The 283,777-nt window shown below is 39.0% G+C and overlaps 1 protein-coding gene across 8 annotated transcripts; it reads right to left on the minus strand.

The window, feature by feature from the left end:
• Positions 1-14,254: 14,254 nt before the first annotated feature.
• On the minus strand, positions 14,255-241,135 carry Larp4B (La-related protein 4B). Of its 8 annotated transcripts, none has more exons than XM_083121997.1 (16): positions 240,643-241,135; positions 164,421-164,565; positions 110,236-110,341; positions 96,496-96,669; positions 89,226-89,362; positions 86,557-86,669; positions 75,516-75,656; positions 74,331-74,537; positions 68,660-68,740; positions 68,167-68,330; positions 67,304-67,660; positions 51,003-51,260; positions 32,049-32,423; positions 28,016-28,304; positions 18,669-18,825; positions 14,255-16,332 (listed from the first exon to the last, which is right to left on the minus strand). In XM_083121997.1, the coding sequence occupies exons 1-16, from the start codon at positions 240,763-240,765 to the stop codon at positions 16,130-16,132; spliced, it is 3,030 nt and encodes a 1,009-aa protein (XP_082978123.1). In that variant the 5' UTR covers positions 240,766-241,135; the 3' UTR covers positions 14,255-16,129. The 8 variants fall into 8 exon arrangements, with proteins under 8 accessions (XP_082978123.1, XP_082978124.1, XP_082978125.1 ...); XM_083121998.1 differs by lacking the exon at positions 240,643-241,135 and adding an exon at positions 174,742-174,875; XM_083121999.1 differs by lacking the exon at positions 68,660-68,740.
• Between the last annotated feature and the right edge of the window lie 42,642 nt (positions 241,136-283,777).

Genomic DNA, 283,777 nt, shown 5'->3' on the forward strand with positions numbered 1-283,777 from the left:
TCTGACTGCCACGCGGGAAACCAGGGGTGGGTCATCTAAGGTCGGAATTTTTCTGACCCCACATAAAGTGGCTCTAGGGCACACCCAGCCCCAAATCAAATGGTACCGGGGGGGTGTAAGGGCGGTCGCAGCGTAGTGCTGATCACATCACCTCCAAGATGGTCGACATCGAAAAAATGAATGGCCCACATACCCTAAGTGTGCCTTTTGGCACGGTGCTATTTATGCACAGGGAACTTTAACTTCACATTTACCTGTATATATTGTATTCGTTTCTGTACCCCTTAGTAACTACGTTTATTTTTGACATACGAACGCTCTGCTATGCCAATGGCTGAGGGGCCCCTAAAGGCTTACTTGTCTCAGGGCACCCCCGTACTGCGGGGTCTTGCGGCTTGTACAGGTAGGTTATTTCAGTCATTTACCGCCAGATTGTCGGCCGGTCGGCGGCCCCTTTATGCAACAGGTCCCGGCAAATTGTGTTACAGGAAGTCCGTAACAGAAACCGCTTGTTTTGTAATGTTTCCACTCTTTACAATTACAGTTACAATTACAATTACAATTGAAATAAGCACGTACCTTGTCGCAAGAATGCTGGAAACGGTGTCCTCCAAAATACAAACATTTCTGGCTCTGCAGACCATCCCCCGCTACTTGACAAAATTTATGTCACATCATCGCTAACAAATCATACATAACTCTTTCTGAAGTGATAAGAAACGATAGCATGGCGAGCGAAAATTTGTACAAAATGACATTAGTAATTTTCTCCTTTTACTTATAGTTTGGTGGCCCCTTTGCCTCAGCGTCTAGGACCACGTCTCCACATAGTCCACACCTAATAGCCGCGATATCTGTGACCCAGCCTGAGCCCGTATCCATGGTACCGGTTGAAGTTTTTGCGTGCGATGACGTGTAACAGGTCAAATGAATGTATCACTTCAATGTGAAGTCACGTGTTGCAAAATGCAGATATTAAACACCAGAACAAGAACAATGTCTTTATTAGGATGCGTATTGTAGGCTGTGGAAAAGCTAATGTGTAAGTCACTATGTCATCAAACAGTTGGACTGCAACTGTAAGTTACAAGACTATGGACAAGTAACAGGTGGTTAGTCCGCGACAAACATGAAACTTATAAAGTGATTTACTAAACTTCACAAAATTAAATGTAGAATATTACATTTTGTGTTTATATTATAAAATATTGAAACAAAAAAAAAATATTGTTCGTTTTTAACATCGTTTCAAGGGTTTCTCAGTATGCTTTGATGAGCAAGGACTTTGAGAACAAATGGGAGGATGAAGCATCTGCTTCTAGTCTTCTTAAGGACTTGTTATTAGTAAAATTGGCTCGACACATGCGATGAAATTTTTCAGCCGATAATCATGCATCTTTATTCTCAATCAATATTTCTGCTCACGGCAGCACTGTACAAAACTGTCTGTCTTTTGGTGAATGCATTTCCCGCACATATAATATAACTTCTCTGGTCCGTCTTTTGTTTTTACAGATTTTTACTTTCTTGAAAGCAGACATTTCGGCTGTAATAACTAATAACGAGTATCCCCGTATGTTACGATGTTCTTCTGAACACTCCCAAATGTTAACCTCATTTCCACGTACTTCACCTCAGCAACTGCAGTCTTGGAGACCAACGAGGCTCTGGCATCTGAACCTACGGCCAGCACAATCCTTTGTAGTGTTGTTTGATTTGAATTTTCTTTTTAAGTACACTTTATGTACAGATAGGAAAATCCGGAGTGGACCTACAGTTCAAAGTGGGATCCGAACCACTTTGTGCCTCCACAGGGCATCGAACCCGGGTCCCCTTGATCACAAGGCGACGACGTTACACTAAGCCATCGGGGAGGCTACCTTTTTATGGTTGTATGTATGGTCTCCTGTGTATTGCTCATAGGAATACGAGATGTGCCGAGTGCTCCAGTACCGATTCGGTTTTTACCCTGGGTAAGGAGATTTTAGACACACGCATGGTGATTTTTTATACATTGTAAGGGGCTTGGCCTCCTATAATATGACGGGTGAAAATAGCCTAAGTGCTGAAGCATACAAAATTTTAATTTCAATCAATCAATAACATTCTTCCATGAACATCGGTAACAATTAAACAAAATTAATGGCTAGTTAATACAACAAAAACAACTATTATTAATAATAATAATAATAAAAAGGTAAAGTGCTCCCCTGTGCTTAGCACCATGCCATGAAGACGTATAGGGGGTGTGGGTGTAACGCCCCACACTTTCTTCATCCAGTCGTGAGTAGGGGTGATGTGATCATCATCACGCCTCTGACCGCCTTTACCCCCCAGGTACCCATGTCATTCGACGCTGGGTGGGCGCCGGGGTCGCTTCCAACGTTAGAAAAGTACAACCGGCCGGGGATCGAACCCGGGACCTTAGCATGGTAGTCAGACGCGTTACCGACTGAGCCACCGCGGCCACTAATATCAATTATTATGATGATTATTAAATGTTATTGCATGTATATAACAAAAAATAAACTGTTCTATAGTCAATACCAGTTACAATACGTGTAATTAAATAGGACTAACGACACATGATGCTAGAATAATTCGATGCGCACACTATACCGCGTTTGGTAGAACCTGTCCCGCTTCCCGCGCTAGGGAGCGCTCAACAGTTTCCGTGCTGGGGAAAGTCAAAGCCAGGCAGCCAATTAAAATACGCAACGTCGCAACAGCGTCTACGTAAACGCCTCTCTTCTGGCTTTCATTCGCTCCTCGCTGCCCAGCAGACGATTTTTTCCTCGTTTGTCATTGACACCGAAACTGTTGAGCGCTCCCTAGCGCGGGAAGCGGGACAGGTTCTACCAAACGCGGTATACATAATTCATTTGTTTTATATGAATTCTAAGATGAAAACCAACAAGTGTAATATGTCAAATTAAAGATAATCGTCTACGCTACAATGTTTGTTTGGAATATTTTCTTCTCACATGCCTCACAAATATTAACAAATTAATAATAAATATAAAATTAATAGTAAAAATATGACTTTTTTTTTACTAATCCGTGATTAACTACTTAACGGTTGGTCCTATCGAAAAACTAAAGATAACATTAAATATAGAACGTTAAGCTTTTTTTAAAAAAAAGTTAGTTGAGATCGGCCCGTTGGTTTCAGAGATCTAGGCCGCGTCCGAATCGGCTGCAGATGTCACCTAGAGCACCGTTCCATCCGGGGACTCAGCCAACCTCCGTTGTCCGAATTCGCAGCAGACGTGGAGTCGGAGGGGAGAGCAGAGAGGAGCGACAGATGCACGCTTGAACTCGCTGTGACGCTGCGCTTGGCAGCCATATTCTAACTTTCACTTTGTACAGACAACATCTACTGATTAGAGGATGTAAAACTCAGTTATACTTTAACATTTTTTCGATAATACTGAATGCAGAAAAATTGTAAATGATGAAATAGCGTGTTACATTTTTAATATGAGTAGTAAATAGGTGGAAATCATTGTCATGTTTGTTTGGCGTCTGCCTTCTGCTTCCGTGCGATGCGCCTGCGCCCCAGAGCGCAGTGGGTGAAGTTCGAGTTGACACCTGGCGGGAAAAGTGACAACCGTACTAAAAAAAGTACGCGAGAGCAACGGGAGAGAACTGGACGGAGCGCTTGCCAATCCGGACACGGCCCTAGTCATTTTTTCAAATGTCAACATTCGCCATCTTGGATTGGCCGCCATTACTAATAGCTACCACTTTGAGATGGCAAGCATGGTTTTTTGGTATCCTTAGACACCCATATAACTCTGGCATAAAAGAAAATGTCCACTGTAGGATCAGAAGAGCTAATTGGGACTTGGCCTAGTTTTTTAAATAAGATTTTGACACCCACACCATAAATTGAAATTTAAGCAATATTTTTTTAGGGAAGAACACTATTTTTGGGGAAAATTTGTCTTCGTTGCCCCCCCGGGAAAAAAATACCTTCCTTGCCCCTCCCTGGAAAAAATCCTGCGGACGTCCATGACACCACTGTAACTTTAATACGTCCAAATAATGATAGCTTGCATTGTTGTACTTACCGATTTTAGACACACACTTACACATTTAAACAGTGTCCAAAAACTATAACTGTACGTTTTATACGACAAATGAAAAACAAATTCAGTGTGCCAACACATTGTGCACGCTGAACCAGATTAAACACGAAAAATTACAGAATAGTGTCAGCTACCCATCCGATCAGGCCCGTAGCTAGAGGGGGCAACTGCACCCCCTGAGAGCCTGCTTTGCCCGCCCCTGTGAAAAATACAGAACACATTCCTACCTGAAATTCTCTCAATGATCTTTACAATTATATAATGTGTTACTCTAGCATAATAACAAACACACTTATTGATTTTGTGATTTATTAGGGTGTACGAGATTCCGTATGTCGTATCATGATTGGGGGAGGGGGAATTCCCTTCCAGATTCAGACTTCGGAAAATGATTTCGCAATTTCCAGTATTTACAACAGTTGTGCCATTTTGAGTAGTCTTGTATTAAAGGTGTCGGATGTTTTTCTTGGTTGTGTTGCTATGAACTTGGAACTGCGTAAATTTTTGTTTCCCAAGTCTATCTTTTGGTAATAGTGATTCATGTGGTAGAGAGAGGGAGTGGATATTCGATTCTTGTTACATATTGTTGCTTTTTTTCTGCCACTTCTAGCTAATCGCAACAGTGAGTGATGACGTAAAATTGATGAAGAGACACTCATAAACAGTGCCGCAACCACATAGGGGCAGGGGGCATTGTTCCCCCCTAACCTTGGACGGAAGTCCATTCTAGGGGAAGCAAACATTGAAGTAAAAAAAACAAGACTAGGAGAATCTAAGAATAGCAGGACAATTGGATACTCATGATGGAATTAGTTTTTACGTGTTCCTTGCATTTTTCTTCCAGACGGCCAAGGACACTTGCAAGGGGCACAGAGGGGCAATTGCCCCCTTCATTTCAAATTTTATACAAATACAATTATATTTCGTAACATTTTCTTGCCCGCTTCGCTCGCAACGTCTGCTATTCTTATAGTCCAACTTCAGAGCCATAGCTATGGGGTGGCGGAAGTCGGCCCTGGGAGCCAAACGATCTATAGTAAAAAAAAATGTTAAAGAGAATGCCATGGCGCTCCGTCAAGTTATTTGCGCCCTATTAAAACAATTTCTTTCTATGAAACTTAATATGAAATATTAATGACGACATTGTAATCCAAGAAGTCATTGATCAATCAAGGGATTCCTATTTGTTTCTCAGGTGTCACATGTATTTCAACTATAATATAATACAATTCACACATCATTTTGCAAAATGGATAACATAACCAGTAGGCAAACATTGTCTGTAGTGATGCAAGAGTCTCCCCCTTCAAGGAAACAGAGTCCGTGGTGGACTAAGGGACCCATGTTTTAATGTTTTAGCAAGTACAAGAAAATGTATTACAAATTTTTACACAATTCATTAAAGTGTAGATAATATGTGACTATTATTATTTAATTAATTCGATTTTTCTTGCATAACACAACAGAATGGTGTTGTTGGTTTCACGTTAAATTCCTTTGAGAGTAAAAATCTTTCATACTGGAAACTAGAGGGAATCATTATGAAGCATGAATTATAAAGGGATCCCTTAATCAGTTTTACATATTAATCATCTATTAACATTATAGACCTGTAAATATCAAGTAGATACAGTCCCTATTAGCTGATTTATGTTAAACTTTATATTCTTTGCAGTGGCGTGCCCAGGATTTTTGAAAGGGAGGGGTTATGTCTACATTTAAAGTAGTCAGTCCTCATTTTACCATATTTTCCTGCCTTTGACGTTCTTGGTTTTAAAATATTGGACCAAAAAAGAGGGGGGGCATAACCCGCCACTGATTCTTTGGCAATCTGGAAATATTGCTATTTGATGTTGCTCAAAGTTTTATTGTTCGTTGCAGTTTCAAGATATCATCCCTTTTCTGTTACTTCTCTCTTTTGGAGGAGGGGGCAAGTGCCTCTGTGTACCCTGCTATATCTGCCAATGCGATACAATATATTAAGAAATTGCCCCTCTAGGATTGACTTCGCCCCCTACAAAGAATTCCTGGCTACGGGCCTACATCCGATAGATATCATCACTAGTTTACATAGAATGTGTAACCTCCCAGTTTTATCAAGATTTCTCCTATAAATTAATTTATTGACTCCGACCTCCGTGGTGTAGTAATAACAGCGTGCTGCAAAAGAAAGGATCCCGGCTCCGAACCCCCGATATGGGTGTTCTTTGATAGACCCCTTCATATTTCATCTCTCCTCATAGTCGCGATTAGCGAAAAGTGGAATATTTCATCTCTCCTAATCATCGGTCGCGATTAGACAAAAGTAGAACAAAAGTGATGCAATCAATCAAACCCTCCAACCACAACCAGACTAAGTTTTGGCACATTTTCAGTGATTTGCAATAGGATAAACAGAATAGGTGGAATACATGTTCCTATGGGTGGGCTTGGAGACGTATAATTTGGCACCACTGTTTTCCTGCCTGATACCTCCAAGTCACACGCTCCGAAATAAAACAAAAACTAGCGTACTTAGTTGGTCCAACTTGGGGGGGAAAAAAATGCCCCCTTTTTTCTTCTTGACAAGAGTTGGTTGCAAGAATGATCCAATACACACAAAAAAAAACCGCTAATTCCATTTAAAGCATTCCTGCAGTTCGTTTTCGCTGTTGTCTGGATATTTTCGACATGTAGCACCATAAACATATTTTCTATAGCACATCTAGCCAAACAGGAAAAACAAACCACAAAGAGATTCAGTGGAATAGTCTAAACAAATTCCACACTATTTTTCAGAATTCTGAATATCATAGTATTATTTAAAAATAATGTTGCTGCCACAGGCTAGTGTGTCCAGTGTGGCTTTAGAATTACTGATCTCAGTTAAGTACCTTCTGGATTTTGTGTTGATACTAGAGCCATTCTACATCCAATCAATAGAACATATTAAATTATTACACAAAAGATATACTTTAATGGATTCTGTATGACAATGTTATACAGTTATTCTCAGTGTGGTATTTAAGAAATTTCCAATGGGGGGGGGGGATTCTACTGACTGCCTAATGACACCATGAGATAATGCTATACATATATTTTGTAGCTGCCAGAGGATAGGGGTTGCTGAGGGTCTCATCAATTTTAAATGGTGAACTGGGTCATTCACCTAACTAAAAAAAAAAAAATTATTGCTCAAAATTTTCAGATTTAAATTTGTCTTGACAAAGAAAATGTCCACTGTAGGATCAGAAGAGCTAATTGGGACTGGGCCTACAGTTTCTTAAAGAAAAGATTTTGACACCCACACAAGAATTCTAGTCTGGGACCTAACTTTTGGGGATCTGAATCAAACTCTGGCATAATTTTTTGGGGTGGGGTTGAATCCAAAAGTATTCTACCCCATAAAAAGAGCGCCCAATACTAATGATCAATTACTGTACATTTGCAAAATAAAAAAAAAATACTAACTTGCTTCTCAGGCTGTTAACTAAAGTTCCATTAACTTGTTAATTCTGAAAATTGTTAGGCCAGCAAGTGGCCCCTCCCACCAAGTTATGCCTAATTAATCTGGAACTCCTTAAATACAAGATAATAGCGATTACCACTAATAGTATAAATCTAACGCCCATTATTGTGTTCATAATTTCATGATCAGTTGTTACAGAAGTGATCAAGGGAATGAAATCAAGATTCTTCTGTATTTTTAGTAGTGATATTTTATAAATGTTTCAACTTGCTACCAACTTGACGACACACGCTGAAACAAAAAAATATTTCCACCTTCCAACTCGCCCATGTGTTTTAACTCTTGTGATGCTGAAAGATTATGTGTGTGTGACGTCATTACCAGATACGTCAAGTCATGGCCATGTAATTTTCCATTTGTTAAATTGTTCATAGGCAACCAAGGATGAAAATAGTTCAATTAATTGCTTCTTTAAGTCCACTTTATGCACAGAAAATCTAATCAGGTCTAGACTTACAGTTTAAAGTGGAATTTGAACCACTATGTGCCTCCACCCCTTGATTACAGGGTAAGAGCGCTACCACTGCACTATCAAAAGGAACTCGCCCCATTACTACTACTGCCTTCTTGTGTAGATAAACTTGCAAATTTTCTTTGATCAAAGCGCACTATACCACATCAGTTCCAGGAATATAGCAGCACTCGAGGCCACATCTGCATCCTCCAAATTGAGCTTCCAGTGTCTCGTCAGAAAAATGTTGCTATTGAATTGTGGAGAAAGTAACTGAATTGCAAACTATTTGTTGTTCCCCCACCCCAGGGACAAAATTTATCAAGCAGGGGTGGGGACAAGTATCCAGATGAGGGAATTCCTCTCATACCCCTACAAATAGCATCCTGGTTATTCTACTCACCACACACTATGTGAAACCTCAATTTTGAATTTTCAGTGTGGTGTTTAGAAATTTCCAAAGGGTGTGAAGGGCATTTTAATTTAACATCCAGCCCTATATTTTGATGCATCTGATTTTTTTTTTTTTTCTGGACAAGTTTCAAGGGGCTACATTCATGTTCAAAAATTAGGGGTAACTCATGATAAAAATGTCAAACAGTACAAAATAAATTTGTAAAACTGCAAAAGACATCAGTCAAGGACAAGTCAGGAGTTTCTCAATGTCAGTATTCTTTTCTGAAAATTGTGCACAAAAGTCATGTGAAGGTTAGGAGGTACACCCAATGCAAAATAAATAGTAGATGAATTGTCCATCACCATTTTCAGTCAGCCCTCCACAATGTGATAATTGAAATAAAAACATCAATAAGCAGAGGTTAATATCTGCTTCACTATAACAGAATTCCATAATTTAAAACAGCACAGGAAGTAGAATAAAAAAAAACTACAATGAAAATACTGACTGACAATTTGCCCACTATTATCTTTGGAGTTGGCTGTACAATCATAATCTCCTGAGCTCAGACTCTCATTCGAAAACAGAAACCTAGTGAATGCCAAGTTTACTTCCTCAAGACTAGCAACTTTATGTAATGATTGTTAATTATGTTATTTGCTACATTATTGAATAAAGAATGTTAATGTAACTGGTTTAGACCTGAATAAAGGCTTTTTATCAACCTTTCCAGACCATGTTTTTGCACCTTAAAATCCTCTCCCTACTTATGAGGTTTGAAGACCCTGATGGTCGTGTCCCAGTAGCATACCCCACAATGTGAACTGCTGGATGGAAGTGCAAGTACGCTTGAGCACAAATCTCCCAAGGGTTACAGAGGAATGACGACTTATTAGTCATGCACTGCGAGACACATGAGAGGAGAAGTGACCACTTTCAGGAATACTGTGTATGTACTGACGATGCCTCCAAGATGCAGCCCACAGAAGAGAATATGCTTGGGCACCCAAAACAACAGGGGAGTCAGTCTCAAAAGTGATTCAAACCTTGTCTTCACCTGGAGATCATTTACAACACCCTTGAACATCATGGTATTTTGGACTGAAGTGACAAATCGCAAGTCTCACTTGCCATTATGAAATGGACCTTGAAAAATAAACTACATTTTGTACCAGGGTTGACAAAAATAGATGGCCATATCACTCGGGATTGTGCTGTTTTTCTCAAAACAAGTTGCCTGATTATAGGTTGTGAAGGTTAATTTTTTAATTACATTCTGGTGTGGCCAGTTCCAGATATGCTTCTTCAGGGACAGGAACTGGACAATGGCTTCTAGTCGTAAGTGTGACCTGGTGCAGATCGCAGAATGTTGTGCCAAGAAAGTGTCTGCATTTACAGATGCTTGTATGATTCAACATCGAGACAACGAAACAAGTGGGGGAGGGGAGGGAGAGAAGATGCTTTAAACCATGGATGATTATCACATTATAGTGTATATGCACTGCCTAAAAAGCTTTAAAATATGGAATGTTACTGCAGTAGATGTACCAGAAATCTACAATGCAGAACTTGCAGATAAGCAATAGGTGGTTTAGCTTCCAATGAAATTTTGCAAACATTGAAAGGCATGCTCTACTAATTACTTTGGATTCCACAGATGGTGCTGAATCGATTGTATTAGCAGCTATGGCTGCATGCACTTTCTTCTTGAATTTATACGAGACTTTATTGTCAGCCATGATAACGAACAGGTTTGCTGCAGCAAACATATTTTGCATATGCTGAGCCTTCAGTACCAACTGTGCCATTCAAAGCAGCAACATTACTCAGCATGCCAAACGCACTTATTGTTGCAAGAGTGAGACTCCACATTTATCAACAGCTCAATAACCTGGTATCGAATATGAATATGTAGCACTGCAAGTGTTGCTGTGGCAGGGCAGCCAGCATACATCACATTAAAACCATCCTAAAGTACATAGGGAATAGATTACTAGTACGTCCAGGGACTTTTTTTTATGAACATGGCAATGCCAAAAGAGCGATTTTTTTTTTCTTTTTTGGCCCTATATTCTCCATTTTTCAAGATCCTACTATTTGAACACTAACACGATGAAAAACAACTTTATATACACTAGGGATGGGTCAATATGAGATTTTGGCTGATACAGATAAACTAGCGATATAAAATTTACCGATACTGATCTGTTATAAAGTTCCAAATGGTCCTTAAAGAGTTTGAATAGTTTGACCTCCTTTACCAGAAGACTGCAATGCAAAAGAAGCTGCATATTTATATATTTACTTTAAAAAAAATAGGGAATAGAGATTATATGTTTATATCTACAAAATAACAAAAATATCAGAATATTTCACTAAATTATAACATGTACATATACCAGATTGGTAATTTTACCGATATGCCTATTTCGGCCGATACCGATAGAGTAACGATTAGTCTGTCTCATCCCGAACATCCTTAATATACACAAAGAAGCATCATCACATATTTCCCTTGGCAGTTAAAATGAGAAAATATAAAATCGAGGTCCCACTTATACCAAGAGTGCTATCATCTACAACATGCAATTTTACTTACAGGTAACTATCATTTTCAAATTACATAGAACATGTTTTGTGAACAGCCGGATGTATTTGTCAACAAGATTAAACAAATCAAAATGCTTTTTTTTTTTTGTCAAACTTACACAAGCATGGTATAAGTTACTGCACATATTCATTCAATACATGATTATTAAAAAAATCTGCAATTCCCAAGTTTTTCATTTTTTTTTGGCAGTTGTCCAGTTATCTGACTGAGAGTACTCTGTAGAAAACTTCAAAGCCGTTGTCTAAAAAAAAAGTTTCACACCACAATTATAAAAAATGTATCCTTTTCATGTAGATAACAATTCACCATATATGAATTTCATACAGACCTGTTGTTAACCATGAACAATGGAGTTTTTACATTTTGTACAAGAATAACAATAAAATAAATGATGCGAACGGGAAAAAAAAAAAGAACTAACATCTACCAGGTTATTTCACACAATATCCGGAACTTCCCACGGCAATTGTCAATTCACTAAACTAATTTATCACATGTGAACTGAAGGGGGAAGGAGGGGAGGGGCAGGGGGAAGCAGGAACAAACAGTGGATTAAGAAAAACTGAATAGGTATTAACGATCGAACACATTCATGCCAATTCCAATAGCCACCACGTTCTTGTTCCTTTCCTTACCTTGCGTTTCAGTCACTTTTGGACTAGGAATGTATTCCATCCTACAATGAGCTATGCTTATCTGTAAACTAAAACATTTTTCCTCCCATTTTTCTTTTAAACAACAGAACAACACAATGTTCAATAAATTAAGAACTACTGGCTACTTGGTGTGAACATTACACATCGAATCGTTCAAATGTTAATGAGCCGATTTGATCTTGCTTGAACCTTGCATGATTACCTTGTGAAAACTATTTACATAAATTTCATATCGTGTAACTATTACAATGTATGCTAGATCACTGTGCACCTACGGGGGAAATATATCATGCAAGATTCAAGGTTTGAGCCCAACAACCATTGAAAATATTCACATCCCCATACATTTAATAAAAACAATAGCACAATAGGTGAACGTTATGAAAATCACTAACCTGGTATTTTTCCCCTACAACTATATACAGGCACACACAGAAAAAAGGAGAAAAAGTAGCACACAAAACTGAAAAAAAAAATGCAGTAATCTTTATCCTACCAGGGTCAAAATTTTGCACATCTCAATAAAATAAGGTGCAGCAGAGCACTTACATTACTGTGAAGGCTGTGCAAACGAACTGAAGTCACAGGTTCCTTGACATCACACACAATAATAATAATAATAGCATATGATTGGGGGAAAATAGGGGTGAGGAACTGAACAAGGCTTAGATTGAAGCAAGTAGCTTGCTATGAAAACCACAAGTGATTTTATTTGCAATCCAAATAACAAAGGCAGCCAAACACTTGAACCTGTTTATTATATATATATATATTTTCTTGTATGAAGAGTCACTTGAGTTTTAGTAACTTTCTCCTAATATTTTTTAACAAAACAACTCTGCGTGAAAACAGGCCACGAAGATAAATACTCAACAGGAAGAAAGACGAAGAAGGAAAAAACTTACAAGATGTTATTTCTTTATAATTTGGAATACTTTACTCCTATTCAAATAAGACTTTTCTCCATGTGTGTAAAAAATAATGTTAATTATAAATAATACACTTACTAAGGCAAATACCACCACTCCAAAGCACAGATGCTGCCATCTGTGGATGGAGAATATAATGAATGATTGTGCATACGTCATCAGCAAGCAAGTGCCCCGTATAACATGGTCTGCCAGGCTTGGTTATGACACTATATTACAAAATTATAAACTTCACTATATCCAAATGAGGCATTATCAACATTACTGAGCACAGTCCAAATTCAATTGTCAACTCAGGAAAAAATAAACACAGTTACATTACAGTTCCACATCTTTTTTTAAAAGTTTTAATCAAAAACAAAAAAAAAACTGCAAAAAGAATCTAAATATAATGTAACCCTTGAAAACATTACACTAGTCCAAACACTTACTGTATTTACGTGGCTATTATATTATGCATATATATAGATTTTTCTTTTTGCGAAAAACTCAACAGAACTGCTGAAAACTTGAGTTGGCGACAAGTCCCCTAAGACCACTCAAACCTCCTATGGTAGTTTCAAAGCAGCAGTTAAGGAAAACAAAGTTACACGAGCAATCTACACTAATGGAAGCACAAGTTTTCTCTTTATATTATTACTACGAGCACACTCCCAGGTAATCTCCTGTCACAGATGTGCAAAAAAAAAAAAAAGTAAAATTTACACTGTTTTTCACAATTTTTTAAGTACCAACATTGTGTCAGAAGGCACAACCAGCGCTATTGTCACTCAACCGGCATTAAGTTCCCAGCAGTCCTGCTAGAAATTTTACAATGCCAATAACCGTCCTGAAATTTAACATGACAACTGCAAAATGTAAATCACTCATTTCTCAAATTTAAAAAAGTTTCTCAATTTGGTCGACTGCATCATACAGAAAAAGGATTTCATTTATATTCTTTTAAAGAAGGCCTCAAAGAATTTGTAACTCAGCATGGCACTGCTAAGACGGTTATTTCATCGTGAAAACATGGGCATCCCATTCTGATAAGATTCCGACGTTAGTTAACACACAAAAGTAATCTATATACTCAACCGCCATCATCAATCTGAAATCTAAATTCATGAACAAACCACATTACTCGCTTTGCACTTCATGAAGAGAACTTTGTCACTGGCAAATCATTTGCAAAGAAACCTTAGGTTATCTATTATATGTGCATCAATAATTATTCACACCTAAAAAAAAATTAACACAAACCAAAATAACTTTCTCCTGCACATATGTTAACTATATTCTTCCTTTAAGAAAAAACTGAACTAGAGTTTGCACTCCAGCAGACGATGACGATAATGATGCTTTCTGCAGAATGTACATTTCTGACAAGAGTTCATGGACAACACGCCAAAAGGAAGAAATGATGAATAATGCCAACAGTCCACTGTGCATGTTTTTAACATTGAACCTGTTAACACTGTACTGATGTGGCTTTCTACTAGCAAATACAAAGCACTGTCTGTCTCATTTTTATATTTTTTTTTGTTGTATTTTGTTTTCTTTCAGAATGTTCTGGCCCAACACCATGCCACTGTTTTGCACAAGACAGTCTTCAAGTCTTACTACAAAGTGTTCTTTTTTTTTTACTATTACCAACAATTTTTTAGGAGGGCAATACATATTGTATCTAGCCTGCACTCTATACATCTTTGTCAAAAATAAATTTGTTAGTTTAGTTTAATTCTGTACAATGAGGGGGGACCATGCACACATACACCCATACATGCAACCATGCAAAACCTTGTAATATTTAAACGTCTACCCACTGCACTGCACATATTACAAACTAAGGAATTTCTCGTCGTGTTGCTGTAGTTGGTCATATTTTTTTTTAAACGGGGAGTGATTTCCACTATCTACACAGCCTTTATGCTACACCAACTACTCGCGTGAAACTTCTCTCTTTGAGATGTTAACGAAAAAATCAATTTGAGCTAAAATGTTTAAATTGGCCACAGCCAGCTTTCGCTCCTGCAGTGGGCAGTGCGACGGGTATACCGCACCATACAATAGTAAAATCACAAGCTCACAATACCAGTATACTCTGGTTCAATACCAGAGACTTGTAGGCTTTAGGATAGGGTGCCCCTGAGGCCATACCGATGAAACCTTAAATATACATTAATGAGTCTTGAGGCAACAACACACAATTTCACGGTCCCCACGTTTCCAACAAGCCTCCTATAATTCACATATGCACACTATCCCTGATATATTACACCAATATTTATTTATTTTATGGCCTATCACAGTTTCTGCACATATTATGAAATTTTTTTCACACACCCCATTCCATCATGACATTATATACTTTTATATATATTATCACATTTTATAACATTTCAAAAAGTTCAAAATCATACTGCATACAGGCAAAAAAATGACTGTGATAGACCCCCAAAAGTTAACAATACAGAACTTCAGTAACAAATCAATTGTACACCGATGAATACTTCTATTAATAAAATTATAAATAAAGTGTCATTTGATTTTTTTTGTAAAGTTCTAACTGCTGTCGTCTGCGAATGTTCTTATTAAAGCACCCACTATATGCAGAGAGAGAGAGGAGGAGGAGGGGGTGATTTCAAACTCAAAAGAAACGACCCTTGCGGGCACTGCAGTTATATCTCATGGCGGGGAAAAGAAGGTAGAACAGCAGATATACAAAAGTTCTTCACAGGATCCTCACAGCTGCATTCTGGATCAAGGGAGAAGGGGGAAGTTCTGAGGCACTTGGTGCCAACCACGGGCATCTTGATTTGAGAGTCCTTTTTCTCACCAACTGATCTATGTCTAAAGTGCAAATCTCTCTTCTAACTACGCACTACAGCCATATTCTTTTCCCTAGTCAACTACACTCTTCCAAGTGTTGTGTAGTAACTTTTTTCTGTATGTACATGACAAAAAAAAGTTGGTCAGCTCATGATATAGATGATATATATATATATGTATATATATATTTGCATAATTGTTTCAATCTCAGCAAAAAAAAAAAAAAAAAAGAAAAAAAAAGGGCCAATCACTGTAGGAGAGGTTAGTTGCCACTATTTCATTGGAGGAATCAACCAACAGATGAAAATACATCACCACGTAAGAGCCTGGCATTTGCCATTCAACTTATTTCTAGTCTGAACGAATATTTTGTGTGATGCCCTTAACCTCTTGTTTATAACCAGCGAATATCTTCCAATCAGAAGCAACTACAACCATTAAACGTAGCCCTAGCAGCCCCTTTCAAATCAGTGTTAAGTTGCATATTTACATATACACTTAGGTATACATAGGATGAAATACATAGACACGCACATTATATGCATAACACGACCTGTTTTAAAGTCTGTTGTATGTACACAAAAATCCCGTGTACGTGTTTCACTGGTGAGTGGCAACACTGATGCAAATTAGACCCACAAGGTAGCACCTGGCAATCTTTCTTTTTCTCCTCTTTTACTTTGGCGATCTGGGCCGGGCCAAATCCCTGAATCTAGCCATTCTATCAGAAGTTCTGTCACGATCACGTTCTCTCTCTTCTCGTCGCTTATCACGTTCCCGGTCGCCTAAATTCCTATTTAGCCTATCAAAGCCTGGACGAGGGCCTCCACGACCTAGGAAACGTCCTGGACCTTCCTTGAAGTCACGTCCAACTGGTTCTGAAATATTGTATGAAAGTTATCAATATTTTTACTCAGTTATACGATAGAACAAGCAAAAAGGAACTCTTAACAAACTAGGCATATCAAATTTGCAACTTACAATCTAGTTTTGCCCTAGTGAAATGTTAGATTTATCCACTTTTTTGGTGTATATGCTCACATTAAGTTAATTGAGACTGGACCTACAGTTTTAATTGAACCACTGTGCAATGTGCCGACACCGTGGAAGTTCCTGCATTTGATATATAGGGTGTCCAAAAAATAATTTCCTGATTGTAGTCCTGCCTGCTATTGAATTTTGTGGTCCAGTGTTAACAGTTCCATATTCCAGATCTCTCAGCTGTTAATAAGCTAGAAATTGGTGTGTGTGTCTTAGATATCTAATATGTAGAGGAATGCATACATATTTAGTTTTTGCCAAAAACACGAAATGTGAAATAACACATTGTAATGTTAATTTTTCATGTTTCTGAAAGGTTTTTCCTATCCAGTCTTGTCACGAAATGATGCGAAATGAACTGCAAAATGCAAAATAGACTCAAACAAGAAATTTAGTGTTTATATACTTTGGTAACTACATAAATGTGCCATAAGAAGGGATATGTTTGTGTAATAACTGCACTTCATAAATCAAATTTAGGATTATATTCACAATTTTAAAACCAAAATGTCATTTTATATACAGTTTTTGATTGATTTTCACCGCTATAACACCAAAATTTTATTTTATTTACCACTTTTGAAACCGAAATTTACTGTTTTTGTACAGAAATTTTGCTTCTTTACTTACCAAAAATATGTGCCTCTACTAATATGCATTCAGGAATTTTTAAGTCTGGTGTATACTGAAGATTTTATTTGCTTCAGTCATATGCTTTCACCGAGAAACTAATTCAAGATGAGCAGTTTCTAAGTTAAGTTTCTAATACAATTTTAAACTTTGCACATGAATATCTTCTTGCTTAAGTGATCCAGAATTTACACTTATGGGGAATTAGTCTCGGCAATGGACTGGGGTTATATTGAAACATTAGGATTAGCCCCCCAAGAGTTGGTTTTAGAGTGACAAATGGGTAACATTGATCATTGGAACTTTATCCATGTTCTGTAAACAATATTCACTGCCTGTGTGGAATCACTTAATAACGAACACCACCACCTAATGATATTACAAAATAATATCCTGCGCACTTCACTTTTTTGTTTAAGGTAAAAATTTACAATTGAAAATTGCCGTGTGGTTTCTAACGTGCACAGCTGAAAAATGGAAAAAAGCTTTATATAAAACTTTGTGTGTTTGTAAATCAAAGTTCCACGGGAACTTGAAATGTTTTTTCCCGGAGTTTTCCAGAGTAGTCAATACACAGTGCAATTTTTTTTTTTACAATAGCCTCCATTTCCCCTCATAGCAATAAGATCACCACCTTATTATTATTATTACTGTATTATTAGAGATGAGACGGACTAGCTGCTTGATGACTGATCAATTGATTTAAAATTTTGGGGTGCTTCAGCACGTGTGACCATTTTGCCTACTTATAAGTGTATGCGGAAAATCCCCTTATCTACCCTTATCTACCCTTACCTTCAATTTAAAAAAGGGGTGTAAAGAAAGGTTAAAAATGCAAGTTGTAAAGGGACTTCCACGAGACAAACATAAAATTAGAAATGGTACGGATAGTTTAAAAAACTTGCTCAGAAACAGTGTGAAAGGCCCGCGCTTCTCAAAAAGATGAACCATTTGGATAGATCATAAATCATTAGGAAGGTTAAAACTCTGCCTAAGGAAATTAAAATCAGCACATTAGAGGGCTAGCCCTCACAGCAAATAATCTGTGAGACGGCTGTGTCCAATTCGAACCAGAGTGATGCCTGATAGCACGAAGCTTGATCCATGTTACCTCATCCCACTCTTCCTGCCACGTATCAAGAAGGGAACAATCTGCAGGTCCCTAACTTGCAGAAAGTTGACAAGAACGTAATCATGTGCATCTATGAGAATAGGAGTGTACTTATCATCATGATCAGTAAGTAATTACAAGTTAATTTTGCACATCAGAAAAAAATATGCAATAGCCAGGTTTTTCCAGGTAAGTTCAGAATATATTTCTTCACGATTCTGTGTTGATGCTAATAACCCAAGTGTTGCATGTTAAGCTGCACTTGTTATTCAATAACAAAAAGTTTATTCCACATTGTTCAAAATAAACATTTGATATAGAATATTTCCGCTAACTTACTTTTATCTCCAAATCCTGGCAGGTACAAAGAAAATAATTTTCAATGGGGATCTTGGACTACAAACAATTTTAAAAATCAGAAAAAAAACTCACTCTGCTGAGGTAAGGTCCTTGGTGCTGGTGTCTCTTTCTTCTTCTCCTTTTCCTGATCCACCTGCTTTTCCCGCTGTTCCTTTAGTAGCCTCTCCACTTTCTCCTTGTGATTCTGTGCCACTTGTGCATAACTCAGCTTCATCGCTGGAACCGATTCCTGGAAAATTACAGTTCAAACTTCAGCAAAACTAAAACAAAAATTTCTACAGCAAACTTTTTAATTCGAACGTGGATAATTGAAATTATCCGATAATTTGAACAGTAGTTTCTTCACCTTGAAATTCTTATTGAAACCAATGTTTAAAAATTGTGTGTAATTCAAATTTTCAGACACTATAATTGCTGGTACCAGCCTCTCCATTCTCTCCTCAACAACATGGGATTGCCCATGCCTTTTGTGTGCAAGTGTTCTAGCTTGAACCCCCACCCAACGGCATGTTCATTATATTTCTTTATAGCGTAGTACAGTACAATGAAACCCCGATTTTACATTTTCCCGCATTATACATTCAATGTGGATAATTCCAACATAGCAAAATGTTAAGAAATTTTCCTCAATTTTAAGTTTTTTCAGCTTAGTCCCCTGAAAAACTTAAAATCGAGGTTCCACTGTAGTTTTGTTTTATTGACTTTCTACAATAATGCATGTTTATGTTAATTTGATTTTTTTTTCCTGTTCCCTCGGAGTTCAAATTAAAAAGAGGCTGGTGTATTTTTAATTGTGTTTTCTTGTCCCACTAGTTAACTGCAATGATAGGGATGAAAAACAAGGTAAAAAAAAAAAGAGGTAAAGTTTCCTATGGACATTGTACCATGACATGAAAGCAAATCGGGGGAGATATGTTCCAGACACCGTTAGCCCCGCTTCCATTTATTTGAGGATGTGTAAACCACACACACACACACTTTATGTAGGGACAAGGCTGGAAGAATTCAGATCTGAAATTACCCACCCTGGGTCTCCCATGTTTCAGAAGGCCTACCACCTAGATCACTGCGGCTCCATGGAAAACAATCAATAGATTAAACTGACGGGATAATTCCACCTGAAGGCTTGGGCTGGGGAGAGAGTGAGCAGATATGGTTCCCGTGCATCCCGTAAAATATTGGCACATTCCATTTTTTATTAAAAGTATCTCTGTCCCAACAAAAGCCCATGGAACAGGTTTTGTGCCAGATTTCAACATTTGAAAAAGCTGATCCAACATGGACTCATTCTATAGAACTCTTCTGCATAATTTTATTTTCCATCTGTCGGTGCAGTAGGAAAGTATACTGTGGTAGAACTCTGGACACTTACAGATGTAATTACTAGGGAACGGAACTTTATGTGCTACAAAACTCAGAATTTTTTTGTGTGACATAAATGTTGAAAATGTGTGATAAAAACAGGAAAATGTGTGACAAAAAAAAAAAAAAAAACATTTGGTAACAAAAACAAAATATTACATGCATTTTAAACACCTGAAATCAGTTTCTAAATGCTTACCTCTTAGCAAACTATTTATTGGAAGAGTTGCAGTGGATCACCATAGTTTTCTCTAAATTCTCCACTGTCAATCTGTGACGATATCTCTAAAAAGCATCTTATATTGTATTCTTGCATATTTGAAGCAAGAAATGCCACTAACGCTGAAGTTTTCCAAAGCTTCCTCTTCCTCTACTTCACCTTCCAAAACACATGCAATTTGGCACAAAGTTTGAAAACCTTGGTTTTTTCCAAAAAATTCTGTACATTTAGACATTAGCACTTGAACATTAGATCCAGAGAGTTCTTTCAGTTTAGTTTCTACTATATGGACTTGGGTAGCTAACAGCAAGGCCTACTGCAGCTTTTCTCATGTAAGCTGCAGCATCTGTCACGAGGAGAAGAACATTGTCAAATTTTATGCCTTCTGGCCACAATAGCTGCATTGCTTCGCTAAAAAGCCTTGCTATCGTTACATGTGTAAAACCAACTAGCTCTCTACACACTAGTAAATAATTTTTTGTCGAGACAGTTTCATCATTATTTAGCAATCCCACAATCACATTTCCCACTTTCTACCGGCGGAGTCTGTACTTCTGTCAATACGTATCTAAATATTTTGATGCGCACATTATGAGCGAATATGTTGTAAGGTTTGGTCGTAACACCTGTGCAGATACGTTTTTCGCAATGTTGATTCGTCAGGCAGTTGAGGTTCGAAGTTCGTATATTTCGCGAGAAAGTCTCGTAAATCAGGGTTCTTTAATTTGAACAGTGGACACAAAAGCTCTACACAAGTCCATTGAAAAAGCGGACAATTTTGATGCCATAAGTAGATGGAGTTTTTTTGCACCTCAAGTGCCTGTCTGCCGCTCAAACGTGAAGAAGCAACAACATGCTTGTTGCTACCTAAATGCTGCATAATTTGCGAACATTGGTGATAAATTTACCACACGGTTGGCAAAATAACACTTTGCCATCAGTTGAAAACACATCCTTATATTCTTTACAGAACTGTTGCAAAAGAGATTTGCCTTAACTTTTGGCATATCACACGAGAAAAAACACTGCTGCACAAGCACCGAATCAGAACATGACAAAAGCAGAAACTCTCGAAGCTCTGCATTACGTTGTACGCTTGCCTCATCTGGGTAATATTTATCCCCAATAGGATCGCAGAAGTCTGCCAGCGAGCATGTTCAAAGACAAAACAAACCTAGCACTCTCGATATGGAAGAGGTGCGGATAATAAACATTTTTCCTTTAAGGATTTCGTATTTACATACGAAAAACTGGAAAATATGTTTTTATGTAAAATAAAATTTGCTGTGTAGAATTTTAGCAAAAACAAGGGTCTCTATCTTATCACAGAAAAAACATTTATTTACCTAAAGTTCCGTTTCCTAGTAATTACTATGTAATCATAACTCTTAGAAGTATTGCAGAAAATCTATAACTAAACTTCACCAACTGTGTAAAAAACAAAACAAAAAAAAACAAAAAAAAAAAAACAGGATTTTGTGATTACATAAAAATTAGTATTCTGCTGTAATTCTTGAATAGTTTCAAGCAAAAACTCTCTGCAAATTGAGTGGAATACATACACACTATATTAACCAATATTTTGAACAATTTAATTGTTATAATTTTCAAGCATCAGTAGCAGTGGCAATCTGTAAAGATTATCGAATTGTATGGGTATTGGTTCAGACCTAATAATTAGTTCATTCTTTTTAATTAGTGGCACAAAGTAATTAATAACACAGGAAAGATTAGTTCCTGTTTTGGTACAAATTTAATACTTCAACTCAAAATGTCGAAGAGAGGGGCCTTTTCTGCCCAATCCCTGATTTTGATCTTCCTTTATATGTTACTTTTTTCACCTGGGTTCCCTCAAAAATAAAAATTGGGGTTCCATTGAATTTCATGAACATTGTGACTGAAATGCCCTTTTTAGGCCTATTTCACAGTGAAGAAACAAGCAATTGAATACAGGCATGGGCATGGTTCAACCCCCTCCCCTCTCCTCTTTTGGTTCAGTAAAATTTCCAAATTACCCCTTCTGTCCGCTTGTCCATAAAAATTTCTTCACACTTAAATTACGTAATTCCACACACCTGATGGGAATGCAGACCAAATGTCTGCAATTTCCTGATAGTTTCTGAAAATTTTCCGATAAGAAACTGCATTGGGACTGTCAAATCAGTTATATTTTTTCCCCTCGAGAGTCTTTTTAAAGGAATTTGGTTTAAAAAAAAAAAAAAACAGTGCAAGACAACCAGGGAAACACCTAACATTCTCAAGTTGTTTGACCCCAGAAGGAGAGAAAAGTATCAATACTAAGTAGTATGACTTGTGGAATTGTAATCACTAATTGTAGAAACTTTACGTTTCTCTGAACATAGTCAACACACCGCTAAACTGCAACAATTTATCCCAAAAATGTGAAATGGCTATCCCTCATTCATTGGAACAGTGCATCAAAATGTTGGATGGCCTGTTTGGTTGATTGGATTTTGATATTCTGATCATACCTAGGTCTGCTATACGTCCCAGAATGATATAATTTGCCTTGGTGTCCCAAATATACTTGCATGCAAAGAAATAGACCCAAATCATAGTTTTGACAAAATGTTTTTTTTTTTTAAATAAGAAAATAAAAGAAGTATAAAGTATGTTGTTTGAAAGATCATTTAATAATGCTTAAAGTGAAAGTCGCGAAGATTGGGATGAGTGATGATATGATGAAATTGATTAATGGACACTCCCAAACATCCATGTCCAGGCCAGGATTCGAACCCGGGACCCCTGACATTGTAGTGTGGCGTGCTAACAACTCTGCCATGGGGGATGGTACAAATGTCCTGGAATCAGGTGGGAAAGAAGAAACGATTAAGATTATACTTAAAAAAAAAAAAAAAAAAAGCTCCCCTGTGCTTAGCACCATGCCATGAAGGAGTATAGAGGGTGTGGGAGTAACGCCCCGCACTCTCTTGATCCGGATGCGAGTGGGGGTGATGTGATCAGCATCACGTCCCTGACCACCTTTACCCCCCAGGGTTTCCCCCATATTATTCGACGTTGGGTGGGCACCGGAGCCACTTCCAATGTTAGAAAAGTTCCAGGATTTGAACCGGCCGGGGATCGAACCCGGGACCTTGAGCATGGTAGTCAGACACGTTACAGACTGACCCACCGCGGCCACTAAGACTATACTTTCCTCAACTTTATTTATATTTAAATGGTAATATTTAGGTTGGAATGATATGAAATTATGGCCAGTACTGATAAAAGTACAGATACAAAATTTTCTGATACCGATAAACGATCCGATATAAACTTCCAAATGTTCCTTGAAGACCTGAATGGTTCATTGGCCTCCTTAATACATGTGTGTTTCGAGGTGACTACAGTGCAAAAGAAGTTGCATATTTTGACATTTACTTTCTTAAAAAGCATGACATGGGGATTATTCATAAAAATGAAAACAAAATGGTATAATTTTACATTTACATATATATCGGATCGGTAAAATAATCGGTAATTTTACCGACAAACCGGTATGCCTATATCAGCCGATACCAATAGTGTGCTGATTAATCTGTCCCATCCCTAGAAATACAGGGTGGGCCATATTGATGGGACACATTTCAAATGCGTATGTGGAGCATGTAGGAAGCAACATTTATTACCAAATATAACAGTTGGGCTGAAAAGTTCGTAGGCTGACTCATAGATGGCGTTACTAGAATTAAATCCATGTGATTTTTACTTAGTACTAACCTTCAAAAGATACTTGTATAAATTTCACAGCTGCCGGATAATTAGTTCGTGAGATAAAGCATTGAGTGAAGCAGCTTTTGTTATTGTGAAAAAATGGATAAAAAAGAATTTTGTGTGTTAATAAAGCATTGCTTTTTGGCGAAAAAAAAATACTGTTGAAGCCAAGGCTTGGCTTGATAAACATTATTCGGACTTTGCACCAGGAAAATCAACCGTTGAGAAGTGGTTTGCTAAATTTAAACGAGGCGAAATGAGCATCGAAGACGATGCACGCAGTGGATGCCCCAAAGAGACTGTTACCGACGAAAACATCAAAAAAGTCCACAAAATAATTTTAAATGATCGTAAAGTGAAGTTGATCGAGATAGCTGAGATTATTACATAGCGTTGTTGGAGTGTTTAAAGGATGAAATCACGAAAAAACGGCTCCATTTGAAGAAGCAAAAAGTGCTGTGTCATCAAGACAATGCACCGTGTCACAAATCAATGAAAACGATGGCAAAATTATATGAATTAGACTACGAATTGCTTCCCCATCCACCATATTCTCCAGATCTGGTCCCCAGTGACTTTTTGCTGTTTGCAGACCTTAAAAGAATGCTCGCTGGAAAGAAATTTAGCACTGATGAAGAGGTAATCGCCGAAACTGAGGCCTATTTTGAGGCTAAAGAGAAATCGTACTATAAAAATGGCATCGAAAAATTGTATGACCGCTATAATCGTTGTATCGCCCTCAAAGGCAACTATATTGAATAATAAACTCGAATTTTGTCAAAAAAATAATTTTTACTATGTTAGCCTACGAACTTTTCAGCCCAACTGTTATGGAGAACACTGCCAAAGGACAGGAGTTTTGCACTGTGTTCAGTGTTTGAAGATTACATCCCTGAGATGGACACCACCTTTACGAGAACATTCTTTGGCTCTAACAGTCATGTTCAGCATAGTTTTACGCAGGGTTTTGGCTGAGATGGTCGCTATCTCCCTTCAGATGTTGTCCTTCAGTTCATTGATGGTAGTAGGCCTTGTGGTGTACACCTTGTCCTTTAGGTAACCCCACATGAAGTAGTCTGGTGGAGTTAGATCCGGGGATCGGGATGACCAATGGACATCACCGAATCTCGAGATGAGCCGTCCCGGGAAGTGTCGTCGAAGGGTTGTCATTGACACTACTGCTGTATGACTAGTGGCACCATCCTGCTGCAACCACATGTCCCTTAGGCCAAACCGTCTCATTTCGGGTATGAAGAATGTTTTCTTAAGCACTTAATCTGATGTCTTTCACGGCACTTCACATCCATGTTTTCACGCTACAATTTCAAAATTTGAATTATGCGATGACTTTGCAGAAATCACAGGGAGGGCAAGTGACCCCCCCCCCCAAAGGACAAGGTGTACACCACAAGGCCTACTACCATCAATGAACTAAAGAAAGGACAACATCCGAAGGGAGATAGCAGCCATCCCAACCGAAACCCTGCGTAAAACTATGCTGAACATGACTGTTAGAGCCAAAGAATGTTCTCGTAAAGGTGGTGTCCATCTCAGGGATGTAATCTTCGAACACTGAACACAGTGCAAAACTCCCGTCCTTTGGCAATGTTTTCCATATATTTGGTAATAAATGTTGCTTCCTACATGCTCCACATATGCATTTGAAATGTGTCCCATCAATATGGCCCACCCTATATTAAAATGCTCATTTTACTAAACAATCTAACTACAATGAAGCACTCCCTCTCGATAATACAAGAGTTATCGAGTTACAAGAAGATGTGGCAAAGAAATTGTTGACTTCACGATAGCGCTGCCGTCTGCTAGCAGCACTGAATTTCAGATGCAAATCTGTTCCCTTGCATAGTAAGCTGTTTACTGTAAACAGTCAGTGATTGGGTGCCCACACTGCTCAGTCCGCAGTTCTCAAATAAAGTTTTGACATTGTGAGATAGCAGCTTAGTTCATTATGACACCAAAAAGGAATTGCCTTTAGTGTAAAGAATATGATAATGAATATGTACATACACACAACTTTGTTGGGTCCAGCACACCCCCTCCCCCACCATCTCCCGAACAAGCTTCCGGTCAGCAGTATCCAGGATTTTCACTTATGAAATAATGGCAAACCTCATCATACTAAATGTTGAACCCTTGTCCCCTTACGTTAACTATATATACGTCCATGAATACAGGACTATGTACATTATGTTTCTCAGCTGCATTTTTGCTCTGCAACTATTGACTGCTTCATTCTCAAGTGAAACCTGTCTAGTGTTACCTGTTACTGTGGTCCCAGAACTACATGACTATAGTATTCAAGTCATTTCCTCAAAACTACTATAAATATTTTATTCCTGTGTCATTTATGTACGTACAAAGGGATGGTGGCATACTTTAATTACAATACAAAGTATGTTTGTCAAAAAACTTCCTTAAAACAATGTCAATTTAAATTTTAAAGTGCAGGCTTTATAAGTGCCGGATAACAACCGTATTTACGCGTGTATAATGCACACCCTGGTTTTTGATGGGTAAGTGACAAAAAATCATATCTCATATATAATGCACAGAACAATCCAGTTTCAAGAAATGGCTTTCTTAGTTGTAGGTTGTAAATTTGTTGCTATGCTGATCAAGAGTTAGAAGTCATACCTATTCGATTGCTCATTCCTTCTTTTCAAAAATATATACTTTTTCTTTCCGTGACTAATGTAACATTTATACGAGGTACATTCACGACCTTCTGAATAGCAGTTAGCACCACAAGATTTCTTCCATTAAGGAATTGACACACTCCATGTATGTCATATTATTTGGCCAGTAATACATTTGAATTTTTATTATATTTTTCCTTATGTTTTCTTTCATCCAAAGTACCATAAAAATCAGAATGTTTCTTCAGGTTTTGATGAACTTATTTCAAGCACATTTCACGTTAGTGTTGGTATCTCGTATGGAATACTGTTTCCATATTCAGAAACTGCAGGATTCAAGCTTTAGAACGATATATAACATGATAGGGTTCCGTAACCTGGACAAAACCAACAAACTCAAAAGTCATGAGCATTAAATGGTTCACAGGAACCCCCTGCAGGGTGCACCATTTTCCAGATAAAAAAGTGTTTCTCCATGATTTACAAAACTAATTACTCTCTACAGATTCTTGAAAGGAGGGTTGGGTTCTACGCAGAGGGACAAATGTGTTGTAATGTTGTCTCAAGATATTACCCAACTCCCACCCCAAATCACCATCTTGGAACATGCTTAGAAGGAGTAGCTTGAGGATTTGTGGTCTTTTTCAGTGGAAACATTTTTCAATGCCCACAACAGTAGAAACTTATATTCTAGAAACTACTATATACGTAATAATTACTTTAAAATTACACAGTGTGTATAATTAGACTGAACTGTGGACAGGATGTGTTCAATTTCATAAAAACAAAATTACCTGAATTTTCTGGGTTTTCCAGATCAGGAACAAAAATTTTCCATACTGAAGCCATTAGGGCAATTCATGTTTTTAAACACGTGTACAAGGAGATCACTATTTATTTTGCTAACACCACAATTAGAATCCAATTTAACAAAGTTTTTAGAACATTCACTTGCCAAGTAGAAGTGATAAGGGAAACTGAATAGAAATTGACTGTTGGAAAGGGGTATCGGGGGTGAGCTTTTAAGTAATACTCGACACGTGTTGACTTATGGTCAACAAATAATTCTTTATAAAATATTCTAACAGTTGTAGCATAATTACAGTAAAAATATCTGTAATAAACCTAATATCTATGAAATGTAACCCACAAATCGCAAAAGAAATTGGAAAATTTCAATAGCCACTCATGGTAGTAATTTCTACATTAGTTCCTAGAGCATTTCATATTTAAATTTTGAATTTTTTGCTTATGCTATTTTTCTTTGTTCAAAAACCTATTCTTAGTGTACTACTACAAAAAGCTAGGTTTTTCCATAAACAGTAAATTTCCCTGGACATTTCAAGAGAAAAAAAATTCCCTGACATTTTGAGGATTTCCAGACTGGTACGCACTCAAACTTTTGTTACACAGTTACAACATATCAATTAAAAGACGTTACTTACTGTTGCGACAGAGGTGGTTGCTGTAGTTGTAGGCGTACTCGTCGTCGTAGTGCTGGTTGTAGATGTGGAGCAAGCTGTGGTCGCATTCCCAGCTTTCACTGGGGTCGTATCTGTAACAACAGCACTGGTCATGGTCGCAGCGTTGGTTGTGGTAGGAAGGGGCTTACTCGTAGGGGCTTGCTTGGTACAATCTGCAGTTTTTGACGCACTACTGACAGCAATATCTCCATTAATGAGTGTGTCATCAGTCTTTGTGGATTTATCAGCCATGCATTTAACAGGAACTGTCCTATAAAGACATTTAACGGGAGTGTTAAACCTGACGTGGAAACTTCCTTATCTTACAAGTACAGACTGTGATACAGGATGCTGGTCGGATATGAAAATTCAGGGTCTGATTTAGCCCTCAAAAAAAAAAAGATGAAGCTACAAAAAACTTGGAACCACAAACCGGGTACAGTTGAGAATGAAACTGGAATCACATTCGTGCAAAGACAGAAATCCAAATGAAAGAAATCAGAAAGAGGCATTTATTTCCAAAACAGGCACAAACCGTTGAAATAAATATTCATAAATCAGGTCTCACAACAAAACAAGCCAACATAAATGTATTACATCAAAGCCTTTATCCTTTTAACACAGAAAAAATACGTGGCCAGAACCAGTAACCCTATCGTTTATTAACAAAGCTTCTCTCCATAAACACACATGCAAACACAAAAGAGTGTGCAATTCTGAATTTCTAACTGAGAAATAATTTATTTTAAGTTAATAAAGTACTTTATTTCAAAATAGTTTGACACTTGTGTTTTTCATAACACACTGAGCACTTTTCTTACTCAAGGAAAGCTTTAACATTATGCACAACGTTTACACACATTTCTGTTGTTTTTTTTAATCAAATAGTACATATAAAAGTTTTAAACTAATTTAGCTTTCAGCAAATATTTTTCCATTTTAACTGGTTTATTTCAAACTGAGAACTCATGCTGTATTCAACTTGAATAGAGCTTTGCTTCAAGTTTTTAGCAAACTAAAAGAAAAAAAAAAAGAATACCATGTGAGGTACTATTTTGTTTCATCTCAACCAAAATATAAGAAAATACAAAATCATGTAGGGTAGAAAAGCCACATTGGACACTGAATAGGCTTGAAGTAGAATCCTGTGTATTATTTTGTTCTTTTTCTTTAAAATATTTGAATCGCATTAGGGAACATTATCAGGGGTCAGCATTTGGGCATGCAAATGCCATTTTGAATAAAGCAATCTATATGTTATGCACGTTGACAGTGTAATGATAAAAATAAGGAATTATTAACCGACATAGTAGGTAAAGGACAATTGTAAAGTCTGGAAAAACAATAGCAAAATAAATTTAGATGTGTAAAACTCAAGAGTAAAAAAAATAAAAAAATAAAAAAAAATTAAAAAAATGTAAAAACAAATATGCCCCTCTGTTTGAAGTGGTTTTATTTTAATTTTAATATTTCTGACGTGCAAAAAATTTACACTTCCTGCCAAAGTTCCAAAATGAAAAATTTTGCCGTAGAAGATTCATATTTTCCTTTAATGAATGGAATTTTCAAATAAGTCTTTCCATGCTCCTCATTAACATTCAATCCAAGTTCTTATTTCACCCTGCCAGAAAAAACCACCAAATGTACTCTTATCTATTACTTTCTTCATGCTTTTTCTACCACAAAATACATATTTGGCACTTGCAAAACTAATACCTTACATGGTATCCATTGTAGCAGATGACATTTGCAACTTTTGTGCTTAACATCAGAACTACATTTTCATCCCTACATAAAAAGCTTATTAATTTTGATACACTGTACTGAGCATGAAACTAACACTCATCACATGGCATATGAAAACCTGAACATCAACAAATAGTTGCAAAGTGAAAGTTGGTCAGATCACCAGAAAAATGAACGTGACTAATCAACTAGTCTTACAACCAAGCTTTCTCATGGAATCTAAAGCATCTCTATTGTAAAATATTAATTTCTTACTAGCTGACTTATAACTGGACATCAAATATTAAGTAGAATACAAAGTGATCTAGTCTCATATACCAGTATGTGATCAATAAATATTTGTCAAGAAGCATATGAAATCTGCTGAAACAATTAGAATGTATACATTTAAAAATACAAACTGTGGCAACAAAAAAAAATCATAACAATAAAACAATTTTTTTCTTCGATTTCTTAATTTTACTATTCATATTTTTGTTTACTATTCTCTAACACAAACAAAACCATATTGAATTGGGGCTCATTTGATGGAATAATCTTCGATTAAAGTTCACTTGCATCGTAATTGTATGCGACAATACAATCTCCTACAGGTACATATATATAAAGGTTCTTTTAACAATCAATAAAAAAAACTTTCTTTTAACAATCAATAAAAAAACTAATCATTGTGAACAACCTTCAAAATTACATATCCATCCCTATCAATTTGCTTTTTAAGCTGACATAGGCAAACAGTATATACTTGCAGGCAGCTAACCCTGTCTCATCAATTTGTGTTGAGGAGGTTATCCTAGGGGTTAAAGGCAGGTGGGACGTGGTGCTCATCACACCACTTCCACTATAGCATAGATGAAGAATATGTATGATCGCAGAAAATTACAAAGCTTATACAGGCATGAATCTATGGGAAGGACTATGGCCTCTCCCAATCAACCGGATCAGGTTTTTGCACACATGATGGTCAAGGTTATTGGTGACTACTGAATTTTGTCTGTTTGTTCCTTATTTATAGCATTCGGTTTGTCAAAAACATGACAAAGGGTCTAAAGATACCAGTTTGGAGGTTATGCAAAGATAAGTAATTTACTCTTAAAAAGGTTAAGTTTCATTTTTCCACATAGTTTATTTTGTTCGTGATCAGTACATGCCTTAAGATTGTTTCGAAAACAGAAAGGATAATCAGGACTGGACCTACAATTTAAAGTGGGATCTGAATCACTGTGTATTGAACCTGGGACCCCTGATTACAAGGCAACAAACAGTGTTACCACTACATCATCGAAGAAGCCTGCAACACTGCATGCAAAGCTCTAGATCATAGCATCTGCATACAGAAGTGTAACGTAAACCAAATGTCAGCTAGGTTTGTTTGTTCCTTCCGACAAGACCCATTCAGTTCAACCATAGCATCAATGAGCCCCAATTTGCAAGGCAAAACCTATAAATTTACAATAAATACAAAACCAAAACTAATAACTAGTTACATACAATGTGTCATATGGACCAATGCTTATTAGAGCAGAGCAGATCTACAATACCAAGCAATAGTTTTTAATAAAACAAAATTACAAAGCTACATGCTACTGATGATAAATTCTAACTAAAAATGTATAAACATGCAACGAAGCTATATCTACTCTACAATTTCCCAACAAATCTCCTTGCCAGTACAGTAGCTATGAAACTGGTTATGATACACAGTAGCTATGAAACTGGTTATGATACAAAGATCTGACAGGTTTATATGCAAATATACAGTGTAATATGAACTTAACTGTGTATTCAGACTAAATAAGGCATATATACACTATATATGGTTCACAAACTTTAAACTAAGAGGTGAGGCTACATTTATTCACTATTTAAATAGAAAAAGGGCAAATAATGTGCTCCACTTATACTAGTGCAAATAATATGATGCTTAAATGGTTGAAAAAATTTGCTGATACAAGTTAATGTTAATGAATTGACTTACAAATTGGTGAGCAAATACTCATATCTGTGAAAATTGGGGAATTTGGTTTCATTACATTTGCCCTTTTTCTGAAATACCCAGTAAGAAAATAATAAAAGCTACAGTTAACCATATTACAGTTGAACTTTACAATTATTGTCAACAAAAGTTTGTCCCAGTTTCTATTGTTATAATCCCCCCAAAAAAGTTTAACAAAAAAAAATCTACTTTCCAACTGTTAAGATAAAAAGGACAAACAACGAAAGATTCTGAAATAAAAAAAAAAACAGCCTCGCACAACAGCAAACTTACTTGTCAGGGGAGGACGGGGGGGTAAGAGTCACCGTGCTAAGGGAAATGTCACTCCCAACCCCGGCATCCTTCACTTCTTTCACTTGGGGCTGGGATTGACTAGTTTGTGTCTTAGCCTCGGACACCTTTGGGGAGGGTGGGGGCGAAGCTGCCCTACAGTGTGACGGTGAACCATTCACGGTTGTCACGCTGGGACTTGTCGAACAACAAGTTGTGGTGGTTGTAGTTGTGGCGGTATTTGTAGAAGTGGTTGTAGTTGTAGTGGTAGTAGTTGCGGTAGCAGAAGTAGTCGACGATGTCACGCTTGCTTCCTTTTCCTTTGCGGGCGTGCTTTGGCATTTCGGCTTTGCGGTTCCTTTTACGACATCCGCCAACCTGGACAAAACCAACAAACTCAAAGTCATGAGCATTAAATGGTTCACAGGAACCCCCTGCAGGGTGCACCAATTTACAGATAAAAAAAGTGTTTCTCCACGATTTACAAAACTAATTACTCTCTACAGTTATATCTAGACAAAATATCATTCGCACTCATATATTATTTCTACAACTTAATATCGGGGAAGGAAACACTAGAATCAGGTAAGAAAGAAATTCAGTGCTATTGCAGGATATCTCTGAAGTGTAGGCTTTGCACAACATCATTATGTTGTTTTCTTTCAAAATACTTCCTGTCTTTCTGCTCTACTAGCACTGGAATAATATTCAAACCTACAATAAATTCCACAAAATACAGAAGGCTTGCACTAAAATACACATACATTAAAAAATTTAAGACTTGACGAATCGATGGACGTTTCTTAAAATGAATACACTTGTCTTTCCTTACATAATTTTTTCCCCACTCGTAGCTAATCACAAGAGTGAATGATGATTTAATGAAATTTCTGAAGACATGAAGAAACACCAAATATGAGAACCAGAATCAAACCTGACAACTTCAGTGGCAAGTTTGTGAGCAGGTCGCTCATACGTGCCTGCCTGGCTGCCAGAGTGATTATACAGGGTGTTATGCTCTATTTCTCTTCTAAGGAGAGCAACCTGCCTTGGTTCAACCTGTTACTTGTTTCGTTACTTCCTCTGGCAAAATAATTAGCATAACACTAAAAAAAACTAACAAAAACGGTTCAATCGATTTCAAGACATAAAATAACTACCATATTCTTTACCATGGATATTAGGGAAAACCGTTCTTTTTCCTTGAATGATAACCTGACGTTTAGTTTAAAATGTATAAAAATACTATTTATTTCGTTGAATAAATATGTACAAAGAATTACATATGAAATAACCCGCACATAAGAAATGACGTGATCCTCTTTAATTGAAACACTGTAATCATAATATATATATATATATATATATATATATATATATATATATATATATATATATATATATATATATATATATATATATATATGAGAGGTTCGTACACTGGCCTAGACCAGCAGTACTAGTTCAAAAATGTATCTAGCTTGTCACTAGCATACATGACATATTTCTCTTAATCCCCCCCCCCCCCCTTTTTGCCTCGCAAAAATAAACTACTTGGTTGAAATTACAACTAATTTATGCGCTGTTCTTGAAATTATATAAAAACCGGACATCTTGACAAAATTAAACTAATATTTTTGCGCAACAAAGTACTTTGCTTGTCACCAACAGATAGACATATTCTTGTAAATAAACGCGTTCCTTAATTCCTCTGATACGACGTTTCTCTAAGAATAATGCGTGGACTTATCTATGCATTTCAATGAAAGTAAATGGTTGATCCGTGACTGCTAGCCATTTGACTAGCCCCGCCACTCTCCCGGCACCGAAGAACCTTCCAAAGGTATCCTCCTCCTGCCCAAAAAAAAACGTAAGAATGCCAACCTCCTTTACTCAATTTATTCTCTTATATAGGCGATTCGAAAAAAACAAAAACAGTGAACGGAACTTTTTTTCAAGCCCCCTCAGGTTGAAAGGACAAGATTTTAAAACTAACAGCCTTCTGCAAGCTGGCTTTCACCGTCACGTAGGCCATCCCTACAGCAAGTTATATTGGAAACTGCATAAAAAAGAAGTATAGCTGTCACTAAAAAAAATAACATTGAACATACATAAAAACTAATAATAAAAAGGATCTTGTAGTGATTCTATCATTACAAGGGTGTCACCATACATCAGCTAACTTTCAAGACAAACTTTTCTCAACATAATTTGCTGCCGAGGCATTGCTTTGATGCTACAACCCAACACTTTGTATCCTGTATGCATGCAGCACCAATTCATGGTTCCCATTGCCATTCGTGTTTCCAACAGATAAACTTGAAATGTTAATGCGCCATGTAAATAGTGTCATGCCAGTAGATACACCAGCAGGGTAACATCATGGATTTTATGGTTGTACATTAAAGAATGGTTTCATTTTATCTCGTCTAAAAGATTTTACATTCCAGAAGTTGAGTTGCCTTCATTGGTCCATAGCATACTACAAGTTTTGTTGCTTCCCCACAGAAAGTATAACTGCAGTGGCAACAGTGTAGCTATGTTGAATAGAAACGTGAGAACTGTTCAATACTAAATGGTCTATGCTTACAATAATTAACAATTAAATTTTTCAACATTCAAGATGCACCACCAAATAAAAATTTTCAAAACTGATAGCACTTGGGCCATAATTGCTTCCTGTTAGAATTTTCTATCTGATTTAGTCCACCATGGAGGTAATAGTGACTCATTAACCTTTAATGTAAAAGTCTGAATATATTTGGGTTTTTAATTTTGACAAAATAGAATAGAATCCTTGAGTATACTCATTTCTTGTTTTTCTTTTGCGATTCTCACTAGATATTGCCATAAACACTTTCATTTTTCATTTAGTTCTTGTTCTTCATGCTAGGTATCACTAATTGATTTTTGACAGGCGCGGATCTACGGGAGGGCAATAGGGGTGATTGCCCCTCCCAACTGCCAGGTTATTGTATATATTTTTTTATGCCTAATGTTTCTGAAGACTCAATTATTCTGTATTTTGTTTAAGAGGCTTGTGAATATTTTTTTAAGTTCAGTTGATGCTGAGGATAGGCTAATCGGAACTGAACCCATAGGTTAAATTTGGATCCGAACCACTGCGCAATGTGGCTCCAAACATCAAAGCAGAGACCCCCTTGATGATAGTTTCTCTCTTCCAAAATATGGAAGTCAACTCGATTCTTGTTCACAGTATCATATATTGTTTATAAGAAAACAGGTAAGGGTAGGTTGGAACAGATTTTTCGGTGAGGTGAGGCACCCGACTGAAATTCAACCCTTCCAACTGCAACTTCTGGATCTGTCACTGTTTCTTACTGTTGAGTGCAGAATCAATATACAGAAAGGCCTTACTTTACTTTCCCTCATTACAAAAAATTATTTAAAAACTATTACAGCTGTACATAATTACTGTCATTTTAAGTTAATGTACTCATTATTTTTTTCTTTTGTTTTACGTACAAGTTGAGTAAATACAGGAGGCGTAGCAATAGCTGAAACTGAAAATTGTGATTTCAGTGCAAGAAAAGGCACAGTGTCTCTTATGGTATCGCGAGACCAAATCGCTGATTAGTGTGCAGTGAAATTTTACAAGGGAATATGAACGACCATCACCTGATCACAAAAGCATCATTGAAAGGTGTGCCAAATTTAAGAAAACCGGAAGTGTGAAATCCTGTCCGTGAATCAAGAGTGTGTTCAACAAGCATATTAACGAAGCCACTGGATTTTTTTTCCTGTTGGGTTATGTGAAGGAAAGAGTGTGGGTTATGTGAAGGAAAGAGTGTATGTACCTGATCTGAACACACCCAGAAGGATAACTGAATCTGTTTCTGCGGTCACCCAAGAAATGTTGGCGAGAAATAGAATATCGATTAGATGTTCTGCGGAAACGTTTTGACATTGTCAAAAAAAATTAATGAGTTTATTGTTTGCAGCAAACCATAGGACTGTCTGTACCTGTAATAGTTTTTATAAATATTTTTTTAATGAGGGAAAGACTTTATGGCCATCCTGTATGATTTAGATTTTTTTTACAAAAATTGTAATTATCACTTATTTCAATACACACTTGGGACTACAATAATACTAACCAATGCACTTGCAAGACTGAAATACATCACCAGAAATAGATTAAGTAATAATAAAAAATGATAACGATAATAATACTAATAATCATAATGAAAAATTGTGAAAAGTATCATTAAAATGAATTTATGCACAATAAATTTCTAACAAAAAAAAATACCCAAGCAATTTTGAAATATATTTTTTCATCTTTTCCAATGAGTGTCTGATGTGACACTTCTCAGTAAACCCTTCTGAATGTCATGACCTTGAATCAGCTATGGGGCTTCCTTAGTTCTCCATCACAGGGCCTTAGAAATTTCACCACATGTACGCTCCTGTGTTTCAGCTTGGTATTTAAACGTTCTTCCTTTTATCTCATTTTTATCAATTGTCAAATACAATACAGATGTTTAAAATTAATAGAATTAGTTTAACCAATCCCAGGGCGAGCCTCAGCTACTGGGCGGGTCGCAGGTGGCGGATAGCGAACGGCCATCAGATATGGTGGTTAGCTGCGAATAAGGAAATACCAAATAAGCAGTCCCGGACCGAGGCGGTAGTGCTGTTGAGGTCTGGGGAGGAAGGTTTATGGCAAGATCATCCTCATAAAATCCCAGAAAAGCCCTATAACAGCACTACGACATGGCGAGAAAGTGCCGCCAGTAAATAAGCACTGCCCCTGCTGCCTTGCAGGGAGGAGAGGGATCTCCAAAGGCTAGGGGAAGGTCACCCCAACAGAAAACCAAAGGGTGGAAGGAACTCTAGGCATAGAGAAGCCGATCCTTCTAAGGGGAGTAAACCCCTATCAGAAAATCCCAGGTCCTCCAAGGAAGTGGAGGTTGGAGCATAGAGCCCACAAAAGAAAGGGGAGAAACCACCAAACCCCATTGCTGGCATAGCAGCAATAAGAAGGCAGCCCCTTCACTATGCTAGGAAGCTGCAGGCCAATCACCTACACTTCTTAAATAAAGATGATTAAAAGAAAAGACAGAGAGTTGGCTGGACGGATCTACAGGAAAGATAATTGGCGAGGACTAAGGTATACGACTTTTGGAACTTGGAACATCAGAGGCCTTAACGGAAAAGAAGTTGAAATAGTAAAAGAAATGAAGAACACCGAAGTAAAATATTTAGCCCTAACTGAAACCAAGAAAAAAGGAAATGGAGAAATTGAGTTAGATGACGGATATGTACTGATATATAGTGGAGTACCGAGAATGGAAAGAGCTAGAGGAGGGGTTGCACTTCTGATCCACGAAGAAAAGAAAAACAATATAATAGACTGGGAATTCATAATTGAGAGAATAATGATTGTTAACATTAAAGAAGAAGAAGAAAATATAGTAATGATAATAGTTTATGGTCCAAATGAAGATGATACAGTAGAGAATAAAAACATGTTCTATGATTCACTACAGAAAATCATAGATGAAAGAAAGGAAGAAGTATTGATAGTAGGAGATCTAAATGGAAGGGTAGGAAACAATACGGAAGAATGGAGACAGGTAATAGGACAACATGGAGAAGAGACATTAAATGATAATGGTACACGAATCTTAGAATTATGTGTAACAAACGACATGGTAGTGGTAAATACTAAATTCCCACATAAAGAAATCCATAAATACACCAGGGAAGAACCAACAAGAAGGGAAAAATCTATAATTGACTATTTCATAGTAGAGAGAAATACAATGAGAAAGATAAGAGATGCCAGAGTCAAAAGAGGGGCGGAAATTGGGAGCGACCATAAACTATTAATAATGGAAAGAGTAGTACAAAGAAGTAGAGTGCTAAAAACTAATGGAAAAAGAAGACAGGAAAAGCAAAATAAAATAAGAATAAAGGCATACAAATTAAAAGATACAAAAGTTAAAGAAAAATATCAGCAACTAATAGAAGCAAAGATACAAGACAAACATGAAAAGGAAGAAAGAGACGTAGATAAATTGTGGGATGAATTTAAGAAGATTTTGCTACAGTCTGCAGAGGAAAGCTGCGGGACAACATACATTGGAAACAAAATGAAAAGAACGGCATGGTGGACAGATGAGCTGAAAGAAGAAGTCACGCATAAGAAAATACTGTGGAAAAAGTACCTATCAATTAATGATTTAGAAAGCTTCGAAGAGTATAGGAGGCAAAGGGATATAGTTAAAAAGAAAGTGTTAGAGGCTAAAAAGAACTCGTGGAGAAAATTTGGGGAAAGTATGGAAGAGAACAGCCGAGAAAATCAAAAACTATTCTACAAAGTTTTAAAGACCTTGAGAAAAGATAAAGAAAGCCCATTAAAATACATAAAAGGAAAAGATGGTAAACTAAGAACAAAACCAGAAGAAATCATGCAAAGATGGAAGGAATACTTCGAAGAATTGCTGAAGGATGAAACACAAACTAACAGGACGGAGGTTCAAACAGGAAACGAAAGAACAGAAGATATAGAAATGGAGGATGAAGAAGAGGAAATAAATGATATCAAAGTAGAAGAATTAAAAGCAGCATTAAAGAAAATGAAGTTAGGTAAGGCTAGTGGACATGATGGTTTAACACCAGAAATGCTTAAATACATGGGAAATGCTGGAGAGCAACTGTTTTTGAACCTACTGAATGTTATATAGGAAAAGAAAACTGTACCGAAGGAATGGGAGATATCAGTAATAATCCCAATCTTCAAGAAAGGGGATAATAGAGAATGCAGAAACCATCGGGGAATCTCATTGCTCAGTGTGCCAGGGAAGATATATTCAAGAATCCTGGAGAATAGACTCAGAAAATATGTCGAAGAGCAATTGGAAGAAAGTCAAGCAGGCTTTAGACCAGCAAGAAGTGTACAAGACCATATTTTCACCCTCAAACAAATAACAGACAAGACAATAGAATACAATAAAAAGGCACATGTATGTTTTGTAGATCTACAAAAGGCTTTTGATAGAGTTCCTTGGAATGAGATATGGAAATCCTTAGAGAAGGAGTGGATAAAAACCTAATAAAAGCAATCCAAAGTTGGTACAAAGGATGCAGATGTTACGTGAGGACGAGAAACCACCAGTCAGAGGAATTTGAAATAACAACAGGAGTTAAACAGGGAGATATACTATCACCATATCTATTTATAATACTATTAGATGAAGTAATAAAGGAATGCCATATAAAAATGAAACAATTTCAGGTAGGATACTGGAATATGAAATCAATTAAACTAACAGAGCTCATATACGCTGATGATATTATACTAATAGCTAATACACAGGCTAGTTTACAATATAATCTAAATATTCTTAATGAAGAATTAAAGAAGAAGAATATGGAAATAAATACGGAGAAAACTAAAACAATGATAATCAGCAGAGAAAAGACAAACCATAAGATAAAACTGAATAACGAACCTTTAGAACAAGTGACAAATTTCAAGTATCTTGGAGTAATTATAAACAGTCAAGGAAAAGAAGAGGAAGAAATAAGAGATAGAATCATGAAGACAGGAAAGCTATATCAAATGATAAACCGAGGATTTATAGGCAAAAAAGAAATATCTACCCAAACAAAATTCACTGTATACAAAACAATTTATATACCAACACTTACATATAGCAGTGAAAATTGGACATTGACTGGAAAACACCTGCAAAGTGTACAAACAATGGAAATGAGGTACCTTCGAAGAATAAGTGGGAAAACCAGGAAAGATCGGATAAGGAATCAAACCATTCGGCAATCTTTAAATGCTCAGCCACTACAAGAAACAGTTGAACGTAATCAACTTAGATGGTTCGGCCATTTGAGCAGAATGAGTGAGACGAGACTGCCAAAGCATATATGGGAAGCACGTCCACAAGGAACAAGACCAAAAGGAAGACCAAGAAAGACATGGAATATGAGTGTCAAAGAGATTTTGGAGAAACGAAGCATAAGATGGAAAGAGGCACAGGAAAAGGCGATGGACAGAAACGTCTGGAGAACTCTCTGTAACCCCTCGACACCGGCAGGTAGAAGAGGACGCGACTAAGTAAGTAAGTAAGTTTAACCAATAAAGGTATTGTTAATCAAATACTTTAAAGTAATTATAATTCGGACTTAAGAAGTAATTTTGCTTCTGGGTATATTTACACAGTGCGTCTCTTTGGGAAAAATTTTAGAAAGGATGTTGATGAAATTTGGGTTGTGTTAGGATAAATCGCTGTTGCAGTGTACTACTGCTATATGTATTAACTATCAGCTGGTAGCGAAATCTGAGACCTCCCATTCTACAGCGTGTGCACATGTGATCACGTTTCGGTTCGCAGCAGACCCATTAACAGCAGGACACAAATAAGCTAAATTTGTCAAAAATAGCAAAAAGTAGCGAAACTTTTCTCCTGTACAGTTTTCACAATAAAAAGTATCCTTTGCTTTAGAAATCATTGCAGGAAATAGCGGAGAAAGCTATGTAGATAACTTTTGTATTTTCAATTCAAAAATGAAAATTTTATATTTTATTTCAAATGTGTGTTCCTTTTCTGTGCATTATCGAGAAGTTTTGAGTCTACCTAGCACAATCTTATTGTCTGGTGAAAAAAATATTGCTACAAGTCTTAAAAATAAGTAGAAAATATAGTCCAAAAATTCCATTTGTATTTGTGCTACTGTGCCTTTTAGTTAAATGATGAGTGATAATATCCTTTTCCTTTGTGAAATTGATACTTCTGGACAGTTCCCACCTGTAGCTTCGCATGAGAGATCAGGAAAAATAGTGTTCATTTTCATCACGGATTTTAAAATCTGTACTTTTGTGAGGTCAGTATTTCATTGTCGAGTTCCTAAAAATTAATATAAGAGGTGCCATGATTATTGTACCTAAATGCTTATTACATTTCTGCAACAAAAAAAATTAGACTAAAATTGAAACATATTTTTTGTAATAATCTGTTATGTTAAGAGGTTAAAGGAGAAATTTTGCTTCAAATTTCAATTTTTACCTACTCAAGGGATTGTTAGGGTGGATGACAAAATTTCAATATTTTTCTAAGGTGATAGTACTTTACGGTATGCAGTTGTAATACGAAACAAGAAGGGGTTCATATGTAGACACAGAGTTACCGATGAATCACAAAATAATGTTTCCGCTCTACGTAACCCCAAAACACAGCTATGTAGCAGGGAGTAACAACTGGAATTTCCTATTGGTCTCTCTTTGACACTATGCACCCAATCAGTTGTGCGCAAGCAACACAGGAGACCCAAAGCAGCAAAGGAACACACAACTTTTGCGAGCATGAAAATAAGGGATCCATGTTGCCTATTCTCAGTGTGGAGTAGCGAGCTACCAAAGCAAAATCTATTGCAACAATGCAATCTGTTAATCTGTTCCGTGAAAATATGCTACAAACACATCATTAGCTCCAACTGGTAAGGAACCTATATTCTCTTGACATTTCACCACCTTGATGAGTAAAACTTTACCCTTGGTGCATTACATACACTTTGAAAGTGTCAGTATTTACACTAACACCACATATATGCATACATGTTTCTGGACAAAGCAAATAGCATAACAGAACCAAATACACTGGGACGAAGAAAAGACTACATTAAATGCAGAAACAACAGAAATGTGGGAACATTGTCTGTGTATTGCACAAGTAAAGTTTCCAGTTTCCACATTGTGAACTGAATTTTTTTCCACAACATGGAAACAGGAAACTTTACTTGTGCAATATTAAAACTGCATTTTATTGCAACCACCATGAAATGGTCCATGTAGCTCCCCCTGAAACTGGAAGTGACAGTGGATAGTGCCAATGTTGGATGGTTTTTAGTAGGAAGAAGGTCAATAGTTCAGCAAGTGCAAGAATAACAACAGGTTAAGGCAAACTTGGATTGCTAGACGTATATGACACACAATTTTCTTCTGAAGAAGAAGTCCTTGTTTTCCTTATTTTTTACATATCCCTAAAACACATTGCTGTGTAGTAGGAAGCAATAACTGGAAATTTCTGTTGGTCTCCTTTGACACTTCTACACCAAATGCACAAGCAACAGAGATATCACAACAATGACATCTTCCGTAAGTATAAAAATAGTACATAGGCCAGCTGTTCAAAACACTTCAAAAGCTTCAATTAGAGACAATAGGCATAAGAAAGTAAAGAGTTCGTAACTGAAGAGAAATGCAGAAATTGATTCACTTCCTATTTAAACAAAAACTAACTTAATTAACTTAATCAGAAATAGACTTAACGTTTGTACTTTTAACTTTGGTGTGAGCTTGTCAGGAAAGAATTACAAAGTTTCTCTACCCTAGAGCCCCTGCTGGTCCCCCTTGCAAATTCATTTAAAAAAACATTTCTTCCTGTTTCAGGAACAAACAAAATTGATTATTAAAACATTTCAAGGTATGAATTTCACCAAAATATAGGGATGGGACTGATTAATCGGTACTCTATTGGTATTGGCCGATATAGGCATATTGGTGTATCGGTTTATCGGTAAAATTACCGATTATTTTACCGATCTGATATATCGATAAATATCTTATAATTTAGTGCAAAATTCGGCCATTTTGTTGTAATTTTTATGGACAATCTCGATGCCCTACTTTCTAAAAAAGTAATTGTCTAAATATTCAACTTCTTTTGCAATGCAGTCACCTCGAAACACACATTTGTTAAGGAGATCAAGGAACATTTCATGTTCTTCAAGTACCATATCTAATTTTATATCGGATCGGTAGAATATCGGTTATCGGTATCGGTAAATATTATATCGGTACTTTATCGGTATCGGCAAAAATTTCAAATCGGCCCATCTCTACTAAAATATAAAAATGAAAAGTGTCAAATTGATAGTACTTTACAGTATGCAGTAACACAAAACAAGATGTACATATGTACAAAGGAAGAGTTAGTGACAAATTGGAAGATATATCTCCAAAAGCAACAGCCACGTAGCAGGGGGTATCGATTGGAATTTCCTATTGGTCTCTCTTTGACACTATGCGCACCAATCAGTTCTGTGCAAGCAACACAGGAGACCATAAGCAGAAAAAAATACCTACACAGGAGACCATAAGCAGAAAAAAATACCTACAAGTTTCATAAACATTAAAATAATGGTTCGATGTTGGTAACTATTCTCAGCATGGAGTAGCAAGCTAACAAAGCAAAAGTTTATTGCAAGAGTATAATAAACGGTATTTAAGAGCACATCACATCATTATCTCACCCTCTCCCAGTACGGAATCAATATTCCTGGCATTTTTTCATCACTTTTCAATCCTTTTGGTTTAACCATAACCATGATCAAGGAACAAACACAAGGATACATCCATGCCTGATGCCAGGGCTTGAAACTGAGACCTCTGACTTCGTGGCACACTGAGGCCAGAAGGAAGGTTTCACACCAAGGTGACAAGTAACGTGTCACCTGGTATCCACAAGCTTTGTAACAAATGTGGCCTTTCACACTGGAAGTGATTCAAAATACTGCACCTGCCCTTCGTCACTTGGGTGCCACTCAAACCAAATTCTTTCTTCTATGGGCTGTCTGTATCAAAATCATTCATTAGACTCAAGAGAAAAGTGGACACCCAGGCGCAATCAGTTTGTGGTAAAGTGGCACTTGTTAAAAGATGAGTGGGGCAACAGCACATGACTATAACATCTCTCTCCAAAGCAATTGTGCTATTTGAGACAGAGAAAGAAGGGGTGGGGATATTCTCTGTTTATACACAGAGGTTGGCATCAGTCAGTTTACCACTACACCTTCACAATCCCCTTCATTCTATGATGCCCCCCCCCCCCACTAGCAACGACCTGTCTCGCCCTATTTCTTGCAGAGTTAGGTGTCGCAAGTTGTTCCTAGTAATATTGGTGGTGTGTGTGTGTGTGTGTGTGTGGTGATTGTTTGTACAGACTAGTGTGGTGATTGATTGTACAGACTAACTATTTTGAAATTTGGTCGCATCAAGATGAAAAGAAACCTTTCTACAGAAAAGAACGAATTACAGCAAGATTTGAAACACTTGAAAGAACTCATATTTCATTTTTCACAAATATTCATGCAACAATTTTGTAACAGCATCTGCAAATCGGTATCAAAAAGGTAAGAAGTGCATAACAATGGCGTTCATTTTGAGCAGTAGCTGTAACAGGTAATTTATATTTCTATCTAAATATAAACAGTAACGTAGTTTGCATTTTCGGTAAACTTACTTATGCCGATCGCTGTACATATGAAATAACATTCACAGGACAAAAACAAAATCTTTTCTGAAGAGGTTTTCTTGGGCAATCAACCACACGATTTCGGGATAGCCTTCTGAGCTAACGTCACTCATCTTCAGGGATTGAAGTGCAGAGATGTGTCAGGGTGAAGTTACTGTATCTACGCGTGTATAGTGTGCATGCGTGTATAATGCGCACCCTGGTTTTTGATGGGTAAAAGTTACAAAAAATTATATTTCGAATATAATGCGCAGTACAATACAGTTTCAAGAAATGGCTTTCTTAGTTGTAGGTCGTAAAGCTGTTGCTATGCTGATCAAGAGTCAATAACATCATACCTATTAAATGAGTCACCTCTTGCTATGTGGACCAAGAGGAGAATATGTAAACAATAAGTCTCCTCAACACATGCCACCTCCACTTCTCCCGCCACTATGTTTAGCATCCCAAAGCTTTACACTTTAACAATCTTATTTATTCTGTAATAGTAGAAAGCAAGATCAAAATTATGTTATGGATTTTCAGTGCTCAGGAAGTTATTTTCTATTACTTCTCACCCAACAAATACTGCTGATATGCATCCCATGTGACTGACCGTGCATGCTGAAATTTCGCCAGAGTGGCACTGCTTTTCTTGGTGTCACAGAACATTACAAAGTGAAAAATAGTGTGAAATGGCCTTTAACCTTTTATACATGGTTTTCTCTAATTCCTTCTTTATTTTTTCTAAAAACTTCAAAATATATCCTTCTTCCGTGACTAATGTAACATTTATACAAGGCACATTCAGAACCTTCAAACTATCAGTTAGCAGCACAAGATTTCTTCCATTAAGGAATTTACACACTCCATATATATATTATTATTTGGCCAGCAAAACATTTTAATTCTTGTTTTCTATTTCCTTGAGTTTTCTTTCATCCAAAGCACCATAGAAATCAGAACATTCCTTCATTTTGTGATGAACTTATTTCAACCGCATTTCACATTAGTGTCATTATCTTGAATGGAATACTGTTAGTCATATTCAGAAACTGCAGGATTTAAGCTTTACAACGATATATAACATGATAGGGTTGCGTAAACATGAAAAATTAATGGAAGTGTCCCAAAATCATGGAATGTCTGTTATCTGAATTATTCCGTGCATAGTACGCACCACAGTTTTTGGGAGCAAAAATTTTGGAAAAAAGTGCGCATTATACATGAGTAAATACAGTATATGTATTTGGTGTGGGAGGGGTCCAGTGTAGGTGACGTTTAGCAATAGTTGACTGGGAGTCGACGACGTCCGCACTCCCAGTCGACTATCGCTAAGCGTCACCTACACTGGACCACTTCCACACCAAATACATTTAACTTCACCCTGACATACCTCTGCACTTTAATCCCTGAAGATGAGTGATGTTAGCTCTCGAAAGCCTATCCGGAAATCACCTGGTGGTTTGCCCGAGAAAACCTTTCTAATATTCGCCGCCAGGAATGCTTAAAGAATTAAAATCTTTTGTGGTACACAACTGCTACATCTCTTAGGATTTATTTCCATCCACTTTAAAAGTAAATAAACTCAACCAGTCCTTTCTCCCCCCGCAAAACAAAACTACAACCTGCTGTCATTTGTCACGTCATGTCTGAGTCAGTACTTGGGTCTTAACACGTCAAACATTTCCATAATTAACAAGGGCAAAAAACAAATTTACCACACTAAAAACACATTCAGAATAGAACTGTGGCAGCATTACAGCTTCATCTATAATCACGGAGTTCAGAACATCGTACATTGGATAACCCTTTCAATGTGTTTCAAAGGTAGATAACATAGGCTGGCCACTGAATAAAATCAACAATCAAGGGGGAATGCTATACCACCAGATCAAAGGCAATATTCGTAACAGACCTAGATAAAAATAGAACAAAATTCACTGAACAATAGTTCAAATCGACATTTTTCATGCCACATTAATAAAATATTTTTCAGATGGATTTTCTATTTTGAGACACTTACAAAATTAGTGCTCAACAGGAATTATACAACCACAGTACACAAATAATTTCATTCTAGTGGGAGTTAAGAGGGAAGCTGGGTTGCTAGCACATGCAAGGTATGAAACCTTAATCATGCACAATATAATTATGTTAAATGAATCGGGAACAATTTACTTTCACAGAACAAGGTTACGGGTGGCTACAGTCGAGCAGATGAAACAAGACATGCAATTCGCATAGTTCAATTTGATATTGGTCTGTTGAATGAAGCTGCATGCACTATAATTGGAGTGTTGCACTTTAGGAACAGAACAAACCTCTCCACATATCAGCAACACAAATATTGTTAGCAAAGACATGCAACAATGCACAAACAAGGCAGATACCAAATCATTGTTATCAAAGTATATTTTGCTAAACTCTTTTTCCTTTTAAAGAGGCTCACTGGAAGTGCAATGTGTATGTTTTACATCCTCTGACAATCAGAAGAAAAAAATTGGAACTTCTAAAGTAAAATATTTTGATACTACCCCATTACATGTTTATAATTGTATTACAATATATTTCCCTGCTTCCTCATTGTGTGTTCAGTCCTGTACATCCGAGTTCATAATTTTTTTATCTTTACCAAATGACACTTCTCTAATGAAAAAGTTCATAAATCAGTGACCATATTATAAACTGTTGTATACAACAGACATGAGCATGCGCACGAGAGGTGCTTGGGCACTCCATAATGTGCCCACAAAAAATATAAAAACTCAGAAACTACCATTAAAATAATAGTTCATGATGGATGCAGTAAACTTAAGTTTAAAATTACTGTACTTACATCAAACTTAGGAATTTCGCACTTCCGCATTGCACAATTAAAAGTATGTACCCTTAGAAAATGAAGACGGAGGGTATTCAAAATTAATAGGATTTTACCTTTAAATTGTGCAATGCGGAAGTCCGAAATTCCTAAATTTCATGTAAGTACAGAAAATAATAGTGTTTAAAAAGTAAGCTATTTCAATTCATTTGAGATGCCCTGCTCTCCCCACCAAAAACAATATGATATGGTTTACTATATGATCAGTAGCCTTGAAGTAAAGAAAATGTTTTTCACATTATAAATTTCACTGAGTATTAACTATCAAGTGGCCAGGTACAATATTGTATTTTATAAAGTAATGCGCATTAGAAATTGTGGAAAGACCGTTATTACCTGTAGAGATATAGTCTTGTATTATAACATTTGTTACAGTTGGTTTTCAATTGTTTTTCATTATTTAAATAATATAAATATTGTCACAATGATAGGAAAATCTGTGCTTTTAGCAAATAACAAATAATCGGAGACTATACGAGGTTTGTTCAAAAAGTATCAGACCTTAATTTTTTTTTGGTGTAAACAAATGTAGTTAGGGAGGCATGATTTGATGCATGTATGTAGGTGCTCCTAAAGCCTGCAGAAGCAGTCAGTCGCCTGCAGACCGCTGATGAGTGAGGAGGTGTAAGTGTCATCGGAATATCATTCTTGAAAATATTTGTCTGAAAAACTTTAACAACGCTATTGCATTAAATTTTGTCAAGCTTGGAGAATGTCAATTCGCAAGATTCGACAGGCCTTCGGGGATGAAGCAATGAGCACGTCAGTGGAGAGTGAAGCACATTCTGGTAGGCCCTCAACATCCAGAAATGAGATCGTCATTGATCAAGTGAGGAACCTGGTGATCCAGGATCGTCGAATCACAATCAGAGAACTTTCAGACGAGGTGAGCATCAGCATTGGATCCGTTCATTCCAGTTTGACTAATGATTTGGGCCTCAGGAGAATCTCAGCGAAACTGTTAACGATTGAGTAAAAGAAACTCTGCTTGGAGATGCAGACTTTCCTGGTCAAACACAGCACCCTGTGCTTCGTCAGGCTCTCTACTCTTCCGACATTGCTCCATGTTATTTCTGGCTTTTCCCTAGCTGAAAATGCCCGTGAAAGGAAACAGATTTCAGTCCAGAAAGACATCATGCAAAATGCAACGGACCAGCTGCGCAAAATCCCAAAAGAGACGTTCCAGCGCTGCTTCCAACAGTGGGAGAAGTGTGTGGCAGCCCAAGGGGACTACTTTGAAAGATATTAATATAAGACTGTGATATCTGAATACACAATTCTTTTTTAAATAAAAGTCTGTTACTTTTTGACCAAACCTCGTAATGTAAAAATGTCATCCTCATATACCAGGCAATTGAAATTCCCCTTACGGCACACCCAAATAAAGTAGCCTGTGTATGCCTATGGCAACAGAACTGCAAATAGATAATATAAACACCTACCACTTTTAATCAATAGATTATTGGTTAATTAAAAAGCTCAGACAAGATGTTTCATGCTGTGATGTGATGGATATAGGCACTAAAACCTTTTAAAAATGTACCCGAACTTCAAGTTGTTTATTTTGCATAGTTTTTCTGTTACCGATAATTATGACTACGAGGATGAATGATGGTGATTTAGTTTGTCGCCATGCAGTTTTCTGAAGAAAAATGTTTAAAATCTATCTTCCAGTGATTTTGCTGCAAATACTGAATGCACGCAGTAACATCTTTTATATCTATCATGATTGTATTACGTTAAAGATGCAGCAAACTAAAAAGATAAACCTTTTTTTTACAACCTTCTATTCCAAGCAGGAGCTATTTATTCAGGCTTTGTACATCACTTCTTGCACCTCCATATCAGCAACATTTGCGACAAAAAAAACCACTTAAGTTGGTTTCCCTGCCCTTTTTACCTATACAAGTTAATTTTCCTGACCTTTCTTTTTCCCATATAAACTGGTTTTCCAGATTTTTTTTACACCATGTTAGTTAGTTTCCCAGACACTTTCTTGTTTTTTACCAATGTAAGTTGGTTTTCCTGACATTTTAAACTCCTGAAATTGGTTTCCCATAACTTCCTTTTTTTAAAAATGAAAGCTGATTTCTCTGAACTTTCTTATTCCAAGTTTTTCTAAACTCTTTTACTCGTATTTTCCTAATTTTTTCTTACTCATGTGTCATGATTTCCTTTACTTTTCCAGATCCCCATATCAGTCAATGCACTCTAGCTATCTATCACTGCTACTGCCTCTTCCCCCCCCCCCCCCGTGTGTGCGTGTGTGTGTGTGTCCGTGTACGTGTGTTTGCACGTGTGTGTGTGTGTGTGGGGGGGGGGGTTATGTGAAGGATTAGGTATATTGTAGTCCAAATGTAAACAAGCCTAGGAATGAAAAATGTTGCTCCTTTGGTGGCTCTGATTTTGCAGGTAGCAATAGGTTCTCATAGCAACCAGAAAGTAGGCATTTCAACAGAATGAGCAGTCTACAAAAACAAATGACAGATTTGCAGAAAACTTAATATTTATTAGATTTACATGCTTCAGGTTAGGGGGGAAAAAGTAGTTAACTGGCTAGACACTGTGAGGTTGAGCTTATCTGTTTTAACAATGGACACTAGAGGTATCCTAAGATGTGTTCAGGCAACAATGTAGTCTTAAACTAAGCACTTGTTGAATTGGCCTAATAACTCTAATCTTACTTGTTGAATTGGGAGTAATAAAACTCAACTTACTTGTTGCATGGGAGTAATAAAACTCAACTTACTTGTTGAATCGGAGTAATAAAACTCAACTTACTTGTTGAATCTGAGTAATAAAACTCAACTTAGTTGTTGAATCGGAGTAATAAAACTCAACTTAGTTGTTGAATCGGAGTAATAAAACTCAACTTACTTGTTGAATCGGAGTAATAAAACTCAACTTACTTGTTGAATCTGAGTAATAAAACTCAACTTACTTGTTGAATCGGAGTAATAAAACTCAACTTACTTGTTGAACCGGAGTAATAAAACTCAACTTACTTGTTGAATCGGAGTAATAAAACTCAACTTACTTGTTGAATCAGAGTAATAAAACTCAACTTACTTGTTGAATCAGAGTAATAAAACTCAACTTACTTGTTGAGTCAGAGTAATAAAACTCAACTTACTTGTTGCATCAGAGTAATAAAACTCAACTTACTTGTTCCATCAGAGTAATAAAACTCAACTTACTTGTTGAATCTGAGTAAAAAACTCAACTTAGTTCTTGAATTGGAGTAATAAAATTAAAAAATTTAGAAAGCATTAAATTTCTTTTCACTGACATTTCTGCACTACACTCTGTCATCATTAGAGATTTTGATAACTGGATCTACATTTTGAAGTTGGATCTGGGATACAAATGTGTCTCGACCATGATTCATACCAAAACAAAGTGATACAGAGATAATATTTATAAACGAAGAGTTGTTTAAGTAGTAGAACCTACAACCACACAAATTTTGTTGGCCAATTCTGATGCACACTAACAACAATTTTTAATGTGGTCAATAAACTGCGACCAGCATACCAGTGAACACAGCTCTATAGCATTCATAGCACAACCAAAAATAATTTCACAACACAAAATGGCTTCAGCATGTCACATTCAGCTGAATAACCACACTCAAACAGTAACAAACGAGTAATATTTCTGCAAAGAAAAAAATATGCACAGGAGTAAAACCTCTAACATGGAGCTGCACTAACACCAATGCAAAAAACAAGAAACTGAGGGGGGGAAAAGCAACCACCACACATGCTGGACCACTAACAACACACTACGTCTGCAACACACCTGTTTTCCCAGTGAGAATTGTCCGTGGACTCTTCTTGGCCATTTCTCACTTCACCACCTTCCAATCCAGGCAACGGAGGGAACGCAGTGGCCTCCAAATCAAATTGAGCCCCTGCTTTGGCAACCCCCACTCCTCCTGTGCCAGCTTCTCTATTCGCAGGCTGGGGGCTGGACGCTGGTTTCCCAGCCTGCCCCATTGCAGTCGATGGCCGACTACCGCCTATCTCCTCTTCTTTTCTTCGCCTACGGTGTCTCGTCCTGATGATCAAATTATGCCATTGTACTCAGTTGGAATGCACACAACTACAAAGTGGTTGACAACCAAACACCTAGCAACCGCTCCCATGTTTTTTAAGCAAAGTTAAACTTATAAACCACTCAGAAAAGACAACTCCACAAAATGTAAGTGGGTGGCATATCTTGCTATACATAGCTCAGAATTGTGCTACCAAAAAAACACAACATTTAATGCAGATATTTTGAATATAGCAAGATATACAAACATATTGCAGATTGTATTTACATCTGTAACTTTTCAACGAAGAATAATGGGTTTAATAACACTGAGCTGCATCAAATATGATAAGCAAAATGACTACTTCAAGAATTTAAAATATATATATGATGTTATGGCTTCCTGGATAGCAATGTAGCAATTTAAAATTGTTGAGAATAGCTATGAGTACCATATTAAAACTAAGCCATATCAATGTACCCAAATTCCTACTTTAAAATACTCAAATTCACTTTTGCCACAATGTAAATTGCACATTTTTTGCATAGTTCTCAGGATATTTTGATTCTAGGAAAAGTGATTAAATCTGAATTGATTCTTTCAGATACAATTGATGTTAGTCAGTACATTGGTATCCATTCAGCCACGAGTGAAACTTGGAACTGTTCCAACGACTATGAAAGCTCTCTGTGCAGAGTCCAGAGAAATTACGTTAAAATGGTTAAGTGCCAAAAACATTTGAAGCATGCAGGGAAAAGGACCACAATTTTACCTTACAAACAGCTAAAATCACAAACTAAAAACTTCATGTCCAATGCAGCTGACCATGCAAATGTGAGTTTGAGACTGATGATACATAGAACCCCATTTATGGTGGAAAAAATATCAAGATTTCAGTACAAATACTTGGCATATTTTGGGATCAAAAGTTGTATATAAAATGGAATTTCGGTATTAAAAAATGGCAAATAAAAACCTATATTTGATTTAAAAATTATAATTATTACATAAAATGAACAAAGCACATTTATATAGTTATCAGAGTATTAAAAGTTTATTCCTGTGTAAAGGGGTCCATTTTGATTTGATTTGCATAACTCACAGGGTAATTCTCACCTCGTCTGTAAATAAACCTTACATTTCACATCATTTTGTGACAAAAAATGGTAGCAAAATGCACCCCGCACCTTTCAAAAATATGAAAAATTAACACGTGTTATTTCAGATTACATGTTTTCATTAAAAAATAAATATGCATGCTTCTAATGATACAGTGTAATGTACAGGCAGTGAAGTGCCCAAGGGGGGTTGGTGGTCATAACCCTCATTGGGCCAAAAAAAAAAAAAAAATCAAAGGCAGGAAAAGATGGCAGACTACTAAAAAGGATATTTAACCCCCCTCCCTCTTCGAAAATCCTTAAAATGCCATTGTGTGCAAGGCTTTACCATAACTCAAGACCAATATCACCATGGAAGAAAGCATAGTGCAATTCACATCTCCCTTCTTTAAGGTACACCCACCCATCAGCATTCTACAGTGAACCAAAACTGACCAACTTTAGGATATTTATTTAGTTCTATTACTGAACTCTAGGAAATATTTAGAACTTTTTCGCCCTACTAATTAATTTAAAAGTTAGATACGAACTCCAAGTGTCATTTATTCTCCAAAATAGTGCACTGGGGAGGTATAATTAGGATTACCAGATCGCTGTAGAGGAAATGTAGGACATTCAGTCAAAATGTACGACACAAAACATTCTCAATAAATAATACATATTTCTATAGAGCACCTTAGAAAGTAGTTGAAAAGTAACACTTTTCAGTTTAAAAAAATGAATTCTTAATGTATGTTTAAATGCAAAATTTCAAAACTTGCAATCATACTAAACACCTCTTACTACATGATTTAAGTCGTACTTCTCAGAGGAGACAATTTTTATCGAAATTTCAGGTTTACTCAAACTATATTTATGTTAGAGTGGACAGTCAAACTTTTTGAAATTATAGGGACCAGTACCAAACAAAAAACAAACATTTTACAGAGTTTATTAAAAAATAATTTCTCTCGTGAGTCTGTTGTGCTGATGGTAATAAAAGTACTCTCCGAAGATTTGAATTATGACCTGTAATGGCAAACAAATATTCAGCAATTACCGTAATTTAAAACGGTTCAAGAAGTTTCATCTTGGGTAGTATTTAGTTCAATAACAGGGTGTCTACCAAAATAACACATCCAGAATTCTTGACTTTTTCTGGACTTTTCTAGACCTTTTTCAATCTTTCTTAACGTTTATTTATTCGACCCCTGCTTAGGTAAAGTTGGAGATTAGTAATTAAGAAAAATATTTATTTAATCAAAACCTCTACCAAAGGGCCAGTTAAGATGAAAACTGAAGCTGAATTTAAGAAGAGAATTAGATCTGCTATATCGTATTAATAAATCCTGAACTGTGTTTGGAAGACAAGCGAGGCTTTGGCGTCTGGACTCAAACCAGTATAATCTTACGTGGAGCTTGTGTCGGTTGTCCCTTTATGTTTGTGACTGACCCTTCATCCATCTTATCTTACCACCATTCATTCTCATCTTCGCGATTCACCAAAGGGACAGAAAAAAGTGATGTAAAATAAACTAAATCAACCAATCAGTCATTATGATAGCAAAAATTCTTGACCACAAGAATAATTTATTGCCTTTTTATTGACTTCTTCACCTATTTGTTGATTTCTTTACTTTTTCTTGACTACCATGACTTTCTTGACTGGCAGACACCCTGCATAACTTTGTTCTCTATACCCCTGCTTTACAATCAAATTATATTGAATAATAATGGCAACACCTTGTTCCATCTGTATAAACCCCTAAGGCAAGAAATTCTGCTCAGGGATTGAACTGACGTTATCATAAAGTTGTCCCAAAACTTTGTTCATTAAGTGCTTCAGTTTATCCATATGATTAATAGCAGGACGAACTTTTATCTTTTTTGGCTATGACTGAATCAAAATAAATTTCACCATTGAGTTTGGAGGCGCAGTCCATAGACTTGTAACTTGCATGATTTTCTTCTGTTACCTACTTTCCTAATTAATATTATGCGACACTCAAAATGTAGGACATGTCTGGGAAAAACTGGACGTCTGGTAACCCTTGGTATAATTAAAGTGATTGGTGCTACGTGTACGTGCAATCCGCATAGTCTGTGAGAAATGGCTGACGTGTGAGGGAATACTGATTTATACAAGCAACATGGAAGGAAAAAAAATGCTGTTTTAGGGAATTTTGGGTCATCAAGGCTGCAATAGAACTGTGACAGCAATGTCATTTTAAAAAAAATCCTCATTTCAAACACTGCTCAGGTATTTCCAATTTTGAGAAATTACATCGATTTAGAATTTTTTTGGGTGGTTTGATTTCACTGCTGTCTAGATGTCTGTGATAGTTCACTGTTACGGCTATTTTCTATCACAGATCTACACAAACCAAACCACATCAGAAATCACTCGAATGTTCAAATAGAGAGGAATTTTATAAGAACTACTTTCCTGGCAGGTGCTAACGTGACCTCAACACAACAAATCTTCAATAAAATCGAAACACACCAGAATGTTTTTCTTGCTCAGATTATTGTTATAAAAAAATTAGAATGAACAAACTAGTTAACATTTTTGGGTGTGTCTGCAGATATGTCATTTTATTAAAGATTTGTTGTTAGGTAATTATAAAAAGTTTTCTTTGAACCAGAAATCTTACTATCTAGTTTATTTAAATAAAATTCCAATGGTTTGGAGTATTTTAGATTTCTCTGTTGGCACTCCTTTACCTCATACATTCATTCCAATTTAAATTTGTTTTAAGAATTTATCTGGAAGGAACTTTAAAAATAAGCTGTAATCAGTTGGCAGTGCTGAAGTGCAAGGTGATTGGTTGTGCAGTTTTGCTTTTTGTGGGGGCTTTGGAATGGTTTGACCCTTGCAATTTCTTTGTTACGAATTTTTAAATGTACTGGGTCTCTTACAATGTCATGACTAGAGTGTGGATTTTGCATATTTGCATATTTTATTCCGGTCCTCTAATTAATATGCAACCGGGTTCTAAAGTTGTTTCAGAGGATTCCGAACCGAAGTAGGGGGGTTTTAAAGTGCATATAAATGCATATTTAAGGTGTTCGTGCATATTTACTGCGTAAGCGCATACAAATGCATATTACGTGAAAAAATCATTAAATGATAGTTTTTTTTTTAAATATATTTGTTTACTTGGTTAATGTTTCGTCTGTGGAGTGTTTCTGAGAGTAAAATTCTCAAGCACAGGTGTTCGAAAACCCTGTTTATGCGCTGCAGTCCCCCCCCCCTTCCCTCGCGCATACCTGGCAATGACACAGATAACACGTGCATCCCCTCCCCGGCCTTCGTCCTTGGGCTATATAAGGCAACGGAGATTTTTGCTCGTAAACAGTCTGTACTCCGTTGAATTAGTGTAGTTTGCATTGTGTGAAGATGCCGAAGGAAAAATCATCGAAGATTGTTTTACTGAAATAATGGATTATAGGAGAGTGAAAGCTGTGCTACAAGGTGAATTAACAGAACTATTACAAGATCTCACGCCAGAGGACATAGCTGCATTGAAATATTGTCCAGTGACAAGTTGTAGTGTGGAGCGCACCTTTTCTTCATACAAGGATATACTAGCTGATAAACGGAAAAAAATCACTATAACCAATTTAGAGAGATAATATAACGGTCAAATATTGAGTGACAAGTAATTAATCTAATTGCCCGTTAGTAGGAATTAATTGCAATTGGTAATATTAATATCCGTCGCGAATACAGGTGTCTAGCGAACTGTCTTAGCCAGCACTAGCTTGCTCAACCACCGTTTTTTGCCCGAATTCGGATTTACATGCATTCTTATGGGAATAGAAAGAAAAATGCAACTTCTAAACCAATGGACCGAATTGGATGAGATTTTAACCAGCGGAAGACCACATCTTGAAAGTACTGATTCCAAGATTTGAGCCTTATCAGAACAGAAATACGGGAGTTATGAATTATTAAAGATTCATCGCTGTATTGAATGGGAAACGGAATCCTACGGAGTTGGCCGCTCTGAACGTGTCGAATACAATAGAGGAAGTTAGCCTAATCTCTGCGCGAGGGGCTGCTACCAGAGGTTAAGGACCGGAGTGAGTATTGACCAGGATAGGAAGACAATGGTCAAAGCACCCGAAACAATAAACAAGCACCTGATCATAGAGGGTAGAGCATCACTACGTTCAAATCTGGAATAAAAGGGATGATTTGGAATAGCGAGACACAGTTTTGCCTACAATCGCCACCGGAGTGTGAGCTACGCGCGACCTGGCTGCGAGCCACAATCAGACCCGTGGTCTGGATTTGTTTTCCTCGAGTGAGTGTTTCAGAGCCATGGAGTAGAGCAGAATAGAACCAGGGGGTCGTTCTCCCCCTCGCAGTCTACGCATCCGTGCACATACGAGTGGTTATGTGAGCATAACGCCAGACACGTCCACCTGTGTCAATCGTCCGAAACAACGTCCTAAGTAGTAAAAGTTAATAACATTTGATATCCATGTCAAACCGCGAATGGCTCATCGCGTATGTTCGTCTCATCGCCCAAGCCACTTATCTGTACTTCCGAGTGACCGCGAAGAACTGACCTATTATTGCACAAGTTGTTGTATGGAGTCGACAGTGTACGTGCCCCACGCTGGACGTCCCTGCGAAGTGAACGAGTGAAGCCAGGATCCGATGATGCCAGATGGAGCTGCCGACTGATCCACTTTCGCCAACCAGAATAACCGCGAGGTGCAACAATGGAGTGTGGAGGCCTTCCAAAACTGTAGGACCACTTTCACCCAACCCAGGTCAGAGGGAATGCAGCGAAGGTAAGATCCAACCATGTGCGTGTGTGAGAGAGATGACGCCTATCTACCGCGAATCTGCGTAAATCAAATCATTGCATAACTTAAATCAGTGCTATGGCATCCCTAGACATCGGTATTCCGGCGGAAGTAATCAATGTTTTAGATCAGAGTTTATGTTAACAGCAAACAATAGCTCATTGAATTATATCTGTACATTCAGAAAAGATAGAAGGGGTTCGCACAAGGAACAATTATTCACTTTATACTTAAAATCCTAAACGATAAATTGTAATAGGCAATGTAGCCAAGACATAGCAAGAGTATGGTCAAAGTAGTAATTAATCTAACCTTTGTAATTGTCATATTGTCGCCATATGCCATGGAATGAGAGTATGAATGTGAGATCGAGTGAAAGAGGGCAAGATGTAATGTGTATTTATCTGTGCTTTAATATATGTGTATATTCAGAAACACCGTAGTATTACGTAACGTCATTTCAGGTATTTAAAATCAAATCCTCCTAGGTTTATTCTCGGTAAATCCGACTGTATTATATTTCATGTAATGTTTAATTCGCCCAGCAGGTGAGGCGAGCGATTCTTCGTTGTTGCGTTGCTAAGCTCAGCTCAGTTGAGTTAATTAGTTAATTTATTAAATTAGCAGCCCGTAACAATAAGTTGTAGTGCACTGCAATTTACATAAATTCAAAACTACTTAACGATTTTCGTTATATTGTGTTTAACAACTGGAAATAGTCAATTCAATTTAATACAAGATTTTGCAACCTTACTTGACATGGAAGCTGTTGTTACTTCGTCTTTAACTTCAATGGTCACTATGTGTGTGTAGTACTTTCAAAAATAAATGTATTTCGAGGATTTTTTTTGTGCCTATATTTTTCCTTTAGTGCATAATTTGCATATTTGAGTGCATATTTTACTTGTTTTTAGTGCATAGATGCATGCATATTTTCCACTTTTTTAGTACATATTGATCCGCACTCTAGTCATGACCCACCAGATGCTGGTAGTGGTAACCCCTTTCCTCTCACCCAAATTGCAAAGATATCAAGTCTCCTGCCTCCACGATGCCATATACCCATCACTAATGAAATGAGAATAAAGCCAGCCGAGAAACAGAAAATAAAAATTGTCCTTCACAATTGTTTAACAGCTATAGTTCTGACACTTCATGAAATTCTTGCACGCTGATGAATAAATTCCTCTGTGAGCATGCAGCTACTAAGAAAACTAAATTATTCTAAAGGAAAGCTTTTGCATTACCAGACCACACACACACCCAAGAGCTGGTATATCACAACCATTAGTTTCAAATCATTAAAATGAGGACATATTATTCAGGACATGACTTCCAATAAACTGGATTGCGTAAATTAAAAGAGATGCCAGCAGATATCACATTTCAATTAACAGCAGCTTTCTAGCAAATGCCTGCCTTGCTATCAACGTTAGTTTCATATACACATTTAGACTTTAAATTCTCTAAAAAAAATAAACAATGATAATGGTTTAATCTGTAACATTATCAACAACAACCATCTGGAGGTGGAAGACCATGCAATAAACAATCTTTTTTGTATTTCACCCACCATATCTCACTTTTAACAATATTTCTATTGTGTCTGCATTACTTAACATAAAAAGAGAAGAAATAATCCCACAAAAGGTTATGTTAATGTCCCCTCGTGCTCAAGAATTAAACAGTGTTAGAATAAGTACAGCTAAAAGCACTAGACAATGCACAATGTCAAATTAACACTGCATGCTAGTAGATTGTGCTATATCGTAAGGTTAAGATTTAGTTAGTTATACAACATAATATTCATTAATTCTATTCATTTGTTTACACAATTTGCATGCTTAATCAGTGATTTGTGACTATCTGAAGCAAAGATAACAATAGTGGTTAAATTGTGCAAGTATTGTGAGTATGCAGCATAAAGAAAAAATTCACACATTTGAGATGTGCATGGGCTGGGGTCATATTTACAATTCTGAACATTTGGATCGGTTTTGTACTTTTTATTTTGTTCTTAATCGTCTCTGGTTATTTTGAAACACACACACAAAACAGCACACAATGGAAAGTCTAAAAATACTGACGTTTCTCAGATCTTGCAAACATTAATCAAGAATAAGAAGATTAAATACAGGAGCCACAACTGAAGACAGGATCCACTAGCTTTAAATTCATAAAAATTAAACATCCATACCAAATTAATTGTTGAAAGGTGAGAAGTTTTACAATTAATCAAGGATCCACATATTTCACTCTAGGGTACTAACTGGCAAGAGAAATAAAAAATTTGGCCTAATGACAACTTCACCTGAATAGCATTGGCTGAAATTTAATCTCCCATGTGGGCAGGTAATTTGAGCCTGCAAACATGTCAACTGGCATTTTCAGTCCACTATCTTGCAAATGATGAAAAATGCAAATTTAGTTATTTGCAACAATGTGGTGAGAGATGGATTTTCTGATTGAACATTTTAAAGGAACACACTTGTATTAGGGCTGTGCGATATTTCAATATAGAGTCGATATTTTTAAAATATCGATGTTGATATTCGATATGTTGGTATCGATATTTTCGACGTATGATGGTGTTTCATTCCTTACGTACAAGTAAAGTCAAACACAAGGATGTTAAGATAGCAAGTAATGCGTTCACCACGCGGAGACAGAACTTGGGAGGTTAATGATGAGAGATTCCCTCTGATTAACATGGAAAGCAAATACATGCAACCACCAATAAAAATAACAAGGTTGCTACTTTATAGAACTTGCTGGTTACCCTTGTGTCCCCAAGTATAGGGATGATATCGATACGATTCGAGACAATACTTTACTTGGCAAAGACTCTGTCTGAAGTTGCAAATGATTGTCTCCTTTTTGGTCTCACCTTGATGTACATCATATATGGAGTGTGACAGCACAAACTATTTTGTAATAACATTTTTCTTTTTGATGCAGTTTCAACAGCTTCTGAAGAGGATAGGGACGACACTTCAAGCTGAAAGATATAGATGTGCAGGTATTGTCTGGATCGTTGATATCGGTATTTTCGATATATCGATATTCAATTGATATCAAACTTCGATATCGCACAGCCCTAACTTCATGTATTCATTTGATTGATTTGCTTTATTTTACTTTGCTTTTACGAAGATAGGAATGAGTGATGATATGATGAATTGACAGTCACAAACATCTATGTCCAGGGTGGGATTCGAACCAGGGACCCCATGGCATCGTAGCACGATGTGCTAATCACTCCATCACGGGGGCCAGCTTATGTATTCATTTATAATCACTCTGAACTTTGAATTGTTGGTATAGGTAAGAGCATCAGTCAAATTCATGACACACTTCACAATCAGTGTCTGGTACCTCTTGATTGTACATGTATTGGGTATATTAATGAGTTGCAAACAACGAACATACATACATGCAGAAGAGAGATAGTGGGGATGTTACTCTGAATCTCACGGGAGGTATGGATGCTTCACTCTCTTCTCAGAGTACAGTAGTAGATTTAATTTTTCCTTCGACTCTTTCTGCTGTGTAAGCTAATCACAATGAATGATGATTAGATTAAAAATAATTGGGGATAACTCACAATGAAACAATCATGCTCACACCAGGACTAAGTTTCAAAAACTTTGGTGAGTAGTGAGACAGGGAGTAGAAAATCAACAAAAGAACTAATATGTATATATGCAGACAAAAAAGAATAAAATAATCGTAAGTTATGTGTTTGCAATTAAATTTGATACATGCAATGATTACTTAGAATATTATTTTAAATAGAATATACAGTGGAACCCTGATTTTACATTCAATCTTTATGGATCCAATACAGCAAAATGTTATAAAATTTTCCTCGAATTTACATTCTCCCACATTTTAAGTTTTTTCAGCCTGGTCACCTCAAAAACTTAAAACTGAGGTTCTACTGTAATACACAAACTCTGCTGTCAAGCATGGTAGAGGGAAGGTGGATGCTTCACCATAATTCTTAAAGTTACTACTCACAAACTAAAATTTTTGGAATTCATTCGTTCAATCGATGCATTTTCACTAGATTTAGCTACCATAAGAAGGAAATTGAAGCAGTATATACAGATATTAGTAAATATGAATAACAGGGCTGCTGACCGGCCTATACACACAATCCACAAAACATTCACCAAAAATTGGGACAGCAACTCTTTAGGATGGCAAATCCAGCTCTGTTAGGACAACACAGTCAAGTTATGAGGTAAGTAAATATAAAAATCCAGGAAAGTACAATTGGGGGTTCAACGTTCACGATATCGATGCAGACATGCAATACCACCAGCATTCCAAATGCCACAACCTATGATAATGACGGCATTTGACCTTCTAAATTAGTTGCAACAATAAGACGAGCAACATGAAAGCACAAAAAATTTTCCACGCAATATTTATATGGTGTTTACCTCACCACACCATAAAAGAAAAAGGTATGTTCAAGACAATGGCTGTAGCCTTATGTTGCAGAAATCATGGACAGTGGAAGCCCGATTCATATTCCCTGATTTTACATTTTCCAGCGTTATATATTCAATATGTATGTTAACTAATTTTATACTTTCCCACAACTTTCTCACTGTGGTTTGAAAAATTTTAAATTGAGGCTCCAATGTACTTCATTGATATTTGTACAATTTCTATACAGTTATACATGTTGGGACTGTATTAGTAATGCAGTGGGGTTTCCACTTATATAGTAATACAGGAAATTACCAGATGGCTAAATCTGGACTCAACGTTATCTCATCTGAATATTCAGTATATTAATAGTTTAGATATCTGGAAAGCTGAAAATAATAATATTGATCCTCAGCTAACAATATTATATTCTACACATGTCTGCAACAGACTTTTGACTCACCCTGTATCTACATATAATACATAGCTTAAAACTTAATATACATATTTAATAAGATTTTTTTATGTATTTATAACAGTTTTATCTTGCAATTTCTTCATTTCCCTATTTCACATGCTTTTTTTAATTTTGTATTGTACAGGGGCTATTTTCTGGTTATATTTAATATTAAATATCTTTCTTATTCTGAAAACACTTTCACCAAATTTTATTATTATAATGTTGAGCCTTGAGACTGGTGCAAATTTCAGATTTGTTCCGTTTTCTATTTTTTTTCTCTTTATAAAGGGACACAGGCACCGGACATGTTTTACAATCTTTTGACTTACCTGACACCATACAGCAAATTAAGAAATATGGTTAAGGTGTTTGGTTTCCTTCATGGTTATTTTGTGCCCCAAAAGATGAGAAATGTCTATTAAATTCATTGAACTACATGCAAACTACTAACCTGGGAGCAAAAATGGTAATAAAATAAAATAACATTTTACTTCCGAATAAAATTGTTTTTGAATCATTACATTTAAAATTGTAGAAGAAAAGTTACAGCGATTTTCATAAAATCAGCACACGTGACTAATTGAAAATGGTTGTCAGATGTAAACGCAAGTCTCAAAAAAATATGAATGTAGATTTTGAACACTTGAAGTATGAAATAAAAAAGGTAAAGTTCTCCCCTGTGCTTAGCACCATGCCATGAAGGCGTATAGGGGGTGTGGGGGTAACGCCCCACACTTTCTTGATCCGGTCATGAGTGGGGGTGATGTGATCAGCATCACGCCCCTGACCACCTTTACCCCCCAGGTACCCATGTCATTCGGCGCTGGTTTTCAAAAAGGGAGAAGCATCAAGTTAATTATGGTATGGAATGACAATACAGTCAACTCTCGATTCTACGACCCCGGGTATAACGACCCTCTCGAAGTAACGACCCTTTTCCTGGGAACCGTGAAAAATTTAGAAAAAGATAGAAAAATTTGAAAAAAAAAGTTGAAAAATTGAAGGAAATCAGCCGAAAAATGCATTGTTTTTTCCTCCACTCATTCCCTTTTAGGATCGCTCTACCGCTCACAATTAGGTCTGAACTAAAAATAGACACCACCACACCATGCTTGAGTGATATCCAATAGCACTTGACCTCTGCCCTCCCCTCCCTCAAGTGCACCAATGTTACCCCGCACCCGACTGTCGCTACCCAACGCGCCAGGCTTGTTTTGTCACGCTTGCTCTTGGATACGCGAGAAGAGAAGATCGAATGTGCTTGGATGTTATTTTAAATCGACTTTACTTGTTTCCTTGTCCTAAGAACTGCTGAAAACTCGCGGGGAAGTGTGGGAGCAGCCCGAAATGACTGCTGGACTTGCAGTCTTTGCCAATGTGTATGGCAGGTCAAGCTCTTTCATCGATAAATACACCACCTTGAGAGATAAGATCGCAGGAATGTTCGAAAATACATATGTGTGTGCGCCTGGAAGTCTGGCCCATCTGTCCAGCTCTGACCTAGAGTTCAGCAGGTTCCCGTGAGTGAGCAACTCTCGGCCTTGTAGCCGACAACTTCCGGTAACCGCTTTCATTCAAAACGTGTTCTTTGTTCCCTGCAACACTTCATAAAAAAGCGAAACTGTTAGAGATAATCAAAACCACATAGGTGAACTAAAAATCGTCAACCCGCTTAATGCGTTGTCATCCAGGTTTCCACAAAAGTTTACTTCGCTCTTACGTGCATCATAACTCCCGTTTCCCACTTCATACGTTTTCCTAATTGTGTCGATGTCGTAATATCTGCCAAAAAAGTGTTCCGTTGGCTGACTGACTTCTCCATCTTTTTCTGTCAGCAAACGTGGGGGGGGGGGGGGGGGGCGATGCAGATTGTTTCAGCCACGATTTTCTTGCTGATGCGGGCTGATTACAGGCGAGGGTGGAAAAGGACCCACCCTCTTCCTTTCCTTTGACGTCTAAAATGGGGTAACCAGTTCTGGATATATTCTTGAAAACGAACAAGAACCATAGAACAAGTAAAAAAAAGGTGACCCTCTACCCTTTCCCCAGCTCATTCTCCGCCACTGGTGTGCACGGCAATGTTGATAATTGCAGAATCAGTTGTTTTTTAAAATTTATTTATTATATATTTTTTTTAATGCTGTTGTCTGCATAGGAAATATTGCCCGTATTATTGTCTGTTGCGTGGTAAAAACGTAAAGCAAGGGTCATTTCTTTCTTCTTTACACTGCTGTTAAAAGTTCGGTCTTCGACAGTTGCGTTATCTTTAAAATGCTGGGACTTTTCTCTTCCGCCACCTGTTGCTCGAACTTCCAGCCGGTCTCCTTGTTTTAACGATGCAGCTGGCGCCAGTGTTTTGTCTAGCGTGTGCAAAGCTCTTGCTTGCTGATAACAGCGATGAGTGCGCGCGAAGGAAAAAGTTATTGTTTTGAATCTCGCAAAGCTGTTTTGATTTGACGATAACAAAATTCGATCTCCAGAAAGCAAAACAAGAGTTAAAATAACTTCATGTCCTGCGCCTTCTGATAAGCAAAAGGTAAATTTACTTTTCTTCAGAACCATTCATGGAGGAAAAAAAAAAAAGTGTTCAATGTAGGAATGGTCGCTGAGACCGTTTGGAGGGGTGGGTGTTTGACATCGAGAATACTCCTAAATCCAACATTAAATCATCCATTAAGGTGCGAGTAAATAACATCTACCATTTTGATATGTGAAAATGCGGGCGTTTCATAAAGCTTGTTTTCAGTTCATTTTATGCTGATGGGCTAATCGGGACTAAATATAGAGTTTAAAGTGAAATTCAATTCCAAACCCGAATGATTATCAACTGGCACGTTGTTTAATGACCTGTCCTACAATACGCATTGGGTGAAAATAGATCGCAAGTTGCGCATTTCCTTTTTCACGCTGGATTACAATGCAAGTCAAGGAAGGTGTTTGGACTGCTCCCTTGAATGGGGAAGGAGGGTGAATGAAGTTGGTTGAAGCAAAGAAAAGTGACTTTTTTTTTACGATGTATTTTACACAGCCGAACCAGAACGAAAATTACAGCCCTGCCTTTATTTTTTTTGTCTGGTACCTAGAGAGGTTGTGTTGTTTCTCCCGAGAGATCTAATCTTACCAGTTAATCTTGTAACAGACAATGCTCCAGTAAACCCATATAAAATCCAACATTCATTCTGCCCGATTATCTCCCGACTTTTGCTGGCACCAGTCTGACTGGTGTCAAGATTCTTCGAGTTTCGCTTGCAATAAGCGAGAGATTGTTTTCCTTTCCATAGGTCTCAGTGGAAACTGGTTTCTCATGAACTAGAAATGTAAGAATTTCCTGGAAAAGCAACGACTGTGCACAATTGAAACAAAGTAACATTATTTTAAATTCTCTTTTGTGAAAACTTTTTCATGTTCTATTTTCCTTCTCAGAACACGCATCCTGTGCATAACAGGTTGTATAACTACCAGGATAAATGATGTTACCATCTCTTAGGCATCTTTGTGTCCGTTTGAGCTCCCTTCAAGCTGAAAATTGGTGCAAATTCAAATAACGACCCCTTCGAAATAACGACCCTTTTCCCGGGAACTGTGAAAGGTCGTTGAATCGAGAGTTGACTGTATTATGTTTTAAACATAATTCAAGTGCCCTAGTTTTGTCAATTAAATGTCTAAATATGAAGGTCTTTTTCAAAACGAAACCCATTCAATGACCTGGTTATGTACGTTGATGAAGGAAAATGAATAGTTCATTTAATGCAAGGAAAATTTTTTATATCAGTTCATCTCCTTTAATAAATCTTGCGTACAATTTTCTTCCAATTTACTGTCATTAGAAGCAAACAGAGATTGAGTACACACAAATGATAGCAAACATATCAAAACCCTATTGAAAAGACTTAATTGTTCCAGTCTATGTTTTTGATAAACTGTTCATATTGTTACATATGTAACACTGTTTAAATTACAAATAAATGCCTGACACATTGTATAAAAAACAAGTTACTTGCATGTAACAGTGAATTGAGCAATAAAAAAGCATTTTCTTTTGGTCTTTGAAAGATTCTTAATATACTGTTAATTGTTGTGGGAACAGGCATGGGCGTAACTTGGGAAACAACTTAGGGGGACAATGAAACATGGGGCTAACTTTAGAGATGAATCAAAAACTTTACATTAATTTCTAAATAATGATTAAATTTGCAAAATCACTAAAATTACATTAGTTTGCTTCTCAGGACCTAAGAAGTTAACAAAAGTACCATTAACTTGTAATTTTAATAAACCTGCATGGGGGGGGGGGGCAAGTTCCCCCCTTGCTCCTCCCAAGTTATGCGTATGGGAACAGGTACAAATAATTGTACAGCAAATTCCAGAAATTACAAGGGGCGTTCCATATTGATTTACACTTTTGAATTTCCCACTATCCACGGTCCACCCTTCGCTATCGGTACGTGCGAGGACAGCACAGACAGCGATCAGCAGGGACAGCGCTGGAAGACGTGGTTTCTGTGGAAGGAGGGTGTAACCACAGCATGCACTGTCACGAAGACTGTATGTCCAAACTTGTGACCGATGACGAAACTGGGCTCCGTTACAATGAATCTGAGACCAAAGCCTAATCCTTGCAGTGGAAGCATAAAGGAGCTCCTGCAGAAGAAGTTCCTGACAGCATCGTCCGCAGGCAAACAACTGGCTATGGGGTTTTGGGCCAAGGATGGCATTCAGATGAACTGGCTGGAATCAGAGACCACCGTGGACAGCACGGCATATATGAGAACCCTTCGGCACTTGCGCCACACAATTCAAGAAGAGGCCATGGAAATGTGCGTAATGTGTGCTCCCGCAGCATAACAATGTGCGACCTTAACCTCACTCGACTCTGGAGACAACTACCGCCATCGTTGCTATAGGGTTCCAGGTGCTAAAACACCCACACATTGTTCTCCTGACTTGGCCCCTTCTGATTACCACCTTTTCAGTTCTTTAAATAAACCTCTGCACGGACATCCTTTCGCAGACGTCAAGGACCTGCAAGCAGTTGTCCAGACGTGGGCATAGCACACTCCAACAAAGTGGTTCCAGGAGAAGTTGCCACACTGCTGGAGCAAGTATAGATGTGAAGAAAGACTATATTGAGGAGTTGGTCATATCATAACTATTCTGTCGGGGTGTAAAAAAAAAAATAAAGTGTAAATCAATATGAAGCACCCCTCGTACATTTGATAAATTTAAGAAAAAATTACACTTCACCTACCTTGGAGGCATTGGCTCTTTGCTAGATTGCGTCTGTTGTCTCGATGCAGCTGACAACGAGCTATTGGAAGTATGGGCCGTTGAAGCATCTTCGTCTGATGCCGTTGGTTGAGACCTCAACGGAAGGCCTGACGACGACTGACTAGGAACAGACTGTGCACTACTTTCTTGGTTCTTGGAATGATTGTTGACATCTGTTGTTTGAACTTTTGAGCTAGATGCTTTAGAAACACTACTAGTACTAACCGTACCACCTATAGAACTTGAAGTCAAACTTAGATGAGAGTTCGATTGCCTCACAGGAGTGGCACTTTCTGAAACACTTCCACGTTCGCTACTGGATTGATTTCGTTTATTTCTGGAAAGAATATGAAGTATGATAAAAACAGAATGCTAAGAACATGCATTATATGAGACAATCAGTAATTAGGGCCACATATTTACAGTGAAGATTTAATGTATGTGTGTAATTTGCCATCTTGAAACACCAGAAAACATAAATGAACATAGAGGACCATTACATAAAGGATGGCATTTTTTTTTTTTTTTTTAAGAAACCCCTAACAAAAAATGCAAAGTTTCAGTGTGGAGCCCAGAAAAACAAATGGCACTCATGTCTCAATAAAGAAATACCCAAACTGAAGTGCTGCCACCTATTTCGGCTATTTCGTGAAATGTAAATTAACAAAAACCTAGCTTACAATTTGACACACACAGGAGATGTACTATTAAAAAAAAATGCAGGCTTCATCAGGACTCGAACCCAGGTCTCTGGCATATGCGGAGACATGTTCAAGCCTGCATTTTATACAAATATTTCTGAAATATCAAATCTAAAGGACACTTTATAAAATAGATTCTCACCTGTTTCGAGGTATAAACCTGGAACTTGGTGGCTTTGTAAAAGAGCCCTGGGGTGACAGGCCATTTACAGAAAACACGCTACCAATATCGAAAAACGCTGCTGGACTGGCAGGTCCCCACTGGGGGAGCATACTGGGAGGGTAAAATGGCTGCTGTTGAAATGTCTGAAAAAAGAAAAGAAATACAGTACTTAACTGGAATTTATCAAAGATATGTTTGAAAATATTTAACGTTGAATTTCTTCAAGTCTACACTTTCTTAGAAACATAACAGATACTTTAAAGCATTCTGGTACACAATTTACTATTAAAATTGCTACTTAATTTGCTATTAAAAATAACTACTGCCAATTTGAAAGTATCAAACACAACTGTACAATTAACCAGACAAGACAAATACAAAATGACATTAACAACTTAAAAAAGAACTGTAATAAAATTAACTATTTGTGAACAAACACACAATAAAATACTATTATCCTACTAAAACTTACTTGGCTACCAACTTGATTTCTATTTAATGACATCATTCTTTGTAGAATCAACGTATTGTTTTCCACATTTGGGTGTTTGTCCTGCAAATAATTTTTAACTTGCTATTACCAAAACTCACCATGCTTAACATTTTGTTCCACAATTATCCTAATAGTTCAAAATACTTCACAGATTATCTCCAGTCCAGCAAACGCAACAAGGAAAACCTAGTATTTAATACTATGCTTTTAGATCTATTAATATGACAATTTTATACAATAGGGAGAGACTGATACATTCTTTTTTTTACCAATATCAATTGAGTGCTCATATAGCTGACATTGTATAACAATGGCAAGTATTTTTGTTAAGGATTGAGATTCGTTCACCTCAATGTGTGTAACCAGGTACATCAGACTGATTTTACCTTGGAAAAATAGTATTTAAAAAGATGCATTATATTGGCAATTTTACTGATACATCACTAAACGAAAACAGATCAAGTACAGTATCAGTCCCAACCATATCATATAATATTGTATCTATTTTAACATGTAATATAAGGTGCTGGCAAGCATTTGCTTCTACAATTCATTGTACAGTCACAAACACTTCTGGGTTGTAAGAGTTCCACTGCCTTGCAATGGGATTGTTACAGCCCAAAAGGGATTGTGAGTATACACTACAATATGCAAGAAAAACTAAACACTCAAAACCATACTTGAAAGGTTGATGTTATGGCAACCGAGTATTCATTTGCAGAAACTTAAGAAATACTTCAAATTAGAACAATTCACTTCAAACAGACTTACAGTTACTGTTTAGTTATTACTTTAATGCAAAAGGCACACAATGTATGCCACCGCCACTTAAATATGTGGTTAAATAGCAAAGTGTTCCTAATCATACATTATTCTTAAAGGTTCGTTTTTGTAGATGCAAAATAATCTAACAGTTATTTTTAGTGGTTTTTAGTTTATTTTATCTGCAACGTTTAGAGTGCGAAGTGTAGAGTGACCAGCCACGTGAGGTAGTGTTGTTGTTATGTATATCTTGGTGTAGCTTGAAAACGTTTTGGGAAACCAGGACGAAACATTACAGATAAAATGAAATAAAAACCACTAAAAATAACTGTTATTATTTTGTTCCTAATCATATTTCTCATTTTCACATCACAATTTACATCAATGTTCCCACCCATTTTACTCGAATAAACTTCCTGACTCTTCCATGTATTTTTACATAAATTTCCACACCAATTTTGTAATGTCTGAATTTAGCTTAGGGTGCTAGCTTACTCTAAGTCCCAAAACACATTTTTTTATAGTACAAGGGACATTCAAGCTAAACCTGGATATCTTAAGTTTTGTAGGTACAATGAGGAACGGGAAAGTGTGGTATGGTGGGAAGTTGTGTCTTCTCTTGTTGCCAGGTGGCATATGAATTATTGGGTAAATGCACAGTTGCTACAAATGGCAGGCAACGGTGTTGAACGTGATGCATGCAAATTTAGTTTTTGACGAAAACACGAAATATGAAATAACATGCTGTAATGTTCATTTTTCATGTTTCTGAAAGGTGTGAGGTGCATTTCTCTACCCTGTTTTGTCACGAAATAATGTGAAATGAACTGCAAAATGCAAAATATACTCTTGAACACGAAATTTACCGTTTATATACAGGCGCGACATTTTCTGAAGTCTGAAGTATCCTGAGAGTTATGCAATTCACGGAAAATTGGTTAATTCTGCTGCAAATATTTGAGAAGCAAAAATGGACCCCTTTACACAGGAATAAACTTAATACTCTGGTAACTACGTAAATGTGCTATTAGAAGGGAAAAGTTTATTTTGTGTAATAAGTGCAGTTTTAAATCAAATTTAGGATTATATTCACAATTTTAAAACCAAAACGTCATTTTATATAGCACTTTTGATGTGATTATTCACCGCTATAACACCGAAATTTTATTTTCTTTACCGCTTTTGAACCCGAAATACTGTTTTTGTACCGAAATTTTGCTTTTTCATTTACCAAAAATATGTGCCTCTATGTATGGGACACCACATTATCAAGAACTTTGTGAAAAAATTATATTTAGCATGCAAGTGTCTCAAATGTGTTATTCTTCTGCAGGAAAATGAATACACCTGCAGCAAGAGGAGTTCGCTCGAGCATCTAATACTTTGCACTGACGAGACTACATAGTGTATGGAATTGAGAGCTTGTCATGATGTTACGAGCAAACAACACTTTCAGCAGGCTAAACGAGTGGTATACACTGTAAGTATGATAGTACACGTATACCACCCCTGCTTCAGTAACACCCTTTGATTTCTACTTTCTTTTTTAACCCTTGAACTTCTTTGGAGACTAGATATTAGACATTTGTCACAAAGTGAAGAATTCTGTCTGATCATGGCCTTGAGTACTGACAAACCTTTTCAAGGCACTGGAGGAATGCTGGGTTAGATGCACAAATAGACAAAAACTACAATGAGAAATAAATATAGTTTCCACTTCAATAAATGCATTGTTCATTTTACAAGTACAAGTCCCAGTGTTGCACTTATGGCCCAACATATCCCTTTTAACATATGAACGTGTATTGCAGCAAAAGGGTTTCCAAATCTGACAAAAATTCACATTCAAATTCAATTGAGGCATTCCAGCATTACATGTGTGGCACTTTACTTCTAAACATGTCACTCGGATTAAAATATTCATCATCAACTTATTTCATAGACTTATGAAATACTTTGTGGTGTCTGCTAAGAAAAGAAAAATAAACTTGGGTATGACGACTAGGGTGCAGATTTATAGGCACAAGAAACCTCTCAAATAGGCAGGCAAAAAAGCACCAAATGAAAATATGCACTAAAAAGGCACTATAATATAAGAAAAGGCAGTAAAATAGGCAACACAATACAAAAAGACATTAAAATATACATTGAACATAAAGTTATTTCAATTTTGTTCTTCCAATGCTGTTCTACTCAGGGCATGCCCAAGGTAGGGTTATAACTCATAACCACCCCTTGGCCCAGTATCCCTAAAAACATATCAAAGGCACGAAAAGATGGGTGGTGACTCCTAAAAAAGTATACCGTATTTACGCATGTATAATGCACACCCTGGTTTTTGATGGGAAAAAGTTACAATCAATTATAGCTCATATACCGTGCGTCCATTTCGATCTGCAGCCGAGAGATCGGGAGAAGCGTGGCGGGCGGCGCTGACGGAGATGCCGACATTTGCGGCCTGAAATGCCCGCTTATTTTTATGGACATATGCAGACATTTATATAAATATTGCAAAACGAGCACTAACCTGTGTTATAAGAGTATGGCTTTAATTTTAGTAGCTTAGTGACTGTATGTGCCGATGATTTTGACACGCCCACCTCTTGTGAAACACGGCGTAGAGGTTTGTTTGGAGAACGTTCTAACGCTGCACCAATATCATCCGAGTTTTGCTTCGGTTAGAATCCGTCGTTTTTGCTTAGGTGTTTTAAAATTTAACGATACAGTTTCTCGTAATTTAAGGACAAGATGTCTAACCGTATCTCTGTGTGGAGTTGAAACGCATGGGAATTTCTGTACAAGTTACCTACACACGTCTCGACACGAGTTTGTTTTCACGTACGTGTCATACATAAAAAATCTTTGTTCTAACGTGAACCTTGCGGCTGGCATTCCAATCGTCTCACTGACACGTCACACATACACACTACAATAACACAAACAAGTAACTGCAAGTAACCAAGAATAACACTCTTGCGCACAGTACGAAATTAACACGCTCTTGGTTTACATTGCTCGCCACTATATTTACAACTCTGTCTTCATCTAGTCGCGAAGGAACAAAAAACTCGAGCTCTGATATTTCGGATTGCAAGGAAGCTCACGAAAACCATTCACTTTTATCGGTTTCGTCTGCAGCGTAATCCTGATACAGTGTTGCACATTCGAAACCTCCAAACGATTCCCATGGCCACAAAACTCTTTCAAGGATATAAACTTAAACAGGACGTTACTGGTCAAAACCATGATTAAAATGCTTTATTATCTGTGGCTCTTAACATCGTTTCTATAGCGTATTTATTTGTGTATATAAGAGCAGAACTTGGATGAATTACAGAAGAACTTTTGCGTGTTATAACACAGGTTAGTGCTCGTTTTGCAATATTTATATAAATGTCTGCATATGTCTATAAAAATAAGCGGGCATTACAGGCCGCAAATGTCGGCATCTCCGTCAGCGCCGCCCGCCATGCTTCTCCCGATCTCTCCGGCTGCAGATCGAAATGGACGCACGGTAGAATGCACAGTACAATCCAGTTTTAAGAAATGGCTTTCTTTTGCAATGTGGACCAAGAGGAGAATATTCTCTTGTGTAAAAAATAAGTCACCAACCCACTCCGCCTCCCCCTCCACTGTGTTTAGCATCCCAAATCTTTCACTCTTTAACCACCTTATGTATTCGGTAATAGTAGAAAGGGAGATCAAAATTAACTTATGGATTTGCAATGCTCAAGAAGTTATTTCCTATTATTTCTAGCCCAACAAATACCGCTGTTACGCATCCCATGTGAGGGAAGGTGCATTCTCGAATTCCGCCAGAACGGCACTGCTTTTCTTGGTGTTGCAGAACATGACATTACAAAGTGAAAAATTGTGGATATGGCCTTTAAACTTTTATACATTTTCAGAAACTGCAGGATTTAAGATTTACGATATATAACACGATAGGGTTTTGTAAACATGAAAAATCAATGCGTCACAAAATCATGGAATGACTATGTATGGTTTCGGTTTCATGTTGGCTATCCGAAATATTCCGTGCATAATATGCACCACAGTTTTTGGGGGCAAAAATTTTGGAAAAAGTGCACATTATACATGAGTAAATATGGTATGCAACTCTTCGAAAGTCTTGGGCACGTCACTAGTTATACTGCCCAGATTTCAGTCAGTTCAACATCAACAAAGGCTTCTTCAGTGCAGGGAAGCCAATGGCTCATAAATTAAGGTAAATTATGCAAAAATTGCAGAATAGGCATTTTAGGCACAATTAAGCAAAATAGGCACTAATCCTCAAAATAGGCATTTATAGGCACTATAAAAATGCACTTTTGGACTAGAAACACCATGAAACAAACTTACAACATTAAAACATTAAATAAAGCCTATGTTTTACTACAAAGGAATAAAAAAGGCAAATAGGCAAAAATCTGCACCCTAATGATGACACAGGCTGAATGCATGAAAAGTATTAACAAAAATGTGTTACGTGTGTGACGCTTTAGAAAAGTTTGACTTCATTTGTCTGAAGCATATAGGCTACAGAAGTTAGTAATTTTTGTTGGGGAAATATGCAAATTATATGCATTCACAAACATTTAAACTTTAGTGCAATTAAAAATAATAATTTTCTGATTGATTCATTTTGTAATTAACATGGAGTAGCACAACTTTTCGTGGAATACCCCAATGATTTTTACAATGCTAAGTGTACTTCCCACACTTCTGCAGTGTTTCCATGTTAGTAGGACCCCTGCACAACAAACCCTCCCACAACACACACACTGAAGCAGTCAACCTACATAAGTAGGAAATCAACATTAAAGAACATAACACATATTTTTTACAGGAACAGTTATAATACCAACAACCAACTTTGTATACTCACATATACATGGACCTGATTCGAGTAGTTTACACTGGGAGGTATTGAGCTACCATTAGCATACAGGAACCTTTGTTGAGTCTGGAAGGCATTGGGGTCATACCCAGAGGGGTTGCGGAAACCATTTTTCAGCATTCCCATTGAAGGAACCGGCGGCATTGGCAACCTATGCATTGGTTTGGCCTTTATTCGTGCCATAATTGGCTTACCCTGAAATCAGAACACAATATGACACATTAAAAATACTTTTGTAGTGATATACAAGTGAAGTACCATAAAATTTAGAGACAGAAAAGAACAAAGTATGGTAAAGTCCGCATTATGCTTGGATAATGTAATTGCGAATGGACCATAAGAAATGCAAGGTGTCCAAAACACATTTTTTGGTCTTAATAAACGTTAGGATATACCACTTGAAGAAATACATAATTTAAATACAAGAAACATTCTCACTTGACTTCCAAAATGTGTTCAATGCAATAAATTCGTTAGTTTCCGAGATGTTGATTTCTTTATCATTAATTCTTTTCTGGACACCTGTGTATTATGAATGCAAGCCACACGTGTCTTAGGATAGCGTAGTAAGAGAGAAATATAGCAATTTATAGCAAGTCTTCACACCTCAAGAAACTTCAGATATAGAGGGTGGGACAGAAATTTCCAGTCTTTTCACACATATTTACAAACATCAATATATTCTCTACTGTATGCTTATTTTGCCACAAGTACAAACATACACCATGCCATGGATTAAAGTCTGCAAGTGCACTGAGGTTAACAGTGCTGCACAAATTGTTCCCTTGTCACGGTTTTGCAAATTTTCAAATTCCACAACTCTACCGCTAGGCTTTCCCTTATACAGTGCTCCCTGTTCCACAGGCTGTCCCAGTTCTACAATAAACTACCTGCAAACATCAACATTTTTGCCCCTGAAAGTATTTTCAGATCTTCTCTAAGAATGAATATGTAAATCTTATGTTTGTTTCCTTGTTTATGTCTTATGTTTATATTTACCTTTTTTTGTTTTTTACCTAAAACCATCTTGATTTGTTCATGTTGATTTATTAGTTTTTTCAGTGTAAAATGGCCTTACAAGTGCTGTATCTGAAACTTGGAATAAATAAATAAATAAATTAGCTGCACTTTCTGCTCCACCCTGTATCACAGTGAAACAAAAATTATACTGACCTGGAATTCCCTGACCTCTTCGCGAAGATATCTGTATGCTCTTTGGGCATCTTCATCTGACTCAAAAGTTACATACCACGAATTATTGTGCGCAAATTCACAAGAAATACACCTAGGACAATTCTCTCCTGAAAATAATGCCTGAAAAGAAAATGAGAACTTTCTCAAAATACTGGCACAAATTGATTAAAAAAAATGAAGATAACATTTAATAAATACACGTAAACAAGTTTTTCCATAAGACTTACTTCTAAGTTTCTATTAAATCTCAGTGGCTCCTCCCACCATCTACTTGGGAACTTATACATATTGGATGGAATCAAGTGTACAAACAGTAATGCTGACAATGTTTCATAAAATTACAACCAAGAAAATATGGAATGCACAGGAGGATGCATGAATATTAAGAAAAAGCAAAGGAATGCAATTCATGTCACCCTCCTTACTTTTGACAACCTTTACTGGCCCGATGATACCATATGGTATCATCAAAAGTAACGTCGTACTGGCCCGATATGGTATCAATCATAGTGATGATTACGAAATGGATGTGCTTTTTGGACCTTCATACTCAATATGTTTGGGTGGAAACTCTGACACAGGCCTGGAGCAAGCCTGGGAAATTCACATGGATGACGACCCATCTCGCCCCCCCTCCCCATCATATCCATGCCAAATTTCTGAACAGAGTTTCACATTTGGCTCATTATTAGAGGCATGCACATTTTGTTTTTGACGAACACACGAAATATGAAGTAATATTCATTTTTCATGTTTCTGAAAAGTGAGGTGCATTTTCATACCCTGTTTTGTCATGAAATAATGCGAAATGAGAAATATACTCTTAAACACAAAATTTACCGTTTATATACCGACGCGACACTTTCTGAAGTCAGAAGTATCCTGTGAGTTATGCGATTCACGGAAAATTGATTAATTCTGGTGTAAATATTTGAGAAGCAAAAATGAATCCCTTTACGCAGGAATAAAGTTAATACTCTGGTAACTACATAAATGTGCTATTAGAAGGGATAAGTTTATTTTATGTAATAAGTGCAGTTTTTAAATCAAATTTAGGATTATATTCACAATTTTTAAACCAAAATGTAATTTTATATAGCACTTTTGATGTGATTATTCACCTCTATAACACCGAAATTTTATTTTATTTACCGCTTTTGAACCCGAAATCGATTTTGCTTTTGTACCGAAATTTTCCTTTTTTATTTACCAAAAATATGTGCCTCTACTCATTATTCAACTGGTATGGCACCCAGGAACATTAAACATGTTTCATTATATTGAGAAACTTCCATTCTTTGAAAAGAATACCAAGGTTTGCACCTTCTCTCCAAAATAGCGGGGGAGAGGGGGAAAACTCCAGATTTTTGTTTTTTCCATTGAACCCGCCATAAAAAACAAACTGGCATTTTTCTAGTAATAATATATAATATATTTTAGGGATGGGACAAATTAATCGGTACTCTATCGGTATTGGCCGATATAGGCATATCGGTAAAATTACCGATCCAATATATCGATAAATATCTGATAATTTAGTGCAATTCTGCCATTTTGTTGTAATTTTTATGGATAATCTCCATACCCTACTTTCTAAAAAAGTAAATGTCTAAATATTCAACTTCTTTTGCACTGCAGTCACCTCGAAAAACACATTTATTAAGGAGGTCAATGAACCATTCAGGTTCTTCAAGGACAATTTCTAATTTTATATCTGATCAGTAAATTCTATATCAGTACTTTATTGGTATCTGCCAAATATTTCATATCGGCACATCCCTAATATATTTTATCTTTCATACTGGAGACCAAGATATCAACAAATACTACCTTTCCATCTGGAAAAAAGTGCAAGAAACACTTGAAAATTCATGAGACTAATGTTTTTACTTTCACATTTGTAATTTACCAAAGATTACATTTTGAAAAAAATCCTACTTATAGTAGTGTGTAGAGTACTGCATCGGACCACTTTCGCTCGCTCAAACTCCTTTGAATCTCCTACGCTCGATCGTACCACACTCGTAGTGGAATGATTTGACAACATCCCGTATTTCACAGCCTAATAAGTAGGGCTCGAATAGTTATGCACTAAATAAACACAAAATATGCACTAAAAAGTGTAAAATATGCACTTTAAAAACAAATTTAATTTATAAATGCTGTATATTACAAAATATGACAGGCAATGAATGTCCATTATTCAGATTTTTTCATGCATTAAATGAAAAACAGTACATTACAGATCAAGTGCTAAACATATCGGGTTTTGCTCGCAGGAATTAACCTACAAGCGATAAGAAACTTGTAAGCGGCGTTGCCAGCTTAGTCGAATGTTGAGGTGAGAATGACGTACTTGCCACATTTCATATAATCCAGGAAAAAAAAGGAAAGAAGAAAGAGAAATGATAAAGAATAGAGAAGCGAGAAGAAAAAGAAATACAGTATATGTGCTCAGTGTTGGCTGTGGGTACAAAAATATGGACAACATAAACTTATTTTCATACAAATATGCATCTCCATATGAAATATGCACTTTTAGTGCACCGATACAGATAAGGTAATGATATAAAATTTACTGATACCAATAACCGATCAGATATAAAATTGGAAATGGTCCTTGAAGAACCTTAAAGGTTCATTGACCTCCTTAATAAATGTGTATTTTGAGGTGACTGCAGTGAAAAAGAAATTGCATATTTACTAGGGATGGGCCGATTAAAATTTTGGCTGATACTGATATAAAATTTACCGATACCGATCCGATATAAAATTAGAAATGGTCCTTGAAGACCATGAAATTTTTATTGATCTCCGTAATAAATGTGTGTTTCAAGCTGATTGCAATGCAAAAGAAGTTGAATATTTAGACATTTACTTTTTCAGAAAGTAGGGCATGGAGATTATTCATAAAATTACAACAAAATGGCAGAATTGTGCACTAAATTATCAGATATTTATCGATATATCGGATCGGTAAAATAATCGGTAATTTTACCAATAAACCGATATGCCTATATCGATAGAGTACTGATTAATCGGTCCCATCCCTAATAGTTACACATTTATATTTTTTAGAAATTAGGGCATGGAGATTATACATAAAAATTACAACAAAATGGCAGAATTTTCCACTAAATTATCAGATATTTATCGACATATCAGATCGGTAAAATAATCTGTAATTTTACCGATAAGCCTATATCGGCCGATACCGATAGAGTACCGATTAATCGGTCCCATCCGTAATTTTTAGTTAAAACTTAAATATGCATTTGCATACTTATCCGAGCCCTACTAATAAGCAACACTGTCAACCTCAAACACATACAATTACAATTTGGGTCCAGTATCCCATTCTACACCCTCTATTTCAGAGTGTATTTTTTTTTAAGAAGATTTTGTGATACTAATTATGAAGAACAAAAATTTGGAGAACGGAAACAAGTATTTACAAATGTACAGCCGTTTGAAGTTGAGATATTGTAGTTTGAAATTGTTGAGTCCAAATTTCCCACGATTCCGGGCTCTGCCCCTATCTATAGTCCCTTTTAAAGGCATGTTAGCCGGAGTCACATGCCCCCAACACTATTTCTCACTGTTTTCCGCATTGACACACCAAGATACCAAAAATTAAACCAAAGAAGGTAACTTACCTCTTTTTACCAAGGCCAGGCACTGAATTGCAGGTCAAAGTTAAATTTGTTAAGTCCAAAAATGAAGTAACTCCAACGTTGAAATTCCTTGTTGTCCTTTTCCACAGAATACAACCCTCCACTACCTTCCCATCATAAAAATAAGAAGTCTCAAATTATCCCACAATTCATTTAGAAAATACAACCCTCCCCTTTACGGCCTGCAGTTGCCAAAAAGAAATAATTAATTCCAATTTCTGAGGTCGCATAAATGAAATCCAATGTCTGAAATGTCCAGTCTGCCAATATATCACACAAATAACATATCGCAATCGCAAATGTTCCCAAGTCAATCATAGGAAGAAAAAGAAAAAAAAATCAGACGTGCGCCTGTGACATGAATCCATCATCCGCCATCATAGCTCTGAAAAACCTTTTTGACGTTACGCAAGGAATCTTAATTAAAAAAACAACAACTTAAGTTTCGTAGCACGTACATCTAAAAAAAATAACTTCTGCGCTATTTGCAAACACTGTCTGTTATAAATACGGAGAAACTAGTACTCACTTTTATCCGCGAAGCTGTTTTTTCTTCTTTTTCGATTAATTTCAGTGGTCACTGCCACCATCCTCGTTGGAACTTGCTGCGCTGTTGCTTGGCGTGCGTCTTTTGTTCGTACTTCTCTGGCTGCCGTCAGGTGCGCTGTGCATCTTGGTGCGTCGTCCTCTATTTCCGGGCGATAACTGCTGCAGTAGTGGAATCCAAGTGTTGTGCGCTTCCCCGCTATCGATGTTTAGTTCGTGCGGGAAGTGCATTATGGCGTGCGTTTCCTTGATTTTGGTGTCTATGAGCGTGTGGGCAGTGTGTTTGACTCGAACCTTTTGAATTTTATGGCTATTGTATTTGATATGTCTAGCAAGACCAGTCGTGGGTTGGGCTTTTTTCGCATCTGCTAGGTGCTGTTGGATTCTTTCATTGACAGATCTGATGGACCTACCGATGTAATGAGCCTTGCATTCACACTCTGCATCGTACACACCTGGGTTTTCAAGGGGGGAGAGGAAGTACCGTTTGTGCTTGTTCAGTTTATCAGTTATTTTGGAGTTGGGTTTGTGTGCTACTTTGATGCCAAATGGGAGAAGGGCTTTGGCTATGCAGTTGGAAGTGGTGGGATGGTAGGGGAAGGCAAACCATTTATATTGGTCGCTGGGGGGGTTGGTTGTGGCTGGGCTGCTTGTGGATGGGTTGATTGTGGTAGGTTAGGGTGTCTGACCTGTATTTCCGCCTTACTGCACCAAGTGGAAAGTTGTGATTCAGTGTAGCCATGTTTCAGGGCTATTTCTGTGATGGTGGCTATCTCCTCTCGTAGATCCTCTTCTTTGCCACAGTAGGAGAAGGCTCTTCGATAAAAGTTTAGCCACACATTGGCTTTTTGCTTAGGGGGATGGCTAGAGAGAGCATGTATGTACTGGTTGCCTGCATCCGGTTTTCTGTAGACTGTGGTGGTGAATTTGTTAAGTACACGGCTGATGGTGGTAAAATCAACTTTCTGGACATCACCATCAGCCGTGTACTTAACAAATTCACCACCACAGTCTACAGAAAACCGGATGCAGGCAACCAGTACATACATGCTCTCTCTAGCCATCCCCCTAAGCAAAAAGCCAATGTGTGGCTAAACTTTTATCGAAGAGCCTTCTCCTACTGTGGCAAAGAAGAGGATCTACGAGAGGAGATAGCCACCATCACAGAAATAGCCCTGAAACATGGCTACACTGAATCACAACTTTCCACTTGGTGCAGTAAGGCGGAAATACAGGTCAGACACCCTAACCTACCACAATCAACCCATCCACAAGCAGCCCAGCCGCAACCAACCCCCCCAGCGACCAATATAAATGGTTTGCCTTCCCCTACCATCCCACCACTTCCAACTGCATAGCCAAAGCCCTTCTCCCATTTGGCATCAAAGTAGCACACAAACCCAACTCCAAAATAACTGATAAACTGAACAAGCACGAACGGTACTTCCTCTCCCCCCTTGAAAACCCAGGTGTGTACGATGCAGAGTGTGAATGCAAGGCTCATTACATCGGTAGGTCCATCAGATCTGTCAATGAAAGAATCCAACAGCACCTAGCAGATGCGAAAAAAGCCCAACCCACGACTGGTCTTGCTAGACATATCAAATACAATAGCCATAAAATTCAAAAGGTTCGAGTCAAACACACTGCCCACACGCTCATAGACACCAAAATCAAGGAAACGCACGCCATAATGCACTTCCCGCACGAACTAAACATCGATAGCGGGGAAGCGCACAACACTTGGATTCCACTACTGCAGCAGTTATCGCCCGGAAATAGAGGACGACGCACCAAGATGCACAGCGCACCTGACGGCAGCCAGAGAAGTACGAACAAAAGACGCACGCCAAGCAACAGCGCAGCAAGTTCCAACGAGGATGGTGGCAGTGGCCACTGAAATTAATCGAAAAAGAAGAAAAAACAGCTTCGCGGATAAAAGTGAGTACTAGTTTCTCCGTATTTATATACTACCGCGTCTCTCTTTTCCCAATTATGAACTGTCTGTTATGTTTGGCAAAATGCCTCTTTTTATCTACTGCATATATTGATAATGTTTTTCCAGATAAACGTTTTTTATGTTGTTTTGAATGTTTTAGAAGCCTTTTCATTTTGCCTATTTGGGACCCCACTGTCTATTTTTAATTATAATGCCTTTTCTTGCCTTTTTCTATGAAATTTAACATTTTTTTAAAAAAATGTGTATATAAATTATTTTTCTCCCCAAAAACGTTGTTGGCATTTATTGTTCTTCCGTTTATTATGTGAATAATTTTCACCTTATTTAAGTAATATTGAACTCCTGCATGTTTCAACATTGCTGAACGAGAAAAGTGTGAGAAAAAAGTATTTCATGCTCAGTTAGGATATTGTCCTTCGGTTAAAGTTTCCTTGTGCACGATTGACTGATGAAAACCTGCATAATTAAGTCATCACATCCAGCGTCCGTGTCAGGAGGTTATTGACAAGAAACAGTACCAATGCCCAAGGGCCTTTGCATGGATTTTAAAATCAAGTTCTCTATCTTTAGTTTAGTTCTGCACTTTGGAGGGAAAGGATCTTGTAGTTGTCATCATGCCGAAATTTAGTGTGCCATTAAGTGGTAAGTTACATGGTTAAGTGCGAGAATTTGGTGAAAGCACATTTTCGACAGACTGTACTATTCTTCTCTGCAAGATATGTGAAAAAACAATCAACCATGAGAAAAAATACTTTATATCTCAGCATGTGTCAACAGCAAAACATAAATCTGCAGCTGTTAAAATGATCGAACAGAAGATATCCCTAATTTCAACAGTGTGCACTTCATCCAACAGGCAATCTCAGTTTTCTCTTGAACTGTGCAAAGCTTTCATGGAAGGAGGAATACCTTTCTGAAAAGTGGAAATTCCTGGAGAAATACAATAAATGAACGGTGCCGTTGGAATATACGCTGCGGAAAACATATTTAAGTGTCTGCTACGAAGAAGCTCTGCAAAGAATTTGTGCTGAAGTTGGGGATGCTACATAGCCAACGTCATCATAGGAACTATGGAACCAACATGTGGAGAATCCTCGTCATTTATTCTCACCTCAGAACAACTAGTGAGGGCCAATGGTTCGTCAATAGCTCAGTTATTCTCAAATTCCCTACTTCTGCTCTGGCCAGATGGTGTACATCATGATGACGCGTTACTTTTTATCAGTGATGCAGCTCCCTATATGAAGAAGGCTGCCATAGCATTGAAAATTCTCTTCCCGAACATGCTTCATATCACATGTGTAGCCCACGCAGTGCACAGAATCGCCGAAGAAATTAGTGTTGCACCCAGAAGTGGACAGGTTGATTTCAAACACAAAGAAGATATTTCTGAAATCTCCCTCTCGAACCTGAAAATTTCAGGAAGTTGTGCCTGAGCTTAGTTTACCTCCACAACTAGTCTTGACGAGATGGGGAACCTGGATAGCAGCAGCTATATATTATGCTAACAACCTTGAAAAAATGAAGTGAGGTGATAAATGCTCTTCCAGAAAATGGAGCAGCTTCAGTTCATGAAGTGAAAAAACTCCTCAGCTATTCAGAACTGAAGAATGAACTGTCGTTTATTTTTGCACATTATGGTGCATTGCCAGAGACAATTACAAAGCTAGAAAAAAGAGGCGAGAGACTTATATTATCATATATATGAAAATCTTCGAGGAATATATGCAGCAGATGATGGAAGTGCCAGGAGAAAAGGGGTCAGCTGTTGCGGAAAAGTGCAAACGGGTAGTGAGTGCAAATGAGGACTTCTGAAAACAATTTGTGATATTCTAAAAAGTGAAAATGCTGTTACCGAAATGAGTCCAGCTACATTAGCTTGTTTTATGTATGCTCCAATAACTTCTGTCAAAGTAGAAAAAATCATTTTCTATTATGAAAAACAACTCTCTCAATGAATGCTGAGAACTTTTAAAAAAAAAAACACCTTGTAGTTATGTGCAATCAAGATGGAGAAAATGGAAATGCTCTTCCCAATGTAGATTTTAACATTTTGCCAGAAATTATAGATAAAAGTAAGACTCTTCCAAATGTGCCTTTTTTTCATTTTTAGTGCCTATTTTCCACATTATAAATGCCTTTTTGCCTTCCTATTTTAACGAAAATAAATGCCTGAACTTCCGGCTCTAGTTATGAGGAACTAAATATTTTCACTGAAATCAAGGGTGTAGAAAAAGGGGTACCGGAGCCTACAATTCTAAATAATAATTCCGTATATTATGATGCAAGACTCAAATACAGCACATATGAAAGTATGCAATATCTACTGACCGAAACGTAAAATGGATACACATGCTGACACACCTACCTAAACAATTACAAATTTCGTATCATTGTTCACTTACCAAAAAGGATAATAATATTCTGCAAACTACTAAAATGCAGTTGTAACATTCAATCAAACATTTCAACGTGACTATCGTAGAAACAAATTGTAAGCCTAAGCAGTTTCAGCCCATAATCATCTATTTCATTTTCACGTATCTCGGTAACATACACAAAACTGCATATTAACATGGAGATGATTATGTTCACTTATTTTTCAATTTCACTTCGTCTTTTACTTCATGATCCATTACCATAGACAAATGGTGGAAATACGTGTACTAACATGGTTCTAGAGTTCGAGTGTATATCGCTCGCTCGAGCGAAAAACTCTTATTGCTGCACTCTAGTAGTGTGTTTGTGCCATAGCTTACTTTACTTATTCTTATGAGTAGGGCTCCGAAGTTGAAGACCTATAAATTGCAAAAAAAGAGCTAAAAATATTTAAAAAGAAGGACCTAAAAACTGAAAAAAGGACGAATAAATGTGATCCAAATTAATTAATAACTTCAGTTTTAAATACATAATTAATGAATATGCACGGGACCTCCTTATCTGACTTTAGATCTTTGCAGGCGCGTGCTGTCTGGTCGTATACACCGTGCCGAAAGCTTCAAAACAAGAAGTTGCCACTTACAGCACGACCTTCCAGACAAGTTACGGTTAAAGGACCTTGTACCGTACCTGCTTCAGTCGTCCAAAAATGATTTTCTCTCGTTTCAGAGATGGTTCAAATATATATATTTATTTCTTTAATACAGAAAGGATGTTTAAGAGGTGATGAACTGATGATTCGAATTGAGAATGGGCAGTAAAAACATAGTCAAAAGAAGGTGAAGTTGCAAAAAAAAGCTGTTAAGACCTAAAAAAAAATGCAAAAAAGGACAAATAAAACCCACCCTTTTCTAGCCTACAATCACCCAAAATAAACACATATTATGTTGGGCCTCGTCTTCGGACACTACGAAAAAAAAAAAAAAAGGATTTTTCCTCAACTTTCGAGCCCCACTTATGAGTATATCTTACGGCTCGGCTGGACCTTTGGCAGCCATTTTCAAATTGTCATCTCCTTTATAAAAACCACTACCATATTCCAAAATCTGAAAAATTACATTTGCTTAGAATTCCTTGCAGAGCATTCTTCTGAATCTTCAGTGTGGTTTGCTTTCGCTGTTCTCTAGGTATTTTCAATAGTTAATAGACTTACGTAGAAACAAAGCTATTGATAATATCCAGACAACAGTGAAAGCAAACCATACGAAGATTCACGTGAATGCTCTAAAAGGAATTCTAAGCAAATGTAATTTTTCAGATTTTGGAATATGGTAGCGGTTTTTAAAAAGGAGATGAAAATTCAGAAATAGCTGAACACCAAATTTTCATTAATATTTCCAAGAAACTATTAAATGCATGAATCCCTTAAATACATACTATTAAGGCCATGCTGAACCTTCCTTGATAATATCTAGAAACTAGGGATGTGCCAAAACCGATTACAGATGTATGAAAATCGGCAGACATTGACATATCGGTATCGGATTCGGCAAAAATCCGATATTTAAACCGGTACAGATTATACTAGAGTTTTATCTTCTAATAAGTTTCATATTCTAGTTTCTTAAGATTTATTGAAAAATTTGGATATGATTAGTCATTACAACTCTCGTTCAGAGGATAAACCTAACTATAAATCGGAAATAAAACAGTACATTGCTGAACCAGGATCTGCTGTTGTATTGCAAATTCAAAAATGAGTATTCAAACCTGAAGCAAGTGCTGAGAAAATACTTGAGCATACCTGCTGCATCAGTATTCAGTGATTGAGTGTTCGGTGTTGCTGAACAGATTTGCGGTAAGAGAAGAAGTAAGTTACTTCCTGAAGTTGAATCTGGCAGAACAGGAACTCATTTTGCATTTCAAAGAACTGCTTGTGTACTAATGTTAAATCTCTAGGTTCACATAACCTTTTGTAGATGCAAATGTACATTCCATATCTTGAGAATATATAAGTATATACATATGCAATAGAAATGTACATAACAAATTAATTTTTGTCATGCAGAAAATAACATCCCATTTCTGTTTAATAATCTTATGTATCGGAATCGGTTCCAAATATTATCGGTGAGTACATCAGCATCGGTAAATTTTCAGCTTCGTCACATCCCTACTAGAAATTATCATAGGCATCTAGACAACACACACAAAGATTCAGTGGAATGTTTTGCAAAGAATTCTAAACTAATGTAATTTTTCGGAATTTAGAATATCATAGAAGTTTTTCAAAAGAGAAAAAAAACACTTCTTCCTTTGCAAAGGCCAAACATACAGCATGCTATTAACCTGTAAAATAACTCATCCAGAAAACTAGAAATTAATGTGGGTGTTGAAGGGTCATATTAAAAAAAAGTACGTTACCTACCTATGACAAACCTGAAAATTATAAAATATTTACCTTTATTTCTTCCAAGGGCGTACTTTCCGGTATTTCACGAAGAATTACAATACAACGTTTATGGTTTGGTCTCACTTTATGGCCCTCTTCGTCAACTTGTACATTTGGCGATTCTGCAATAGAAAAGTTTGTTTATAATGCAGGTATACAATGAATGTGAAGTCAATGGATGTCACGAAACTGGACCTTTTATATAAAGATGTATACAAAAATTAAACATACATATAGTTCAAGTTCAAATCAGTTACGGTATATAAGAAGGGTATCCCCTGAACAAGTTCCTCTAGAACTTATTCATCGGATCATGCTGCTGTGATCATGACTTTTCAAAAGAATTTGACTGTGTAAAACATCATTATATTAATAGAAGAACTTAAATACTATGGAATCATAGGGTTATCAAATAAACTAACTGGAACATCCTTACTGGCCAGTGGTTCTATGTCGAGGTCACAGCTGTCACCACATGGTTTGCACTGCAGGTGGTATCAATCTTCAATGAAGGAACACAGAAAACTGATGCCACTATGCTGGTAATTATGTTGAAAAGTTGTGTATGGTATATGTACATCAAATGGTAATACAGTGTATCTCATGGTAGACTTGTCCGCAGAGCAATGGCTGGCACGCCAGGCAGCAAGAGCATGTATGCTGACAAAATTTATGCAACATCCACGTAACTGGAACGGCTAGCTATGTAATGACATTAAGCTCGTACAATTACAGTGACAATTAAATGAGCACTTACTTTGTTACAATAGGTGTTGGAAATAATTCCTCCTACTTCCACACATTTACAGCATTTTTAAAGGAAATTTTCACTACCACCAAAACATCAGTACCTCTTCTGAAATTGCTTCAATTTTTCTGCTGATGTTTTCTTTCAATTCTTCTAATGTATGGCTTCAGGTTTAAAAGCTTGGTAGCTTGCCACGCAGATGCCATGGAAATTTCTGTTTCTTGTGCAAGGCGCCGGATGGATTTGTGAGGAGCATGTTCCAATCGTGGTCCAACATAGTCTAATTTCTCCTCAGTAAGCATGTGGAGTTTTACCCTTCGCTTCTTATCAAGAACAGACCCTGATCCCCTAAATTTGTTCAAGAGTATCGAAACACACTGTGTGGAACAGGAACATCTGGGAATTCTGCTGCAAAATGCCTTCTAACTTCCCTACAAGAATTCGTAATGACTAGAGGCACATATTTTTGGTAAATAAAAAAAGCAAAATTTCGGTACAAGAACAGAGTCAATTTTGGGTTCAAAAGCGGTAAATAAAATAAAATTATGGTTTTATAGCGGTGAATGATCACATCAAAAGTGCTATATAAAATGACATTTTGGTTTTAAATTTGTGAATATAATCCTAAATTTGATATAAAAACTGAACTTACTAACACAAAATAAACTTATCCCTTCTAATAGCACATTTATGTAGTTACCAGAGTATTAAGTTTCTTCTTGTATAAAGGGGTCCATTTATGCTTCTCAAATATTTACAGCAGATTTAATCAATTTTCCGTGAATTGCATAACTCTCAGGATACTTCAGAAAGTGTTGCATCGGCATATAAACGGTAAATTTAGTGTTTAAGAGTATATTTCACATTTTGCAGTTCATTTCGCATTATTTCGTGACAAAACAGGGTAGGAAAATGCACCTCACACCTTTCAGAAACATGAAAAATGAACATTACACCATGTTATTTCATATTTCGTGTTTTCGTCACAAACAAAATTTGCATGCCTCTAGTCATGATGCAAGAGTCGTGCATAAAAATTTGCCGTATTAAATTGTACGTATAGCGTGGCATTATTAGACTGCAGAAAATCACCAGTAATATGTAAACTAAAACAAAATCTAACACACTTGCTAACACCTTACCACTTCACAAACAAGTGTAAACTGATCACCAGTTAATTGTATACTAAAGCATCTAGTGGCAAGTCAGAGAGCAGCTATGGGTCATGTGCTGGCACATGCACACTCATCGCACGGCGCACTAGCTGCTGCTCCACAGACAATTTGACCGTGAGACTCACTGTACAAATGGTTTGTAAATATATTACTTCTCTTTCGAATTTGAAATTGTTTTCAGATAACCTTGTAATACTTGTTCATCTAAAGAACCCGCAATCTTACGCTGCAAATATTCTTGTTCATCTAAAGAACCCGCAATCTTACGCTGCAAATATTTTAAGATTAACTTCTACAGGGCAAATTATGATGTGAATATTAAGTGTTGGGAGCTATTTTTCTCTTTGAATGGCAGAAACTAATTTACTAGGGCTGAGCAGATACCAGTTTTAACCAATACCGATGACAATACTCTTACAGATACTTGAAAATTGCAATAATTAAAATTTGTTCAAAATATTGATCAATATTGGTGTAAATAAACTTCTCCAATTTTATGTATCAATTTACGAAGAAATTTGCTTTAAACTTACACCAGAATATCATGTAATCACAAAATATGATATTTCATGCAAAATAGAATGAAGACTGCGAAACTGTTGCGTCGCATTCTTGCAGACCCCGTGAAATACCAATATGCCGGAAAAGTATCTGTAGATGAATTCCAACCGATACTGATACAGCGGCATCGGTATCGACTCAGCCCTGCTAATTACTATTACTGAGGAAATAGTCTTAAAAATCAATGAACTTACCCCTTAATACTTCTGTAATTAAATTGATATCTTTTGTAAGCTTCTTTACTTGGTTGAAGTTTGCAACAGTCCATATGGGTACATACTGGTCATTATCCATTTGTGAAATCAAGTATGTATCATTAGCCAGGTTCTCCCTGAAAATGAGAAGTACACATTAGAGGATGATTGCATCCACACAACCCACATATTAAACACAATTTAGTTGCAATTTGCTACACAATTCCAAAGCAATCTAATAATTACCTTGTTACTACAGAAGGTTGCCCTTGATAAAAATAGTCTACTTTGAACCTCGCAACTGGCTAGTAAATCCCCTTGCGCCACCACCGATTGTGTTCGATGCGACGGCCACGGGTCCGAATGATCGCCCGACAGCGTAGTTTCCACTGTAGCAAACTCCTGCGTAGAATGGGAAGGGGAATGTCTCGCCATACCTCTTTGGCAACTTTCCCAAGACCATGCAAAGTACGGGGACAGAGTTGAGCAAGTGCCTGTTTGAGGAGTCCAAACCCAGTAGTCCATTGACGAGGCATCCGGGGATTTCATAGGGATGGGCGAAAATGCCTTCCTTGCATAGAATGCCTGGGATGCTCGAGCGGTATGGCTGGAAGCTTTGTCCATGTGGATCCATATATGTGTGGTCTCGTCACCGTACAGGTGGGGGATGTGTGTGTCATACAGAGGGGGCATAACGTTCTCCTGGAAGTAAGCTGCGATATCCAGCCACCACCAGAAATCCCTTGGAAAACTTTTCCTTGCACTGCAGCACAAAGTGAGAACAGCTCTTCTGGTCTATTGGCCTCATCTAGGTATAGCCACCCCACATCCAGGGTACACACCCATTTCCAATTGTCCCCTGCAAGATCTGTTTCATACAGTTTTCTGGCGTTTGTGAACCTCTCCTGGATGTGGCACACTGTGAGGTGGTGTCTGTGCACTTCCAATGAGAGGTTCTTCCAGATGATGTTGAAAACTGTGCCTTTGGAGATACCGTGGTGTATAGACAAACTTATCTGTATTGGGAGATTGTCGTGTGTCACTGATGTCCTCATGGTGCACACTGTATTGGGGGGTTGAGCGGGCTGGGGCAGTGATCTCACAATTTCCAGCCGACCACGTACCACAGGGGCCTGTTGGGCGCATCGTCGGATGATGAGACCCACACCAGCTTTGCTGACGCTTAAACCCTCTTCTTTGCACAGTTTCACTATTGCTGAGTGACTATAATGAGCAGCGGAATGTCCACAAATTAACCCCTCCTAGAAAGCTGTCACTTTTACCTTCATCGTTCCACAAATCGTGCTCAACTGATACTGTTATCTAGTACAGGCCCCAGTGTAGCCCGCTCTGTATCTGGACATAACAGCAGTTCAATGCGTCATTCACAATGGCCAGTCAAAGTAGACTATTTTTATCGTGGGCAACCTTCTGTAAATGCTGCATTTACATTAAAAAAGGATGGGTTTTCATTAGGGCTGACTGTCCACTCTCTTACCAATACCAATAACTGAAAATTTTTACCATTCAAAGTAGTTCAGAACAGGGAAAGATTCAGTATAATTCAGGCCCCATCCCTTTTTCTCAGGAGCCAGCATTAAAAATATATATAAATAATCACCGTTCCTCCACCCAAAACTCCGATTTCACAGTTGCCATCCACACCAACAGCCATAACACCACCTTCAATAACTGCTTCCGTGTTGCCATCATCCACCTTTTACCCCCCCGCTCTGACACATCTTTCCGCAGGCGATGGAAAGGGCCTATATAGCAGGCATGCACGCCACTATACCCCCCGGACTCAACCTAGCCAACCAGTAACTCTTTCCTCTCCTCCCCGAAACTACCCACCCACCTTACAGTAAACACTGGCTAAAGTATTTCGTGTTTCCTTTCAACTGTTTCTGGCAACACTGACCGTAGAGACGCTACGGTCAGTATTCTGTGCCTCTACTCAAAGTGTCGTCGATCTTTTATCTACCTTCTTGAAAATGCGACTCAGATCGCGAAATATTGAATTATTTCTATTCGTATGGTAAGTGTTTACTGTCTCCTTCATTATTTGTGTGTGTATATATATATATATATATATATATATATATATATATATATATATATATATATATATATATAATGGATAAAAGCAAGGAGGGCCAAAAGGGCTAAGTAAAAATCAAATAAGGTAAAAGGAAACACTCACCGGACAGTAGGAAAATTCAAAATTTTCGCTAATTTCTCCTCACACCGATGATGCTATGAAATTAGCGAAAATTTTGAATCTTTCTACTGTCCGGTGAGTGTTTCCTTTTACCTTCTTTGATTTATTTATATATATATATATATATATATATATATATATATATATATATATTAATACTGTCCGGTGAGTGTTTCCTTTTACCTTATTTGATTTTTATATATATATATATATATATATATATATATATATATATATATATATATATATATATATATATATATATATATATATATATATATATATATATATATATGGATAAAAGCAAGGAGGGCCAAAAGGGCTAAGTAAAAATCAAAGAAGGTAAAAGGAAACACTCACCGGACAGTAGAAAAATTCAAAATTTTCGCTAATTTCTCCTCACACCGATGATGCTATGAAATTAGCGAAAATTTTGAATTTTTCTACTGTCCGGTGAGTGTTTCCTTTTACCTTCTTTGATTATATATATATATATATATATATATATATATTAATTTTTGGAATACAGTCTACGAAAGCCTTGAATCCAATACTGTCCGGTGAGTGTTTCCTTTTACCTTCTTTGATTATATATATATATATATATATATATATTAATTTTTGGAATACAGTCTACGAAAGCCTTGAATCCAACTAAGATAAAGCTACACATTTTGAAATGTTATCTAACATATCTAATATATTAATTACTAGATTGGATTAGAAGTTATTAATTGTTGCTCCGGAGTGGCCCTCCTAAAGAAGTCTCAACAGCATGCAATACATTCTAATATATGGCACTACCATAACGCTGCAATTTTAAAATTCAGCTTGCAACAGTGAAAAAATTTATAATGGCATTTTTATTATTCTGATTTAATGATTATATTGTGACTGTTCTGTATTACAGCATAAGTTCATTTTTAAATGTACAATTATAATTATGTATTTTAAAATTCAAATGTTAATGTTCAAATTGCTCTTCAATAATGTTTGTTTCCTATTTATGTTAAATTGTACAATGTTGGCAACATTGACTTTGCTATGGTAACAGAAATAACAGTTGTGGAGGTTTCTGATAAAAGTTTCCATCAAAAAGTGATTTGATAGAAGTTTCTATCAAAAAGTGATGTGCTGAGTTTTCATTCATAGAAATATTCAGGTAATTGCAAATTCAGGTATGTAATCAGCCCATAGACGTTTAGCTTCACTTTTGCAAATCCTAAAAAATATTCTTAAATTAACAGTACAAGCATAATTAATCATTGACAGCAACAGCACAATGTGATACAGGAAATGCATAGTGGTTCAGATTCCACTTTAAATTGTAGATTCAGTCCCGATTAGATGTGTGCATGAAGTAGACTTAAAACAAAGCTAAATTTCAGGGTAGCTACGATTTTTTGATTATGAAATTCCCTGACTTTTCCAGGTTTTCCAGACCAGAAATAATTTTTTCCAGACATGTTTGTTGTCATGATTTTTGCTTTTGAACCTCATGTTTTTCAATTAAATATGTAGGTACGTTAATTATTATGAATATGAATATACACAGTTATTAGCTGAAAATTTACCAAGTGATTAATTTAATGCTATTCAATGAAAAAATAAATAACTATTGTACTTCCCCATTTTCACTAAGTCATTACAATTAAGATGGTGTAAAAAAATCAATAAAAAAATGTGGCATATATATCAAAATTTACAATGTAACCTGTACACAACCTCAATTAGCCTATATCAATACAAATGAGAAACAACAGAAAATTAGGTCATGTACCTTTAAAGTAAAGGTAAAGTAAAAAAGTGCTCCCTGTGCTTAGCACCATGCCATTAAGGCATATAGGGAGAAGTGGGGGTAACGCCCCACATTTTCTTGATCTGGTCATGAGTGGGGGTGATGTGATCAGCATCATGCCCCTGACCGCCTTTACCCCCCAGGGTTTCCCCCAGGTACCCATGTTATTCGACGCTGCGTGGGCACCGGGGCCGCTTCCAAATGCAATAAGTTTAATGATTATATTTTTTAATTTATTGAAAATAGTACATATTATGGAAATTCAAAACTTGAATGGGGCCGGTGACCAACCATACACCTAAAAAAATATATATATATAGGGCCATACTTTGGAATCAAATATCTCCATTATTTGAGTTTTCCACATGCTGGAACCAATTTTATATTACGGAAAACATCGAAATCTGTCTTTTAAAAGGTAACAGTTCCGAATGTTCTATGATTTTTTTTTTCAAATTTTCCTATCAGGAAGACTATTATCATAAAATTTTGGCAATCATTGTGACACAAAATTGGAACCTTCCTTAAAAAAATGAGCACTATTTGGATTCGAAAAAAGTAATTTATGTTGAAAAAAATAATTCAAAATGACCTTACTCAATCATACACGCTTTCCACGGTATTCTCCAAGGTATTCTCAGGTTGACATCGTAAACTAGTGGGAATGAATGTAGAAATAAATCTGAACCTTAGTAGAGTGCATTCAGGGTCTTTATTTTAATTCTAAGACAACCAAACCTGACATTCCTAACCTAACCACAAAAGCAGAGGCCGTTCAGTGTATATTTGACCAAACGCGATTCCTTCCCTCTGCACTCAGAATGAACTCACCCAACCTAGGTCGGGCACGTTTGTCTAGTGAGTGAGCTGTGAAAGAGTGGTTGTGTTTTCTCGCTGGGCCAAAAATCCCGCCCAAAACTGAGCTGCTTTTGGGACGAGTGCATTGTATAACTTTCCAAGTGTTTGCGTTTTCTCGCTTGGCCGAAAATGCTGCCAAAACAGTCGCTTTTGGGAAGGTTATGTTGTAGCCCTTTATGACGCAAAGTTCAGTGTGTCAATGATCAGGAAGTAGTGTAAGAGCAAGGATTGTGATGTTAGTTTGACTTTATTCAAGAATGGGATTGGCAAGTATAAGGATTGCATGGCCCCAGCGTTCGGTTCTCCAACAAAGGGACGAGAACACGGCCATGAACACAAGCCACCACCAGTATGCAGGTGCAAGGTGAGGTTAACGGTTTCCAAAGATATATTTAGATGATTCCCCATCTGTCTTTGTGTCGGTGGATTCTCTTGCATGGCCATTCTGCGTAGTTTCGCCTACATACTGGTGGTGGCTTGTGTGCACGGCCATGTTCTCGTCCCCTTTGTTGGAGAACCGAACGCTGGGGCCATGCAATCCTTATACTTGCCAATCCCATTCTTGAATAAAGTCAAACTAACGTCCCAATTCTTGCTCTTACACTACTTCCTGATCATTGACACACTGAACTTTGCGTCATAAAGGGCTACAACATAACCTTCCCAAAAGAGACTGTTTTGGCAGCATTTTCGGCCAAGCTAGAAAACGCAAACACTTGGAAAGTTATACAACGCACTCCTCCCAAAAACAGCTCAGTTTTGGGCGGGATTTTTGGCCCAGTGAGAAAACACAACCACTCTTTCACAGCTCACACACTACACTGACAAACGTGCCCGACCAAAGTTGGGTGAGTTCATTCTGAGTGCAGAGGGAAGGAATCGCGTTTGGTCAAATATACGCTGAACAGCCTCTGTATTCACAAAATCTTAAGTAATCGCTAAAACTCTGCAGTATGTGTTAACAGACATCGAAATCGCACCATGTAAAAGTTGCACTTGTATCATAATGAAATCGTAATAAAACAAAAGGAACTTGGTCTCATTTTCACCACTTCTCAACATAATTTCATTCTACACGCAAACAATATGTAAAATTACTATCAGCATGAAACCAACATTCCTAACCTAACAACGATGTGTGACCAGCATACGTTTAATTCGCCTATTTCGCACCAGTTTTTTTAAAAAATAAATTCGTTCTACATTTACAAAACACGTGCATATTCGAATAATGACGTCACTGATACTGCATAAAATCACTAATTTGTCGGGTGTAACACATCTCTGCAATGCAAAAACTACGACAACGAGCAAATGAACTGGTTGATCAGGTTGCTTCTGAACGGGTCGCAAACGAAGGAATAAAATTCACAGAACGGGTTCTTGGGGGGAACGAAGTAGTGAGTCCCTTTGTTTTTACTCGGCGTCCGCACCCATCCAGTGTGACGTCAACCACAAGCAGTTACGTGAAATTCTGCTCTTCAAGCTTTATTGCAGATGCAAAACCAATGAACTGTCCGAACACCAACCTGCTCCGCTTTACGTATCAAAAGAGAACGGGTTCCGAACGGGTGTGTTCTTGAAGAAAGAAAATTTCCTCACCATACACAAAGCTAAAGCAACATTTTTTCCGCAAAAAAATCTGAGGATGGCTGGTGCGTAGGTTTCGTCTTGAGTAATTTGTTCTCTAAGGAAAAATCTCACGCCTCTCTAAATTCCGGTCTTGAACAGGTTCACAAGAATGAGTCGCAAAATGAACTAATACAAGAACCTAGATCCGAGAGTGAATAAATATAGAATTGAAATGCAAGGAACCATAATTTTGTACGTAATAGACTAGAAGTCATAATGACGAGTGGAACAAGTTTCTGAACTGAATCTTTCTGTGGGACTGGAATCACAAGAACCGAATTTGAAAGTGGAAATGAACTGTTCATTCATTTTATAACTGGTTCTCCTGCAGCTCCAAAATGCACGTAAATTCCAGAAAATATGCAAAATTCCCTGACTATTCTCTGACCAACCAAATTCCCTGACTTTTCCCTGTTTTCCAGGTTTTCCAGTCACGTAGCAACCCTGAATTTGTTTATAATTGAAAAATTGTCACCTAACTTGGAAGACCCAAAATGCAATAGCTACAACAGAAGAGAACATTGCATGAATGCTTGCAAATTGTTTAAACAAAGCATGTGTGCACATGCTCACACATTTAACATTGACCATAATTCACCCTTGGTAAGGGAAAAGGTGAGGATGCAAGCAATAACTTTCCCCTTCTCCTCCGTACATACACCTCTTGTTTCATGTACCTATTCTGAAGATGACTGGTGATCTTTACTTTTTTTGTTAAATGCAGATTCATCTTGTGAAATTGTTATTACTTCTTTTCCTACCTGGAAAAGTAATACTCTAGTTGTGTGGAGAGCATCTGCTTCAGCTGATCCAGTGGAATCGCACTGTCCGCCCCCGAAGCTGGATCAGCTGTCGTGCCAGGGACAGCCGGCCCTCCAGCTGGGGAACTGGACTGAGAGTAACTGCCAACAGATTCCACTACACCATTTAGCGAGCTGGAAAAAAGAGAAAGAAAAATATTAAAATCCACATGTCCATTCACGTACGGTGACAAAAGAATAGAGAGGTTACAATTATTAACAGATAAAGTGTTAGTGTTTTCACTAAAGGCTGAGTTAATACCACTTTGGACTGATAAGACTTCATCTTTAGCGATGCTTGAATTTACAATTCATACCTCAGAATAATTATGAATGTTAATATACTATAACTATACTATAGCATAAAATTTCCACACTACAAATTCACCTTCACTTAAGTACTCGTGATTTTTTTATCCAACAGTTCTGTCACAACATTGCTACTTTTTACTGTCCTTTTATATGACACTAATCATATTTTGTTGTATAGCGATTTCTTACTTCAAGTAATTTGACTCATTTTTTGTCATTTTAGTCAAGGTATCGCATTTTGTAAGTTAAGCATGTAATGCTTTCATGCACCTTAAAACAAAAATATACAATCACAAATTTCCCTACAAAAAGTAACATTAACATTCCCCTTCCATTGTTGCCATAGGAAGTTTTCAGGCCAAAAATGACAAGAGACATGACAGAATAGGCAGTTTGTACAAAAGCATTCATTGTTCATGTGTAACAAACAGACCGAGGCAACACTATGCATGGCAACCAAGCAACTAGCAACATGTGCAGCTCATTTTGTCTGGTACAAAAGTTCATTTATTTCTGAAGGTGTGTGAAATTCTTGCACTTGAGAACCAACATGTCACAACTTACTTAGTCAACAACACCTGTGTACAGGAAACAGGTCAACCTGCTTGATTTAGGATGAGTCAATGCTTGTTTAATGAGAAATAAGGAAAGCGATGTTGCCAAGGGTTAAGTGCACGAAAATTACATATGTGTATATATCAAATCACAAACCCTGACACCTTCTGTAAACAAAACCACCTGCATGCAGAAAGCATTGCAAACTCATAGAAGTAAAATAATCCACACGAAAATCCAGCGTTGTTACAGGATTCATTACGTAAGGTAAAACAATGGCAAATTTGTAGTATGGGATACGCTGCCGCAAATGACGTCCCACTTTAAACCCACTGCTCTTTCTTTTTTTACTTATTGCTTCACCTTTATGGTTAACTCTTTGCACCAGTAATCATTTCCCATAAATTTGGCTTCTTTTTTTTAATATATTTTACTTGCATTTTTTAGACAAAATGATATAACATGGTAATGTATATTTCTAAGGATGATATAGATAGGAGTCTATTTGAAATTTGTTTGTACATTTTATGTAAATTGTATCTTATGTAAATAAAATATATAATGGGCATAAACAGCCATATGCATTGCTGTAAGTCCAATAAATATATTGATGATGATGACAAAGAAAGTTCGTAAATTTATTGCGGTTGGAAACTTTGACAAGCATCCTAATAACAATTTTTGTTTTGCCAAATATAGTGCACTTCGTAAAATAACTTGGTGACATGGCAAGGCAAGATAAGTGTGAACATTTTGTACTAATATGCATTGCAACTTTCAATGAGCTTAGAGATTTGTGTACATAATGATATTTTATAACATTGGTTATTTTCTAAAAATAATCATGTGAACAGCAAGGAAGTAGTGCAACTTAATAATATTGCCTGACTTAGCCTTAGAAAAATAACATGCCGAGTTCTATGCGTGAGGGAAAGTCTCCGTGTTCTCCGAGCTTGTTTTCAAAACACCAGCAAGGACAGCCTTTGAAAAGGGGTGAGAAACAGATTCTACTCAATATTTATGCAACGTTCTGTCAGTAGTATCCTGAGAAACCAGTAAATGAAGTGGTTAAGTTGGTATCCCAGTGCAGTGGTGTGTCAGTGTCTGCAGTTTTAAGGGTTATGAAAGAGAGAATGACCGGGAAAGTAACAATGTATGCGGCTGCATATTCGTCTGATGTTTTGAGAACCGGTTCTCACATTCAGAGGCTCTTATATAAAATGAATAGGTGCGGCGAACTATGAGTGTAACAGCAGATGATTGCGGTCATGGATCAGCTGACGCGGAGTGATACATCGAATCGGTGAGACCGTTTGTTTACAGAAGGTCTCAGGGATGGTGATTTAGACCTTAGATGTGGTTGTGTGCAGGCCAATGCAGGGAATACTGCAGAATGTAGCTTGACAGGAAGTTTGACTTGACCAATGTCAACTATGTCATTCAGAAAAAAGTACGTGCCTGGCCAACATTTAAATCTTCCAGCTTCACTTATGCTTACCATCCTTAGCTTTTTTTCTGAGAAATATTGAACAAAAAGCGATATTTGACATCAACATTAAAAATATTACATAATCCAACATGAAGAAACCGAACATACAAAGGCTGTCGCAGAGAAGGATTTTTTCCTGGCTTGGCAACACTGCCCATGGTTTCGGCACTAGTCACGTCGTGTAGGATGACTCATTCTGTTTCCGTAGCAAGTTCACATGTTGCGAAACCACGTTAGTGAGCAGCTGTGTTGATTTACGTGGAACGTGTTTCGTTTAGCCTTCCAGGTTTTTGTGTATAACATTGCTTTTTGCGATGAGTATTCAAGATGAACAGCGACATGCCATAAAAGTTTGTTGGCGTTTAGGGAAAAGTGCTGCAGAAACATATGCAATGTTTCAACAGGCATATGCTGATCAAGACAGACTGACACTCTGTACCAGCACGTAGCAAAAAAGAGGCCTTGAAGAACTCCTTCATATTGCACCACGATAACGCATGCCCGCATACCGCTCGGGCTTTTCAGGATTACATGACGAAGAGAAAAATAGAAATTTTCCCGCATACAGCATACAGCCCAGACCTTGCACCCTTCGATTTTTGGCTATTTCCACTTTTAAAGGCCACTTTACGTGGTTGTCATTTCATGACGAACAAAGACGTGATCACCACAGCGCAAGTTCTCTTCAGTTCGCTACCTGACGACGAATTTTCAAAGACATCACAAAGTGGCAGGAGCGTATGGACGCTTGCTTAGCTGTCAATGGTGCCTATTTTGAAAAAGATGTACGTTTACTCGATATGGCTGATTCTGAATAAAAAAATTGTGGTTTCTAATTTTTTTTTGTTTCATTTTAATGATTCTTGGAGGGGTCCATGTACATGCTAGTCTTAACTGCTACGCAGTCACGACTTTTTGATCTATTGCGCTCATTTTGGTCTCGATTGGCAGCTAATGAACCAAATTTTCACCCTAGTACATTTGCTAGCCAATGGAGGTCGCTGTTTTCCTATACAGAATTTTGTCTTACCTTCTCTGTGACAGCCTTTGTACATGATGGATATATTGACTCAACACTGGTGCTTTCCTTTTTTGGAAAATTGACCAATTCACTACCCACATTGTACATTGGAGCAAAATTATTGTCCATGTTCAAATTAATGTTCATGTAAATAACATGGACGTCAAAAAATATGAACACAACATGATTTTGCACAATTCCGACACTCAATTAACTATGAATGTGTTAATCAAGCTTTAACTTGTGCTTTAGCAATTGTATGTTGTACCAAAGGAATTGTCCATGTTCAAATTAATGTCCAGGAAAAACTTGGAAAAATATTTAATCACGATGCTGCTTCAAATACACAGATAACCACTGAAAAGTCATTTAGAGGGTGTTTGGAACAAATTTAGAGGGAAACATCTCAAATAGGTTTATGTAAAACAATAAAAGTAGTAAATTGTGCACCACCGCAGAACAGAGACCACCACCTAAGTTGAAAGGTTTTCTTGTTCATTTTATGTTGGCTAAAATACAGTAGTTTTTGGTTAATAACTTCAGTTGAATGCACCCTACCATAAGCAAACATTAATTTATTTATAATGGCTAGCTTTTCCTCCCTAGCTTTGTTTTGTGAGACTACTAGCTGAGACCACGGACAGATTTGCCACACGGCAAGCTTATGCTCTAGCCTATGGGTCGCACAAAAATGAGAAGCTGAAACTGCAGAAGTGACAAAGATCATTCATCAACTATTAACATTCCTTATGTGGAAGTGAAGTACAGGGTGTCTACTAAATGTCCGTTTTTAAATTCCAAGTTTTTTCAAGGTTTGTCCAGGTCTATATTTTTTTTAAACAAAGAAAAGTTGTTATTGTTAATAACCCCTGCGAGAAGGCCAGTTGAGAAAAAATTGCAGTAACTAACAAAAGCAAGCTGAGTTCTCACCTTCATCTGCCGTGTAATTCATATCCCTTGGTAGTAGTATATATTTACATTTTGTTTACTACAAAAGTTTTAAAAATTATTAATTTAAATTCTAAGCAAATGTTAATTTATATAATTACATGTTACTGCATATTCTTCTTGGATGGGGAATGGCCAGTTACTTTATTTTTACAAAATTTACTCATACAAATTTATTCATAAATTATACTCATACAAAATGTACTTGCGCTTGTACAATAATTCTGTAAGTAACAAAAACAATGTGTTCTGATTCAAGTTCTTCGAGTACAACATTTTCTAGTATAACTTTCTTCCTTTTTTTGACATTTAAAAATATTACCAGCAGCTATAAATGAAAACATATGTTCTCATACATGTTCATACACTGTGTAAGGCAAATACAAATAACAAATTGCAGAACAAAACCTAATTCCTTGAGTACAACATGAAAGCATATGTTCTCAAGGGCTGTAGAGGGGCAGTTTAAGGTCATACCCAGGACCAAGCTTTCACAGACTTTCTCAAAATTAACGAAGAAATCCCTTGAATCGCAGCATCCTCCCCCCCCCCAAATGCAAGTGGAGGCCGTGACAGACTCTGCTCAGGTATCCCAGTGGTCGCCGTCCACGTACTCACAAAACATAAGCCCGTAAGTGAAGTGGACATATGTAGTGAAAATGGTAACTTTGAGAAAAATCAGGGTTTCTGGTTAAATTCCAGGCTATCCAGGTACAAAAGTAGATTCCAGGCTAATTCCAGGTTAGTAGACACCCTGAAGTACCATGATAACAAAACTGTTAATAATATGGGCCCCAATTTTAGAGCCCCCCCAACATCATGTGCATGCATGTGCGTTTCGTAACTGCTGTCACAATTATTAAAGCTACCCCATCCGATGGATAATTCAATGCTTTAGAATGGGCTAAAACCATGTGACTACTTTCATTGGACTTAATCTTGCAGGTGACGTCACATTAATATGGTCCATACCTTCAGAACACACCTTCCCGGTAAGCCATGCCATATTCCATAAAATCAATGATTGTTGCTTTACACTGCCTTATATTGGACCAAAATAAGATCTTTGGCAGAATTTTACTGTAGCCAAAATCAAATAAGAACTATTACTATTGGCAAATCAAAATTCTATTTCTTCCGAACAATTTACTCACAGTTTCATGTAGAAATTTGGAGTTAAATCTACTGTGCTCCCAACTTTTACATGGAAATACAAGTAAGTTGTTGAATATATTCTTAAAGATACCCACCACCGATATACCGCATTTCTTCAAATCTAAGGCACACCCCTTTTTTAAAGTTTTGGATGTTGAAAATTTAGGTGCATGCACCTTGGGATTCAGCAGTATCTTGAATTCGAGTATATATGCATAAAGATACCACGGCATTAGAGAACAGAATTGCGAGACAATTTCAATACAATTTTTTCTCGATGTTTAACCCTTACTTCGCCGCCGTAACACATATGTTACAAAAAAGTATGTCCCTTGTAGCCGCTGTAACACATATGTTACAAACAGCTTTAGATACAATTATCGAGGGTTTGCCACACTTATATTTGTATATTGAGGTTGAAACACTGACAGTTCGTTCGGGAACATAATTTGCAATCGTGTTTCGAAAATTCCAAATCCCCCCACCCCCTCCTTTCTCGGAATATGTCACGTGTTTGGGCTCACCCAAACACGTGTTCGCTCTTCAGTTGACAGACACAATAAATGCTTGGTATTTACGATGCTGTACTGATAAGGCACACATTCTAGACCTGGTGATCGAGCTGAAGTAGTGGTGGGGTGGGGGGTAGGGCAAGGAGAGAGGGGATTGGATGAGGTTTGGCAGTGTCAGCTTTCTGTCGCCTCTATGTTAGAAATGCAATGAAGCTTGACGATAGCCAGAGGCCAAAAGAATGAGTCTAAAGCGTGTGTCTATTCACAAGTATAGACAAAAGAAAGGATTGCAAAGGCTCCCTCCCTCCTCTGTTAGGACTAACAAAGGCCTCACCATAAACACTTCGTATCATATAACATCTCATCGATTTCCCTAACGCACAAACGTTTCCTTCCGGACATATTTCCACAAAGAGCCGTGTCAAAAGGGAGAAATAGATTCACAGTAGCTACACAAGATGCAAGTGCGAACGAAAAAAGCAAAAGTTCGGGTTTTCTCCCCAAAGTAGCTGGAGAAGAGGGGGCAAACTCCAAATTTTTATGATTTTTTCATTGAAATTCGGGGGATGCAGCCCCCGCCCGTAACCCCCCGCGTTTGGGGCATCCAAATTTTACATGGTTGCATGCACTGATGTTCTGCCTGCAAAACAAAAGTTATCCGAAGTAGATTGGTCCCATAGTGTCAGTTATAACAATTTTATGAATAATATGCAAATTGGCTAAAATTCGCTAGAGTATTACGTTTTGCCTTATTATTCAAATTGTATTGCACCCACGAACATGAATCAAGTTTCATTCTGTTGCGGAAGGTCCATTCTTTGAAAAAAAAGCAAAAGTTTCGGTTTTCTCCCCAAAATAGCTGGAGAAGAGGGGCAAACTCCATATTTTTATGATTTTTTTCATTGAAATTGGGGGGATGCAGCCCTGGCCCATAAGCCCCCGCCGGTTGGGGTATCCAAATTTTACATGGTTGCATGCACTGATGTTCTGCCTGCAAAACAAAAGTTATCCGAAGTAGATTGGTCCCATAGTGTCAGTTATAACAATTTTATGAATAATATGCAAATTGGCTAAAATTCGCTAGAGTTTTACGTTTTGCCTTATTATTCAAATTGTATTTCACCCACGAACATGAATCAAGTTTCATTCTGTTGCGGAAGGTCCATTCTTTGAAAAAAAAAAAGCAAAAGTTCCGGTTTTCTCCCCAAAGTAGCTGGAGAAGAGGGGGCAAACTCCACATTTTTATTTATTTTTTCATTGAAATTGGGGGGATGCAGCCCTTGCTCAAGTCTCCTGAGGGAAGCGTAACAACTCTAACAACTTTTCTGCTGAGATTTCAGCCTGTGTATAGAACTGGTGGCCACCCACCATCATTAGGAAAATGGGGAGCTGCAAGCGAGTAGCATAACCTGGTAATACTAGTAAACAACTAGAGGTTTGTTGTACTGACCACACGTCACCTGAAACTGGTTGGATGATCATCTCCCTCCTCAGGTGGGAGTGAGGTCGACAGTTGGTAAGTTGGTACTGGCTGTTAAACCATGGTTATTATATTATTATTGGTCTAATAAAGAACCGGTATTACTTCTATGCACCTTAAATTGGAAGTGATTTTATTTTTATCAAAAGCTGAAGCAATATTTAAGGCATGCCATACATTCAAAATATGGTATTTAGATACAACATAATTTTGTGTTTCACAAATGAAAGCAACATCTGATATTTCACGATTGTAAAATACCATTTTGTGGATGGCTTCACTGCTTTACCTTCATTAGAATGTAAGGATAATTTCAACAGCCATTATCTGTGATATGTGAATATGTATTTTAAGATGGTACAGCAATTCTACTGGAATCTAATTTTCTAATGTCAGGCAGCAGTGAAGAACGAACTACTATACACACATCCAATTCATTTACCTACTTATTACAAGTAAGAGACATCCAAACATGTACTCTCAAAAAATACATTATTCATTACTTGAAATAAATTTCTTCCCACTGACAAGAAAGGAATGTACATGTTCAGTTTTACGTGCATATATACTTAACATGCACATACAGGTTTGAACATAACTTCATTTTGCACAATTCCGACACTCGCTTAACCACAAAACAGTTCAAGAAGCTTTAATTTGTGCTCTATTTGCAAGGACAAATGATGTACAAATGTTCCATCTTGTTTGATATCACACATCAATGTCTTTCCATTTTCATGGACAGATTACATGTTTTGAACAGCTCCTGCATTCTGCAACACACAAAATTGTAATTCACTACCACCATCTTACATTTTAACAGGGTAATAAGTTTTGTACTGAACTTTTTGGTTACTTAAAGTAACTTCCAATCTACTAGGTTACTTACAACGATACACATGGATGATTGGATGAAATATCCACACTGGAAGAACAGCATGATCATGAGCTGAACAGTCGAACACACTTGGCAATTGATGTGACTGGGGCAGGCACGGTTGGCTGTATAGCGCAAATGTGCAGTGAACCCCCAGTAATATACAGATGGGGGACAAAATAATACGAACACCTGTGAAAAAGTATGCCACATATCACACTGGCAGTACAGCAGCACCACCTGGCACTGAAGTCTGCCACCTAGTGGCCGTGAAGGGGAAGGTATTAGTCTGTCAACAGCAGTCATTGGTGGTGCATTCGTCTATCGTATGCTCTCAAGAGACACTGCAATGTCAGACCTGACAAGAGTTCCAAATAGGCATGATTGTTGGAGCACGTTCAGCTAGAGCCACGGTGACGGAAACAGCAAACCGTGTAGGGTGTGCAAGGAGAACAGTATCAGCCGTTATGAGAGCGTACACAACACAAGGTAAGATGGCGTCTTCAAAGCACAACAGTGGACGAAAGACGAAGCTTGCTGCTCGGGATAGGAGGGTGTTGAAGCACATAGTGGCCCGAAAGCACAAGCAATCGTTATTCGAGATAACATCTGAAATGAACAGGCATCACCAGGACCCCATTTCAATCAAAACTGTCAAAAGGAAACTCCATGCTGCAAACATTCATGGCTGAGTGGCAATTCGTAAGCCGTTGGTGACATCACGTAATGCTGTCAAGCAGCGCCAATGGTGCAGAGCTTGTCCCCACAGCAGTGGCAAGAGTCAACTGGTCTGATGAAACAACATTCACGTTATTTCAGACCACCGGGCACGTTTATGTGTGAAGAACGCCCCGAGATGCGTTTCATCCTGACTGCCTCTTGCCAACTGTGAAGCATGGAGGTGGGTCCATTATGGTATGGGGTGCGATATCTTGGCAAGGTGTGGGACCACTTGTTTTTCTGCATGGGAAGATCAACGCCAATCGCTATCGGAGCATTCTGGGGGATCATCTCCATCCTTTTGTCCAGACTTTATTTCCTGGGGGCCGACCGCTTTTTCAAGACGACAACGCTCCTATCCACACTGCTGGGTCTGTCCAAACATGGTTCGAAGAACATGACGATGAAGTAGGACATCTTGAATGTCCCCCACAGTATTCTGACTTGAACATTATAGAACATTTATGGGAATATTTGGAGTCCAAACTGCATGCTCGAAGTCCGCCTCCAGCCACACTTTCGGAAATGGAGACTGCTCTGGAGGATGAATGGCTCCATATTCCCTTAAACATTGTGCATGACCTCTATGCGTCCATCCCATGTCGCATACAAAGTGTACTTTAGTTACGGGGTGGTCCAACCCCATATTAATAAAGATTTTATCTAATTTCACAGGTGTTCGTATTATTTTGTCCCCCATCTGTACAAAATAAACAATAACCGAGATGTTCATAAGCGTAGAGTGCCAAATTATCTTAGTGAGAAGGAGAAACCACGGGCCAGAGTCACTCAGCTCCCCTCCAGTTCAGTTTCGTGCAAAGTCTCCGCTGAACCTCCGCAAGGCAACCCCTACCATGCTAAAAGCATAGGATGGCTAGCAGAAGCTCGACGCGTACATATGGCGAAAATACATGTAGAACGATACTCTAGGAAGGTCGTCTTGTCAAAACTGACATGCGCAGTAGGTAGGATCACCAGCGAGCTGGAGTGAACCACACTCTTCTCTCTTCCAGTGTTGCACTGTGTGTTTCAATTTGAATTCATTTGGTATTCTCCTTGTATTATTTATATTTTACAAGACTTATTAGATTAATGAAGCGGGTGTAATATATATGCAGAGGTGACTCCAAACGAAAGCTGGAAGTAACGATGATGGGACAAATAAGATAAATATGATAGAAAACAACTTGCCTACACATTCGGAGATTTCTTCTTTAAGATGGAAACACTTCAGGTGGAAGGAGCCGAAAAGTCAAAAATAGGGCGAGAGGTCGCTTATCGGACAAGACTTAAACAACCTTTTGGTCTTCTTACGTCAGACAATGCTTTCGTTGACATGTTAGGCTTTTTAGGTTTAGTTGTCTTAGAATATATACACTGCACTTTTCGGGACTTTACAGTGCTTGACCAAAAATGTAGTATTTACTATTTATTCAAGCCTAACCTAACAATGACGTCATTTCGCACTGATGTCAGAAGATGACCAAAAAGTTGTTTGGGTTATATTCTAGCGTGAGAGGGTGTTTGAGGGGACGCGCGCATTTGACTTTGTTACGTGTCATTGTCTCCATACTTGTTAGTTTGTTTTGAAGTGCGTGGCTGGTGATTGAAATATATTTGCCATGGTGATACGTTGAGTGGAGGGAGGTGGATTGTGTATTGGAAGGAGTGTAGTTGTTGCTGTGTGAGAAGTTAACATATTGCATAGAATAGAATAGAATCGCTTTGATTTAGCGATATGCTTTCGAATAGTTATATAAGAATTATCTTGTAATCAAGGGGTCTTGGGTTCGATTACTGATACATACCCATTTTAGCAGGCAGAGATTCGTATTTTTAACTGAAGGTTCAGGATCCAGTTCCAATAATATAGTCTATTTGCCAGTGGTGGGACCAGAAAAGAGTTGGCAAGAGTGGAAGAGGCAAAATTGAGGCGAGAATACTTTCTGAATTCTGAGATACCTCTAAATACAATACCATACGAAAATCTTAACTTAAAATGATCACCCCCTACACACACACTCCTTGGTGCTATCACTGTTATCTGAACATAAAGCAAATTAAGTTTGTCAGTAAACTGCCCTTAATACACAAAATAAACATATACCTTCTAATAGAACATTTATGTTGTTACCAGAATATTAAGTTTATTCCTGTATAAAGGTGTCCATTTTTGCTTCTCAAATGTTTACAGTAGAATTAACCAATTTTCTGTGCATTGCATAACTCTCAGGATAATTCTGACTTCAGAAAGTGTCGCATCAGTAAATATACTAAATTTAGTGTTGAAAAGTCTATTTTGCATTATTTTGTGACAAACAGTTTGGGAAAATGCACCTCACACCTTCCAGAAACATGAAAAATTAAAATTACAATGTGTCATTTCTAGGGGCATGCATATTTAGTTTTTGACGAAAAAACGAAATTTGAAAAAACACATTGTAGTGTTAATTTTTCATGTTTTTGAAAGGTGTGAGGTGCATTTTGTGACCATATTTTGTCACGAAATAATGGAAATGAACTGCAAAAAACGAAATTAACTCTTAAACACGAAATTCAGGGTTTATTCACCGACGCGACACCTTCAGAGGTCTGAATTATCCTGAGAGTTATGCAATTCCCGGAAAATTGATTAATTCTGCTGTTAATATTGGAGAAGCAAAAATAAACTCCTTTACACAGAAATAAACTTAATACTCTGATAACTACATAAATGTGCTATTAGAAGTGAAATGTTAATTCTGTGGAATAAGTGTAGTTTTTAAATCAAATTTAGGATTATTTTCACAATTTTAAAACCAATATGTCTTTTTATATACCACTTTTTATCAATTTTTTCACCGCTATAACACCGATATTTTATTTTATTTACCGCTTTTGAACCTGAAATTAACCGAGTTTTTGTACCGAAATTTTGCCTTTTTATTTACCAAAAATATGTGCCTCTAGTCATTTCACATTTCGTGCTTTCGCCAAGAACAAAATATGCATGCCCCTACTTATTACACAAAATTAACATTTCACTTCTAATAGCACATTTATATAGTTATCAGCTTATTAAGTTTATTCCCGTGTAAAGTCATCCATTTTTTTTTGCTTCTCAAATATTTGCAGCAGAACCAATCAATTTTCCATGTATTGCACAGCTTGCAGGATAATTCAGACCTCAGAAAATGTCACATCGATAAATAAACCATAAACTTCGTATTTAGGATTTAATTTTTCATTTTGCATCATTTTGTGACAAAACAATGTACCAAAATGCATATCGTATCAATCCCTAAGATTGTATGTTTATTTTATTAAGTCTCTCTGAACGCTTCATGTTGACCAGGGCATTCACTTGTTTTTCTCAGCTGTCTCAAGCCTCTTAGGCATGTTTACAATGCATTGTGTTGTGCCATGCAAACCTCCTGAGCATTCAGGAAACAGGTAACACTTCTGGTTTTGGTGTCAGTGGTTTGCATGGTAGCAATTATGATAATCACACGATTCGGCGATTCGGCATCGAGGAAGAGCTCGATGGCCAGGGAATATAGAGGTGAGACAAGCTGGGAGGTGACTGACTTTGGAGATTGAGTGGAGAGAGTGAAGGTGGTCAGCAAGTCAGTAGGTGAGGAGTACTACAACGCTCTGGTCGACAAATAGGAGAGAAGCTTACAGAGGACTTCGCTATTTTCATTCAGCTAAAGACTTCAGTTAGACAGGTAATTATCCTACACCCAGCCATGATACAGGTTCAATGGTTCACAAAACACAACGAGTGTCCATTGTCTTTTCAGTAGTTTAATTCCTTTGTGTAATTGTACCTTTCGCATGCCAAGCAATAACTCGTCATGTCAATGACGAGTGGTCTCATCAAGAGGATGAATGATGAGTAGTTTACATCACCCCATCAATTAACTGGTTAACCTTCTAGGTGCTTTTAAGATCACACGAACTTTAAGGTTCGTTACGTGGTGGAGATTTGGGCTTCTCATCCATTTTTTCGGAAATGCGATGAGAAAAGAGTTTGTTAGTCAGTTTTAAATTCAACCCCACCCCAAATTTTGTTACTTGGTTTTAAAATTCAAACCCACCCTAAAATTTTGCTCATTTGTTTAGTTTTTTTGGTATAGCCTTGCCAAAATTAATTTTGAAAATACATAGGGCTTAAAGCTTTTTGCATTTATGGGGGGAGAAGAATTTACTTGTGCCAGAAAATGTCACATCGATAAATAAACCATAAACTTCGTATTTAGGATTTAATTTTTCATTTTGCATCATTTTGTGACAAAACAATGTACCAAAATGCATATTGCACCTTTAAAAGAACATGAAAAATTAACACCACAATGTGTTACTTCACATTTCGTGTTATCGTCAAAAACGTAATATGCATGCCTCTAGCTATTATTTTGGCCCATTTTATGTGGAATACTTGGTATCTTGTATGTACCGAAGTCAAACAAATCCCAATTCTGCAATATAATTAATAAAGTTTTCTAAAATAAGAAAAGGAAAACAGCATTCAAGTTTAGAAATAAAAGGAACTCAATCAGGAACTCTATGAAAATAAAATATGACCCTTTAAACTCAATGAACACTATCCCCTGTTAATACACTGTAAAGTATGAAGAAATTAAGGCCAACCTGTAGTCCGCACTTGTTGAAGCTGCTGTAGCAAGGGAATCAGGGGTGGAAGAGTACACCACCCCTGATGGGAGCTTCCCAATGTCCCCATTCATGTACACGTAACCTGAAAAGAAATGGAAGTAGTGTAAATAAGCAACTCAACACATGAACACCTGTAATATCAGACCTTTGTCAAATATTGGTCTGTACAAATTATAAAGCAATATTAAATTTCATTACTATCTTATTCAACAAAAAGTATGCAATTGCTGAATATATAAAATGCACTGCACTATACTGAATATCAGATGCATACCACACACTTAATTATCACATTTATCTGAAAACCTTACTCTAGAATATCCTGAATATGTGTAGTAAATTTTTCGTTTCACTTTGAGACTGTAGACAAAAAAAAATTCCCTACACCTCCCTTGGCAAGATGGCTAGCATAGCATGTTAAAATGCCAGGGAGCAATGGTTTGAACTTTGGTATGGATGGGCTGGTTTTCCTCAGTCTTTATACAAGATTACCCTTGGCGGAAGATTACCAACAAAGTAATATTTGAACTAATATGCTCAGAGGGGCAAGATATGATTTATAAGAATATAAAATCCATTAAGTTTATACCTTCAGTATACTACAACTACATGTTTACCCTTATTCTGAGGCATGACTAATGCACTTTTCACATGAAACTTAACAAATGAAGGCACATTTCAAACATTGAGAAAAATAATGTAAAAACTAGAGCTGATAATCATAAAAATAACAGTGTTCAATAAGTTGTTTGCAATATTTTGTGGCCAATTTCTTCACATGGAACTCTTGAAGAATTCCCCAGTCAACAGACATCCTATGCATCCCAATGAAAAATTTATTCAGCAGCAAAACAGTTTGAACAGGAAATTTACTCAGCTGTAACAGTGTGAGTAGAAGACTGCAACTGTTTGCACTGAAAACACTTTGAAAAGTGTATTTAGAAACTGAAGTTACAGTTAACTCATATCAGGGAATGACTTAAGATGACCAGACCCCTTTCAGATTTTCTTCATATTTGGCATACTCACTAATTGAGGCCTCCTAATCACGAATCTGAAGTTAAAAGTTATCGGAAATGTCTAGAAATTGCAAAATAAGCTAAAATAAGGAGTTAGTTTTCGGAAGGGAAACTGTCTATTTTCACAAAATGTTTTGTTTCACAAGGAAATATATATATATTCCTGATACTACTACCATGACACCAAATTTTAACTATGTTTGCCTAACCTAACCACACGTCGATGGTTCACAATTATTTTGCAATTTCTACAAGTTTCAGACAAATTTTAACTTCAGATTTGTGATTAAGAGGCCTCAATTAGTGAGTATGTCAAATATGAACAAAATCGAAGAGGGGTCCGGTCATCTTAAGTCATACCCATATCAGTAGATGTAGCAACTGTATTATGGGTGTATAATTTATCTTCTAGGAATGCTAATATACTTCAAGCATTGTCAGATTTTTCCTTATTGAAAGTAAAAATTTGTGCATGGAATGGTGTAAGCACTGACATTCAAGGTGATAATGTGCGATCAATTACAGACTATTTTTATCAGCATTGGATCATAAACCATTGCAAATTTTACACACTGGCCAATACTGCACTGTCTGCCGTCATTCGTAGACTGTGGCCTACTTCTGAATTTATTTATGTACAAAGCATACATACTTTTGAAGTAGTATTTACATTCTTGTTTTTTCATTACATTGTAACTTTCAAAAATGCTTCCTAATTACCAATGTCATAATGGAACACCCACATCCTGCCTGGTATTGTGTGTTGCCTAACTTGGTGATGAGTGAACTTCAATAGCCAAGTTCAGGATCTACATGTTCCAATTTTAATTTGGGTGACTGTACATACGCATTTCCGACTATTTACAAAGAGAAATTTGATTTTAATTCATTACAGAAATACATTTAGAAATCTTATAAGAGATCCAGTAATCATGTCACAATCCTAAAATCTGGCTAAGTTCCCTGAAAAACCAATAATCTCCCTACATGTAGAATGTCACTTCAACACAAGCACTTTTAATGCAGATATTAAATGTTGCATATACAAAGTTAGGTACATAAGAAAAATTGCACGAGGCATCCTTGGCCCAAGTTCCAATTGTATACTTTCAACATGATATACATGTACTTTTGCACACTATATACTGAACAGGTTGAATGCTTATTGCATTTCTTTTTGTGCATAACAATATTTCCCATCCCGAGTAGGTTAGGTAGATCAGGTTTCATGCTCTTAGCATTATAATTACACTCCTATGGGCTTAGTGAATTACACATTTTGTGTAAGTTAAGAATATCAGGTTTGATTTACATAGTATTTTAGCACTTTTCTTAATCTCCTGTACATATATACAAATTGCTTCCATGTGAAAAGTGTGCTTCAGACAGCAGTGACTTACGAGCAGTGCACGACCTACTTTTTACCACATAATTCCTTGTAAACTAATATTTTCTGCATTTTCAACGTGCACAACTTAGTTACTCCGAATTAAAAAAATTACTCCCACAATCACTCCCAGTATCCTACAAACACATTCATGTAAACAATCAGGTTGAATGAAGCACACCTTGTTGCAACCATCCATGTGCACAACACCAATTCTGTCCCATTTTTCAGATTGATTGCTGATATACAAATGATACATTCAGTAATAATAAAAGAAATAAATCTCTACATAGATGGAATTGCTGACCTATAGTGCTAACATTAGCATCTATACAATGGTGTAGAAGTGGATATATGGTATACCGAAACTACCCAATAAAATTTTATCATCATCCTTGCACTACTTTTCAGTGGTTGCAACATTCATATTCCGGAGTATCTTCACAAAATATATAAAACATCTTATAAAACAAATTAGGCACGGTTACTGCATTAAAAATTTAACTCCATTTAAATTGTTGACGTTCATTCATTTCAGTTTTCTGCACCTACATCACCTTCAAAAATCATGCAAATTTGTTCATTTAATACTTAAATTTCAAGACAAAACTGAAAATTTCAACATATTGCAACAAGAGTCTTATATTTTGCATAAGCTTAGAATGGTTTTGGTATAGCCAACTTCCATGTCTTTCATATTTTTCTGATGTTTAACGGCAAAAGGAGGAACACATAACATTTAAATTCTGTGCTGAATCATGGTGGAAATTCCCAGTGCATTTAGGGAGTGGAAAACAGTAGTTGCAAACGTAATTCTCTGCTGTTTGAGGCTCACTGGCTTCATTTTGACATCTTAAACAACACTGAATACATGATGGGGAAGAGTTGAAATATTAAATGCAAGTGAACCTGAACCCTTCTAAATTACTCTCAAAGCGTACAAGACCATCACCAAATGTATCACAAGGCAGCACTAGCCACAGAAAAAAGTCTGAATACCATAAAAAAAAGTAAATAAATTACCACACACTAAAGCATGTACACATCACATAGCCTATGTGCATATTAAATTCAGTGCAGGCACAGAAAACATTATTACACAGTGTTTCAGTCAAGGGAGATACTAACTAACTAACTCCCTAGCCTTCCTAGCCGAAGGTTCATGGCTGCAGCAACACAGGCCTTCCATCTGTCCCTATCTTGAGCAAGTTCTATATACTCTTTTCCATTCCTACCAATTTCCTTTAGGTCCATCTCAACGTTGTCCCTCCATCTTCGCCTTGGCCTTCCTACAGGTCTCTTACCATCAGGTTTCCCAACAAGAATCCTGTAAACTCCTCTTTCCTCTCCCATTCGTGCCACATGGCCTGCCCCCCTAAGTTTTCTTGATTTAATTATTCTAATAATATCTGGACATGAATACAAATTATGTAGTTCTAAATTATGTAACCTTCTCCACTCACCTGTCTCCTCATCCCTTTTAGGTCTTATTTTCAAATACTCTCAATTTATGTTCCTCTTTCAATGTAAGGGACCAAGTTTCACATCTATATAATACTACAGGCAAAATTACTGTCTTGTATATTTTAACTTTTAGTTTCTTAGATAAGATAAAAGTTTATGAAGGGAGAAGTAACATGCATTTCCTGAATTAAGCCTACTTTTTATTTCCTCTTTAATATAATTTTCATTTGTTAATATTACTCCTAAGTATTTGAATTTGGAAACTGGTTCAAACGAGTAGTTATCAATAATTAGATTTCTTTTAAAATAGGGATCATTGAATGGCTTAACTTATATCAATATTACATGTCGACAACAATCATCCTGCAAAATGCTGAAATACTACATGAATCCCATACAGTAGCAGCAAAAACACATTTCTACAATGAATGGACATCATAGGAGAAATATATATTTTAGCAGTTAAGTTTTGCATGTGTATTAACATGATTTTACACATACAGCAAATAATCAAAAACCTGACATGAACTTTTATAGCCTCTCAGGTAAAACAGAAAAATGAGAAAACACAATTATTATTATGGTGAAACAGTAAAATTTAAAAAATAACAGAAATATGACAGGTAAAGGTTTGGGAGATGATTGAACTCTCTAGTGAAAAATTCACTAACAATGTATCCTGGGATTGACAAGTGCAATCAATTTGCATGCTATTTATAGATGAAAATACTTTCTATGGTAAAGGGGGTTTAATTCATTAACAATTTTATGAGCTGGTACATTCATACAACTCACAAAACTAAAACATTTGACCTACATCAGATCTTCCAAAATATGCTGAGTAAGAACGTAAGCAGAAAACTCGCAACAGAAAAGTTATTTTTTTCTGATAGGCCTAATGTCTGTACCCACGAAATGCATTCCTAAAAATCTAATATCTACTGTAATTTTAATTGAACGAAATCATGCTTTTCTTACAGTAGGTCGAAGGATAAATAAAAAATGTGTTGTATAGAAAAAATAAAATGCAATACTAGTTCCCTCATTCCTCAAAGCAGAGAAAATATTCCAAGGCACACTGCTAGATGAAAACTTCATTTAATTACCCTAACATAGCTATTATTTTAAAAAAATCTAGTAAATATTTAAGTTCAATATGTACTACTGCAAGGTAATTTATTTTTCTCATACGTAAGGAGTAATCGAAAATTTTTGACTACTTGAAAATAAATATTTGGGAATACGTAAACTGGTGATGGCATGCTTCAAATTTTATGTAAATCTTGGCAGTGCTCACATAACAGAAACGAAGAATCAACATTTCACGACAATATCGATTCATTTTATTTGATAACTGGATGTTTTATCAAGTCACGGTCAAACTGTAAGTTATCTCTAAAGGAGAACACTAGATGGCAATTTTTTAAAAAAATACGACTACACAGATAATTGGTACAAAACTGTTTTTCTTCTCCATACTATGGCGTCGTGTTGAAATTGTTCGTATTTTTAGGCCAACGCACGACATCCTATTACACTATTGTAGTGTATACTTTCAAATGAACTAAATCAACTAGTAAAGGTAAAATGATTCAGTAAAATCCACTTCATGACCCAGAGGTTTGCAAATTCATCACTGGTAGTATCGACGTCGTTTACGTTTTTACATCGATTCGATTACGACAAGTTAATCCAATTCATACTAGTCGTATAATATGTACATGCACATTATGATACGGTCATATACTCAACCCACGCCTATTTTATGACATACTAAAAGATCTGGGTACCTTTATTGTTGCATTTTCCTTTCCGCAGTAACCCGGAAACCATGTGCCCTAAGCTCGCCTTTATTGAACTCTTACCTATTCACAGACGAGCCGACAGGCAGCAATGATGATTTACACTGCCCCGCCCTCTAACCTACTCAATTACGGTATTCAAACAATGCGTTTTGACATATCTATGACTTTCTCAAAACTACACATATTGTTAATCAGTGGAAAGCTCGTAAATCTTACCGATGTGAGGAGTCTCCTAACTCGACACAATTTCTCGAGGAAACCTGCAAAATGGCCGATACAGAAGGCACATGCCACAAAAGCATTGCATCATGGGATTACAGTAATGATTTTGACTGCCATCTATTGAAAGAGAGACGGAAAAATACATTCTCTTCCTGCAACAAGTTACAAAGTGGCGACATTGCGTATCCAAATAATACTACCGAAAACATGTGTTTATAACACAGAAACCACGTAACATGTAGGATGCGTCTAAAAAAAAATATTTACGTACGTGTGTACAGATATCATCTCGACAGATCCCGAAAGCAGTTCCTTTACTCATGTTAAAACTTTGTCAAATGTATTTGTCAAATGCACAGTACGAAGACTAACATCTTTCAGATTTGACTCATAATTTGAACTAGCTTTAGTGTGCGACAATATAGGGACGGAGAAGCGGCGAACACCTTGCACCAACCTGTCCGAAATACGGTCGGTAACTCACATTAAAATTCGGACACGGCATTTTTCTGCATTTTCTCACGATGTTTCGAAATTAGCAGTATGCATGTAAATGTAAAAGGTGGTAAAATGTATGTACGTATGTATATGTTCATAGTTTTAATTGTCAAATCTCAAAATTCTTTATTGGACATTTTTTGTGTTAGGATGTTTGAGCACAACGGCAAGATAGTTCAAACGGGCTAAATAAATTTACGCACAAGATCACTAAACTTCGTGTTATTAGGGTTAAACCCATGGCCCGCAGAGCCCTTTAATGTAGTCCATGCCCGTTTGAAAAATTAAGTAGCTATTCAATATAAAAACCCGATTAAGTAAGGTAGATGGCAGCATCATCTTACAGTTCTCAATACCGCAGTATAGGTAATAGGTTCGTGGCCCGCGGGCATCATTAAAATTATTAATGTGGTCCGCACTGCCTGACGAGTTGAAGACCCCTGCATTTATTTATTTATTTATCGAACTCAACAGGTACATACCTAATTACAGAGCCCATATGAAGGATACATAGTGAATACGATTACATATATTTCTGTAATATAGAGATAGACACACCCACATAAAAATACATTTAAAATTATTTCCTATATATATACCGTGCGTCCATTTCGATCTGCAGCCGAGAGATCGGGAGAAGCTTGGCGGGCGGCGCTGACGGAGAAGCCGACATTTGCGGCCTGTAATGCTCGCTTATTTTTATAGACATATGCAGACATTTATATAAATATTGCAAAACGAGCACTAACCTGTGTTATAACACGCAAAAGTTCTTCTGTAATTCATCCAAGTTCTGCTCTTATATACACAAATAAATACGCTATAGAAACGATGTTAAGAGCCACAGATAAAAAAGCATTTTAATCATGGTTTTGATCAGTAACGTCCTGCTTAAGTTTATATCCTTGAAAGAGTTTTGTGGCGATGGGAATCGTTTGGAGGTTTCGAATGTGCAACACTGTATCAGGATTACACTGCAGACGAAACCGATAAAAGTGAATGGTTTTCGTGAGCTTCCTCGCAATCCGAAATATCCGAGCTCGAGTTCTTTGTTCCTTCGCGACTAGATGAAGACAGTTGTAAATATAGTGGCGAGCAATGTAAACCAAGAGCGTGTTAATTTCGTACTGTGCGCAAGAGTGTTATTCTTGGTTACTTGCAGTTCCTTGTTTGTGTTATTGTAGTGTGTATGTGTGACGTGTCAGTGAGACGATTGGAATGCCAGCCGCAAGATTCACGTTAGAACAAAGATTTTTTATGTATGACACGTACCTACGTGAAAACAAACTCGTGTAGAGACGTGTGTAGGTAATTTGTACAGAAATTCCCATGCGTTTCAACTCCACACAGAGATACGGTTAGATATCTTGTCCTTAAATTACGAGAAACTGTATCGTTAAATTTTAAAACACCTAAGCAAAAACGACGGATTCTAACCGAAGCAAAACTCGATGATATTGGTGCAGTGTTAGAACGTTCTCCAAACAAACCTCTACGCCGTGTTTCACAAGAGGTGGGCGTGTCAAAATCATCGGCACATACAGTCACTAAGCTACTAAAATTAAAACCATACTCTTATAACACAGGTTAGTGCTCGTTTTGCAATATTTATATAAATGTCTGCATATGTACATAAAAATAAGCGGGCATTTCAGGCCGCAAATGTCTGCATCTCCGTCAGTGCCGCCCGTCACGCTTCTCCCGATCTCTCGGCTGCAGATCGAAATGGACGCACGGTATATATATATACACACACACACTTGATCACATCATTTCATTAGGAAATTATGTGTTTAATCTTAGGTCATTGTGTTAATAGTGGCTTTACTGAGGTCCCTCAGGTTCATAGAAAAGATGTCAATAGTGTTATTCTTGATTAACAATTTATTGTAACTGGTGCACATTCTCCACAGTGGAGATTTCTTTTTAATTTCCGATCTAGCCTTCTTTATAAGAATAACTTCGTTCTTGACTCTAGTTTTCGACGACGGGATTCGAAAATTAATATGGCAGAGTAGATGTTCAGCATCTACTTCGTTATTTAACAACTTCCACAAGAATACTATTTCCTGTAACGTTCTTCTATGACACAGCTTCGTAAACCGACTTTCATATATTAGGTTGTCGTAGTGTTCAAATGTGGGGTAACTTTTCTGAAATTTGTATTTTAAGAATCTAAGAAATCGTGATTGGACTCTTTCAATTGCTGCACTGTACTTTGCTGTGTCTGTATTCCATATAACAGATGCATATTCGAGTTTTGGTCTTACATACGAATAATACAAAACTTTTAGTATCTCTATACTCTTGAAATCCCTCCCGATTCTAAGAATAAACCCAAGGTTCTTGAACGCTTCACTAATTATTTGTTCTACGTGTTTATTAAAAGTAAGATTTGAATCAAAACTAACCCCTAAATCCATGACTGTAAAATTTCTTGGTAGAGTATGGTTGTATATTTGATACTGAAATTCAACTGGGTTTTTCTTTCGAGTATATGTTACAAAATGGCATTTATTGATATTTAGTGTAAATCATTGTTTATTGTCCACGTTTCTAAATTTGTAATATCATTTTGAAGTTGAACACTATCATCTTGTTTGCTTATTTTCCTGTAGAATTTCAGGTCATCTGCGAAAAGCAATTTGTGTGAATTTTCAAATGAATCAGGCAAATCGCTAATAAGTAATGTGAAGAGAAGTGGCCCAAGGTACTCCAGAGGTGACTCTTATCTCTGAAGATGTGTGGCCTTTATACGTCACGTACTGTTTACGATTCTGCAAATAGGAAGCGAACAATTGACGCAGTGATTGAGAAATATTGAAGCATGCTAATTTACTTAATAGGATATCGTGGTTAACCAAGTCGAATGCTTTGCAGAAGTCTGTATATATTGCGTCAACTTGACCGCCTTCGTCCAAGGTTGAACTTATAAAATTGGTAATATAGGAGAGATTTGTCAACACTGATCTACGTGGTACAAAGCCATGTTGAAATGAAGATATTACAGGTTTTACGTGAGTAAATATGTAACAGTGTATGATTTTTTCGAATATTTTTGCTGGGGCTGATAATATACTTATTGGCCGGTAGTCTTGTACGTCATTAGTGTTATTGGTTTTGGGAAGTGGACAAATTGCCGTGGCTTTCCATTTTTCAGGGAATTTGTGCTTTGCAAGAATTAAATTGAAAATTAGATATAATGGGTATTTCAACACATCACTGCAACCTTTAACTACATAGGGCGGTATCTTGTCCGGTCCAGCTGATTTCTTAGGTGTTAAATTTTAATTGCTTTTTCTATGTCTTCAATTCCTATCTCAGTAATATTAAGATTATCCAAAGTTTCATATTGTTTATGGGTCATTTCCAGCTGCCGTGGGTTCACAATAATAAAATTTAGGCTATACACTATGCTTTATGTTCTTTTTTTCTGGTTGCGAGTTTACGAATTCAAAGGTGAGTGTCGGAATCAGAGAAACTCCTCAAAATAATCCAGAAAAATGTATTTTGTGTTGTGTCATATGCGCACGAAAGTTATTATTATAAACTATGCTCCCTCCAATAATTTTGTTCACGTATGTTTTCTTCATATTAGGCAGACATTTTTCCCTTGTACTTTTGTCTTCTTTCTTACACTTTCGAAATTATATTTCGTGTAAATAAGAAAATCCCAGAGATTGCGAGACGTAAAACAGAAAAAAAACAGTTTCTCAAATCAATATTCTTCGGATAAATGCAGTATACATAAAACAGATGATCGTTATTACTATGTCGAAAAGTGATATATCACGTATAAAGAAACGTCAGTTATTGACAACTATGCTCATGGATTTCTTTGTGAATGTCACCTCAGGGACATTCCACGAAAAGCGGTCATACTCCATGTAAAAAACACAATGAATTAATAGGGAAATTATTATTGTTTTTAATTGCATAAGGTTTAGATGTTTGTGAATGCATATAATTTACACATTTCCCCAATAAAAATTACTATCATCTGCAGCCTACATGATTCACGGACAAATGAAATCAAAATTTGGTACATTTTTAAAGAGTCACACACGTTACGCACCTTTGTTAATACTTTTAGTGTATTCCGCATATGTCATCATATTCAAGTTATTTTTCATTTGTTAGCAGATACCATAAAGTACAGCATAATTCCTTGAAATCAGTTCATTATGGATATTTTTTTTCCAATTTCATATCTAGGACGTTAAATTTTGCTAGTAAAATGTCACACACGTAACACTGGGATGCCCCCTTCCATCAGTTTCCCATTCATCCGTTGATATACGTACCACTTTACGGACACACTAGCATAAAATGGTGCAAAATGCCTGCTTCCGATACATTTTTCAAGCAAAAAGATCCGATCATATTCTTCCATTCTTAAATAATAACCAGGTTCTTACCATGGCAAACAGAAGGAAGTTGCACTATCTCTGTTTCATACGCCGCATACTGACAGAAGGTAAACCGCAGTACCTGTTTGAGAAGATGCATTCCCGTAGGGAAATCCATCAGTATGTTACACGTAAGCGGAACAACTTCGATTTACCCCATCACTCTACCACGGCCTACAAATCCTCTTTCTCCTTTTCGGCTCCCAAAGCATGGAATGCATTGCCTGCAAATATCGCTAGTGTAAAAAACCCATTATATTTTAAAGGTAAAATAAAAGATCTGCTGTTAATGGAACAATGGCAGAGTCGGGGCACATACTGAAGGTATCAAGTCACCCACTATAAGGAATTGTATTATTGTATTATTATTACTATTGTCTTTTTTATACCTAGTTACACTTTTTTTTGCAACTAATTCCTATGTATTTTTTTTCTTTCTTCATTTTTATTTTTATTATTATTATTATTATTATTTTACGTTTATCTTACTGCTCCATAAGTTTATAATCATCTCATATGTATTCTCATATTGACAAGGGTTAGGTGGCAGAGCAGCCCTTGGCTGAACCTCGCCCGCTGAATAAAGAAAATTTATTATTATTAGTAGTGTAATTGGATTGTTTCAAAGTAGTACTTAGTAGGTATCCTCTTTTTTTACCAATTGAATATCACTTTTTGACATATTTTGACAATTTTTTGTCGATGTTTTAGCGTTTAGCAATGTTTTTAGTACAATTTTCACTATACTCATTTTTCCCCCACTCGTACTTGGTAGGTATATTATGATCTTACGTGATACAACTTAACCTATCCTTTTTTTACGATTATTTAATTTTTTTACGATCCTAAGTGATATAACTTAACCTATCATTTTTTTTATTTATGCACTGTTTGAACGTCATCATTTGAGGATCATATTTTGTAGGTATTTTTTTTATCAATCGAATATAAGTTTTTGACATATTTTGACAATTTTTTGTCGATGTTATAGCATTTAGCGATGTTTTAGTACAAATTTTCACTGCACTCATTTTTTCTATTTATACTTGGTAGGTATATCACGATCTTACGTGATACAACTTAACCTATCTTTTTTTTTTACGATTTTTTAATTTTTTTTACGATCCTAAGTGATATAACTTAACCTATTATTTTTTTTATTTACGCACCGAACTAAGCTACAAGGGACTCTGTTTGTTTTAATATTTTAGTATTATAAGGTTTTCACAAATTTTATATAACCTAAAATGTGTTGGATGTTGATTTTTAGTATGTGGCAATTTTTTATGAATTTTAAAACTGCTCTGTGACCCTCTCGTTCTTCACGTCGTAGGAGAAGGACTTCTCTGCAATTAGGATGACACTGCATAGGGTATCCTCGGGCAAGGCATCGTGGAACTCGCAAACACCCACTCTACAAAAATTCTACTATATGATCTTTCACTGGCTAAGCTAACCTACAAATAGGAATTGGCAGCACTGACTTATAAACCCACCGGGTCTTCTTGGCATGTTTTTTCATGATGTGTTGCCAGGCTATTGGGCATCTTGGCGTATACAATGTATATATTTTGAGAGGGGGGTTATAGCTTTTTATGCTGTACGAATACTAAAAACTTGACAGTGACAACCAACAGAGTAAATAAACCTACATGCAGAAACTAACAACACTAGTTTCTGACAGTGAATTTGAAATAAAATATTAAACAAAATACATGAGTAAGCACTGTGATTACAAATAATACCAGTGTTATGCCCCCCCAACTCCAACTGGACAACTGGGGAAAATAATTGTACAACAATTTGTACCTAATTGTACAATACTTGTACCTAATTGTACAACATATACACAGACATAAAAAAAGAGCCTTCCCGTAACTTACTTCATGCACAATTTATATGATTTTACAACTGTGAAAAGAAAGCATATGTGTTCTGTATGCACACATTTATTCTTATTTTTCGAAGTTGAATGGAAGCACATGTTTTTACGCTCTCGTAATACTGACCTTGCCCCAGTGATTTTAAATTGCTTCCATCCGTTTTTTTTTCTGTGTTATTTCCGCATGCACGCAACATTCGCTTTCAATAGTTTAATGAAATACAGAAGGAGTGTTAGTTTAGCAGGTTTTGAGTTTACAATTTATTAAATTAAACAATAATTTATGTAAGAATATACTTGTACTTACCGAACACAAAATAATAAAAAGCACATGTGAATCTTTGCGTGTGTTCATGTTATATGACGACTGAGTAAAAAAATAATGTTGACTCCCCGAAAGATAAAAGTTCCTGGTTCGACATCAGATGCATGCAAATTTTATGTTTTGCTCTCCAAAATCTTGATTTTTATGTTTGTGCTATTTGTCATACAGCAGAGGAGAAGAGGGGAGAGGGGAGGGGAGGGGGTACTATTAGCGCCATCTATTAGCAAACAATAGAAATAAAAAAGTAGGGTCAAACTTTTTCAACACCCAAAAATTTTAAACGTCCTCGTTTAGTAATACGATCAGCAGAAGATGTTTGAAGGAGTACTCTTAGTCGAGAAAGCTAATTGCTAGGGCCCATATATTGCTAAAATGTTCTTTAATTTACATATTTCTCATACCGCCATATGTTGTTCTAGTTGACTTCTTCCAAAAAAATGCTAATTAGCGAGAGTTAATTAAGCAAGGCAAGTAAAAGAAGCAAATAGGACAATATGTGGTGGCGTGGAAATATGTAAAAATTCGATAAAATTCGAATTAAAATTGGGGGATATTTTGCATTTTTTTCCTATAATATACAAAACATTTACCGTACATAATTTTTTCTATTTACAACAGTATAAAATAAGAGGAATGTGTGACAATATCCATATTAATTAGGAAAGTATGTTGTATGCTAGGTTAGCTAATTGCGTCTTCTACAGCTTCACTGTATAGAGGAAAGATGGAAAAAGAGAGCTCTACAAAAACTAACGCTCTTAACAATATTGTACGCCCCGTGAAAATTATATATAAATAAGGCATAAGCGTATTATCTGCTTTCATGTCAGATTTTACCGACCTGTGAGCTGTAGTGTTTAGGTGACAAACGACACGCTCAAATATAATACCGTTGACAATATTGTACGCCCCGTGAAAATTATATATAAATAAGGCATAAGTGTATTATCTGCTTTCATGTCAGATTTTACCGACTTGTGAGCTGTAGTGTTTAGGCGACAAGCGACGCGCTCAAATATAATACCGTTGACAATATTGTACGCCCCGTGAAAATTATATATAAATAAGGCATAAGCGTATTATCTGCTTTCATGTCAGATTTTCCCGACTTGTGAGCTGTAGTGTTTAGGTGACAAGCGACGCGCTCAAATATAATACCGTTGACAATATTGTACGCCCCGTGAAAATTATATATAAATAAGGCATAAGCGTATTATCTGCTTTCATGTCAGATTTTCCCGACTTGTGAGCTGTAGTGTTTAGGTGACAAACGACACGCTCAAATATAATACCGTTGACAATATTGTACGCCCCGTGAAAATTATATATAAATAAGGCATAAGCGTATTATCTGCTTTCATGTCAGATTTTCCCGACCTGTGAGCTGTAGTGTTTAGGCGACAAGCGGCTCGCTCAAATATAATACCGTTGACAATATTGTACGCCCCGTGAAAATTATATATAAATAAGGCATAAGCGTATTATCTGCTTTCATGTCAGATTTTCCCGACCTGTGAGCTGTAGTGTTTAGGCGACAAGCGGCCCGCTCAAATATAATACCGTTGACAATATATTGTACGTATATTGTATTGTATAGGAGACTAGAAGCATATAATTTGGCGAAAAAAAAAACCCAAAGTAAGGTCATAGAAAATAGTTAAAAAAAAAAGTGAGCAATTATATTTTGCATTGCACAGCATTTGGTATTAAATAACATACCCCCAAAAAATCTCTGCATTATGCGTTCTGAAAAAAATTGCCCTACGTGCCAAATTACTGTGTCAAGTAAAAATTTTCAAAAGGCACTGTCGTACTTGTGTGCCGGGAAAGCGAATATGTGCGACCAAACTGTGCTCTAAGTGTGGAAACAATTTTTCTATTGACTACTTCAAGCGACACCAGCTTACTTGCAAGAGCACTGGAACATCACTACCGCAACCTTCCAAGCGAAAGGTAGAAGTAACCTCCCTCGATGCATCGCCACCTACCAAATGCGTCAAGCTGACGAAGAAAGCAGACCGAATTGCGTTTGAGCATTTATTAGAAGACTTTAACATAACATCAGACAGCTTCTGCGATGTGCGTAGTTTTCTGGAGAGCGAGCGAGCTAAGATAATATCCATTCTCAACGATGCATTGGCTACATACTCCACTAAATTCTATGCCGTGCTATGCTGCAAGTATAAGAAACCGTCTGATGAAATACCGGTCTTTTTTCACAATGGCTCGGGATATGATTTCCATCACTTGGTTACACATCTAGGGTACGACAATGCGAGAATCAATGTCCTGGTGTAGAACGAGGAGCGTTATATTAGTATCAGCAAGTGGGTGCCGATCCCCAACTCAAGCAACAGCATCGAGCTTCGGTTCCTCGACTCTCTGAGGTTCCTCCAGGCAAGCCTCGATGCTCTTGCTGGGAAGCTCAGAGACGACCAACTAGCCATTACTACATCAAGTTTCCCAAACTTAGATGTCGCACTCATCAGACGTAAAGGGGTCTACCCCTACGAATACGTCACAGACCCTTCCAAGTTCGAAGAAGAGTTGCTGCCTCCCCAGGATAAGTTTTACAGCCAGTTGAGAGGTTCAGGTATTACCGACGAGGAGTACAAGCATGCTCAGTCTATGTGGGTCGAGTTGGGTTACCGAATTTTCGGTGATTACCACGATGCATACCTGAAGCTTGATGTGACGCTTCTAGCATGTGCGACGTTTGTTGTGGTGGGATCATTGGGGGAAATGTGATTCTCCCAATATGTCATCTGACTTACTAGCATATGCGATACGAAGAACAGGTGTGTATGTGGCTTACTAGGATTAGGCTCATGGTAATGAGGTCCTAGTAGCTGAAACGTTGTCGGGGTATTTTGCAATTTTTTTCAAATATGAACACGTTAAACTGGACTGTCTCGGATTTTGAGTTTTGTATTCGCCCCCGAGAAAATTCTATATAAAATAACATACCTGAAAATTATATTCACAGTAGATTCATTTTTTGAGTTTTGTAATTACCCCAAGAAATTCTATATAAAATAACATACCTGAAAATTGTATTTACAGTAGATTGAATTCTTGAGTTTTTGTATTCGCACACAAGAAATTCTATATAAATAACATACCTGAAATTCTATTTACAGTAGATTGAATTTTTGAGTTTTGTAATCACTCCAAGAAATTTTATATAAAATAACATACCTGAAAATTGTGTCGCTATATACTAGACTTTTTGATTTCTGTGATTTTGGAGAAAGCAATGGCATCCACCACCAGTTTCAATCGTAAAAATGATAAAACTGAATGTGTTACTTGTGGGAAGCTATTCTCAAGGAACAATTTATCGGCACACAGGGCAAGATGTAGCAAAACAGGTTCGAGAATTAATCGTTCGTTACCTTCTAAGCCCTGTGTTCGATGCGGAAAGATGTTCAGCATTACAAATTTAAGTAAACATCTCAAAATTTGCAAACCATCGACCGAACAAGGAACATCGAAAAGGAAAATCGATAATTTAGAAACGGAAGCTTCCACTTCCAAGCAAATTAAATTATCTAATAAATGCAAACCAATTAGATCTGCATTTAACGACCAACTCCAGGATTTTTCAATTAAGTCAGAACCAAGTCGTGACATCCTTAGTTTCTTGGATGAAACGAAAACATCTGTACTAAATATTTTAAAAGATAAACTTGAAAACAACTCTATAAAAGTATACGTTGTTCTGTTTTCTGAATACGAGAAAGTTGATGGCACAACGAGTATTTTTTATCATCGTACAAAAAACCAGACACTTTATTTTGCTGACGTCGAAAATTTGGACAACTTCTATTATAAAGTTACCAACGAGCTGGTTAAGAAACATGACGATTTCGAGGCTAAAGGGTCGGGATGGTCTCTGTGTGGAAGTCCTCACACGTTAACCGTTTACGTGAACCGATTCTCGCCTCTTCGCGCTTCCAGCTACGTTCCTCTTCCACCGAACATTCAACACAAGAGGGCTGTGTTAAATATACAGAACAGCGATAAAAAGTGTTTCCTCTGGTGTGTGTTGGCTGCACTGCACCCGATTCATTGGTCAAATAATCCAGAACAGGTTTCTAATTACAAGCAATATGAGACCGACTTTGAAAGTGTAATGTCTGGCATCGAATACCCGGTGACATTGTCGGATATAACAAAGTTCGAAAATCGTGCCGGAAAACGCATCGCTATTAATGTATATTCCTTCACGTCAGATAAATATCTTGTGCATCCCGTCAGGATAAGCGATATCGACGATGACGATGCTCGTGTGATTAATCTCCTTCTAATTTCCAACGAGGATGATCATCACTACACGCTAATTCGTTCTCTATCACGTTTGGTCAGAAGTCAAACTACCAAGTATGCAAACAACATCGAAGTTTGCCCGAGATGCCTAACCACGTTCGACGATCGTGACCGACGTGATCATCAAAATCTTCATAGTCGTCAAATTGCTCTGGAGAAACTTGCCAAACATAAAACTTATTGCGGCGACAACAGACCGGCTAGAATGTTGATGCCCGAAACGAACGAAGTCGAAGAATTCAAAATGCACAAGGCATTGTTGGAACATCCTGCAATCATCGTCGCAGATTTCGAGGCGTTCCTCAAACCACTCTCCTACTGCGAACCGGATCCCGAACTTTCCTCCACAACGCCGTACCAGCTTCATCAACCTAATAGTTTCGGCTATGTTGTTGTGCGACGTGATAAAATAAATGAAGCATATATATACCGCGGGCCAAATGTAATCGAACACTTCCTGGAAAAAATGGTGGAGGAGGTTGAGGTAATTGGTAGCGTACTGCTTACATCAAAACCGATGGCACCTTTAACTGAAAATGAACTTCAAAATTACAATTCCACTGAGGTGTGTCCGGTATGTGATCAAAGTTTCACTGATGAGAACAAAAAAATATTCCACCACGATCATTTCAGCGGAAACTACATAGGTGGAATTTGCAACACGTGCAATCTTAAAATTCAGAAACCTAAATTCATCCCCATATTCTTTCACAACGGAAGCGGATATGATTTTCACCACCTGGTGAGACATCTTGGCTACGATCCGAAACGTATAGGTGTCTTGGCCGAGAATGAAGAACGCTACATTAGTCTCAGCAAGCAAGTGTCGATTCCGGGAACGAAAAATACAATCGAGATGCGCTTCCTGGATTCGTATAGATTTCTCTCTGCAAGTCTGGATGCTTTAGCGAACAAACTCACCGACGATCAATTTAAAATAACTGGAGCTAGTTTTCCCAACGTAGACGTAAAACTCGTTAGACGTAAAGGGATTTATCCTTACGAATATGTCAGTGATGGTTCTAAATTTAACGACGACACTCTTCCACTTCCAAGAGAATTTTACAGCAGACTCAGAGAGAAAGGAATCACGGACGAAGAATACCAACACGCGCAACTCATGTGGGAGAAATTAGAATGTAGGACACTCGGAGACTACCACGATGCCTACTTAAAATTAGACGTGACGATACTCGCGGATGTTTTTCAAGCGTTCAGGAAAACGGCAACGAATATTTACAAATTAGATCCAGCGTATTTCTACAGTCTACCGGGATTAGCGTGGTCGGCAATGTTATTCCAGACAAAGGTCAAGCTGGAACTGATATCGGACGTTGACATGTTGCTATTCATCGAAAGAGGGATACGAGGTGGAATGGTGCAATGCGTACAGAGACATGCAAAAGCTAATAACGTACACATGAAAGAAGATTACGATTCAAATCGAGCATCGAATTACATCTTCTACGCCGACGTTAATAATCTCTACGGACATGCCATGGTTCAGAAACTTCCTTACGGGGGATTCGAATGGTTAGATCCCACTTCGATAGACATTATTCATTTCGACGATAGCGAGTGTGGTTTCTTCGCAGAGGTAGATCTCCAATTCTCCGACCACCAGCACGACACGTTTTCGGATTTGCCTCCGACTCCCGAAATCAAATGTCCACCCGACTCAGTTCAAGACAAGCTTTTGTTAACATTGGACTCTAAACAGAGATACGTCGTCCACTACAAGAATCTCCGGTTTTTGATTGGGAAGGGTGTTCAGATAGTAAATATTAGAAGAATACTAAAGTTTAAACATTCCACGTGGTTAAGACCTTACATAGAAACTAACACACAACATAGAACAGCTGCCACTTCCGATTTAGACAAGGATTTTTTTAAATTAATGAACAATGCGGTGTACGGAAAGACCATGGAGAATGTTAGAAAGCACGTAGACGTGAAATTAATTTCCGATAAGAATAAATGTCGGAAGTGGATAGCCGATCCTAGATTCAAGTCGAGAAAAATTTACAACGAGAATTTAGCACTTTTCAATCTACATATAAAATTGATGAAATTCAGAAAACCAATTTACGTTGGCGCAACGGTTCTCGACTTGTCGAAACTTTACATGTTCGAATTTCATTATGACGTGATGAAACCCTTCTACAATGATAAAATATCACTTTTGTACACGGACACCGACAGCTTCATTTACAGCATACAAACACCTAACCTATACGAAGACATAAAAAATCCTTCCATGCTTGAGTATTTCGATACTTCTGCGTACCCTCAACCCAACAGATTTGGAATTCCATCCCTCAACAAAAAAGTCCTAGGTAAACTGAAAGATGAATGTAACGGTGATATTATTGTTGAGTTCGCGGGTTTGCGTTCGAAGATGTATGCCATGAGAACAGAGAGTAGCGTCACGAAGAAAGCAAAAGGTGTGGGCAAAAATACGGTGGAGAACAAACTCACCTTCCACGATTACATCGATTGCCTTTACTCACAATCGACGATACTAAGCATAGAACAAAGAATCCAAAGTGTAGACCACGTGATTACAACAAACGAAGTTAGGAAAGTAGCATTAGATCCGCACGACGATAAAAGATGTATTTTGTCTTGTGGAATCCACACGTTGCCTTGGGGACACTATCGTTTTGAAATTAGTAAAAATTGTAGGCAATGCAAATGAAAAAAAAATGAACTTAAATAACTATAACTAAAATAAAAAAATTAACTATCTCACATACACAATAAATAACTAGCAAGGACAATGAATCACTTTGGTTTCCGAAAGCAAACAATGGAGACTGTACACCGCACGGCAGATCATGAATTTCTACCTTCCATGTTATCTAAACTCAACGGTCTGTTGATCAATCAATTTTCGGAACGCTGACGATTTCGGATTTGCGACGATCGACGTGACGAGGAAACCCAACGACGGAAAATACAGAAACAAAATCAACGACTTTCTAAACGTTGCAACGTTGTGAGAATAAATAACCAGCATGCCTATGAATTTGTTCGGTTTCAAAAAACAGATCATTATGGAAACCATACCAGATCATGAAGTCTTACCTTCCGTGTTACCTAAACTCAACGGTCTGTTGATCATTCACCTCAACAGCATTTGGACGAAACTGAATGACGATGTGGGCAAGATGTTTTATGTTTTTAATAACAATTTACATTTCTACGAAATTCCGATCGACGGGAAACTTCAAATCACCGTGAATCCGGAAAACGCAGGCGAAATCAAAATTTCTACCGGCAAGAACATTTTTCGAATCAAGCACGACAAGATGCTTTCTAACATTACGTACGATGTGTCTGCAGGAGATTATTTTTACATAGAACTCCTCGGAGATTACGACAAACTTATTCCTCTTTTTGTAGAATTACGAATCGTCTATCCTATTATAAATAACCGTTAACCAAAAATGCCTAACGACATTTTCGGCAACACCAAGCGTGTAGACCACGCAGAAGAGATTCTCATGTTGGACATTCGAGTTAAGAAGTTGAGGACCGATTTGATCGCTTTGCAGGAAACCTTAAACAAAAGTTTAGAGTCGGAAATCGCTACGCTCCAAACGCAATGTCTCGACCCCATTCTGAAAATCGATTCCGAACTGAAAACGCTCATAAAAAATTATGTCGACGTACCTTCTTACGACAGCGTTCAAAATATACAGTTGAGCGTGGATTCGCTTCAAAATGATTTGGCCAAATTACAGCAATTTCAATCGAAAAATGAAGATTTGGAAAAATTGAAACTCGAAATCGAAGAACGAACTTCCGCAATAGAAAAGAATTTCTCAGAACTTCAAACCGTCGTGAACGATATTGATGTAGAACGCTTGCATGTCGTCGTTTCCAAATTACAAGAAGAATTCACCAGCACGTTGGAAGAAATTAAATCCAAGTTGCAGACTTTGGAAGATACAATGACGAACCTACCATCGTCGGACGAACTGCAGGTCATCGGTAAAAGCGTCGCGAACATAAAAATTCAATTGGAGGCCTATCGAGATTTCGAACACATTCAAACCACCATCGCTACGCTTCAGGCGTCCTTGGAATTGATCAACGAAGAAATTAAAAATATTCACGCTGAAGCGAGAGCGTTGACGAGCATTCAAGACACGTTGAGCACGGTTCAGCAGAAGATCGAATATTTAGAAAATTTGAACGTCGAAACGAATCTCGCTCATTTTCATCACGTACTCGACAACATACAGGGTGACTTGGAATCGTTACGGACGAGCGTGCCTTCGGGCGAAGATTTGGAAAAATTGAAAACGGCGGTGACGGCACTATCCGATTCGAGCGACATCAAAAGTTCATTGAGCGATCTCGAGAGTAAAGTGGCCAATCTCCCCACCTCCAAAGAATTGCACGCTTTGAAAAGAAACATATCTCGAATGCTGAAACGACTAGAAACGGAAACGGCGAACGTGGAACAGATTCGAGACGAAATTAGTTCACTGGTGTCGACGCTGCCCACTTCGCAGAGCGTCGCCGACCTTCACACGCAGTTTACAGAGATGCGAAGCATCGTGAACGATCTTACCGAGAAGAGCTCAAAATTGAATCAAGTCGAGAACCTTCAGAACATTGTCGTCAACATCAGAGATCAAGTTGGAGTGCTGGAATCCGCGCAGGAATCGACGCTGGCCTCTTTCGGTGCCAAGTTGCAAGAACTCAACGAAAACTACAAGCAGTTGAACGTGGAAGTGAAAATCAAACCGTCATTTTCTACCGTAACGGATACCATAGTCGAACATTTGTTGCCCGTACAAAACACACTGGGTCAGCTTCACAGCAACCTCGTTAGCGTCGACACTAAATTCGCTAAACTGCATTCTCTGCAATCCATCGAAATCAACAGCGTACCCAATCAACAGAGAATCTCCACGTTCGTCGAAGGTAACAAACTGTACATGTTGCATCCTTATCATCCGTACTACAAGTTTCTCCTCGATGGCACGATTCAGATAAACGAATTTTCGTACTGGTCTCACGGTAGAAAAGCTAGCGTTCCCACCATGACTTTGATATCGAATCGTGGTGTCCAGAAAGCAGGAAACATTCCTCTGGCACGTTGGAACGAAACGCGCAACATATATGAAATACACGAAGACGAAGATCTCACCGTTTTCGACGTGAGTGCCGGCGATAAGCTGATCATTCAAAACACGAGCGAAGTGCCACCCTCTTTGAATCCCATCACGCTTGTGCTTCTCTTGAAACGTAATCTCTAAAAAAATGTCTAGGCAAGCCATCGTCGAAGAATTGCATAAACCTGCACGGCGTAACTACGAACGTTTGGCTGTGGTAACCAAGGGCATCGACGACCTCTGGCAAAGTGACCTCGTGGAGATGAGTAGCGGCAATTTGAAAAACATACATAAATTGAACAAGGGCAACAAGTACCTCCTCACCGTCATAGACACGTTTTCGAAATTCGCATGGGCTCTACCTTTGAAGGCGAAAACGGGAACATGCGTCACGGAAGCATTCAAATTAATTTTTCGCGAAAGTGGCGGGAGACAACCACGGTTTCTGCAAACGGACAACGGTAAAGAATTTTACAACGCCGTATTCCAAAAGTTTATTCAAAAACACAAGATTCGACATTATTCGAGCTTCAGTCACATCAAAGCCAGCATCGTGGAAAGATTCAATCGAACCTTGAAAACACACATGTGGAAACGATTCACGCTTCGGGGAAATTACAAATGGGTCGACATCCTGCCGGAACTCGTCGACACCTATAATGATACTGTACACAGAACGATAGGCATGAAGCCAGCCGACGTTACCAAGTCCGACGAGCAGCGTTTAATTTCTACAGTTTACTGTCCAAAGTACACACCCACGACAAAAAAAGCTAAATACAAAATTAGAGACCAGGTGAGGATCAGCAAATTCAAACGCACCTTCGAGAAGGGGTTCACAAAAAATTGGAGCACGGAACTTTTTACGGTGGTTCGAGTTTTACCTGGAAACCGACACACGTATATAATAAAAGATAGTAGCGGCGAGATTTTGAAAGGAAGATTTTACGAAGAGGAACTCTCTAAAACGAAACACCCCGACACGTACCTCATCGAGAAAGTATTGCGTAGGAAAGGTGACAAACTGTTTGTCAAATGGCTGGGACTTCCGGAAAAGAGTTGGATCGACGCGGACGAAGTGATCTTGTGAGTACGTGGAACGTGGTGAAGCGTCTACCGGATCCGGAAAGTCAAACGAAGAAAAAGAACGGCGAGTTGCTTCCCGACAGCATCCGCTGTCTGATCGTAGGTCCTTCGGGGTGTGGGAAAACGACACTGCTCGTGGACAATTTTCTCCTCGCACCGAATTGGTTAAATTGGAAGAACAGGCACCTGTACGTGTTCTCGAAAAGTTTGGAGCAATCCAAATACCAGCAACTGATGAAACTGTACGATGGTCTGGACATTGCAACGTTCGCCTCGGAAATAAAACCACTCGACGATTGTCGTGAAAATTCAGTCGTTGTGTTCGACGACGCCATCCTGGAAAATCAAAATGAAATTCGCAACTTTTTCACGCAAGGTCGTCACAAAGGAATGGATTGTTTTTACCTGGCTCAAACGTTTTCCAAAATTCCAAAACAGTTAGTGCGCGACAACGCCAATTTCATATGTTTGTTTCGTCAAGATCACACCAACCTCAAGCACGCGTACGATGACTACGTAGGCGGAGACATGAACTACAATCAATTTTCGGAAGGCTGCTCTACTTGCTGGAACGGTGACGATTTCGGATTCGCGACGATCGACATGACGAGAAAACCCAACGACGGAAAATACAGAAACAAAATCAACGATTTTCTAAACGTTGCAACGTTGTGAGAAACGACGTATATAAATAACGTCATGACGAAACGAAAAATCGAAGACGAAAATCTCAAGCTTCGCGATTACCTCGCGAAACGCTTCAAAGGTTGGAAATCCGAGAATCGCGGATTCTACGAAGAGAAGAAACGTCAGGATCAACCCGTGATCGATGCCATCAGCAGTCTAGGTAAAGAAATTAAAAGTGTCACGGAACAAAATAAAAATTTGATTAATGAACTCGTACCGCTCGCAGCTAAAAGTTACGCCGTACCCACACCCATTTCGAGCATTCCTTCGACGCCGTTCGAACTGAAGGATGCACCGGCACGACGTCGAGCCATAGGCAGCACGTCGTCGTCTTCGGATAAAATCGAGTTGGGACCTTTGGCACGAGACTACCTGAGCACGGGGAAATTCGACAAGGATGAAGTGTTCGGATTGTATCCCAGCATGGAAACCAGCGAAGGCGGCGGTGTGGTGTGGAAGATTGGGAAATCGAAGGTGACCTTCGAAGGCAACGACATTAAAGTCAATTTAGGCGACAAGGATAGTTGGAACAGGTATCCGGGTACGGTGGGACTGTGGGAACTCGTCGCCAAAAAGCAGCCGAAAGATTACACCGACGAAGATTACCAAAGTTACAAGGAAATTCTGATCATGACGGATGCCTTGTACCAGAACAACGACGCCTCGCAGAATAGGGTGAAATCGAGCAGCGGCGAGAAGTACAGGAATCTCATCAAACCGATTTGGAACCAGGTCAAAACAGGCAGCGGCGTCAAACGCTACAACACGTTACCCAAAGAATTCGTTTGGGTGGACGACGTCAGGAAACTCGTGGACCGATTGTTGGTGATAGCCGGCGAAGAGAATGCAGGCAACCGTAATTTCTACAACGAGAAGGTTGGCATCGTGGACATGATCAGCACGAAACTTTCCAACTTCATCGTGAACGACGACAAGGGCATAGGTTACCTGATCAAAATCATCAACACGCTGCCTCCGAAATTTTGGAACGTGGCCGAAGGAAAGGGACTCGTGAACGACATCATCAACAAGTTACCTTTCGAGATGCATCTACCTGGCTACCAGTACTGCGGGCCGGGTACCAAACTCGAGAAAAGATTGGAGAGAGGAGACAAGGGTGTGAATCCGTTGGACGCCGCATGCAAAGATCACGACATCGCTTACAACACTACGCAGACGGATCTGGATGCACGTCACGAAGCAGACAGAAAATTAGAGCACGCAGCTTTCGAAAGGTTCGTGAGCAGAGACGCATCGCTGGGTGAACGGCTCGCCGCACTGGGTACCACCATCGCCATGAACACGAAACAAAAATTGGGGTGGGGTATATAAATAACATACCGTAAAAAAAAAACTTGATATATAAATAACACACATCGTAAAAAAATAATCTTCGGTATATATAAATAACACACATCGTGAAAAAAAGCAATTAAATTTCTCTCTAACACTCTGACAACTGAAAAAATGAGCGATCTCCAAGCATTAAAACAAATGCTAAATTTGTCAGTCGAGTATGTAAAAATTCAGGAATTGGAAGTCGACAAACCTTACACGATAACTTCCGGTTCAATCGTTTCTACCCAGTATGGTCCCAAGGTACGCCTGTTGCTCAACGCACAATACAGTCTATTTTTACCAGATCGATACGCTAACATGTTATCCGACGAGAAGCTATCTATTTTAATCGAGAACAAAACTCGAATCGTGTACAAGGGGACAAAGGAACTTCTTGGCAAGAAAACGAAGCACGTAATAGAATTTGTGTAACGACTGCGAGGCCTTGAAAATATATAAATAACATACCGTAAAAAAACTACACAAAAAAAATCTCAGAATATATATATAAATAACATACCGTGAAAATAACACATAGAGCATCAACATGAAGCCCAAGGGTGTCGTGTACCAGATACCATACTCCAATCTTAAAAATCTAGGTGCCCTCGATGGGTTACTCACCAAGAAACAACGCGAGAAGAAACGTTCTTGCTTGTCGAAAGGACATGGAATGAAATTGCTGCTCAGCACACCTCAATTGAAAAGATTGCAGCGTTCGCGGAAACAGCAAAAAATCGGAGGTTTCATATTCAGCATCCCGGCCATCCTGGCAGCATTGGGGTCCGTTGGAAGTTTGGCCGGCGGAAGTGCCGCCATCGCGAAAACCGTCATCGACTCGAAGAAGAACAAGGCGGAATTGGAAGAACAGAAACGTCACAACCTGGCCATGGAGAAGAAAAAGGGGAAGGGCGTGATGAGAAAGTTTAAAAAAAAGAAACAGAAGCACTCACCAACCGAGACATTGAATCTCTGATCGAACCGTTACAAATCAAACACTTTAGAGGAGTTTTCATGTCCGACTCGTTACCTTCAACCGCTAAAAAAAAAGAATGCGGAGTAGTCAACTTGGACGATCAAGAAAATCCAGGCACGCATTGGATATGTTACCACAAAAATGATGATAAAGCATTCGTTTTCGATTCTTTCGGAGGTGTTCCACCTACAAATTTAATTTATTATCTGAAAACGAACAAAACCTCCATATACTACAACGACGAACGCATTCAAGATTTCGGAGACGTGAACTGCGGTCATCTCTGCCTCTCCGTGCTCGCGTTTCTCTCTAAAATAAATAACCCTACGATCGAGGATTTCCAGAAAGCATTGTGGAACCTCAAACAGCATCACTAGGATGGGCGTGTTCCATCTCACGAGCGAATCTTCAATCTTGAAACTCACGCTGCACGACGACATCGTCTATCCTAAATCCGTGGCTCTGCGTGCATTCTACAGCATGTACCTCATACCTAACGTCACCCAGCACAACAACAAAATTAGCGTCGGAAGCGAACACATCGTCGTCACGCCAGGCCAATACAATCTTTCCACTTTGCAAGCTCAATTACCCAAAGGCACATACCTTTCTCAAAATTCGGTCACGCACAGAGTGGAAATCCTATCCGCGACGGAGACCGTGGACCTGGGCACCATGGGAGAACTTTTAGGTTTCGAGAACAACACAAAACTCGAAGCTGGCATCAAGCACGTAGCAACCAACATTCCTAAATTTTTGGCCATAGAGACTCTGAACGTACACTGCAACGTGGCGGAAGGTATGATTACGAAATCCTCGGACGGATTGTTAGGAAGTCACAAGCAGACGGGAATCATAGCCACTTTCAAACCAAGTTCCGAGTTCATGGAACCGATCATCTACACGCCCTCTTCGCCGATCTATTTTCCAGTATGTCGCAACCGCATAGACGACATAGAGTTGGTGGTGACGAACGAGAAAGGAGACGTGGTGGATTTCGCAGGTGCAACAACTACTGCCATCGTGGAGATCAACGTATAATAAATAACCATACATGTAAAATGGAGCAAATCGAAAGTTACGAATTGCAATCTTTCCCTCCCAACCGTCGCACGTTCGCCAATCTCAACGAGGCGAACAGGGAGATCGAATACGACGTGGACGTAGGCGATGGGTTCGTTCATCCTCACAGAGCGGACCTCTACCTTCAATTCGACGTGGTGAAGAAGGAAAGCGGAGACGCGTTTCCCGCAGCAGCAAACTTGATACTCGTGGACAACTTCGTGCCTCACCTGTTCTCGCAGGTGGAGGTGAGGAAACACAACACCGTCATCGACAGAATAGATTATCCAGGCATCACGTCGACGGCAGTGGGAACGTTGAAATTATCCAAAACGAACGCAGCGTACTACCAGGCCGGGGGATTCGAAGCCGGGACCAAAATATCGACGAAAAGTCACACGGTGCTCTTTCCCATGCGTCTGCTGCCTGGTTTCTTCTCGGACTACAAGGAGATCATGTGGAAGGGAGGACTGAGGGTCACGTTTCGAAGAGCGGCCAACGACAACGACGCACTGATGCGATACGCTACTTTGGGTCCGGACGGCACCACGCCGATAGCCAACACTTTACCCGAAGCGGCGAAATGCGTCATCCGGAGCATGGAATTGAGAATGCCGGTGGTGGAATACGAAACGAACTACGCCCTCAAGTACAAAGTGGAGATCTTGAAAAGTCCGCAGGTGCAAATTCACTTTCACGGTTACCAGTGCGTGCAGAAGATGGCGTCGGGAAGTCACATGGAATTCGACGTGACGACGCAGTTCAACAACATACAGTTCGACATGCCAGATTTCGTCGTAGTGCTTTTTCAGACCGGGCGCGATAACAATCAGGAGAAAAATTCCAGCAAGTTCGACGACTGCAAAATCAAGAACGTTTATCTGAAGAATGGACGTAACGAAGTGTTCCCGCGCGAGAATTACAACCTCGACGTGACCAAAGACGATTACCTCAAACTTTACGAAGCGTTTTCGGCTTACAAACGCGTGACCGAGGGAAGCGTGGACATGTACTACACGCCCAGCGAATTCAAAGCCCGGAGACCCATGACCGTCATCAACACATCTAAGAGGAAGAAGGTTGTGGTCAACGATCGAACCAACATCAAGGTCGTCTGCGAGTTCCACGATGCCTTGCCCGAGGATACCCTATGCAGTGTCATCCTAATTGCAGAGAAGTCCTTCGCCTACGACGTGAAGAACGAGAGGGTCACAGAGCAGTTTTAAAATTCATAAAAAATTGCCACATACTAAAAATCAACATCCAACACATTTTAGGTTATATAAAATTTGTGAAAACCTTATAATACTAAAATATTAAAACAAACAGAGTCCCTTGTAGCTTAGTTCGGTGCGTAAATAAAAAAAATGATAGGTTAAGTTATATCACTTAGGATCGTAAAAAAAATTAAAAAATCGTAAAAAAAAAGATAGGTTAAGTTGTATCACGTAAGATCGTGATATACCTACCAAGTATAAATGGAAAAAATGAGTGCAGTGAAAATTTGTACTAAAACATCGCTAAATGCTATAACATCGACAAAAAATTGTCAAAATATGTCAAAAACTTATATTCGATTGATAAAAAAAAAAATACCTACAAAATATGATCCTCAAATGATGACGTTCAAACAGTGCATAAATAAAAAAAATGATAGGTTAAGTTATATCACTTAGGATCGTAAAAAAATTAAATAATCGTAAAAAAAGGATAGGTTAAGTTGTATCACGTAAGATCATAATATACCTACCAAGTACGAGTGGGGGAAAAATGAGTATAGTGAAAATTGTACTAAAAACATTGCTAAACGCTAAAACATCGAAAAAAATTGTCAAAATATGTCAAAAAGTGATATTCAATTGGTAAAAAAAGAGGATACCTACTAAGTACTACTTTGAAACAATCCAATTACACTACTATTATTATTATTATTATCGCAATTAGCGAAAATAAAAAAAGTACAGTCGCACGTAATTATAATGTATTATTCATTAACGGACAAATTCGAAACAATAAAGAACACATTGTGAAAATTGCAAAAGACGTAAGATTCTTTTAGTTCCAGATCTTTTCTTGCTCGACGATCATCTTTTTCAAAATTGTAGTTTTATACTTATAATTGTTTCACATTGTATTATACGTCTATAATATTTAAGAAAACTTTTAATTTATGGTTCTGTACATTTAACGTTCTGCTACATTTAACATTGTAGCAAAACGTACAATGATTATTTCATATCTGTCCGAATAGTTACGTGAGGCACTGCGTACTCATTTTATGTAACTAGCAGTGCCATAGAGAAGACATAATACTTGTGACTGACATCTTTCAAAAATCCTTAACTTACTTTCGAAGCATGTGACGAGGAGCAAATACAAAATGCATGCTTGATGAAACGCTGGTATAGGCAGAAAAATATTTTCAGCAGTTAACAATTTTTATTATTGCTGCTGACAATATATACAATCTCGACGGCTAAGGAAATAGTGCACAAATTATCCACAAGTACTTGAGTTTTGATTCTTTCTACATCCTGTGTTTTTTTAAGGAATAGAATTGGGCTGATTCTGGAGTAGGGATTGTCTCTCTGCTATTCTATTTATTGAATCTCGTATTGAAGAAAACAGAGTAAATGGACGTGCTGATAGACAATTATTTTTGTCAATTATTATCAAGGACTGAAGGAAAACAGGCACAGTTCGTTGCAATATTGGGGTGGGTGGGCTTGCTTGTTGTTTAGTCCCTATAGAAAATGAATTAAATTAAACTTTGTGGGTGCATCAGCACTTGGTCTATTTCCACTCGTGAGAGGATCAAGTCCCTTAAAATAACTAAAGACAACACGTCTTTCTGAGGACTACCATCTCTACACTCTGGTGAGAAGCTGAGGCTGTAAAGGGGCGCTCTGCACATACACGGACAACTCAAAGACCAACAAACAACCCTATTGGCTGCAGGATCAGATGCCAGAGCCTCTTTGGAATAAGACCCTGCGACAAATCATTATAATTTGAACGCAGTATTCATAGTCAGTGTGTTTATCAATGTTTTAAGTATTTAGCGTCGCTTTTCTGTCACTTTTAACTAAGCGCGACACCGGGAAACCCTGACGACGTAGCGCGCTGTGGTAATGGTAACCTAACACTCGGCCACGAAGGTCGGTCTTAAGCCAGTCTCACACGGCAGTTAGGTAGGTCCTCACTTCGCCACCCACCTCAGACTCGAAACTGCCATAAGATTTTTCACGTCTTCAGTTCGCGAAGACAGCAAAAGGGGTCTCACACGATCCTTAAAATCGCATCTTTAAAAATGGCGACTGCACAAACACGGTATACCACTTCGCAAGTTTAGATGCTAATAACTGCTGAAGATTTGGGAAAATAACGTTTTCTCTTAAAAGAATAACATTGGCACTGTTGAAAAATGTAGCACATGTAACCCGTGGCAGTGAATGTGAGTGTATAACATATGTTACTTCAAGTTGATATACGTACCACTTTACGGACACACTAGCATAAAATTGCATTACCCCTATATTACGATAGAAGTTGTATATTCTAATGAAACCTTTTTCGTACGGTTTTGAAATGTATCCTCCAATACCAACTAGTCAATTAAATTACACAAATTTCACAACATTCAAAGTTCGAAGATTGTGGTGTTTACATTAACATTAAGTTACCATATTATACTCCTAAAATACTTATTGAAATTTACTTTGAAGTCCATGAAAAACTAATTACAATTCATAACTTATATATGATTACAACACTAGCAGATTAATTTACTGCGATGCTACACACAGCACAGTCTATTTGTTACAGCCAGCCAACAAACCAGAGAGTACATATATACATATGTGACTGTTCGGTGTTTAGTTTACTTCAAAATAAGTATTCGCGTCTGTTGTGAAAGTAAAATAAAAGTATCTCAGCAGGAAATTTAGACATACGAACTATTTATTTAAAACAATAACAATTAGTAGACTCTTCAACAAATAAAATATTCACCCCCAATCATGAAGTCCGGCTTTAGACGAAAGCATTTCCTTTAGCAATTTTGCTAGCATAAATGCTATGTAAATGCTTCCAAAAATCTTAGAGCAGATTGTACTTTACACGCAAACATTTCACGTGACTTTTTGGCTAGTTTGCGATTACAATGTATACATCATGAAAGGCACGTCGAGTTACACCATCTATGTTGAGTGCACGGTGTTTACATTTGAAACAACTAAAGTTTTCTTTCATACGTGTACAGCAAACGTTGTAAAGTATGTATTTAACCTGCGCCATTGTTTTGTACCTAATAATGTTTTACACGAAACATTATTCCTCTCGGTTGAACAGTTATCGGCTTTTAAAAATGTGAAGTGAGACATTGTTTACATTACAACTGCACTCAGTCGTGACCTAGAGGTCACTTCTGATTGGTTAAGTTTCCTACTTCAGCTGCCAGTGTGCTCCTCAATTCTGATTGGCAGTTGTATGGTATTAACGATGGATTTAGAGACGGTTTCTAATTCTGTCGGGAACTGAATAAGAGAAAGCTCTCTCACGATCGTTAAGTAACGAAGCTAGAAGTCGATGGCGAAGTGAGGACGTACCTAACTGCCGTGTAAGACTGGCTTTAGTGTGCGCGTGATGCTGTGTGATGCGCGCGCTCTCTCTCTCTTTCTCTGTGTGTGTATGTAGATAAAAATGTAATAATTGAACATGGTGATATCGTGGTGCCGATATCGCATGCGATCCGTAACCAACTAATGATGACGTTGCAGTAGCATTGAAGCCAAGTGTTCATTTTCAGAGTTGAAGCATACTAAAAATATGCTAGAGCATAACCGTGTATTGACAAATGTAATAATAAAAACTACCGAGAAAAGGGCAATTGGAACGGCAATAAACGAGCCTTACGTTATTTTTGATCAGGCCCTGCGTCTAATGCTGTATTGCTTTACGAGTAAATATTTGCGAACCTTATGGTAGCACAAGAATTAATGTTCACTTTCAGAAAATAAATATTTATCCGTGAATTTACAAAAATGTATTAATAAAAAACACTCAAAATGTATAAATGTAACGTTTCCACCCTCTAACAGGGTCTTCAGACGAAAATTCACACTAAAAAGTATATTACGTTTATAGTATGTTATTCTACAATAAATTCTGCCCTAATCAGCAATTTTAGTGTTTTATTAAACATGAAAACAAGGCTAAAAATATGTATTCTATCTCTTAAAACAACAATTCAATCCAAATACCTAGCCAACAGTAGATACAATTCATACGATGATTTTGCCTAATGTTCTAAAAAAAAATTCTGAACACAATCACAATTTCAAAATTCCAATACCTGCGAGAGACATTTTTGAAAAAAAAAAGAAAAAGTTTGCCGAGACAGGCCAACGAAATCTTAAACTGAATTTCTTCATAACGGCTATAGAAACCACATGCAATGTGGAGAAAAAAACAAAAAACTACCGGATAGAGCCAGTATGACGCAAGCGGAAACCAGCTATGCCCGATATTTTATTTGTTCGCAACATCGCCAGTTGATAAGTCATTTTTAAAAGAGCAGGGGAGGAAGGGGAGTTTCCTGTTCCTCTTGCATAAGGTCTGAATTCGCCCACATGCATTGCATCCGATGTACCGTCAGTGTCATATAGCGAGTGGTTTTTGTGTTGTGGTCTTAGGTTTCTGCATGTTGCCCTTGAGCGTCCAACAAAGATGGCTGTCCCGAGTATTTCCTGGAGCGGCGTTCGAAAACACTCATGTAATTTCACAAGTGAAAGCCAGGACCGGGAAATTTGTTCCATCCTTGTAAACTCTTTAATTTTGTTTCGCAGTGGGGCCACATTTTACGGTGTGATATTCTCTCCCCCTTTTAAAGCCTTTCGACTTAATTTCGTATGGAGACCGTATTCAATCCCCTTCTAAGATCTTTCGACTTCTTTCCAAGGGGGACCATATTTTACTCCGGAAATTCGTTCCCCTCTAGTAAATGTTTAATTTTGTTTCGCAGGTAAGACCATTCTCAATTTGCAGCTTAGTGCCAATGGTTTTCTGAAAGCACCGTATTCTCTGGGGGAGGACCAAATATTCGTTCTATCTTGATGCTGTGAGATTTGGCCCAGGGGGGGGCATTTTCACCGGGTTATTTGGTCAGGCCGGACCATTTTCTTGGAGGGGGGGGACATGTAAACCGTGACACCTATGAAAGGGTTGGGCGAAAAATTGTCTAGCCATAATATCTATATAGATATGGATGTAACTTTGGGGGGCAGAATCGAACTTTGGGCTAATTTTCCTAAATAACTGCTAGAATTTGCGAAATAATAAAAGAACTTTGCTCCTCAGGAGGTAAACAAAGGTACCATTAACTTGCAAATTTTAATAAACCTGCAAATTTTGGGAGCAATAGCTCCCTTGCCCCGTCAAGCTACGCCTACTCGATGGCGTAGTGGTATCGTGTCGACTTGCAGTAAAAGGGTCCCGGGTTCTATCTACGCACGTATAGCAGTTCGGATCCCTCTGAACTGTAAGTCCGGTCCTAATTAGCCTATCCGACCTATCTTTCTCTCCCTTTTTATCTTTTCTTTTTCCTGTCTCTCGCTGTTTCTTGCTTTGTGTGTGATTCTTGTTCTCCTGAAATGATTCTGTAACTTCCTATTTGGGTGGCTAAGGATTCTTGCTTCGTGTGCCCACCATCACTGGTCGGGTGGGAAATCCCGCAAGTGGTGTTCAGTGCACGAGAAGCTGAATGGAATTCCGAAGCGCGCCGTTCTCACCCGTGTTTGTTACTCATTAGAATACCTCGTGGGAACGAAAATAGTCCCTTTAGGAAGTTCATATCTTGCTTAAAAATAGCTCAGGGACTACCCGTCGTAAACACAAGGAAACCACCTACGTCATTCCCGCTATTGAGAAGGTACATATCGGCATTTATTTCTCTACGGGAGTCCGTGGTATAAAGTAATCTTCCAAAGTCCGCATTTTAGCCTATTTGCCTTCCCTTCATAGTAAAACATGCCCGTAGCCAGAATTTTATTTCGGGGGGAGGTTACCCCCTTATCAGCAGACGACATCTAAATGCCAATTGGGGGTAGATTCCCTGAAGATGAATTTCTCAGTATATTACAGCGTATTATACAAGATGTTTAATCCTGTTAGTCGTAAAAGTAATTTCCACTATACACTATTTAAATTAGATATTTCTAGGATTTCAGAGGGGGCTTTAACCCCCCCGAGACCTCCCCTTGACTACGTGCCTGAATAGGCTTTAATGGGTACATTTGTTTCAATCCGAATACTGAGTACAAATGCATATTCTGAGGTTTATTGCATATTTTGTATAATCTTACCCAGAGGCCCCCACATGGGAGGGGGAGGGGTTGATTGGACCCATAGCACCGGGAAATGGCTATCAAGGGAACCCAAATGCAGGGTTGTGATCTCAAAAAGCACCCTGGGAACTCTGCCGATGGAAACGAATAAATTAACGAATGGTGCAGCGACCCTTCGAGGTTCAAATCAACTCATCTAGTCCCATTGCCGCTGTTTCTGGCTTTCTAGCCATGGGCCCGCTATTCTTTTCAAGTAGCTCCTCAAATGTCTCCTCGATGCATCGAATGTTTTAGGTTCCTAGCGAGGATCGAGGACAGGGCCCCTCAACGCCTGTGCCTGAGCCCGTGTTCGCAAGGGACCAAAGCTCCGAGTTAATAAGGCTGAGATGCGCTTTCAATGCGAGTGAAACTATACACGCTCAACCGACGCATTCGTCCAGGGGGAGGGAGGAAGGAAGGAGGAGAGAGAAAAGTCATGGAGAGGGGGACACACGGAGAAAAGGGATAGAGACACAGGGAGGGAGAGAGAGAGAGAGAGAGAGAGAGAGAGAGAGAGAGAGAGAGAGAGAGAGAGAGATAACATGGAGAATGGGAAAACATGGAAAAAGAGGGAGGGAAAGTAAAAAGGGAAAGAGACAGAGAGAGAAAAGAGAGAGAAAGAACAGAGTGATATACAGAGAAAGTACACAGAGAATGGGAGAGAGAGAGAGAGAGAGAGAGAGAGAGAGAGAGAGAGAGAGAGAGAGAGAGAGAGAGAGAAAGAACAGTCAGACACACAGTGATAGAGCTGCGAGACACGCATACTAAGAGAGAAGGGGAGATAGAGAGAATGGGTGAGAAAGGAGACGAAGAAAGAAGGGGAAACAGACATAAGAGTCAAGACTGGGATCGAAAATCAGAGAAAGGAAATCAAAATTTTCTTTAGGAACATATTCAAATGCGAACTTTTCAAATTGTTTCTCATGTCTATAAATGTCAATTTGTTTGCAACACTTACTTACTGCTACCAAAGTCAAAATTTGTCCCCAAAAGACGCAACAAATTACGCTACATTTAAAAATGTAATAAGTCTCAAAATTACCTACGAAGGCAATCAACCGCTTGTCTAATCAGGCCAGCCTACTTCCTGTAAAATAACGAGCGCCACCTTTACATCTCCAGTAGTGCCAGAACCTGAGGTCAATAATCCTCTCTTTTGTTCTAATTTCCCTTCATCTGAAAAAAAAGATGAAACACGCAAAGCACTGGATCATGTTTGAAGACACGGAAAACGACAATGAGACAGAAGATTGATGTATGAATTAATCATAAAGTTTTTATGTTAGGATGGTTGCTTACCCAAGCCAAACTAGTTTTACTTAGTACTAATTTATGCAACGAAGCATAAAATTCGCATATCTTTTCCAAATTTCAAAATTGTACGTGACCCTAGGATAGGGCTAATAGATATGAACGGGAGGAATTAGGGAAAAAATCGTAAATGTCCTTCATTTGAGCGTCCCATAACTTGATTTCACTTCACTCAGTGGAAGGACAATAGGCGAATAGATGACCCAGGGCGCTACAACGCCAGATGTCCTGGGTTCGAATCTCTGTCTGGATATGGGTGTTCTTTGAGAGTATCCATCATTTTCATGACTTTACTCATCTTCATCGCCGCGGTTATTCAAAAGTGGCAGAAATGCGACGCTAAATAAATCCAATCAAAGGAAAAAGTGACAGATTTTTGAGAAAAAATTCTCTCCAGAGAAGTATGTTTAAAACATTATATTGCGCGTTATAATGTTACCGATTACAAGTTTGGAGATCTTATACTAAAGAATATGTGTGTGCGCGCGCACAACACACACAGATATGAGTTTGTATCTTTTTTTCAAGCCAATTTTATGCACAGAAAGAGCAATCGGAACTGGACCTACAATTTAAAGTGGGATCCGAAACACCTTGTATCGAACCCGGGATCCCTTAGTTACAGGATGATCTCACACACACACCCAAACGACTGCCGCGCGGGAGACCCGGTTCGCTTCTCGGGGGTTGGATTTCTTCCCTGCAAGTAGCGTATCTGGGGTTCACACAGCCTCTAATAAATGGGTTACTGTCTATGTGGGGCAAGGGAGGCCGGAGCATGGTGCTCATCACATCACCTCCACAAAAACCCGCGATTGTGAATGTGAGTGGTCCTACTTCCGCATCTCCCCCTACGTCTTCACGGCATGTTGTAATATGCAGGAAGGAGCTTTCCTTTTTACACACACCGAACGTATTTGTATTTTAAAAAAATTACATCGCTTTTCTTGCACTTTAAGCGCCTTGTACAAGATCAAATTATTCATGAACAAGTGGTTGAATTGAGCGCAATTGAAAGTCGTTGAACTGCGTTCCTATTGGAAATCTTGAATGGTCTGACATTGCTCATGTACAAGATCACAGAAAAATTGGACAAGTTCGCATTTGACCAACAGGTGGCAGTGTGTACGGCATGGAAAGAAATAAACAGACTAGCGATTAGCCGTAACAGAGATAATTTTATTTTCAAAGGAAGGAGTAGGACATATTTGAAACTAGAAAGAAGTGTGACGTTGATGTATTTTCTCGAGTCCGAATAATTTCCTTTAACATAAATGCTAAGTAATTGCTTCAAAAATCTTATAGGAGAAAGTACGTACTTTACACGCAAGCATTTAATGGAACATTTCAGTTAGCTTTTGCGATTACAATGTACAATACACATCGAGTTACACCATCTATGGTGAATGCATGGTGTGTACAGTAAACGCCATAAAGTATGTATTCAATCAGCGCCATTCTTTTGTACCTAAAACAATTTAATACGAAACGTTATTCCCCTCGCTTGAATAGTTATCATCTTTTAAAAATGTGAAGTGATACATGGTTTACATCTCACGCGGCCGCCATTACATCTGCATTCATGACCTAGAGGTCGCTTTCCGAGCATGTGCTCTGATTGGTCGACAGTTAGGCTTGGATCGCTTTAATTAGAAACACTCCTAAATATAAACTATTTGACCGAACCTTGGATCCAATGAGAAAAATGGCGTTGTCTATGACGTCATTTCCTTTAAGCGTTTAGTTCAAGGACTTGTTCATGATCTATTTGAGCTTTAGGTTCATCGCGGCAACGAGGATGAATGGTAACAAATGTCTTTGCACTGAGGAAAATTCTCGCTTGTGCAGCAACTCTGCGTCTGACCAGATCGCCGAACGAATGCGAGTTTACTCACAACGACAATAGATGTCACTCGCACACAGCGCCACGCCGCCACGTGAGTGGAAAGTGAAATGGCAGCAGAGGAAGACTTGTGAATTACCTCGGCAACTAAATTTGGAAAAAGTTATTTGGAGCAAATACCATTCTCCCTTTCTTCTATAACCATATTTAGTACACACAAGACAAAACATTCTTCGAGAGCACATGTACTCGATAAATTTCATTCCATTCGATTGGTACTCGGAACCAGTATCATTGGCGCCAGTTCACTAGGGGTGCGATGTTTAAATTATTATTAAAACACGACCCATGGGCGTGGGCAGACCCACTGATTGAGGGGGTGCAAAAGCCTTCATGAAAGTTCAGTCGGAGGAAAAAACAACTCATTCCATTTCACTGTTTTATTGTATTGTTGGGAACTAAACAGGGGCGTATATAGTGTGTGTTCGGACCCACCGAAAATAACCTATTACAAGAAGAATTAGGAGGGGCAACTGCCCTCCCGTGCGCAAGCCTATGGCACGACCATTTACATATTTATTTAGGCTTATAAGGATGAAATTCCTAGTGATTGCTTTAAAATACAGGGTGGTCCATAAGAATGGGAAGGAACATCATGTGAAAACAAGCAGTAGCGACGATTGGTTGTCAAAACTGGGGGGTCAAGGAGAGTTTACTTTCTCTTGGTATATACAAGGCTCAGTTCGGGGCAAAAGTGGGGGGCAACCCCCTTAATCGCAGTCACTGCAAATATGGACGGTGAAGCAGGAATAGAACATACCGATACATGATACACGGAAGGGGGTAAACCGGACAGTGCATGTGACCAACATGACGGCCATCTTGAAGTTCGCCATCTTGGATTCAACTTTGGTTTTCAAACTGAAAAATGGGCATGTGGCATATGAAAATAGGCTAGAATTTCACGAGAAACTCATTCGGTATGCTTAATTTTCGTGTAACTTTAATTCTTAGGGTGGTGTTCTCAAAGATGAAGACTAGCACATTAATCTAACACACGTGTTCAAAGTGCTGTCCACTCACTTGCTTCCTTCAAACATTCACGTGTTGTTCAAGGTTCAAAAAGACTGGGAGCGTCACTTGGCTCTAACACTGAAGTGCCTACTGCACGGACGTTTAACTTTTAATCTGAGCGGTGTCAGCTCGTTTCTCATAAAGTTTAACTGCAAATTTAACTCGTAGATTGCCATAAATTGGGCTTTTGTGAAATGTTTGAGATGTTTCGAAACTCTTAGGAGCTTGTGGATAAATGAATAACAGGGGTTAGAGGTTGATTGAATTGGTGTTTTAAGCCCACTTTATGCACAGTAAGGCTAATCGGGACTGGACCTACAGTTTGAAGTGGGACCCGAACCACTCCGTGCCTCCACCGAGAGGTTCATTGAAGTTGACACATTTTATTATTATTATTATTAATAATAATGATAATAGAGGAACAAAAATAATAAATAGTGTTCAGCAGGGGACCCCTTAACGCAAAAACTTTTAGTGTCGCTTTTCTTCTACTTTAGGCTAATCGCAACGATGAGCCATGACATGATGAAAGAACACCAATGCTCACTCAGGGTTTAGAACCTGGGGCTTCGACGACAAGATCGAAGGTAATAAGTAAATACATAAAAACTACCCATTTTCCGAACGTTATGGACTTCCTATTGCGGATAGACGTACTGAGTTAAAACCGGGATCTGTTTTGCACATACGAATCGTCGACACGTTGCAAAAATTGGATGTTAGGATCCCTAAAGGTTGACCCCTTAATTTAAGCACGTAGGCATAATTAGAACTAAACGTAATATTTCATTACATGTAAATATAATGCAGGTTAGTTTACGATACGACGCTAGGAGTCCCGGTTCCGATTCCCGGCCCGGGCAGGGGTGTTCTTTGTTAAGCGTCTTTTCATCAATTTCATCATTCTTTCTCATTGTAGCGATTAGCCGAAAGTTGCAGAAAAACGACGCTAAATAACAGAAATCAAATCGAAATCAAAGTAGGTTAGGTTTGGTACCCTTAAAATATTTTACCGTCACGTGATGCATAAACGCTGTAATTAGAGATAAAGCCATTAGCAAGTGGGCAGTTCGGTATAATTCCTTTAGTTCATGTAGTATATATATATATACATACATACATATATATATATATATATATATATATATATATATATATATATATATATATATATATATATATATATATATATACCAAATTTCACAATCTAGCTGGGTGGGTTCGTTGACTTGGTAGTTTCCAAGTGTGAAAGTTTCAGAAAAATGTAATAATTTCGTCTGCAGATAGTTCTTTGTTCAACGTCTTCTTAATAATGCACATTACATTATCACTATTTTTATTAGTTTTGCATGATAAGGGTTGCTATACTTATCCATAGATAAAGTCGTTTTATCTGAACACTCAAGAACACAGTCCAACTGCAATCACGTCGTCGATTGAGAGAACAGATTAGATAGTAACTAGTGCAACGACGGCTTGCATCGAGAATACATTGGACCTGCAGCACGATATGCTCCATGCATTCGTGGATTTAGTGGGAGGGTGTTTTATATCATAACATGTACGAGGCGCATCCAGAAAGTAAGTTCCGATGGACTGTAAAATGAAAGACGAACATCAGAAGACAATGATTTTGTTACTGTGGAGTTAGTCATACATAACCTTCTTTTCAACATATACACCATCCTTGTTGAGGCATTTGCCGTAACGCGGCACCAGCTCTTGTATGCCTGTGTCAAAGAATTCTGCCGCCAAGGACTGGAACCATCGTGCATACAACTTGCGAAACTGCAGTCGCTGGGTGACGATCTCGTACAGCAGGGAACGGAAGATCTGCGGAAACTGACATGAGAGTTCGGACATTGTGAACTGCTGGTTCTGAAGTATTGCTTGCTGCACACTTTCCACCAATTCAGGCGTCACCATGGACGGTCGGCCACTACTGTGTTCGTCGTGCACATTGGTACGGTCTGCTGTGAATTTTCTGCACCATCTTCGGACCATTCCTGCACTCATGACTTTCTGTCCATACACTTCATACAACTGCCGGCGGATCTCTGCAGCAGACAGCTTCTTAGCGTGGAAAAACCTGATAACCGCGCGTACCTTGCACTCGGCGGGAGACTGTATGCGCGCAGCCATTTTTCCCGTACCACAGTTCTATCACCAATGACTTCACACAACTGCGCTCGCGCCAGGTTATGGCTACGTGTTTCTCCTCCACTCCTGCGCAAGCGCGTCCCGCTCTGAGCACTCGTGCCATCTTGGATCACTTTCGGAACTTACTTTCTGGATGCGCCTCGTATTATTATGCATGGTGAACTGGCAGGTATGGCCAATTGTAATAGTCTGTCCATAGCAACGGACTTTGTATTTCTTTATGTGTTAAAATGTAAATCCACTTAGGTTAGAAGTTAAAGTATATTTTTATGAAGTTCCACTCTTGCATTTCTGTTTATGTCATGAAGATTAAGACATAACAGAGGGGCACTGATGGGCATGCGCCCCTTCCGAGAAGAATGATTAAGTATTAATAATGATTAAGTCCCGCACCATGGCCGTGAGGTGTAAGGCGTCAAGCTTTGGGCTACTGGACGCGCGCAGGTTCGAATCTTCTTGGGAAAGCTAACAACTTTTCTTCTGTGTATGGGACCGGTGGCCACTCACCATAGTGAGGAAATTGGGGAGCTACGAATGGGTATCATAACACGGTCATTGAAACCTACAACGACTGGGGGTTCGCCGTGCTAACCACACGTCGCCCCGTGGCTGTGTGGATGATCTCCCATCTCAGCAGGTTGTAGTGAGGCCGGCGGTCTATAGGTAGATCCTGACCCTCACGGGCTGTTGCGCCACGGGTTATTGTTGTTATTATTATTAAGTTTTGATAACATATTACAACGGATAGTAAAATAATAAAATCAAGTTAAATAAGTCGATAACTGAAATCTAACCCGGAGCCTGTTGGTTACAAGGCAATATAGGTAACTGATTAACACAAAGCGAGAGCATTCTAGGTCAAAGATTTTCCAAGTTTGTGATAGTTTCGCCTCAGACAACGAATTTTCTAGCTTATCTCTTTCTGTAACAATTGTTAATACAAATAAAAATCTACTAATGCTATCACCTTATAATCAAAGTTCATTTATTGGCGGTGGTACATCGTACAATGTACCTGCAACGAACTTTTGTAATCGTCTTAACATGAATATTCCGCGCTCGCACACACATGACACACACACACACACACACACACACGTACGTGTATAAAAAGTAAAATTTGAAGGTTTTTTTCCGAGTGTTTTTACGTCGACTTCCTCACGCCCTCATGTCCTCACGTCCTGACATACTTCTTCACTTACGTCCTGATCCACGTCGGCATTTGCGTTCTGACATCCTCACGCCCTCGTGAGGAAATGAGAGTAGGTTGTGGCAGGTTTGGTTAAGGTAGGAGTGACAAGTCGTCCTCTTGGAATGAGTTTTATATCGTTCAGTAGATTCTAAAGAGCATCGGAAGATTCAAATGCGTCTATTTAGACTGTTGAACAGATCAGGCGCGGTTGGCTGTATAGCGCAAATGTGCAGTGAACCCCCAGTAACAGCGGCGTATACTCTGGGTCACCTAGGTAATCGGAGATGACCCGGCTATAATTTTTTAAAAAGTTGTTTTTCTATTTCTTCACAATATTCTTCCGAACCAATCTTTGTCACATATTTCTTTGCTTCCAGCGCGAAAATGTTTTCAACCGTTTGCCGCGGAATGTCCGTGAGGCTTTTTCTCCAGCTGGTGGAATTTGGTGACGTCATGGTGAGATTCCACCGGCTCCCTTTAAATCCCTTACGGGAGGGGTAGGAAACACTGCTTCTCAGGCGCGGTTATTCCGTGGCAAGGGTAAGCTCCTTCTGGAGAGAGTCCATCGGTCGCACTCTCCACCCCAGAGCCTTTGCCGTTCCCTCGGCTGGCAGTGGCGCCCTCTTCTGCCATTCTTCCCCGATGGCCTTTGTATCGCAGGAGCTGCGTTGTTTACGACAGGGAAATTTCTCGGGAAAAAAACAGAATTCTGGGTTCACAAATTGCGTACTGAAAAAGAAAGTAGAGAAAATACATCTGAAAATGCGCGAGAAACAGGGAAATCTGAACAACATTTGCGAACCAATTCTATGTTAATTCTCATTTTACATTTGCTTCTGTCTTACTGATCTCTGCTATTTCAACAGATATTGTAAAAGGAAAAAAAACTTTAATATTGAAAATGAAGGTAATTAAATAAATTAAAATTTGAACTAGAAATTCAAGAAATTACACCGACCTCCGTTGCGGAGTGTTAGCACAGCTCCCTACGACGCCAGAGCTACAGGGTTCGAATACAGGCCTGGGTGTTCTTGGTAAATGTCCCTTCATCAATGTCATATCATCACTCGTAGTGATTAACCAAAAGTGGCAGAAAAGCGACGTCAAATAACAATTTAATCAATCGATTAATGAAGTAATTAAACTATATGCTTACTTTTTTTCATTTTTGTATTTTAAGATGCGTGATTACTTTCTTTGTAGCCTTCAAAACCAGTACTTCTTTCACAGAAATGAATAATTTTTAAAAGGGAAAGCTATCAGAAATAAATTATATATATATACGTACACATAAATTAGTTAATTTAAGTTGTTTTTCCCCCGCTTTAGATTAATAATGATCATAAAGATAAAAGATGTATGAATAAAATATATAAACAAAAAAAGCAATGATTCCAACTTATAAAACCTTGCGCATCGCAGGGAATTTAAAGCTGGGAAAGGGAATTTTTCAGCATCCATAGGGAATTTAATTCTGAGTCAAGAAGTAAGGAACTACAATAGAAGATTGGCGCAGGGAATTGAATGCGTGTTGTAGGTGGCTTTGTGCTGTTGTTCCTATTAGCGATTCGAAAATGTAATATTTGTTTAGCTGTTAGTGGTTTAGTATTCGTGCTAGTGCTGTGTTTACTGAAGTTAAAGGCAATGGATATAATACAATATTTGCGTGTGAAAATATTTGGAACGGGATCTTTTCCGGAGAAATTGGAAATACTTAATGTAGGTAGGCCAGTAACATCTCTTGTACACAGGTCTTGAACTTAAACTTGAATGTATAGAAACAAAAATCGGGAATGCACGAGTAACTGGACACTGGGGTAACTTGAATTTTAGACTTCAATTAATATTGACGGTTTTTATTTCACTACCGCATTCCTTTCATATTCTTTGTTACAGGTTTTTTCTTATAGATTTATTATATTTTCTTGTTTTATTATTTGAAATTCTAAACGTAGATTAACTGCAAGTGCAATCACAACAATTATTCGACAGTGGTCGCAACAATAAGGTAACATTTTTATCACATATATTCATAAATCCTGTATGGATGTTGAGGTAAATTTGCAGGGAGACTTGAGGAGTGGGTGGATGAATCAAGTGTCGGAGATTACCCACTAGTTAAAACCAGGATACGCCACTGCCCAGTAATATACAAAATAAACAATAACTAAGAAGTTCATAAGCGTAGAGTGGCAAATTCTCTTAGTGAGAAGGAGAAACCGCGGGCCAGAGCCACTCAGCTCCCCTCTAGTTCCGTTTCGTGCAAAGCCTCCGCTGAACCTCCGCAAGCCAACCCCTACCATGCTAAAAGCTTAGGACGGCTAGCAGAAGCTCGACGCGTACATATGGCGAAAATACATGCAGTCTGATACTCCAGGAAGGTCGTCGCGTCAAAACGGACATGCGCAGTTCGTAGGATCACCAGCGAGCTGGAGTGAATCACGCTCTTCTCTCTTCCAGTGTTGCACTATGTGTTTCAATTTGAATTCATTTGGCATTCTCTTTGTATTATTTATATTTTACAATACGTGTTAGATTAATGAAGAGGGTGTTATATAAATGTAGAGGTAACACCGAACGAAAGCTAGAAGTAAAGATGATGGAACAAATAAGATAAATATGATAGAAAACAACTTGCCTACACATTCAGAATTTTCATCTTTAAGATGGAAACACTTCAGGTGGAAGGAGCCGAAAAGTAAAAAATAGCGCGAGGGCGAGGGGTTGCTTATCGGACAAGACTTGAACAACCTTTGGTCTTCTTACGTCAGACTAAATGCTTTCGTTGACATGTTAGGCTTTTTAGGTTTAGTTGTCTTAGAATATATACACTCAATTTTCGGGGCTTACCGTGCTTGACCAAAAATGTAATATTTGCTATTTATTCAAGCATAACCTAACAATGAAGGCATTTCGCATACGTCAGAAGACGACCAAAAAGTTGTTTGGGTTTCGTGCGATCAGTTATACTCTAGCGCGAGAGGGTGTTCGAAGGGACGCGCGCATTTAACTTTGTTACGTGTCATTGTCTCCATACTTGTTAGTTTGTTTTGAAGTGCATGGCTGGTGATTGAAATATATATGGCATAGTGATACGTTGAGTGAAGTGAGGTGGATTGTGTATTGGAAGGAGTGTAGTTGTTGCTGTGCGAGAAGTTAACATATTGCATAGAATAGAATCTAATCGCTTTGATTTAGCGATATACTTTCGAATAGTTATATAAGAATTATCTTGTAATCAAGGGGTCTTGGGTTCGATTACTGATACATACTCATTTTAGCAGGCAGAGATTTGTATTTTTTAACTGTAGGTTCAGGATCCAGTTTCAATAATATAGTCTATTTGCCAGTGGTGGGACCAGAAAAGAGTTGGCAAGAGTGGAAGAGGCAAAATTGAGGCGAGAATATTTTCTGAATTCTGAGATGCCCCTAAATACAATACCATACGAAAATCTTAAATTAAAATGATCGCCCCCTACACACACACTCCTTGGTGCTGTCACTGTTATCTGAACATAAAGCAAATTAACTTTGTCAGTAATCTACCAGCCAAAATTTGATAATTTTCCCAGTACTATCTCTACGAACAAAAGCGTGTAGTGTCTCAAAAGGTTTAGATAAGTCCACTTTGCATAATTTTGGTGAACCCCCAGGAAAATTATGCACGAGCCGCGCCTGGAACAGATGCTAAAGCGGTACTGAGTTACTGGGTTTAGGTCGATAATATAGATATAAAGATTTATATACGGAATTGTTGTAATTTTCCCCTGCCTTCAAAATTTCTCCACGAGGTCAGCATTTTCTTATGGCAGTCAGCAGTTCAGTATTTTTTGTACGTCCCATAGTTTTCCCATAACCTTATTTTCAATAGTTGCGTTCAAATGAGCATGCTTCACATTATGCTTGTGTTTTACACGTTCTTTTATCTCCTTTGTCTCATCTTCCAACACGCGAGCAACAATGGAAGTATCAGAAGACAGAGAAGCAATTACCACATACTGATTAAATTAAGCGTTGCAAGTGCTAGGCGTGGAACACGCAAGGGATATCTTATCGCAACCACGACGTCAGTTGCCATCTAGCGGATGAACGCTGAACTGCTTTTTAGACCAACCATGATGTCCTGAAACGAGAACGCCAACTGCCATCTAGTGGCCGCAAGTCTAACTTCTTGCAAGACGCTAGTACAGGGAGGTTATTGCAGCATGCCACCGCTTCAGCATCGGCCGCTTGCCGGCCCAGTCATGCAACAGGTGCCGGCAAATTGCGTAACAGATAGCCCGTAACAGAAACCGCTTGTTTTGTAATGTTTCCACTTTTCACAATTACAGTTACAATTACAATTGAAATAAGCACGTACCTTGTCGCACGGATGCAGGAAAAGGTGTCCTCCCAAATACAAATATTTCTGGCACCTTATTTCTGACGTCTAATCTTAGATTAGTCATCGCTACTTTATTCTCAGTTGTCGCGACAGCGCCTGCAGCTTATCGGGGGTTGGGTGAGTTGTCAGCCGCGAGATGGCGCTTCATACTGCACGTGTCGGCAGTGATGCCAACCGTAGGGACATGTCCCTACGCATAGGGACTTTTCACTAAATTTCGCCCGCGTAGGAACGTAGGGACAGATTTTGCCAAATGAGGGAAAACGTAGGTACTTTTTTCAATCTTGGTAAATTACATTTTATGAATTAGTTTATCTGGATACTTTAGCGAGGAGGAGAAAAAAGAACTAACTAACAGATCTCCATCAGAATTTTGGAACATGTTATCGGTTACCAAAAACTTTCAAGGCAAGTTCCTTTTTGAAAACATTTCCACTCTCGCGAAAATAGTGCTAACATTGCCGCATTCTAACGCGGAAACGGAAAGAATATTTTCAATGTTAAGTGATACAAAAACAAAAAAGGGAAATAAAATGGGACCAAAATTGTTAAAGAATGCAGGAAATACAGCATCACCAACCAACATCTATCTCTTCACAGCAGCAGCATGTATGACTTCAAATAACATAATCAACAGTAAACGACTCAACGTTATTCATTAGGGGTGTGCTGGATTCTTTACTTTAAAAAGTCGTTAATTCTCGACGTTTTCTGCCTTGTAAGTTTCTGGAACTTATCGAAAGTTGTAAGTTTTTATTCTAGAAATGCAAAAACAATCACTTAAAGTGAAAATGACTTGTAAAATTCGAGATTTCCAGTGCTTCGGGAAATTTCGAACATTTCCCGTCCAGAAAATTTTCCGACTTGGTCGGGAAATTGCAAATTTTTCAGTCCCGAATGTCGGGATTTAAAAAAATTACCGTCCCGATCCCGTCCCGACCCAAAAAATTCTGTCCAGCACACCCCTATTATTCATTAAGGCAAGAATTTACAATACCGGACCCTTCTGTAATTTCTATGCTACGTCTTATACTCACGAAATAATTATTCGTGATGATTTATCTCAAGTTAACATGTTGGGGTGAGGGGGAAAAAATGTTCATTAACGTGTAGAAGTTGTAAAATAAGCTTTTCAATTCTCGCAATGATTCTCCGTATACAAGTATGGTAGCCATATTTGTTGATATGAACAAATTAAAATTAGTTACGCTGTCTACAGCGTTGCCACACTGTTGATTTCATACTTGGAGAGCATGGATCGTGTAAGAATGGCGGAAGAGAACAGTAAAAAAGTTGTTAATGTTGTACAGATTGTTAGGTGGAGTGTGCAGGAGGATGGCTGTGGGCTAATTAATAAACTTATGGATTTCAGTATATTGCCCAAAGAACGTGCTTACATGTGACAGCGACAATCACGATGTAGAAGAACTGATTTGATTACAGGTAAATTTGGTAACAGTACATCAATCATAAAATTGCAGGATACGAAAATGGCCTTCGATGATGAACGTTTGCCGTTAAAGTGCTACGAAAATAATATTTTTTATCGGTTCGTAATCACAATTACCGCAAAACCATTCAGGAATAGCCCCACTGACCATTCTCGGTAAGTTTAGGTTAAGTTAGGTTAGGCAAACATAGTTAAAATTTGGGCTCGAAAAAAACATGCACGGGTAGCCCAACAAACCATTGACGGATAGCCCCACGAACCATTCAGGTACGGTTAGGTTAGGTTAGGATAGGCAAACATAGTTAAAATTTGGGGTCGTAGTAATATCAGGAATGTATATTTCGTTTTTTAAGTATTGGAAACACAAAATCTTCCGGTAAATAATAAGCAATCGTGCCGATCGCGGACCACTCAATGTCACTTATTTTGCAATTTCTACACGTGACCCCCCAAATTTTAACTTCAAATTCGTGATTAGGAGGCCTCAATTAGTGAGTATGCGAAATATTACAAAAAATCGGGGAGAGGTCCTGTATTGTAAATTCGCTCCTTCATTAATTGTGGAAGCACCGAGCAGAAAGATTTGGTAAGTAAATGTGTATATTTTATCTTCTGTTTGCATGCTCATGAGGTGTTTTTTTTTTAGTCACTTTACTTGGCGTAGGGACATTTGGTCAGTTGTAGGGACATTTTGACTACGTCTGTAGGGACATTGCCGAAAAATGGTTAGCAACACTGTCGGCTACCAGACAGTGAGTCTACGCTCATTCATGTTCACTTCTGTTCGCGTTTATCAGTACGCGTTTTGTTTATACTGTGTTATTGAGTTGGTGTGCTAGTGCTTTATTGTGTGTTAATTGTTATTCATTCATTACTTATGTCGTTAAACAAATATAGTCTTGAACATAGAGTTTTTATGTACGATAATTACGTGAAAACGAATTCTTGCAGAAAAGTGGTCAGGGATTACGATAGACAGGATCTCTTGAACCTAAGAAACGTGTTGTATTGCTGTTGAAGGAAGTCATTTTCAACATCTCTTATAACACAGGAGGTTAGTGATCATCATTATTATTACTTTTAAATATCATTTTACGCTTTCGGTTTGCTTTATGCGCCGGGATGCTGTCTTCCCTTTCTGTCAACTGAGGATAAAGTAGCGATGTCTAATCTAAGATTAGATGTCAGAAATAAGGTGCCGGAAATATTTGTATTTGGGAGGACACCTTTTCCTGCATCCGTGCGACAAGGTACGTGCTTATTTCAATTGTAATTGTAACTGTAATTGTGAAAAGTGGAAACATTACAAAACAAGCGGTTTCTGTTACGGGCTATCTGTTACGCAATTTGCCGGCACCTGTTGCATGACTGGGCCGGCAAGCGGCCGATGCTGAAGCGGTGGCATGCTGCAATAACCTCCCTGTAGTTTGCATTTCGCTGGGTAGGCATTCAAACAAAACTGGGTAAAGAATGCTTCAGGATTTTTTTTTAAAAAAATGCCACGTGTTTATTACGGGACAGTTAAAGTGTAAGAAGATTGTAGGGGGAGAAGGTGGAGGGAAAGAAAAATTAAAATGCATATGGAAATGAGCAGACGAGAGAGAAACTCAGTAAGAACGAAGTAAATTACTTCACAGTTTACCGCCAAGTAGCAGTCTGTGAAGCAAGAAAAACAAATACATTAGCCGTAACAAATATAATAATAATAATAATAATTTTCTTTATATCAAACTCGAAATAAGTGTGATGTATTTTCGCGGTTTTTATAAATTAATCTAATCGGAGACACTGGAAGAGAAACGTTGTGATCTTGGGGGAGCAAAATACTTTCACAAAACACACACTACATATCATTCCACACATGCACAAGCTCCCCCTCCCCACAAACACACACTCCGGCTCTGGGCATGTGCTCCGTGTGTGTGTCTTCATCAATTTCATCACATCACCATTCATCTTCATCTTCGCAATTAGCCAAAAGGGGCGGAAAAGCTAAGGCAAATAATTCAAATCAAACACACGCATATACAGTACCTGAGTGGAAAGTGTCAGCTGGGGGAGTTTGTTGAGCCTTGGGGTTGGCTGAGGGGATGCTCCCCATGATTGAACAAGGTGAGTTGCGAACATTTTGCTAGCCGGGGAAATACACCCCCCCCCCTTCCTCGCTTCGAGTACTGTGCACACATACACACATGCATGAATTGATCGAAAACTGCAGCTAGCTACAAAATTTGTTTCCGTCGATGTAACTCTAGTTTCACTATAAAACCCTTCTAGAGAAAATTTCGCTATGGCTACATTTCTTCTCGGCGTTTAAAGATAAATTTTGTATGCGCCAACAGTGTCGACACTGACGTTTACTTGTGCAGTTGCTTCATAAAGAGCAAGTCGATTGCAAGGTTATGGCAATCCTGATAATAATACTCTGAATTGTATGTATTACATTATGCATTGTCTAGTGCTTATAACTATACTTATTCTAACACACTGTTTCGATAGAACCCCTTCTCTCCATGGGCCCCCCCTGAGATTTCTGGAAACAGTTAATGTAATTCGAAAGGTGAAGTTGTAGAGATATTTTATAACAAAGAAGTAAGTTTATTATTATTAACTAACTAACTCTCTAGCCTTCTTAAACCCGAAGGTTTATGGCTGCAGCAACACAGGCCTTCCATCTGTCCCTATCTTGAGCAAGATCTGTATGCCTAATTTAATATCCTTATTCCTAATGTAGATCTTATCCTTAGTCCAGGGACCTCCCAAAGTAGTCCCCACCCGGAGATCCGAACGGGGGACTATTTTACCTCCGGAATATTTTACCTTGGGAACATCCATGGCCTCATATTGCTGTTTCTTGACATGTCTTTTTACAGTGCAGAGTTGTCAGCTCTACGCCTAACCCCCAATATGAATGGAGGACCGCACCTGTCGTTGGTCAGCGGATCCCTCGGATCTAGCTGGGAGGATCACATTGTAGTCTACCAACCATACCCCACTTCTGCCGATTGTGGGACGCTCATAGAGCCATGACAGAACAGCCCTGTAAATCCCAACAGAGCAAAATGTTGACCATTCCACTCTGTTGGTTGACTAACTGCAGTGAACACGTCACTGGGCGATGAGGTCTTCACATCCCTACGCCATTAGTTTATTATTATTATTTGAAATAGGGTTACATTTAAGCTTACAATCTATTTTACACTGATCATCTAACTATAAAAAACAGCTTTATGTCCTACATGAATTTATGTTAAGTAATACAGTTATGCAAACTGTATATAGATATACAGAATATGGAAATGTATGCAATATTTTTTTTAAAAAAAAACAAGAGGTAGTAGTAATAATACTGTAATAATAATAACAGCAACAAAATATAGACAATAATAATAGCAGTAATAATATTAATAATTATAAAAATAATAATAATAAAGTTTCTTTGACGATCCCTTTGAGGAAAAAATCCTGCGGGCTCCCTTGCTTCTCTCGTCTTCAGGTGAACAAATTTACTTTTGCCAGTGGTGGGACCTGTGATCTTTTACTAAAAATCCAATGCTTTAATCAACTACTCCACGGTCGCAAGAGGATCGGAATTTAAATGACTAACCACACGGAACTGGATTTCCACTTAGTTGGCGCTGAACTGGCTGCATGACTGGTTTGGAGGAATAGGACATGTTCTAATTGCTACTGGCTATCCTCGACTGGATTTTGTGGAACAGCCAATCAGAGCAAAGTTTGACCATGTGAAGATAATCTGCGTTTTCGTAAATATGATTAGCCGAAAATGAAAATCCTTGTGTATTAAATTAAATGTTTGATTTTTTTTTAAAAAAAAATTGTGAATGAATCCTGCGAATCTCATGTAAGAATAATTTGAATATGCATACCAGAGTTCATTATTGGTTGATTGAGGTTATTTTACTTAGCGTTTTGTGCCCCTTGGCTAATTTGCGAAGATGGGGATGAGTGATAAAATGATGAAATTGATGAATGGACATTCAGAAACAACCAAGCCCTAGCGGGATTCGAACCCGGGACCCTTGGCGTTGCAGCGCGATGTCAGAGTTCATTAAAGAGCTTGTTCGGTACGCATTGATTACTATATTTTTTCGAGCCATCTCTAGTCCATTCTTTTCTTTTTCAATTTTTAATAAAAGCGCAAAGCAATAATTCCCCTACAACATTCTTCAAATTGCTCGTCCATCTTTACAGATTGTCTGCTCTGCACAATGTCTTATGGGAACAAAAGTCTATCGACAAGTACGGTGACAAGTGGGAGGCAAAAACTAGCAAATGGGTAGCCAGTCCAGCGCCAACTAGTCCAAGTCCAACTGGAAAAATCAGGAGGATATGTAGCTTGATGCTCCTGCGCAGGTGCATCTTATTCTAGACTCAGTGCTTTATGAAATTTGCAAACTTAAGCCCCGCTTCTACTAAATTTTCGTCATTTTACATCGTTTTCTGTTCCTCTAGGTTAATCAATACGTCGAGGATCAATAATAAACCGATGAAATGGATTGCAGGTCAAGACAGGACCCTGGATGATTCAAACCTAGGACATCTGAATTCGTGGACAGCTACGTTGTGCACTCCGCCACAGAGGAAATCCATGTTGGCAATATTAATAATGTTATTACTAGAAGTGCCCATCCCCCCAAGGCCTATGACGCACTCCCCCCCGCAAAGGTAAAACATTAGTCCCGCCACCCCCACATCCCTCCTTTATGTCGAACTATTTACTCAAATTATTTTGGTCAGACAAAATTTGCGGAACAATATAATACAGACATATTTAAGCAATATATGTTTACTTTAGGTACAATAGCCTCAATTTCATGTTTGCTATAGCTCTTTTCAGTTCTTACGGCGGTCGCTCTAGAAGCTGGCAAGGGAAGTGGGGAGCGGGGAATTCGCTGCAGACCAACCAGACAACAGCAGTGGCGCCGAGAGATACGACGTGGCGGAAATAAGTACTACGTGAACCTCGTTCTACAGGCTGCTGCGATTCTAATCGCGCTGGATTGGTCGCTTCTACTTCCCTTGCCAGTTTCTAGAGCGCCCGCCGCAAGAACTGAAAAGAGCTATAACATAAAGCATACAAAGCTGCTCAGGTCACAGCCATTCTTAGTGTACTGAACCTTATTCTGCACAGTCTGTCTGCTCGACTAACCTTGTACTATTAATGCGAATACCACGCCCCCTCCCCCCTTTATCCAAACCGATTCTAAAGGTATAAGAGGTGGTGAATTATTACAACTCTATCGCCGCGATCACCCACAGGTAGGTAGAAAAACTAGTCAATGGAACAAAACGACCCTCCTATTTTTGTGTGAAGAATTGGTATAAATTTTTGTCCCTCCCAAAAAAAAATTCCCATGACGCAAGCGCGTCATGAAACCACCCTGTGGGCACCCCCGACTATTATTATTAACAGTTTTCTTATTAAGATATGCACGATCTCACTAATTCCATGATCTGGATTAATAACACTTGTAAACTTCAAAATATAAATGTAAGAAGATATTTAAAAGCTAGAAACTCTATCCTTTCATGAAAAGAAGCAAATAGAAGGACTTGTGATGCTCTTTTATTTTGCTTTTATCACAATACTAAAGAATTTTTAATAGTCGACGGTCTTTGCCACTTCAGTGTCATTTTGCTGCAGCCCTCCTGGACTTGCGGCTCTTACGCTACAGCCCCCTGTAAGAATGCAATAATAACAATAATAAATTCACGGTACTCACCGTCCAGCGAAGAAAAGGAAGCAGCATCTTCCGAGTCGAACACATCCCAGCCGAAGAAGTCGCTGCTCCCCGCTGACCCTGCCTCGGGCAGTTTGCTCTCGAAGACGTCGGCATTCGGGTTCAAACCCGCGCTACTAGGGGTCACCTGCAGGGCAACAAGAATTCACAATGTACTCTTGCATTTCATGGTTCACGCTTCACATGTTTGTTATTGAGAAGTGAGAAACAGAGAAAGTGAGATGAGAAACAGACATAGCAGAGATGAGAAGCATACAAACAGCGAGTGAGAAACAGAGAGAGAACGAGATTGAGAAGTAGAGATAGGGGAAGTGAGAAACACGAGAAAGGGGAAGTGAGAAACAGAGATAGGAGAAGTGAGAAACAGAGATAGGAGAAGTGAGAAACAGAGATAGGAGAAGTGAGAAACAGAGATAGGAAAAGTGGGAAACAGATATAGGAGAAGTGAGAAACAGAGATAGAAGTGAGAAACAGAGATAGGAGAAGTGAGAAACAGAGATAGGAGAAGTGAGAAACAGAGATAGGAGAAGTGAGAAACAGAGATAGGAGAAGTGAGAAACAGAGATAGGAGAAGTGAGAAACAGAGATAGGAGAAGTGAGAAACAGAGATAGGAGAAGTGAGAAACAGAGATATAGAAGACGTGAGAAACAGAGATATAGAAGACGTGAGAAACAGAGATATAGAAGACGTGAGAAACAGAGATATAGAAGACGTGAGAAACAGAGATATAGAAGACGTGAGAAACAGAGATATAGAAGACGTGAGAAACAGAGGTATAGAAGACGTGAGAAACAGAGAGATAGGAATGTGAGAAACAGAGAGATAGGAATGTGAGAAACAGAGAGATAGGAATGTGAGAAACAGAGAGATAGGAATGTGAGAAACAGAGAGATAGGAATGTGAGAAACAGAGAGATAGGAATGTGAGAAACAGAGAGATAGGAATGTGAGAAACAGAGAGATAGGAATGTGAGAAACAGAGAGATAGGAATGTGAGAAACACAGAGAGAGGAATGTGAGAAACAGATATCTGAGGGAAGTGTGAAACAGATTGTTACGGAATGCAAGTCTGAGTCATTTTTCTTTCCAAGATGGCGCCGTAACTAATGCGCTGAGGCGATACACACCTATTCACGCTACATTTGCAGACGACAAGACTGCTTCATCAAAGCAGCCATAACGAGATGTCTCATCAGGCTGGTGCAATAAGGATTGTACTAAGTTTCAAACACTATGAAAGCAGTACCAACGACATTTATGCCTCGACATAGCTGAATCACTTGCGACATTAAGTAAGAGACGTAAGACTCATTCTTATAGAGTTGTGTCGATATCAAGTATATGCTCTTAGAATGTGACAAATATGAAGAACCACGATTACGTAAACGTAAAATGACCTTAAGGGAAGTAGGAAAAGATTCGGGGAGAAAGGGGGACGATGTGACAAACTAAGAGGGGGACGATGTGACAAACTAAGAGAAATGCGAACATGTGAAACAGACATACGGATGTGAGAAACAGACATGGAGAAGTGAAAAATATCGAGTTTAAGCAATCATGATTTTAAAGCTGATGCATTTTAGTGCATATTCAGTAACTTGTGACTTTTTGCTTGAGGATAAAGCCTTCACGCACTTTTCTGTGTGTACGACTCCAAGGTCCTGGATTAAAATCGCGGGTAATATATTTCAACAGTTCATCTCCATCGTGGAGACTAGGTAGCTACAGATGCAGTAAAAAGCGACGCATAATAACAGAAACGGAAATAGAAACACGTATATTTACCCTTGTAAGTTAAAAGTGGTCGATAAAGTTCTAGTGAAGAGCTCGCACTAACAATATTGTCGAGAGACTGCTTACGATAGCACGTGGAAAGGGTTTCCATCCTTGCGAAATAGTTTCCAAAACGATAAAACTTTCGTTTAGTTCATATAATCCTGTTATCCTTCGCAAACTTGTCGGAAGAGTATCAAACTAATAACGACAAAGTTTTGATCGTATTATGAAATCTCGCCTGGTGATGGTGAGGTGGGAGGATTCATATTCATCTCGGATTCAAAGCAGGTGGTAACTAGTACAATTGCGAAAACAACTATCTTCAAAGCTGTACTTTTTCGTAAAAAAAAAACTTGCAGATCGACGAAGTGCGAGCTTCTCCGCGGTTCAAAGGGTATACTCGTCTCAAATACAGGAGTTGGTCTCTTTATGCAGCATATCTACGGGAGATGCAATTCAACTGATGCTATTCGAATTCACTTAGCAGACCTCCGTGCCGAGACAGCGCGCTACTACGGCAGGAGTTCCGTGTTCGAATCCCGGCCTCGGCATGGGTGCTTTTTGCCAACATCCCTTCATTAAATTCATACGAGGCAACTATTATTTTTTCCGCGAGATTGCTGGACTAGCACGAAAATCCAAAATATACAAATGGAAGGAGCCAGTGTATTGTAATGTGAAATGTAGCGAACACGCGGAAAACCTGGATTCGATTCCTGCGATTTCTTACGGCCTGGTACCAGCATCAACCCGCTCCGGGGTTCACCCAGTCTAGAATAAATAAGTACCTGCGGGTAAAGGCGGTCTGAGCGTGCTAATAATCACATCGCCTAAAAAGAAAAGGAGGCCGAGATCGACAATGTGTGGAGCGCTACTTCAACATTCACCGTATGTGTGCCTTCATGGCCCGGTGCAATGTTTTGATTTGATTTATTTTACTTAGCTCTTCTACCATTTACGGATGGATGAATGATGATGAAATTTATGAATGGAAACTCACAAAGAACGCCCAAGCGCAGGCAGAGATTCGAACCCGGGACCCCTGGCGTCGTAGCGCGCTGTGCTAACCACTCCGCCGCGGAGGTCGGCACTGTAGGTTTCATTTATTAGTCTTGCTCTATTTTGAAAAGAAGAAATCAAATATTTCCGTCAAGCTCTTGTTTTTGGTTTGGAAAAGAAAAGAATAGTTGTATAAAATTTCTTACCTTGAGTTGAAATTCGAAACACGAATCCTCAACTGAAAAGCACAGATTGTCAATAGCGACTGAACTTATGTTTACATTGGAATCAAAAACACTGTTCTCTCCTTACGGGAATCGCCCTGTTTCTGTCATGGGAGAGTAAGAGAGAAGGAAAAGAGGAGAGAAAGAAATAAAAAAGAAAGACAGAGAAGGAAAGAGAAGAAAAGAAAAGAGAAAGACAGAAGAAAAGAGAAGGAAAGAGAAAAAAAACAGAAGAGACGAGAAAGAAAGGAGAAAAGAGAAAGATAAGAAAATGGAAAGATAAGAGAAGAGGAAAGAATGAAACATAAGAGAAGAAAAGAAAAGAGAAAGAAAGAGAAGAAAAGAAAAGAGAAAGACAGAAGAAAAAAGAGAGACAGAATAAAAGAGAAAGAAAGAGAAGAAAAGAGAAAGACAGAGAAGAAAAGAGAAAGACAGAAGAAAAGAGAAAGACAGAAGAAAAGAGAAAGAAAGAGAAGAAAAGAAAATAGAAGAAAAGAGAAGAGAAAGAAAAGAAAAGAGAAAGAAAGAGAAGAAAAGAAAAGAGAAAGAAAGAGAAGAAAAAAAAGAAAGAGAAGAAAAGAAAAGAGAAAGAAAGAGAAGAAAAGAAAAGAGAAAGAAAGAGAAGTAAAGAGAAAGAAAGAGAAGAAAAGAAAAGAGAAAGAAAGACAAGAAAAGAAAAGAGAAAGAAAGAGAAGAAAATAAAAGAGAAAGAAAGAAGAAAAGAAAATATAAAGAAAGAGAAGAAAAGAAAAGAAAAAAAGAAAAGAGAAAGAAAGAAAAGAGAAAGACAGAAGAAAATGGAAAGAGAAGGAAAAGAAAAAGAAAGCAGAAAAGAGAAAGCTAAGAAAAGAAAAACAAAGAAGAAAGGAGAAAAGATGAAAAAGAAAGGAGAAAGCAAGAACAAATGAAAGAAGGCGAAGAAAAAGAAAGAAAAAGAAAGTGGCGAAATGAAAAAAGAAACTAAAGAAAAGAACAACAACAAAGGAGTAAAACTTTAGAGGCTAAATAAAAGAGGTGGAGAAGAACAAGAGAAAAATAAAGAAAAAAGGAGAAAAAATAATGAAAGAAAGGATAGATAACCATAACCCTACAGCTCTACAGCACCATGGCGGGCCTTGGCTTACCTACCGACTGCTGGTCTCCCTCCCACACTGTTCCGCCGTCACCTATTATGGCGTGGAGGTCTCAGACCAGTGTTGGGATGACGGGTGATCAGCCCGACGAACCCCCAGCCGTTATTGTAGGTCTTCTTGACCAGGTTACGCTCACTCACTCGGAGCTCCCCAATTTCCTCACGATGGTGGGTTGCCACCGGCCCTATACGTAGGCCGAATAAATTCCGACCAGAGCCGGATTCGAACCTACGCAGTCCCGCAGCGAACGATCTCAAGACGAGTGAACGCCTTAACCCGCTCGACTACGGAGGAGGACAGAAAGGATAGATACCTAAGAAAAATATACAAAGGATAGAGAGAGTGAGAGAGAGCGATTAGGACAGAAAAATAAATCTGAGAATGGATGAAGGGAGATGAGGAATATAAAATAAGTGAAGAAATGCAAGCACGTGCCTCAACCGGGGATCGAACCAGGAACACTTGATTACATGGCAGCAATCATTATGTCATCATGGAGCGAGTCTTCAAGGTGAAATTCCAAAAATTCAAAGGTACAAGCGGATGTTTTCTCTATCTCAACCTTATGCATTACCGCCTCTCACCATCCACACACATAAATATCTATTAACAATATGATTCCAGTTCATCCAAAAATTCTAATCAATTCAATTAAACGATATATATATATATATATATATATATATATATATATATATATTTAATTTAAAGTGTGGAGTTTACATTTGCCATTTCACATACTCAGACTCAAAATACGCCTACAAACGCAAGCCACAAATGTTACGGGATATTCTAATCTATGAAAAATTGTTAACTGTATAAGAATTCCAAACTCAAACTTTACGTAATCAGTTTCAAGATTTCTTATCCTGCAATAATTTTCAAGTCTGTCATAGATTATTCTGTTAAGGACACAAACAAAGTAAACGAATTAAAAGAATTCTGTTTTATTTTCGAAGCAGCTTCTTTTTCCTTTCTCAAGAAAAATAAATGTTAAACTGTGAATTACTTACCCTCAGGGCATTATTAGGCATGAATAAATTCAATGGGATTTGGATTAATAAAATTTGCAATTTTTCACGTCTACGGAGAAAACTTCACGCAGAATTCACGTATAATTCCCGGAGCCAATAATTCACGTATAATTCCAGGAATTCAAGGAATTCCCGGTGAGTAGACACCCTGATAAAGTTGACGAACAATAAAAATTGTGAAGCAATACGAAAGCCTCCCCTAGTCGCGTCTATGCTAGAACCCCTTTCTCCTTACATAAAGTGGAATTCAATAACAGCCGTAGCTACACTATTCGAAGTAGACCTGCTGTCAACACAAACGTTAGGAATACGGCTGCCATATCTTTCGTCGGTTTTTTTTTTTAGTAAAAACCGATTGTATGTGCACTCAAATGGCAAAAGAACACGTGCAAAAGATCACGCCATCAAACTGAGTACTCCTAACTTGACAAAAAGGTCGAAAATTGCTATCAGAATCAAACCTATAACAATCCTAACCTAGCCAGGAGAAGGGCTCAGGAGGCAAAGCCACACCGAAAATTCTACAAATATATATAGGCTAACGGCAACGGAACTTATAAAGTGAAATCCTAACCTCTCAAACTGAAACCCCTTTGATTCAAGTTCGGGATAGGAACGTTCACTTATTGCTCTTACAGTTTTACAACTGCTATCCTTGTAATCACAAGTGTTCTCTTGCAGCGGAGCAGGAACTTTTTTGATTTGGGGAGTATACAAGGTTCAACTTACACACACAACGTCAGGTAACTGTCCCGAATGTTTTTCGCAAGTTTTGCAGTAGTGGTTTGGAAATGATTGTGGGAGTAAGTGTGAACCTTGGAGAAACTAATTAGCACAGTGAAAAGCTTCGCTATGTATTAGTTACCATAGAAATTCTCATTGGAAATGTAGCTTACGTGAGCAGGCATTCTTGGTTTCTCTTCGACCGGGGCAAGAGTTCTCCTGGATTTCATGCGAGATTCGAAGTTTCGTGTTGGAGACCAGATATTACGTGATCAGTTATTGGAAGCATTTGTGTGGGGGGAGGGTTTTTTTAATGCTAAGAGCCCAAAACCTGACCCACCTAACCTATTAACAAAAGTATTTAGCGACGAAATACCCCTTCGCACCCCACGCACCTGAAGTACATGGCGGCAGCAGCAGCCCGTATACAAGACGACAGTAAAGTGACTGCTCACAAACAAAAAATCGTACACGAGTATATGGAAGGGAATAATTACTCTCCAGAAAACATGCAGTAAGTAATCACTAAGACTGAAGTATCCATGCAAAAAATGCCTTTGCACCATGATACATTCGGATATTAAACAACCGAAGCTTGGGCCAAAAGCAATATCACCAAAAATGATTGTTAAAAAAATGTAAGGCTATTTTCAAGATTATTTATACGAGGGCTGCTAGAAAAGTTTCTGCAATCAATATGAAAAAAGACATGTGAATTTCTGGGAATGGCATTATTGTTTTTCAAATTATTCGCCCTTAAGATCGATACACTTTTGCATACGCTCAAACCAATTTTGAAAGCATTTTTTCTACTCTGACTCTGATACCGCTGTCAACAGCTGCTTCAGGAGACACAAATCGCTCACCAGGCATCCTATTTTCGATGTGTCGGAACAAAAATAAATCATTAGGTGATAAATCAGGTGAGTACGGACAATGAGTCATTAATTCGACATTTTTACTGGACAAAAAATCAACAGTTTGGTGTGCTGAGTGGGAACTGGCGTTGTCAAGGTTAAGAATAATGCGACGATTTGGGTTTGTTTTACGCAATTCATTGATGACCTCTGGCAAACAAATTGTTGTATACCACTCAGCATTGACAGTCCTTTGATCTTCTAAAGCTATTGTTGCCACATGTCCGGTATAACCGAAGAAACAAGCAATCATTTGCTTGGCAGCACTCCTCGAACGAACAACTTTTGTTGACTTCGGCTCACTTTGAAACACCCAAACAGTGGATTACTGTTTAGTTTCGTGTTCGTATGAATAGATCCAAGTTTCGTCCCCTGTAACGATGTAGCACACCAAATTTGACTTGCCTCGGCTGAATTTCTTGAGCATTTCTATACACCAATTACACAAGCCTGTTTTTGAGCTTCGGTCAAGTTGTGTGGGATCCAACGGCTTGAAAACGTACGTTGATGACCATGCAAAATCGTATATTGCTTTCATGTCAATGTTCAAGGATGCCTGAATTTCACGGTATGTCACATGCCGATCTCTGTCAATCATTTCACGCACAGCATCAACATTACTGGCAACAATAGACGTGGATGGACGACCTTCACGAAATTCATCACTGAGAAATGTGCGACAACGCTGGAATTCGGAAAACCAATTGCGCACAGTCCTATTGGATGGTGCTTCATCCCCAAAAGCCAAATCAAGTCGCTCGATGCATTGTTTCGGTGTTAAACTAAATTTTAAATCATAAAAAATCATTGCCCAAAAGTGTTCACGAGAAATTTCAATTTCTCACACGAACGTACTTCAAACTGCTGTGAAAAATAAACGAATAGGCTTAAATAAACAATGAAAGATAATTTAAACATAAAAAAGGTCTATTCTTCCGATTTTTATAATAGCGGAACACTAGCGCCACTGTTTGTGGTAGTTTGCAGAAACTTTTCCAGCAACCCTCGTAACACGTTTTTTAAAGAAACTGTATAATCCCGGAAAAGATGAAGCCCTATTCGATCGTCTTGCACTTGCATACATTTTTCACCCTAAAAGTTCTGCGAAAGCACAGATCAAGTGAGGAAACTAGAGTCGCAATATAGTAATGTTATAACATGTTCAGGATAGTTAGAATTTAGATAGGGAGATAATGTTAACAAAATAAACTCTTTTTTCTTTGTATCATTTTACGTGATTCTGTGAACGGCAGCATCTTGAGTCTTATTTGAGAGGGTACAAATCGTATCAAAGAATTTAGGCGGTACTAATTCCCCTTCCAAAAATTGCATGGGTACAATGTAACCCAGTTCCTAACGTGTTGATTCAGATGTCAGTGGTCCAATTTGCTTTTGTAGTACTTTTCGCCACTTCTGGGCCAATATTGGCTAATGTGGACGACGACGTGCACGGATGACGAAATTGTTTGTTGAAGGGACACACATGAACATCCAGGTGAGATCTGGAACCTTAGGTGAGTCTGTCATTGGTTCGAATCCAACTCTACATCGTGCACCCGTCTAAACTATGCCAGATCTATGTTTACAACTTTGCGAAGGCTAGATGAAGAGTTGTCTTGTTTAGCCATACCAATACCTCTAGCTAATGTATGACTTGTAACAATCACAACCATTGGTTGATTTAGCGGGACGGACATGGGGGCACGTGCCCCTCCCAAAAGGAATGACTAAGCATTTTTTTTAAAAAAAGGTGTTGATATTATTATATTACAACGAGCAAAAATATTCGAGTAATTAATTTCCACATAGTAAAATAATTCAAAGTTTAGCACAAATACACGAGGACTAGATTTGTTAGGCATTTCAATAAGTCAACACTGGAAATCAAAGAAGGGACAAATATTTCCCATGTTTGTGACAGTTTCGCCTGAGGAAATGATTTCTCAACCTTATCCTTTTCCACAATAATTATAATTATTAACCCTAGCTTACCCGAGGATGGGGGGAGGGGCAAAAAATTGGAAATAAATTACAATTTTCCCAAACTTTGTGTATTACTTTTGTTAATAACAACATAAATGTAACGTAAATAAGAGGCAAAATACACTACGTGGACCGTTCAGGCGCCATCTTTGAATGCGTGTTATTCAAGACACTCATGCCAGTGAGAGTGTACAATTGGTTGATGATGGTAATTATTATAATTAATGAACAATTACAACTCTACAAACAAACCAGCATTAATGAAAAATTATTATGTTTTTTGTGAGTTTAAGTGGAACGACTTAAGATGACCTGACACCCTCTCCGATTTTCTTCATATGTGGTATACTCACTAATTGAGGCCTCCTAATCAAGAATCTGAAGTTAAAAGTTGTCGGAAACGTCTAGAAATGGCAAAATAAGCGAAAATAAGGCGTTAGTTTTCGAAATGGAAACCCGTCGATTTTCGCGAAATTTTTTTCCTGATACTACCACGACACCAAATTTTAACTATGTTCGCCTAACCTACCCACACGTCAATGGTTCGTGGGGCTAGCGTAAATGGTTCGCAATTATTTTGCAATTTCTAGACGTTTCCGACGAATTTTAACTTCAGATTCGTCCTTAGCAGGCCTCAATTAGTAAGTATGTCAAATATGTAGAAAATCGGAGAGGAGTCCGGTCATCTTAAGTCATACTTTTTATAATTATAATTTATAAATAACTGCACATATATATCAACAAAGGAAGCTGTGATTCAATAACAAAATTGGTTCCTTGAATTTTAATGATAAAAAAATGTGGGCCTGTGAGTCCTCCCCCGAGGTAAGTAGCTACGTTTCTCGTACGGCACGGATAAGTTAGGGTTAGTACAAATATCTTAGAACTACTGCCATTACACGAGACTCTTCTGATGATATCACTTTGTAATCAAAGGGTCCTGGGTTCGTTTCCTGCTGGAGGTACATTGAACAGTGGTTCGGATTTCACTTTCAAGGTCCATTCTCAATTAGTTTAACAGACCCCAAATTGGATCTACATCGAACCCTTGTAGCGGTCTTGATCTCAATAGATAACTTACGTGTACACAATTTTTAGGCCGTTTTTAATGTTTGTTGACAAAGCTACACATTCCACTCCCAGCTTTACATCTTATCATGCTTACAGCATGCACTGTGCCCTTCCCAGAAAATATCTAGATCTGCCTATGACCACAGCCACACTTTTCTAAATAAACCGGTTGTCGACACAAACGTTAGAATTACGTCTGCCCTGGCACCATAACGTAACACCTACGTATTGGGGCAATGCTTCTTATGAAGTAAAACTTGCCTCAATACGTAAATAATTATACGCAAATCACGCAAAGATACGAACACACGCAACAAAATAACTAAAATACTCACTCTTACAGAATTGAAGTGAAGCAAACACTTCCCATCGACTTTTCCCTGTTATACACTCGCAAGAATCGCTCACAAATTTTCAGGATTACTATGCAAAGGCACACTTACCACAGGTCGATAAAAGATATCAAACTCCGAACAATAGACAGGTCCATCGAAGCACCAGTCCAAAAACGTGTCCATATTTAACCGCCAATTTCCCCCCGCCGGCGTGATACGTCCATCACAACGTGTCCTGCAAAACAGCGCCGTGCAAAGCGCTTGCGTCGTGAGGGCGCCACGAGTCGAGCAGACAGCTGTGAATCAGTGTTGACAGCTGCTAGGTATTTATCAGCAAAGATTGTAGGAAAGAAATTTCATTTATGCATGGGTTTGTAAATCGAGGGTTGAAATGGCTGGACTCGAACGCGGGACATTCTGTGGGGAAACCAGAATTCCTTGATTATAGAGATGTACAAGAATATCCAAGAAGGAAAATAATACTCGGGTAAAGAAGAGGTCTCGGATTCGATACCCGGTGGAGGCACATTACATAGTGATTCGGATTGCACTTTTAACATGGATGTAAGGAGTGACCCTTTCTCAAGACACTCAAATGTCAACCTCACGTCCACGTACACAATGGAGAAGAAAGGAGAAGGAAAGATAAGACAAGATACATAGAGAAGAAAGAAGAAATAAAGAGAAGACAAGAGAAAAGAGAAGAAAGGAGAAACAAAGAGAAGAAAGGAGAGAAAAAGAGAAGGAGAAATAAAGGGAAGAAAGGAGACATAAAGAGAAGAAAGGAGAAATCAAGAGAAGAAAGGAGAAATCAAGAGAAGAAAGGAGAAATCAAGAGAAGAAAGGAGAAATAACGGGAAGAAAGAAAGAACGATAAGACAAGATAAAAAGAAGAAAGGAGAAATAAAGGGAAGAAAGGAGAAAGAACGATAAGACAAGTCAAACACAGATGCTCAACCCTTGCAAACTTCTCCAAACAAGAAATTCTATCCACTCTACAAATTCATGACCTTTCTCTTCGCCGTCAGATTTAACACTACTCTTCAGAATCATTAATGGACAACTTTTCACCAGCGAACTCTTGCCACTTCTTAATATCAGAATCCCACGTGCCAACAGTAAATGCAACAACTTCTTTTACATTAAATCTTCAAGGCTATCCTTAGAACAAAGATCACTTCTCTACAGGCTACAAACCATTTACAACTCATTAAGAGACGCTCCGGGCTTCCATTTATCAAAACAGACTTACAGAACTGCGTGCATAAAGCAGCTGAAGAGTAAATAATATTATTTTTTGCCCTAGTTGTTATTATTCTTGTTATATATGTATATGTGTGTGTATGTGTCCATCTTATTATTTTGTTTATTTCTTTTCCGGTTGATATCCTGATGTAAAATGGATTTTTCTGTATTCAGGACTTTTCAAATAAATAAATAAAAAGAGAAGAAAGGAGAAATGAAGAGAAGACAAGAGAAAATGAGAAATAAAGAGAAGAAAGAAACTTGGAATACGCCACAGATACGTTTACGTTCATAGAAATAGCTCATTCACGGACATGAATATCTAATAGGTGTATATTGGATAGTCTCCCCAAATACATTATTTATGAATTGCAGAGGTAGAATTTTCGTATATGCGCGCTATGGGTGCTTTTAGTCAGCTAAATTAGATCACTAAGCTACAAAGCACAGTGGATTAGGAACGAATTATGTGGCACTATTGCGTCTAGCCTGACTCGAGGCACTAAGTGGTGACCTTTGGGCTTCCACAGAAGCTCCCGGGTTCGAGTTCCGGCTAGGGCATGTGTTCTTCGCGAGGGGCCCTTCATTACTTCAATCTATCCATCACTCATCCATGTCGGGATTAGCCAAAAGCGACGCTAAATATTATTTCCGCCTGTTGCACCTTGTAGCAGTGTTCGAATTGAAGGGGTGGAAGCCATGGATTTTCCCCTCTCGACATTTTCTCTCGCAACCCCTACATCATAATTCAGTTCTCAATAAGGGAAGGAATCCTCCCCCACTTCTCTACTTCCTATCGTTTTTAAAAATATTAATAAAAGATTCGAGTATCAATTTGTCTTCATTTCGAGTTCATTTTACACCAATGAGTTAGTCTAAATAGTCGGTTCCTTATACTGAATTTCAAATTAAATCGATGGCTCCTGCGAGTTACATCAAGTTTATACTTGAACCCTACTAATTAAGTATTATTATGATTTGCACTTCTATATTTATATTGCAAAGTTTGCAATAGTGTGTAGAATTTATATTAGAAACCTCATAGGTGAAGAATGAGACTTTTTCAAGCACATAGACTCCTTCACGTACATGAATAATGTTTAAGCACAAAAACATGGAGAAATAAATGCTGGATATTGCGACGAATAACCCGAAGGAAATTATTTTATCCTGTAATACAACGGCAATGTTGTCACTCTATATAAGCAAATGAATATAGGATTTCGCCGCCCCTTCGGTTATAAAACTTCAACTTCGACTGGAGATGGTTTTACAGCAGAACGAAGTATACGTTCTGGCTATCACTAACCGTCCGGGATCGAATCCCAGCCTGGCGATCTTCAATTTCATCTGTCATCACTTATTCTCATCGTCACATTTAGCCAAATGTGGTAGAAAAGTAAGGATAAATGACAAAAATCAAATCAAACCATCAGCAAAAATGTGTGAGACCGGACTCTTTTACATCCAGCGCTACGGATGCGGAAGGCCGACAGCAGCCAAGCATTATAATGCTTTCCATCTAGTCACTACTTAAACCGAAATTCTATCATGTGATTTCTTCCATTACATTTTTTCCCCGCAGGATTTTCTTCGGGAGGGGCTGGAATTGTAAATGTGGATAATACCCAGCATACTTTCCAGGGGACGCTATACACAATAAGATATTTCGTATATCTAGAACTTTCCACTCACAAAAATGGCATTCAGGGGTCATTTTAAGTGGAGTTTACACATACCACTCTCTTTTTGGCCGAGTTCTTCACTGTTTTTATTTGCAAAAGGTGATTTTCTCAAAATTTCGGAGGGGCTGTAGCCACATCAGCCCCTGTCTGCGCACGCCAGTAGTTGTAACGTATATCGGAAGGGCGAGAAAGGTGGGCAGAGGGTAAGGTGCGTTGGGTGTCATCAATCAAAAGTTTCATGCATTCAGAATTTATGATTTACAGGAAGACATCCTATTTTTTTCTTTTCAATATTGTCGGTAATATATTTTTTTAAAAAAAAAGATTCCATAAGCTTTTCTGTTTATTGGTGTTTCTTTAATTTACCGTATTGAGTGTATTTACGAAATTAGAAGCACCTGTAAAATTATATTTTACCTTCCTTTTCGACTTCGATTTATGTGCGTCCTTAAAAGGAAAATATAGAAGCAAGAGAAATATGTAGGTTAGAACGGAGAACAAATAGATACAGAGAAAATTTGATGGTATGGGGAAAGGGAGAGAGAGAGAGAGAGAGAGAGAGAGAGAGAGAGAGAGAGAGAGAGAGAGAGGAAAGGAATCAGAGAAAGAAGTGAGAATTGCCTTCCATCTCACTTACACATCCAAATTTATCTGCCCACCCACCACCCAGATCAAAGTTTCTTGGTGGGGTCCCTGTTTCGAAGTCACCCATCGAAACAATGGCAGCGGATTTTTCTGAAAAACACTTGCTATATTGGTCTCAAAGCAGTCCTGTTACATTAATATTCTCTTCTCCTCCAGGGAGCCACACAGAAGAAAATCCAGATTCCTTAGGTTGGGAGATTTCGGTGACAACAGTTGGAAATGAAATGCTCATTGGTAAAAGTTGCTATTAATTAATATTAGGGTTTTCATAATACAAAAGTTCTTACTATAAAATATTACGACACCATTCACTGTTGATTATTATCATAAAGTTTTTCGTTACTATATAAACAAATCAGAAGCTCATTACGAGTCTGAAAGAAAATAATTTTGGATGCATATCTGGAATACAGTGCTCAAGGGTAGGGAATTACCTGCATATCCATTATTATGATCGTAAGTATTTTAGGAGACACAAAACCTATTCGTTTCTATCTCTTACGAGGCGTGGATCCACGGGGAGGCCGAAAGTTTTGATTTAAGCCCAATTTATGCTCATCATAGGCTAATCGGAACTGGACCTATACCGTTTAAATTGGGACCCGGCCACCGTGCAATATACTTCAAAAGCAGACACTTTATTTCTCATATATCATCGTTCATTTTGATGTGGCAATGAGAGGAATTATGAAATCGACAAACAATAATAACTACCCATTCCAGCCCTGGATTCCCATTTTTGCAAAACATGGAAATCCGTTTGGTTGCTGTTCACAGTAGGCACCCGACTGGAATTCGCTCCTCCCAATGTAACTTCCGGATCCGCCAGTATCTCTTACAAGTATTATCTTAAAACTAACCTACCCATTAGCTTTGGCGTGTGCAGATACAACTCAGCCGAACAAATTAGAGGCTGTACAAGAGCTATTTTTAGGATTTTTATGTAAGAAACTTGGACTAGATACTCTGAACGAAACCAATAATACTTGCTTAGAAAAGCGTCATTAGTGATAGATTGAGTTGGTGTTTTAAGTCCACTTTATGCACAGTAAGGCTAATCGGGACTTCTGTCCGTGACAACAATATTGAGCCCTCTGTTTACGTGCTTGTAGAATTGTACTTCGTGAGAGGAAAAAGTCAAATATACCTCATTGGAAAGCTCCAAGTATCTACTTTCTAATAAGCGTCATCTGAAAATTATTCTTTAAATAATTATCTTATTACGAGTATAAGGAAAAATTCACTAAAAAATGTAGTTTTTCTTCCAGTTTGCAAGAACGGGAAACTTAACATCATACACTTCATAATCCACAATTGATATAATATTGAGATTTTTGGTACTTGAAGACTGATTAGTTTTGCACCTCTGTGGAAAAAGTCAAATGAAGATCTTCACTAGATACTTCAAAAATTGAAATTTTAGGGAAACGTGTAATCTTAAAATGCATAATTCAAATTCCATGAAATTGTAAATAGCCGTTTATATGACATAGTTGATCCAAATCCAGAAGTGTAAGGAGTATATCTCAAGTATGACCACAGATATAAATCATTATTGACTACTCCTAATATGGTAAACGCGCGGATGACGTATGGGGAGATGTGGCCAATCTCAGACTCCACGGGCTTCAGGTGCCTTGCACAGTGTTGCCGCCTCGTTACACGGCCGACGGAAATATTGGAAGTGCGTTCCGTTGGTCCGATCCAATGTTGCAGTGTAATATAATAAATGAACAATTTGTTACATTATGAATGAAATACATTTTCTTTGTATACTGTACTTTTGTTACATTTTCTAGCTTTTATCCAATCTTTATACGAACGTCATTTTTTCCGTATCGGTTATGTCGCTCATTTAAACAGAATAAATGCAACGATGAACACGATTTAATGAAGTCGACGAAAGATCTTACCAAATATTCGAACCCGTGACTTCTGATTTCGCAGTCCCTTCTGTGTAAAAAGTAACGTGCCTGCGATGTACAACAACTTCATAACAAAGGAAAACGTGGAAGGAAAAGTGCACGAAAGGGTTGTGATGGATGTGTGCAAGTTCAGGCAATAATTCATGACAAGAACAGTGATAAAAGAAAATATGCATTAGTCAATTACAGCATCTCAGCAATGCTTCCCTGGGCGCAACAATTCGCTTAGCAACCAAAACTTTCGGTTCACTTTCCGTGTCCCTGTGGCAACAATGCGCACTTGCTCCTAGCAACGAGACGGAAAACGCGCGAGCCGGTTGCCAGGAAAAACAATTCTGTGTTGTTTTCAATTGGTACAATGTGAAAAGATATGTATGGAAATATGATTTTTATTTCATGCTCATTATTTGGACTGGCGTACTTTCGATTTGGACTTTGGCCACGTCTTACGCTCGCATGCGTGACTTTCGGCCACGTTGTGGACGCAATCACGTTATAGATAGGGTTCCTCAATGATCTTAATGACTTTGAAAATATCTGCATGTTGTATTGGATGAAGGGAAACAACTGTATAAGTTTGCTAATTTGAAAAGTTTAGAAAATAACTTTAAGTGTGTACTCTAATATTGTACAAATATTCAACACATTATTGTCTATTTTCATAATAATAAACTGGGTAAATATTGTCCATTTCAAAATAGTTAGATATTTCATATAAACGAATTTAATAGCGACACTATATTGGAAGAGCAGTATTTAAGTCTTTTGTCATTTTCACATTTTTAAAAGTAATTTGAAAATAATTGTTTTCCGTCATTTCGTGCGCTCGCCGACGTGGTTCACTTATTTGAAAAGTTTTGAACGTAACTTTGTGTCTGTACGGGCTCTAAGATGGTACGTACAAATATACAAAATATTCAAAATTGTCTATTTTCTTAATAATAAAGTGAGTAAGCAATAACCGTTTCAAGATAGTTAGTTAGATTTCTTGTATAAACGATATCAATAGCGACATTAAATTGAAGAAAAGCAATATTTACGTCTTTTGTCATTTTCACATTTGTAAACGCAATTGAAAAATAATTGTCTTCCGTCATTCCCATCAAATTCCTACCTCTCCTCTGTAATAAATTCTGATGCTCAGGTTTTCAAATTCGAAAAGTCTAGCATAATTCCCTTAGTTTTCGGGGTGCAAATAAACTTTCTTTGAGTTCCCTAGCAACGTCCGTTTCCATGGACAACAACGAGCACGGAAAGCTCTAAAGAATTGTTTGTTATTATACCCCTAAACAGTTAGTTAAAACAAGCACGATGTAGATATTTTCGCATTGAGTATAACAATATAGTATACGTAATTGTATATTGGACTAAATCTTCTTCTTATGTAGATGTCATCCTTGTTTGAGGCACCTTTTCAAAACCAGGAGTTCATTCATCTGTGTGTGATCTGTGAGAAATATAATGTAGATAGACAATTAAAAATTTAAGGAAACAATGTGAGCAAAAAGAAAAAAAGCTATGGAAACTGTTGCTATCGACTGAATAGAGAACAGACAGAGTTCAAATCACTTTGTCTTGCTTTTTTCTAAAAGTAGACACTTCTGACTTTCCAATGATGTATATTTGACTCCTCTCCTGGAGTACAATTTTACAAGCACGTAACCAGAGGGCTCAATATTTTTGTCACGGATAGTAGACCTACAGTTTAAAGCGGGATCCGAACCGCTATGTGCCTCCACCGGGTATCGAACCCTGGGACCCCTTGATTACAAGGCAACGACGCTACCACTCACACAGAAAACTAAAGGCAGCGATTGATGCACTAAAGTGTCTTTTATGACATCTTCAAAGAATCAGATTCACATTTGATGCATTTGGGTGCATTTTTTGTATGCCGCGAAAGAAACACCAAAGTGCATAATTTGATTCAAGTGAGGATTCCTTCCAATCGAGATGCACTTCAATGCATCAGTTGATGTTCCTTGATGCACCTTCCTGCATCTTTTTTGATGATGCACTTAAACGTTTGGTCTGAGCTACAGAGTTTATGTAGCTCAGACCAAACTTTTAAGTGCATCATCAAAAAAGATGCAGGAAGGTGCAACAAAACGCATCAATTTACATCAAAACGCATGAACTGATTCATTGAAGTGAATGTCGACTGAAAGGAATCCTCACTTGAATCAAATGATGCACTTTGGTGTTTCTTTCACGATATACAAAAATGCACCCAAATGCATGTGAATCTGATTCTTTGAAGATGTCATAAAAGACACTTTAGTGCATCGATCGATGCATTCTGGTGCATCAATCGATACGATGCATATAGTTCTCCGAGTGCTGCGCCATCGGGGAGGACCCTGGGATTAGAGATTGTATGATATTATTGAAGAAGGGACACTCACAAAGAACCCTTATGCCCAGATCGGGATTCCAACCTTGGCCTCCTGGCGCGCTGTGCTAACCACTTCTCCACAGAGGTCGGCTATTTTTTACAATTCGAAACGAGACCCCGACACAGCCAAGAATTCTCTCCTGCCGATATCGTCAACATAATTGGTCGCTCTCCCAAAAGCATAATCTGAATAGACGGACCCTTTTAAAATAGCACTGTTTCAATTAGCATTCAGCGTGAATGTGGCTCGCTTGCAGATGTACAGTGCGATAGGTCGTCGGCATTGTGCGTCTGTGACTCGGTATTAAGCAATAAAGCATGTAACGACCCATTACAGTACAGACAAAGCCACGATGTAACAAAGAGGAAATCCGAAAGCAATATACGGCTTTGCTACCATTCCTACCATAATCGTGCATGTTAGAACTTACTGTGCGCGAAAAGAAAAATAACTTCCTGCCAGGAAGTAGCCACTTTACACACATGTAGATTTACACGCAGTAAAAGTGGTATCAAGAATCCTATGCTTGGTGCATGGGCATCGCCGGAAATTTTTGTAGGGGAGTCAGGCCATTGATAAAACATAATTAGTAAAAATAATAACAATAATATTTTTATCTGTATTAGAATTGTTATAATGACTATTACAAACTAATAAAAATAAAACATTGTTTCCAAATAGTTATCATTATTATTAGTATTAGTATAATTACATAAGAGGGGGAAACGATTCTACTAGATCCAGCAGATGAGTGAACATCTGTTATTATTTTACATTCCTAGAGTTAGTGTATTGACATGAATAGTTATTCCATTTTTGTTATTTATTTTTACATCGCTAGTTCAAGAAAGGTTTATAAACGTTAAAGGAAAATTTTACTCGTAAAGTTTATGATGTAACCTATCGCGCAAAGTTATAATTTTTGGAATTTTGGAAACTGTGCAAGCTGATTTCTGTATCCTACAGTAATTTTCTTTCTATTTTCTATTTTGGGTATTCTGTTCGAATACTAATTGAATTAACTTCATTTCTGTTATTGACAATACAAGTACAAGCTTTCTGCTTTTTTTTGTAACGTGAAATGAACTATGCCAATTTCCAAGGGGAGTCGACGGCCCCGTTAGACCCCTCTCCCCATCCCGATGTCCATGGCTTGTGTGTAGGTGGACACTCGATACTCTATATCAGTGGTCTTTAATGTTTCATTTACCGCACGCCCTCTTTAAATGTTTTCCATTGTTATGGACCTCCAGTACTTTAAGTCAATATTTGAAGTTCTGTAGTGCACAAACATTTATTTGAAGGTGACCTGGAAGCGTTTTTAAAACAGTTATACAATTTGTTACAATATTTATATTATAATGTAATAACAAAAGTAAAAGTAATGTTTCTTTAAGTGCCACAAACAACGTACTTGCCATGTGGCACTCTGACAAGGCAACGGCAGCATCTAGTGCACAAGTAAGCAAATTCTGTTTTTATATGGCCATTCCGGGAATTAAATTGCCACACCTTGTATTGTCAATCATACTGACATGATAACAAGAACAGATATCATTTTGTAGTTCAGCGTATACCAAAATTATATAAAATCGCACACTTTAGTGCAGGCGATGATTAGAAACATTAAATTTCCACTCTTATGTAATCGATAAAATGAACGATCCGATATGAGATTTCTGTTTCGTTTCGGAAGCTCATGAAAAAGTTTCTCGGATGCTTAAAGACACAGGTGTTCAGCGTCTGATACTTAGTCTATGCGATCACAATCCTACGATTACAGGTTTCATTTATTTCCGACACAAGATGAGCGAGTTTTGTACAGTGACATGCATCCTATTGTTCTTCAAATTGTCCATTATTATTTTCAACAATTTTACTCTTGCATCGTACGTGTTTTTAAAGCGCCGTGTACAGTACTACACGATCAAATTATTCATTAACAAGTGGTTGAATTGAGCGCAATTGAAAGTCGTTGAACTGCGTTCCTATTGGAAATCTTGAATGGTCTGACATTGCTCATGTACACGATCACAGAAAAATTGGACAAGTTCGCATTTGACCAACAGGTGGCAGTGTGTACGGCATGGAAAGAAATAAACAGACTAGCGATTAGCCGTAACAGAGATAATTTTATTTCCAAAGGAAGGGATAGGACATATTAGAAACTCGAAAAAATATGTGACGTTGATGTATTTTCTCGAGTCTGAATCATTTCCTTTAACATAAATGCTAAGTAATTGCTTCAAAAATCTTATAGGAGATAGTACGTACTTTACACGCAAGCATTTAATGGAACATTTCGGTCAGCTTTTGCGATTACTATGTACAATACACATCGAGTTACACCATCTATGGTGAATGCATGGTGTGTACAGTAAACGATATAAAGTATGTATTTAATCAGCGCCATTCTTTTGTACCTAAAACAATTTAATACGAAACGTTATTCCCCTCGCTTGAATAGTTATCATCTTTTAAAAATGTGAAGTGATACATGGTTTACATCTCACGCGGCCGCCATTACACCTGCATTCATGACCTATAGAGGTCGCTTTCCGATAATCGATTTCAATAGCATGTGTTCTGATTGGTCGACAGTCAGGCTTGGATCGCTTTAATTAGAACCATTCCTAAATATAAATTATTTGACCGAACCTTGGATCCAATGAGAAAAATGGCATTGTCTATGACGTCATTTCCTTTTAAGCGTTCAATTCAAGTACTTGTTCGTGATTTATTTGATCATAAACCATTAAGCCTTGTTTCCATGATTATGAAAAAATAAATAGACTTTTGTACTTGATACAGAGTCTGAAGAAGACCTTGCTAGTAGAAGGTTGAAACGTTACGTTTAGTTTATGTTTTAAATAAAATAAATTACTGCCTAGGTCAGCATATTTATTTTTTCATTTATTTGATCGTGTACAAGGCGCATAAGGGATGCAGAGTTATCAATGATAACTTATCATCAGCTTGTTTGGAGTTTTGTTTCAATTCTTGAAACTCTCATTGCGCAAAACAAATAGAATAATACGGAAATGGATAATTTGCTTTGCAATACTTACGCGTATCACTCAACTAGTGTATTGATTATAAGTTCGGCAATTTTGTACTTTAATTTTAACAATCGTTATTTTTGAACTGAATATGTGCCAATTTTACATTATTTGCTAAACACATATCCTAGTAAAATATGTTATTAACTGCGAATGATCATGTCTGGGACATTGTACCTTCTTTTGGTTGTAGTGATCTGGTAACATTGTGTAAGCAGGAAAACTAGTGCCAGTCACTTTTAAGTTAGACCAAACAAAATTTAATACAGGACATGATAAAATGAAATTAGATCCTCTCGCCACGTTTAATTATTTAGTACATTAACCCATATGATTTTCATGTTTTCAAAAGTCTACATAAATCTTTAAACTATGTACCTATGTTTATGATACTATGTTATATTTGCGTTTACTCACAACTCTTAGAAGTGTTGGCGTATGGAGCAATCTGGTTGCCATTTTCTTTAATTACCATCACCATAATTATTGCAGTGTAACCATTTTTGTAGTAGTAGTATGCAGTGGCGTAGCATGGGCATTTCGGGTGGGAACGCCAAGTCCGAAGGAAAGGTCGGCCCTTTTTTGGTTAATAATTTACTTATGGAATTAGTCGCCACAGGTGTTGTTTATTTGCCTGAAGTCAGCTGGGTTTGCAATAAGCATCATCATCCATGCAGTTTTTAGCTAGAAAGTTAGATGCCTCACCATGCAACAAATGTTTTGAACTCTGGTGTTTTATACCTTTCGGCATGACACAAATCATTATAAAACCTACCTGAATCACAAGCCTCTGGACAACAGTAGACGTCATTGTTGTGAATGATCCAACTAATGATTGATTTGGTTTATTTTACTTCGCTTTTCTACCACTTTTGGTTAATCGCGAATATGAATATGAGTGATGATGATATTGATGAAGGGACACTCACAAAGAACACCCGTGCTCACCCCGGGGTTCGAATCAGGGGCCTCTGTCGTCTTGGCGCGCTGTGCAAAACACTCTGACACGGTGGTGGGCGGATGATCCAACTATCGTACACTCTACTAACGTAACAGTGCCGATTAGTAATTCAGACCACTGTTTATTACGGCTTGAGAATGTTGATAAACATTTTAAAATAATTTTGTCCAGAGACCATTCGATGTTAAGAGTTTTCAAATGAATGCTAAACATTTCCATTGACACAATATTAAGCAGTTACATAATAACGAAAAAATAATAACCCGCAAAACTATTATTTTTTTTATTAAGTGGTAGAGCAGCCACAGACTGAACTTCTACCACGAGGACTTCAGCAACTTATTTGACAAAAACTGTGTTGATCTTCTAGTTTTTAATGAACATTGCTGTTCGTGCGATATATTATACAATGCAGTGGCCATTAAGAAGTGCTATATTTCAGTTTGGTAAAGTTACGTCAGTCAATATTGCGTATTGTAGCAACACATAGCACGAGTGGCACGAGCGCGAAGAACCGGGTAGGAATTCTACCGCTGTCTTCTGCTTCAGAAGGCAGGAAGGGTCACGTGAACCAATCACGTAGCCCTCTGCTCCATACGCTGGCGTAAGAGAGAGCATTTGGGCGCGTGCTTTAGAGATCCAAGCTTTCCCTCCAGAAAGGCAGCAAGGAATATAGGGTTCTGTACGCCGAACCTGCTCGGTGTCCGGCCAGGAAAGGCATTGAAAAAAAATGCTAGAACGAGTGTTGTTAGTGGAGCGTTGCAAGCGGATCGCGAGAAATAGCTATTATAATGCCATGAAGGTCAGACATATATGAATTAGTCAAGATTTACTTTATATTTACAGCATTTACGCATTTTTGAAATTTTAAATCTGGGAACGCCGGGCGTACGGGCGTACTATAACGCTACGCCACTGGTAGTATGTAGAATTGTAGTAGTAGTAATGTGGTAGTATTACAGCCATGGGCGTCCCGAAGGGGGGAAGGGGGGACCGTGGCTCCTCCCTGGAAAATGAAAATCAACCTAAAATTATATATTTCATACATATAATTTCATTTCAGTCACGATAATATGTGTGAATTATTGCATGAATAGGCCTATGATAAATTCAAATTTAAGCAATGTTGTTTAGAGAAAACAACACTATTATTGGGGAAAATGTGCCTTGTTTGCCCCCCCCTCGGAAAAAAATACCTTCCTTGCCCCTCCCTAGAAAATATCCTGCGGACATCCATGATTACAGTTACCCAGATCCAACACATTTGTTTTCTACTTAGTAGTATTAGTAGTACTAGAACATTTTTCTTAATTTCTTTATTTTTGTTTCTTCTTTCATTCTGTCTATGTAGATTATTTTATGCCGCTTTTCTACTTCCTGGGTTAATCGCGACAATGAAGATGAATGATGAATTGGTCGATACACATTGATACATCAATGCTCTACGGTTCAAACCTAGGACCTCTGGCTGGTCACTGACATGGGTGCTTTATTTCAAGTCTATTTACGCGGAGATGGATTATACGGAACTGGAACCACAGTCTAAAGATGAGTAGTGTTTTTTTCTTTTGCTTTTATACGCCGCTTTTCTGCCACTCTTGGCTAATTGAGACGATGAGGGTGAGTGATCACTAGATGAAAATGATGAAGAGACATTCAGAAAGACCACCGGGAATCGAAGGTTGGAACTGTGTGTTTTGTTTCAGTTTAATCCCACTTTATTCACAGAAAGGCTAATCGGGACTGGACCTACAGTTTTAAGTGGGATCCGAACCACCACGATCCAACCCGGATCTCCTTGATTGCACTACGCCATCTGGGAGACCCTTGAACCATTACATGCACCCACCGGGATTCCAACCTGGGACCGTTTTGCAGCAATTACCTCAAACGGGGCCGTTTTAATTGCCCACCATCACAGGGGCTATCCGACACAACACAATGGCCAACTCTCCTATCAGGATAACAAGAGCATTGTTGCCACCTTGCATGGAAGAACTGCTGGTCCCTTTGTGCAAGAATTACCGACCGTTTCAAAGAGGAAAATGTCCGTATTGTTCGCCTGATGGAGATATCAGCGAAAAACAAAATGACAAAACACAAAATACATAAACACGCATGGCGACAGTGCAATATTCCGCAACGTGGAGGTAATTTACCTTTGTCAAGTTCATAAAATTATAACTTCCATAACTAATGACAAGTGACTAATGAACATTCCATTATTGATAGACAACGATATTGATGTCAGGAAAATTCATGTAAGTAACTTTTCAAAATTATTATTATTAACAGAGTACATTGAAGAGAGAGTTTCTATTCTATTAATACTTTCGTTATTTACGTCTCTTTTCTACGGGTTAATCACGACTGTTTTGTCCCATTGCTACAGGGTGTTTCAAAAGTCGCGTAACTCTAAGTTTCATTACTTATTGCATGAAAACTGCGTAGGTGATTGCTGGCTTACGTCAGGCGCACACCGGATCCGACACGACGAGTCTTGTGTTCTTCATGCAAGAACGACAAGGCAGTGTCCACGACTACTTAATTTTACAAACTGTTAACAAGAATGATGTGTTGGGAAGGTGTACGAGGGAACGGGGAAAGGGAGGGATCAGGGATACCCCCATACGAGCCAATTATTCTTGGCAACGAAAGTAAAATTTCATTACTACCAGGGATGTTTTTATCCCCCTACCTTTTCTGACTCTTTATATGTAATTATGATAATTTAATCTTGATATTTGATATTTTCTTTACGCAAAAAGTTTCATAACAAAAAAATCACTAAAATATACGTGAAAACATGAAACTTTACAAAATCCATTGACGCTTTGGAAACACATGTTTTGCGTGAGGAAATGAGTAATCTATTGCGTAGCTTTGTTTAATATTGCATTTCTAGTTCTTTCTCATTGTAATCTTCATTTATCTTCTCACAAAAGAGAATAGATTTCCTTACATTTCCTGTTTACATGAATCCAGCAATAGATTGGCCTCCTCCAAGAAAGGAAAAAGTTGAATTCGCGAACTGCAAACACGTAGTTATTGGAGCAATAAATATCAAACTGGTCTGAAGATTGTTTTCCTGTACAATTTGCGATACATTTTGTACCTCTGTCCAGATACAAGATAATTTCCAATAGACCTCCTTTTCTCAGGATATGTAATTTTGTTACTTCATTCCACAGCGCATCAATTCTCTCATTAAGATAACCAGTTGAGGAATAATCGTACAGTGGTATTCATGAGTATTACCGTGCAAATCGTCCATGACTATTTTCATTAATTCTTCTCTCATATCCTATGTGTTTTTAAGCAATGGGGTTTTATGTACACTGGTGCAGAAGTTGTCAACAGCTTGTTTTGAGTTTTCTTTTAATTCATGAAGCTCTTATTTTGTCAAATAAAGTGCACCAACATGGTGATGGACAATTTGCACGGTAATACTTATGGATCCCACTCATGGACGTCCGCAGGATTCTTTCCAGGGAGGGGCAAGCAAGGTAATTTTTTCCAGGGGGGCAAAGGACACATATTTTCCTCCAAAATAGTGCTGCCCCCTCAAAAAACACTGTTTCAGTCTGAAATTATCATGTTTCTTCAACGATTTTATAATAATTAACATAAATTACTTTGATTGAAATGAAATTATGTGTGAATTATATAATTTTTAATACACATTCATTTTCCAGGGGACGGTCGTGGCCCCCTCTTGCTCCCCCCCCCCCTTACGGACGCCCATGATCCATTCCACTGCACAACGGAGGCCTCGCTTGCACAAGAACAATTAGCTTCTCCATTTTTAATCTTGATCGCACCGTCAAACCTTCATATAATATGTGCTGTCAAACGATACAGTGATGAGTCACATGCAGGTGGTGGAATGAAAAGAAAGGATTCACACATGCGCAGAGCGCGACCAAATTCCCAAGATCTTCCCTTTTTTGTCGCAAACCGTCGCACCGTGACTCGAGTCAAATGTTTCGTCCGGTGTGAGGAGGCCCATAAGAGCCCCATGTTAAACGTTCCCCCAGACTCGTCGCGTAGCGTCGCGTGGGATGTGGGCGCGGCGGGCCTTATGAAGCCTCATCCATTGTCATTAAAAAATATATTTGATCGGCTGTTCATAGAGAAAATTATAGAAATTAGAAGTAAATGGCATTTTGCCAGAATGCTAGGAGATTAGAAAGTACCGTAGGGTTAAAACTCACTGTTTCCTGAGTTGCACAATTCTAACCTTTGGTTTACGCTCAATAGGGTTCATGTGCAGCATTTGATGGGTTTGGGAATGGTTATTTTCATGGAAAAGATATTTTAGTAGCTTCTAATGTTGGTTACGAACAAGCACAGAATTTTGTCAGCAGGCGCAGGAAACATATCCCCAAGTACTGGCCATATGTCCGCATCCAAAATCATAGTTTTACCCTGAAATGAATAGATTCTTGGTTGTACCTGGCTACCTACTTTAAAACATCTCCTCTATTGTAATATCTCTTTTATGACAATTATGAGTATATCATCATGAACAGTGTTCTACCACCAATGACATTTTCCTTGTAGAAGTTAAGTGCCTTCCCGATGGCGCAGTGGTAATGTCATCGCCTTGTAATCCATGGGTTCGATACCCAGTGGAGGCACATAGTGATTCGGATCCAACTTTAAACTGTAGGTCCACTACCGATTAGCCTCTCTGTGCAAATGGTCTTAAAACAAGAACTCAAGAAACTCTTATACGAGGGATAACCGGAAAAATAATACAAAGCCGGTAAATTCCAGTACGTATTTATTAGACAAATACGAACAGACTTACGTGAAAGGATACTTCACGTACTACTACTCAACATAGCCTCCTCCCCGATTGAGGCATTTATCCCAACGCTTCACGAGGTTCATGATGCCTGCCTCATTGAACTCTAGGTCCTGTTGTCGGAGCCAAGCCCTTACTTCGTGCTGCACAACATGATCCGCGTGAAACCTGAGTCCTCTGAGATGCTTCTTCAAAGGAGCAAAGAGATGTTCATAGGCACAGCAATGGCACTAGTAGTGTGTTCGTCTAATAAATACCTACTGGAATTTACCGGCTTTGTATTATCTTTCCCGATCATTCTTCGTAGAAGTTAACCAAGTTCATCCATATATTTAATGGACACAAAACTTAGCGTACCCTGTGGAAATGTTGGGGCTACAACACTGGGCGAAAGCGATATTTTCCCTCGGATACCGAGACAGACCATGGTCAGAACTCACAAAAGTCAGTACATGGAAGCGTGGGTTGTAAACTAATTAAGAATAACGACACATCAGCAGAAGAAGCCAATAACAGAGAGGGAGGGAAAGCAAACGATCGTCTCACCTCGAGTCGCGATCGTCTTTTGTTTGTTTTTACATAACAAGGACATCGGAATGCATCCTCCGAGCTGCCCCATTGTCTTTCGAACGCGATATGATAGCCGCTGCTTCGTTATTGATAAGCGATGACTCTCGCGGTTGACTTGGAACGCTGTTCCTTTAATAACGCTGGCATTCCTATTCAGGGGGTCTCCCTTGTTTCTACGAAGCACGCATTATGTTGTTTACGTCAATGAATGGAATTTGCCAGCAGGTACGACATTGGACTTAGTTAATGGAAACGTTGTATGTTTGACATACGATAGTTAAAACACGATAATCACACTATGACATACCGTATTTACTTGACTATAATATGCAATGGCGCGTGCAGAGGGAGAAAGGGGATACTTGCCCCCTTCCCTGCCTGAGATATCAGGGAAAACTTCATGTAATTCTAAAGGTGGAATAACATGAAAAAAATGAAACGACATGAAATACGGCAAATAAAGTGGTCACTGATATCTGTGCATCGTGAAAAAGTGCAAAAAGCCAAAGAACTGTTCATCAGATGTTTATGGAAAGGAAGTAAGTTAAATCCGGTTTCTATTTAAAAGGTATTTTCAATTCAATTTAAATTTTATGTATTTGTAAAATAATAATAATAAAAGGTTGTATATGAGTTTTTATAACTAAAGGGAAATATATGAAATCTCATTCTGCCCCTCCCCAGTGTTCGAAGTCGAGATGCAAGCTTGGGGAGAAGTGATGTGGCCAGTTTGGGGAAAGGTGGAGGATGCCTGTGTGGATCAACATGGAGAAAATGCAGTGGGTAGGGGATGACTATGAAAACTATTCTAGTGGGGGGTATTTTGTGACAATTTTATTAACTGGGGGATAGCACCCCGAGCTTTTCTAATGCGCACTCTTTTTGGGGCCAAATTTCGTCTCCAAAATTCCAAGGTGCCTATAGCAGCGGTTCTCAAACTTTTTAAATTGGGTGTTTTGGGGATTTTTTTTTTTTTTTTTTGCTGTCTCATTGGTGAGGAGTTTTTGATATGTTGGAGACGTTGCAATCTGCAAAAGAGCAAAATCGAATTCGGGTTGTGTGTGGAAAAATGGTAAGCAAATAAACATTAAAACCCTCGCTTATTATTTTATTAGGTGTTCCTATGTTTACAATCTTTATGCTTAGTTACAAAAATTAAAATTTGAAACATTTATGCTAAGAAACATACAAAAAAACTGTAATTTTCATATATTTTTCCCAGAGTTATTGAATAAAATGAAGAACAAAGATATGTTTGTAAACAAGCACAATTTTGGAGTTTCTATTGTAAACCCTCAGAGTTTCTAATGAGAAGGATGTTCCTGCATAGCCTGACACAGTATCTTGATGTCTGGTTGTGCACATGAAACTTTCAAGCGGAGATTAGTCTCAAAATTTAATCTATTTCGGTACTTTTTACCAGTCGTACTCGTGACGTTTTTACAGTTTAACAAATGTTTGTTGGGTTTTGAATTGAAGAATGAAATGTGTAGATATTTCGAACGAGTATTTTATTTCAAAACATGTGAAACGAAGAGTGTCACTGACAAAAAACAGCCTTATTTTCCTGTTGAGTGCCAAAGTTATGAAGTCTGAAACTATGAAGTCTGCTCTACACAGCTGCAGCAAAAGATGTTGCCGTGTGTGTATTCTCGACATTTCTCTTCCGAGCAGATCGCGTACCCCTTTCAAGTCGTTCAGTACCCCTGGGGGTACACTGGCCTATAGCATTCGAGGGCAATGAGCCTGTAAGCCTATTGGCAATGCAATTTGTTTGACAGAGAATAGCGTTACGTTGTAATAAAATTTAAAAATCGTAACATAAACACATTGTTTTATAATTAGTGTTATTTTGCAATAACAAATCGTAGCAACAGACGTGCTAACCACGGAGGTCAGCATCCCCCCTGGACAAGCTCGTCTTTAAACCCTTCCTTGTAATGCGCAGAAAAGAATTTGAAGGTGCAAGTTCACCAAATAAATTCCCAGACGAATTTACGAATACAAACACAAATTGCCAAAATGTATGCAATTTATTATAGCTTCGCATTGTGGGTGATGGCCTACTTGAGGACTCGCTGCGAGATGAAGCGAAGGACAATCTGGTAATTTGTCATTCTAAAAAAAAATCGAGCGCATGTTTTGTTGTTGGATACGGTTTAATTGTTTGGAAACGGTTGTTGTTTTTGGCAACCGTGGTGGAAAATAAATCTTAGAGCAAGGAATAAATTTAAAACGTGGTTATTGGAAGGGAAGAAATCAATTACGAGCGTGTGTGTGTGAGAGAGAGAGATAGAGAGAGAGAGAGAGAGAGGGGGGGTGGGAGGGAGAGAGGGGGGAGTCGTAGGAAGGAAAATATAAAAGGAAGGAAAGAAATATAAATAAATGAGGATAAAAAGTATAGATATGAAGAGAAGGTGAGATATGTATGGTGGAAAAGAATAAAAGATAGGAAAACAGATAGATTGTGCGAATAGAAGGAGGAGAGATGGGAATGTTTTAAAATATATTGAATTGAAGTACTCACCAAATTATTATGGTTATTGTTACTTTTAAGTGACTCTGTAAGACCTCTCTTACCTGCAAGTAAAGAAAAATAACGATTAGAATAAAGATACAGTGATGGAATATTACAATGGAAAAAATAATTCAAATTATATTTTTCTTAGATTTTGACCACCATGCATTCACAAAATTTCAAACATGATATTATTATTGTCACGCAATTTCTTCTCTGTTTCCAACATCTATCTTTGAAGACTATCTTAAGAGGTTCTTCTCAACCAACGAAACTATAACGGCTTGGGAAGCAATCTGAATATGTTACAGAGAGGTCCATATAAACTTTAATAGGCAATGGAGTATGTTACCATAATCCCTCCCCTCCTGCCCATTCCAAACTTTAAAAAGAGTGATCAGAGGGATAAAAATCATGATTTTTATTTTAAAATATATAATTTTTTATGATATTTTGTTATTTAAATCGATTTTTTTATGGTGCCGAAAACCTATATGTTTTTTTATAGGAAGGCTTTTTCTGGTAAACGGCCCTGTATTATATTTGAACAGTTTATTTAAAGCAAATAAAAAATATATGTAAATATACATTTTTCTGTTTCTGGTACTGTATATATGAACGTACTAAGGAAATGTTTGTTGAGTATGTTAATGAAACTACAATACGTAATTTCAGTAACTTTTCTTCCAGTGAAAATAAGACATTCTGCATGTACTATATAAGTTTAACTAAAATTATTTTTTAAAAGTCTTTGTAGCTGAAATTTGGCAATTCTTTTGATTATAGTTTGCAAAACATAAGCTGCTATGTTTATTTACTGTTTAATGATAATGACACTATTTACGGTTTAACATTATTAGTATTGTGTATATTATTCTACACAAAATGTTTGTTATATTGAATTTTAAATTAAGATAAATTTAAGTATGTTTACATTTTTACATTTCCTTTCGAATGAGCTTCACCCCATCAGTACATATATTTTGTTTACTTTCTTTTCCTTTCTTAGAGCCTCATGAACCCAAGATTACAAGATTAATGTACTTTCACTAAAAGTGATTCTGATATCTACAAAATCTGTATGTGCATTATCCTATAAATTATTTTTTAAAGTGATTTAAATCAGTGATTTAAGAAAAATCACCTGATTAAAAAAATTACTTGATTTAAATCAATTCACCTTGATAGTGATATAATCTTACTCGTTGGTATGCCTTCTACAACAGTGGTTTCCAACTTCAAAAGACCCGAGGGCCAAAATTATATCCAGCAGTTGATCGGCGGGCCGCATTTTTGTTTGGGGGGGGGGATTAAAAATTACAAAAACTGTAAGTACTGAACTGAAAATGTAGTACTTTCGCATGACCTAAATTTCTTAAATGAGGCAATAAAAACAATGGAATCACAAATCAAAATTGTATAATTACAATTTATTTCACAAAAACCCAATACTTATGGATGAATTGAAAGAAATGAAAAACACACCATACAAATAAGAATCCTTCATAGTAAGTGTTCAATGTGAAAATTGAGTCCGATCTGCTTCTTTTATTAAAGTTAGAATGTCCAATTCAATTTATGTATTTGAAAGTCTCAGAAGGTGAAGGAGTGAAGAATCTGCCAGTCGGCTTCTGTAGCGGTTCTTGATTAACTTCATTGAAGAAAAAACCCTTTTCACACGTGTATGTACTGCCGAACATCGATGTCATTCTCTGTCCAAAACTACGAACCTTTTGAAAGCGTTCCTTTGAAAGGTTTTTGAAAAACTCTGGCCCCTTTTCTTGAAGGAAATCACCTTGCAAATCACACAATTCAAGTTGGAGAGAAAAGCTTCTTGTTCTTCGATGTTAACGCCAAGAGTATTGCTAAATAGCTGGATGCTGCTTTTAAGTTCTTCAAAATCTTTAAATCTGGAGTCACACTCATCCATTATTTCTTTAATATTTGCACTGAATTCAGAAAAGTTCAGTGTTTCTTCATCTCCTGCTAGCCGCCGATAGCTTGGAAAATGGACCAGGTTATTCCTCTCCAAAGTAACGTTGAAAATCTTTAGTTTATTACGAAACCCATTTATCTTTCCCCTTAAATCTGACACCAGATGGTTTCTTCCCTGCAATTCCGCATAGCGAAGAGGTGGGAAGCGGGCAAGTTCATTCCGCATAGCGAAGGGGTTGGATGCATGGTGTGAAGAGATTCTTCTGATGATCATTATTGACTGTAAAATCATTTCTAGCTGTGATATTGTCTTTCTTCACAGAGTAGAAGTTCCTTCAGTAAAATAGAACATATTTTAATAAAAATACATAAAATTAATGTATTTTGCAAACTGGCTTCGCGGGCGCAAAAAAAAAGGCATCGGGGGCCGCCAGTTGGAAACCCCTGTTCTACAAGATAAAAGATGTTGACGTTAACATTCAACGTTTAAGGTGTGCTGTGTATTTATGGTCAATGTCTAAATAGACATACAAGACTAGAGGAGACTCCCCAAAGATATAATAATAATTAATTGACAATAAAATGATAGATTGTTATTCTTAGTTTATAACAATAATAATAACCCGTGGCGCAACAGCCCGTGATGGCCAGTACCTCACTGGCACCACTAGAAGAGGTAGATCATCCAACCAGTTACCGGGTGACGTGTGGTCAGCACGAGGAACCCCCAGTCGTTGTTGTAGGTTTTCATGATCGGGTTACCCTACTCATTCGTAACTCTCCAATTTCCTCACGATGGTGAATGGCCACCGGTCCCGTGCACAGGCCGAAATCTCAGGGGAAAAGTTGATACGCTTCCCTCAGGAGACTCGAACCTGCGCGCGTCCCGTAGACGGAGCCCAAAGCATGAAGCCTTAGCGACGGTGCGGGACAATTATTATTATTATTTGTACAATTGAATTTTGCGACAAGCCTGTTCCTTCGACAAGAATTTCTTTTCAAAGTCCATGTTAGCGACACGCAGCAAGGAGTTTGAACACAGAAGTGGCAAGCAACACAGATCCCTTCGGTCTATAAGCAAGCATACACGCTATTAGGAAACGGACCAGACCTCGAGAGAAACTCTAACAAGAGACACGTCTATCTTGAAAATATAATTCTGTTCAGCCAGTCTGGCTCAGTCGGTATGCGTCTCACTACCATGCTAAAGGTCCCGGGTTCGATCCCCGGCCGGTTCAAATCCGGGAACATTTCTAACGTTGGAAGCGGCCCCGGCGCCCACCCAGCGTCGAATGACATGGGTACCTGGGGGAAATCCTGGGGGGTATGATCACATCACCCCCACTCACGACCGGAACAAGAAAGTGTGGGACGTTACCCGCACACCCCTATACGCCTTCATGGCGTGGTGCTAAGCACAGGGGAGTACTTTACCTTTACATTTTTTATTATTATTATTATTACAGTTTAAATATGCGTCACATAAATTTTACTGTCTACTTGCATACATATGTCATTTTTACCCTACTTGATATATGCACACGGACCTCATACAGAAGTCGATTGGGGGCTCACTAGGTCGATTGGGCTCACACCGCTGGAACCGGTATTTGCAAATGCTCTCCCCTTTTACACAGACAACCCAATTTACTTCTATGTTGGCCGGATCCTGTGGCCGAGTAGTGTCGACCTCCGTGGCGAAGTGGTTAGCAGAGCGCGCTACAACGCCAGGGGTTCTGGGTTCGAGTCCCGGGTAAGGCATGGGTATTTGTGTTCGTCCAGTTGATAAGAAACAAAGAAAAATGTAAGAATTGAAAAGTGTAAAAGTGAGAAAAAGAGTGAATGGTGGCGGATACCTCCGTGTAGGGGGTATTTCCTTTAAAAAAAAAAAGTAGTTAGCACATCGCACTGCGACGCCAAGGGTCCCGGGTTCGAATCCCGCTCGGGCTTGGTTGTTTGTGACTGTCCATTCATCAATTTCATCACTTCATCACTCATCCCCATCTTCGCAAATTAGCCAAGAGGCACAAAATGCGAAGTAAAATAAATTAAATGAATCAATCAATCAATTACTTCTATGTTGGCAGAAAAATGTAATGTATTTATTACATATTCTCCGTTTGGTATTTTTTCCCACCAATTACAATCGTGAGAGCTCACAAAAGTATTGTAAAGCTTTCTGTTTCCAGACAATTCTCCATGGATGAAAAACCTATTAAGCGTAGGACATGCAACGTAGTATGATTACCTGAGGTCGTATCACACTTTATGCAACTCGCATGCTTTTCATTAGCCTACCATCTAGGCAACATTTCAGATATCCTAGTAAATGTAACTGATTTACAATGGTACACGTATATCTTCCTAATCATGAATTTTTATTATTTTTCTTGCCAGCGGTTGCAGGTTCGCTTGCCGGTAGACACAGCACTGTCGTTTGGATACATGTAGGACCAGTTCCTGTAGGTCCAATTGCATTAAAATAATAGGAAGTATGAAAGAATAAAAGAAGAAATGACAGTACAAGGAGATGAAAATTGTCATTAAAAGAAAATAGACACTAACAGATGGAAAAGTTTAATTAAAATAAGAAATACATCAACTATATACCTGGAAAATCGCTCTAAGATAAAGGGAGAAGTATTAAAGACAAGGATAGGTACCAAAAGAAGTACTCAAATGATGGAAATAGGCAAAAAATAAGATAAGTAGGGAAAATTGTGTGGTAAGAGGAAGAAATAGGCACTAAGTGGGGAATTATGCGGTAAGAAGAAGAAATAGGCACTGAATGGGAAATTATGTGGTAAGAAGGGGGAAATTGTGTGGAAAGAAGAAGAAATAGGCACTAAAGGGGAAATTGTGTGGTAAGAAGGAGAAATGTTCACTAAAGGGAAAATTGTGTGCTAAGAAGAAGAAATAGGCACTTAAAGAAGGAGAAGTTCCATTAAAGAGGAGGAAAGGCGTGGAATGTAAGAATTGGCAGTAAAAAGCTACATATGTACTAAATATAGGGACAGGGCAACAAATGAGGGAAATAGGTCCTAAATCAAGAACACTAAATGAGGGAAGTTGATACAATATTTAGGGCCATGGACACTAAATGAAGGAAATGCAAACTAAATCAAGTGATATGGACAGTAGATGAGATTTTATTTCATTTTTATCTAGCGTCGATGTTCTGCCACTTTGGATAGTCATGACGATGAGGATGAGGATGAGTGATGATATGATGAAATTGAATGAACACCCATGCCCAGACCGGGATTCGAACCCGGGACTCCTGGTGGCGTAGCTCAGCCACAGTGGTCGGCCATTACATGAGAGAAACAGGTACTAAATTAAGGGAAATGGATACAAAATACTTTTCAAAGTTTATTCTAAGTCCACTTTATGCCCAGATAGCCTAATCGGGACTGGACCTACAGTTTGAAGTGGGATCCGAAGCATCGTCCTATGTGCCTCCGCCGTTGGATCGATGCTGGGACCCGTTGGTTCAAAAGGCGATAGTGTTACCACTACGTCATCGGTGAGGCCCGGACACAAAGTAGTGAAATAGATAGTGATATAGAAAGGAAATAGGCAAAATCCAAAGGATGATAAATTGCACTAAAATAGAGTGCATTGTTCTCAAATGATTATAACCGCAAGAAACAAGCAAAGTAGAAAATCAAGCAACAGTAGTTGGCTTCTTTCTTACAAGCCCTTGACGAACAGCCCTTCGGTGCCCTTCAAGTGTCGTTCAGGGTGTTTTCGCTCGGAACGAGATTAGTACAATCTTTTCCCCCTGCATTTCAACTCAACTCGCCCCAACTGACCCACCTGAGGAGTGAATGAACAACTTGTTTACAAGCCCCGGCCAAACAACCCCCTCCCCTCCCCCCTTAGGAATTTAAACAGAAATGGATTCACCTGGTAAAGAAGAGACGGACCGATTACGTAACGGATATTACAACGGGAGTTGTATGTGCGAGAATATGAAAAGAGCAGATCTTCCTAAACACACTCCCGCGAGTTATTCTATTTTGGGGATAAAATATTATCGCTGTACAAAATAGCGTCCAACTAATTACGATTCCAGAAAACACATTTTCTGTAAAATGCTGGCAACGAGAACATTTCATTTCAGACATGGAAGACTTTGTAATGACCCCGAGTTGGCCATTATTATTTAACGAATATTAGTATATAATGGCTAGTATATTATTTCATGTTTATTGCAGTTTATTATATGATTGATTGATTGAATTGTTGTTTTAAGTCCACTTTATGCACAGTAAGGCTAATCGGGACTGGACCTACAGCTGAAAGTCGAATGCGAGCCATTATGTGCCTCCACCGGGTATCGAACCCGGGACTCCTTGATTACAAGGCGGGTAGTTTATTATAGTTTCACTTATTTTACAGTCAATAATTCATATATAAGTGCATGAATATTATATTAATGTCTTCCGCCAAATTTTTATATACCGATATTTCTAGAAGCATAAATCGCGGTAAGTTTATGCAATTTCTATACAACAGCAATAGTATGATTCGCCTTTGAAACGTTGTTGCAAAGATTGGCTTAAGTTTCATTTAAATCAGTTTAGTGAAGCCGAAGTTATTAATTTTTAATTTAAATTTCTTATATATTCTTAGTTTCAGGTTTTTGGCAGACGCCACTCTTTCCTCTCGTTATTTCGAAAGCCATTGTTTATTTGTTTAAATTTTTGTGGAGTGAGAAGATTACGCGTTCCCGATTGCATTGTTGCCACCACTTATCAAAATTCCCTGTGCCAGATGAATGTACTTTTCAATATGTTACTGATCAAATATATACATCATTTGTATATCAACTTTCTAGTATTTAAAAATATATACGAGTATATAGTAGCTGGTACCACTGAGTGAGTGAAGAGAAGTAGCGGCTTTCCTGACAGTCGTTCAGAGTTTTTTTCGGTAAGACGTTCGGGAGAAAGATGTGCTTCCCGTAGTAGAAAATTAGACTCAAGCATCTCTCGATGTAACCGGTGTAAACTGTGCTTTATTTTTAATTTGTCTTAAGCTAATTACGCACGTGCCATATTCTAATAAATTATAATCAGGATATATCCCGGTTTTTCATTCAAAACTTGTAATACGAGTTGGACTACTAGAGTCGCGGGTGAACAAACACGTGGACCTGAACGGATTTCACAGTTGGAGAAAATGGAACCAAGTTTCTCAACCCGAACCTTGAGATATTACCAACATGTTCTACTGAGCTACTAAAGTAAGTTGCACCAGTGTTCTCACGTCGTTGGTGACAAGTGCAGCGGTACGAGGACCGTAGCAACTTTTTGTCGAAAATCTCAGAAAATATAAATTTATGACTAAAGCATCAAAATATCGATGATTTTTAAGAACGCGCACACACACAGTGTGTTTAAAAATAATTCGTCCGTCTGAAGGAAAACTGAAGCGCTTTCTCACCGACCCACGGCAATAAAGATGAGATATCTCAGCTCATTCAACGGTAGCAGGTACACTACACGTTGACTTAGGAGGCCAACTGTAAGTGACAAAGAGCATTCAGTGGTCTAAACGTGTATCAGTCTAAGCTTTAACTCGGATGATCCTTTGAGAATGTTCCTTCAGGCGACACATTTGACTCCCCATCCGAGGCCCATAAAAGAGAGAGGAAAAAGAGCAACAGCGGGAGAAAGAAAAAGAGAAACAGAGGAAAAGAGACAAAGAGAAACAGGGGAATGAAGAAAGAGACAAAGAGGAACAGGGGAGGAAAACAGAAACAGAAACTGGTATGAAAAAGGAAGAGAGAGAAAGAGATAGAGAAACAGCGAAAGAAGAAAGAAAGAGATAGGGAAACAGAGAGAAAAAAATAAAGAGACAAAGAAATAAACAGAGGAAGACAGAGACAAGGAAATAAGCAGGAAGAAAGAAGCAGAGAGGGAGAGCGAAACAAAGGAAGAGACAAATAAATAAAAAGAGAGAGAGAAAGAAAGAGGTACGGTAACAGATGAAGAAAGAAAGGAAGAAATAGAGAAACAGGAAAAAGGAAGAAAGAGATAGGGAAACAGAAAATGAAAAAAGAGCGAGAAAATTAAACAGAGGAAGAAAGAAACAAAGAAAGAGACAGAGAGAGAGAGAGAGAGAGAGAGAGAGAGGAAGAAGCAAAAAGGAAAATAGGAAAAGATACATTCTCAACAGCCATGACCACCGAAGCAGAGGCCAACTGATAATCATCAAGAACGCAACAGAAGACATGGATTATAGACACCCTGCCACACGTACACGTGTTGTTATCTCCATCGATTTACAACGAAATCAACACAAGTGCTTTTCTCACTCCGTGTTATACATTTTCAAATAATCTACATCAAAGATTACAAGCAGCCAATCAGAGAAGACCACGGCAACGCTCCGCTATTGTGCGTGGCAGCACTCGCGAATAATTCTTATTACACAAAGATTGTTCAATGCTGCCTGTTCACACGGTAAAGGTAAAAGGTTGCACAGTATCTTCTCAGGGTTACGTTGTCTATTTTCTGTTGTGCAGAACCATAAACAAATTCCAAGTCTGGGGGGGGGGGGGCACTTGCCTTCCATGAGATATCTCGAAAAAGTTCACGTAATTCAAATGGTGACATTGTAGCGATCTATATTAATGAAAAACAATTATTATTTTTATTATTGTAAACTAGTAATGAACAAATAATATTGTTTTCTGCAATTTAGTAGTTAGAGCAATTAACTGCCATGCCCAACAAAATTAGAGATAACTTTTCACAAGCGACATTAGAATCGACTGCCGTAACTAGGGTCGTGCGGAAAGTAATTTCCCGACGCGGTGAAAATCTCGATTTGTGCACACTATTTTCCATTCAATCGAAAGTTTCTGCACTTCTGGAACAAAAACGGTTACTTTCAAGAAATTTCAGACACTCATAGTGCAGAAAATATCAAGAATTAACCCCTTTTAAATAACATCTGTAATTTCTCAGCTGTTCGGGAATACGAAAAGAGAAATCACTTCCTGAAGTCTGGATCTGACTTTGATAATTCACGCCCCGTCATTTTGAATTACTTCTCTTTCTTTTAAAGTATCCTTCGGCACGTAAAAACATGGATCAGAGATATCATGAACGGCAGTAAATAAAATGGTCTCTGATATCGTTGCACTGCGAAAAATTACAAAATGACAAAGAACTTGATTGATTGATTTAGTTTATTTTACTTCGCGTTTTGTGCCTCTTGGCTAATTTGCGAAGATGGGGATGAGTGATGAAATGATGAAATTGATGAATGGAGATTCACAAACAACCAAGCCCGACCGGGATTCGAACCCGGGACCCTTGGACAAAGAACTGTTCATCAACAAAGTCATAGGTGTTTATGAAAAGGATGCAAAGCGAATCAAGTTTCTAAGGGTTTGTTGTAAGAACGGCCCGCGAGGCCGAGACTCAACCCTCTCAATAAAGACGATATTATCATTATTATTATTATTATTATTATTTATATAGTAGACTCAATTCTGTACTTGTATACAACGCCATAGTATTCAAAGAGCAAAAAGGCCAAGAGCGTTTTACCCCTCATAAGTTTGTTTTCTCTGGAAGGGGAGAAGATTGATATATATTATAAAATACATTATTGTATGTGGTGAACTAGCAGTTATGGCCAATGTACATAGTCTGTGCATAGCAACGACTATGCATCTTGTTTATGTGTCTTATGGATGATTTAAGTTTTAATCATGTAATCCACCTTGTTACAAGTTTGAATATATTTAATTATGAAGTTCCAATCTTGAGATGTTTATTTCTGTTTATGTCATTAATATTAGGACATAACAGTATTTTAAATTGCATTTGAATGATATGATTTGTATAATGACAATAACAACAATAAATATAATAGCAATAATAATAATAATAATAATAATAATAAACGTGTCTATGGCTGAAGGGTAAGCTACTAAATCTTACTCTGCCCCCACCTTTGAGAAAAAAATCCTGCGGGCGCCCTTGGCCTGAAGAGCTATTTTTCTTATTTAGAACCATAAATATGGGCTGAAGGGCTATTTTTCTTATTTAAAACCATAAATATGGGCTGAATGGCTATTTTTCTTATTTAAAACCATAAATATGGGCTGAAGGGCAATTTTTCTTATTTAAAACCATAAATACGGGCTGAAGGACTATTTTTTCTTATTTAAAACCATAAATATGGGCTGAAGACCTATTTTTTCTTATTTAAAACCATAAATATGTGCTGAAGGGCTATTTTTCTTATTTAAAACCATAAATATGTGCTGAAGGGCTATTTTTCTTATTTAAAACCATAAATATGGGCTGAAGGGCTATTTTTTCTTATTTAAAACCATAAATATGGGCTGAAGGGCAATTTTTCTTATTTAAAACCATAAATATGTGCTGAAGGGCTATTTTTCTTATTTAAAACCATAAATATGTGACATTGTCAAGGTTTTCATTTTGTGGAGGGAAAGTTAGGGATGGCAGGGTGGAATTTAACGGTCGCGAAAAATATTTAAATTAATTTTGTCTCTAGTGTTCCTGCTCCTCTACATATTTGTTTCTTAACTGTAGAGGACCTCCCCTATCGCGTAGTCGTAACGTCGTATCCTTGTAATCAAGGGGTTCCTGGTTCAATAACCGGTGACTCATTAAGGCGAAGAGTGACAGCTTCGAAGCAGGCGCGTATTTATTTCAATATCGTCGAAATTGACAATCCTAATATTTGACTATTTCCCATTTTTAAAACGTCGCTACACATACGCGTACTTTCATTCGTCACTTTGTACCATGTCAGATCATAACAAATCCCATACAATAACTGTTTTAAGCAATGAAACGAACGTGATGTGAATATTCTGTTTTACTTTAATTTCTTTGTAAACTGACAGAAAGTATTAATTTAATGAAGACACCAACACTTTCACAGAGTGACGCATCATTATCATTAATACCTCATGCAATACCATGTATTAACTTTCGAGCTTCTGGGAATTTTCTGTTCCTCCCCGAGCCCCTTTTATAAACATTTTCTAGCATCGTCTATTTATTCTTTTGTAAACCCTTCTTGCTTTTTTCTATCCTTTCCATGTTTTCTATCCTTATATTTACATCTGTGTTGTGCAACTTCCTTGATATTTATTTCTGTAATTTCTCCCACCCTGATTTCTGTTCTCTCCTTTTCCATCTCTATATCCTTCTTCCCTTCTTGACCGGATATTTCTGCATTTCTATTTGTCTGTGCATTTTGTCACTTTCATTTTTCATTTGCCTATCTATCTGTATTTTTGTTCTCTATGATTTTCTACCTCTGTCTCCTCCATTTCTCTTTTGACTCTTTGGCTGCGTTGCTTCCTCTCATACGTTATCTTCTTTCTCTGTCTTTGTCATTACATATCAATCTTGTCACTTCTAGCTCTTTATTTCTATGTTTCAGGGTGCGAGATCATTTAAGACTGGTGGGGGAGGAACTTCTGAATGCACATACACACCCACACACACATATATTTATAATGCTATTAAATATAAAAGTAAATGACTAAATATTTAACGTACATTATTATTGAATATGAAGGAATTATTTCGTTAGTTTTATGTATATAAGATATTTATAAAGTTGCAAACTAATTCCTTTAATATCACCCAGCCTCAAATCAATGGGTACCTGGGGGCAATCCTTTGGGTAAAGGCGGCCGGAGATTGGTGCTGATCACATCCCCTCCAAAATCGCTGAGATCGAGAATGTGTGTGGGGCCTTACCCCACATCTTCTAAAATCTGCGTTCATGGCACGGTGTTATAAGCATGGGGCCCGACCCTGTGGCCGAGTGGTTAGCACATTGCGCTGCGACGCCAAGGGTCCCGGGTTCGAATCCCGGTCGGGCTTGGTTGTTTGTGAATGTCCATTCATCAATTTCATCATTTCATCACTCATCCCCATCTTCTCAAATTAGCCAAGAGGCACAAAACGCGAAGTAAAATAAACTAATTCAATCAATCAATCAATCAATGTTATAAGCATGGGGAACATTATCTTTACCTTATTGGTTACAGATGTCAATAAATTACCAAATGGTTTCATTACGTATACGTTATTGTTTAGTTTGTAGTAATAAACAAATCAATTAGATTCATACTTCTATTTGTCTTGCATTCTTGTTTTACTTTTCTTGAGCGTATGTTATTATTGGTGTTAATGAGAGCATTCGGCACTCGCAATGACACTACTTCGTGTGTGTCTTGCGATATTATCCTTCGTAAAGTACACTTGATGTCAAAACGAAATGCTTTGTTGTTGTAATAAAAATTGTACCGGTAAATTTTTAGTGGGAGGATTTTCGAGGTCAAGATTATTGGTGGGGGAAATCCCCCTCTGTCCCCCCTTCTCATGTCCCTTCTCACTATGCTCGCCTATCCCTTTATCTCTGCTGTTAGATTCTTCATTTGCATTTACCTACTCCCTATCTCTCTTCTTTTGTTCCTTCCCTATTCCATCTTACTTCCTTTCCATTTTTTTTATTTGTACCGTTTGTCACTTGTTCTCTTCAGAAGGCGACGTCCTTGATAGCAAAATAATGACCGATAGCTGGGAAACCTTTTCTGAAATATAAAAAGCCTTCTGTAAGGTGACTTTCACACCTATTGAACTCGAGGTATTACTGCACAATGCGTAAAATCCATTGTTCTCACTTATCGCCGATTGAGTGTACAACATCGAGATCGAATGTTTCCCGACGACCTTCATGGAGGGCAGAGCGCATTGTGCGTAATGCCTGGTGCTTGGTTGATGCTAGAACAAGCTCCTGAGGCGACGATGTTATGGAAATCTCTCCTTCGCTAATAAGAGAAACATGTCTTTACATTAGCTGCGCTGAAGCAACATTTATTATTTGTGTTGTAATTCTGGGATGGATTTTTTTCTCGTTCGTTGGACGTGGAGCTATTGGTGAGGCATAATCAAGGTGTCTAGGCAGACATGATTGCGTACATAGTTATCTATATGTTGTGACTATTGTTCTGAAGTTGGTGAGAGGTCAAATTTCTTGCAAATCTTCATTGATTGATGAGCCACTTTTGGCTAATCGCGAAGATGAGGATGAGTGATTAAAAACTGATGATACTGTCTGGCTGCCTTAGCCGAGACCATGGTCGGAAGTGCGCATGCGCCAACCGAACGCGTTCAGTGGCTAAATAGAGGTGACGGAGCTTTGGACAGGAAGAGGGTTTCTTGAAAATCGTCTGCTGTAGAAACAGGAATGAAGTCTCAACGTAGTAACATTGCCGCCAAAATACATACAGAGATGTTTACGAATTATGTAAGGGTTACGTAAGCCAGTCATATACTATATGAGCAAACAGAACATATCAGGAAAGTATTCATATCGTCACATTAGTAGATAAACTTGTTTGTAAACCAGTAGTTTTATTTTAGATCATTCAATTAAATTGATCTTCTTAGTAAATATTATAATTAGCACAAATGTACACAACATTAATCAGGATAGTATTCAATAATAATAATAATATTCTTGTATATAGTATTATATTTAAATATAAATGTAGTAACTGAATGGCTGGTGACATTTTCTAGCAAAACGAGGGTGTTTTGTAGAATGTGCAACAGGGGCCAAAATGTCCCAATTTTCCTCATTCCACTTCTTAACGGTTTGTTGCGAATTGTAAGAGCCATCACAAACACAACACAGGAAGCGGTAATAAACACAACAAGCGAAATACCACAGGGTAGTTTGGCGAGTGCTTCTTCCTGCTTCCCCTCTCGCGATTGGAATCGTCCTTTCCAGGTCCTTCCTCGGCCGGAGTTCCCCATGCTGTGCCATGAAGACGCATTTAGGGGATGTGGGGGGTAGGGCCGCACTACCTCGTCCACTTTGGAGGTGATGTGATCAGCACCACGCTCCGGCCGCCTTTATCCACCAGGTTCCCAATGATTATAGGATGAGTGAGCCCCAGAGCCGCTTTATGCGGGGACAAGGCCGGAAAGACCGACCTTAGATCACTCAACTTGGGAATCGAACCCGGGACTCCCGCGTGCCAGTCAGACACCCTTCCGGCTACACAACCGCGGTGATGAAATTAAGGAAGGGACACTCAAAATAACACACATTCCCAGGCCGGAATTCGAACCCGGGACCCCTGGTTTCCGAATCTTGAGGACGATGCTTAGCATGATTGCGGTCCCCTTCCGTCCGTTAGAACCAAATCTCACTGCTTTAATTTTGCAATTTTTGGCTCCTTTGGGAGTTGTTAGTTTGTTTTTTTCGGTTTTTTTGTTGCAATTTAAACATTCTGTAAGTTTCTTAATTGTATCTTGTTCTTCCACTATTATTACATTTTGGTCTTTAACTCTTAAAATTCTACGTCAGAAAATTCATTATCTACTTCGGTTCTTTCATAGCGGGGGAGGGGTTCGGTTAGAGTGAGGAAGAGGAAAAGACGGAAAGGGAGAGAGAAAGAGAAATAGAGAGAAGGGAGAAAAGATAGAGAGGTAGCAAGAAAGAGAGAAGGAAGGAGATAGGAAGAGAGCGGTAGATAGAAAGTGAGAAAGAGATGGATATATATATAAAAGAAGGAGATAAAGAGAGAGAGAGAGAGAGAGAGAGAGAAGGATAGACAGGAAGTGAATGGAGAGAGAGATATAGAGAAAGGGAGGGAGATAGAACACGACGGATATAAAAGAGAGGGAGATTGAGAAAGAGAAATAAGGAAAGATAGAGAGAGAAGGGAGAAACAGAAGAGAGTGAGAAAGAAAAAGACGGAGAAGGAAGGAGAAAGGGAGAAAGATAGTGCGAAAGGAAAAGAGAGAGAGGGAGAGAGAGAGAGAACGAGAGAAAGGACGGAGATAGAGAGTGTTGCGCCTGATCACAGATAGGAATGAATCGTGGACTTAATTTTCCAGGCAGGTCCACATTAAGAGCACAACAGAATATTGCTATTTAAGAAAGACCTAGATTTCTAATCTCTATAAAGTAACTCTACAGACCGTTTCAAAAATGTTGTCATTCTCTAAAAATTCAGAGTCATCTAATAGGTAATTTTCTAAGAATTTTTAGATCATAAAATTCGAATTCTGTAGATAATGACCACTCCTTTGATAGAAACTGAAGCTCTATAATGACACTGGGCATATAGTACAACACAGTCTCACAGAGAACTATCTTGGCGGCAGAACGTCGTTAACCGAACCACTTGTGCCTCCACCGGTATGAAACCCGGGATGTTACAAATCAACGACGTTACCATTACGCCATCGGGGAGGCCAACTTGTACGACGCATTAGAGAGGCTGACTATTTATGGCCAGGGCTTTAGTCGAGGATATATTAAAATAAAACATGAAATGTTATACATACATACATACATATATATATATATATATATATATATATATATATATATATATATATATATATATATATATATATAATATCTTGTTTTATTTTAATTCGTGGGTATTTGGAAAGGGGAGGAGGGGCTGAAACCTCCCACAACCCTCTCGACACGTTCAGTGTGGTAAGTACGTACATTCGACTCGGCTGATGTGGGAGAGAGACATTTTATGTTAATACCGTCCTTACATCCGCTGTTTGCTTATCCCAATGTTATATGCTGAAAATCTGTATAATTCCCTCTCATTTCTTGATTTTAATTATCACAGCTTTCCACGGTACAATTGACGATGTTTTGAGCTGAGGAAAAACACAAAAATACCCCTTATATATTATCACAACAAAATCAAAAGAAACGTGCTTAAACCAAGGACTTGCCGTGTAGTAGTTTCTCCTCGATGACGTCATGAGCAAATGGACGAGAAAATAACCAACTGCGCATCCTACGAATGCTACGTAATGTAATGTATTTTATAATTTATGACTGAAGGCCTCCTTTATCCGAGTAGGACGCAATGTTAACAATGAAATCGGACCCTCTTCATATAGCTTTACTATGGACATGTTGAACTCATGCTACGACAGTGCCATCTCGTAGCGAACACTTCAAACAGTTACCAAGCATACACTTTCGCGTTCGATACATTATTGTGCTCATTTTTAACTCCCAAACAGTCAGGCATAATACAAGCCTACTTCCTACCGAGCTATAAACAGCGTCCTTGTGCTTCTGTTATCCGACAGCGGATCACTGTGATGTGTGCCGGATTCTGAAAGGGATAATTTGTCTTCCACTCATAAATTGTGTTCACGTATGATCTGGCAAAAGTGCGAGCGAAAGAGTTGAACATGTAGTACACTCGCCTCAATTAATACTCCGGCAATTTGTTTCCTTATACAGCATATTTGCAGAAGATACAATTCAACATACAATTGTATTAATATACGCTGTATAAAACACAACTTATTACTAACTTTGTTGGCCCTGTATACAAGGATTTATTTCATTGGGCAACTGCCATGAAGCAAGATTTACACGAAATCCCACCATACTCATACGCAGTGGTAGCTTTGGGAACAACAATGAATTGAGTATGTTTTGAGCTTTGTTTTAAGTCCACTTTCATGCACAGATAGGCTAATTGGGACTGGATCTAGAGTTTAAAGTGGGATCTGAACCACTATGTACCTCCACCGGGTATCGAACCCTTGATTACAAACCGACGACGTTACCACTATGCCATCTGGGAGAACAATGAATTGAAAGCAACTCTTTATCTACAAGCCTTAACTGAGAGTTAAAATAGAGGTGAAAGAAACCCTTCATAAAGATTAAAAGTGCAAGGCTGCTTAGGGAAGGATACACTAATTTTTTTCTTATAGACAGTAGAAGATACCAGATTTTTTCAAAAAGCTATAGTTAAAACAATCTCGCCATCTACCGACAGGGATAATAAACAGTTGAAAAGATTAAAAGTCTCTCTGAGGAAAGTAAAATTGTAACATTCTATAACAATATGCCGAACACTTAAAATGATATTACCGACATGACACATTGGAGAGTTCAGCCCTTGCAGCATGACCATGGGTGAGACGGCTGTGTCCAATTCGCAGTCGAGTTAGAATGACTTCTTCTCGACGCGAGGGACGGAACGAAAAACACAATGCCACTTAAAATCAGTATTTACCAAATTAATTTAATGGTATTGGCCCGAGGAAACTACAAGATGTAATTAGATTCACTGGCTGACAAGTAATTTGGTTTTAAGGCCACTTTATGGACGGGAAGGCGAATCGGGACTGGACCTACAGTTTAAAGTAGGATCCGAACAACTTGTGCGTCCACCGGGGTATCGAACCCGGGACCCCTTGATTACAAAGCAATTACCAATAAACATTAGAGAGAATAGAACTATTAGGGGGCAGCGTGATCCCCCTAAGCTTTGACCCCTCCTACAGAACACTGTATGGCGACGAATACATTAAAACTTAACACAGTTCAAACCACATTTGTTTTTACATTGATATATGTTTGAAGTTATTTCATTGTGTATTTAAGAAGTAATTTGGCGAAAAGTGAGGTAATGCAAAAGAATCACTTTGCTCCGGGCTCCCTTTTCAAATTGTTATTATCAAATACGATTTTAAGTATAGAATTAATTTTATTAATAAAAAGTAAATGTATTAAAAGTAAGTAACTTACAAACACGTTGAAGAAGACAGGTCTCATTCAGAGAAGAAAATATGAAACAGGTTAGGTATACACGATATTGTAAACTGCTTACTTTAGTTCAGACGTGCCAAAAAACATTTTCTTTATCGCCACTTGTTGTTCACAACCCACGTTCCGCAACACTCATCGGCTGCAACACACTCAAGATGGCTGCTCTGCAGTTGACATGTTTCCCGCTTGGAAGCAGCACCGTAAAGTGCATTTTTTTTCGAGGGATTACTTTGCCCCAGGGGATCGCTATGATTATGTCCTAATTATTTTATTAATAATTAATTTCAAGTATACATATTAATTAATATATAGAAAGGTATTTATGAGTAAAGTTATTGGGATCGGGTCATCGACTGTTAAAAAAGAATTTACCAGGTTGCCGTCTCACGAGGTTTTAGAACTACTAATTTAGAAGATATTTGGTGGAATTTGATGTTCGCAGTTTGCAACGTTTCACTAACGCCAATCTTCTTTGCTGGAACCGTAAGCAAAGGGAACGTTCAGGTGAAGCAGAAATGAAAGGTATGAATGTAAGGATCAAACAGGATGATACATTACACCTGATGACGCACATGGTTATTAAGAGAATACAATACTGATTCCAGTCCTTGCGATTCGTTTGACTCGCTTCCGGTCGAGAAAACGCGACAATGCTTCCGGTCGCCAGCGCCACCTACAGTCCCACACTTGCCGGAAGCAATTAGGCATATCATTGGTCGGCGCCGCGTCACTACGGGACGGTTAGAGGAATTTCCTAGCAACGAGGAGATGAGCTAATAATATAAGGGCATGTTCTTGCGCTGGCAAAAATATGCACCGTGTAGCAACCTGTTGAAGGTAGAATGGGGCAATGATACCTACAAGCATTAGCATATTAACTGGGTTACAGCCGCGAGGAACTGTCGGGAGTGCATTTAATATTTGGTTAATTTTACTTCGCTTTTCTGCCACCTTTGCCTAATCGCGAAGATGAGGATTAGTGACGACGAAAGTGGTGAAGGGACACTCATGAAGAACACACTTGCCCAGACCGGGATTCGAACCCGGAACCCCTGGCGTCAGGAGTGCATTTGTTTACGTGCGGGAAGAGATAGAAAGGTACGGGAAGCAGTGACAAATAGAGATAGGCAAGGGGAGAAAGAAATATAAAAATAGAGAGAGAGAGAGAGCGAGGAATTTGAACATAGAAAAAGAGAGAGAGAGAGAGCGGATATATAAAGATAAAAAAAGAGAGCAGCGAAACAGGGTAACAGTTTCATATATCGGAGACACATTAAAATCGGATATTTTGTGTTTTGCGTGGCTCGTACTTAGCAATTTTGTATTGCGGAACATAGTTCAAGCTGTCATGCTTTTGACACGAAAAAAAATCACGTTCTAAGTCCTTTTTTCCCCTTTGTTCGCTTCTGGAACACACAATATGGCGGGCACATCTTGACTCACGTTGTGGGTATGCAGTGTTTCAACCTTCTGCACCGAAAAATACCTACTATCGTGTTCGCCACCTGTGGAAATTATACATTATGCACGGGTAGCTGACGTATAGCTCGGGTAGCTGACGGATAGCCCCACGAACCATACACGGATAGCCCACAAACCATTCACGGATAGCCCCACGAACAATTATGCACGGTAGCTGACCGATAGCCCCATGAACCATTCACGGATAGCCCCACGAACCATTCACGGATAGCCCCACGAACAATTTCGGATAAGGTTAGGTTAGGATTGGTTACGTTAGGCAAGCATAGTAAAAAAAAAGGGGTGGTTGAAACAATGACAGGGGCTTACGTCATCAAACGTACGCAGCATCCAGTTGTCGAAGGGCAAGTAAATGAAAGCAATGGGAATTTTGCGTCGGTGAGATATTTCTCTTGACAAATACATCATTTCCCGGTCAAATATATTCCACGATGAAAGAAAATACATCGAAGAACGTTGTAATCCTTGGAGGAACTCATTTCCGTAAGTAGTTTCTTGTGTAAAATTGAAGAAATGTGTCTCCGATGTATGAAACTGTTACCGCGAAACAGAAATAAGAGGGAGAGAGAAAGAGAGAGAGGCAGAGGAATGGAAGAGATGGAGGGAAGAGAGAGAGGGGAATATAAATATAGAGAGAGGGGACGAGAGAGAAAGAAAGACAGAGCAAAAACATAAGGAGAGAAAAGAGAACAGAGTGAAAAAGACAGAGATAAAGAGAGAGAGGAAAGAAAGAGAATATAAAGATGTAGAAAAGAGGAAGAGAGGGAGACAAGATTTATATAGACTGAGAAAGACAGTGAAGGAATAGAAGGAGAGGAAAAGGAGAAGAATATAGATACAGAAAGGATAAGGACGAGGTCAGTCTGTGACAGTGTGAGGGAACGAAATGCCACTTCTGCACATAATCTCACCACCGGTTGAGTGTGATTTTTTCTGCAGTTGCCTCAAACGTAATTGTATTATTCTTACTTGCTCTGTTTGGTGTATGAACTAACCACACGATTGCTTTTATTTTTTGTTAATATTTTGGAATATTTTGAACTTTTACTACTTTCCATTGCTGAAAAACTCCTTCTTTTTTTCTGATAACAGTATCTAACTGATCTCATAAAAATCAATAACATTGCTGCACACCTACGAATTTTGCCTAAATTAAACTAATCAACCTGACGTCATCTTTTATCAGTAAATACCCTGATCGCCCAACCTGTATGTACTTATCTTGATTATGCGCGTAGATCTGGCAACATGGCACTCGGTTGCCATGACAAATGGTGCTGCCATCTGTTATCGAAAAATTACCGCAAAATCACCTTTAGTACGGCCTTAAATGTCCACTTTATGCATAAATAGACTGATCGGGATTAGACATGCAGTTTAATGGGAGCACTGAATCATCATGTGCCTCCAAACATTTGCTGGATATTAATATTATTATTGAGAAGACTTTACTAGTCGAACAGGCAGGCGAGTGAATATCCAGCACAACAGTTGTCCATTATTATTCTTTTCCATTTCAGTTAGTATACGGAAATGCATAGTAATTCTCGTATCTTGGTATTAACTTTTCAATACCTCTTTGAAGAAAAAGCTTTAAAAATTAGGGGGAAATTTTTGTCATGGTGTTTATGTCTCGTGGCAACCCACATAAAATTCTAAATTTTTGGAATTTTGAAAACTGTGTAAAACGTAACCTCGTTCCTCCAATTTACATTCAATCTAACGCATTTGTTACTATAGTTCTTCTGTTTGAATACTGAACTTTATTTCTGTCATTGATAATAAAAATAGCACGTTTAGTATTTTTTTGTAACTTGAAATCAAAAGTCACCTCCGTGGCGGAGTGGTTAGCACAGCGCTACAGGTTCGAATCTCGACCTGAGCATTTGTGAGCATCCCTTCATGAATTTCATCCCATCATCACTCATCCTCCTCATCTTCGCAATTAGCCACAAGTGGCAGAAAAGCGAAGTAAAAGAAACGAAATCAATCATTTGTAGCTTGCGTTTCCCAGGGAGGTACGGCCCCCCTCCCGACGCGTATGCGATTGATTCATTGCTTTGGAAGCAGAGGAAAGGGCTGATTGAACGGCCACTCAGTCGGTGTTTAATGACCGCAGGAGGAAAATATTTACAAGCCACGGCCTGCCCGAACGCATAAAACCTTATCTTTACGACGTTTTCGAGTTCTAAGCTCAACTACCTCCGCACAATGTTTGTAACACGTTGAAGTGCAGCTTTGGTCATTTGGAGCGAGTTTTGCGTGATTGTCTCGTTGTATCGAGACCCGCGTTTCCGTCTCTAAATGAACTAAGCTGGTGGAAGTGAAGGCACGCAGGTCTCGAAATACAAATGTTATTAATATTATTATTAGGAACGCAGTCAGGTAACGCGAGATCCTGAGCGAACTTGTCAATAGGGAGGCCCTTAGGGTTGCTACTTAGTGTAATATAAAAGTATGGCCAAATTCAGTGTATTAGAACAGCGTTTCTCACCTGCCGGGCCGCGAGAGGTTCTCCTGAAATTTGCGACTTGCAGCCCGAGCTGGCAAACGCCTGAAAAGGTGGTCCTTCGTCATAGGAAATCCTTTGTGGCCAGTGCTGGTGAGGAATCAAAGCCGCAGAGAGGGAACTGTCACCCGCGCAGCCCCCAAATTTGAATGGACCCCGTTAGTATGACGTCACAGCAGACGACGAGCTGGGACTGAGTCTACGAGTAAACAAATAAAAGCGTGTTTTTTTTCCCTATTCAAATACATTGAGTTTCCCATTGCAAAGGGTAACTTTAGGAATCGTGACAGCAGTTACGAGACAAAAATGTGATGTGCATCGTACATCATATTAAAGATGAGATTTCGGAGAATACGTCTATATATAACATATACTTTACAGATGCGAGTAAAGAATAGACGGAATTGGAAAATGAGTAAAGCGAATGTTAGAAAGGAATCCGATCCGGAATCGCAGCCAATGGGCGGCTGCTGGTCTCCCGTCATCCATAGCGACAGCCTGACCGACTTGAGATCGGGTGAGCTTCGGCTGTGCTCGGAGATGGAATGTTAAGAAAATGCTTGATTTTTTTACTCCGGTTATTCTTTACCTTATTCTCTGTAAGATATGTGTGATATACAGTCGTATTCTCCGAAATCTCATCTTTACATATATGTACGACACGGATCATAATCTTGTTTCATAACTGCTGTCACAATAATTAAAACTAACTCTTCTGATGGAAAATCCCATTAACTTGAATAGAACGAAAACACGTTTGCCCGTTCTTTAGACTCAGTTCCAGCTTTTCGTCTGCTTGTGACGTCACCACTACTGGACTCCATTGCAACCTTGGAGCCATTCTCGACCTAGGGCCGGAACGGGGAAGCAACTTGCAGCCCGATCTGACAACCACTTACAAAGATGGCTTTTCGTTTGGCGTTCACCAGCGATAAGAAGGAAATTCTATCACGCCAGTGCTGGTGAGAAATCAAAATATTAGAATCGGGGGGAAAGGGGGGGGCGTTACTTCCCGCCTCTAAACGTGGTGGTTGACGGACGGGCACCACAGCCAATTTAGTTTGTGCAACAATTTTCATTGACAAATATATTAAAGTGGAAATATTCTGATTAATTTAAATTTTTCGGTGTCCGAAATGGAGCATGCCAATGAAAGTAAGCACATACCAAATTAATTTAATGATATTGGCCAGAGGAAACTGGAAGATTTCATTAGATCCAGTAGAGTTGTCAACGAATTCCAGATTTTATATTTGACAACAAACCTAGACATAATCAAATCTACTCAACTACCATCTAATCTCTACGATTATGCCATAATATATTTATTAATATTAAATCGCAAGGGTAAAAATTAATTACCGCAAAAGTTAATAAAAAACAGAAAGCTCAGGACATTGACTCTTAAAAAAAAATCCCGGGCTACGGGCTCACGAAGGTTTGGAACCAGCCTTCTTATTATTCTTCTGAAGGTACTACAACTTCATACATTGAATATTTTGGCCTTCGCAATAATCTTTCTCCATTTTGTTCCTGTCCTGGATGGTTCTCGTCCAATTTTTTTCCTTTAGTGGCTTTCTTGTTTCTTGTTTTAAGTCACTTTATGCACAGATAGGTTAATCGGGACAGTTGGATCCGAACCACTATGAGACTCCGACGGGTATCGAATCAGCCATGGCGGCTTGTTTCTAGGCGACGCTTTGTCATAGCAAAGAGTCCTGCTGGATCAACATCGAGATTTTAGAGCTTCCACCGGATATCGAACCTGGCTCTGCTCGCACCAAATGCGAGAGCGCTAGCCATATGGTTGGATTCCACGTTTCCGAAACACTGGATGATGTCTCAGAGGACCAGTTGAACGGCCCTCAAGCTCGCCGGATTTGAATCCTTTGGACTTTGCGCTCTGAGAGTCACAGAAATCCCGGATGAGCAGGCTGAACTGGTCCACCTCCATTCCAGGACGGAGGGCGAAATACTTGCCATAAACCCCAGATTATGTTTTTTACAATTCTGCCTACATAGACCCGTGTGGAACTTGACCGAAGACTTGTTGAAGAAAAAGTGATTTGGCCTGTTGTTCGGGACTTTCCGAACACCTTGCGTTTTCAAGCTTGAATTCCCCTCACCGACCTCCTCCGCGGAGTGGTTAGTACAGCGCGCTACGACGCCTGGGTCCCGGGTTCAAATCCCGACCTGGGCATGTGTGTTCTTTGTGAGTGTCCCTTCATCAATTCCATCACATCATCACTCATTCTCTTCTTCGCGATAAGTCAAAGTAGCAGAAAAGCGAGGTAAAATAAACCAAATAATAAAAATTAACTTCCTCTCTTCCCAAGTACCTGCCCCTGACAATAACTGTTTCTGAAATAAAACAATAAGTATAACCTTCAGATAAATCTGATAGTATTCGTTATATTGCACTCATTTTTTTCCTTTTCAAGCTGGCAATAATATTAGTTTAATAGGTCACCAAAGATCAACGTTATCTCATTTTCAACTATATTGCCTCTGCACCTGAGACTACCGCCTCCCAGAATCCTCGCAGCTACGGCTCTGTAAAAGCGTCATTAAGTGGAACACCCTGTATATTTCCTTACGCTGCCGCACGTTAACAGCGCAAGCACGACCTTAACTCGAGCGAAGATGTGAAGGGTCTTTACATCTTTACAGATGAATCTGCGATCTCGGGTGAGCATCCCCCAGCTTCCCCTGGCGACCTGATTGAACCACGCGGGGAGGATCGTATGACAAGAGGGTCTTGGAAACTCGACACGGAGCGAAATTCAAAGCAGACGCCGGGTAGACATCATAGCAGAGGGGAAAGCAAGAGTGAAAATTTCTCCCTTGTTACCACGTACTGATACAGGTGTGAATATTTCACTTACAACTTCTAACGGTGTGAATATCTAGAATCTACTGTAGTTCGTTTCAGGCCCGTAGCCAGGCAGGGGCCGGGGGGGCTCAGCTTCCCTGACGCTGCCGTCAGCCCCCTTGATATTAGGTAAATCTATTTTCTGTAATTTGCTTGCAGTGAAGAGTGAAAATGTAGACAGCAGATATTATTTTGCTCACAGCTTGGTGAGGGACAAATTTACAGAACATAAACAGCAGCTATTAGCTGCAAGTATTTAGAAGAATCTCTAGACTTCAGAGAGTTCTTTCACAGGGGAGCTTATTTATCTGTACCTTCGCTCAACGGCGGCTCAAGGGGGAGAGCCGCCGTGCCATGACACTACCCTCAGAAGAAATGCATACATAGCCCAAGTATTGTTAAATTAATACATTGATAGTTTACAGACAAGGAGATTCGAATCTTGCAATCGGTCAAGCTGACGTGACGACCGCCCCAACCACAGACTAGATATGAACAGCCCCAACCTCCTCACTGCATCGCCAGCTGTCCGCGCCACTCAAGAGCTGGCCTAACCAAGTTGAAACACGTGAGAAGTCTCAGCGAGTAACATTTCCACCATGAGCCGGGAAGAAGGTGGCAGGGGGTGGTGTTAGCCAATGGGGTTAGCCCATAACACACGAGCCGTGCCCGTTTTCGCTTTGGCACAGCAAGGGAACTTTCGCAGTGTTGACACAGTTGCCATCTTCAGAGATAAGTCGCTAAATACGACGGATTTTTAAGACCCGTTGGGGAAGTAATTCTTGAAAGAGGTACTATCTACTTTTCTGCCAACTTTTGGAGAAACGAACCTACTATTTTTTCCAAAGTTAAATGAACATTTTGATAATAGATAGATGCGCCTAGAGGGACATCCAGACTTTTTAAAAATATAAAAATAAAAAATCCTATGGTGATGCGAGTTTCCTTTGGCATTTCGACAATTTCTATTTACATCAAATGTCTAGAATATTTATTTTCAACATCCAGTTGGAATACGTGTGCATGGGGGAGGAGAAGGTGAGAAGATTTGTTTTCCCTTCCTCTTGTAATTGTGTTTTTAGTGAAATGTCCTGTAGTGTATAAAGATAGGTTAGTGAGTGAAGATGAATCGTATTAGTGTATTATTACTTAAACTCACACTGTTTTCCACGTTACCAAACGAGGATAAACATCTTGGCCAGTGGGGCAACCTTAAGGAGGGAGCGGGGGCATTGCGGAGGTTTTTTTTTCGATTTCTTGATCACGTTGGCACTACCCATCATACTGCCTTCGGGGTCTCTGTTGCCGCCTCCCGTTTTGACAGAAATCTGTGACCTTGACGTCATCATCCACATTTCTCCACATCTGCGTCAAAAGCCAACGGCTCCCAAGTTTTGGGAACGAAGGGGAGTTTTATTGCTTCGGCCGGGGATGGAATGTACAGTCATGGAAAAAAGTTCTTCCCCATAAGGCTTTAATAGGAGCAAGTAATGCAGGAGGGTAGGCAACACATATTGCACCCTTCGATGATCGGGTGATTTTGCCTGTCTTAACACCGAGAAATGTGTTCCACGCGAAGGTCAACATGACAGGAAAGCAAAGAGGGTCACGTGACTATTGGTTACGTGGAGTGTTGTGCTTCTCCACGTCCCCAGTTCTTGATCCACATTGCAGAAAAAGTAGAGCTGCATGCAATATATGAAAATAGGTTGTTTTCAACTACACGCTTAATTATGATTTTCCCAATTGTAAATTTATCAGACGTGTCTCCCGATTTAGTCGGGACAGTCTTTTACTTTGAATTCCTGTTTGTCATAGGCGTAACTTGACGGGAGCAGAAAGGGCATTTGTAACCCCCCCCCCAAATCAGGTTTCTTAAAGCTGCTAAAACAGGAATTAAATACTATGATTTGACGCGTCCAAGAAAAGTATTATATTGAAAGATTTTTCCCAAATACGTAGATAGCAAATTTAATACTTTGAAAGTGTCTCAGATTTGTTTATTGTCACATCTTAGTGTGGAACAGGTCTACTACAAAAGTGGAATTTCGTAACAGAAATATGAACCCACTCCTTTTATTTCGTAGCCGATTTCATCTTGAAACTGAAATTAAGAATATTAGTTAACAATGTCATTGGTAAACAATAAAAAAATGTGTTAGACCCAATTCTTTAATACCTTATCATAATCTTTATCGCAAGTTTAAATTTTGTTGTAAGTCCACTTTATGCAAAAAAAAAAAATAAAGTTCTCACCTGTGCTTGGCGCTACGCCATGAAGGCGTATAGGGGGTGTGGGTGTAACGCCCCACACTTTCTTGATTCGTTCGTGAGTGGGGGTGATGTGATCAGCATCACGCCCCTGACCGCCTTTACCCCCAGGGTTTCCCCCCGGTACCCATGTCATTCGATGCTGGGTGGGCGCTGGGGCCGCTTCCAACGTTAGAAAAGTTCCCGGGCTTGAACCGGCCGGGAATCGAACCCGGGGCCTATAGCATGGTAGTTACCGACTGAGTCACCGGCACAGATAGACTAATCTGAAGTGCATACAGTTTAAAGTGGGATCCGAACCACTATGTGCGATCACCTGGTATCGTACCCCAGACCCCTTGATTACAAGGCTTTACCACGACGCCATCAGTGAGGCGCACACAATCTTTGTATTTCGACCTTTTTAAACCTATATGTATCATATAAGAGGTTGTTTAACGTTGCTATGCCTCTATGGATTATATTTAGCCAGTATTCGAGCACATAGCGTCAGGTTTCGTAGAATATAAGCTTCTCTTCCATGTTTATGGTTTCCTGTCTGCAGTAGAAAAACTGGCAGGTTCCCATAGCTTTTCTTTCAATAGTCTTTCAATGGTTGCATATCATATCACTCAAATTTGATTCATTCGTTTCGAAAACAATCCCCGATGGCGCAGTGGGATCGTGGGCGCCTTGTAATTAAGGGATCCCGGGTTCGATACTCGGTGGGGGAACATAGTGGTCCCCCTTTAAACTGTAGGTCCATTCACGATTAGCCTAACAGGACATAAAGTGGACTTAAGACACCAAATCAAGCAACCAACACAATCCCGTTATTGTCCAGATGATCGAATCCAGAACCTTCGTCGCGAATAAGATAAGCAGGAAGACAACGTGAAATAACCGAACAGAAACAGAACCTAAAACCTACATCGGATAGATTGGATTAAGTCGACGATACAGCACGGGTTCTGAAATGAAAAAGAATACGAAAGTTGAAGGACCTCTATACGCACCCACTTTTCCTCCACTCAATGGGGAAGATATCCTTCTAGCTGAGAAGCCTTTACGTAGGAGTGCCCTGAGGGAACTTCAAGGCCACGACGATAAAGTGTTCTATGTGCAATGACGGGACCAAAACATACGTCAGGTAGCTGTGTTTCTCCTTATTTCGTACACCATTGATGACTGGAACACGTGACCTCGTCTTTGGTAGAGCAGAAGCCTGCTTTCTTGCCACCACCCTTTAGTTCGGTGACCTTCGCCCGTAGTCAGCAAGAGTGAATGACTCACCATATACTTGTTGTCTGTGAGGCTACACAAGAATATATATTTCGTTAGTGGCTGTAAGTATTGTTTCATCTGCAGTTATATCAGTTAACATTTCAATAGTTTCCTTCCTAATGGTTACGTTAGTGATAAACATGTAAATTAGTTCTCGAGAGTGAACGTTTTATCTATTTGAACGGGGGATTTTTATACAGCCTGCAAGTATTATTTTTTCCTGAAACAAGAAGAAATTCGAAGACGCAAAAAGAGTTGTATAAGAGTAGTTAACAAAATAAAAAAGAAGAAGAAAACGAAAATGTAAATGCTGAAATAAATTATGGTAGAGATCGAATGAATAACATCTTGTCATGGGGCCTCCTCGATGGCGTAGTGATAACGTCGTCGCATTGTAATCAGTGGATCCCGGGTTTGATACACGGTGGATGCACATAGTGGTTAGTATCCCACTTTAAACTGAAGGTCGAGTCCAGATTAGCATATCTGTGCACCAAACCAAAACTAAGAAAGAAATTGTCACAGTGTAAGAAAATTTCATGTTCAACCAGATACGAAACAAAAGGGAATAATATATTGCAGGTTGGAGTTCACATCTGTAGCATCTAACCAGCACAATTATGAATCGCAACATATCGTATCAGATCCATTTTTATTATACATGTATGATAATATAAGAGAAGTAGAGGAAAGAGAAAACCAAACGAAACACGGACGCCTTCTCCAGAATTTCAAATCTCGTTACATAAGGTTCTGGGTTGGAGTCCCGAACAGGCATGACTTTCTTGTTCTTGCCCTTTTATCTGCTTCATTTCATCATAATTCATCGTTATGGTTTACCTGCAGGGGAAGAATAATGACAATAATTGCCAATACAAACCGAATGACAAACAGAACAACTCGATTACGGAGGTGCCAAGTAGAAACGAGACTTTACAGTTTCTCCGTCTCTCGGTATGTCGAATTGAAAATTGCTCTCCCGTTCTCGGTCTCGATTAGTTAAATATAGAAATCGAAAATGTATGTGAATGAATATACATGTATTTTATATATTCCGGTTTTGTAGGATATTTCGTGAGATTTCGAGAGATGAAATAAGTACTCTTCCATCGTATTTATTTTTATAATTTTTATTCACTGTTCGATGATCGCGACGATAAGGACGATTGACCATTACATGAAATTGATGACGAAATAGTCAAACACTCCCGACAAGGACGGTACTCAAACCCGGGAACTTTGGCGACGATATCGAATGTCAATCACTTAATGAGCTTGACCACCGAACCTGCTTAATGTTGTTTCTGTCAGGTAATTCGTAATAATATCCCACATTCACTATCATTTGCTTCATAATTTATCTTATTGTTGTGATTATCCTGAATTCAAAGAATTAGTTGAAAGGCAAAAATGCAAGATTGAATGTCTCTGATGTTACTTCGTGCCGAATAATATGACGTGGTATTATGATATGAATTTATTAATCCTATAATATGCCTATTCATTCCATTGATTGATCCCAATTGAGCACACAAAATATGGTATAATGTCCACTCCATGGAGGAGTGGTTAGCACAGCGCCCTACGATGCCATGGGTCCCTGGTTAGAATCTCGACTTGGGCGTGGGTGTCCTTGGTAAGTGTCCCTTCATCAATTTCATCATAGCATCACTCATCTTCATCGTCGCTATTTGCCAAAAGTGAAAGAATAGCAAATCTAAATAACAAACATCCAATCAAATCGAACATCTCTACCGATTTAATTCTATACGGTACCGAATTCCCACTTTATTACTGCATCTTAAGTCATTTTACAGCATCTCAATTGTTTTCCGATTCGAAAATATTTGGAATGTTGTTTTGTGCAGTTGATTGTGCATTGATTCGTTGTTTGGATTGTTTAATTAACGTCGCATTAATTAGTTTTAGACCAATCGTGACGGGGGAAGCAAGAGCACAAAGAAAGCGAAACAAGGAAGAGACCACGGCTTTCTTTAAAGATAGCATCCCGTGAATACAACTCAAGTGACTGCAGAATATTATGAATAAAATTTATTTCGCTTTTTCCTTTCATTTCTGTTTCAGTTATTTTACTTCGCTTTTCTTCTACCACTCGCGTTACTCGTGTCGGTGAGGAAGAATTATAAACTCGTGAAATGGACGATGGTACAAAAATATATGCCTCTCCCACAGTTCGAAACTGTCAGGACAAAATATTGTCTTATTTTTAAAATTTACGGGCAAATATGGTTTGTCACGTAGCAATTTTCGCTTATCTATTTCTCAAGGGGTTCTATTGCCTCTCTGATGTCGTAGTGGTAACGTCTTCGCCATGTAATGAAATGCTTCCGAATTCAATACCAAATAGAGAGGCATTTGGTTCGGATCCCATTTTAATCTGTAGGTCCAGTGCATGAACTGGACTTAAACAATTAACGTGTGGCATGTGGTCTGTGATGAGAACCATCATTTCAGCGAACCTTCTTGACAATGACTCTAATATCACTTGAAAGAATAGTATTTCCTTACGAGTAGCTCGTCAAGAAACCAGTTCCTGAAATTTTCTTCTGGAGGCATCGTAGCACCCAGCTGTTTGTTGTGGCTGGGGCACGAGTCATGTGACTCATGCTATCAAAGCTCAATCCTTCCCGAGAACTCAGAATCACCAGGCAAACTTAAGCGAATATTTTGTTATTTGGGTTGCATAAACAACAGGCTTTAAGACGTTACGAAATTCTACGTCCCGTGGCCCAGGTATTTTTTTCTAAGACTGTACTGTAGGCACTGTGATTGAATACACACATATATACACACATACGCATATTAATCTTGATATACATATTTATTATGTTGTTACATTTAAAAATAAATTACTAAAAAAAAAGGTAAAGTGCTCCCCTGTGCTTAGCACCACGCCATGAAGGCGTATAGGGGGTGTGGGGGTAACGCCCCACACTTCCTTGATCCGGTCGTGAGTGGGTGTGATGTGACCGCCTTTACCCCCCAGGGTTTCCTCCAGGTACCTATGTCATTCGACGCTGGGTGGGCGCCGGGGCCGCTTCCAACGTTAGAAAAGTTACCGGATTTGAACCGGCCGGGGATTGAACCCGGGACCTTTAGCATGGTAGTCAGACGCGTTACTACTGAGCCACCGCGGCCATTATAATAAAAAAATAATAATAAAAAAATAAAAGAATGCTAAATATGTGAATATAAGTAACGGAAAGGTAAAGTTACCCCTGTACACGTGCACATATGCCATGAAGGCATATGGGTGAGGTGGAGATAGAGCTCCACATGTTTTTGATCTCGGCCATTGTTGGGATGATGTGATCAGCATCACGCCCGACCGCCTTTACTCCCCAGGTGCTCATTGATACGACGCTGGGTGGGTCTCAGAGCAGCGCAGAAACAGGTAAATGACTGGAAAAATTATTGGTCCAGATCACATACCCCGCAACACGAACCCAGGCCTTTCGTGTCTACTATTGTGTTATTTTAACTTTAGTTAATGTTTATCTACACACTAAAGAATGTTAACAAGGACACTATAAATACTAGAAACCTTTTGATACAGTCAAGCAGCTACAACCATACGAAATATGACAAGTTGCAATAGACTTATTAAGACAAAGGTAAAATAAATGACCTAATATACATTAAATGAGCTTGCATGTGTATAAACATTCAATTCTTCAATCTTTTAAATCTTTTTGGAACCTATTTAATCGCATTTAGGCCTAGCTTTTAACACGTACTCGTTATTCTGGAGCTTTTCATGATAATTTCAAAGGGTCTCATGAACAGGCGTATTACTTGCGACATCTAACGGGCAAACGAGTCAACTTTGGTGAAATGGTCTCCCTTATCGCACAACGCTAGGACAACCTTGCGTTCTGACGTCACACGAGGAATGCCTACGTTGTTAGGTTTGGTTCTCTTAGCATAAATACACTGCAAATGTATTATTTATGCTAAGAAAACTAAACCAAACTAGCTTAACAATTTAGGCATTTAGCATAACGATACAAACATTGACATCAGAATGCAAGGCTGTCCTAGCGTTGTGCGATAAGGTTGAGACCGTTCACGCTGGCAATATAGCCAGATCCAAAAATCTACTTCTGGCCGCAACAGAGTTTGCAGAAGTGACGTGCCTCTGCAAATTCTGTTTGCTATACCTGTGGCGATGTGCTGGCCCAGGGACAGTTGATGTAAATCTTAATATGTCTACATGCCAGGACGACAACGTGGGAGGATCAATTGACGCATTTTATCTATAAAAAAAGGGGGGGGAAAGAGAAACGTTGGCCGACAATAGCGAACTTGACATCATCACAGGGTTGCTTTTTGTTTGTTTCTGCCTCTAGATATCTGTTCTAGGACTTAATATTTGGGTATATACCTGCAAGGTTGATAGACATTTTGCTTCCGTTTCAATTGGTTCAGAAATATTTTAAGAGAATGAGAAAGGGTATAGAAGAGAATATAATAAAAATGCAATAGAGAAAGACAGTAAAAATAAATAATGAACAAAAGAGGGAAGCAAGCAAATATCTATATCTCTATCTGCACACACAGATATGTGTCGCCATTCATGAACGTCCGCAGGATTTTTCCCAGGGAGGGGCAAGGAAGGTATTTTTTTGCAGGGGGCAAACAAGGCACATTTTCTCCAAAAATAGTATTGTTTCTTAAAAAAAATCATTGCTTAAATTTGAATTTATGATGTTCATGAAATAATTAACACATATTATTGTGGCTAAAATGAAATTATATGTGTGAAATACATAATTTTTGGTTGACTTTCATTTTCCAGAGGGGGCACGGAACCCACTTGCCCTCCTTCCGGACGTCCATGTCGCCATTCAATATCAACAAACTCACACACCGTGCTAATAATATCCCAAACATTGCATTTTTCTATCCTGTATGTATACAGACAAGCACTACTCAGTCTTTGCTTTGTTCTCATGCTTTCTCTATTTCATTTTCTTCCTCTCACTCTCGGCCCTTCTCTTTCTCCCTCCAATCTCTGTTTTCTCTTTCAATCTTCTTTTTCTCGCTACCTATTTTCCGAGTTGTTATCACAACGCAACGCCGCCAGGGGCCCCGAGTTCGAATCCCGCCCTGGGCATGGTGCTCTTTGTGAATGTCCCTTCATCAATTTCATCATAATACCACTCATCCTCATCTTCGCGATTAGCCAAAAGTGGCAAAGAAAGCGAAGTTAAATAACCCAAATCAATCAATCAATCTCTATTTTATTTTTCTCTCGTCTTTCTCTTTCATATTCAGCTTTTCTCCCATTCGTTCTCACCTTCTTTTTCTTTCTCCTTTTTTGCTTTTCATCCCCTACTTTTCTCATACTTTGCTTTCATTTCATAATTCTCTGCTTTTCATTTATTCTTTCTGCTCTTACTTTTCTTTCTATCATGCTTCCTCTTTTCCATATTCTTCTCTCTCATTCTCAATTTTATTTCTTCTCATTTATCTTTCTCTTTTACAATTTCATCCTGTCATTTTCTATTTTCTCTCAGTCTCTGTCATTGTCCTTCCATCCTTTGAACTCTTCCTCTCTCACTCGGTGTGTGTGTATCTTTTTAGCTCTACCAGGGTGGTATTTGTAGAGTGGATGAAGGGGAATTCCCCCCTCTGGATACTTGTGTCCCCCTCTCTGCTTGATAATTTTATCCCTGGGGGGAATGATATTTGCGGGGACAACAAATAATTGGCAATTCAGTTACTTTCTCTCACTTCACAATTCAATAGCAACACTTTTCTGTCAGACAACTTGAAGCTCGATTTGGAGAACGCCGATGTGGCCTCAAGCGCTGCTATATTCCTGGAACTGAGCTGGTGGCGGTAGAGTGTTTTGATCAAAGGATCGGTTCTGAAAATTTGCAAGTGTATCTACACAAGAAGGCAGTAGTAGTAAAGGGGCGAGTTCCTTTTGATTGTTAGTCCCTCCCGATAGCGCAATAGTAGCGTGCTCGCCTTGTAATCAAGGAGTCCCGGGTTAGATAACCGGTGGAGGCACATAGTAGTACGAATTCCACTTTAAACCGTAAGTCAATTACCGATTAGCCTTTCTGTGCATAAAGTGGACTTAAAACAACAATTCAGTCAATCAATTCAATCCTTTTGATTCTTGGTTGCCCGTGAAAAATTAACAAATGGAAAATTACACGGCCATGGCTTGACGTATCTTGTGCTGAACTTACACATACATAATCTTTCAGCATCACTGAGTTAAAACACATGAGCGAGTTGTAAGGTGGAAATATTTGTTGGAAATATTTTTTTTGTTTCAGCATGCGTTTTCAAGTTGGTAGCAAGCTAGAACATTTATAAAATATCATGACTAAAAATACAGAAGAATCTATATTGATTTCATTCTCTTAGGCATATCTTGGCGGGGGCACTTGCCGGCCTAACAATTTTCAGAATTAACAAGTTAATGGAACTTGGTTTAGCTCCTGGGACCTGAGAGAGAGATGCAAGTTAATGAGTAATTTTTATGATTTCGCAAATGTACAGTAATTCAGCATTAATATTGGGCGCTCTTTTTATGGGGTAGAAAACTTTTGGATTCAGCTCCCCCCCCCCCAAATAAAATATTATGCCCAAGTTCTTTTCAGATCCCCAAAAGTTAGGTTCCAGACCAGAATTCTTGGGTTGGGTGTCAAAATCCTATTTTAAAAACTGTCCCTGTTAGCAGTTCTGATCGTATAGTGGAGATTATATTTCTGTCAAGACACAAATTTAAATCTGAAAATTTTCAGCTCTTATTAAAAATATGTTTTGTTCGAAGCTTTTTATTTAAAAGTTGAATGATATAAAACGAAGTGTGGAGTGTCTCCATTTACCATTTAATATTGATGAGATACCCCCTGCAACCTCTATCCTCTGGCGGCCACAAAATTATATGTATGTATGTATGTATGTATGTATGTATGTATGTATGTATGTATGTATGTATGTGTGTATATATATATGTATGTATGTATGCATGTATGTATATTATAAACATTATCTCATAGTGTCACTAGACAGTCAGTAGAATTTCCCCCCCCCCCCCACTAGAAATTTCTTAAATACCACACTGAGCTCTACCAGAACCGTTCTTGAAAATTTCTCACGTAGCCCATTTATGTAGGCAAGGGTTGGTTTATTTTTTGTCGCTCTTCTGCCATTTTTGTTTAATCGCGCGAATTGTGTCCACTAACAAACTCTGGACGTCTGCGCTAACCATTCCGCCACACATGCCGGCTGTGCATGGGTTGGACTCTTTCAGGATGGGTCACAGACCGCCCTCGCCCAACTGCCAGGCACGCCCCTGACCCTCAAAAACCATTTTAAAAAACATAAATTAATATAAGGATGCGTGTCTGCACGTGGAGTAATTGTTGCGCAATCCGGTATGAAGCATCAAAGCCAACAATGCTGAAAGGTCACTTAGCAACAGTGAGGAAGCCATCCAAGGTCGACATACTAAACATGAAAGCAAATGTATTATATCAGTCGGTGTAGATGTCACAATGTAAATCATATGGAAGTGCGGTGACCGTTTCCAGTGTTGCAAAATCAAATTAAACGGAACAAAACATATCTTTCCAGTTCCAAGAAATAACTACATTTCTCAAATGAAATGTACATATTTCTTCTTTCAACACAACTTCCCAGAAATGGCACCTGTATAAAACTCATATTGATAGACATTCTTCTCTAACTAACTAATTAACTCCTTAGCCTTCTTAAACCCGAAGGTTCATGGCTGCAGCAACACAGGCCTTCCATCTTTCCATATCTTGAGCAAGTTCTATATACAGAAGGTCGTTTCACGTCCATGGTAACAAAGTTAGAACCCACCTCACCTTTAGAAAAACCGTGACGCCACGAGCGGTGGTGCTTCACGTGATACCCCTGTCTTGCAGCAATGGCCCTGCAGCGGAGTTTCCATTGGAGGAGACTGCGTTGAAGAACACATTGGTCCAAACGATCATATTCCTCCTGACAAGCTTTCCAAAGACCCTCAATTGTGCGGGGCCGTCTGCTTCCCAAGGCTCGCTTCAACAACGGAAACCCACCAAGCTCCATGGAAGAGGCATCGGGGGATTTCACAGGGATGTCTGTAAAGGGGATTGCATGAATTCCCGTTTCACGTGCCATCCGATCCATGTATGCCTGAGTGGACTTTGCCGTATGACTGGAAGCCTTCTCCTGGTGGATGACAACACGAGATGTGTCGCTGCCAGTGGCGGCTGCTTAATACGTGCTACCGTGCTATACCACGTTGCTAAATTTGTTAAAATGAAAAGAAGAAAAAGCAAATCTCACACATGCAAGAAGTTTAATGAAGCCCCAAAGTGAAATGAAACTTCTCATGTTAAGAGCCTCAACATTTACCAGCGGCACCACGTATTTCCCTCGCGCTGTTGGGGCTATAAGGAATACCGTACCGTGCTAGAATCTCAACAGCACGTTTTCGCCCCTTTTTCATCACTCCGCGCATGAATACTGTACACCCCCACTCCTCGATTTGTACGGGGGATAGGGTCTCGGCTCGAGAAAAATCGTCTGCTAGCGTGCTACAGGAAGACTCAGCACGGTAAGTGTGCCATCTGAGGATAAGAAGAAAGGCTACAACAACCTATTGCCTCTGTCAGAACGTTTATTAATGTCATTTTCAAACGTTCTGTACGTTATCAGTGTAGACTTATGTAATGTTTGTTACATGTCGTATACATTAAAATCTCGTGGTGTGTGAAGTGGTGGTCATTGTTGTGAAGGATTAGCTTTTTGTTGTTGTTAGAAGTGAAAGTGAGTGTGTGTGTGTGTGTGTGTTAGTGTACGATGAATTCGGTGGATTCTTTGTTGCAGCGACCTTTCTCTTCAACAACACTTCAAGAAAAGTTGGAAATAAAAGTGCTAGGACGGCCGTTGCCAGATTTGGATCTATCGCAAAATGCAAAGGGAAGTAAGAACCATGGGCGTCCGGAAGGGGGGGGGGCAAGGGGGGCCGTGGCCCCCTGGAAAATGAGTCAACCAAAAATTATATATTTTTCACATATAATTTCATTACAGCCACAATAATATGTGTTAATTATTGCATGAATATGATAAAATCAAATTTAAGCATTGTTTTTTGAGGGAACAGCACTATTATTGAGGAAAATGTGACTTGTTTGCCCCCCCTGGAAAAAAACACCTTCCTTGCCCCTCCCTTTAAAAAAATCCTGCGGACGTCCATGGTAAGAACGCTACGTATAAAAGGCGATTTAATAGAAAACTGTACGATAGTGAACCATGGCTTTGTAGGTGTCAAATTCGAAATGCATTATTCTGTATTCCTTGCATAGTTTTTAATAAGGCCATGGATGTTCCCAAGGTAAAATATTCCGGAGGTAAAATAGTCCCCCGTTCGGATCTCCTGGTGGGGACTACTTTGGAAGGTCCCTGGACTAAGGATAAGATCTAAGTTAGGAATAAGGATATTAAATTAGGCACCTGGAATGTTCTGAGCCTTTACCGGCCTGGGGCATTTCAGTGTACAGTTAATGAGAGAGTTAAGTATAAATTAGATGTAGTAGCTGTCCAGGAAGTTAGGTGGCCAGAAGAAGGGAATTGCAAAACTAAAAATTATACTTTTTTCTATGGTGGTACTGAAAATCATAATTTTGGAACAGGCTTTTTCATAAATAATAGAATTATCTCAGCTCTTAAAACAGTAGAATTTATTAATGATAGGATATCATATGCAGTTTTACAGGGTAGATGGTGTAAAATTATTTTAATAAATATACATGCACCAACGGAAGATAAATATGATAATACTAAAGATGATTTTTATACAGAGTTAGAACAGGTCTTTGATAAATTTTCTCAGTATGATATGAAAATTCTGTTAGGTGACTGTAATGCACAGATTGGCAAAGAAGAGACATTTAAACCCACAATTGGTAAAGAAAGTCTTCATGAATTAAGTAATGATAATGGTATAAGATGGATTACTTTTGCAACCTCAAAGAATTTAATTGTGAAAAGTACCACTTTTAAACATAAAGATACCTGGTGTTCTCCAGATGGTAAAACTCATAATCAGATAGATCATATTCTCATTGATAAGAGAAGGCATACTAGTATAATTGACGTTCGTACACATAGAGGTGCTGACTGTGCCAGTAACCATTATTTAGTAATTGCTAAATTAAGAGAAAGACTCTCAGTGATAAATCATAAGCAACAAAATCTAAAAGTTCTAAAATTTGATACAGGAAAGTTTACTGATGAAAGAATTAAGAAAGATTACCAAATTAAACTGTCAAATAGATTTGATGTTTTGCAGGATTTAAATTATGATGAAAATATAAATGAAACAGACGTAAATAAGAATTGGGAGCACATACGTAATGCAATAGAATCAGCAGCTAAAGAAAGTATAGGATACCATAAACCGAGAAAAAGTAAGCCATGGTTTGATAATGAATGTCATAATCTAATAGAAATAAGAAATCAGGCTAGACTTAGGTGGTTAAATAACTCTGATGATACAAATCTAAACAATTATAATAGAATAAAGCGAGAAGTTAACCGCACGTTTAGAAGTAAAAAAAGAGATTACTTGAAAAGCAAAATTAACGAAATTGAAACAAACATCAAAAATAAAAATATCAGAGATTTATATAAAGGTGTAAATGAGTTTAGAAAGGGGTGGCAACCTAAAGTAAACTTGATAAAAGATAAAGACGGTGATTTTCTTGCTGACCCAAGCGATATTCTAAATAGATGGAAGAACTACTTTAATGACCTTTTAAATGTCCATGTAGGAGATAAATCAGAAGTGAATGAAGTACACACAGCAGAACCTTTAGTTCCAGAACCTAACTTGACTGAAGTTAAAGATGCTATTAAAAATTCATTAATATGTCAAATTCATAAATTAATTTGTTTAATATGGAATAAAGAAGAAATCCCTCAACAGTGGAAAGAATCCATAATTGTTCCTGTGTTTAAAAAAGGTGATAAAATGAACTGCAATAATTACCGTGGAATTTCTCTACTCTCAACAACATATAAAATATTATCTAACATTCTCTTAACAAGACTAACCCCATATGCTAATGAAATTATAGGTGATTATCAATGTGGATTTAAACGTAACAGATCAACTACAGATCAAATTTTTCACATCAGACAGACACTTGAAAAAAAGTGGGAATATAATCAAAATGTCCATCAGCTATTCATTGATTTCAAAAAAGCATATGATTCGGTCAAAAGAGATAAATTATATAATATATTAGTAGAGTCTTGAATACCTAAGAAGCTTGTTAGTATGATAAAAATATGCACCAGTGAAACAGAAAGTAAAATTCGTTTGGGTATTAATATGTCTGAGAAATTTACAATTCATGATGGGTTAAAACAAGGAGATGCATTATCTCCATTGCTCTTTAATTTTGCCTTAGAATATGCTGTTAGGAAGGTAAACGAAACTAAAGAAGAACTAAAATTAAATGGTGTGACTCAGTTGTTAGCATATGCAGATGATGTAGACTTACTGGGGGATGATGTGAATACAATTAAGAATAATGCTAAAATATTTTTCAAAACTGCTAAAGAGATAGGTTTGGAAGTTAACAAAGAGAAAACTAAATATATGCTTACAGGCCGAAACCAAGTGTTAGGTAATAATCAAAATCTAATTATTGATAATAACTCCTTTGAACCAGTTTCCAAATTCAAATACTTAGGAGTAATATTAACAAATGAAAATTATATTAAAGAGGAAATAAAAAGTAGGCTTAATTCAGGAAATGCATGTTACTTCTTTCTTCATAAACTTTTGTCTTCTCGTTTAATATCTAAGAAACTAAATGTTAAAATATACAAAACAGTAATTTTGCCTGTAGTATTATATGGGTGTGAAACTTGGTCCCTTACATTGAAAGAGGAACATAAATTGAGAGTATTTGAAAATAGGATCCTTAGGAAAATATTTGGACCTAAAAGGGATGAAGAGACAGGTGAGTGGAGAAGGTTACATAATTTAGAACTACATAATTTGTATTCATGTCCAAATATTATTAGAATAATTAAATCAAGAAGACTTAGGTGGGCAGGCCATGTGGCACGAATGGGAGAGGAAAGAGGAGTTTACAGGACTCTTGTTGGGAAACCTGATGGTAAGAGACCAGTAGGAAGGCCAAGACGAAGATGGAGGGACAACGTCGAGATGGACCTGAGGGAAATCGGTAGGGATGGAAAAGAGTATATAGATCTTGCTCAAGATAGGGACAGATGGAAGGCCTGTGTTGCTGCAGCCATGAACCTTTGGGTTTAAGAAGGCTAGAGAGTTAGTTAGATAGTTGCATACTTTTTGGAAGTAATGATTCGTGGTCTAGAGGAGGGGTAAATGATCTAGGACATTTATGTGAATATATGAAAAAAGCAAAAAGCACATGAATAATGAGTTAAATTTTGTCTCTCTCGGGACTGTCAACATAGCAACGCAGTTAAGCCACGCTTATCTAGAATCGCATAATGAGCAAGTTGAAAAAAATCGCCACGTCTTGTCAAAAATCATAGACTGCATCAAGTTCTGTGGAGCTTTTGCGTTCGCCCTGCGTGGCCGGCCACGATGAAACAGATTCCTCCGCAAACCCTGGGGTATTTTTAGGGCTCCTTGATTTTGTCAGGAGTTTAGACAATGCTGTTCAAGAACATCTTGACAACAGCACTGTATTTAAAGGCACTCGATCTCGCAATCCAAGTTCCGGGTTGGAGTCTCGGCTCGGGTATGGGTATTCTTTGTAATTCTTTGTAATAATGAAATTAATGAAGGGCCATTCACAAAGAATACCCATGTCCAACCCGGAACTTCGGTGGCGAGATCGAAAGTCGATGGGGGTGGGGGGTGGGGTCATTATAAGTACATGAAAAACAGCATCAGTTGTAGCACGCATCTTTGAAAAGTCACGAGCCGCCGCTGGTCGCTGCCATAGAGAGAAGGAATATCATGTCTGTAAAGTTCCTCCAAAATATTCGTCTGGTAATAGGCTGCATTTATTTTTGCCTTTCTTTCCACTCTGCGCAGTGGAAGTTTGCCGTTATGGCAGCGACCACCAACAACCATGAACCCGCGCGGAAAACTTTCAGCACATTCACGTACCCACTCAGATCGACCTCTTGCATCACGTAGACGATAGTAGATGGCCCTTTTTTACCACATCCCGACAGATACACCCATGCTTCATCCTGGGACACCACATGTTTCCAGCGGTCCCCTGCCAGATGATGTTCGTAGAGCTTCCGACTGTTGGTCTTCCTCTCCTGGACATGTGAGGCACGCAACTTACGAACTTGAGCCTTGTGATTCCGCACAAGTTATAAATCTTGGACTATGATGCGATTCACAGTTGCAGGGAAACATTGCACTGCCTGTGCAATCACTCTTTGCGTTGCAGGGTTTTCACATCGCACCAAGAATCTCACTTTCCGCACAACATCGGAGGAACGCTTGGCTTTGCGATATGTCCGAGGCCCACTTTGACTGGTTCCAGCAACAGGTACGGTGCAAGCTTTATGGCGATTCAATACTGCATTGATGTCCTTCTTTGACACATGGAATGCTTTCATGTGGCACTGTTGAATTATCTGGCTAAAACTATAACCAACGTCGGAAAGGGCACAGTTGTACCCCTCCCAAAAGACTGGAATTTTTGGTGCTATATAAACACTCACTCACACACCAACCATAGTCTTTGCAAGTCAGCACACAGTACTTTCGTCCTACTGGCTCTGGCTACTCTGTGGTGTGCCTACGTGCTGCTCCCTGGTGATCGAAATCGTTACCATCAACGTGAAACAACCTTCTGTACTCTTTTCCATCCCTACCGACTTCCCTTAGGTCCATCTCAACGTTGTCCCTCCATCTTCGTCTTGGCCTTCCTACAGGTCTCTTACCATCAGGTTTCCCAACAAGAATCCTGTGAACTCCTCTTTCCTCTCCCATTCGTGCCACATGGCCTGCCCACCTAAGTCTTCTCGATTTAATTATTCTAATAATATCTGGACATGAATACAAATTATGTAGTTCTAAATTATGTAACCTTCTCCACTCACCTGTCTCCTCATCCCTTTTAGGTCTAAATTTTATAATCCTCAGCGATGGAGTGGTTATCACAGCGCGTTACGACGCTAGGGGCCCTGGGTTCGAATCCCGGCCTGGGCATGGGTGTTCTTTGTGTCCCTTCATCAATTTCATCAAACTCATCCTCATCTTCGCGATTATCCAAAAGTAGCAGAAGAGCGAACTAAATAAACCAACTCAATCAACCAATCAATTCTATTGTGAATGACGTATTTTAACTGCGTGCTATTTTTTATAAGGTTTTTGTAAAAGTTTAAAATGAGATTGACTGGTTTGTAATTTGAATTTTGAATTAAAATTGTAAGTGCGTTAGCACTTAGGCTATTTTGCACCCGTCACAGTATACGGGGGCCAGCCCCTTACCTTTACAAATAACAACTCTAACTAAAAATTTTAAAATATTCTGACTGCTGTTAAAATCTGAGGCTGTAAACGGGCACTCAGCACACACAAGGACAAAAAACAACCAGGACAACACACACAAAATTATACTGGCCATAGTGCCAGTCGCCAGAGCCTCGTTCGTCTGCAAAATGCAGTCCTGGGTGTACTACGTGGAAGTGAGGTTGACTTTTGGGCGCCTACGTGGAAGGTCACCACTTACACCCCATTGACTGGTTTGGTTTATTTTACTTTGCTTTTCTAGCACTTTGGATAAGCGCGTAGATGAGGATGAGTGATGATATAATGAAGGGATACTTACAAAGAACACTCACGCCCAAGCCGGGATTCGAGCCCTAGTTTAAAATAAGACTGCATTAATTTAATTTTATGATTAGTTAATTAATTTTTCCCCTTTATCTGATTGGTTTTCTCACATTCTTTCTCTTTTCACTATTTTTCCTCTCATTCTCTGAGTTTTTAAACTTTCACTTTTGGTGACGTAGGTTGGTTTTAACATCGTAAGTTTTCAATCCATAGACGGGCGATAATAACACTTACGTGGCTATTGTTAAACTGTTACTGTCATGAAATAATAAGACTTAAAATATTTGTTGTTATTGTCTAAAGCAAGAAGTCTTGTCTGTCCGTCGGCTATTAGAGTTTTCATAAAGAAACTTTATGAACTAACGGACGTACCAAGTAACAGGGAAGCTAATCGCAATACAAACCAGCTTGATAAGGGCGTCTGTTTGGAGGTGGGAAACATAATGTATCAAAAGTGAAGTCTTAGAAACGAGCATATGTGAAGTATAGCAGCGTCGTCAAGAGATTTTCTTTCGAGTGGGCTCAAAAGTGGACAAATAATCTATTTTCAGGTATAATTGCTGAAAGGTTCTCTTTAATTTTCATATTTCTCTCTCCCTTCTTATTCCTTGTTATTTGTTTCTTTTCTCTCTTTCTCTGTTACTCTTTTTCTCTCGGTTTATTTTTCTTTTCTCTTCCTCCTCCTTTTCATTATTTCTTACCTCTCTCTATTCCTTTGTTTTTTGCTGTTTCCTTCATTCCTTTTTCTATCTTCCTTTGATCCTCCACCTCTTCATGTCTCTTTATTTCTTGTCTTAATTCTTTCCTGTCCTTCTACATATATTTCTCTCTCATTCCATGTATTTGTTTCTCGTCTGAGTACGAATGTGTGTGTGGGGGGGGGGGAGGGAAGGGGAGTATTTGCATCACTATAAATAATTTCCGCGAATTGACATCGCTAATTTCAAGTTGAAAAAGAGGTTTGTCAGAATTGTAGCTTGTTATTTCATTGTTCCATAACAGAAGTAAAGTTCAGTTAGCATTCGAACAGAATAACCAAGGTACGCGTAAAAGCTGTGTTAGATCGAAACAAATTCATTGTAAAATACAGGAATCAGGTTACTTTTTCATATTCACAGTTTTCAAAATTTCAAAAATTAGACTAAAATTACTAAAAAAAATCCCCTAACTTTCAAAGCTTTTTCTTGAAGAAAGGTGTGTAAGGGTTAATATTGAGTGACAATAACTATGTATGCCAGTACAGAAACTGTATGAAATATACAAAGACATTGAAAAACGATTCTGTTGCGTATTCACTTATCTGGTGGATCGAGTAGAGAATATAATAATAATAAGTAGGTATAAACTTAGTTTATTTTATTGTTATTTATTGTTATTAATCGTGTTAATAATCATCATCATTATTATTTCCATAATGTTCAAGTTTTATCAATGACCTGACCCTTCCACACAAAAATGTCTGGCGACGTCCATGCATACAAGACCAATGCAATGAAACCAAGGATTTCTCTTTCAAAAACATTAGGGATCATGAGACCGAAACCGTTTGAAATGCAATCCCGTGGCAAATCGGGAAAAATTTCAACAAAACGTCTTTGGCGTTTCCCGAAAAAAGAAAAACTGAGGCACGTTCTCATGTCAGCCAGAGCAACAATAAAAACGCACACGAATAAAATTACAATCCAACGATATTATACAGGTATAGGTAGTTTGTTGGATTCTATTTATTGATCTTCATTGCCTTACTTAAAAAAAGTTATTCGTTCTTCAAGTTATTAAGTCATAAGTATTTTTTTGAATATTTCATATAAGCTTCCATTACTCTTACCCACGCACACCAGCGTCTACCCACACACAGTACATATATTATATAAGAGGCGGCCTCTGTAAATACACCCAAACGTCAATCTCTCTTCCACGTAGTACACCCTGGACTGCATTTTGGAGACCAACGACGCTCTGGCGTCTGGGCTTACCGCCATTCTCTCTTTTGTGTCGTCCTTATATGTTTGTAATTGTTCCTTCACGATTCATCCTCATCTTCGCGATTAGCCAAAAGTGGCAGAAAGGGAAGTAAAGTAAAATAAATAAATCTCTGATTATATTTGAACCTTCCTTATAGAGCGCGGAGGCGTTGAGTCAGTGGGACGTCAGACTCCCATACGAGAGACCCGGGTTTGATTCCAGGTGTGGGTGATTTCGGATGGGACTTCTTACAGGCAAGAAGCGGCTCTGGGGTTCACACAGCATCTAATAAATGAGTACATTGGCGCAAGCCTGAAAGGATAACGGGAGCATGGTACTGATAACATGATTTCCACACGGAAACATTGAGCGGACTAAATTTTCTTCGCATCCTACACTCGAACATTAAAATTGAAGTTAATTGATTTCAAGTTTCTCCCATATAAATCTCGAAGCGATCTGACAACCGCACATATTGAACTTACTTGGTAAGAAGATGTGTAATATAACAATGGGAATTAGTATCTTGTTGGTGGCGGAGTGGTTATCTCAGCGCGCTGCGATTACAGGGGCCCCAAGTTCGAATCCAGGCCTGGATATGAGTCTTCTTTGTGAGCGTCTCTTCATCCATCATTCTCATCTGCGCGATTTGCCAGAAGTAGCAGAAAAGCGAAGGAAAGTCAAACAAACCAATCAAAGAACAGACATAATGAATTTACTTGGTAGGAAAAATGCATGACACAACAATGAGAATTAATGCGTTGTTGTTTTTTGTTGCAGGCACAACGACTTCCACGTTGCATTCGCAGAAAACTTCTGATCGGCCTCATCCGATGAACCGCGCACGCATCGAAGCAAAAGCCGTCCATATGTGGCGGCGTGGCATTAAGGTACGCGCTCTCAAGGGCACGCATTATTGGAGCAACCGGCTGTTGAGTTTTGCAAGTTCGCGAACGCATCGACGCCAATTAAAAAGCTATCAGAAAAGCGCGAGAGAGAACGCACGTTCTTTACCCGCCCGGGCCCTCTTGCCATCTGAGTCTCTAGGTAACGTATTGATCGAGGCTGTAACATGGCCGCTACGGGGTTCGTCTTGCAACCGGCGCGTTACGGATCAAGATTAAATTTTCGGCCCTTCGGAGACCCGATTCGCCCCGTACGGGACGCCCCAAGTATCGGTCGGGGCCTTAGATGAGCAGGTAAGAGGATGCGGGTTCGTGTCCCGGACGGAACATCCGGTCTTGCCTTTACATATGGTAGCGCCACAGTTCAAACCCTGGGCGGGAACTCGAGTTGCCCCGATCCGGCCCTCTGTAGCTTTTCACCACGATGCCACGTCACGCCGATTAACTGATCGTTATTACTTATTGACTAGTTTTATGCTAAGAACTGTTACCTTTTGAATGACATAGCAGCGTGGGCTGTAGGCTATTCTGATATATGTTCCGTCGGCATCAAGGCAGGCGCTCAGAGTATCAGGCTGGTACGTCTTCTGGTTCCTTGACCTTCTGAGGGGCATCGGGACTGGGGAACACTACCGTCACACTACCTTCAACTGAACGCAGTCAGAACTTTGCAGACCCGAGTTTGTCTCCAGCTCGGCACTGTCCATGGTGCGACCTGTTGAACGAGCCACACGCCACCATATGGTTGCGATCGTTGCGCCGCGTAGCGGAGAGGAGAGCACTTATTACTTTTTCTGCTACGGAAACAGTGCAAGCGCGCGGTACGAGCTCGAGAAAGCAACAGACAACTATTTGTTCTGTTTTCCTTCCCGTATTTTTATCAACCCCCTCTCTCTTGCTCCGGCGATGTGTGATGACGTGAATTGTAAAGCGTGTGGATCGCTCACAGCACTGCGAGACGTAGCGAGTCTACGCGACCACGACTTTGCGCTATCTGTTGCTTCTCAACTACGAAACAGTGTTGCCATAACATGGCTGCAGAATTTCCCTTTCCAGATTAAAAATTTCCCATTTTCGTTCAATTTCCACCTTCTACATTTACCATCACGAAGAAATAACAATAGTTGATTCGGTTCTTGGTAAACATTAAACAAGCGTTGGATTATAATATTTACTTCCAATGGCGGCCATTAAGGGGACGTGGTGGTGCAGTTTCCCCCACTTTTTTGCCCACGAACTAAGGCCTCTTAATGCTACCAAGAGGAAGTAAACTGTCCTTTACCCCGAGTTTTGGCACCCAACCTTTGCTACTGTTTACTTCAGCAAAACAAAATTAGTACGGAATAATACTAACATAACTCGTGGCTCTACAGCCCTGGAAGGGCCTTGGCCTATCCCCCGACTGCCAGTCTCCCTCCCACAATCCTACCTAGAGGTGTGGAGATCTTCAACCAGGAATGGGGTGACGTGGGGTCAGCATGTCGAACCCTCAGCTATTATAGGAGATTTCCGAGACTGGGTTACGCTACTCACTCCTAGCTCCCCAATTTCCTCACGATGGTGAGTTGCCACCGGTCCTATACACAAGCCGAGAACCCAGAGACTGAACCCAGGCGGACTCGAACCCATGCCGTCCCGCAGTCGGAGCCCAAAGCACAGCGCCTTAGACCTCACGGCCACGGAGGAGGACAGTATAGAATAACGATATGATATTCTGCCCATGTAGCACACGTGTGTGTGTGCGTGTGTGCAGATAGATAGAGAGAGAGAAAGACAAAGAGAATACCAAAAGTTTCATTATATTTTTGTAAGCAGTATTGTAGCAGGTTAACGAAGCTGTGGCTCCTGAACACACAGCAGTATCATCCCCTTTGGGGACAGTTATGTCCTGTATAGACATGTTCCGGTTACCAATGTAATCTAATCAGGATTCATCATCGTCGTCGCGATTAGCCGAAAGTGACAGACAGCAATGTAAAATGAAAGGAATATTAACAGTGCTCGAAGTGGAAATTCTTAGCTGGAGGGATACTTGGGCGAGTTTGTGGATAGGTGGGACATGCTTGCATGGATCATCATGGAGACAATGCAGTAGGTGGTGGGGAAGGGAAGAACTGTGAAAATGTTCTTAGCTGGGGAGATCCTTTTTGAAAATTTTCTTTTGATCTGCACTGCATATGCTAACTTTTACCATTAAATGACTTCTATAAGTTCAATGATTCAAAGTGTGAAGTGAAGTGAAGTGCAACTTGCAATTGAGGCGCACGGTGAGGGGGTGTTTGAACCAAGAACCCCACACATTCACAATCTTTAGAAGCCTAATTATGAAGGTGATGTGGTCTGCACGGCGCTCCAGCCGCCCTTACCTCGGGGTTACCACAATCGCCCCTATCACTAGAGGCTGGGTGAACGCTAGAGCCGATTTATGCAGGAACATGTTCCGAAATACCCACCTCAGATCACCAACGTCGGGAATCGAACCCGGACCTCCCACGTTTCAGTCATAAGCCCTGAGGACTGAACCACCGCCACTCATATGGTAATTACTTGAACTTTAGTTAATTTACTTTAAAAATATTGTTTGTTTCATTAAATTCATTGATTGGTTGTTTGAATTGGTGTTTTAAGTCTACTTTATGCACAGTAAGACTAATCGGGACTGGACCTACAGTTTAAAGTGGGATCCGAACCACTATGTGCTTCCACCGGGTATCGAGTTCGGGATCAATAGATTACAATGCGACGACGCTACCACTGCGCCATCGGGGAGGCCCTCCTTGTTTCATTGAAAAATGCAACAAGTAGATAAAGATTATTTTGACGCTTCGTGTGGATGTCTGAATTTCTCCCGCAGTTTCATAAAATTTCCCTTTTCGCCTAGATTCCTGTTAACATGGCAACACTGGCTGCAAACCGTTCGGAAGGGTTCGATACCTTTCGGGAAGAATCGTGGCTTAGCCTACACCCCCGCAATCGCCAGGCAACGAAAGCGTGTCTCCGGGTGAGGTGGGGGGCGGGAGACGGAACAACCAGCTGGTGCGATAACGAAGGCGTTTATTTTCCCACGAAGATCCAACACCAAACGCTATTTAAAAATAATTTCCCAGAGTAACACAATCAGTAAGAACCCGAACATCTTTTGATTGCATAACTTCTCTATTTATCTATTTGACACGATTATATACGTAATAATAGGGTTTAGTGATTTGCTATGTTTTACTTCGCTTTCCTGCCAGTTTTGGTTAATCGCGAGGGTGATGATGTGATGAAATTGATGAAGCGTATTCACAAAGAACACCCATGCCCAGGTCGGGATTCGAACTCAGGACCCCTGGCGTCGTAGCGCGATGTGCTAACCCCTCCGCCACGGAGGTCAATTATACTGATAGGGGGAAGTAGCGATATGATAACATATGCGTGCAAGGATGATCTTCAGAATGAAATACAGCAAGGTTAAAGTTCCCCGTGCATATAGCACCGTTCCATGAAGGCACAATTAAGGGATGTTGGGGTAGTGCCCCACACATTCTCGATCTTTACCCACCAGGGTTGCTCCCAGGTACCCATTGATTTGAGGCTGGGTGAGCCCCAGAGCCGCTTTATGCGGGGACAAGGCCCGAAAAATTCCGACCTTAGATTAGATTACCCAATGCAGGAATCGAACCCGGGTCTCTCGCATGCAGTCATACGCCTTACCGACTGGTTACTCTCATAAGCAACGAAAATAAAAAATAAAATCATTTCCACACGATGTAAATGGAAAATACAGGTTCCCATGTATGCTCTGATTACTATGTTCAGAAATTGTATTTCATTCACAGGTTCTTATTCGCAAAAGATATCCCAGCCCACTTGTTATGGCATCTAAAATATGCCAAATGGAGTTTTCTTAGAACGTCAGTCAGAATCCCCTTTGCAGTGGATGGGGGAGGGTATGTGACGTTCGTGTTTGCGCTTCGAGAACCAGCTCTTTTGTTTTCGACCCGAGCAGGCAAGGCTATTTTTAGCTCAAAACTGATGCAAATTCCTGAGAAAATCTTCTCATTATGGATGTTTGTTTCGACTTGGCGGATCTTGAGCCGGGAAAACGGTTCTGGAAAACATGAGAATCTTAGTCTGTGTAAACATGTGTTTAAGGAGGGAATTCAGCGTTAAACCTCAATTTAAAAAAGATAAAAAATGAATTTTAATTCTCGGTGTACAGGATTGAAGGAAACTTAGAGCAAAGAGAAAACTTAGCTTTCTCGCATTCACGTTGTCAGCTCCTTTGTAGGCGCGTGGGTTAAGTGGTCGACTCAGGATCTTGATGTCGATGGATCAGGGTTGGACTCCCTGAGACGAAGAAGAGAGAGATGGATAGAGAGAACAGCCCGTTTCTTTCTTTCTCTCTCTCTATCCCTCTCTCCAAAGACAAACACACACATACTTACACCCACACACCCTCCCACAGACATATAATTACACACGCACACATATACATGTGAGTACATGTGGGTATATACATATGTGTGTGTATTTTCCTCTAGACAGAAAGGAAGGATTATATATCTCTTTTTAATCTAAAGGAAAGAGAGAGGGAGAGAGGGAGAGAGATTGACTCATTACTTCGGTTGTTTCACGTCGCAATTCCGCCATTTGTGCCAATCGCGAAGACCAGGATGAATTGAAGACTAAAATTGATAAACGCTGTAAGTGCCACAATAATTCAAACACCGTTTTGCACGTTAAACTGTGAAATGTGCCATGCTTTATAATGTGGTAAACGTGAAATGGAGCTGGCAGCCCTCTAAGTAGTTCAAAGGGCGTGTAAAGAGGTCACTAGTGTGCACGTTCTTACGGGCTGATGTGCGGAACACTTTTGTTTTTGGCACTTACAACGTTTACCACTTCAGTCCTCAATTGTGATAAGATGAAGTATACATGAAGGGACAATCACAAACGCACATGAACAGGACACATCACAAGCCTCAAAGAGGATTATACTGGTTTTGAATCGAGACGCCAGAGCCTCGTTAGTCTGCAATATGAAGTCCAGGACGTACTAAATAGAAGAAAGTTTGACATTTGGGTGTCTGCGGAAAAGATCACCCCTTAGGGGTATTATCTGTGGAATATGTATATGAGGTCCTCCTCCGTGAAAGTGCGGTCTAAGGTTCCGACTGCGGGACGGCATGGGTTCGAGTCCGCCTGGGTTCAGTCTCTGGCTATTCGGCTCGTGCATGGGACAGGTGGCATCCCATCATCGTGAGGCAATTTTGGAGCTACGAGTGAGTAGCGTAACCCAGTCATAAAAATCTCCTATAACGTCACCGCATTACCGGTTGAAGAACTCCACACCTCGAGGTAGGATTGTGGGAGGGAGACTGGCAGCCGGGAGATCACCCTAGTCCCTTCAAGGGCTGTCGAGCCACGGGTTATTATTACTATTATTATTAAAGGGTAAGGACGGGGCAAACGGACACTGGGGCAAACGGATATCTCCTAAGAAAAGTACGAATATTCTCGGTTTGAAGTTAGGAACAGTGCAGAAGTTGGAGTTGTGTACGAAATTGAACGTTTGCGAGCAGTTGTGTTGAGCATCGGAAGAAATCGTAAATAAGAAACGCGAATCCAGCATAAAAACCTGACCAGGTAAGCAGAAAATGTACGTGTAAAACCTTGAATACTAAAAAAATGTGTTGCAAACACAAGGATTGCATAGGTTACTATGATCCCGCCGAAGTTGTGATTTGAAGTGTGGTGAAGGCAGTGATTCCTTTATATATACACACGTGTTGACAACATTGTGCTGCCATCTGGTGGACTTTTTCGGAATGTAAAATCAAAGGCTACAAGTGGGGCAGATGGACAGGTTGCCGTTGGGGCAAACGGACATAGATGGATTGTATTGCATTTAACTATTGTTAGGTACTTTTTGATTGAGATACTAATGTATATTTGACTCATTAATGGAAATGGCAAGTGTTAATTGTATAGAATGCATTTTGTACCCTTCAAATGTTTGTGTTTCTAATACAATGTGATCTTGTTACAGGATAGTGAGACATCGAGAACGTTCAATGCTGTAAATGGGTTCAATGCTTATGGAATATATCCCGTTAATCCACAACGACTGCCTGGGCATGTCTTTGTTCCTGCAACTGTCCATGTAAAAGATGAGCGATCATCAGAGCCTACAGCAAGAGAAGAGGACGTGTCATCTCGTGGAAGTTTTGAGGAGCTAAACCCTTTGTGGGGATGTGACGAAGCTGAAAATTTACCGATGCCGATGTACTCACCGATAATTCTTGGAACCGATACCGATGCCGATATTTAACCGATTCCGATACATAAGATTATTAAATAGAAATGAGATGTTATTTTCAGCATGACAAAAATAAATTTGCTATGTACATTTCTATTGCATATCATATGTATATACATATATATTCTCAAGAGATGCGAATGTACATTTGCATCTACAAAATGTTATGTGAACCTTTAAGAAGAACATGGATTCTCAAGAGATTAAAATGGTCTCCCCGATGGCACAGTGGTAGCGTCGTTACCTTGTACAAGGGGTCCCGGGTTCGATACCCAGTGGAGGCACATAGTGGTTCGGACCCCACTTTAAACTGTAGGTCCAGTCCCGATTAGCCTTACTGTGCATAAAGTGGACTTAAAACACCAAATCAAACCAAACCAAAATCAAGAGATTTAACATTAGTACACAAGCAGTTCTTTGAAATGCAAAATGAATTCCTGTCCTGCCAGATTCAACTTCAGAAACACGAGATTTGGAAGCACTTCAGGAAGTAACCTACTTCTTCTCTTATCGCAAATCTGTTCAGCAACACCGAACACTCAATCACTGAATACTGATGCAGCAGGTATGCCCAAGTATTTTCTCAGCACTTGCTTCAGGTTTGAATACTCGTTTTTGAATTTCCAATACAACAGCAGATCCTGGTTCAGCAATGTACTGTTTTATTTCCGATTTATAGTTAGGTTGATCCTCTGAATGAGTTTGCAATAATTTTATTACAAAAACTCTACAATAATGATGGATCATAACCACATTTTCAATAAATCTTACAAAATTAAAATATAAAACTTATTAGAAGGTAAAAAATCTAGTATAATCTGTACCGGTTTAAATATCGGATTTTTGCCGATTCCGATACCGATGCCGATGTGTCAATTTCGGCCGATTTTCATACATCTGTAATCGGCTTCGGCACATCCTTAACCCTTTGCCACCAACATCTTGGACCTGCAGCAGGAAACCCTAAACTTGGCAATCACATGTATTGAGGGGTCCTTCCTTCATCGCTTGCCTCAAGTACAAAAAACTGAAAGCTGCAGCAAAAAATCAAAGAAGTTTAAACGCACCACAAGTGATGAGTGCCGTAAATGCAAAGTTGTGTACAACCAGGGTCAAAATTGGGTGCAGTGCTTAGAGTGTTCTCTCTGGTTCCATGTAAATTGTGTTGCAAAGGGAAATGACCCATATTTGTGTGTTGTTATTGTGAGAGTGATGATAGTTCATAAATCATCACGTGTCTATCTTCCCCGATCAAATGTCCGTGTGCCCCGAACGTGCGGGGTAAACGGACACTGCCGCATCCGGGGATTGATCAGACTATTTTGAGACAGATGTTCATTTGCTTGCATACTATGTGCTATCATGTGTTAACTGAAGGTTCACACCTTTTATGCCAATAGTTATTTTCATTCTTCAATAAAATGTTTCACAGTTATTTTGAAAATTGTGCTTAGGGTGTCCGTTTGCCCCGTCCTTACCTTTTCTTTTTTTTTTAGAAGTATCTCCTTTGTAGTATTATTAGGGTGCTCCACAATCTGCAAGGCTTCTGTTAGGGACATTTTTTTTATCGCGCACCAAGATTGAACTCATGTAAACTTGTTAGCGTAGCAAACTATGAACTCAAGTCCTTCATATGTATTCGCAAAAACCTTATATCCCTACTTCTGCAAAATTTACATGTAAATATAAATGTTACAAACAACCAGTAAAAGTTACCAAAGTTAGTAACAGCTACGATTAACAAAAAGTTTAACCATCCACTGACGTTTCTTTGTACAAATTTTCAGTATGCATACATTTTCAAATGACAGAAAAATTAGATACAAGAAAACACACTAACCCATAAATCAAGGCTATCTCATACCGATTTATTCTTACACAGTTCTTTTGAAAAAACTTGAACATTAAAAAAATTGCACGATATTAATGTAAATGGGTATTTTACTTTAAAAAACACAAACAAATCGAATTTGGGCAATTTTCTACAGAGGACTCAAAGAGTGTTGCAACCCCTGGTATAAAGGGTTTACGGCGGGGCTGGGGGGAGGGTGTAAGTAGTAACCCTTTCTCAAGACATCTAGTGTAAACTTCCCTTCACAATGCATACATCCTGGACTGCAATTTGTAGGATATCGAGGCTCTGGCGTCTGGATTCGAAACCATCATAATCCTCTGTGGGACCTCTGTTGTGTCATGTCCTCGTGTGTTTGTGATTGGCCCTTCATCCTAGGACTGAGCCGCTACCACTTTGAACCGATACCCATAGCGACACCAACGCTTGAAAATTGTCACAATTTAAAATTGTTGAATGTGTAGATTATTAATATATTAATGGATGAGTGTTCCACGTATAAGCCCCAATTTACCACGGTCTTTCTTTAAAATATTTAAAAATTGCAACATAATACATGTTATATAATAGAAAAAATACAGTTTCACATAATATTGGTACAAAATCAACAGTCCCGCAGTCGTCGCCTTGTAATCAAGGGTTCCGGGATCGATACCCGGTTTAGCTACATGGCACAGTGGTTCGGATCCCAATTCAAACTGTAGGCCCAGTCCCGATTAGCCTTAATATGCATAAAGTGGACTTAAAGCAACAATTGAAACAAAACCAATGGAAACTTCGAATTTTGCGTATCTTCCAGTATAATTTGACTCCGCGTAAGAGTAACAAGATATTTTTGCGGAGCACTTGAGCACCGGAGAAGCATTGGTTGGTATCAGTAAATATATGCAAACGATACTTTCCGATAACGATATCACAGGTACCGGCACGCGCAGCCCTACCTTATCCATTTCATCTTTGGGTTTATCCAAAAAATGGCAGAAATGCGATGTAAAATCATAGTAAGACAAGCCGCATACGCGAGTCATTTTGTTTGTTAGCTAATCTGATTTTCCATGTACGCAACAGGTATAGGTCTGTCTTTTATAATGTTGGAATCGGGTAACGATGCATTATAAATAACTAAGTAAGTGCATTTATTAAGGAAGTTGAGATCTGTCAGTGAAAACATGAGGAAAATTGTATCATGCTGTGTTCTCAATATTATTACCATTGTTCAACTATCAGATACGGCTATAAAAATATAGGCATTGTTGCTACAGGCTTCATGCAAGTCTTGATGACATTTCTCGTGCATTTTTGCCACGCACCGCCTGGATTCTGATGCACAACCGCTGTTCACCTTTGTAAACATGTTTTAAGGCATCGAACAAAATGGTGTTCATTTCAACCTCGTACATACACAACAGCACTCGCTGCACCGACTACTTTTTGCAGTCCACAGCCACACATCGACATGGCGCCGTCTGATAGCTCATGCACGGTGTTGTCACATCTTCCTGACAGAGTTGCCACTTTTAGATTTACAACCCACGTAATTGGTTAGAAAATACGATATTAGCTACATTTAATTGCTGGATTCAAGTTGCTCCCGTTTCCGGTCTGTGATTAGATGTCCCCAAGTCTGCTTTCAACATTAATGACTCGTCGGATCTCGTGTGCGGCTGGTCTGAAACAACAGCGAAACTGTACACCGATCATGTACCGGAAGTCCAGATTGCCTTGGTCAAGGCACAGATAACAAACGTATTACATGTGTCTGTGGATAAACGTTGGTCAGATGCAGTCCATCATTCTTCTCAATCTTCTCCAGAAACTCCTACAGCCTTTGAGTTATGGGACCCGCTTGATACGCTAGACGTGTTGGTTGCGTGGCACACAGGATATGACGTAAACTTCTGGAAGTAGTCTCTCTAAGATAATCTATTTGCACTATTTGAATTTTTGCAATATTTACGCTACTTTGGGTAGCTGCGACGAAGAGGATGAAGGGCGTTTGCAACTGCCGTATAAGGAGATACACATACATACATCGCATCCCGCCAAACGCTTCGAACAAATCTTATGTAAATACATTTCTAGACATCTTCATCCGATACTGTCTCTTCATCAGCATGGATTCATACCTAAACGATCCATTGTAACAAATTTATTAGAAATCTCCGACTTTATAACCTTGATGCTAGACAAGAAATGGCAAGTCGATGTAATTTATACAGATTTTTGAAAGATGTTCAATCTTGTTGATCATGATACACTTCTCCAAAAGCTTCACCAATTTAACCTCTCGGCCAGTGGTTAACTTATCTTCTCCTACCTTAAAGACCGGAAATAGTATGTTAGATATGAAAGTAGCGTGTCTACTATATTTCAGTCCTCTTCCGGTGGGACAAGGATCGAACCTTGCACCACTGCTATTTCTTGTGATTGTTAACGATCTCCCACAATGCCTGCAGCATTCCAAAAAAATCCTGTACGCAGACGACTTGAACATACTTAAGTCTATACCGAACGATAACGTGCCTTGGAACTGCAAAAGGACATTAGACAGAATCTCTCATCGACCGCATTGTGGTAGAAGGGTACAGAAACCTTGGGTTTATAATGAGAATGGGAAACGACTTCAAGAAGACAGAAACATTCCAAATACTGCACAATACCTACGTAAGTCCGAAATTAAAACACGCGTTTATCGTCTGATCCCCACAAAACCTAAATGAAATCAACAGAATTGAGAATGTACAAAACAAGTTCCTTCGATTCCTAATATTGAAAAAAAGACGGCGTTCACCCCACGTATACTCCTTATGACACCCTATACGATGGGGGGAAGGAGGGAGGGAGGGAGGGGGGGAGAGAGATAGAGAGAGAGGGAGAGAGAGAAAAAGAGAGAGAGAGAGATAGAGAGAGAGGGGGAGAGAGAGAGAAAAAGAGAGAGAGATAGAGAGAGGGAGGGAGAGAGAGAAAGAGAGAGAGAGAGATATAGATAGATAGATAGATAGATAGATATGCACACTCACAGAGAACACCATACCGAGGTCAGTATTCGAACCCGGGACCCTGGCAACGTAGCGCAGTCTTTTTTAAAAGGAAACCCCTAAACGGTAGTTTCCCCCGTCAATCTATTTCTGTCTTCACATGTACCACGTTGCATTTATAGCGTGTTGTGTTTGTAGTGCGTTGTTGTATCTTGGTCGGCCTTTCGAGTGTTTTATGAAAATAACATTTGCAAATTAATTAAATATACATTCATATTCATTTATGGGTGTAGACAAGAATGCAACTAAAATAATAAATTAAAATTAAATTAAATTAAAACATATTGCTCTTAATTTTGAGTTACACTTGGCTGGCTTACTCGTTTCTCGTTAAGCAAAATGCAGCATTATTTTTTTTAATTAAAGAATTTCATGCACTTATCTCGTTACGATTATCAATATTAAATAGTGCTACTTTTAGAGAAAATACAACTAATTAATTCTCACCAAAATTCTGTTTTAGAAATGGCATTTAAAATTGAATAATTGTCTTCAAGCTTTAAGCTTTTCACTTTTTTTGCCAATGCCGCCATCTGTTGTTATTTTTTAGAATTATAACGCCAACGTTGTGGCTAATAAGACCCAGGTTTAATTTGATTGTCAACGTTTCTATACCCACTGCTTGAACATATGTTTTAAAAACGCCGCAGCTACGAAGAATATTACAGCCAAATACACCTTCGTTACATCAGGGACTTATTCCATCATTGACAAATCGCGAAAATGAGGATGAGTAATGATATGATGACACTGATAGGGGGATACTCACATACACGCAGACCCTTTGATTAGGCGCGCGGGGGAGGGGGTGGGCAAAGTCTTTGATGGAAGTTCGGTTGGGCAAGGAAAATCCTCATTCCATGTCACTGTTTTGGGTGTCATATCATACCCCTAATGTAGAAATGGAACTCATATTTACTTAGTAGAAAGCCGAATCTAGATTGCTTAAAATAAAACTTTCACTACATACACGATTGAAAATTAAAGTCACATGATATACCGGGAAATACGTGTTTAATAAGTGAAAGAAAGCTATTCAATGATATCGCATTTGATTCCCCACCCTCACCCCCTGGGGGTGGGGCGGGGGCAACTGTGACATTTTAAATGGAATCCCCATTTTCTATTGTAGAATCGGAAAGAGGACTTCATTCAGAGTCCAACGAGCTATCAACCATCCTCCTAGCTCAATTAGAAACGGAGATATGGGGATTTAAAAAAAAAACAGAAAAAAGAAAAAAAAGAACGCTCTGCCTCTAATTGAGCTAAAGTGAAAGCGATTGATAGATTGAGTTAGTTTATTTTACTTCGCGTTTTGTGCCTCTTGGCTAATTTGCGAAGATGAGGATGAGTGATGAAATGATGAATGGACATTCACAAACAACCAAGCCCGACCGGGATTCGAACCCGGGACCGTTGGCTTCGCAGCGCGATGTGCTAACCACTTTTTTTTCTCTTTTTTTTAAAAAAAACGAAATACCCCCTACACGGAGGTATCCCCCACCATTCACTCTTTTTCTCACTTTTACACTTTTCAATTCTTACATTTTTCTTTGTTTCTTATCAACTGGACGAACACAAATACCCATGCCTTACCCGGGACTCGAACCCAGAACCCCTGGCGTTGTAGCGCGCTCTGCTAACCACTTTGCCACGGAGGTCGACACCACTCGGCCACAGGGTCAGGCGATTGCAGATTCGAGTATATGGAAAGAGACCCACCCAGAGGAATCAAGTGTGACATCATTGAATAGCTTTCGTTCACTTATTAAACATATATTTTTTCGTTTTCCGATTCGATGTGAATATCTCACGATATGTGACCGTTCCGGGACTTTTGGACTACTCGGTATATATATATACACACACATATATGATGGTCCTTTAAATTGCATATATATAATGTACATGTATATTTAGAAATATTGGATAGTTTAAACTGTAATTTTTCAACATTAGAATGAACTCCTACAGTCTTACAAAAATATCCAACATGTTAGTCTTCTTTCACTTGGTACAGTGGTATCCATGAGTATTACCGTGCAAATTGTCCGTCACCATGTTCATGCACTTTATTCGACCCAATAAGAGCTTCAAGAATTGAAAGACAACTCAAAACAAGCTGTTGACAACTTTTGCACCAGCATACATAAAAATCCATCACATAAAACCACATAGGATGTAAGAGAAAAATTAATGAAAATAGTCATGGGCAATTTGCACGATAATACTCATGGATCCCACTGTACAAACGATTTAAACACCTCCAGTGACATGAACCTGCGCGACATGGGTATCTCATGTTCATGGAAATTTAGTTTTTTACATGCGACATCTTAGAGAACACTTTCGGACAAACAACTTGTCACAGAAAAAACATACAACATATTCAGCACTCTACAAAAAAAATGAATATGTTGCAGTTGAGGAAGTATCAGAATCTCGCAATTCCAAATGAAAGTCGATTTATAGCTGTGTACAAGTCAGACTTTCGCATCTGGCTCAATCTAGGACATAATGAACTGAGCAGAAATAAGCATAAGATCTTCATTATTAGGTTAGCCTGTCTGATTCACCACAATTACAGTTTCCTGACTGAAACGTACATCGAGGGAGTCAAGGAAGGGGCAAAGTGTTTCTACTTTGAAATCTTCCCCTTTTGATTTAAACTGGAAAATAGGCGCCGACTCCATGGGGCTTGGGGGCTCGAGCCCCTTCCCTAACCCCCAATGTTAACGATGTGGAGCAGAGCTCCCCTAATATTTTTTTCTTAAGAGGATCTTATGTATTATTTTGCTTCTCTTGTGAAGTTTACTCTGAATTGTGCCACATGAACTTAACTTTAAATACACATTTCAAATGTTATAGACCATCTGCTTTGGGGACCGTGACCGCTAAACCATCAACTTTGAGGGGGCTATGACCAGAGACAACAAAACACATGACTTGTTACTATATACTAAGTATATAATTATGAGTATTGTTAACATTTTTACTAAAAAGAGTTTCAAAATAAGATGTGCATGAACTAGGAGAGTGGATTGGACGTTTGGGCTACAAATGGCTCTAACATGACATTCAGAACGAGATCATTGATATATTAGGGAGATCTGTTTTGCGCTCCGTGGTAGCAGATATTAAAAGTCGGGAATATTTTGCTATTATAGTTGACGAAACTTGTGACATATCCATCCGTGGACAATTAATATTCTGCATTCGAACTGTGAATAAAAATTTTGATATTTTTTAGGAATTCATGGGCTTTTATGAGATTCCGAACACTGAGGCCAAAACTTAAGAAAGGGAGAGAGTGAGTCATTCATTAATTTATTTCAGTGATCAGAGCCCCCCCCCCAAATAATTTTGACAAGTCGGCGCCCCTGAACTGGACTTAATTTTTGTTGCATATAATCTAGTCGGTGAGACACTTTCTTCATTTGACTGGAGGAATTTCCATATCCAAGTCATTACATATTTCAATAATGTTTCTGAATCTGGTTTCGTACTATGTGTCAACTTAAAAAAAAAAGGTAAAGTGCTCCCCTGTGCATAGCACCACGCCATGAAGGCGTATACTTCACGTAGGTTTTTTAGAGTGGCCATCTCTCGTTATTCATTGCGAAAGTAGATCAATCTGTGATGACTATAAAGTCTTGCTAACTATAACAATCGACTTAAAATGAGCTAATATATCTTACCATAAAGTAGTCCTTTGTTTTCACCTTCAGCTACTTTTGTGCGTGACAAGGCCGCACGCTGGGTTTTTTCTCAAGGGGGTCAGCAGTGCATAAAGTGGCGGAGCTTGGTCTGATGCCCTCCCCCAGTTAAGAGAATTAGCATAAAGCATCCCTAGCACTAGCATAATTTGCATGGGCACATAATATGCTGTCTTTCACTACACCCCTCGTCCATGTTATCACGCTACAATTTCAAAATTTGAATTATATGAATACTTTCCGGATATCTTAGGTGCGACAAGTGCTCCCCCTGGTTCCCCTCTGCGGGTGTGTGAGGCTATTTCTTCAATAGCTGCTATCAAATATCTAAGGAATGATTTGAAGACTAAAATTGGAAAACGCTGTAATTACTACAATAATTCAAACACCGTTTTCCACGTTAAACTGTGCAATATGCCATGCTTTATAATGTGGTAAACGTGAAATGTGGCTGGTAGCCCTCTAAGTAGTTGAAAGAGCGTGTAAAGAGGTCACTAGTGTGACCGTTCTTACGGGCTGATGTGCTGATGCGATTTCCCAACACTTTCGCTTTTGGCACTTACAACGTTTACCACTTTTAGTCCTCATTTTATGACTGTCACTGCGTCAGCCCCCTTTGAAAATGAAAGTGAACCAAAAATTATATGTTTCGAACAAATAATTTCATTTCAGTCATAGTTATATGTTGTAATTATTGCAAGGACGTTGCAGGAACATGATAACTTGTAAGAGTAAAGAAACGTTTTTCGAGGAGACAACACTATTAAGGAGGGATGTGCCTCGTTTGCCACCCGCTCTGGAAGAATACCTTGATTGCCCTCCCTGAAAAAAAATTCTGCTGACGTCCATGCTGATAGGGACTTTAAAGAAAGTTGTTTCTGTACTGTTTTTTTAAAAAATTCTTTCGAATATACCATGCCTAGTTGGTATATGAAGCCATATATGTATTGGATTAAAGCAAATAAAAGTGGGAAAATTTTAAGTTGAATAGGGGGGCACAAGGAACAACCATGCCCAGGCTGGGATTCGAACCCGGGACCCTTGGCGTCGTAACGCGCTGTGCTAACCACTCTGCCACGGAGGTGGGCATCATGAAATACTGTAACCCTGCTTTCACATCGGTTTGATACGTAGCTACCCGTGATATTTGGGTTCGCATGCGTCACTGATAATCTTGGGGTGGGAAAAAGGGGTCAGCGACTCGGGCTGGGTGACACCCTGTTGACAGTTTAGGAATGGCAGCGGTTTAGATTGCTTCTGCCGCCGGGTGGTCCTCGGAGGTCGCTGCCGACCGAGTTTGTCGATTTCGCGCCAAGCTGGAGACTGCGGGGGAGAAGAAACGAAGCATAACTCTTTCTATTCGAGGATTTTTCTCTCGCTTCGACGGCGGTCGTATTTGCATCAATGTCCTTGCAAGTAAAACGGTCCGCCCCTGGCGTGGGAGCCCACCCCTTCAGGTTATACGAAAATCCCGTCCATATCCCTCATATCAACAAAACTTCCCAAGCTCAAAACTTTTTCAACCGATTGTCATACAACCACCATCGCAGGATACTAATTTCGAGACTCGTGAAACTATAATCTTGCTAACAGAAGAAAATAAACCCCTTAAAAAAATTTACAATACAAAAAAAAATAATGAAATTGGTCATTTATTTTTAGGTCACCCAGTACTAAAGTACTATGTAGGATACTTTTCAAATGTGTCCCAGTACACAGTTAACATGAGCATAGGGAACATTAGTAACTGATGACAAATTCAAAATCAAGAAAAAATCTTCCCCACTTTTTTCTTATTTTTCAGGAATAGATTCACAAAGCATCATGCTCTCTGTTCAATTTCGAATGAGATAAGATTCAACAAGATGCTACTGAGTAGACAGGCGTAATAGAAATCAACGTACCTACAGCTTTTTATGTATATCCCCATGGGAGTTATACAAAAGGATGCCCATCATTCATCATTGTCACTTATTATGATTGCATGGCACACATTTTAAATTGCTTGCTAACAACCAGAAGATGTTAACACCCCGATAGAGTACTTGATAATTACACTAATTTACTTTGCTCTTAACTTTCCCCTTCCCTCCTAAAGGGTTATGCAATGTGATAAGCAAGCATGTTATTTCTCAAAAGTAATTATTATACACGATGAGCACACTGAGATCACTTCCTGTAAAAGAACAAGATTAATACATAAATATAGAGTCGAAAGACTACATTTGGAGGAAATGGTGGGAAATTTACCTATGAACAGTAATGTACAAGTAAATTCTTGTTTATTACATTACATTTTATTCTATTCCTCTTAAAATCGTAGCAACGCTCATGAAAAATTAACAAGTGATAGAAAAAAGTTTATGACAAAAGTAACAGCTTTCTTTTCTTTATATATGAGTAATTTTTGCAAATAGAAGCGTACGATCACGTGATCACCTTATTTATGATTATTTAAAAAAATGTAAACTACCTGCCGGCCATATTATCACATCTTCTGACAAAATTTGAGTCAGAACCAATAATCATTACATAATTTTCATTCACAGATTTTTCATTACATATTCTTGATCAAACTTATGTACTGCAGTGTACAAAAAACCACTCAGTTTTCTGGAAGCCCAAAATCGTGTTTAATCCAACAAAGCACTTTTGATGATGCACAACGACAATGTGTTTGTGCAAAGATAAAAACATTATTACATTCATCATTTAATTGCGGCACTTTTAACAAGCATGAAGAATCCTGAAAGGTATACGTTAACAGAGACATCTACCGGGATCTCCTCAAACTACTTCGAATTTCTATTTGGACAGTACGCGGTAATCGTACTCCATCTACTGTTAATTCTACAAACTAAATGGACGATAAACTTCGTGAACAAGTGACCAGAGTTTAAATCTACCTTTGCAAGTTTGCAAAGTTAAATTCCTTCGTGTTTACATTATCAAAATCGTGGTCATATGATACGTCATACAAGTAAGCAGAACCATGGAGCAAGGAAGTATATAGGGGGGGTCCAGGGTATCCTGAACCCCCCGAAAGACTTACCAAGTTCTAAAATTAAATAATGAAAATATACTTGTTGAGCATGCATTTATTGTATAATCGATGATTTTTTATTTACACCGAACTTATTGGAAGACAAAAATTATATTGGGATCATATGGTGTTCAAGGAAAGTGTCAGAAGATTTAAGCACTACCACTTACGTTATGATAATATGCATTAAAATATTAATCAAGCACTTGACTTTTCGTCAACTAGATCTAACAGTATTTTTTGTTATTCAATAAATATTCGAATCCCACTTGAAACTGTAGGTCCAGTCCCGATTAACCTTATGGCCTCCCGCAGTGGTAGCGTCGTCGCCTCGTAATCAAGGAGTTCTGGGTTCGATACCCGGTGGAGGCACATAGTGGTTCGGATCCCACTATAAACTGTATGTCCAGTCCTGATTAGCCTTACTGTTCATAAAGTGGACTTAAAAACACCCAATCAATCAATAAATATTCAATTCTTTATCTATTTGACACTAATTTCCATGACGGGACAAATGTTTTCACACAAATTTTGGCGATCTTAATTACACGTAAGCTAGATAATGAATACATGTTGTAATATATCTATTCTTATATCATGAAATAATAACAATATAATATTAATTAATTTACATGTTTTAATTAATATTATTGAGGAAAATACTAATTAAATGCTTTGCGTCGCTCTATATGGTGCGGAAACATGGACAATGAGAACAAGTGAGAGAAAGCTACTGGAAGCTCTAGAAATGAATGGAACGGGTGAAATGGACAGAAAAAGTGAGAAATGAAAGAGTTGGGGGAAAAGAGATCGATCAATGCTGGAGATAATCACGAAGAGAAAAAGGAATCGGTTGGGTCACTGCTTGAGAAGACTCTGTATCCTAAGGGATGCTATTGAAGGAATGGTCCAGGAAAAGAAAATTCTGGGAAGAGGAAGATTTCAAATGCTTGACGACATCAAAATAAATGGATCATAGGTAGCAGCTACGAAGCGAACAGCTGAAGATCGAACAGCATGGAGGTTGCAAGGAAAGACTTACCCCTGGCCAGAAAACAATGAATGAATGAATTTATTAATTAATATTATTTTAATTTAATTTAATAATCTTATTTATAGTAGTATTTATAATATAAAGGTAAAAAAAAAAAAAGGTAAAGTGTTCCCCTGTGCATAGCACCACGCCATGAAGGCGTATAGGGGGTGTGAGGGTAACGCCCCACACTTTCTTGATCCGGTCGTGAGTGGGGGTGATGTGATCAGCATCACGCCCCTGACCGCCTTTACCCCCCAGGGTTTCCCCCAGGTACCCATGTTATTCGACGCTGGGTGGGCGCCGGGGCCGCTTTCACCGTTAGAAAAGTTCCCGGATTTGAACCGGCCGGGGATCGAACCCGGGACCTTGAGCATGGTAGTCAGACGCGTTACCGACTGAGCCACCGCGGAATATAAATATTTTAATTTAAACATTATTATTATTTCTGAGATACTTGGTTCTGACCCTCCAACCGAAATATTTCTAGATACGTGCCTGCCAAGGAGGGGGGAGCTGTAAGGCCCACCACCTTCACTTTTTCGTTTCTTCAACTGTGAGTTTTTAATAAAAAATTGAAAATAAATTACATTGTTAGTCGTGAGAGTGTACAATTGATTGGCAATGATGGTAATTTTTGTGTTTTTTGTGAGTTTTAGTGAATGGTAAATGTGTGTAACACTCATGAAATAATTGGTTATTATTTCTTATTAATGATGATAATATTTATAATTATTATAATTAATAAATAACTGCGCTTTTATATCAATAAAGGAAGCAGTGATGGTTCTTGAAATTTAGTGATATAAAAAAATTACGGCCTGTGAGCGACTCGGGTAAGTACGTTTCTCGTACGGCAGGGTTAAGCTAGGATTAACACGTTTCATTGATTGATTCTTTGAAATAAAAATTTGGGTGTGTGAACACTTGGGTTATTTCCACCCATCCCCTTACCATAACTAAACTCAAACACTTGTCTCTCTGCGGACTCAAATCTCCGTACCTTTGTTGAAAGCTGGGGCTGTAAATGAGCACTCAGCACGTACATAGACAAAATACAGGACAACGCACAACCTTACAAACGATTATACTGCCCATAAAGCCAGACGTCAGAGCCTCCTAGGCATGGAAGATGCAGTTACCGGCTTGTACTACGTGAAAGTGAGGTTGACCTTTCGGTATCACATCAAAAGGTCACCCCTACACCCCAGTATAATAACTACTAACTAACTCTCTAGCCTTCTTAAACCCGAAGGTTCATGGCTGCAGCAACACAGGCCTTCCATCTGTCCCTATCCTGAGCAAGATCTATATACTCTTTTCCATCCCTACCAATTTCCCTTAGGTCCATCTCAACATTGTCCATCAATCTTCGTCCTGGCCTTCCTACAGGTCTCTTACCATCAGGTTTCCCAACAAGAATCCTGTAAACTCTTCTTTCCTCTCCCATTCGTGCCACATGGCCTGCCCACCTAAGTCTTCTTCATTTAATTTTTCTAATATTATCTGGACATGAATACAAATTATGTAGTTCTAAATTATGTAACCTTCTCCACTCACCTGTCTCCTCATCCCTTTTAGGTCCAAATATTTTCCTAAGGATCTTATTTTCAAATACTCTCAATTTATGTTCCTCTTTCAATGAAAAGGACCAAGTTTCGCATCCATATAATAATACAGGCAAAATTACGGTTTTGTATATTTTAACTAGTGGCCGCGGTGGCTCAGTCGGTAACGCGTCTGACTACCATGCTCAAGGTCCCGGGTTCGATAGTAGTGCAGATTAGAGAGTTGACCGGCATCAAGTGAGGATCTCCTTACTGGATTTCTCTCGTAAGGCATGATCTTCACTTGATGGCGCAGTGTTGCCAACTTCTTACTCGAAAAAATCACCAAGGTTTTTGGGGTAACCTAACCTAAAGCAAGGAGCTGGCAATTTTTTTCTCGCAGTGTTGCCAACACTGCGCCCGAAAGTAAAGCTCGGTGGGGCTTGCCTTAATGGTTTGCTCTTGTAAGGCATAAACCCCCCCTATTTTCGGGGGCAGTGTTGCCAACATCTTACTCGAAAAAATCACTAAGGTTTTTTTTGTCTAACCTAACCTAAAGCAAGGAGCTGGCAACCTTGCTTGAGGCTTGTCTTACAGTGCATAAAGCAAGGTTGCCAACCTACTGGTATTTTTGCCATAGCCTTTTACAAAAAAAAAAAGAGAGAGGGGAGAGAGAGAGAGAGGGAAGAGTTAAACAACCGACAGCCTACCTACAGCTTTTTTTTTGTCTAACCTAACCTAAAGCAAGAAGCTGGCAACTTTGCTTGAGGTTTGCTTTACAGTGCATAAAGCAATTTTTGCCAACCTACATATACTGGGCAAGGAGAGCCGGCACTGCCGTAAAAGAGAGAGAGATGGATGGATGGCAACACTGCACGGGTTCAACGCCAGAAAGTAAAAATCGCCTTAATGGTTTTCTCTTGTAAGGCATTCGCTCACCACTGTTGCCAGCTATAGGTTTTTCTCGCAGTGTTACCAACTCCTACCTACACTTTTTTTTTACTTGGCAAGGGCTAGAGAGAGAGAAAAACTTATAGCTGGCAACAGTAATGAGCGAATGCGCCATATCGTAATTTTTTAACTCTGGCAATGTTTGTATATCGTGACCTTTGTAAACCTCTCTCGGGGGAACGATGTGCCACACACACACACACACACACACACACACACACACACACACACACACACACACACACACACACACATACACACGCGCGCGCGGGGCCAAAATTTTTGAATTTACGGCTGGAAAAATGTTTTTCTATGACATGTTTTTGTTCGAGGCAAATTCGTAGGTAGATATTGTTAAATAAACATTAATATTGTAAATATATATATACTTATTGTATTTAGTTTTTCGGTATCGAAAAGCGACTGTCATATTGTATTTGAAAAAAATATTACGCTTTTGCCTGTGGATATCTAGAAAAACGACAATTTGTTCCCTCTCTCTGCATATGCTATCAACGTTGACACAATGACACAAATTCAACAAATACGTATGCTTGGTGGCAGAGAAAAAATACAATGAATTTTCCGGTTATTTATTTCATAGCCCTGATAGTCATCGCGTGCGTCACAGATTGCCATCTGCCGTAGGTTTTGGGACGACGGAAGTTATACTTCCTGTTTTTTTAGTGACGCCAGTTAACAGCATAGGTAACAATGATGCGATGCGATGCATTAACTTGTGAATTTTCGAACTCAACTCGCAAAATGATGTGGCTGAAATATAGGGGGGGGGAGAATGTTCTAGAGAATTTGGTTCTTGGATTTCTATTGGTCCACGTTGCGTTGGCTAACATATCATTTTTGACGTCATTAGAAAACCGTATAAAACTTAAAGCGCTGGTGTAGAAAGTTGTGTTTTATTTTCAACATCAGTGAAGAGCATTTCCGCAGAATTTCTAAAAGTAAGTAACTTTGTTTCTTAGCTTGCATGAGTTGGCTTTGATTTATAAGTATGGCACTGCTTTTGTGGAAGAAAATATACTCACAAAACATGCAAAAAGAGAGAGAATATGGAAGGTGTTTCATGTCTCTCTCTGCTTTTATATATTTGAAGCATGCATCTTGGTAGCTGGAATATCTTTTTTCTTCCGTGTGCCGTTGTTGGTAGGTAGGAAATATGTGTGCGGGGCATATTTCAAAAAAATAAATGTGTTAAATTGTTAGAGGAAGACAGGAAAAATAGAGGAGAGTTGCGTGTTTTTGATATCTAGTGGAAGTACTGATTGATTGATTGAGTTGGCGTTTTTTTAAGTCCACTTTATGCACAGTAAGGCTAATCTGGACTGGACCTACAGTTTCAAGAACCACTTATGTCCCCACCGGGTATCGAACCCCTGATTACAAGACAACGACGTTATCGCTACGTCATCGCAGAGGTTAGTGGAAGTACTGATTGATTTGATGTTTTAAGTCCACTTTATGTACAGTAAGGCTAATCGGGACTGGACCTATAGTTTCAAGAACCACTTATGCAGGTATCGAACCCTTGATTACAAGGCTATCGCTGTGCTAACGCAGAGGTTAGTGGAAGTACTGATTGATTTAATGTTTTAAGTCTATTTTATGCACAGTAAAACTAATCGGGACTGGACCTACAGTTTCAAGAACCACTTGTACGGGTATCGAACCCTTGAATACAAGCCTACCGCTGCGTTATCGCAAAGGCTAGTGGAAGTACATAGTTATTCGAATCTTATTTATTTAAAATATTTAGTTTTTTTTATGCACGCTTATTGATTTTAAACCTAAAATTAAATAAAATCCGGCAATTATATCCAATTATACTTATGGCTACAACGAGCATTTGCAAAAAAAAATAGCTTGAGATTTTTTTTGCCACGTAAACAAAATGGCTGACATGCCAAATATGAACAGGCTATATAAATTTGAGAGAGAGATGGATAAAAAAAAAGTTAATTAAAATTTAATTTTATGATTACAACACGGAACTTAATGATTGATTTAGTTTATTTTATTTTACGTTTTGTACCTCTTGGCTAATTTGCAAAGATTGGGGATGAGTGATGAAATGGATATTCACAAACAACCAAACCCGACCAAAATTCAAACCCGGGACTCTTAACGTCACTACGCGATGTACTAACCACTCGGCCACAGGGTCGGGCAAGTGCTGGTATATACATAGATCAAAGTTACATGGTTCTAGGCCCCATAGGAGCCGAGAAAATAAATATCTTGGAAAACGTCTTAAGACAAATATCTCAATCTTTAAGAAAGTCGACTTCCGGTATCTCAAGATGTTACTTCCGGTCTGTCAAGAAAATTTTCTTAAGACAAAAATCTTAAGACGTTTTCCAAGACATTGATTTTCTCGGCTCCTAATTGAGCTAGGATGATGATTTTAGGTTTGTTGGATAGGATTCGACGAGAACTATTCGACTAGCAAATAAAATCGATTCTACCCCCTCAAGTTTCGGAAATACAGACAATTTTTTATTTTTTTTGAGAAACTTGATTTGCCGGCTTAGTTTTTGCCCTAATTCGAAAATTTTAATAGCATTCGATACAAAATTAGAAGTACTCTACAACTTATTGAAGGGGTAATGACTACTGCCTGCTGTTTTCGAGTTATTTTGGATTAAAATTTCAAGATGTAATTTCTAAGATGTTTTGTAATTCATCAACTAAGGGTTGTAGGAAAACGATTCTTGCTCTATCTGCTATTGCTCGACGAATACTATAAACATAAATAATGCTTATGGTTTGATTTTTAAAATGGCGAGCGGAAAATAACTATGTTTTTTTTCTGAAATTATGATTTATACTTCAGACGCCAAGAGGGCTGAGGGTTAGAAAAAAAAGTTTGTTTGGTAGAATTATGTACACATAATATTTTTGTGTTTTCTATACACAAGCCTAATTATTTTTTTTCCCAATTATTTACAGGATTCATTAAAAAGCAAGAAGTAACATATACATAAATAACACACTCCCACCAAACCCAACACCATTGTGAATTATTGCACAGTATTTATTTTGTGGCACTCCACTATATATATATAAAATAACATACCCCACAAATATTTTTCTATAGGGAATTAGCCTTCCAAGATTTTTTTTATTGTAAAGCATTTATTTTGTAACACTCCTCCACTATATATATAAAATAACATACCCCACAAATATTTTCACTATTGCGAATTAGAAACATACCCACAAATATTTTCAACAAGATGCAATCTGAGAAAAGTTGCCCTGTGTGCAAAAGAAGCATATCAAGCCAAAATTTTGCAAGACATTGTCGCACCTGCGTGCCAGGCAAGCATTTGGCTGCCACCGAACCATGTCCCAGGTGCGGTAAACATATTACCATTAATAATTTGAAGAGGCATATAACATCATGCAAAGTTGTCGTCGGAGCACCTGTTCCACAACCGTCGACCAGCTCGACCAAGAGGAAAGCGGAAGCCGACTCGCCACCATCCGCCAAACGCGTCAAGCCTATGGCGAAAGCGAACCAGTCTGCTTTCCAGCGTTTGTTAGAGGACTTTGTCATCAATTCGGAGGGCTCATGCGACGTGCGTAGCTTTTTGGAGAACGTGCAAGCCAAAATCATTGCCATCCTCGGCGATGCGCTTGCAACGCACTCCACCAAATTCTACGCATCGCTACGTTGCCAGTACAAGAAGCCGTCTGATGAAATTTACAGCTTCTGCCACAACACCAAGGCGAAGACGCTGCATCTGGCGGATGTCGACAACCTCGAGGTTATCTACAACAAGTTTGCAGAGGAGCTGGTGACCAAACAAGAGGAACATCAAGCTAAAGGCTCGGGGGGTTCGCTGTGTGGCGAGCCTCACGAACTGTGCGTCAAACTTTGCAAGTTCATACCTCTTTCCGCCTCCAGCTATGTCCCCTTACCACCTACTATTGCGGCAAAGAAGGCCGTCCTGAAAATTCAGAACAGTGACGCCAAGTGCTTCGAATGGTGTGTTCTGGCAGCATTACACCCTGTCCACTGGAAAAACCATCCACACCGAGTTAACCACTACCTACCCTACGAGTCAGAGCTGGAAGATGCGATGGTTGGGATCGACTATCCCGTGGAGGTCCCGGACATTCGAAAGTTCGAGGCCCGTACACACAACCCTCGGTTGGCCATCAACATTTATGGCCTCACCGAGAGCAAAAATGTGGTGTACCCCATCCGGGTGAGCGACGTAGACGACGATGATGCTCGAGAAATTCACCTTCTGCTCATCATGGACGAGACCCATCACCATTACACCCTCATTCGCTCGCTCTCTCGGCTTGTTTCGAGCCAAACAAGCAAGCATCATGGTAGCATAGAAGTTTGTTGCAGGTGCTTGTCAACTTTTGATAATCAAGAACAGCAGGATTATCAGCGCATCAGAAGTCCCAACATCGCTGCAGAGAAGCTCGCTCGCCACAAGCTCTACTGTAGTAACAACGAGCCTGGGGTGGCAGTCTTACCCGAATCTGGCGTCGTGGAGCGTTTCCGCATGCACGGTGCCATGGTAGAGCACCCCGCTATCATCATCGCGGATTTCGAGGCCTTCCTCAAACCCCTGTCCACTTGCGATCCCGATCCTGAAGTTTCCTCCACCACCCCTTACCAACTCCACGAGGCATCCAGTTTCGCATACGTTGTGGTGCGACGTGACCAGCACGTCGCCCCCGAGCCCTACGTGTACCGTGGCCCCGACGCAGCCAAACACTTCCTCGAGAGGATGGTTGTCGAGGCCATCGAGATAGGGAAGGTACTGTTGGCCCCCAAGTCTATGCTCCCACTGTCCCCCGACGATCAACGTAGACACGACGAGGCCATCGCTTGCCCTGTCTGCGTCAAGGAGTACACCGCCAACAACCGTAAAGTCCAACACCACGATCACTTTAACGGTAGGTACGTTGGTCCTTGGTGCAACGGATGCAACCTCATGGCCCGGGACCCGCACTTCATCCCTGTGTTTTTTCACAATGGCTCGGGATACGACTTCCACCACCTCGTCAAGCATCTTGGGTACGACGACATGCGAATCAACGTCCTGGCGCAGAACGAGGAGCGTTACATTAGCTTGAGCAAGTGGGTGCGAATCCCAGGATCACACTCTACTGTCGAGCTTCGCTTCCTCGACTCCCTGAGGTTCCTCCCGGCCAGCCTCGATGCTCTCGCAGGGAAGCTTAGCGACGAGCAAATGCTCATTACCTCCGGAAACTTTCCGAACTTGGACGCCGGCCTCTTCAAGCGTAAGGGGGTCTATCCCTACGAATACATCACAGACCCTTCCAAGTTCGCAGAGACGTCGCTACCTCCCCAGGCGAAGTTCTACAGTCAGCTACGCGGCTCGAACATCACCGACGAGGAATATCACCATGCCCAGTCCATGTGGCGCGAGCTGGGCTGTCAAACTCTCGGGGACTACCACGACGCCTACCTCAGACTTGATGTGACACTCCTCGCCGACGTGTTCCAGACGTTCCGTGCGACCGCAATGAAGATCTACCAGCTGGACCCTGCCTACTTCTACAGTCTCCCCGGACTGGCGTGGTCAGCCATGTTTCTGGTGACGAAGATCGAGCTGGAGCTTCTTTCGGACGTGGACATGGTGCTGTTTGTGGAACGTGCCGTGCGGGGTGGAATGGTCCAGGTGTCGCAGCGACACTCGCACGCCAACAATCACCACATGGCCACCGGCTACGACCCCTCACAACCGTCCAGCTACATCATGTACACGGACGTCAATAACCTCTACGGACACTCCATGATGCAGCCACTCCCCTTTAGAGGCTTCGAGTGGGCTGACCCTTCCAACTTCGACGTTGAAGGTTTCGACGATTCGGAACATGGGTTCTTCGCCGAGGTGGACCTTGAGTTCTCCGAGAAGCTGCAGGATTTGTTCTGCGATCTTCCCCCTGCACCCGAGTTCAAGTGTCCACCCGATTCCAACCAGACGAAGCTCGTCATGGATTTCGAGCCCAAGAAGAATTACGTCCTGCACTACCAGAATCTCCGGTGGTTGATGCAGCGAGGGGTCGCGGTGAACTGCGTGGACCGCATCCTCAAGTTCGAGCATTCTCCGTGGTTGCGTCCATATATTGAAGTCAACACCAAACACCGCACCGCAGCCACGTCCGAGCTTGATAAGGATTTCTTCAAGCTTATGAACAATGCGGTGTTCGGGAAAACCATGGAGAATGTACGGAATCGTGTAGATGTGAGGCTAATATCAAACAAAGCACAATGTCGCAGGCTCGTGGCAAACCCGTTATTCAAATCGAGGACCATTTATAATGAACAGCTTGCTCTGGTGCATATGAGGAAGAGCGAGGTGATGCTCAACAAGCCAATTTATGTTGGCGCCTCAGTATTAGACCTGAGCAAACTGCACATGTTTCAAATATATTATGGGAAACTACGCCAGCACTATAACAACAATATCAGCCTACTCTACACGGACACGGACAGCTTGGTGTACCACGTTCGCACGGACGACGCGTACGGGGATATAGCCACAGTTCCATCTTTGGTCAACCTCTTCGACACCTCGGGCTATCCCCAGCAAAACAAGTACGGTATCCTGGCCCGCAACAAGAAGGTGCCTGGCAAACTCAAAGACGAGAAGGACGGTGATGTAATTCTCGAGTTTGCAGGTCCTCGCGCCAAGGCCTATGCCATCAAAGCCGAGGGCAGCGTTACCAAGAAGGCCAAGGGTGTCGGCAGACAGGTGGTTCGGGAGCATCTCACATTCGAGGACTTTGTCGATTGCCTCAAGACCAGGTCGTCGGTTCTAAGAGCAGAACAGCGCATCCAGAGCGTCGACCATATCATCACCACAAACAAAGTTAGAAAAATTGCGCTGGATCCTGATGACGATAAGAGGTGCGTCCTCGAGTGTGGTATTCACACATTGCCGTGGGGGCACTATCGCTTAGCAGAAAGCAAAACCTGCAACATATGTCCATCTTCAACAGAAGATTCATAAAAACAAAACAAAACAAAAAAAAACACACTTTGACTGTCATTACAAAAAAAACTTTGACCATATTCTTAAATAACCAGCATGCCTATGAATTTGTTCGGTTTCAAAAAACAGATCATTATGGAAACCATACCAGATCATGAAGTCTTACCTTCCGTGTTACCTAAACTCAACGGTCTGTTGATCATTCACCTCAACAGCATTTGGACGAAATTGGATGAAGACGTCGGCAAAATTTTTTATGTTTTTAATAACAATTTACATTTCTACGAAATTCCGATCGACGGGAAACTTCAAATCACCGTGAATCCGGAAAACGCAGGCGAAATCAAAATATCTACCGGCAAGAACATTTTTCGAATCAAGCACGACAAGATGCTTTCTAACATTACGTACGATGTGTCTGCAGGAGATTACCTTTACATGGAACTCCTCGGAGATTACGACAAACTTATTCCTCTCTTCGTAGAATTACGAATCGTCTATCCTATTATAAATAACCGTTAACCAAAAATGCCTAACGACATTTTCGGCAACACCAAGCGTGTGGACCACGCAGAAGAGATTCTCATGTTGGACATTCGTGTTAAGAAGTTGAGGACCGATTTGATCGCTTTGCAGGAGACCTTAAACAAAAGTTTAGAGTCGGAAATCGCTACGCTCCAAACGCAATGTCTCGACCCCATTCTGAAAATCGATTCCGAACTGAAAACGCTCATAAAAAATTATGTCGACGTACCTTCTTACGACAGCGTTCAAAATATACAGTTGAGTGTGGATTCGCTTCAAAATGATTTGGCCAAATTACAGCAATTTCAATCGAAAAATGAAGATTTGGAAAAATTGAAACTCGAAATCGAAGAACGAGCTTCCGCAATCGAAAAGAATTTCTCCGAACTTCAAACCGTGGTGAACGATATTGATGTAGAACGCTTGCACGTCGTCGTTTCCAAATTACAAGAAGAATTCACCGGCACGTTGGAAGAAATTAAATCCAAGTTACAGACTTTGGAAGATACCATGACGAACCTACCATCGTCGGACGAACTGCAGGTCATCGGTAAAAGCGTCGCGAACATAAAAATTCAATTGGAGGCCTATCAAGATTTCGAACACATTCAAACCACCATCGCTACGCTTCAGGCATCCTTGGAATTGATCAACGAAGAAATTAAAAATATTCACGTTGAAGCAAGAGCGTTGACGAGCATTCAAGACACGTTGAGCACGGTTCAGCAGAAGATCGAATATTTAGAAAATTTGAACGTCGAATCCAATCTCGCTCATTTTCATCACGTACTGGACAACATACAGGGTGACTTGGAATCGTTACGGACGAGCGTGCCTTCGAGCGAAGATTTGGAAAAATTGAAAACGGCGGTGACGGCACTATCCGAATCGAGCGACATCAAAAGTTCATTGAGCGATCTCGAGAGTAGGGTGGCCAATCTCCCCACCTCCAAAGAATTGCACGCTTTGAAAAGAAACATATCTCGAATGCTGAAACGACTAGAAACGGAAACGGCGAACGTGGAACAGATTCGAGACGAAATTAGTTCGCTGGTGTCGACGCTGCCCACTTCGCAGAGCGTCGCCGACCTTCACACGCAGTTTACAGAGATGCGAAGCATCGTGAACGATCTTACCGAGAAGAGCTCGAATTTGAATCAAGTCGAGAACCTTCAGAACATCGTCGTCAACATCAGAGATCAAGTCGGAGTGCTGGAATCCACGCAGGAATCGACGCTGGCTTCTTTCGGTGCCAAGTTGCAAGAACTCAACGAAAACTACAAGCAGTTGAACGTGGAAGTGAAAATCAAACCGTCGTTTTCTGCCGTAACGGATACCATAGTCGAGCATTTGCTGCCCATCGAAAATAAACTCGGACACGTTCACAGTAATCTGCTCGGCGTCGACACTAAATTCGCTAAACTGCATTCTCTGCAAGCCATCGAAATCAACAGCGTACCCAATCAACAGAGAATCTCCACGTTCGTCGAAGGTAACAAACTGTACATGTTACATCCTTATCATCCGTACTACAAGTTTCTCCTCGATGGCACGATTCAGATAAACGAATTTTCGTACTGGTCTCACGGTAGAAAAGCTAGCGTTCCCACCATGACTTTGATATCGAATCGTGGTGTCCAGAAAGCAGGAAACATTCCTCTGGCACGTTGGAACGAAACGCGCAACATATATGAAATACACGAAGACGAAGATCTTACCGTTTTCGACGTGAGTGCCGGCGATAAGCTGATCATTCAAAACACGAGCGAGGTGCCACCCTCTTTGAATCCCATCACGCTGGTGCTTCTCTTGAAACGTAATCTCTAAAAAAAATGTCTAGGCAAGCCATCGTCGAAGAATTGCATAAACCTGCACGCCGTAACTACGAACGTTTGGCTGTGGTAACCAAGGGCATCGACGACCTCTGGCAAAGTGACCTCGTGGAGATGAGTAGCGGCAATTTGAAAAACGTACATAAATTGAACAAGGGCAACAAGTACCTTCTCACCGTCATAGACACGTTTTCGAAATTCGCATGGGCTCTACCTTTGAAGGCGAAAACGGGAACGTGCGTCACGGAAGCATTCAAATTAATTTTTCGCGAAAGCGGCGGCAGACGACCACGGTTTCTGCAAACGGACAACGGTAAAGAATTTTACAACGCCGTATTCCAAAAGTTTATTCAAAAACATGACATTCAACATTATTCGACCTTCAGTCACATCAAAGCCAGCATCGTGGAAAGATTCAATCGAACCTTGAAAACACACATGTGGAAACGATTCACGCTTCGGGGAAATTACAAATGGGTCGACATCCTGCCGGAACTCGTCGACACCTATAATGATACGGTACACAGAACGATAGGCATGAAGCCAGCCGACGTTACCAAGTCCGACGAGCAGCGTTTAATTTCTACAGTTTACTGTCCAAAGTACACACCCACGACAAAAAAAGCTAAATACAAAATTGGAGACCAGGTGAGGATCAGCAAATTCAAACGCACCTTCGAGAAGGGGTTCACAAAAAATTGGAGCACGGAACTCTTTACGGTGGTTCGAGTTTTACCTGGAAACCGACACACGTATATAATAAAAGATAGTAGCGGCGAGATTTTGAAAGGAAGATTTTACGAAGAGGAACTCTCTAAAACGAAACACCCCGACACGTACCTCATCGAGAAAGTATTGCGTAGGAAAGGTGACAAACTGTTTGTCAAATGGCTGGGACTTCCGGAAAAGAGTTGGATCGACGCGAACGAAGTGATCTTGTGAGTACGTGGAACGTGGTGAAGCGTCTACCGGATCCGGAAAGTCAAACGAGAAAATAAAAGAACGGTGAGTTGCTTCCCGACAGCATCCGCTGTCTGATCGTAGGTCCTTCGGGGTGTGGGAAAACGACACTGCTCGTGGACAATTTTCTCCTCACACCGAATTGGTTAGATTGGAAGAACAGGCACCTGTACGTGTTCTCGAAAAGTTTGGAGCAATCCAAATACCAACAACTGATGAAACTGTACGATGGTCTGGACATTGCAACGTTTGCCTCGGAAATAAAACCACTCGACGATTGTCGTGAAAATTCAGTCGTTGTGTTCGACGACGCCATCCTGGAAAATCAAAATGAAATTCGCAACTTTTTCACGCAAGGTCGTCACAAAGGAATGGATTGCTTCTACCTGGCTCAAACGTTTTCCAAAATTCCAAAACAGTTAGTACGCGACAACGCTAATTTGATATGTTTGTTTCGTCAAGATCACACCAACCTCAAGCACGCGTACGATGACTACGTAGGCGGAGACATGAACTACAATCAATTTTCGGAACGCTGCTGCTCTACTTGCTGGAACGGTGACGATTTCGGATTCGCGACGATCGACATGACGAGGAAACCCAACGACGGAAAATACAGAAACAAAATCAACGACTTTCTAAACGTTGCAACGTTGTGAGAAACGACGTGTATAAATAACGTCATGACGAAACGAAAAATCGAAGACGAAAATCTCAAGCTTCGCGATTACCTCGCGAAACGCTTCAAAGGTTGGAAATCCGAGAATCGCGGATTCTACGAAGAGAAGAAACGTCAGGATCAACCTGTGATCGATGCCATCAGCGGTCTAGGTAAAGAAATTAAAAGTGTCACGGAACAAAATAAAAATTTGATCAACGAACTCGTACCGCTCGCAGCTAAAAGTTACGCCGTACCCACGCCCATTTCGAGCATTCCTTCGACGCCGTTCGAACTGAAGGATGCACCGGCACGACGTCGAGCTATAGGTAGCACGTCGTCGTCTTCGGATAAAATCGAGTTGGGACCTTTGGCACGAGACTACCTGAGCACGGGGAAATTCGACAAGGATGAAGTGTTCGGATTGTATCCCAGCATGGAAACCAGCGAAGGCGGCGGTGTGGTGTGGAAGATTGGGAAATCGAAGGTGACCTTCGAAGGCAACGACATTAAAGTCAATTTAGGCGACAAGGATAGTTGGAACAGGTATCCCGGTACGGTGGGACTGTGGGAACTCGTCGCCAAAAAGCAGCCGAAAGATTACACCGACGAAGATTACCAAAGTTACAAGGAAATTCTGATCATGACGGATGCCTTGTACCAGAACAACGACGCCTCGCAGAATAGGGTGAAATCGAGCAGCGGCGAGAAGTACAGGAATCTCATCAAACCGATTTGGAACCAGGTCAAAACAGACAGCGGCGTCAAACGCTACAACACGTTACCCAAAGAATTCGTTTGGGTGGACGACGTTAGGAAACTCGTGGACCGATTGTTGGTGATAGCCGGCGAAGAGAATGCAGGCAACCGTAATTTCTACAACGAGAAGGTTGGCATCGTGGACATGATCAGCACGAAACTTTCCAACTTCATCGTGAACGACGACAAGGGCATAGGTTACCTGATCAAAATCATCAACACGCTGCCTCCGAAATTTTGGAACGTGACCGAAGGAAAGGGACTCGTGAACGACATCATCAACAAGTTACCTTTTGAGATGCATTTACCTGGCTACCAGTACTGCGGACCGGGTACCAAACTCGAGAAAAGATTGGAGAGAGGAGACAAGGGTGTGAATCCGTTGGACGCGGCATGCAAAGATCACGACATTGCCTACAACACCACGCAGACGGATCTGGACGCACGTCACGAAGCAGACAAGAAATTGGAACATGCGGCTTTCGAAAGGTTCGTGAGCAGAGACGCATCGTTGGGTGAACGGGTCGCCGCACTGGGTACCACCATCGCCATGAACACAAAACAAAAATTGGGGTGGGGTATATAAATAACATACAGTAAAAAAAACAACATGGCTTGCATAACTGATTTGCCGCACGAACTACTATCTAAAATATTCAAAAAGGTAGTTAACGGAGATGTTAATAAACTTGTGATCATAGCTAGAACGACGCCGGCATTTCGCATGGGATGCGAAATAGTTCTCAAGGACCATCTTCGGGAGATCAGTGGAATGAGGTGCGGTGATCTCGACACTCTTCTGTCGGCCGCGGGGGAGAAATTGAACGAGAGGTTGGACGAACTGCACGAGGCGAGGCAGGGAAGAAGACGATATACTGATGATTGGCGTAAGTCCAAACAGGAAACTGAAGAAATCATCACGCACATCATCGCGTTCTCCGAAGCACGAACTTTCTTCCTCTGTTAAAAAAATCTTCGATACAAATCGTAAAAAAAAATATATATAAATAACACACATCGTGAAAAAAAATAATCTTCGGTATATATAAATAACACACATCGTGAAAAAAAAATTAAATTTCTCTAACACGCACACTGAAAATTTCTCTTCTTCGATATGACAACTGAAAAAATGAGTGACCTCCAAGCATTAAAACAAATGCTAAATTTGTCAATCGAGTATGTAAAAATTCAGGAATTGGAAGTCGACAAACCTTACACGATAACTTCCGGTTCAATCGTTTCTACCCAGTATGGTCCCAAGGTGTGTCTGTTGCTCAACGGACAATACAGTCTATTTTTACCAGATCGATACGCCATCATGTTATCCGACGAGAAGCTAGCTATCTTAATCGAGAACAAAACTCGAATCGTGTACAAGAGGACAAAGGAACTTCTTGGTAAGAAAACAAAGCATGTAATAGAATTTGTGTAACGGGGCTACGCGGAGTATATATAAAATAACATCCATTGAAAAAAATCTCAGAACATTTATATATAAATAACATACCGTGAAAAAATAACACATAGAACATCAACATGAAGCCCAAGGGTGTCGTGTACCAGATACCATATTCGAATCTAAAAAATCTAGGTGCCCTCGATGGGTTACTCACCAAGAAACAACGCGAGAAGAAACGTTCTTGCTTGTCGAAAGGACACGGAATGAAATTGCTGCTCAGCACACCTCAATTGAAAAGATTGCAGCGTTCGCGGAAACAGCAAAAGATCGGAGGTTTCATATTCAGCATCCCGGCCATCCTGGCAGCATTGGGGGCCGTGGGAAGTTTGGCCGGCGGAAGTGCCGCCATCGCAAAAACCGTCATCGACTCGAAGAAGAACAAGGCCGAGTTGGAAGAACAGAAACGTCACAACCTGGCCATGGAGAAGAAAGGAGGAAAGGGCGTGATGAGAAAGTTTAAAAAAAAGAAACGGCAGCACTCACCAACCGAGACATTGAATCTCTGATCGAACCGTTACGAATCAAACACTTCAGAGGAGTTTTCATGTCCGACTCGTTACCTTCAACCGTCAAAAGAAGAGAATGTGGAGTAGTCAACTTGGACAATCAAAAAAATCCAGGCACGCATTGGATATGTTACCACAAAAACGACAATAACAAAGCATTCGTTTTTGATTCTTTCGGAGGTGTTCCACCTACAAATTTAGTCTATTATCTGAAAACGAACAAAACCTCTATATACTACAACGACGAACGCATTCAAGATTTCGGAGACGTGAACTGCGGTCATCTCTGCCTCTCCGTGCTCGCGTTTCTCTCTAAAATAAATAACCCCACGATCGAAGATTTCCAGAAAGCACTGTGGAACCTGAAACAGCATCGCGACAATGGGCGTGTTCCATCTCACGAGCGAATCTTCGATCTTGAAACTCACGCTGCACGACGACATTGTCTATCCTAAATCCGTGGCTTTGCGTGCATTCTACAGCATGTACCTCATACCTAACGTCACGCATCACAACAACAAAATTAGCGTCGGAAGCGAACACATCGTCGTCACGCCAGGCCAATACAATCTTTCCACTTTGCAAGCTCAGTTACCCAAAGGCACGTACCTTTCTCAAAATTCGGTCACGCACAGAGTGGAAATCCTATCCGCGACGGAGACCGTGGACCTGGGCACCATGGGAGAACTTTTAGGTTTCGAGAACGACACCAAACTCGAAGCTGGCATCAAGCACGTGGCAACCAACATTCCTAAATTCTTGGCCATAGAGACTCTGAACGTACACTGTAACGTGGCCGAAGGCATGATCACGAAATCTTCGGACGGATTATTAGGAAGTCACAAGCAGACGGGAATCATAGCCACGTTCAAACCAAGTTCCGAGTTCATGGAACCGATCATCTACACGCCCTCTTCGCCGATCTATTTTCCAGTATGTCGCAACCGCATAGACGACATAGAGTTGGTGGTGACGAACGAGAAAGGAGAGGTGGTGGATTTTGCAGGTGCAACGACGACGGCCATCGTGGAGATCAGCGTATAATAAATAACACACATAGTGAGAATGGAGTAAATCGAAAGTTACGAAATGCAATCTTTCCCTCCCAACCGTCGCACGTTCGCCAATCTCAACGAAGCGAACAGGGAGATCGAATACGACGTGGACGTAGGCGATGGGTTCGTTCATCCTCACAGAGCGGACCTCTACCTTCAATTCGACGTGGTGAAGAAGGAAAGCGGAGACGCGTTTCCCGCAGCAGCAAACTTGATACTCGTGGACAACTTCGTGCCTCACCTGTTCTCGCAGGTGGAGGTGAGGAAACACAACACCGTCATCGACAGAATAGATTATCCAGGCATCACGTCGACGGCAGTGGGAACGTTGAAATTATCCAAAACGGACGCAGCGTACTACCAGGCCGGGGGATTCGAAGCCGGGACCAAAATATCGACGAGAAGTCACACGGTGCTCTTTCCCATGCGTCTGCTGCCTGGTTTCTTCTCGGACTACAAGGAGATCATGTGGAAGGGAGGACTGAGGATCACGTTTCGAAGAGCGGCCAACGACAACGACGCACTGATGCGATACGCTACTTTGGGTCCGGACGGCACCACGCCGATAGCCAACACTTTACCCGAAGCAGCGAAATGCGTCATCCGGAGCATGGAATTGAGAATGCCGGTGGTGGAATACGAAACGAACTACGCCCTCAAGTACATAGCGGAGATCTTGAAAAGTCCGCAGGTGCCGATTCACTTTCACGGTTACCAGTGCGTGCAGAAGATGGCGTCGGGAAGTCACATGGAATTCGACGTGACGACGCAGTTCAACAACATACAGTTCGACATGCCAGATTTCGTCGTAGTGCTTTTTCAGACCGGGAGGGACAAGAATCAGGAAAAAGATTCCAGCAAGTTCGACGACTGCAAGATCAAGAACGTTTATCTGAAGAACGGTAGGAACGAAGTGTTCCCGCGCGAGAATTACAACCTCGACGTGACCAAAAACGATTACCTCAAACTTTACGAAGCGTTCTCGGCTTACAAACGCGTGACCGAGGGAAGCGTGGACATGTACTACACGCCCAGCGAATTCAAAGCACGGAGACCCATGACCGTCATCAACACATCTAAGAGAAAGAAGGTTGTGGTCAACGATCGAACCAACATCAAGGTCGTCTGCGAGTTCCACGATGCCTTGCCCGAGGATACCCTATGCAGTGTCATCCTGATTGCAGAGAAGTCCTTCGCCTACGACGTGAAGAACGAGAGGGTCACAGAGCAGTTTTAACAGGCTTTTTTACATCTTTTCTTGCACAATAAGGAATTTTTTGTACTAGCACAATCAGTTACAATAGCACAATACAAATTTCACTAGTTCAGATCAGTTACAAATGTCAATTTTATTAGTTATCAGTTACAATATCTTTTTTTGCACTATAGCACGAGAGACAAATCAGAATTTGCACAAAATTTGTTGTTGTTTTTACACGTGAAAATTAACAATAAAATTCTTTTTTTTTATCGTTTCAGATGCTGTCGAAACATCAAAAACACATACACACACACTAGAAAAAAAAAGCATGCAACTTTATTTGTAACACACACATATTCTCCATCTTCATCAAGAAAATATTATAATAAACATAATTATTTTTATCTATATCTCACAATAAAACTCTATATCCAAAAATATCACAACATCAAATAACACTAGAGTCGTTAGTACACGTTGCATGCATTACGGAGGTCCTCTGTAGAGTTTCATGGAAGTTTGAGAAAAAAAAACACGTGAAACTCTACAGAGGTGCGGTTGTAGATAACCGCAGCCGTTAGAAAACCTTTACTTTTTTGGCTGGGCACCACGCACCCTGGCGAGGTTATAGGGGCCAGGTATCCTAAAAAACAACAATTATTATTTTGTTTGTTTGTTTGCGTTACAATACACGCGCGCGCGTGTGTATGTGTGTGTGTGTGTGTGTGTGTGTGTGTGTGTGTGTGTGTGTGTGTGTGGCACATCGTTCCCCCGAGAGAGGTTTACAAAGGCCACGATATACAAACATTGCCAGAGTTAAAAAATTACGATATGGCGCATTCGCTCATTACTGTTGCCAGCTATAAGTTTTTCTCTCTCTCTAGCCCTTGCCAAGTAAAAAAAAAGTGTAGGTAGGAGTTGGTAACACTGCGAGAAAAACCTATAGCTGGCAACAGTAATGAGCGAATGCCTTACAAGAGAAAACCATTAAGGCGATTTTTACTTTCTGGCGTTGAACCCGTGCAGTGTTGCCATCCATCCATCTCTCTCTCTTTTACGGCAGTGCCGGCTCTCCTTGCCCAGTATATGTAGGTTGGCAAAAATTGCTTTATGCACTGTAAAGCAAACCTCAAGCAAAGTTGCCAGCTTCTTGCTTTAGGTTAGGTTAGACAAAAAAAAAGCTGTAGGTAGGCTGTCGGTTGTTTAACTCTTCCCTCTCTCTCTCTCCCCTCTCTCTTTTTTTTTGTAAAAGGCTATGGCAAAAATACCAGTAGGTTGGCAACCTTGCTTTATGCACTGTAAGACAAGCCTCAAGCAAGGTTGCCAGCTCCTTGCTTTAGGTTAGGTTAGACAAAAAAAAACCTTAGTGATTTTTTCGAGTAAGATGTTGGCAACACTGCCCCCGAAAATAGGGGGGGGGGGTTATGCCTTACAAGAGCAAACCATTAAGGCAAGCCCCACCGAGCTTTACTTTCGGGCGCAGTGTTGGCAACACTGCGAGAAAAAAATTGCCAGCTCCTTGCTTTAGGTTAGGTTACCCCAAAAACCTTGGTGATTTTTTCGAGTAAGAAGTTGGCAACACTGCGCCATCAAGTGAAGATCATGCCTTACGAGAGAAATCCAGTAAGGAGATCCTCACTTGATGGCGGTCAACTCTCTAATCTGCACTACTTTCGATCCCCGGCCGGTTCAAATCCGGGAACTTTTCTAACGGTGGAAGCGGCCCCGGCGCCTACCCAGCGTCGAATAACATGGGTACCTGGGGGAAACCCTGGGGGGTAAAGGCGGTCAGGGGCGTGATGCTGATCACATCACCCCCACTCACGACCGGATCAAGAAAGTGTGGGGCGTTACCCCCACACCCCCTATACGCCTTCATGGCGTGGTGCTATGCACAGGGGAACACTTTACCTTTTTTTTTGTATATTTTAACTTTTCATTTCTTAGATATTAAGCGAGAAGACATGCATTTCCTGAGCCTAAGCCTACTTTTTATTTCCATTTTAATATCATTTTCATTTGTTAGTATTATTCCTAAGTACTTTAATTTGGAAACAGGTTCAAACGAGTTGTTATAGCCTTAGGCAAATTCCGGGGGGCGGGAGGGGGAGACTTGTACTCCACTGAAATTTCTGGAAAGTGTTCACGTAATTCGAATGGTGTAATTGTAGTTATACTTTATTACAAATAAAATGGTTTTCTGTGATGTACATGCTGTAAGTTTAGTGCTATATCCAACAAATTAACCAGATAATTTTTTTATCAGAGAGAGAGTCATGTTGACTGCCGCAACTAGGGGTGTTCGGGATGGAATTTGGAAGGGAAATTTTATAATCCCGACCTGGTGAAAAATTTCGAATTCTACACGCTATTTCCCTCTCGATTGTTTTGGCAGTTCTGGAATAAAAACTTCAAGAAATATCAGACACTTATAGGCAGAAAATACCAAGAATTTGCCTCTCTTCATTTCAATTTTTTGGTATTTCTTGACTGTTCGGGATCGCGAAAAGTTGGGTACTGACGACAATCGGGATCAGGCGCCATCATTTTACAGATACCTTCGGAGCGTAAGGGAGACCATATTAAGTGGTCTCTGTTCCATATCTGTGAATCGTAAAACTACAAAAACACAAAGAACTGCTCATAAACAATTTATAGATGTTTACGGAAAGGAAGCAAGGTGTATACAGTTCCTGTTTAAATATCAATAACTATAGTTCGAACATGTCAGCAATGCCAAAGTATTTATATGTTAAATTCAATTTCAATATTATATGTATAATAATAATAATAATAATAATAATAATAATAATAATAATAATAAACGGTAATATATAATTTTCTATGACTAAAGGCCAATCTTACTCTGCTCCCCCCCGAGTAAAAGTATTGCGGGTGTCCTTGGCATTGCGTATCTACGAAACAATTGCGAATATATAAACAACAGCGAAAGGAGACCACACGAATAGTCACGTGAATGCTCTGGAAGGAATTCTTAACATTTAGATTTTGGAACATCATAGAGGGTTTTCGAAAGGTGTGGAAATTTCGAAAACGGGAAAGTGTGTGCATTTCAGGCTCTCGCGTAAATTGCAGTCCCCCTGCTTTCGCTCTCAACCCCACCACCTATCCAAAGAAAGAAAAAAAAATCATTCGTGCTGTCATTGCAAAGGAAGACAGGTGACCGACCAAATTTGGGTCACTGAGGCAGCGTCCGTCTCATGGGATTCGTCTGCATATAAACGGATGAATTAAGAGAACTCTCAGGTCAGTTCAGTTGCCCCTCCCCCTGCAAAGATGCTTGAACGGATCGACAAGAGGATACAAAATTATAGTAGTAATCGAAAGTTGGGGGCGGCGAAGCTTTAAAAAAAAAGAGCGAGATTCGCCGAGAACTCGTCATTTGTATCCATGGCAACAAAGGATGCAGCGCCCATGTGTGTTCGTGGTAGTGGAGGGGGGCTAACTGTAACGCGCCAATTTGCGGGAGCGACCAGACGGCGCGAGCCTGCCTGCGTCACGTGGACGCTGTTGCCACGGGTTAAAGAGAGATGTCGCTAGCAGCGGTGTCTCTAAACAAGCCCGTACCCAGGGGAAGAGCAATGCCCATCCCCCGCGAGCCATGAAATTTTAAAATGTGAACCTATAAGAAGCTACGAAAATAATATCGACGATGTTTCAAACTTGTAAAAAACTGAATTTTGTTCTTGCATAAATGAATGCGTTTGTTGTCCAGAGAGGCAGTCTCCAGAAGTCTGCAGTCTGCGATATTGGGTGGTTTTAGTTTTACAACCATAGAAACAAAGCTACCAGAAGTGGCGGTGATTGGAGGGGATCCTACACTATGGCCTCTAAAGCCCCTATCACACGGAACTGGATTTCTAGTAGGAATGCCCTAGTTGGCTAGGTAGCAATCATGGCCGCCTAGCTGACTGCTTGACTAGTTTGAAGGAATAGGACATGTTCTAATTGCTACTTGCTTCCCTCGACTGGATTCTGTGGAACAGCCAATCAGAGCAAAGTTTCGCCATGTGAAGATAATCTGTGAGTGTGTGCAAGGGAGCGTTTTTGTCTGTGGTTTCCGAGTGTTACTCCAGCAATGTATAACGTATACAGCATGAAAGGCGCGTTGAGTTACACAATCTATGCCGAGTGCACGGTGTTTACATTTGAAACAACTAAAATATTCTTCGATACGTGTACAGTAAACGTTGTAAAGTATGTATTTAAGCAGCGCCATTGTTTTGTACCTAATAACTTTTTATACGAAACGTTATTCCTCTCGGTTGAATAGTTATCGGCTTTTAAAATTGTGAAGTGATACATTGTTTACATCTCACGCGGCCGCCATTACAACTTCCTTCGTATGGGAACAAAAGGCTATCGACAAGTACGCTGATAAGTATCGTGTGAGGCGAAAACTAGCAAATTGGTAGCCAGTCCAGCGCCAACTAGGGCATACCTGCTGGAAATCCAGTTCCGTGTGATGCGGGCTTATGTCTTGTCTACCCAGGCCCAGTGGAGGCACATAGTGGTTCGGATCTCACTTTAAACTGTAGGTCCAGTCCCAATTAGTCTATTTGTGTATAAAAGTGGACCTAAAACAGAACTCAAACTTGTCTGCTAAGAGATAGCCTTGTCCCTCCCCCCCAGTTTTGGCACCCAATCGCCGCTACTGGCTACCAGGTAAAAATGTCTCTCCCTCCTTTTCTCGGTTAACCATAGACCACTACGATCCTTCGTAGCGGGCTATGGGTTGTTTAACTCTCATTTAGAATTCTTTACAGTAATAATAATTGCTAATGAGTGTAATTTAATTTACAAATATATTATTTTCGTGGCTGTTCAATGGTTCTGGTATAAGAAAATAAAGGGAAAAAATTGAAAACATTTTTAATTTGCAAAATTCAGAACTATCCGAATACTTCTGACCAGTATCGGCGGTTGGGTGCCAAAACTGGAGTAGGGGGGGGGGGGCAAGAACAGTTATTCTCTCTTGGTAGACCAACATTAAGAGGGCATATAGTACGGGGGCAAAAGTGGCAAAAAAAAAGTCGGGGGAAACTGCCCCCAGGTCCCCCCCAAATAGCCGCTACTGTGTGTATATATATATACGGATCTGGCCCCTCCATCAAAAAAATCCTGCGTACAGGCCTGTCTCTAAACCTATTGTAAAACTTGACTTGCACGAAACTAGATCAAAGGGAAAGGGAAGGGGAAACTGTACACTTTCAAGAGTTGGTCGGAGCGCCGCTAATTTACCTAACTACAAAGATTGTAGCTGTAGTTAACTAGTCGTTTGTCACTGCCGTGTTGAAGATTTTGACAAAACGTTACCAACACAACAAATGATAATATTTTAAGATCAAATACGGCACTATGTCTAGTGAAAAATACAGACTTACAGTAAATTAATATATTTATATTTCCTTACATTTCAGATTCCAGTCCTAATCTTCAACAAGATGCGCTTGTCAAAAAGTCATACAACTGATTTCTTTGTCACGTATCATTTAAGAATGTTATAAGCTAGATATATATGAAAAAAAATATTCACTGTCTATTTGTCAGGACAGCACCTTTTGAACAATATAAATCATTTTACACTTCTTGTAACTCGTGTACAACTTAACTTGTTAACCACTCGGCATGTTCATAATTCTCATTGCATTTCATCCATAACAATGTAACAGCTAATTTATCCATAGATAAAGATATATATATACCTATATATCTTTATGTGTGGTTTATGCCTGTTTCAACACACTTCGTCAAGATGGCTCTTGGGTGTGATAAAGGTCATAATTCAGAAGCACATTTTAAAATTGGACGAACAATAATATTACATAGATACGTAAAACTAATAATAATAGCAGTAGTAATAATAATAATAATATATTATTTAAGTTCTTCGTGATCAGAGCTACTATATATTTTAATGTAAGTATCATGTGAAAACTATGTGAAATATTTCTTAAACTACATCATGCGGGTATGAATTAAAAATAAATATTCAATGCAATCAGTTTTTTTTAACAGCGGAAAGTCTGAAGACAGCGATGTATGCTTAAGCTTCAAAAATACATTTTCTAAGAGTAACTTCTTGAGACGAACTAGTCTAACTCCCGCTTACTTCAGAATTATGCAGAACCTGGGCAGAAAAGGGCATTTGCTTAT

Source organism: Lepisma saccharinum, chromosome 5 (assembly GCF_977018435.1).
Source record: "Lepisma saccharinum chromosome 5, izLepSacc3.1, whole genome shotgun sequence".
Lineage (NCBI taxonomy): Eukaryota > Metazoa > Arthropoda > Insecta > Zygentoma > Lepismatidae > Lepisma > Lepisma saccharinum.

Bases quoted from the DNA above. Each gene is read 5' to 3' on its own strand.
- Larp4B (XM_083121997.1), bottom strand. From the start codon at position 240,765: ATGCCCCTCAGAAGGTCAAGGAACCAGAAGACGTACCAGCCTGATACT. The intron at 110,342-164,420 runs GTGAGTACCGTG...ATTTCTTTTCAG, and splicing joins TTCCTTTTCTTCGCTGGACG to GTTACGTGTACATGAATGGG. The intron at 89,363-96,495 runs GTAGGAAAAGAA...TCTCATTTTCAG, and splicing joins CTAGAGTATTACTTTTCCAG to GGAGAACCTGGCTAATGATA.